This window comes from Vulpes vulpes, chromosome 15 (assembly GCF_048418805.1).
Source record: "Vulpes vulpes isolate BD-2025 chromosome 15, VulVul3, whole genome shotgun sequence".
Classification (NCBI taxonomy): Eukaryota; Metazoa; Chordata; class Mammalia; order Carnivora; family Canidae; genus Vulpes; species Vulpes vulpes.
In genome coordinates, this window is record NC_132794.1 from 90498491 (window position 1) to 90786848 (window position 288358).

General features: G+C 44.5%; 5 protein-coding genes, 1 long non-coding RNA gene and 1 pseudogene across 42 annotated transcripts; 4 read left to right on the plus strand and 3 right to left on the minus strand.

Annotated features, from left to right (window-relative positions):
- Positions 1-4288: 4288 nt before the first annotated feature.
- Positions 4289-21113, plus strand: SCD (stearoyl-CoA desaturase). The gene is made up of 6 exons (XM_025992097.2): positions 4289-4965; positions 5465-5750; positions 10047-10177; positions 12050-12255; positions 13705-13937; positions 17053-21113. The coding sequence occupies exons 1-6, from the start codon at positions 4939-4941 to the stop codon at positions 17250-17252; spliced, it is 1083 nt and encodes a 360-aa protein (XP_025847882.1). The 5' UTR covers positions 4289-4938; the 3' UTR covers positions 17253-21113.
- A 15009-nt stretch (positions 21114-36122) lies between these two features.
- LOC140595717 (uncharacterized) lies at positions 36123-37430 on the plus strand. The gene is made up of 2 exons (XR_011997536.1): positions 36123-36211; positions 36949-37430. It is a non-coding gene; the product is annotated as an uncharacterized lncRNA (long non-coding RNA).
- Positions 37431-49141: 11711 nt separating this feature from the next.
- On the minus strand, positions 49142-63240 carry LOC140595579 (uncharacterized; annotated as a pseudogene).
- Positions 63241-80355: 17115 nt separating this feature from the next.
- Positions 80356-141259, minus strand: SEC31B (SEC31 homolog B, COPII coat complex component). Of its 33 annotated transcripts, none has more exons than XR_011997537.1 (28): positions 140844-141111; positions 138439-138525; positions 137979-138102; positions 130762-130957; positions 130453-130548; positions 129367-129510; positions 128893-129035; positions 127959-128058; positions 127706-127867; positions 127039-127173; positions 122933-123163; positions 119474-119548; positions 119116-119211; positions 118659-118758; positions 117790-117968; positions 117398-117524; positions 116862-117007; positions 116008-116181; positions 115339-115500; positions 111387-111564; positions 110671-110982; positions 110344-110402; positions 109893-110039; positions 109470-109589; positions 108944-109015; positions 94504-94614; positions 82592-82702; positions 80356-80991 (listed from the first exon to the last, which is right to left on the minus strand). XR_011997537.1 is itself a non-coding variant. In XM_072739779.1 (27 exons), exons 2-26 carry the CDS (start codon positions 138515-138517, stop codon positions 82631-82633), a joined length of 3429 nt encoding a protein of 1142 aa, XP_072595880.1. In that variant the 5' UTR covers positions 138518-138525; positions 140844-141111; the 3' UTR covers positions 80901-80991; positions 82592-82630. The 33 variants fall into 33 exon arrangements, 30 of the variants coding, with proteins under 30 accessions (XP_072595880.1, XP_072595889.1, XP_072595878.1 ...); XR_011997539.1 differs by having other exon boundaries at positions 130445-130548; positions 140844-140930; XR_011997538.1 differs by lacking the exon at positions 80356-80991 and adding an exon at positions 105620-105680 and having other exon boundaries at positions 81954-82702.
- On the plus strand, positions 80988-105915 carry WNT8B (Wnt family member 8B). The gene is made up of 6 exons (XM_025992203.2): positions 80988-81282; positions 100121-100154; positions 100940-101078; positions 101943-102068; positions 102790-102932; positions 103141-105915. The coding sequence occupies exons 1-6, from the start codon at positions 81215-81217 to the stop codon at positions 103684-103686; spliced, it is 1056 nt and encodes a 351-aa protein (XP_025847988.1). The 5' UTR covers positions 80988-81214; the 3' UTR covers positions 103687-105915.
- Positions 141260-143764: 2505 nt separating the features above from the next.
- On the minus strand, positions 143765-148378 carry NDUFB8 (NADH:ubiquinone oxidoreductase subunit B8). The gene is made up of 5 exons (XM_025992216.2): positions 148220-148378; positions 147835-147961; positions 146438-146537; positions 145875-146030; positions 143765-143951 (listed from the first exon to the last, which is right to left on the minus strand). Exons 1-5 carry the CDS (start codon positions 148302-148304, stop codon positions 143859-143861), a joined length of 561 nt encoding a protein of 186 aa, XP_025848001.2. The 5' UTR covers positions 148305-148378; the 3' UTR covers positions 143765-143858.
- HIF1AN (hypoxia inducible factor 1 subunit alpha inhibitor) lies at positions 148339-231436 on the plus strand. Of its 5 annotated transcripts, XR_011997550.1 has the most exons (10): positions 152388-152601; positions 152868-153118; positions 155807-155955; positions 157826-157971; positions 158778-158884; positions 159302-159365; positions 159599-159709; positions 160541-160720; positions 229517-229603; positions 229732-231436. XR_011997550.1 is itself a non-coding variant. In XM_025992226.2 (9 exons), the coding sequence occupies exons 2-9, from the start codon at positions 152425-152427 to the stop codon at positions 160583-160585; spliced, it is 1050 nt and encodes a 349-aa protein (XP_025848011.1). In that variant the 5' UTR covers positions 148339-148460; positions 152383-152424; the 3' UTR covers positions 160586-162395. The 5 variants fall into 5 exon arrangements, 3 of the variants coding, with proteins under 3 accessions (XP_025848011.1, XP_072595918.1, XP_072595917.1); XM_025992226.2 differs by lacking the exons at positions 229517-229603; positions 229732-231436 and adding an exon at positions 148339-148460 and having other exon boundaries at positions 152383-152601; positions 160541-162395; XM_072739817.1 differs by lacking the exons at positions 229517-229603; positions 229732-231436 and adding an exon at positions 148423-148460 and having other exon boundaries at positions 152148-152601; positions 160541-162395.
- The last annotated feature ends 56922 nt before the right edge of the window (positions 231437-288358 follow it).

Genomic DNA, 288358 nt, shown 5'->3' on the forward strand with positions numbered 1-288358 from the left:
CACTCAGCAGGGAGTCTGCTTCTCCCTCTCCTTCTCCTTTATCTCACCTTCCCAGTAATGTGTGCTTTCTCTCTTCTCTCTCTCTCTGATAAATAAATAAATACATACATAAATACATAAATACATAAATAAATAAATAATAAAATCTTTAAAAATTGCTTCTTACACAATATTTTATTGAGGTTGGCTGAATAATGCTGCATCATTGACAGTTTTTTAAAATATTATTTAAGGATTTATTTATTTGAGAGATAGAGAGCACTCACGTGGGGGGGAAGGAGAGAACCTCCAGCAGGCTCCCCGTTGAGCATGGAGCCAGATGCAGGGCTTGATCTCACAACCCTGAGATCACAACCTGAGCGAAAACAAAACAGGCACAGGCCCGTCAACCAACTGAGCCCCCCCAGATGCCCCAATACTTTTTTAAATATTATGCTTTGTACCTTTTTTTCTTAAGAGTTAGAGAGAAAGAAGCTCGAGCAAGGGGCCGCAGAGGGAGAGAAACAATCTCAATCAAGCTCCAAGCCCAGTGTGGAGCCTGATTTGGGACCTGATGCAGGGCTCAATCTCACGACCTGAGATCAGGACCCAAACAGAAAACAAGAGTCAGTCACCAAACCAAATGAGCCACCTAGGAGCCCCCTCTGGTGAATATGTATAAATCAATTTATCCTCCTACCAGCAGTCTCAGAGAATGCTTATCTCATCTCATCCTTCCCAGTGACATTGAATATTCTCAAGTCTTTGGTACTGACAGATACGTATCATTATTTTGTATTGAATGATTCGTGAAGTACAAATCTCCAAGTATTTGTTTGCACGTTTTCCCTAATGAAGTGCCTATTCAGGTCCTTTGCTACTTTATCATTTTGAGTTTCAGTGAAGTTTATCAGTCTGCATGAGCCTTTTGTAAATAAAGGCTGTTAATATTTTGCTGTTATAACTGTTATAACTGTTGGGACAATTTGTTTCTTTTGCTGACTAAGGAATAAGCTTAGAATCCAAGTCAGTGTGTTGGTTTGACCATTGTTATTTGAGAGCCACAGTGTGACCAGTGCTTCAGGAGTGCATGTGATCTCTGCTCCAAGGAGAAACAAATTCCTAGTTAGGAAAACAGAATAAAAATATTCTCAGATTATTAACTTGAGGTAGCTGGGTTTTTCTCCTTTTCCAGTTTCAACACCTCTAAATCTTACGCTAGCAAAGAAGAATGGAGTGGTGATTGAAATACCATTTAATTTAGGGGCACCTGTGTGGCTCAGTCAGTTAAGTGTGTCTACCTTTGGCTCAGGTCATGATCCCAGGGTCCTGGGATCGAGCCCCATGTCAGGTTCTGTGCTCAGTGGGGAGTGTGCTTGAGGATTCTCTCATTCTCCCTCTGCCCCCTCTCCTTACTCATGCTCTCTCTTTCTGTCTCTCTCAAATCAATCAATCAACCATCAATAAATAAATCTTAAAAAAAAAAAAAAAAAACTTTTCTCGGTCCATATATTACCCAGCTGTGCTGGTTAAGAGAACCTCAGGGTTTCTAGGCTCAGAGTACCAGGATCCCCAGAGAAGTGAGAGTGAATCAAGGACTTTAGCAAGCACAGATTGCATTTCCAACTGGGTCCCTACTATGAACAATTCTGTGCCTATACGAACCAGATGCAAGAACACTTGGGAAAGGCTGAAGGAACAGGGAGACCATTCTCTGTGACTTCCTGCAATTGACATCTTACTTATCTAAATGACTACAGGGGTCTGTTTCTTCTTGTTCTCTTGAAGAATCAACATGAACTTTTAAAACTGCCCTGGTACCTTGTGCCCCTTTGCATAGAGGAAGAATTAGAACTGCGCCCTCCACCCCGCAAGTTTACTTTGTCTTACACACTAAATATCGAAGTCAGTATTTAAACTCTATTGTATCCAAAGATTGATCACAGGGGTAGCCCCGGTGGCGCAGCGGTTTAGCGCCACCTGCAGCCCAGGGCGTGATCCTGGAGACCCTGGATGGAGTCCCATGTTGGGCTCTCTGCATGGAGCCTGCTTCTTCTCCCTCTGCCTGTGCCTCTGCCTCTCTCTCTCTGTCTCTATGAGTAGATAAATAAAATCTTAAAAAAAAAAAAACAAAAACAAAGATTGATCACATACTTATGTGTAACTTCCAATTTGTTACTAATACTTCTTGATACTAAAGTTCAAGCTTTTCCCATATTACTCCTACCATGCAGCTATGTCTTGTAGGCAGTAGCAAGCTATTGAGAGCAGTTTTTTTTTTTTTTAAGATTTATTTATTTATTTGAGAGAGAGAGAGAGAGAAAATGAGCAGGAGGGGCAGAGGGAGAGAAAGAATCTCAAGCAGGCTCCAAGCTGAGCCCAGCACAGAGCTCGATCTCACAACCCTGAGATCAGGACCTGAGACAAAACCAAGAGTTGACACTTAACCAACTGAACCATGTGGGTGCCCCCTAAGCTACTAAGAGTTTTAACATCGTGGGTGACACAGTCAATTCCACATGATATGCCCTGGGTGAACTTTAGGGAGGAAGCCCAAGCTAGGAAACCAGAGGTCACCTTTCTATCATAGGTATCAACAACGACATGGGCTCTGACCTTTTCTCCCTGTAACTCTTTCCATAATCCAGACCTTCCATTCATTCCCAAAGGTTCCCCTACAGGGCTGCATCTTGTCTTTAGAGAAAAATTACAATAGTCTAGTTCTACATTTTGTCTTGGCAGCACTCCCCTTTTTTTCCATGGCAGAAAAAGAATGATCTAGCTCCTGGCCTGAGTAATAATGCCAGTAGAGGTCCAGGGTCTGGATGAAACAGGGTCACATAGACTTAGGCAGTTAAGGAGAAGGAAAGCTGGTCTCCACGGTAGAGCCACTTTCATGCACAATTAAGCGTACGGCCCTAAAGAAACTCTGGATCTTCTCCCTTGAAGAGTAACCCTGTGGTTGTAGAGGAATTAAGTAAATAGACATTGCAGACCAAGCCTGAAGAGGAGCAGCGTGTGCACAGAATGCTCTTCTACACGCCCAGCACTTCTGAGCCATGACAAGACCAGCTGTCCATCACTGAAGCATCTGGTCTCATTCAAAACTTTTGCACTGGCCAGGGAGCCAGGACTGGAATGCAGGTGCTGGGGACTGGCCAGGGAGCTGGCCTGACCCTGAGACCAGTAGCCAACAGTCTTCCTCCCAGGCAATCCCAGGTGCCTGGAATGTTCCTGAGAAGCCAATCATTGGTACAGAACTCCTTATTTTCCCCTCTTCGCAGAGGAGGGATCCTGGGAGAGTATTTGGGGAGGCCCGCGTGTGGAAGGAGGCTGGGAGAATGCATGTCCCGCCTGGTGCAGAGCTTACTCTCATTCATGGTAGGGCGCCCGCAGGCCCGGAATGGGGGGGGGGGGGGGGAGGGCGGTGTCGTCATGAGGGACACGTAGGTGAGGTCGGGGCATCTCAGGGACCCAGGATTCTGGGAAGGGACCTGGATTTGGGCTCTAGCATCACACAGGGGGCAGGGGGGGGGAGCTCAGCTCCTGGCTGCTGTGACCAGGGGCAAGTCACTTAGTGGCTCCCTCTCTCCCCTTCCTCGCCTTTAGAAGGTTGGAGCAGACAACCCACCTCACAGTAAGGGGCACGCAGTGAGGGGCACGTTAAGGGTCCCTGTGAGCTGGCTTGTGGTGAGAGTGCAGTACCTGTTGGTTATCTGCGCTGCACACAGCGGTCCTCTGGCCTGCGTCTGTGAACCCACGTGCCTGCTCTTCCTGCCTTTCTCCTCGAAGGCGATCCCCAAGGGGCAACCTGGCAACCTGAGGAGCTCCCCAGACGTGCCGCGCACGCACGTCCCAGACGCGAGGGCACAGGGACGATTCCCCCTCCCGCCGCGCGGTGCCCGGTGGGGCCTGTCCCCTGCCGGGCGCGCCCCGGGGCAGACCGCCGTGCGCGCGTGCAGGTCCACACACGCGCGCACACACGTGGACCTGCGTGCGAGTGCGGGCCGCCCGCCCTGCCGCCCGCCCCGGGACCCGCGAGCTCCGAGGGCTCGGCCGCGCGGCGGGGCGGGGGGCGGCCCGGGCCCGCGCCGCCGGGGACCCCGCCGACCCCGGCACGAAGCCCCGTCTGCCGTCCCGCGCGGCTCTGGGGGCCGGAAGGCGGCGCCCGGGCGCGCAGCCGAGGGCCCCGGGGCTGCCCCGCGTTGCCGAGGAGACTCCCCAGCCCACCCGGCGGCCGAGCGCGGCGGCCAGGCCCGCCCCCCGCCCCCCGCCTCCCGGCCCGGCCCTCGCCCGCGCGCGCAGGGACAGCTCCCGAGCGCCCCGAGGCCGCGGGATGCCGGGCACAGGCCCAGCGGCCGGTGGACGCGGAGCGGAGACGGAGAAAGAGAGGGGAGGGGGAGCGAGCAGCTCGCGGCCGAGGGAACAGCAGATTGCGCCGAGCCAATGGCAAGGGCTGGACGAGGTGGCACCAAATTCCCCTCGGCCAATGAGGCGCCAGATTCTACAGGAGCCCATTAGCATTTCCCCAGGGGCAGGGGCTGGGGCCGCGGCCGCGGAGCCGCGGGGTGTCTGCAGCATCCTGTTTTCGCGTCCGCAGCCGCCGCACGCCTCGCTGTCTCCTCCCCTCTCCCGCCCAGGCTGGTCTCCCACGGCGAGCAACTCCGCGCACTTTGCCCCTTGTTGGCAGCGAATAAAAGGGGTCTGAGGAAATAGGGGACTCGGTCACCCACTGCCAGCCCCAGCCTTTAAATCCCCAGCCTGGGCAGATCCGGGCACAGCAGAGCGGATCCCGACCCCGAGCCGGCACGCGCGGCGCGGGAAGGTTCCGAGAGCGGCGCCGCGGGTCACCGCGCGACAGCGGGCTCGGAACCGGAGTCTACTCCGCGTGCGGGCTGTCCCGGACTCCGCTGTGCAGCCTCAGCCGCGGGGACGCGATCCCAGCCTCGGAGAGCCCAGATGCCGGCCCACTTGCTGCAAGAGGAGGTGAGCTCCCAGCAGTTCCCCAGACCGCGGCTCGCGGCGCTGGCGCGGGGGGACGAGAGCGTTGCGATCTCGGACTGTTGTTAGCCATCTTTTGCGAGTTGTACCGCCTTCAGTTGGTTGGGAGTGTGCGTTGTAATTTGAGCACTTGATTCCTCAACTTTTGTTTCTTAAGCTTTAAAGAAAAACCCGGTCGTACTTTTATGTCCGTGTGCATGCGGGATTTCCTTTGTGTGTTTTTAGGAGTGTGAGTATTTTGCTCTTCCTTGCTATACTGCGCCTTCACCTTGAGGTTCCACCACCCTTCGCAACCTACCCGAATAGTTCCCGGGGACTTCCCTCCCTTCCAGCAGAGATAGACCCGGCTCTCGGTTTACGAGGGCTTGGGGGGCAGGGTCTGTGTCCACACGCCACCCTTCCCCCAGCTTGATTAGAGACTGAATTGGCAGGGACTGCTGCACGTGTCCTCCCCTTTCCTGACTCTGCTTCGTCTCCCCTCCAGATCTCTAGCTCCTACACAACCACCACCACCATCACAGCGCCTCCCTCCAGGATCCTGCAGAATGGAGGAGGCAAGTTGGAGAAGCCTTCCCTATACTTGGAAGAAGACATCCGCCCTGAAATCAAAGATGACATCTACGACCCAACCTACAAGGATCCGGAGGGCAGACCAAAGCCCAAGGTTGAGTATGTTTGGAGAAACATCATCCTTATGTCTCTGCTGCACGTGGGAGCCCTGTATGGGATCACACTGATTCCCACCTGCAAGACGTACACCTGGCTCTGGGGTAAGAGATTCCTTTGTGCTTCTTTTTTTTATTTTTATTTTTTTAAGATTTTATTTATTCATGAGAGACACAGACAGAGGCAGAGACACAGGCAGAAGGAGAAGCAGGCTCCATGCAGAGAGCCTGATGTGGGACTCAGTCCTGGGACTCCAGGATCATGCCCTGGGCCGAAGGCATCGCTAAACCACTGAGCCACCTGGCCTGCCCTCCCGTGTGCTTCTGACCCAGCCCCGGGGGTACTCCCTACTTCTTTAATAGGGTGGGATCTTACATGGAGCAGAGGCAACAGCCTGTCCTGGCCCAGGGTTTCCCAGCCATGTCTTTTGGTGACCTGACAATGCTGGGCTGGGAATGGAGCCTGAAGGGGGTGGGGGGAAGAATGGAGATGCAGGAATGACAATTCTGGGGTCCTTCAGTATGGATGTTGGGGAGGGAGCCCTGAGACCATGTGCTGCAGGCCTTGAAGTGAGTAGACCTGTGCCAGAGAGTCAGCTTTCCCTGAAAGAGCATTTCTGTTTCAAATCATTTGCTTGGCTGTCTGTCCCAGCCCTGCCAGCCACAAAAGAATCGAGGCCAGACCTGGGAGGCAAGGGAACGGGGTGGGGTGGGGGGGCTAGAGCAGCAGCCTTAGGGAGAATATACTGAGCACAGTCAGAGCATAGCGCCACAAACTGCTCAGGGAAAGAGTTAGTAGAAGAGGGAGGAACAGAGAAGGGGTTATCCACAAAATTATTTTGCCCTGGCCCTTGGCCCAGCTGGCTCCTTTGTCAAACAGACAGACGAGAAAGGCTCCTGTATAACCCAGGTTACACAGATGTGTTGCTCTGTGACTCCATTAAGTCTCCAGGGAACTAGATATGCCAACGAATGAGAATGTTCTGAGACCAAAATGAACTGGAGGAAATAGTTCATATTCTCATCTAGCCTGCTCCAGCCCCTCTCTCCTAATGTCCTGAAGTCTTCCCCTTTGCCAGGGACCACCAGGCCGGGCCAGAGGAGAGAGCCCTGAGCAGCCCTAGCCTCCAGGCTACTGCAGTAAGGGAGACAGTTCCTGGTTTGTCCCTGACCTGCCCTTAGCTCAGCTCTTTCAGGGATCCATGGGTGTGGGCTGATGGCAGAGCCCTGCCCCCTGGATACACACATGTGCTTTGCAGGCATTTTCATCTGTGCCACGAAATGCCTGACTTGGGAAGGGGGAAAAGGAGGGCATGGAGCTCCAGCATCCCGGGGGGGTGGGGTGGGGGGGCTCCACGTTGCCACTTTCTGAGGATAGTGAGCCAGAATTCCCCTTCAAAAAACAACTTTAGGGTTTCCAGAGCAGCTTTGGGTATGGGGTGCTTGCCGACAGCTGTACTCTTGGAGAATAGTTGTGTCGAAAGGCTGGTAGGCCAAGCGTTAGCTGATTCCCACACGACCTTTTGTTTTTGTTTTGTTTTTAAGATTTTATTTATTTATTCATGAGAGACATAGAGAGAGGCAGAGACATAGGCAGAGGGAGAAGCAGGCTCCATGCAAGAGCCCGATGTGGTACTCGATCCTGGAATTCCAGGATCACAACCTGAGCCAAATGCTCAGCCGCTTGAGCCACCCAGGTGACCTCTTTGACCTAAGGTGGTAGGATCTGGTCACTGGAGCCTTGTCTTGGAAAATCTCCATGCCACAGGCAGAGAAATGCAACTGGGTAGATCCTGTCTCTTTGGGATCTCAATTTTTCCAGGTACAAACTGGGACAGTGGTACCTTCTTAGGATTGGGAAAATAGTTCTCCTGAGGTTACATGTGTGTCGTTGCCAAGATTGGCCAGGCCCAGGAAGAGCTCTTATATGTGGGAGGGGAGGGGGATATGTGTTCTCCACCCCCTCTGAGAAGCCAGCAGAACTTTAGCTGTAGCAGAAGAGGTGGGAGAGGTCTCAGAGCAGGGATAAGGATCCCCCAAGGAGACTGGATTCCTCTCTCCACCCCTTTTGTCACCCACAAGCCCCTTCCAGCCTCAGGACGCCCTGTAGGCATTGTTAAGCCCAGAGTTTGGCCAGACTGCCACCCATAGTTCCTCACCCTTTGCTGCTGGTGGAGGGGTTGAACCCCAAACCCAGGCTTCGCCTACTACCTTTTTGGTGCTATGCCCATAGGTGTGTACCATGCTTTTGGACAGAGAAACATAGCACATGGGAACTGGATGGTGACTTTTTTTTCCTGGCCGTGGGCCACATGGTGGATGACTTAGTTGACCGAAGAACCTACTGGATAAAGGGAAATCAGAACTTCTCCATCTTAAGGAACAAGTGGGATGGTGGTATGGAAGGAGGGTCAGAGGTCCACCTTCAGAGTTTAGTAGTTTGGCCTCACCTCTTCTTGTTTTATCCCTAAGGAGAGTGTTACATTAGCAACTGGTTGTGATTCCAGTATTTCTCATGACCATGAGCAATTTTGAGGGCCTCTCAGAAGAGCCCTGGGGGGGGGGGGGGGGAGCTGAAGAGAGATCTCTGGCAAAACTGAGGGCCAATAGGTAAAACTTCTTAAGTCTCTTTCTTAGAGCCGAAACTATGAGACTTTATTTAGGCTGACAATATGGACATTAATAGAGATGTGGATCTCCAGCTGACTTGAGGTCTTCTGTTAGATAGGCGTTTGAGATACTGATAGAAAAAGGCACCAGAGTATATGGGCTCTTTTCCCAATGCCCCTGTTAATACGAGGATCTTATGTGCTTTCTGAGTCAACTTGCCAGGGCCCTCTGTGGCATGAAACAACCCCAGTAGCTTCCTTGGTTCTGAGCGGGGTGCTTTTGCTTCAAGCCCAAAGCTATTTTTCTTCCTCCTTGGTGACTGGTGGCCTGTGGCTCAACTGTCATTTTTCCAAGTGTGGGTACAGGTAGACACTATATCTGGAAAGAAGTCACCACATGGCTTAAGGTCAGCAAATCACCTGAGGCCCTAATCCAAGCTCAGAGGGAACATGGGTAGAACTTTCACAGGGACAAACTCTGGCTCCATGGCTCTCTTCTGGATCCTGTAGGAGGAATAGGGGAGTGTGGAGGAAATAGGGTTCAGGGGTGGGAGGAGTGGGAGGGGCGGGAGGAGGGGTTGGTTGTTTAGGAAACTAGTATCTATGGCTGGAGAAGAACACAGAACAATTTGTTACAATGTGCAGTGTCTCCAACTGCAACTAAGTTCTGTGGCCACTGAGGATCCATTGTTTCTAGCTGCTTCCCTAGGAATGAAACATTGTCAACAGTTACAGCTCCACCAAGGCCTCAGCCCCTGCCTGCTAGAGCCAGCAGAGCAAGATGGGTGTACCCAGAAACCCACTTCCCAGTTAGAGTACATGATCTAGAGATTATATCCTTCAGACTTCCAGGAAGGTGAGGCAGGACAGTGTTGGGGTGTTCTACCGAAAATGTAAGAGAATATCCCACCACTACCTAGAATTAGCCTTGCCAGAGGGAGTATAGGCTGGCCAAGGCATGTGGCAAAGGAGAGACATGGGAACCATGTGCGGATCTTGGGAAGGTGGTTGGGATAGTTAGAACACAAAGTGTTTATTGACAGAAAACTTGGTTTCAAACCATGGCTCCATTTCTTACTAGCCACGTGACCACAGATAAACACTTCAACCGCTTGGCATGTATTTCTTCAACTGCAAAGTAAAGACGCTAAACCCCATTCAAGGTATCCCGTGAATCAGAGGAGACAGAACAGAATCCTTGGCAAAGCTTAAGATACCACACAGATACAACTTATGTACAGGGCAGATTTCCCCCCCACGTGGGCCATACTGCCTGCTAAAATATTTAAATACTTTCAGACTAGTTGGTAAATAGCCATTGTTCAGAAGCCTGTGAGTGTCCCGAAGAACCCAGGGTCCCTTGAATTGGCCAGTGCTCAGACCAGACTAGCTTTCAAATCTTTTAATACTACCTGTGCTGCTGGGTACTAAGCTTTTCAAGAGTGGTCTGTGGTCCTTAAAACTTTGGAAGAGGTTCGCTGAAGGTCAGAGGAGACAGGACCTGGGATGAGGTCCCTCACGACGGAGAATGACAAGTCGCTGGGTGAAAAACGCCCTCTTCTCTGTTCGGCCTTTTTGAAGTGCCTGTTACTCAGCTAATTCCAGAGGGTGGGAGGTGATGGTATTTTTTAGGTGGTAGAAGCAAAGGGATGGAGGAGACCAAGACATCTCTGGAGTTCAGGGTGAAAGCAAGCCTCACTCAGAACCAAAAGAACACACAGACTTGGACAGGAAAGTATCATGTGAACGCCTTCCCATATGAGTAACTACCTGCACTGACTTCTCCTGGCAGTGTTCTCCTACTATCTGATCAGCGCTGTGGGCATCACAGCAGGGGCTCATCGGCTGTGGAGTCACCGCACCTACAAAGCTCGGCTGCCCCTGAGGCTTTTCCTGATCATTGCCAACACGATGGCATTCCAGGTGAGAAGCTGGCTCTGCCCAGCTCTTCTCTCTCTGCTCTTCTGATGCTCCAGGGGCGGGATGGAGAAAGAAGCTCAGCATCTGGAGGGGAGCCACAGTGGGCAGCATTTCGCTTTTCTCCCCCCTTACTGTCACGTCAAGTACAGGCCCAGGCCCTAAGTCCACTCTGGAAGGGGGCAGTAGGAGATACATAAGCAATAGTGTTGATGTCACGGGATGAGTTTTGATCCTAACATCCCTCTGTTATCTCGCAGTCTTGGCCGTTGTGGTCCTTTATCATCATGGGCCACGGTGCCTAAGCCAGGAACTGACCCTGGTTTCCTGGGCAGACACGGGACACTAAGTTCACTATTTTAGGTGAAAAGCTTAGTTAGGATTCCCCCACAGTGGGATTGAAGCTGATGTTTCATAGACTCTTGAACTCTGTGTTCTCAGATATCAGAGCAAATGATATAGCCCTACAGCACTATGTGCCTGAGTATTCTAAGCCCTTGACATAAACTACCTCATTAGATCCTCACAACAGGGACACCTGGGTGGCTCAGTGGTTGAGCATCTGCCTTTGGCCCAGGGCGTTATCCTAGAGTCCCGGGATTGAGTTCCACGTTGGGCTCCCTGCATGGAGCCTGCTTCTCCCTCTGCCTGTGTCTCTGCCTCTCTCTATCTCTGTGTCTCTCATGAATAAATAAATAAAATCTTTTAAAAAAAAAAATCCTCACAACAATCTTAGAAGGTAGGTACTATTACCCCCATTTTACAGATGAGGAAATTGTGTCACTGAGAAGTTAGGTAGACCAACATTATGGTCCTGTTTCAGGCTGCCAGGCTGGCTAAGTCAAGTATTGAGGTTTTTTTGTTTTTGTTTTTTTTGTTTTTTGGTTTTGTTGTTGTTGTTGTTGTTTAAATTACTTAATTAATTTGAGAGAGACAGATAGCAAGAGAGAGCAGGAGTGGGGGAGGGGGAGAGGGAGAAGCAGGCTTCCCGCTGACCAGGGAGCCCGATGTAGGGCTCCATCCCAGATCCCTGGAATCATGACCTGAGCCGAAGACAGACACTTAACAGACTGAGCCACCCAGGCGCCCCATGTATTGAGGTTTGTTGAGGCAGAAAGTTTATAGCGGAGAGAATGCCGAGAATTGGGAGAAGGGAACTCCTAGTTGTTAAGGGCTAGCAATGGACAAAAGATGGCCTGTGGTGTGGGGCTTAGCTGGGAGCAAGAGGAAAAAGAAACCAAGTTGATCCCTTTCTTCATGGCAGTGTCCCAGGTACTTGCCACAGTCACATAATCCTCTCTGTCACAGCACTTCATACCTTGAGGGCTCTTGATGTTGTCTTTATGTGGGGAAAAGGAAGAGATTGAGCACATTCTTTAAGGGATGAAAAGAATCCTAGAGGAGCCCAGAGGTCATTTGGAAATGTGGTCAAGATCAGGATTTCTATACCTGGCCATGATCTATATGCAAGGCATCAGAATGGAGTTCCCTGCAGCTTTACCCATCAACCAGAACCTGGGATGCAAGGCTGCCTGCCTCATGTTCTCCATGCCCAGGGTTTGGCACCCCAGCGTGTGGACCTTTTCCAATGTTTTTTCTTGAAGAATTGCAGCGTGCTTTTCTAATGAAACTCTGAGCTCTGTATGATCTGCCTCCATTCTGTCTACCATATAACCTTCAAGAAGCTAATCCTATTCGTGTGGCCCTGGGACTTTAAATTGCTTTTCCACTTAAGCTTCAGTAGCAAGTTGGGGGGATAGAGGGGGTATTTTGTGAGTTAGGCTGTGAGCCATGGGCCCTTAGAGTTGCCTGTCCATTGGAATTCCCCTAAGAGAGTACCTCTTTCCTGGCCTTCATTCATCTTCTCTGTCCCTCCAGAATGACGTGTATGAATGGGCCCGAGATCACCGTGCCCACCACAAGTTTTCAGAAACAGATGCTGATCCTCACAATTCCCGGCGTGGCTTTTTCTTCTCTCACGTGGGTTGGCTGCTTGTACGCAAACACCCAGCCGTCAAAGAGAAGGGTGGTTTGCTAGACTTGTCTGACCTAAAAGCTGAGAAGCTGGTGATGTTCCAGAGAAGGTGAGTGAAGCGATAATGGAGCTGGGCATCTGAGTGTTTGGGGAACCCCCTTTTTTCTCCTAGAGCTTATAAACCTAAGCTGAGGAATTTACTGGGTTTGTATGTTCCAAATTAAGTTTAAAACCCTAACATTTAGTAGCCAACATGCCCATGGTTATGGACTATTGTTCTTTCTTTCTCTCAGAGCTCTCTGAATTAAACCGATTTAAATCCAACAAATACTTATTGACTTAGGGACAGTTGCAGATACAAAGATGATTGTGTCACAGTCCTTACCTTCAAGGAGCCTGTAGCCTATTGGGAAGCAGAGGGAAAACTAAGGACCTGAATAACTATGACACGTGGCAACATATTTTCTATGCCAATGAGAGGCAGAAAGGAAAGAGATTATGTGGTGAGGGAACATTGGGGAAGGGTTTATGAAGAAGGTAGCTTTGGAATCCACTGATGGATAGAGATTCTCACAGGTGTGTATGGGGAGGGAACATACAAACATATCAGAATGAGCATGAAAGCATGTTCCAACAATAAAGGCCTTTTGCTTGAAGCATAGGGTGTGGTCGAAGTAAGGCCAGAAAGAGGTTGATGCTATTCCTATAGAGGCTTAAAAGCAGATTTAGGTTTTAATTCAATAGGCAACAGGAAACCATTACAAGTTTTTTGAGCAGGAAGGTGTGCTTTAGAAAGGTTACTCTCGGGATGGTTGAGAGAAATGGAACCAAAGAGGTGAGAAGCAGGGCCACAAAGTAGATAGGAGCTAACGGGGATTTGTGCTTGGGAAGCAGCAGCAGGAATGGAAAGTTTGATGCAGGGAATACTAATGATATGAGTATAAGACTTGGCTGTTGAAGAAAAGCAGGAAATCCGTTCCCTAGGAATGTCAATGGCACAGTCTACATTTGAGACAGTGAAGAATGGTGTAGGGCCTCCAGAGGGTCTGCGCGCATCAAGGACACTCTGTGCCTCTCTGAGGAAGGAGAAGAACGATTTTGGGGTGGCTGGCGGAACATGGAGGCAAGGCACAAAACCTAGACTCTGCAAAAAACATGAACGGGAAAGAGAAAGGAACCTAAAGGCAGAATGGGAAAAAACCCTGCGAAGGAGGACTTGGGTTATAAGTTGATAATTTGGACCTCACCTGTTTCTCCAAGGTGGTATTATGCTATAGTCAGAAAGAACAATGGATTCAGAGGCTGGAGACAAGCCTTCTAATCCTTGCTCCACCAGTTCCTACCTGTGTGATCCTAGAAAAATCAGTTAACCCCATGTTACCTCATTTTCTAAAGACTGGGACATTCTTCAAAGGTTCCTACCCCATTCCCTCTGGCTCTGTCTCCTGCCACACTGTACTTGAGTAGAAGGAAAGATAGCCCCACCAGTGACCGAGGAAAATCAGATGGGACTAAGAGTCCTTTGTACCCTGACACGGCATCTGGTCTCTTGATGTAGGTACTACAAACCCGGCATCCTGTTGATGTGCTTCATCCTGCCCACCTTTGTGCCCTGGTATTTCTGGGGTGAAACTTTTCTACACAGTGTGTGCGTTGCTACTCTCCTGCGTTACGCCATTGTGCTCAATGCCACATGGCTGGTGAACAGTGCTGCCCACCTCTATGGATATCGCCCTTACGACAAGAATATTAGCCCCCGAGAGAATATCCTGGTTTCCCTGGGAGCTGCAGGTAAGTCAACAGACCACAGCGAGACCCTTTCTGGTGGTCTGCTGGTGAGGGTTTTAGGCGAGGAGCCAGAAAAACCAGATTAACCTGTTTTATGACTTCTTTCTGTCTGCTTTTCCATTACAAAACTAGGGGACAATATATAAGAAAGTTGGGCAACAGGTCTTATGTAGAAAGGAAAGGGTAAAAAACAACGGGGCATTTGATTATAGATTCCAGAACCTTTGCAAATGCTATGTATAATAAACCCCTTTGGGTGTTCCTTTTTCCAGTCCTCTCTGGGCTGGACTGCAAGTCTTGCGTGGGGCAGGGAATGCATAAATGGAACAACAGGATCGTCTGGGTGGGCAGTGAGCCTAGGATCTTATATTTAAATACCCTATATAGGGGCACCTGGGTGGCACAGTCCATTAGGCATCCATCTCTTGGGTTCAGCTAACAGTCATGTTCTCAGGGTCCTGAGACCAAAGAAGTGCTTTGATGTCATTCGTATTGGCACCACCAAGCACTTGTTCGTGGCCCTTAATTGCCACGTACCAGTCTTATCTCTTGTCCTTTTTTTTTCTCTCTCCTGCTTCTATTCTGTGCTAGGAGCACCCCCTTCCCCACAACAATGGCTTAGGGAACCACCAGTAAAGCAATTACTTTGCTCACAACTACCTGCTTCGCTGATCTAATGCTGACTCTTGATGAATTTTATCTATCATTCCAGCCCCACTGGCCAGAGCTGAAGACAACAGGCTTTTGCCATCTGTCTCCATTCTTTTTCTGTCAACAGTTTTCAACTAAATATAGACCTTGACCAAGGCCTGGAATCTATTTTCCTTAAGCAGACCCCATGGCCTTTCCTCACCAGTGATCAGTGCCAGTGGTCATCCAGGATATCTAGGCAACCTAGATATGTTTATGCACACCATGGCCTCACACTCACTTTCTCTCTTTAAAATCTTCCTCTAGACTTTCAACCCCAATCATCTCTACTATCTGGACTAAGGCATTTTTTTTCTCCTTTACACCTTCATGCATCTCACCTTCCCCCATTGTGCCTGTTCTTACTTTGAACCACGTTTGAAATCAATTTCCTCAACTCTGTCAACCTGAGATTTTCAGAGACATGGAAGTTTCTGGAATGAGATTTGTCCTGTGCCACCACGGGATCTAGAGCAAGCTTCCCGGACTCCAGCCTCTTTGTGAGCATCAGCACTCAGAGGCTGCCAACACCTTCATCTCAGTTACCATTCAGCTGTGCTCCCTGTCATCTCCCTTATCACCTCCACCTTCATTCTCCGGGAGCTTGTTTCTCTGCCACTCCCATCTTTTCTTCTCAAGTTCCCTGCCCCATGGTCACATGATCATTTTCTCTCTGCCAAAGCTGACCTCCCTTGAGCCTTTATTGGGCTGTATCTTACTGCCCCAGTTGCAAAGTCTTGTCCTTCTTCCATCCGTGGACCTTCCTCTTTTTTCTCTTCTGGCTCTGTGTGTATCTGATTGTAGTTTAAATCTGATAAGTAGAGGCCTGGTTAGTGCTTCTATGGAGCCCTGGTACAAAGCCACTTATGGAAATTAGTAATCCTGTCAGTACCTTTGGCCTTGTGGTTATCCCAACCTCCTACTCAGTTCACACTGAATAATCAGGTGTCACAGAGAGAGGACATACCTTGACTTGCCCTGGATGGTGTCATTTACTCTGTAGGACATCCTTCACTTGCTTGTTATTAATATCATTACTACTCTCCTGAGGTTCTTTGATCTTCAGAGGGTTCCCTGTGCTCTTCTTTGAGCTATTCTTAATCCAGCTTTTCTCCTGGCTTTTGAAGGGTCGGTATTGTTAATTGTTGTATTGTTAATTGTTGAATATGATACAGAAAGAAGAGTCCTGCCAAGGTTGGAGAATTCACTGTCTGTGGAGTTTCTAAAGCTTTACCTATTACTGAAATTCTCCTGAGACCAGGATTTCTTTGTTTTCCCCCAGTCCAGCAAAGTGAGCTGCTCATCTTAGAACCTCAGAGGTTGGGGATCCCTGGGTGGTGCAGCGGTTTGGCGCCTGCCTTTGGCCCAGGGCGTGATCCTGGAGACCCGGGATCGAATCCCACGTCGGGCTCCCGATGCATGGAGCCTGCTTCTCCCTCTGCCTATGTCTCTGCCTCTCTCTCTCTCTCTGTGTGTGACTATCATAAATAAATAAATAAATAAAATTTAAAAAAAAAAAAAAGAACCTCAGAGGTTAGAGGGAATCGCTAAGCCTCTTCTTATTCTGTCAGAGAGATTCTGGGTTTTGTTGTTGTTGTTGTTGTTTTGTTTTTTAAGATTTCATTTATTTATTTATGAGAGAGGCAGAGACCCAAGCAGAGGGGAAAGCAGGCCCCATACAGGGAGCCCGATGTGGGACTCGATCCTGGGACTCCAGGATCATGCCCTGATCTGAAGGCAGGCGCCCAACCGCTGAGCCATCCAGGCATCCTGAGATTCAGTTTTATTAGCATTCTTGCCTCCCCCGCCCCCAATCAGAGTCAAAGTTCAAAGAATTAGAAGCTGGAACAGTCCATTCTGAACCAGTAGTAGCTTTCTGAGGAAATACGGGACCCTGCACTGGGCTTTTTTCCTTCTGACTTTGGGTTTTTACTATCCAGTTCTGTCCATATTGTTCCCCCTTAGGTGTGGTACTAGTGCAGTGGTAAAAGATGTTCTCCTTTGCTCATCATAGTAAGGAGCATGGCAAAAGTCCTCTATTCTGGACTCTCTTCTCCCTGCCCTGACCTCAGGGTTTCAGATCAATATTTAGTGAAATTTCCAATCTGAAATCCATCCCCAGCCTTGGCAATTTCTCTGTAGTTAGCTTATCCCCTGGAAGAAATTGCCAGTCCTCCTTTGACAAAGGACAAGCCTAGAAAGGCTTGGTGGCCAGGTCTACTCAGTCATTTCTTAAGATGCCTCTAGGGGACCAATCTGACTCAGAGTCATAGAGATTGAGAAAGATTCATTCATTCGTTCAACAGCAGCAAGTTTCTGCTAGGTTGGAGGTCCTCTGCTAGGTAATCAGTGTGCCAGCGTGCCGAGACTGAAAAGACTGCAACCCACTGCATAGCTCCATAACTTTTATCCTTGCTTTTTGTTCCAGGGGAGGGCTTCCACAACTACCACCACTCCTTTCCCTATGACTACTCTGCCAGTGAGTACCGCTGGCACATCAACTTCACCACCTTCTTTATCGATTGCATGGCTGCCCTCGGTCTGGCTTACGACCGGAAGAAAGTATCCAAGGCTGCCATCTTGGCCAGGATTAAAAGAACTGGAGACGGAAGCTACAAGAGTGGCTGAGTTTTGGGTCCCTTGGGTTCCTTTTCCAAAAGCCAGCCAGGCAGAAGTTTAATGTTCTGTTTATTAACTACTGAATAATGCTACCAGGATGCTAAAGATGATGATGTTAACCCATTCCAGTACAGTATTCTTTTAAAATTGAAAGCCAACAACTCTGCCTTCATGATGCTAAGCTGATACTCTTATTTCTTCTCTTATCTTCTCTCCCTCCTAGTCCATTGTCCTTTTCTTTGCTTTGTTCTTATCACCTTCCTTTCTCTCCTTGCTCATTGCCTCCCAGGCAAACAGCTGGTCATTCAGTGGTGGGTGTCCAGCTTCCAAAGCCTAGACAACCTTTTCTATAATCCAAAATTAATGGTCTTTGTCCCACATAACTCTTTCCTTGAGCTGTCCTGAGCTTTAGGGTGGGTGGCTCATGCTAGAGGTATGATAAAATCTTCTGGGAAGGCCCCTGTTAATGATCTTCAACTCAGGCTTTTGTGAGTTGGAGTGGAAAATAACTTTATTTGGCACAAAGCTTCTAAAGCAGGTAAACTGTCAGGGGAGAGAGCGTGCATGGTATGATTGAGAAGTAAAGATGGGGTGAGATGGGAAACAAGGCAGAAGTTCCTGCTGTGACTGGACACACAGTTGGTGCCTAGTGAGGACCTCAAGCCCCATCAGACAGCATGCCTCCTTTCTCTCCTGACTCTGACTAGGGAATGGCCATAGAGCCTGGCAATGCTAGATTACAAAAGCAAATCTCAATGTCCCAATGTAGTTTAGGTTGGGGATAAAGAAGAAGCATTTAGTTTGTAGTCAAAGTGGTCTTTGCTGGGGAAGGATTTTTTTTTTTTAAAATAACAGGAAGATTTCTTATTCCATATTACAAGAAATCTTGAGGTTGGTTGTTTCCAGAATTGGTGAATCTAGCAGATCATGGAATCATCAAAATTCTTTCATCTTTCTGCTCTGCCATCTTCGGGACATTGGTCAGCTCCATCATAGTAATAACGTGGCTGAAGCATTTCCAGACATCCAAAAAAGGAACGTGTTTGTGGCATAGTGGTGAGCATAGCTGTCTTCCAAAAAAGGAAGGATTTTAAGAAGTGGAGTTGGGTCCGACATAAAAATAATATACATTCACTCTGCTTGGAACATTAAAGTAATTCACTTAGGGTATTTCCCTCTGGAGAAGAGGAGAAATTAGGTGGGTTGTCTGCTTTCCTCTCACTGCTGGACAGGAGATGGAGAGTTCAGGGGCAGGGTCTGTTGGCAATTCCTAAGAGAAAACTATAAAAGAAGGGCTCTGAGAACACATTGCCAGGGGATTCAGAGGGTTACTAAGAAAGTCAATGGGTGTCCTGATTTGGAAGCTGGTTATACAAGCAAGTAAATGTTCATTTCATTCATTAATTCCATTTCTCCTTGGGATGAGTAAAAACTAGAAGGCTTCTCCCCGCAGTGCTGAACCATTTCTCCCATTCCTTCTCTGCTAACTTTTCACCTAAAGTATAGGACTGCCTGGGGCGGGGGCGAGGTAGGAATCTAACTACTGTGGTTTTTGATTCCTGGCTCTACCCTTTCCGTCCATTTTTTCCTACCAGTTCTATCTCCTTCCTCCCTGATGTGTTCTTCTCTCTCTGGACAGGAAGCCTGCTTTGTATGTGTTCTGAGGCAGTGATGATTATTGCTCACCGGGCAGCTCCCTCTCCTGCAGACAGAATGCTCAGGGTCACTGAACCACTGTTTCTCTTTATAAAGTTGAGTTAGCTGCCACTTTCACTTGGCCTCCAGAGTCTCTCCACCTACACCCCTGTGCGCCCCTGCCACACTGATGACTCAAGATGAGGCTGGCAAACGTTACTAGAAACATCCCTGGCTCAGGCACTCTCTCTCTCAGGAGGCACAGCCAGGCCACATGCTCGTGTTGTGCCAGTGAGCCAGCCACGGAGCAAAAAACGGTTTGTTTTTAACCTCCTCTGTCTGGATCACAACATGAGAGTATGCTAGATGCCCCCTGCTTGCTCAGTAAGCCTGCCCAGCCCTAGTCCGTGCTCCCAGCGGACAGTGCAATGCTTGTAGAAGTAGGAGGGAGCCTAGTCTTCACTGGGAAGCACAAGAAGCAAAGGAAAGTCCCAAAGTGCCTCATGCAAAAGGAGGCCCTGTTCCCTGGAGCCAGGGTGTATTACGAAGCCGAGACTTGGGATCTGAGATGCCATGAACTTTGCTGAACAGCATCTCTGTTTGGCAAACTAACCAGCATTCCCCACCACCCAGCCTAGGGCAAACGGTAGTGTAGAAGAGGTCTGAAAAAAAGCACCAGTGTTTTGAGAACCTTGGACTACTCATGTCCCTGTACCTCAGTCATCAATGCAAAGGCCTGGCTTTACTCTATGAAAGATTGGAAATCTACAATACCAAATGTCCTGTGCATTGTTGAGGAATAGTGGAAAGAAAGAAGGCCTTTCTTCCTGTATTAATTGAATAGACAGAGGCTACAGGGGTTCCCTGGACTAAAGGCATCCTTGTCTTTTGAGCTGTTCCTCTCAGTAGAAACAAATCTAATGGAAGATCACGGCGTAGTGTAGATCTGCTGACTTGTGTACCTATCTCTTGGAGATCCCTGTTGGGTAGTTTTAATTCCACAGGTTAGCAGATGCCTGCTTTCTAATTTTGGACCAAAAACAAGCTTATCTTTCTATTCTAATCACGTCCCAGGGATCTGACCCATACCATGACCCTTCACAAGGCTGGACAAGGGCCTCAGGCTGAGGGCTCCTATGACTATGACAATGTGGAGGTGGAGGGGTGTCTACTGAGTAAGGAACACTTTCTTCAAGATTCTAAAGCTGAGTTCAATTGACACATTAATGATCCAGAAACTGAAGTCTAAATTTCTAACAGTCCTCACTTCGTGGGTATGCTGACAACTTATTTGGGTGCCTTACATCTGTTCTAATCAGTGTTGTATATGAGCCTACTTCCGCTCCCTCCTCGCTCCCCCTGTGGAGTTCCTTTGCACCTGAGACCCTACAGAAGTGGTTGGTAGAAAAGGGGGCCTGGCTGGAGAATTATCAGTATAGCTATTCACAGGATTTCCTTCTGGGCTTTTTTTTTAGGGCTGTTTTTCTTAAGTGCCCACATTTGATGGAGGGTGGAAGTAATTTGAATGTATTTGATTTATAATTCTTTTTAGGTTAAAAGATGGTGTAGCATTTAAAATGGAAACTTTCTCTCCTTGGTTTGCTAGTATCCTGAGTGTATTCTCTGTAAGTATAGCTCAAATGGGTCAGTGTGAAAGGTTAACAAAAGCAAGATGTCAATGTTACGTGGGTGGTTAAGGCCAGGGCCTCCCCTACCACTGTGCCACTGACTTGCTGTGTGACCCTGGGCAAGTCACTTAACTATAATGTGCCTCAGTTTTCCTTCTGTTAAAATGGGATAATAATACTGACCTACCTCAAAGGGCAGTTTTGAGGCGTGACTAATGCTTTTTATAAAGCATTTTGGGATCCTTCAGCAGAGGAATTCTTTTAAGTCCTGAGTATTTTTATAGTAGCAGTATCCACCGTGAACTTATGTCCACCGTAAACCACGTGTCCCAGATGCTATCATTAATCGATATTCTCTCTGAGAGATTGGATAAGTGGTGGATAACTAGCCAGACAAAATTTGAGAATGCATAAACTCATTGCCATGGAAACAATACACAGGATACCTTTTCCTTAATTGGGTGGGATTTTTCCCCTTTTATGTGGGATAGTAGTTATTTGTGACCTAAGAATAATTTTGGAATAATTTCTATTAATATCAACTCTGAAGCTTAGTTGTACTGATCTGAAATTGTGTTTGTTCATAATAAAAGTGAAGTGAATCTGATTGCACTGTGTCTGGGTGATTTTTGGCTGCGATTCAAAATTTCCTGGAACTTATCTCTATGGTCTGCCACACTGTTGATGCCCTGTTCCTGTACCTTTAAGGATAAAAAAGAAGTAGATGCTACACTAGTTGACTCATACCCCAGTAACCCGCCCTGCCCTTCCTAAGGGTAACTTTAGGTTAAACGCAGCCTTGGCAGCAGGAAACCAGGAGTCTGCTGCCATTAAGTCCAACACATTTACACCAGTTGGCACTTTGGCCCTGGGGAAATGCCAGGTGTCTGGTGTGTCACATGGTCACATGGACCCAAGACAGAGAGGAAGAGAACAGCAGGAGAGGCACTCTCTGGGAAAGCAAATCTCTGCCTTGCAATCCAGGCTGGGCAGTCCAGGTTATTCATCCAAAGAAATGTGAAGAAATGGGGGAATTAAGTGGCTTCCTGAAAATGCTGATTAACAGCAGCAGGAAGAGAGGAAAAAACAATCCAAGGGAAGGTTTATAAATTCCCACAAAAAAGAGGGCCCCCTGATCCTAAGGTGGGAAAGACTTTAGCCTTTACCACTTACCTGAGAATCACCAGGTAGAAAAGAGAATGTGGACATTTTACAGTTTGAAGAAGCTCCATCTTCCCAGTAGGAACTACCTTGACCATACCCAGACCTCTTAAGAGTTCCAGAGAACCAGCTCCCCTTGCTTGCTAATGTAGGTTGCCCTCACCTTGGACAAGAAGCAATATTCAGAGTAGTTCTGAGCATGCAAAATCAAGTCTATGTCATTGAGGCCATTTCAGACCTTTATGTATATAACTCGAGTTATATAAGAACTTCTCTTCACCAGTATCTGGCTTTCCACCCCTCTCCCTCTATGTTGTTTAAAATGTTCAGGCAGGACTATTGTTTCAGTTGCTCTATAAATGCACTGTTCCTTCTAAGTATCCGCTTTTTTTCTGATTAACTGGCATCCAATCTAAACAATTTGTCCTTACTGAACTCTGCTGTTTTCTTTTCCTTTCTTCCTCTCTGCTACCTGGCTGTCCTAATTAAACATGCTTCTCTGCTTCCTCCAGGCTGTCTGTATTTTGTATATTTGCTATTTCACCCTGTGGCAGTCTTCTGATTCCTATCTGCAAAAGTTCTAAGAAGGGGAAAGGGGAGAGTTCTTAGAGCTTGATCAGTATGTTCAGTTGAATTCAAGATTGAGAGAAAAGGAATATATAATGAACTTACCTATAAGGGTGAGTTGTAAAATGAGAGCTCCCAGGGGCAAGGTAATGAACTCTTTCTTCTTGACATGTTTTGTGTGGGGATGTATAAGGAGGTTAAGACTCTATTTAATAACCAATAAGGTTTAACCATGGGACAGGATGAAATAATTTAAGATAATGGAGAAGAGCATAGAGATAAGATTTCTGATGCCCAGTGGCCACCAAGTTTTCTCTCTTCCCTAAAGGAAGAACCAAGATAGTCTGTCCCTAAAAGCATATGCCAGAGCAGAAAAAGAAAAGACATCCAGATTGGAAAGGAAAAAGTAAATCCATCTCTGTATGCAAATGACATGATTTGGTATATAAGAAAATCCTAAAGAATCCATACAGAAAAAACTATTAGCTAATAAATTCAGCAAGGTAGCAGAATACAAGATCATACCTAAAAATCAATTGTATTTCTATAAACTAGGAATGAATAATAAATGAAGAAAATAATTCCACTTATAATAGCATCAAAAGGAGTAAGATAAATAGATATAATTCCAACAAAAGAAGCCCACAAGAATGGTACATTGTTAACTACAAAATGTCATTGAAAGAAATTAAAGAAGGGGTGCCTGGCAGGCTCAGTAGAGCATGTGACTCTTGATCTCACGGTTGTGAGTTTGAGCCCCATGTTGAGTGTAAAAATTGCTTAAAAATATAATCTTAAAAAGAAAGGCTTAAAAAAATCTAAATAAATGGAAAGAAATTTCATGTTCATGAATTGGAAGATGGAAGTTGATAATACTCCCCAAATTTATCTACAGATTGAATGCAATTCTTACCAAAATTCCAATTGCCTTTTTTAGCAGAAATTGGCAAGCTGATCCTAAAATTCATATGGAAATTCAAGTGACCCAGAATAGTCAAAACAAACTTGAAAAAGAAGCACACGCTGGAGGACTGACTTCAAAATTACTTCAGAGGCTCAATAATCAAGACAATGTAGTACCAGCATAAGGAGAGATATATACATCAATGCAGTAGAATTGAGAATATAGAAATATACCTATATATTAATAGTCAATTGACCTTTGACAAAAATACTTAGACAATTTCAATGAAGAAATAATAGTTTTTTTTTTTCAACAAATGGTGTTGGGACACCTGAATATCCACATGCAAAAGAATGTGGTTGGCCTACTACCTCACATCATATATAAATATTAACTCAAAATGGGTGAGCCAAAACTATAAGACTCTTAAGAGAAAACAAATGTGTAAATCTCTATTACCTTGGTTTAGGCAATGGTTTCTTAGATAAAATACCAAAAGCCTAAGCAACAAAAGAAAAAAAAAATTGGACTTGATCAAAATTTAAAAATAAAAAAAAAAGGTACTATCAAGAAAGTAAAAAAGACAGTCCACAGAATTAGAAGAAATATTTGCAAATCTATATCTGATAAGAGACTAGTACCCAGAACATAAAAGGAAGTCTTACAGGAACACCTGGCTAGCTTAGTAGGTAGAACATGTGACTGGATTTCCAGGTTGTGAGTTTAAGCCCCACATTGGGTATAGAGCTTACTTTAAAACAAAACAAAAAGGAACAATTTAACAATAAAAAGACAACCCAATTTTAAAATAAGCAAAGTATTTGAACAGACATTTCTCCAAAGAAGATACACAAACGACCAATCAGCATATGAAAAGCTGCTCAGTATCAGCTCTCAAAGAAATGCCAATCATTACCACGATGGGATACCATTCACACTCACTAGGATGGCTATAATGAAAAAGACAGTTAATACCAAGTGTTGATGAGGATGTAGAGAAACTGGAACCCTCATTTACTGCTGGAAGGGAATCTAAAATTATGCAGCTGCTTCAGAAAACAGTTTGGCAGTTCCTCAGAAGGTTAAATAAAACATAGTCATCGTATGATCCAGCAATTTTATGCTTAGTTATATACCCCAAAAAATTGAAAAGATGCCCACACAAAAACTTGTACATGTAAGTTCGTGGCAACATTATATACTATACGATAGCTAAAAAGTAGAAATAATCCAAATGTCCATCAAGAGATGAATGAGCACAATGTGGCATAGCCATTTTATAGGATAGGATTCGGACACACACACACACACACACACACACACACACACACGAATTACTGATGCCTCTACAACATGAGTAAACTTTGACAACATTATTCTAAGGGAAAGAAGCCAGACACAAAGGACCATGTACTATATGGTTCCATTTATGTGAAATGCAGCACAGGCAAATCCAGAAACAGAAACAGACTGGTGGTTGCCAGGGGTTAAGGGTAGAAATGAGGCATAGGTTTTGGTGGGGGGGAATGATGAAATGATCTAAAGTTAGATTGTGATGGTGGTTGCACAACTCTATGGATATGCTAAAAACCACTGAATCATACCCTTAAAGGGCAATTTTTATGGTCTATGATTATATCTCAATAAAAAAAGTATGAGAAAAAGTTCTGTGCTAATGTTTTTACCATTAATTATAAATGGCTGAGATTCAAACTCATGTATACTCAAAAAAAAGCACTCCATATTTTATTAATTATATAGTGATGTGGTCTCTATTCTCAAACTGCAAGGAGACAGAGACACCACCAGTCACACAAGAAAAGGCATACATTATAACTAAAGAGTCTAGGATGATATTCTTGCTAAACCAAAGTACTTGGGAAAATTCATATACCATATTTAAAGGGGTTGAGGCCAGTGCATAAACACAAATCTAACAACCTTTTGATGCAGGAAATCCAAATTCTGAGTCCACCAGACTTACGCACACAACAATACAACATTTACCATATAGCTAGGCATGGTGCTGAGTGCCTGATAATGCATTACCTCCCTGTATCGAGAGTACATGCTATTTTTACCCCAATGTTACTGATGAGGTAATTGAATTTATTTGGAAAGAAGTTTAGCTGTGAGAGAGTGATTAATGGTGCTGTGATCCAGCTCCAGAACTGTGGTCATTAATTACTCTCTATTGGGTGTGGAGTAGATGACAAACCAAAGCCCAAAAGCATAAATTGCATATATTCAAGAGTACGCCCTGTAATATTCACTTATATTCAGAAGCAAATCCTGGTTGTAATGGCAGGGAGCTCAATTTAGGCAAAATCAAACTGCAGATGCATCTTTGTTCCGGAAGAACCCAACTCACTCCACTTCATGACCCGTTTCAACCACACCTGAGTTAAGCTCACCTCTCAAATCACAGAAACATATGTGACATTTCCTTTACACTTTTCCAAACCGTACTCCACCCTCCTGTCAAGGTTTGAGATCCTTAAGGGCATCTTCTTGTTTTAGAATATCTCCTGCACCTAAGCCATCAGTGGTTGATAAACTTACTGAAAGATCACATGTCTTGTTTTAAATTCTGCCTCTGCCACAAACTGTTGACATGTCCCAGGAGTAGGAGCTGTATTCTGTGACCTGTAGTTAACTTTGTGTGCCGCGGGCAGGCAGGCAAAGTGCTGATTCTTGTATACCAACTTTGAGGCAAATACCACAGCCTTAATTGCAGGCTCCAGGGAGCTGAGATTCTATACTGGGTTGCTGGAGGCAGCCCTCCCCCCTACTTTTCAGGACCAGGCCTGCTGGCCCTCCCTGGCCTGCTACACCCAGGCCACAGATAGCACACAAAGGCCAAGTGTCTGCTGTGCTGACTCATGGCTGTTCTCCGTCCAGGCTAGGACAGTCTCAGGGGGGCCAGGGGCCTTCTCCCTCCCGGCCATTTCCCACAGAAGCAGTTAGTAGCCAGGACCATATCAAGCCTTAAAAAACGGTGACCAACCAGAAGAAATGAACACCACGGAGAAGTGAAAGTGAAAGTGGGGGGGGGCAGATGCCAAGCTGCTCATTAACAGTCCCATTTCTTAGGGAATTCTGGAAAGCAGTAAGGATTCACCCTGTATTCTTTTTGTTTGTTGGTCTTATGTGTCTATATTTTTAAATTGAAGTAAAATTCACATGTCATTAAATTAACCGTTTTAAAGGAAACAATTCAGTAGCATTTAGCCCACTCACGGTATCGTGCAACCACCACCTCTAAGTAGTTCCAAAGCATTTTCATTACTGAAAAAGAAGACTTTGTACCTGTGAAACAATCACTCTCCATTGTCTCCCTTCCCCCCAGCCCCTGGCAGCCACCAGTCTGCTTTCTCTATCAATATACCTATTCAGGATATTTCATATAAAGGAAATCCTGCAATATGGGACTTTCTGGGTCTGGCTTCCTTCTCTTAGCATAATGCTTCCAGGGTTCGTGCACACTGTGGCCTATGTCAGGACCTCATCCCTCTTTATTGCCAAATAATATTCCATTGTACATGATCCCTACGACTGGTTTCTCTCTTCAGCTCTTGATGAACATTTGAGTTGTTTCCACCTTTTGGCTATTAAGTGCTGGAGTACCTGCCTTGCATTCATATGCGTATATACCTCAGAGTGGAGTTTCTGGCCATAGGGCAATTGTGTGTGTGTGTTTAAGATTTTATTTATTTATTCATGACACACAGAGAAAGGCAGAGACATAAGCAGAGGGAGAAGCAGATTCCCTGCGGGGAGCCTGCTGTGGGACCCGATCCCAAGACCCCGAGATCGCAACCTGAGCCAAAGGTAGACCCTCAACCACTGAGCCACCCAGGTGTCCCAGGGCAATGCTGTGTTCAACTTTTTGTGGAACCACCAAATTGTTTTCCATAGTGATGCAGCATTTGGCATTTCCACAAGCAAGGTGTCAGGGTCACCCTTTATTCTTAACATCTGTTCCTTTCCTCTTCCCTGCTTCCCACCAAGCCAGTGTCCACAGACTTTCCTTTCCTCTAGACTGGGGGGGGGGGGGGGGGGGGGGGGGATTGCACCTCTAATGGCAAGGCTATCATCAGGGAGCACTGCGCAACAGGGACCTCCCTTGCCTTAAGCTATGATCCTACTCTTGTCTTTTCCACAAACAGGACACTGTGACCAGGAACAGGCAAGGACAGGCTCCCATCACCCAGAGGCACACCCACGAGAGCCATTTAAGTAATCTCATAAAACCACCCTCCTGCGCCCTCCAACACCTCCCATCCCCGCACAGAACATTCCATCAAATCCTCTGCGTCGTCAAAGCTGAGCGCAGAAAGGACGCGTCCCGGTGTGGAAGCTGCCCGCCCTGCCTCCGACCTGCAGGCCGGTCTGGACCGTCGGCTCCCGCGCGCAGATCTGGGCAGACGCAGCGCCGCGGCCGCGGCCCGCCCGCCCAGCCCCCTCAGCTAACGAGCCGGCCGGGCCGGGCCCCGCGGGTGGCAGACGTGAATGGAGAGGAAGAGCCTCCCTTCCACCCCCTCCCTCCGGGGTTACTGCCGGTCACAGAGCTATTTACATTTACAACAGCCCCACAGCGCCTGATCAGGCCGCGGCCAATCGGCAGCCCCCAAGCTTGTCTGACTCGGGCTGCGCCAATCAGGGGGCGCTGTGCTTACAGCCACTCTCGCTTTGAATCGCGGGCCGGCGTCGCCGCCTTTGGGGAGGGGAACCTGACTCAGAGCTCGGCTCTCCTAGGCCTCGGTCTGCCGTTCTCAGGAATGGGGAAAGAGACCGGAAGAGCGTTCGGCTGGCAAGACGTCTTGCCCTATAGAACTCCCGGGGAGCTTGACACAGGGACGGAGAACACCAGCGCAGGCCCCGTGCCTCTCCGCTGCGAGGAGATGCGGAGAGATCTGAACCTCCCTCATTGCCAGCCCCTCCCTAATTTAGGGCTACCCTTATGGGCTCTTAAACCCACGGCTTGTTTTTGAGGTGGTGTGAGCCCTCGTTAACCGGGACCGACCGGTAGGCAGAGCTAGGTTTGATCTCGTCTGCAATAGCGCAAACACCTGCCAAGTATGAAGCGGGGCGCAAAGACTCAGCAAGTCAGGCTAAGGATTGGGTAGTCACAGGGTAAAGCGGAAGCGTGTTCGGGGTGCAGTTCCTGGCTGATGTAACCCGAGCACAAGGGAGGAGTGGGAGAGTGGGAAGGGAGGACCAGAAATCCGGCCCAGAAAGCTTAGGCTTGCTTCTGTAAGAGATTGGGAGCCATCGGGTATTTTCAAGCAGAAGAGGAAAATCCTCTCTGTTTCAGAAAGTTAACTGGTGGTAACATAAAGAGCAGATCCAAAGAGGGCCAGATTAGGGCCTGGAAGATTAGTTAGCAGGTCATGGAACCTAAAACCCAGGATAGTCCTAGCAGAAATAGGTAAGAAGGGCACAGGCTGAGAGGCATTTTGGAGTCAAGTCAGTAGCACTTAATTGATTGGAAATGTGAGATGACAGAGGACTCAAAGAGGACTTTCAGGTTCCTCTCTTCAGTGACTGCAAGAGTTAGCACCTCCAACTCACTGACATTTACAGAGGTGGGGGTGGGGAAGGGGCAGAAGGGGATCTAGGGGGAGAGAGAGAAAAGAAGCAGATTTGAAAAAGGAACAGGAATTCAACTTTTGACATGTGAAGTTTGAGTTACCAGAAGAATATCCACCTGGAAATAGTACCCAGGAGACGGTAGGGAATAACCATCTTGGTCTTCAGAAAAGAAACAGAGATGAGATCCAAAGAGTGTACAGTGAAACTAGAAAGGAAATGATCACCCAGGAAGGGATTACAGGTAAGAAGATTCAAGGACAGAATCTTGGGAAGTACCAACACTTAACAGGTAGAAAGAGTACACAGAGTTAGCAAAACAAAAAATATCAGATATGAAGAAAACTAGATTAGTATAATAGAAATTTAAAAAATAATAGTTCTAGGGTGTCTGGGTGACTCAGTTGGCAGAGTATCTGCCTTTGGCTCAGGTCATGATCCTAGGGTGCTGGGATTCTGCCCCACTTCGGGCTCCCTGCTCAGCAGAGAGCCTGCTTCTCCCTCTCCCTCTGCTGCTCCCCCTGCTTGTGTTCTCTCTGTCAAATAAATAAATAAAATCTTTTATTATTATTTTTTTAAGATTTTATTTATTTATTCATGAGAGAGGCAGAGAGATAGAAGGAGAAGCAGGCTCCTCACAGGGAGCCTGATGCGGGATCACACCCTGAGCCAAAGGCAGATGCTCAACCGCTGAGCCACCCATTCGTCCCAAATAAAATATTAAAAAAAAAATCTAGGACGAGGGAGCTTGGACGTTGTAAGAAATAGATATCTGACAAAAGGACTTTGGTTAAATAAATTATGAAACAGTAATTTAATGGACTATGATACAGACATTAAAATTATGTTGTAAAACTCTATGAATTGCTATCAAAAGATGTTTAACACATCATGTTAAGAGAAACATTCAAGTTAAGAAAATAGTATATACAAAATTATCCAATTAAAGAAATACATAGGTGACTACAAAAGGGCATAAGGACACTTAGGGTGAAGGAGCTGTTCTGGATCATGACCCTAAGGGTGAGGGTGGTTGCACAGCTGTATACAATTACCGAAATCCTCAAACCACAATGCCTTACAAAGGGTTTGGGGTGGGGACTGTTGATGGTATCACTTCATGAGTTTGTTCTGGGAATTAAATGGTACAGTGCCTGGAATACAAGAAGGACTCAATCAAGAGAAAAGGAAGGGTAACCCAGAACCACTGCATGGAGGAAGAAACACTGGACCCAAGGCCTGGAAGGATGACTACAGTGGCCCTCCAAAGCAAAACCCAGAATAAACACACACACATCTCCTGGAGTAGGTCCAGACAAAAAAGTGGAAGAAACTGAGTGCTTTTAGTAGTACTCTTAGACTGAAGAAACGGAAGAGGGACATGGTATAGATGAGAGGACTTGGTGACTTAATATATGCACAGAAGAGAGAGACCTATTGATTCTTGCTCTGGAGGGTGGGATAAAGGAGGGAAACTATGCTGCAATGAGTGTAGCCTGTGTTATTATGAAGGATACTGCTATGAATACTCATATATAAGTTTTTGTGTGTATGTATGTTTTCAATTATTTTGGATATAGATCTAGGAGAGTTGCTGGGTCATACAGTAACTCTATGTTTAACCCCGAGGAACCCGATATAGTTTTCCAAAATCACCATCTTATATTCCCACCAGCAGTGTGTGAGGGTTCCAATTTCTCTGCATCCTTGCCAACACTTACTATTATCTTCTTTTTGATTATGGCCATTCTAATGAGTACGAAGTGGTATCTCATCATGGTTTTTTTTTTTTTTTTTTTTTTTTTTTGGTGGAGCTCTTTTGATTTTTTTTTTAATTTTTATTTATTTATGATAGTCACAGAGAGAGAGAGAGAGAGAGAGGCAGAGACACAGGCAGAGGGAGAAGCAGGCTCCATGCACCGGGAGCCTGACGTGGGATTCGATCCCGGGTCTCCAGGATCGCGCCCCGGGCCAAAGGCAGGCGCCAAACCGCTGCGCCACCCAGGGATCCCTCATCATGGTTTTGATAGGCATTTTGCTAATGACTAATGATATTGAGCATCTTTTCATGTGCTTATTGGTTATTTACATATCTTCTTTGGAGAAATGTCTTCAAATCTTTTGCCCATTTTAAAATTGGATTATTGGGAAGCCTGGGTAGCTCAGCGGTTTGGCGCCTGCCTTATGCCTGGGGTTCCTGGAGTTTTGGGGTCGGGTCCCACTTCCGGCTCCCTGTGTGGAGCCTGCTTCTCCCTCTGCCTGTGTCTCTGCCCCCCCCCTCTCTCTCTCATGAATAAATAAATAAAATCTTTAAAAATAATAAAAATTAAAAAAATAAAATTGGATTATTTTTTAAAAACTGTTGCATCATGAGTTCTTTATATATTCTTGATGCTAGTCTCTTATCAGATATATATTATGCAGATCCTTCTCTCTTCTTGTGCTTTGTGTTTTTACTTTCTAGGTAGTATCTTTTGAAGCACAGCTTTTAAATTTTTGATGATGTCCAATTTACTTTTTTATTTTATTTTATTTTTTTCTTTTATTACTTATACTTTTGATGTCAAATCTATGAAATCATCACCTGATTCAAGGTCCCAAGGATTTACATTTAACTTTTAAGAGTTTTATAGTTTTAGCTCTTTCATTTAGGTCTTTGATCATTTTGATTTAATCTTTGTCCATGGTGTGAGGTATCTCCATAATTTTAAGAGTGTAAACAGGTCCTGAGAGCAAAATGTTTGAGATTCAGTGATTTACTTCTTTGAGCCTCAGTTTTGCATCTTTAAAATGGTGATTATATTTGACTTACCATCTCCTAATGCAACTATGTCAAAGGAAATGATAGAAATGATTGGACATGATAAGCACTCTTCAAATATAAGCCATCATTACTGCCAACATTTATGTTGTCTGTCAACCTGTTGAAAATCCTTGAGCCCTTCTTAATCTCTTCCTGTCACAGCACTTTGCTCATACTAGACACATAGCAGATCCTCAGTAAATATTTGTTGGTGAACAGACTGATATAGCATAAACAATCTTGCCTGTGTTCTCAGGGAGGTAGAAAGAGAAGAATTTACTTTTTTGGCAATCACTCCTCAGCCACTTCCTGCTATCAACTGGTTAAGCTTGCAGTTAACTTATAGTCGTTTTCACTTGAACTGTTATGCTAAATCTTCTATATGTTATATTTATGAAATTTAGTTTTTTGAAAAGAACTATGGGACTTTAAAATTATTTCTGGTAAGTTTCATTTATTTGCTAATCCTAAATTTGGAACCTATTGAGAGCATTTTGAATCCTAATTCTTTCTTCTGAGATATTAAATATCTGTTCTAGCTTTAATTGAAGATAGAATAAGCACTCCTCCCCTTAAATAAGAGGGATGTCTAGGTCAGAGCCAAGGACAGCATAAAATGTTTTGTCTTCTTTTCAATTAATCTAAAATGAGACCTTCTCTCTTGAGTACTGTGCAATGAATGGATGAGCCCACCTGATCTACCACATTCACTCCGTCCTCCAACCAGTTCCCTTATTTATGTCATAGACTGGCCTTAGAATCAGAGCCAATAGAATAGTCAGTGAAGGGAAAGGGAAAATAAAATATTTGAGAATTTTGTAGATTAAGGGTAATATTCTGTACAAAAATTATTGCTGATAGGACCTGTCTTTTTTTCTTTTGGATATTATTTTCTATTGGTTGAGATTATACTGTAAACTTTATTTTTTAAAATTTTATTTAAATTCAATTACTTAACATTCAATGTACTACTGATTTCAGAGGTAGAGGTCAGTGATTCATCAGTCTTATATAATAGTGCTCATAACATCACGTGCCCTCCTTAATGTCTATCACTCAATTACTCCATCCCTCCACCCACCTCCCCTCCAGGAACCCTCAGTTTGTTTCCTATGATTGAGAGTCTTTTATGGTTTGTCTCTCTTTCTGAATTTTTCCTCTCTTCCTGTCTTTTATCCATGGTGAAGTCAACACAGTGAGGTGAAAAGGTAACAAAAATAGTTACCCACGTGTTGAAGAGTTATCAGGTGTGGGTGTTTGCCAAAAGCAGACAGACCCTGAGGCCATTCTTGACTCTAAAGGAGGAGATCTTAGTGAAAGAAAGAGAAGGTACATTTAGAATCAAGGGTTTTGAAATCAAGACACTCAGTGAAATGTAAGGAATGAAATGCATGAGGAGAGACAATCTAGTTTTGATGTTTGTAACTTTAGTAGAAAACCTTTAAATTGCCTAGAGTTGTACACCAATAATAGATTAAAAATGACCCAGGGCTCCTAACAAGATCCTGAGACAACAGATCCCAGACTCAACCAGTGTCTCCCTTTCTTCTCTTCGTGCCCTGGTTTGGGTGTTGAGGTGTGGCAGTTTTGGGGAGAGGTTGGTGAGATATAAGATAAGGCAATAATCATGATTGTAGATGTGGTGGTGTAGGGGGGAATGTCCCAATGGGCTCTGTTCACTTGAAAAGTCTCTTATAGTCTCTTTACATTTTGTTTTTATTTTATATGTAAGTTACACGTATACATAGTTTAAAGGGTCAAATCATTTTATAAGGCTTATTTTGAAAATAGCAATACCCCATCCACTTCTCTTTATCATGCTTATAAGGTTACTTATGGATTTAACTTTTTTTATGCATTATTTAGTGACTCCCACCATGGAAGATGAGACTTTCATCTTCTTCACCACCACTGCTACTCCCACCACCACTGTCACTCCCACCACCACCACATACTACTCGTTCACATAGGTATGTGCATGCTTCACTTTTCCTGTCCTCCCAGTACAGTTGTGTTTTAATTTTTGATTGTATCAATATTCAGTGTTGATATTACCATGACTGTGTAAATACTGTTCACACATGAGCCACATAATACATCCATGATGATTTCTCTCCTGCACGCTTTTTTTCTCTGAACCTAATGGTTGCCTATTTTTTTTTTCTTTTAGTTTTTCTAGGCACTTATCATTAATTCAACCCAAACTGCCTACCAGTGGTCTATATCTGTTATTACATTTGGTTACATTGGGCATTCTATCAATCTCATCTTCTAAAAGAGATATCTCCTGGAACCTTCTCACCAGCTCCACCCTGGACTGGCTGCTCTCCAAGCCTGCTGCCTAGTTCTCATTTGGCCAGTTCTCTTCAGCATCTTTCTAGAGTCTCTTCTCTTCTACTTTGGATTTCCTGCTCCTGGATCCTTTGTGTTTCTCTTTCTTGGTTTCTTTTGATCTTGGAGAAGCCCCTGCTCTATTAGTCTCATAGAAAAGATTGTTCTTAAGGTATTCCCTTTGTCTTCCACTTTCCAAAATGTCCTGATAATATGCCTTTGTATGGATCCATTTTCATTCGGTATCAAGGCCTTGGAGGACTCTTTCAATCTAGAAATGCTTGTCCTTCCATTCTGAGAATTTTAAAAAATTATTTCCTCCCTCTCTTTCTGTCTCAGCTCCAGAATTGATCCTCCATTTTTAAAAAATCTTTCTCTTTTATTTTCCATGTCTTTTTCTTTTGTTTGGTTTTCTAGGAGGTTTCCTCAATTTCATCTTACAAACCTTGTATTGAGTTTTTAAGATCTGCTATCATACTTTAATTGGCAAAAGTTCTTTGGATTTTCCTTTTTATTGCATCTTATCTTGTTCCATGGATAGAATGGTTTCTTTTTTACCTTTGAGATTATTAATGATAGTTTGAGGGAATACTTTTCTTCTCACTGCATAGTCTCTTGTCCTCTGAGTTTTTTGTTCCTGTTTTCTTGTTTTGGCAAATCTGTTTCTGCAGATAACTGATGACCCTTGGCTGTCTATTCATGTATCTAGTAAGGCACCAAAAAGACAATCAGAGGCTCTGAGCATGTGATAGGGCACATTCGAAGCAAGCAGATCTTTGTGTTCCTGACTAGACTGTTTCTTTGTGTCATTCCAATACTATATCATAATTTTTTTTCTGTAGGCTGTCAGAATCTGCAAAGAAGCTTCTCTCAGTCTCCTGCTTGAATAGTTCAGCCTGGCTGCCAGCATTTTAGAAGCTGAAAGAAGAGAAGAGACTGAGGAGTGTAAGCTTCAGTGTATATTCTACTTAACCGTCACTTTTAAAATATAATACTGTGTAGTTTCTGTCTCCTAGTTAGATCTGGACTGATACAGCACTCTGCCCTTAGAAGGATCTGGTGTTCCCCAGTCAAGAGATTCTTGATTACAATCCTACCAATGAATAAAGCTCCAGTGTTTTGCCTGGAGTCTGGGGAATCTCGTCACAACAGAACAATTACCCTGACCTTAGCCATACCTTTACATCATTCCTTGCCCACCCCCCCAATTCCAAAGGTAGCTGGTACCACCAAATCTTGATTCTTTTTGGATTCTTCAGTGTAAATCACATTGCTTCTTGGGTATCCCCACTGTCTGCTTAAGCTTTAGCTTTCTGGGTTCTACTAAGGCAGTTAATCCCTCATCTGCCTGTTTTCCAGTTTCCAAAGTCTTGTCATGATCCTTTTTCCCATTTTGACCTTCTGGGATTATGCCTTAGAAAAAAAAAATCCCCTTCCTGTTGATTTACTAGGGTTTGGAAAGGGAGCAAAGGCATGTGTTCAAAACTTCTTCCTTGTCTTGAAACTCTGCTGCAGCTTCTCAGAACCTATTTATTGGGTGCCTCATATAGATTAGGTACTTTTTAAACACTTGGGATACATCAATGAACAAAACAGAATATCCCTGAACTTGTGGAATTTGCATTCTACTGTGTGTGTGGAGGGAGAGATAATAAAAATTAAACCTAAATATATATATTACATAATAGGTATTATATAGGTAAACTAAATTGTGCAGGAAGCAATGGAGAATTAAAAGTAATGGACAGGGGAACAGACTGAAGAATTTAGAGTGATCAAGGTAGGTGGCACTGAGAAAGTATAATTTGAGCAAAGACTTGAGGGAATTACAGTCATAAATATGTATATTCCTAATAGGATGTGTTTCTACATATTTTCCACAAGTTTTACCCTCTCTTTATTCTTAGGCTGAAGGTAGACCGATGTCTTCTCTTTATTTTGCACCCTCACTGCACCTGGCATATAATTTTGCAAAGGATGTAACATCACTGTCTGCCTAAGTGCCTGGAGAGACATTTGAACTTAGGGGCTGACTTGCCATATTCCTTTAGTTAAGACACTATCGAAATCTCAGTATCTTCATTGTATGTGGAATAATAATAAACTGCTGGATCTCCTTCTCTTCCTGGAAGCTAGTATCTGCAAGCTTCTAAGATTAGTAAAGGAAACATACAATGAAAATAGAGGTATTATAATAACATTTTATTTTATTTTATTATATAATAACATTTTAAGTGATGAATAAATGACAGCCCACGTTTTTTGTTTGTTTGTTTGTATTTTGGCAGGGAGAAAATATTCAACTTATCCTGGACATTAGATTAGATTTACGTCGGGGTACATTGAGGTAAGTTTGACCTTACCATTCCCATTCACCCACCCTCAAGCCTCAACCCACTTTTTTACAGGACGACTTCACAATCAAATGGCCAAGTAATGTTCTTCTGTTAAGAGTCACAATATAAGGAAATCTTAAGTGAATATTTACATGCCTGGCACTATGCTGGTGCTGTTGATACTCATATGCCTGATGAGACATGTTATTAGCCCTATTTTCTTTTCTCTTCTTTTATTTATTTATTTTTTTTAAGTAGGCTCCATACCCAGCATAGAGCCCAGCTTGGGGCTTGAACTCACAACCCTGAGATCAAGACCTGAGCTGAGATCAGGAGTCGGGCACTTAACTGACTAAGCCACCTACACACCCTCAAGTCCTATTTTCGAATAAGGACTGTGAATCTCAGGAGATAAAATAACTTGTCTAAAGTCACACTGCTAATAAGTGGCACAACCAGAAATCAACTCATGTCAGTGATTTCTGAGCACAAGCCCTTTTTGCACACGACACTGCCTTCTTAGGACAGACTCCCAGAATTGCATTTTAGAACATTTTATGATTCATCAAATGCAGATACTAAATTGAAGAATTTTTGAAATGTGAGCAAACTAAGCTTACAAAAATAAACCAAATGCTACTTTATTTAGTACGTGTTTTAATATGGGTTCTCCAGAGAAAGAACCAATGGAATATCCATCTTTCTCCTCTCTCTCTCTCTTTCTCTCTCTCTCTCTCTCTCTCAATAGATAGATTTACTATAAGGAATTGGCTCACATGATTATGGAGGCTGAATAGTCAAGATCTACAAAAGTCAAGACCTGCAGTAAAGAAACTAGAGACCCAGGAGAGCTGATGGTATACTTCCAGTCCGAGTCAGAGTCCAAAGAAGGGAAGATCCATGTCCCAGCTTGAAGACAGTCAGGAAAAAAAAAAAAAGACTTCTTTCTTACTCAGCCTTCTATTCTATTCAGGCTTTCAGCAGATTGGATGGAGGCCCACCCACACTGGAGAGAGCATTCTTTCTTACTCAGTGTACTGAGTCGAATGTTAATCTCACTCAAAAAAATCTTCACAGAGACATCCAGAATAATGTTTAACCATATATCTGGGTGCCCTGTGACCCAACCAAGTTGACACAAAATTAGCTATCACAGTAGGTAATAAATTTAGAAAATTTGTTTCTCTAAGATAAACTATGGGAAAAGAAATATACATGTTTTTTTTAATACTTGGTGTAAATACTTTATTTGTTGCATTGATGTATCTGTTGGATATTGTGTGTTCTTTACATACATTTTTAAATGGTTTGGAAAAATTAATTGGCAAAAGCATAAACATCTCTTCAGAGCATGTGGGATGAGGTTAGGGGGGCTGAGGGTAATCCTGATTTCTTCCCGTCATTTTGAGTGCTGTCAAAATAGTATTTTCAACTCCAATGATTTTCATTTTACCCTCTAATACACTAAAACAAATAATATAATTTCAACTTAGAGCCTCCAAGTCCAGGTTCCTTACATTCCTCATTTTCAAATAAATTTAATTAAATTTGTCTTTCCTATTGGTCTAACATGCAAGTGCTACATGAATTATGAATATACAAAATCTGCCCCAATAGAGTCAAGGCCCTTATAAAAACTCCCTGGATTACATCTCCTTCCCTACCTTCCTGAACTTAATATTCATTCTTCCCAAGCATTAAAAAGAATGCTGTTTTACAGTATTTTAATCTTTATATAAAAGACAACATAGCAATTCTCCTGCAGCCTTGGGTTCTTTTTCTCCATTCAATACTAAATTTATCATATTCACCCATATTGATATACCTGTAATAATTCACTATATGTAACTGATATTAATATAATACAACTAATGTTATTCATTATTGATCTATAGTTAACTATCTATAGTTATCCATTCTCCTCCTGATGGACATTGAGTTTGATTCCAACTTTTAGCAATGAACATTCTATATCTGTCTCATTGTGTAAATGAGCAAAAGTTTCTCTAGAATTAGAATTTCTGGGTCACAAAATATGAGCATCTTTCATTTTATTAGATGTTGATAAATTGGTTCCCCCAAAATGGTTGTACCAATGTATAGCCTCAGCAGCAGCACAGAAGAGTTTCCACTGCTCCACTTAACTCGCCAGCACTTGATAGTGTTGGACCCGTTTTCCAACTTAACTTTTATAGCTTTAACTCCCACTGCTCTCCTTCATGCATCTTTGATTTCAGCCAAATTGTAGCGATCACTCACTCACTCACTCACTCACTGTTCATATTCCTGAATGTATTCTGTAATTTATTTCCCTTCTCCCTCCAATAGTTACTGAGTAGGTATCCTGTGTCAGAAACCCTGCTAAATGATAGGAAAACAAACGTGAAAAGACATGGTTCCTGCCCTAAGGAACTTTACAGTTTCCTGGAGACTTGTAAACAACAATTAGAATATAATTGTCACAATGAAAGTCGGTACAAATTACAGTATGCAATAAGGCAGAATGAGCACACAAATCTACCTTTGTTTGGGGCAGGGGAGGGAAGAAGGACAGAGAGATAGAGGAGAAGGAGGAGGAGATAGTTTGGCCACGTTTTTACCAAGGCCTATGTCTTCCCAGAAGATCTCATCCAGTACCTGGCCAGCTCAAAAGTCAGCTCCCTACAAAATGTCCCAAACATTACATTGTCTTGCAGTGTAGATATTTGTATATGTATTGCTTATCTCCTCTGCTACATTATAAACTCATTAGCAGATGTTATTGACCTCTTAGGAATCTATGTATCTCCCATACAGACTAGACTATTGCTGACACACACTGTGTATTCAGTAAATGCTTGCTGAGTGAAAGACTGAAACAAAGGAGTAGAGGCTACATCATTTGGCTTCCATTTGCACAGATACTTGACCCTTCAAACATTTTAGGTAATTGCTAAATCAGACTACTTATTGCTATTGTCAAAGGAAGACTTCAAAACAACCAACCAAACAAATTCTTTTTAAGGTCATCTGCCCTATTCCATGATGCAAAAAACATGTTATGTAACATTATACAATCTGGCCAACCAAGAGGGCTTTCTCTAGTCTTCTGTTTCTTGCTTCCTTAATAAACTCTACATTCTCCTTTCAAAAGATTTTGCCAACACTAATTCATTACCACTGTACCCATCAGCAGAATGAAAAATATTTGCATATCTCTTTGGTATAGCAAGGGAAAAGAGGTCAGAAGCAATTCAGGACTTGGAAGCTATTGGCTTTTATATTCTCTGTATTAGGAGTCTCCTTCTTTCTTTTCCAAACTGTGCCCCCACTTTGAAATAGAGAATTTGACTGTGCTCCATGATTTTGTGAGAAATATATCCTGGCTATTATCCAACAGATCTGTATGGAATATTTCTCCCCAGAGCTTTTATACATGTCTTCTTAATGATACTATCTGTATAGATAAACCAGAAAGCTATGAAAACATAGGTGAAAATATTTGTGAATAGGTGTAAAATTATATAGTCCTCTATGTTAAAAACCAACCAGCAGAGCAATGTACAGAATTGTCTTATCACAGTATATTATACACCTGAAACTAACACATTGTATGTTAATTATACTGTAATGAAATTTAAAAACAACAACAAAAACTAACCTGCAACCTTCTGAGATTTTAGGTTGGCAGAGTGACCCCAAAGAGCAAACATCAAAGTTCCTTAGATTCTTTTGCCACCTGAGCCATGCTTGTCACTTGGACATATCTGTGGAAGCCAGGTTTGGAATAAAAATCTACTAACAGGTCTACCTTTATAAAGAATTGCAATGGGAAATCTTTCATTAAGGAAGATAAAAGGCAAGTGCTTGCTTATCATAGTAAGAATCTTTAGATTTCCTTCATGAGGGAAATGCCTTTTGAATCTTGTCTTAGGAGACAAGATAGGAGATTAGGGGGGAGCGGGGGGAGGATTCTTTTCATGAAGACATTTTCAATAACATTCACAATACTTTTTATTTTCTTAAAACATTTTATAGAAAAGGCTATTTTTGCAATGATTTAGTTACCACAAGAATCAGGAAGAAACATGCAGGAATCCACTGGTTTCAGTCTGGTGATGGAGGACCAGTATACACGATCTATGAAAGTTTCCAAACTTCAAGATGAGTATAATCTTTCTTTTTTTTTTTTTATGGTGAAAAAATTTATATTTTATGTAACTATTTATATTTAGATATAAATATAAATTTATATTATATATTATATTTAGATATAAATTTATATTATAGCCGGCTGGACTCAGTTTAGATGATCCCAATTTTGTTGGCAACATCCAAAGCATCATAGTCAGGAGCCAGTCGAACGTATGCTTTCTTCTCTCCATCAGGCCTGATCAAGGTGTTGACCTTGGCCACATCAATGTCATAGAGCTTCTTCACAGCCTGTTTGATCTGGTGCTTATTGGCCTTGACATCCACAATGAACACAGTGTGTTGTTGTCTTCTATTTTCTTCATGGCTGACTCAATAGTCAGGGGGAACTTGATGATGGCATAGTGATCAAGCTTGGTTCTCCTGGGGGCGCTCTTTCAAGGATATTTGGGCTGGACGCAGGGTCTTGGGTCGTCGGAATGTAGGTGACGTGCGGATCTTCTTTTTTGTGTGTGACTGTGCACACCTTTCAGCACCGCTTTCTTAGCTTTCAAAGCCTTTGCTTTGGCTTTGCTTTGGCTTTGGGAAGGGCAGGGGCTTCCTTCTTTGCCTTTGGCGCCATCTTCGTGAAAGGCGAGTATAATCTTTCTATCAGTTACTGGACTTATATGAAGAAAGTGAACCTCTTCATAGTTATCCAATAAGGACCTTATAAGGATGTAGTGTGGGATAAAGAGGATGGTGAGTCTCTTCAGCCGGGTATGGACTCTGATTCAGTGGTAATAGGCTGGTGCTGGCCAAAGGTAGATGACTGCTTGAGGCAGGAATGAATGGAAGCTGCCTCTGCTCCTTCGGTCACTACTTCTTACTTTCCATCTTTTTTTATTTTATTTTATTTATGTATTCATGAAAGAAACAGAGAGAGGCAGAGACATAGATAGAGGGAGAAGCAGGCTCCTCACAGGGAGCCCAATGTGAAACTTGATGCCAGGACCCTGGGAACACTGACCTGAGCCAAAAGCATATGCTCAACCACTGAGCCACCCAGGTGCCCCTCTTCCTTTCCATTTTGTGAGCATATGCTTCTCTGTTCGTGATCAGTATATTTATCCCACTCCACCTTTTGTCTGGAAAAAATAGACACTGGCCCCTCAGACCCCTGTTCTTTTTTTTTTTTTTTAATTTTTAATTATTTATGATAGTCACACAGAGAGAGCGAGAGAGGCAGAGACACAGGCAGAGGGAGAAACAGGCTCCATGCACCGGGAGCCCGATGTGGGATTTGATCCTGGGTCTCCAGAATCACGCCCTGGGCCAAAGGCAGGTGCTAAACCGCTGCACCACCCAGGGATCCCAAGACCCCTGTTCTTAATTTAACACTGAAGAGTTTACTTTCAATTATCTCTGGCTTTGGAAATCTATACTTCTTTATCCTCAGCCTGGTAATTAGATGAGTGACTCAATAAAAGTAAAAGGAATAGGTCAGGCTTTTTTTGATGCCAGTAAAGGGTATATTTCTTATCTTTTGTATTCACCAGGCAAAGCCAATAAATTGTTAAAAATCCTGTATTTGTAATCCTGTGAGGCTACAACTGACTTAAGCCCAGATTAAGATAAAGTGTCAAATTCAACCTCAGACAGACTAGGCTATGCCAGAATTTTGACACTAACATAGAAAAGTAGAATGCTTCTCTGGTTCAGCTAAGCACCCCTGCTCCCAAACTCTCAACAAAATTAAAATTCTAGAATCTTAGAACTGGATGGGACCTTTGTCCTTGTGATTACCCTTCAGTCTTGGTACCCATGAGTCTTGCTTCCAAAAATGTCCCTTTATGTGAAGTGGGACTCTGGTGAACCAGAGTTTTTTGTCTGTTAACCTCTTTGTAATCAGAGAAAACACAACTAACTGGCTGAGATTGTTGTCAGTACGTGGGTGTGGCTGGAAAAAAATACCCTCTGTGACCAATAGTTCTTTCTTCACTGTACTCTGCTTTCATACTGTTTCTCATGAATAAAACATATTCACATGACATTTTGTACTTTTCTTTCCTGATTCAGCCGATGCAGATAGCCACTTCCTCCTGGGCTGTACGAGAGAAGTATCAGCTCTGTGTAGCTAGAGATTAAGTAAAAGATGTATGAAAAAGCTACAGAATTTACTTAAGACCGTATGATGGGATCCACTTAGAAATGAGGTGAAAAGTCAAAAGTCCTGGACTCTGGTTGATAAGTTGGTCTACTTTCTTCCCTACAAAAAGCTCGTTCACTTTCCAGGACAAAAGAAATCCCTTCCTCTTGCTTTTATTTTATTTATTTATTTATTTTCCTCTTCCTTTTAAATTAAAAAATATCATTACTTATTGATGCCTGTTCCAATGGCAGGTACTGGGTACACAGCATATACAATACAGTTCCTGCTTTCACAGAGCTCAAGGTCTCACAGAGCTCAAGATAGGAAGCAAAGACTAACCACCTTAAATGTATCATAGTGTTAGGAGAGAAAAAAGAGCATCACGAGAGACAATAAGAGAAGAAAGGACAGAAGGAAAGAAGGAAGGAAAGGAGAGAGAGAACCAGAGCCATTTCAAACCTAAATTTTTTACAAAAATACAAACTTGTGGGTTAGTTTGAAAACAAGAGCCTTCATATTTGATCCTACTAAGGTGAACATGATAGTTTGGTTTTTGTTGAAGAAGGTCACATACAACAGGATCAGTGAAGTTCAATCTGAATAAAGTCAAGACAGAGACGTGCTCCTCCTAAAATGTCAAGAGAGAGTCGTGGCTCATCTAACCGGGTCATGCCACCTCCAGTCACTGACCTCTCTGTTCTCTAGAGTGGTTGCTTGGCACGTACTGTTTTTTCCCATAGCTGAATTATTCCTCTGCCAACTTGGCTTATGAAATGTTTACAAGCAGTTTAAAATATTGTGTTGAAAGGCACAGATAGGTTCAGAGGGCTTTTAAATCACACTTTCCTAATTTCTTTTCTTTTCTTTCTTTCTTTCTTTTTTAAATGAATAGGTAGAAACAAAGGTTACTGGGAGGATTTTTAATAGGTTCACCTCTAACATTTGCAGAGTAACCTGTGAGAGAATAAACAAAGGTCCATCTACTGTGTTTAAATATTGAAAATGTATAAATCAAGCTAGCAAACTTAAATAAAATAGGATAAAGAGATATTTTTTCCTTTTATCTTTACATGTGCCTTTATCCTCTAGAAGGCTGGATTTTGGTTTGAAGTTCCATATGAGGAAGCGATGGTATGGAAAGAGCTGCCCCCAGGCCCCAACCTCTGGCGCCTTTCTTTCCCTACCCCCAACCTGTCCCTGCCCCATTCAGGTGAACCCTGTAACTCACCTAATTCTGTTCCAGTCATACAACCTTCAAACAGCCATCTGTGAGGTCTGGCAATGTGTGCATAGGTGGTGCGGTCCACTCTGAGAGGGAAGACATGGGCAAGTGGCCCATGCAGGCTCCGGAAGTGGGTTTAGGGCTATCTGGACAAGAAATGCTAGGGTTCTAGGTCCCCAGAGCTTAGTCTAGAAGAAGGTGAACATAGATCCATAGTGGACACATCCTCTCAGTCCCATGGATGCCTCCACATGTTGATAAAAGGATCAAATGCTACTCTCCCCCCCAAATCTGGGACTCAGGATGGGGATTCCTCTTGTCTGGGTCCAAGTACACACCAACTTTCAAATATTTCATTTACTTTTATTAAAGTAATAAAGTTTATTTTCATTTAAATAATACATGTACATCAAGCAGATCAAATAATAGACTCATTTCCATTATAAACCAACTCTCTCTCCCTTCTCTGCAGCCACTCTTCAGAGGCAACTGCTTTGAACCACCAGCAATTCTAGCACTTCCCTCAAGATTGTCAGATTACATTTTCACCTCTACTTATTAAGTTATCAACTGTAGGCATTATTGTTTTTACATAAATAATCTTAAAACTCCATCATAGTACAAATGTGATGTTGCAAATACATCACAAAGAACTTTTTTTTTTCTGAACCATTTGAAAATAAGTTACCAGTATGATACCCCATTGCCCCTGGATTTTTTTTTTTTTTTTTTTGTATTTCTAACAAGCAAAGGCATTCTCCAATATAACCACATTACAATGATCAGAAATCATGCATTGCATATAGTTATCATGTCTCTATAGTTTCCTTCAATCTAGAATAGTCTTTGGATTTTCATGATCTTAACTCTTTTGAAGATTAAAGGTCACCTTTATTTTGGAATATCCTTCAGTTTGGGTTTGTCTAATATTTCCTCATGATTAGATTCAGGCTGTGTGTCTGGTTAGAGTAACACATGAATGCATATGTGCACATTCAAGTGGCACATTATTTAGATTCATCTCATTATAAAGGATATTAATTTTGTTCATGCTATTAAGGTGATGAAGGAAGGGTAATATTTAATAATTATTCTGTGGAGAAATACTTTGAGACTATTTCAATATCCCATTCCTCAGCAAATGAACACCCTCCTAACCATACTTGAGGTCCAACATCCAGTGTCATGTGGCCCTTGCATGGATACCCCCTCACCTCCTTAGACTCCAGCTCCCCACTTCAGATACCACTGACTCTCCCTTCCCCTAACCACTCCCACCATGAAGACATCTATATTGCTTTCCTAATGGCTTTTGGATTGAAATGTTCATGAAAGGAAGGAAAGGGAATACAAAGAAAGGAAAAAGGACGAGAAAAGTAGAGGAGGAAAAAGAGAAGGAGCAATTCTGATTTATTCTCATTATGGAGAATATGGGAATAATCTGAATTAATGTTAATTCAACATTAGAAAACTCTTCTTTTGCATCTGAAAATAAGTTTGCCTCTTACACTAACCTTTAATTATTCTTCTTTTGTCTCATTGGCAAGATTAACTCATACTGTGATACTCATTTAAGTGGAAAAACTGAGAAAGAGATATGTCTAGGTCATATGGCAAATGATTTGCTGAGCTAGAATAAAAAATTTGTGGGCCAAGTATATCACCATCTCACCTCCATTATTTCACCTGCCTAGCTCCTGCCTTTTGTTTAGAAAGTATAGTTAGAGTTAATGGCTATACACTGTGTCTTGAGGGCTACTTCAAGGTCCCAAATGTCTCCTGGAAAAAAGTGTTCCCCATTGATCTGTAATATCTCCATTCTCCTTTTCTATCACATTTTGTCACACATTTTGGGAAGTTAAAAAAAATTGGGATATAGCCTTCAGGTAGTTTTTATTTAAATGTACATTTATTGCTTAAAAGACAGCAAGCTTTAAAGAAAGAATCCTTTACATACTGTATTTGTGGTTTATGTAACAAGCTCAGTCAACAAATACCTATTGAATATACCTCTTGGGCCAGGTACCGAAATGGATCTGGCGATAAATGAGACAGACATGGTCCTTGTCCTCATGGAACATCATAGTACAAATATGATGAATGTCACAAAACCAGAAACCACAGGGACCTTGGAGAGGGCACAATGTGAAGAGCTAATCTGGATAAACTTTCTGGCAACCTGAAGAAAACAGGAACTATTTAAATGAAACGTTAGTGGGAGAAGGGACAGCAAATGCTCTATGCAGAGTGAAAGAAATGTGTTAATGGTCAAAAAGGTAGAGTAGAGAGCAAGGAGGAAGCTTGGCCAGAGATAAGGTAAATTTATAAGGAAGGAAGGAGTAGGCATAGAGGGCCTTGGTAAGACGTATAGACTATTCCATTGAAGGGCTTTAAACAGGGAAATGACATGAAGATTTGCATGTTCAAAAGACCACTGTGGATGTAGTGTAGTGAATAGATTCTGGGCATAAGGATATACACAAGAAACCTGTTCAGAAGCTATTTCAGTAGCCTAAGAAAGACAGTTTAGTGGTGGTGGCACAGAGAAAAGAAGACAAACTGAAGAGTTTGTCGAACTACTGTCGAACCAGTAGTTCGAACTGGTAGGATAGATAGAATTGATGGGTGATACAATGTTTAAGGAAGGAAGAGTCAAAGATGAATCTTTGTCTTTCCCATGGTAGTGTTCATAATGATTATGACTAGTTATTTGTGCAATTGTTTATTTAATATCTGCCTTCCTCACTGGATTAGAAGCAACCCAAGGACAGGGACCAATCATACTGAACGTCTATTCCCTTGTGTGCATGGTCTACATAGTATGTGGCACATAACCATATTTAAAAGCTATTTATTTGTTAAATATTATTTTTACTTATGAGCAGATGGGTTTCTGGTGGTATCATTCACTGAGTTAGGGACATGGAGGACGAAGAAGTTTAGAGAATGAGCTTTGGCTCTGCCGAGTTTCAGGCACCTGTAAAACATTCAAGGAGAAATGTCCTCTAAGCATTTGGAAATAGAAGTCTAAACCTCAGGAGAGAGAGACGGGCTGGACATATATAGGAGTCATGAGCATAGGGAAAGCAGTCAAAGCCAGAGTATAGGAGATAGCCTAGTTAGCAAGTTTGGAATAAGAAACGAGACCAGAGGAGAACACTGCGCAACAGTAATATTTAAGGGCTCTGCAGAGGAGGAGCAGCCAACAAAGGAGATTGAGGAATAGCCAGAGTGTTCTGGTGCCTGGAGGTAGGAGGGAATTCAGAAGAAAATGGAGTCTGAGGGTTAGGGGAAGAACATCTAAGAAAGAAGGAAGAGTCAAGAGTGTCTGATGCCTCTGAGAACTCAAACACGGGAGGCACTTGGTAACCAGCTTTAGTAGAGTGGTAGACAAAAGCCAGAGTGATTTAAGGGGAAATGGGGGGTGGGGGGGGAATGGATTTAGCCAACACAACCAGAGCCATAATACATTTATCTGATTAGTTGTCGTCTTTCAAAAATAATTATGCTTCAGAGAGGATAAAATGAAGAACCTGAATTTTTAAGAAAGGAGTGTGGAACATGAGTGGACTCAGGTCCCTGATGAGGCAATCACATGGAGGTTCAGGGGAACAAGGAGGTCTCCAGGGTGAGTGCCTACAAGTGGGAGGGGAATGGGATAGATAACAAATTTCATCATTTTGCCTGAGGTCAGCCCTAATCCTCACCTTCAAAGAATGTCAAGGGATTTACTGTCAGGACTTGGTTAGCCAATGGAACTCCGCCTCTCACAGAGATTTCACTAAGGCCCTCACTCAAATAGCAAGATAAAGTTCTATTGAGAAACTTTAGGACATTTCTCTAAGCTTTTCAACTTCTTTTCTGCAAAGAAGCTATCTAATGGAGAGCACGAAACATTTAAAAAACAGCAACAACAAAATCTCTTTTAGCTGAGAAACTGAGGTTAAAATTTGGCTAACTTCTGGCCCAGGGATTTGATTTGTTGTGTATCATCATTCTTGGCCTTTATCTAGTTAGAAGGATGTTAACAGGACTAATAAAACCATTTGTGTGAAATGCTTAAAACAAACTCAATGATAAAAATACAAGGTGACATTTCCTTTCCTAAGGGCTTATAAATTAAACATTAACCTAAAGTGTCATTTATTACTAGAGGGTTATACATTCATTCGGTCCAATTGCTAACTAGAAAAATGGAAAGATAAATGACATTCTGCCTCCAATTTTGAAATTTCTAGGATTATAAGGTTAGGAAAAGTTGGCATGAAAAACAGCTTTCCAATCCTTAAGTACAGAAAACCAGACCCTCGGACAGCCAGGGTGGCTCAGCAGTTTGGCACTGCCTTCGGCCCTGGGTGTGATCCTGGGGCCCCGAGATCGAGTCCCACATCGGGCTCCCTGCATGGAGCCTGCTTCTCCCTCTGCCTTGTGTCTCTGTGTCTGTCTGTCTGTCTCTCTCTCTGTGTCTCTCATGAATAAATAAATAAAATATTAAAAAGAAAAAAAAAAAAACCAGACCCTCACCACAGCCCTGATCTCGGCGGACCCCAAGTGACCTTGGATCCTCCCGCACTTTAGTTGGGAGAGTGTGCAGTCCACCGACTGCCTGAGCCAGCTCTCAGTTCTCTGCTCCCTAAAGGCCATCTCTTCCCAGCTTAAGGGGTCAGGAAGAGTCTCCTCTTCCCTGTGTTCTCCACATCCAGTTGTTTTGCCACCTTGTAATCTCTCCTACCATAGAACTTCTTGTTCGGAAGAGGTTTAAATTGATATGAATAGAATTTGAGTGCAGAGGGGCACCTGAGTGGCTCAGTTGGTTAAGCGGCCAACTCTTGATTTCAGCTCAGGTCATGATCTCAGAGTCGTGGGATCTGCTGGTGTCGGGGGGTCTGTGCTCAGTGTGGAGTCTGCTGGAGAGTCTCTCCCTCTCCCTCTGCTCCTCCCCCCACTCTCTCACATAGGTACTCACACACACACACACACACACTCAAATAAATAAATCCTAAAAAAGAAAGAAAGAAAGAAAGAAAGAAAGAAAGAAAGAAAGAAAGAGAAGGAGAAGAAGAAGAAGAAGAAGAAGAAGAAGAAGAAGAAGAAGAAGAAGAAGAAGAAGAAGAAGAAGAAGAAAAGAACTCTGAGTGCAGAAAGTTCAGGAAGTCAAATTTCTAATGAAAGCAACATCTCCATGGCATATATAAGACATTAATAGGAGTGCAAATTCAGAAATTAGGCAAAATTGGGAATAAAGAAGTTATAGGAAAGCTGTCCTTTCAATGTACTTTGGTAATTGCAAATGTGTTTTTGTGTGTATGTGTTTCTTCCCAAGCTCTGTCCCCAGGGCTCACTAGTGATAATGAGGATTAAGGGGCTTAGAAGCAAACTCCAAAATACCCAAGGTGGGAGTTTCAAAAAGACAAGTCTTCATTTCCTTTTATTTTCACCTCTCTCTTTTTTCTCCAGTTAAGTTTTCCTAGATACCATAGACTCCTATTATTGCTTCCATCTCTCATTATAATTTAGAAAAGGGCCCTTAATTAAGTCTATCCCTAATATGCATTCATTTGACAAAGACTTGAGTTTCTTTTGTTTTTCACCATTGTGCCAAGGGCTGCAGCTACAATTGTGAATTATAATTGATCCTCAACTTTAAGGAACTTATGGTATGAATGCAATCAAGTGACTTTTCGAAAAGAAATTCGAAGATTTCTGGTAACCTAAAGCATTTTCTAGAATATAAAGGTGATAATACCTGGATCTATTTTTGTAGCTATGTACCTCTTCTGATTTTGTATTAATGAAACCATAACTCCAAGTCTAAATACACCTGTGTATTCAAATAACCTTACACTGTTTACACTGTTAAATTTTAAACCGGTCCTTAAGTAGAGGGCTTTTGCAATTCGTTCATTCTTGGATTCGTTTCTGAGGTATTTCTTAATATTGACGCACTTATCAGAAGATTTAAGCATACCACCAATTTTGAGAATCAAGGGCAGATCTGTTAATAAGCACAGGATTTGGTGTCCATGAATGTTCTCTTTTCCCTAGTTCCTTTTAAAAAAAAATAAAGTTTTCTTTTTCAAAATGTGCAGTTGGTATGGGATCTGTTCATGCCTCTTCACCAGGAGCTAGGATATCTCCAGGTTTGGTGTTTCTGGCATAAATGACTGGAAGTCTGTGCTTTAAAACCAGTTTAAGAAGTCCTTTTACTAAAGAGCTTCTGAAGCGCTGCCATGGCTGGGGGACCACGAATCTCCCATCTCTGAGACAACAGCCAGGCTTATAAGCTTAGAGTTGGGAACTTCCTTGCAAAATTTGTCATATGTCGCTTTGTCAAACAAGAACTTTGCTTTTAGAGCATTTCTTTTTGGCCTTGCCCCCGGATTTGTTCACTAGGCCTTTGTCTTTCTTGGCTGACTTTCTGGCATCTCTCTTCTTCTTGGTCCGAATGGTGAAGAGAGAGCAGCTGCTACCCCCATGGCCTCACTAAGATGCTGGAGGGAAAAGGACTCTTCTCTCTAGTTGGGATGGCTTTGTTTGTCTTGAGAGATGTGTTTAATTATAATATAGAATTCCCATTTAACAAACAGCTTTGCAGAGCTGAGTTGTGATGTCTTCTACTTTGTTAACTAATTTGACTATCTGAAAAGTGTTTTTACAGTTTAACATCTGGCTACTTACATCTCCCATGCTGGCTGTTTAAAACTGAGAAACAAAGTGAGACAAAAGTTTACAATGTCATACCATGACAATTTGACAATATTTATCTTTTCTTTTCATTTTCTCATTATGAACTCAGTAATTAATCTGTAATCTTCCTACCACCAGTCTTAGTGATGCTGAGTAGATGAAGAAAGAATTTGAAATCAAGTTATCTTCTGTAGAATAAACATTGCAATTTCATTTCATTCTTTAATCCTTCAAACATTTATCGAAGGCCTTCTCAGGGACAGGTACTGTTGTTCGAGATGTTGAGAATACATAAGTGAACAAAACAGACAAAATTCTCTGCCCCTAAGGAGCTACCATGTTAGTGGAGCTTGCATTCATTTAACCAAAACTCCTAAATAACCAATTTTGAGATTGGACTCTGCACTTTTAGGAGCAAGGGAATCAAATGACAGGAATCACAAATCGTTTGAATGGTGAAGTCAAAGGGCCACTGGATTTGCAATCAAGTGACATTGATTGTAGTCTAGCTGTACTAATCCTCTTTGCTATTTTCTGGGTCTTAGCTTTCTCATTTCTTAAATAATGGCATCAAATTTCATAATCTCAAAAGTCTCCTCTGGATTGAATAGTCTATTATTTTGTAACAGGTAACATGGATTTACTTACATAAGGTGAATGGACATACAGTGATTTGCACAGCTCATAGAGATTTATTTTTTTCGAGTATAGCAATATCCGGGAGTCATCTTAAACTTTTATTCCTTCTGTAGCTACAATACAGTATAGAATTATAAATTATGTTCAGAGTAATGATCCTGAGGTATTGCAGGATGCTGAATCAGTAAGAGAAGATTTAATTATGATCATTAGACTACTTATTAAAGCAAGAAAATGCCCCGAGGCAATTTAGGGATATTTCAAACAAAAAGTGTCTTTTCATCAACCCATAGTTAATCAGAAACCCAATTACCCTGTATTCTGTATTCTAAGATTTTACTGGTTTTAGACTTATTTATTTTTCTTTACAACTGTGACCAAATCACTGATTCAGATCTCAGTCATTTCACATTTATACCACTAAAATCAATGGATCACTCTTCCCTCAAACAATATAAAAAGTACCAAAATAATCACTTTAGAGACAGAAAAAAACAATTATTTAAACAAAAAATAGATATGAATAAAGTAATCAAATTCTGAGTTTTGCTTTAGAACACTCCAGATGTATTCTATAAGGTATACATGCAATTAAAAAGCAAGGAAAAAAAAAGAAATAAACCAACAATTTTCCAAGTATGCTGATATTTTGATAAATCTTAATGCTTTCTAAATTCCAAATATCTATTAAGTATTAAAATAGAATAAGGTTCTCTGGAAAATGTAATTCACGGGTGAGAGTGTCAGCAAGACTACTTGTCATTTGAGGCTGTCTGTTTTTTTCTTTTCTTTTCTTTTCTTTTCTTTTCTTTTCTTTTCTTTCTTTTCCTTTCTTTTTTTAAGCTTTATGCCCAACATTGGGCTTGAACTCAAGACCCTAAGATCCAGAATTATTTGCTGTACTGACTGACCCAGCCAAGTGCCCCAAGGTTATTTCTCTTTCATTCGCTATATTTAAGAAGCTAAAGCAAAAGCAGAAATATTTCAAATCTTAGTGGACACTAATCTAGCTCAACTGTTTTTTGTTTTTGTTTTTAAGATTTTATTTATTTGAAAGAGAGAGAGCACTAGCAGGGAGAGGGGCAGAGGGACAAGAAGACTCCCCACTGAGTGGGGAGCCAGATGACCTGGGGCTCAATCCCAGGACCCTGAGATCATGACCTGAGCTGAAATCAAGAGTTGGCCCCTTAACCAACTGAGCCACCCAGGCACCCCAAACTGGCTCAACTTTACAAAATAATAAAGCAAGATTAAAATGATTTTGGTATTCAATATTTGATTGTAACATTCAGGAAGAATTTTAAATGTGGCCTGTTAAACCTGCAGACTCCTTCATCAATCTGAACCCATCCTGGAAATTACAACTTTCTTTTACAGGATATTCCTTGTACCGTTCCACGTGGTCTTCAACTGGTGAGGAAGTCTTACTTCTCCCTATACTGACCATGAACATCTTCTCAGCAATTACTATCATTTATAATCTCATTTCCACTTAAAAAAAAATCAACAACTAGACTCTAATTTCCTCTTTATTTCCATTTTTCTTTTCCTCAACTACTTCCTTTCACTGGCCAGTTAAGTCAGTCTTTTAGAAACATTACTTTTCTCTTTCTCTCTTTCTCCTGGTTCTCCTTTACTTCTTGCTCTGTCAACACACCTTTCCTCATCATCCAACTTAAACATTTATATTGAGCAAGTAGAGCACGTCTAATAATGTATGAAGCGAGAATTTGAGGGATATCAGAAATCTAGGCTTTGAGCCTGCAGTCAAAGGCTTACATTCTAGGTAGGAAGACAGCAAACTGTCAGAGCAAACAAAACTATGAGGAAACCATTATACTAAGCCATGCTATCCTGGCTACCAGGATAACTTTAGAAACCCTTGGTTGAGAAAACCTAGAGGCTGAAGACTCAGTCATAGAGAAACAAAGTCATGCCACCATCTACCAGGAAATCTTATGCAAATCTGCAGAGGTGTGAAGACTTCTAGAGTTACCTCTGAACTCTGTAGCCTATGTACAGCTATTAGAAAACAAGCAGGTAATGCAATCAGGTAGACTGGTGGATTTATATAAACTTTAGCACATCTTTTTCTAATGGTATTAATGTAGCTAGATGTCACTAAACATGACTAAGCCATGGAAAAACATGTCTGAGTATAAGTATCAGAAAAATGTGAGTGTATGTGTGTGAAAGAAAGAGACAGTCAGAAAGAGACTTAGCCTGGTAAGAATCAGTCAAAAGATGCATGATCCAACCTGTTCCACCAATATAAACCCATGTGTCATTGGGTGGAAATATCACCTAACAAGAGGCTTGATCTATTAATGCCTGACTTATATGTACCATTTTAAAATATAACTACGAGACATATCTTATATCAGGTACTACCCCACATATACATGTTCTTATATATTTTAAAAATATTTTATTTATTTATTTGAGAGAGAAAGAGAAAGAGCACGCGTGGGGGGAGGGGCAGAGGGAGAAGCAGGTTCTCTGAGCAGGGAGCCTGACATGGGGCTCCATCCCAGGACCCTGGGATCATGACCTGAGTGGAAGACAGATGCTCAACCGACTGAGCCGCTCAGGCACCCAGACATGTTCTTATAAAGTCACACATTAACTTGGGGATTACCATAGTCTCACCCGGACCAAGACTGTCATTGAGGTTGACTTTTAACCTCAGCAGAAGGCCTGTGCATGCCTGTGCACTGAGTCTCTCCCAAGTTTATTCTAGTTTCACAGCATGGAGGGTTTTGATTTCTGATCTGGCAAGGATGTTCCACTCCATGCCTTCTAGGGGATGTTTACTGAGATCCACCCACAGGTAAGGGAAAGAAACTTCCGCACCTAAAAACATAAGGAAGTGGTGCACTCTGCAGGACAAAGTGGCAATTGCAGCCCTAGCGATTTTTTTTTTTTTTTTTTTTTTTTTTTTTTTTTTTTTTACGACAGCGACCTGCACTTTTTGTAGCACTAGATTATTTTTCTCCACCATGTGGCGCTGCTGTTCTCAGTGTCACTTTCCAGCTAGTTTAGGGTAGAAAAATCCGGGGACAGGGAAGAGAAAGTACAGGGTGGGGGCACAAGGGATTAGGAAGTGGGAGAGGTTAAGAAAGAAAGCCAGTTCTTTCTGCCAGACAGAACTTCCCTAGCACCTCAAATAAGATTCATTGCAGTAAAGAAAGTCATTCCCTAACCCGAGTATCTCATTTTGGATCATTTAATTCAATAGTTCTCAAAGCTGGCTGCCCAACAGAATCACCAGGGGGAACACTTTAAAAGATTCCAATTCCCAGATTCAATCCTACCCCGAGAAACTCTGACTCATAAATTTGAGGAAGGGTCCGGTCATCTGTCTTTAAAAAGCTCTCCTGAAGATCAGTGATGGTTCGTCTACACAAAATTTGGAAGGGAAAAAATAGTCTAAGAGGAATCAGTTCTTGCAGGACTCTGCAAATAGCACTTCTATTTTTCAGTTCAATAACAGCAAATGGTGAGAATCTATTCCATGCCAGTGATTTCTCTAAGAAATAAGAGCACTGTTTAATGAGTAAACTCATCTGTATCTTTTAGAAGCTTACTAAGCAGACCTCTGTTTGGCATTTTCTCTTGCCCATTTTTGGCAAAAACTCTGACACCACAGATTCATAGTTCCCTAGCACCAGCGCCCCCACTGTCTTCCTTTTATGTACCAATCATCCCAGTTAGGGAATAGGGGCGATCTGGCTATTTTTGGTATCATTCAGAACTGAGTTTGAATCCTCATTTAACAAGTCATCAATGATGGGACATTTAATAAGGTAATCTAACCTTTCTGAACCTTTATTTATAATAGGAGGTGGTCATACCTGCCTCTGACATCTGTTATAAAATTCCAATGAGATTAAAGTCCTTAGCAACCTGCCTGGTACATGGTATTTAATAAATATAATTTATTAATAGTAGCAGTAACCTGCCACCTTGATCTCTAGAACTTGTCTTAAGCACCTGTGTCATCTAATGACTCTCCATGTTCATGGTTTTTCCACATCCCAAAGCGCTGTTTTAAAGAGAACTGCTGGCCTTGTCTCTAAGAACCTGTGAAGAAAGTACAGTAGGGAAAGTGTGCTTCCCACCCCAGAACTGGCACAGGTAGATACAATAACTATATTCATCTATCCTAATTCCTTTTCTTTTTCTTTCTTTCTTTCTTTCTTTCTTTCTTTCTTTCTTTCTTTCTTCTTTCTTTCTTTCTTTCCTTCTTTTTTTGATTTTACTCATTTAGGGCAGCCCCGGTGACTTAGAGGTTTAGCGCCGCCTTCAGCCCAGGGTGTGATCCTGGAGACCCGGGATCAAGTCCCACGTCAGGCTCCCAGCATGGAGCCTGCTTCTCTCTCTCTCTATCTCTATCTCTATCTCTATCTCTATCTCTATCTCTATCTATCTCTATCTCTATCTCTCTATCTCTCTCTCAAATAAATAAATAAATAAATAAATAAATAATATTTTTTTTAAAAAAAGATTTTACTCGTTTATTTGACAGAGAGAGAGCAAGCACAAGCTGAGGGAGTGGCAGAGGGAAAGGGAGAAGCAGGCTCCCTAAAGAGCAGGGAGCCCAACGTGGGGCTCAATTCCAGGACCCCAGGATCACAACCTGAGCCAAAGACAGATGCTCAACCGACTGAGCCACCCAGGCGCCCCTCTAATCCCCCCCGCCCCGCCCTTCTCTCTAGCTGTTAGAATGATATAGATGGAACTTACCTGAGCATGAGTTTTCAGACTTTGGTGAGCAATAGGATAATCAGGAGCATATATAAAAAGTGCAGTTTCCTAGGCTACTCGGCAGGATCCTGATGTGGAGCACAGGGGTCTTCACTTTAACCCCTAGTTCACATGGCGCTCTCTCTCTCTCTCTCTCTCTCTATATATATATATATATATAGAGAGAGAGAGCCCTTGGGGAGTGGGGCCTTAGTGCTTCCTCTGCACAATACGGGTCTCAGGGAGGATGCACTGTGGTGGAAACCAGTCCCAAGATGCTAACACACCTCTGAGGTGATATTGCCCCTTGGGTCCAGGTACAATCATTAGAATTGCCTGGAGCAAGTTTAAATATACACATCTTGTCACGAAAGCTGCTGGGCTACATTGCTTTGTATCTAGCAGCATCCAGGCCTGAGGCTGCGGCCACTTGACACCAGGAGCCACTTGGTGCTGGTTTGGATCTTGAGCAGAGAAGCAAGTCCTCAGGGAGGGGGGTTTGGGAACTGATACTGAGTGCCTGCAGCATCTACTCTGTCTTCACCATTTAGAACTTGTAACTAAAATATTTAAATAAACTGATTTTAAATGCAAATTGAAGGGCAAATGTTCTCAAAAGGAAAAATAATTATATATATATACATATATATATATAGCAAATCACATGGTGTGCCTTAAATGTAAACAATGTTTATATCAATTATATCTCAATAAAACAGGCAGGGGGCCTAAGAATTACTTAGTCCCACTACAAATTCAAAAGCTCTCAGAGACCATGGAGATCGCACACATGTTTGAAGAGGAAGAGTGTAAGGTAAAAAGGTATGATGCTGACCCAACAGAATTGGAAAGTATGAGTTTCTTTCTTTTTAGAAATTAAATTATAATGCACCAACTGAAATAATTTTCTAGATAGAGAAAATCTGTCTTGAAGCACAGAAAAGTGAAAGGACTTGCTCAATGATACCTGAGTGGTGGTAGTGTTAGGCCCAGAGCCTCACTCTGTGATTACTCTGGTCGCCAGGTATATTATTTCACACGTGGACTCAATAGCCTCCTTCTTCTTTGGCCCACTAAAGCTCATACCCAGTTGGAGAAAAAAAAAATAGCATTGAGGAAGTCCAGCTCAGAGGATTACTCTAGCCTAGACTATTTGACCAAACAGAATTTTCTTAGAGAAAAGCAGTAAAAGCTCATGGAGGGGGCATTCACCCTGGGGCCCTGAGCGCCCAGCTTTATCAAACTACAGACAGGTACTCTCAATTACTTTGTGATAGATCTTAGCACTCCTTAAATGTTTATTTTCAAGGCAACCAAAAGCAGTTTGTATCCTTCCTGAGAGAACTATCCACCTGGTAATGGTGATCAATAACAAAACGATCAAACTCTATTAGTTCTTAAAGATGTCTCCAACATGTCATTAAGTGGAAAAACCAAATTGCAATAAAAATGTAGACTGTAGGGGATCCCTGGGTGGCTCAGCGGTTTGGCACCTGCCTTTGGCCCAGGGCGTGATCCTGGAGACCCAGGATCGAGTCCCACATCGAGTCCCACATCAAGTCCCACATCGAGTCCCACATCGGGCTCCCTGCATGGAGCCTGCTTCTCCCTCTGCCTGTGTCTCTGCCTTTCTCTCTCTGTATCTCTCATGAATAAATAAATAAAATATTTTTAAAAATGTAGACTGTAAAGCAGTGGGGGGAAATACATATAAATATATGGTGAAGGGAGAGAAAAATGTTTGGAAGGATATATACCTCGTAACAGTAAATACCTCCAGAGAATGGGACTGGGGGAGAGCATTCCCTTTTTATTTTATATATCTCTAAATTTTTTTAAAAAATAATTGGAATGTCTCATTTTGTACATCTTCTCAAAAATCAAATATAGATAATAGATAAGTAGCAGTGATGACAACATAGTTATTTAATCTCGCTAAATCCCCACATAAAAACTGAGAACAACAGAAGGCAAAACCAAAATCCATGGACTACATTTTGCAAAGCTAGGTGACAAGGTACTCCATGAAAGCCAAGCAGGGGAGAGCAAATTAACAATAGTCACAATATTTGCATAATTTCAGCATCTGTGTGAGAAAGCACCAAGACATCTGATAGACACCCCAAAACGGAAAACCCCAAAATAGCCAAGAGGAAAGGGAGGTGAGTCAATTTGAGAACAGGAGATTAAATTGAGAATTTGGCCTAATCCTATTAGTGGATGAGTGCATGGGGCCCAAAGTAAAATCTGAAGTGGTTAGAGCAATCTAACTGACCAACCAGGTTTCCATTCCAAGACATGGCCACACACTTAGAAAAACTTCTGAGGGTAGAATAAAATTTAAGCAAGACTAGGATAACAGACGCAAGGAAGAGAAGGTCCAGACCAACTGGGGGAGGGAATGATGTCAGGAAGCTTCAGTCAGCAAGCCACCATACTTTTAAACTATACTTGTATCTCCTAAAATTTTAGGAAGTCAAACAGCACATAAAAATAAACAAGAGAGGGGATCCCTGGGTGGCGCAGCGGTTTGGCGCCTGCCTTTGGCCCAGGGCGCGATCCTGGAGACCCGGGATCGAATCCCACGTCAGGCTCCCGGTGCATGGAGCCTGCTTCTCCCTCTGCCTGTATCTCTGCCTCTCTCTCTCTCTCTGTGACTATCATAAATAAATAAAAATTAAAAAAAAATTAAAAAAAAAATAAACAAGAGAGGGGCACCTGGGTCGTTCAGTTGGTTAGGCATCTGACTCTTGATTTCAGCTCAGGTCATGGTCTCTGGTCTCATGGTTATGAGATTGAGCCCCCATCGGGCTCCTTGCTCAGCATGGAGTCTGCTTGAGATTCTCTCTTCCTCTGCCCTTCCCCCAGCTCAAATGCCCCACGCACACATTCTATTTCTAAAAATAAATAAATCAACCTTTAAAATAATTAACAACAGGAAAGTATCAAGGTTAAATCTAATAAAAGAAGGTATTCTCTTGGAAAGGAAAATAAGAAGCAGAATAACATTTCTACAGATAATGTAAGCACACCAGAAAGACTACAATTGTTAAACTCCGCTTCAAAACAAAAGAAAACCATTTAAAAATAATATAAGACATAAAAGAATAATAGAAACCAAAAACAGAAAAACTCAGAAATAAAGTGATAAAACCCGTGGAAGAATAGAAATAAAAGAAAAATTCCACAAAGATTAAACAACCAGGAACATCACAGCAAAAAATACCAGCGATGATGCCTTAAGATAAAGAAAAGTTGAAAAGGAGGGAAATTAACCCCCCCCCCCCAAAAAAAATCAGGGCATCTGATTGGGTGGTTCGGTCAGTTAAGTGCCTGACTCTTGATCTCAGCTCAGGTCTTGATCTCAGGGTCAGGAGTTCAAGCCTGCACTGGGTTTCATGCTGGGTATGGAACCTACTTTTAAAAATTAATTAATTAAAAAAAAAAGAAATAAACATAAAAGAGAAAGTGACACATACCAAAGGTAAAATAAGAACATTCAATGTAGGGATAACGAGATAACCACACTCTTATAATTGGGAGAGACTCCAACTATATTGGGAGCATAAATGTTTAGAAATTCTTAACATTTTAGCTTAAACTAAAAAAGAGTAAATGTTTGTTTAATGTTATTGAAGTTGTTTCACTAATTAGAATACAAACCCCCTTTTCTAGAGAAGGTATCCTTCAGCTAATTAGAAAAATGAACACTCAGGTCTGAAGAGTAAAATGAGTCAGGATCTCTTCCATCCAGATTTTACGGGTCCTTATGGAATGTGGGGAGCCCTCTTTTAGAAAACAAATACAAAAAAGCCTTCTCTTCTGCAAATTTTACAAAAACATGGCAGTTCAAGGGGCTCTAATTTAGCATGGGAAGTCCACCTCTGCCCATGCCTACTTCTAATACCAGAATAGGATGTCATCTAGCTTTTTTGAATGATTTTTTTTCAAAAATACTTTATTTTTCCAGAGCAGTTTTAGGTTCACAGCAAAATTACAAGCAAAATACAGAAATTTTCCATATACCCCTGTCCCCACACATGCGCAGCTCCTCCCATTATCAACATCTCCCAGCAGAGTGGTACATTTGTTACAATCAAGAACCTACACTGACACATCAAAATCACCTAAAGTCCATAGTTTACATTAGGGTTTATTCTAGGTGCTGAATAGTCTATGGATTTGCACAAACATATAATGATATGTGTTTATCATTATGGCATTGTGCAGAGTAGTTTCACCGGCCCCAAAATCTCTGTGCTCCACCTGTTCATCCCTCCCCACCAACCTCTAGCAATCACGGATAGTCGTCTCCATAGTTTTGCCTTTTACAGCATTTCCTTTATTTCCTTTTTTATTTTTTAAAGATTTATTTATTTATTTATTCATGATAGACAAGAGAGAGAAAGAGAGAGGCAGAGACACAGGCTCCATGTCGGGAGCCCGACGCGGGACTCGATCCCGGGACTCCAGGACCGTGCCCTGGGCTAAAGGCAGGCGCCAAACCGCTGAGCCACCCAGGGATCCCCCTACAGCATGTCCTTTAGCAGATTGCTGTTGCTGACACAGAATAGCTTGCCTTTATTTTAAACTTTATCCTATTTTCATTTTTTTTATTGTGGTAAAAAAATATATAACACAATATTTACTATCTTAACTTTAAAAAAAAGATATTTATTTGAGATAGAGCATGCTCACAAGAGAGCACAAGTAGAGTGGGGGCGGGGAACAAAGGGAGAGGGAGAAGCAGGCTCACTACTGAGCAGGGAGCCTGATACACAGCTCATTCCCAGGACCCTGGGATCATGACTTGAGCCAAAGGCAGACACTCAACCAACTTGAGCCACCCAGATGCCCCCATCTTAACTATTTTTAAGGATAAAGCTTAGTAGTGTTAAGTACATTCACATTTTTGTGAAATAGATCTATTCTCTTTCCTCTTGCCCCAAACTATCTCCTTTTTTGTACTCTTTCTCTTAACAGCATCCTCATCATTCAGATGCAAAAATCTCAGAACCAATGAACAATCTCTGACAACTTCTAGTCCGCTAACTCCAATCAGTTCCACCTGTAAATTCAGTTGATTGAGTCAGCCTCCAAGATGTTTCTCATCTCATCAGTCTCTTCCTTTCCAAGGTAATAATTGCAAGGGTTTTATAAGTGATTCTCCTATCTTTAGGATCTCTCCCCAGAAACATTTTTTTTACCCAAATGAACATTTTAATAAGTTTTTAGTCATGTTATTCCTCTGTTCAAAAACAAAACAAAACAAAACTTCAGTGACTCCCCCTAAAAATAAAATGTTGTCCTTAGCCTATCATACCAGGTTCTGCATAATGTATCATAACTTATCTTTTTAGCCTCATTTTAGCCTCATATCCAATAAGCATGGTGTGATTTCAGGCAACTGGCAAGAGGAAAAGAGCCATTTTAAATGTACAAAACAGACAATACATCTCCATTGAGATCATTCCATAACACTACTGTGACAACGATTTTATCAGTGCTTTCATTTCAAAGAAGGCCTTTCCTATCCCCAAACAATGTAAGAGTACATACCATTGTGAAATCACAGGCAATAAAAGTAAAATGTTCATATACATCTTGCATGTCTGCATTATTTTTCTTTTGGAAATAATAGAAATACAACTCCTTTGGAAAAATCATGGAACCAAAGTACTGAAAAAAAATCTTCTGATCTGTCCGTTTCTCTTTATGTCTGCTGGACCATCCTTGGTCAAACCCCATCATCTCTCACCTGGACTACCACAGTAGCCTCCTAAATTGTTCTCCCTGCTTCTATTCTACACCCCTTGAGTCCATTTTTCACACAACAACCAGAATACATTTTCCTTCAATATAAGCCATACATGATACTCCCCTGACTTCCCGTTGCCCTTCAAATAAAATCCAATCACTTTGAAAGCCCTTTCTGATTTAGTTTTTTCTACCTCTATGACCTTATCTCAAACTATTCTGCCCTCTTTGCTTACTTTGCTTCAACCATACAGGTCTTCCTTGTGCTCTGTACACCTGCCTAACCTGTTCCTAACTCCTTCACTGGAATGCTCTTCCCTGATTTATGCCAGATGGCTCCTTCTTATCTTTCAGATCTCATTTCATAAATCGCCTTCTCTGAAATGCCTTCTATGACCACACCATCCAAATATGCCTTTTGGGGCACCTGGGTGGCTCCGTCAGTTAAATATCCAACTCTTGATTTCGGCCAAGATTGTGATGTCAGAGTCCTGGGATGGAACTCCAAGTAGAGCTCTGTGCTCAGGAGGGAGCCTGCTTGAGATTCTCTCTCTCTCTCCCTCTCCCTCTGCCCTTTCCCCACTTGTGTGCATGAGTGTGCATATGCATTCTCTCTCTCTAAAATAAATAAATAAATAAATAAATAAATAAATAAATAAATAAATCTTAATAAATAAATAGGCTTCTGGTAATTTCCTATTAATTACCTTGTGTCATAGCATGTATCATCTGAAATTATTTTGCCATTTGTTCATTATCTATCTCCTCCTCCACCTCTGTAATAGAAGTTCCATGACATGAGTTGGTCTCTGTTTTCTTTACAACTGTATCCCTGTCTATAGACCATTTCTAGCATAACACAGGCACTCATTAAATACATGTTGAATGAATGAATGAATTACCTTCAAGCAATCTGAAAGCAGAGCAGCCTGTTCTCTCCTTAAATATCTCCAGAGAGGATTCCACCACTTTCTGAAAATTAATTCCAGGATCCAATAACTTTTAGACCTAAGTCCTTCCTAAGGCAATTGCTGTCTCTTCTCATTTGGTCCTCAATGAAATCATTAAATTGCCTTTTTATAGTCGTAGTAGATTTGTTATTGGCCCTCTTAACACTAGTGCTACTTCTCATACTTTCTAACACCATTTTCTTCTGTCCTTGTCACAATTCCCTGTCTCAAGTTTCATTTGTGAGCCCAATACTGAATATGAATATTACTGCTTGAACATGCCTATGTAAGGAAATCTCAACTTAAAAAGAGAAGTCCTTACATCACCCCACCTCTTTCTTGATCTCTTTTTCTACAGATTCTGCATATGAATTCATAAGGGTCTTTTGTGAGGATGCTTGGACCTTCTCAAGAATCTGTAGGTGCAAATGAGAAGTCGCAAAATAGCTAAAGGACATAGATCCTAGAAAAAATCTCCTCAAAATGACTGGCCCACATGTGTTTTGGCCACCTTCATAAAGCCGGTCACAGGTACAAGATCTGAAATCCCAACAATCCAGAGGATGGTTGAATGGGTAACTGTAAAAAACAAAACAAAACTGAAGATTAAAAGAGGGCTTTGGGGGTAAATCTCAAAGTTGAGATGCAGGAAAAGGAAAAGCAAGGACCTCGTCTTGGCTGAACTAAAGGGAGAACAGACTTTTTCATACTTGGGTCAAGATGACTAGGGGGACTGGAGGATATTGAGACATCAGATGTGATGATAGCATCAGCCATCATGTGATGGCTATATGATGATCATGTGATGATTGCATAGCCCTCTGGGACAGTTCAAACTCATGTATGAGGAAACAGGCAACCAAAATTACTGGTTGCACAATAGATTCCAGTAAGTCTTTGTATGAATATAGACAAATGTATATAGAAATATCAGTTACAGAATATGGCCTGAAATGAACAGAAGTCATAATGATAAAACAAAACAAAAAAATCATCACTTCTTGGAATGTGTTCACAAATTTTCTCACAGTATCCAGGTGAGTGACAATCCTACTGGGAAATGAAGAAGACAAAAAGGATAAATACCCTAACCTAGTGTATAAGACCAAGACAAAAGGTGGACATATAGTCTACTGAGAGGTAAGAGTACTTACCTAAAGATGTATCTCGAGTCTCAACTTATTCTGCAAGAAGCAAGGCTGACACTTAAAAATCTCATGAAGTGACGAGGAGTGGGGAGAGAGACTAAATCCATATCAGCATGAAGAAACAAGAAAGAACATCACTCTTCCATGAGAAATGTTAGGGTGATTTGCAAAGATAAAAAGCAGCCAAGAGGGCAGCCCGTGTGGCTTAGAGGTTTAGCGCTGCCTTCAGCCCAGGGCGCGATCCTGGAGTCCCAGGATCAAGTCCCATGTTGGGCTCCCTGCATGGAGCCTGCTTCTCCCTTTGCCTGTGTCTCTGCCTCTCTGTGTGTGTGTCTCTCTCATTGATAAATAAATAAAATATTAAGAAAAAAAGCAACCAAGATAGTCACATTGAGATGAGTGAGGTAGCAAGGGAAATAAAAACACTCTAAGGCTGTTATCTTGTTTGAGAAAAGGATACAGACACTGATAACCTGTCAGTAGAAAAATATAAATTAGGGGGCACCTAAAACCACCAAGGGATCCTTGGAAAAAGAAATGGCTGTTCTTTTTTTTTTTTTTTTCTTTTCTTTTTTTAACGGTTGTTTTAAGACTGGGACAGAAAGTACACAAGATAAGCCTGCAGCTTCTTGTAGTTATGGGAAGTAAGACAGTACTCAAAACAAACAAGCAAACAATAACAACAAATCCACAATGATGGATGTATGTCAAAGGGACACAAGAGCCAAATGAAAGAGCTCCCAGCAGCCAAATGTGAAACAACTTGAGCAGAAAAATAAATAAAGCATTAATGACTTTATAACCCAAGGTATAAAATTCATATCTAACAGTCCTTGCTGATATAAATAAAAATTGATTGAATGAATGAATAAACAAATAAATACATAAATAAATAAATCCTATCCCCCTTGTAGAAGATTTCCATATAATTTATATAACTATTCCACCTTCAAGAAGTAGATGAAAACTCCCCTTTCCTTAAATGCAGACTGCAAATAGTGATTTCTTTCCAAAGATTACAGCATGGAAAGGTGGGGCAGGTGATGAAGAACAACCTTACAATTGAACACGAATACTACTAACAGACAGTACTTCAGTCAAGAGATCAAGGTCAACATCAACAGTGATAGTCATGTTGACAGTGTATGTTTTCTTAATATGTGATGAAAATGGCACTTCATCCTCTGTGGTCTTCCTCCTTCAAACCCTTATCTCTAATATAATCATCAGACAAATTGGAACCAAGGGGCATCTTACAAAATACTTGACTGCTACTTCTCAAAACTGTCAAGGTCATCAAAAACCAGGAAAGTCTGAGAAACTATTTCAGCCAGGAAGAGCCTAAGGAGGCATGAAGACTAAATGTAATGTGGTATCCTGGATGGGATAGTGGAAAAGAAAAGGGATATTAGGTAAAAATTAAGGAAATCTGAATAAAACATGGACTTTAGCTAATAGTAAATATCAGTATTGATTGGTTAATTGTAACAAATGAACTGTACTAATGAAAAATGATATTAGGGGAACCTGAGTGTGGGGTGTATAAGAATTCTCCATATTATCTTTGGGCTTTTTCTGTAAATCTAAAACTGTTCTAAAAAATAAAATCTAGGGACACCTGGGTGGTTCAGTTGGTTAAGTGTCCACCTTGAGCCCAGGTCATGACTCCAGGGCCCTGGGATTGAGCCCCAAATCAGAATCACTCCTTGATGGGGAGTCTGCTTCTCCTTGTACCTCTGCCACTCCCCCTGCTTGTGCTCTCTTTGTCAAATAATAAGTAAAATCTTTTTTTTTCTTAAGATTTATTTATTTATTTATGACAGACATATATATATAGAGAGAGGCAGAGACAAAGAAGGAGGGAGAAGCAGGCTCCATGCTGGGAGTCCGATGTGGGACTCGATCCCGGGACTCCAGAATCGCGCCCTGGGCCAAAGGCAGGCGCTAAACCGCTGAGCCACCCGGGCTGCCCTAAGTAAAATCTTTTAAAAAATAAAAATAAAAAATAAAATCTATTCTAAAATTAAAGGAATGATAAGCAGACACAAATACAAGAATGAAAAATTTGAATAATTAAACCATTAAAAAGCTTGATCTAGAACTTCCATTTCTGTAAGGCAGACTAATACCCTGAACAACTACAGTGAAAGCCTCTAAATATGCGAGATAAAATATTTTTAAAAGGGGCACCTAGGTGGCTCAGTCAGTTAAGCATCCAACTCTTGATCTCACTTCAGGTCTTGATCTCAGGGTTGTGAGTTCAAGCCCTGAGTTGGGCTCCACTCTGAGTGTGGAGCCTACTTTAAAAAAATAAATAAATAAAATAAAATTTAAAAATACATCTTTATAATTATATACATATTTAAAATATCTTTAATAAATGAATTCTATGAGTCAGCAAGATAGTAAGGACCTCTTGAGGGCCAGCTGCTCGGACTGCTCCCACATGAGCAAGGGGCCAGACATGGATCCTAGGAAAAGGCCTAGACTGTACCAAAATTACCCAAGTACCACTTGTATCAGCAAGACCCAGTACCACCAGCTGAAAGCCTGGTATAGTTAACAGTAAGTCCTGAGAACCAGGATATGCTCCAGCCTAGGTTGCAAGGACCTGTCTTGTCTTAGCTTGGCTGTCTCAATAATCCAGCCTGCACTGAGGTGATGACTCCACAGCCCAAAGTTGGGATGCCAGCCCTTCTTTGGCCTAGGACTTGGGCCCCAGAAGGAGCAGGCAGTTGAAAGCTGGCCTCTCCCCTGTAGAACCAAGTTTCGGATATCTTCCCAATTGTATATCCCACAAAGACTTTGTCAGAAGAAAGAAGGAAAGAAAGAAAGGGAGAGAAACAGAGAGAGAGAAGGAAATGAAAGGAAAGGATAAGAAAAGAAAGAAAAGAAAAAAGAAAATGACTGTTGTTAAAGAAGTTACTGCCTGTGTTTTCTTCTAGGATTTTTATGGTTTCAGGCCTTATATTTAGGTCTTTCATCTATTTTAAATTTATTTTTGTGTATGGTGTAAGAAAGTGGTCTGGTTTCATTCTTTTGCATGTTGCTGTCCAGTTTTTCCAACACCATTTGTTAAAGAGACATTCTCTTTCCCATTGGATGTTCTTTCCTGCTTTGTCAAAGATTAATTGACCATATAGTTGCAGATTAATTTTTGGGTTTTCTATTCTGTTCCATTGATCTCTGTGTCTATTTTTGTGCCAGTATCATACTGTTTTGGTTACTACAGCTTTATAATATAACCTGAAGTCCGGAATTGTGATGCCTCCAGCTTTGTCCTTCTTTTTCAAGGTTGCTTTGGCTATTCAGGGTCCCATACAAAGTTTAGGATTGTTTGTACCAGCTCTGTGAAAAAATGTTGGTGGTATTTTGATAGGGATTGCATTAAATGTGTAGATTGCTTTGGGTAGTATACAACTTCTTTATAGCTATGTCTCCTGAGGCAAGAGAAACAAAATAAAAAACTACTGGGACTACATCAAAATGAAAAGCTTAGGTACAGCGAAGGAAACAATCCACAAAACCAAATGGTAACCTACGGAATGGGAGAAGATATTTGCAAATGACATATGTGATAAAGGGTCAGTATCCAAAATATATAAAGAACCTATAAAACTTAACACCCAAAAACCCAAATAATCCAATTAAAAATGGGCAGGAGATATGAATAGACAGTTTTCCAAAGAAGACATACAGATGTCCAACAGAGACATGAAAAGATGACTCAACATCACTCATCATCAGGAAAATGCAAATCAAAACTATAGTGAGATATCACCTCACAGCTGTCAGAATGGCTAAAATAAGAAACAACAAGTGTTGGCGAGGATATGGAAAAAGGGGAACCCCCTTGTACAGCTGATGAGAATACAAACTTGGGCAGCTACTCTGGAAAGCAGTATGAAGGTTCCTCAAAAAGTTAAAAATAGAACTACCCTAAGACCCAGCAATTCCACTACTAGGTATTTACCCAAAGGATACAACAATCCTAATTCAAAGGGATACATGCACCCTGATGTTTATAGTAGCATTATCTATAATAGCCAAATTATGGAAAAAGTCCAAGTGTCCACCAACTAATTAATGGATAAAGAAGAGGTGTTCTTGCACACTTTCTGTGGGTCAGAAATTAGAAGTAGCTTAGCCAGGTGGCTCTAGCTTAGGGTTTCATAAAAATCCTAAGAATATTGGTCAGTAAGGCAGTCATCTGAAGGCAGGATGGGGGCTGGAGAATCTTCTGAGGTGGCTTACTCACAGAGCTGGAAATGGATGCTGGCTGCTGGCAGGATGCCTCTCTGCCACATTGACTCTCCCAGAGGGCTGCATAAGTCAAACTGCCATTTACTTAGTATCCTGTGACACAGGTCCTGTTCAGGAATTGAGCTGTGAACATCCATAGACAGAGATTGTTTGGGGGCAATCTTGGGAACTGGTTATCACAACACCATGCTGAATATCTTATTTTATAGTAAAACATTCAAACTATCCCCTTTAATTTCATGAACAAGACAAAGGTTGCCACTACCATCACTTCTATTTAACATTGGACTAGAGGACTTAGCTGACATAGAAAAAAAAAACAAGAAAAAAGAAACAAAAGGAAGAAATAGTCACTATTTTCAGACTATATGGATGTATCAACATAGAAAAAGGCAAAAGATACATATACCACAAAACATGGGAATTAAAATGAATAATGTTTCTGGATACAAAGCCAATGTATTAAAAATCAGCTGAGTTTTTATATATCAGCAACAATCAGTTAGAAAATGAAATTTAGGGGATCCCTGGGTGGCTCAGCGGTTTGGCGCTTGCCTTTGGCCCAGGGCGCGGACCTGGAGCCCTGGGATCGAGTCCCACATCAGGCTCCCGGCATGGAGCCTGCCTCTCCCTCTGCCTGTGTCTCTGCCTCTCTCTCTCTCTCTCTCTATGTCTATCATAAATAATAAATAAAATCTTACAAAAAAAAGAAAATGAAATTTAAAAAATGATTTCATTTACAATGGCATAAAAAATATGACATACTTAGGAGTAAACCTAACAAAATACATCTATGACCTTGGCGGAAAATATTATAAAACTTCACTGAAAAGCATTATAGAAGACCTGACTAAATGGAGGGCTTTATCATAGTTGTGGACTAGAAGATCAGTGTTGGGAAGATGCCAGTTCTCTCCAAATTGATGTGCAGATCTGATAAATTTCAATCAAAATCCTGAAAATGTTGGGAGGAGAGAAGAATTGACAAGGTGATCTGAAGAACTAGATGGAGGGACTTGCCATACAAAATATAAGGAATTATTATAAATCCCTAGTAATTAAAAATGTATCTTACTGATTCAGAGACAGACAATGTAACTAATGAAATAAAATAGCCCATTCATAAATGGAACCTTGGCTTATGATAGAGCTGATAGTGAAGAGCCATGGGGAAAGGATGATAGCTTTTTTGATAAATGGTACTTGGTGACAGATGAAAAATAACTAAATAACTACCTTATCCCATACAAAAAAATCTAGTCTTAGTGAACCAGGAAGCAAATGTAAAGAGTAAACTATAACATTTTTAGAATACAGTATCAAAGGCTATATTTACAACTGATGGGTAGGAAAAGATTTCTTAAATAAGACACAGAAGGCACAAGTTAATAATAATAATAAATTTGTTTGACTCTCAGATGCCAACAATTCTATAATACACTTAAGAAAGGAAAAACATTGCCAATTAAATTATGGGGCAAAGTTTTCTTACTACTTAGAATTTGTAATGTTACATTATTAAAAACATTTTTAAATTTTATTTTTTTCTAGATTTTATATGCATGCACAAGAAAGAAAATTTGAGGGCAATAAACTAGTCAAAACATTCCTAAAATATTTTCATATTCAGAGCCTGAATCTTAGAAATAGTTTTTGATTCCATTCTTGATAGCTATGTTCTCCACACAGTAGCACCCTCTACCATTAGGACTCCTAGTGATGACCACCTTCTTCTTCTTCCTCTCCTCCTCCTCCTCCTCCTCCTCCTTCTTCTTTTTTTCTTCTTCTTCTTAATTGAAGAGTATTTTGCTATGATATTGGATATTTATTTAATAAGATCTGTTTTCAATGTGCACCCTTCTCTGCGATTAGCTGTGGAGAATTTGTTGTGTCAGTCTTTGGGTCGTTTTCTGCGGGTTATTGACACTGATGGGGTTGTTATCGAGTTGTGTCAGTAGGACAGGTGAGCTTTGGGTCATCCTACTCTGCCATCTTCCCTGGAAGTCTGAAGTGCTTCTTCAAGAGTGCTACATACTGTCTTCAGGATTTTCTCCCAAGCCACTGGCACCTATTTTGCAAATTTTGACATAATATTTCCTTGATTTACAAGGACTTATCAACAGAATATTTCAGACAATAATCAGGACTTGTAGTCATTTTCTGTAGTCTTTAAATAGTCTATTGTTTGATGGGGCGCCTGGATGGCTCAGTTGGTTAAGCATCCAACTCTGGATTTTGGCTCAGGTCAGGATCTCAAGTTCTTGAGATTAAGTCTCATGTCAGGTTCCCTGATGGGAGTGGAACCTGCTTAAGATTCTCTCTCTCCCTTTCCCTCTGCCCCTCCCTCCGCTCCCCCTCTGTCTCTTAAAGAAAAAAAAAGAGAGAGAAGAGAAGAGAAGAGAAGAGAAGAGAAGAGAAGAGAAGAGAAGAGAAGAGGAGGGGAGGGGAGGGGAGGGGAGGGGAGGGGAGGGGAGGAGAGGAGAAGAGAAGAGAAGAGAAGAGAAGAGAAGAGAAGAGAAGAGAAGAGAAGAGAAGAGAAGAGAAGAGAAGAGGAGAGAGAGAAGAGAAGAGAAGAGAGAGAAGAGAAGAGAAGAGAAGAGAAGAGAAGAGAAGAGAAGAAGAGAAGAGAAGAGAAGAGAAAATATCTGTTAGAAATGTCAAAGAACTGCAGTTGTCCAGTATGAGATCAGGAGTCCCACAACCAGGTCCCTGGATGGGCAGGTAAGAACAACTATATCGGGATCCCTGGGTGGCGCAGCGGTTTGGCGCCTGCCTTTGGCCCAGGGCGCGATCCTGGAGACCCAGGATCGAATCCCACATCAGGCTCCCGGTGCATGGAGCCTGCTTCTCCCTCTGCCTATGTCTCTGCCTCTCTCTCTCTCTCTGTGACTATCATAATTAAATTAAAAAAAAAAAAAAGAACAACTATATCATGACTTACTGCCTGTCTGGCAAGCATGGAAGACCCATCAATTGTAAGAGATGCTGTATTAGTTTCCTATGGCTCCTATCACAAATTGCTGCAGCTGTGGGGCCAAAACAATGCACATTTGTGGAGGCTGGAAGTCTTCAATCAGTTTCACCAGGCCAAAAGCAAGTATGGGCAGGGCCATGTTCCCTCCAGAGGCTCTAGGAGAAAACTTATTTCCTTGCATTTTCCATTTTCTAGAGCTGCATTCCTTCGCTCATAGCCTCTTCCTCCTTCTTCAAAGCCAGCTGCAAAGCATCTTCAAATTTCTCCATACTTTCATTGTCATGACAAATCTCCCTTCTGTCACTGCAATCAAACTTCCCTCTGCCTATCTCTTATAAGGACACTTGCAATTTTAGGCCCTCCCAGATAATCCAGGGTAATCTCTCCATCTCAGAATCCTTAATTTAATCACACTTGCAAGTAACATTAGCCATATAAGGCAACGGTCACAAGTTCCAGAGTTTTATTTTTTATATTTATATTTTACTTCAATTCAATTTTTCAACATATAGTAGTATAACAGCCAGTGCTCATCCCATCAAGTGCCCTCCTTAGTGCCCGTCACCCAGCTACCCTCCTTCCCTTCTGCAACCCTGTTTCTTTCCCAGAGTTAAGAGTTTCTTATGGTTTGTCTTCCTCTCTAATTTTTCCCCACTCAGTTTCCCTCCTTTCCCTGATAGTCCCTTTCACTAATTATATTCCACAAATGAGTGAAACCATATGATAATTATCTTTCTCTGATTAAGTTATTTCACTTAGCATAATTTCCTCCAGTTCCATTCATGTCAAAACAAATGGTAGATATTCATCCTTTCTGATGGCTGAGTAATATTCCATTTTATATATAAAATAAATATATATATATCACACCTTCTTTATCCATTCATCTTTCAAAGGACATCATGGCTTTTTCCACAGAAGTTCCAGGGTTTTAGACATGGATGTCTTTGTAGAACACTATTCAGCCTACCACAGATGATAAATGTGAAAAATGTGTATCTATGAATTGATGAGATATGATAATATCAATAATAGCTAATTTGCTTTTGGGGCACCTGGGTGGTGCAGTTGGTTGAACTTCTAACTCTTGGTCATAATCTCAGGGCCATGAGATCAAGCCCGAGTCAGGCTCTGTGTTCAGCATCCTGAGTCTACCTGAGATTCTCTCAGTCTCCCTCTGCCTGTTTGTGTTCTCTTTCTAAATAAGTAAGTAAGTAAGAAGGCAAGTAAATACAGAAATAAATAAATCTTTTAAAAAATAGCTAATTTGCTTCCTTTTTTTAAAAAAAGATTTTATTTATTTATTCATGAGAGACATAGAGAGAAAGAGAGGCAGAGACTCAGGCAGAGGGAGAAGCAGGCTCCATGCAGGGAGCCTGACGTGGGACTCGATCCTGGGTCTCCAGGATCCCAACCCTGGGGTGAAGGCGGCGCTAAACCTCTGAGCCACCTGGGCTGCCCCCCACGTACTGATCTATGAGTTTCACATATAATTACTTATTTGTTAAGTTCGACACGAGAGACTACCTTTACAACCTGGGGGCAAGGAAGGATTTCTTAAATAAGATACAGAGGCATGAACCAAAAGTGATAATGATAATAATAGTAATGTGTATAAATTACTGTCAGTAATAATACTAAATTATTACATTTTAATAAGACAAGACATAAAGAATATAATATACATCATTAAAAGAGGAAAGAGGGCAGCCCCAGTGGCGCAGTGGTTTAGCGCCGCCTGCAGCCCAGGGCGTGATCCTGGAGACCCTGGATCAAGTCCCACCTCAGGCTCTCTGCCTGGTGCCTGCTTCTCCCTCTGCCTGTGTCTCTGCCTCTCTCTCTCTCTGCGTCTCTATGAATAAATAAATAAAATCTTAAAAAAATAAAAATAAAAAAATAAAAGAGGAAAGACAATCTAATAAAAAAAAGTAGGTGAAAGATTTCAACATATACATCATAAAGTGCCTAAAGGGGTACAAAATGCTAGTTGGAGTGTAAGTTGCTGCAATTGCTTTGGAAAATAACATCATCTTGTAAAATAGAAGATGCACCAACCCTATGATCACAAATGCCACTTTAGGTATATACACTAAAGAAACTGTTGGAATGTGTGTACCAAAAAACATGTTTAAGAATTCTCATAGCACCACTGCTAAATACTAGCAAAAGGTCTAACACAATCCAAATACTATCAACAGTAAAATGAATAAATCTATGCAACTGAATACTCTGTATCACATGGAAAATAAATTCATTACAGCTACACATAACAGCATGGATAATCTCAGGAATGTAATGTTAAATGAAAAAAAGCAAATTGCAGAAGAATACATACAGTACACTTTCATTAGTATAAGTTCAGAAAACCAAACCAAACAATCTTGTTTAGGAATAAAACATGTGAACAGCAAAGGCATGCTAAAAAAAAAAAAAAAAGTAGTTTTCCCTATCAATTTTTCTTTCTTAGGCTTGGTATATTTCTTCCAATCTTGGCATCCAGTGGAGATGGCACAGTAGAGTAAAAAGGAATGGTTTAATCAGGATCCTGGGTTACTGATGCTTCCTGCCTAGCCTTTCCTTTTTTTTTTTTTTAAGATTTTATTTATTTATTCATGAGAGACACAGAGAGAGGGAGAGAGAGGCAGAGACACAGGCAGAGGAAGAAGCAGGCTCCATGCAGGGAGCCTGATGTGGGACTTGATCCCGGAACTCCAGGATCATGCCCTGGACTGAAGGCAGGCACTAAACCGCTGAGCCACCCAGGGATCCCCCTTGCCTAGCCTTTCCATTTAAAGACTGGGAATTCTAAGTAGAGGTCATTTACTGTGAAAGAGGATCACTTCCACAAGTTACGTTATTCAGCATTAAACTATCACAGGCAGGAATCAACTTAAGTAAGTTGCTGTCATCCTTTTTTGGTTGTACAAAAGCTTATGTTCAGTCTTGGCCCCTTCCATCCACTCTTACAGGGCTTCTAGATTCTCTAAGTCATCTATTTTAGGAAGCACCTTGCTATCCTATACTTATCTTTTCTACCATCAGCATTCTTCTTCTTTTGAAAAAAAAAATATGTGGAATATTCTCGAATACCCTGAGAAGCTCAACTTGGCTGAGATACCATTTCCTCTTTGTCATTTCGCTTCTCATCCAAATTCTCAGGTAAAGAAAACTATCTCAGCTGGGTAATATCAGCTTATAATCATTTGTGGTGGGAATGGCAGAAGGCTGCTATGTGGCACAAAATTGCTTCTGAATATCCCCCACTGGAGGTAGGATAGCCCATAAAAGCAGTCATTATAAGCTGGGTAGACACTCCAAAGTGTTCTACTAAAGCTATTATTTATAACAGTTCAGTGAATATCCTTGTATATATGTCCTGATAAACACTGTCTGATTGCTTTCTTAAGATAAAATCATAAAGTTGGAATTATTGGATCAAATGTATTAATATGATTGAAATTTTATTTATTTTTAACTTTTTTATGATTGACATTTTATTTTTTGAAGATTTTCTTTATTCATGAGAGACAGAGAGAGATACGGAGAAAGAGAGGCAGAGACACAGGCAGAGGGAGAAGCAAGCTCCACGCAGGGAGACTGACATGGGACTTGATCCCAGGTCTCCAGGATCACACCCTGGGCTGAAGCCGGCGCTAAACCACTGGGGCTGCCCTGATTGAAGTTTTATTTTTTATTTTTATTTTAAAAAAATTTTTTAATTTTTTATTTATGATAGGCACACAGTGAGAGAGAAAGGCAGAGACATAGGCAGAGGGAGAAGCAGGCTCCATGCACTGGGAGCCCGACATGGGATTCGATCCCGGGTCCCCAGGATTGCGCCCTGGCCAAAGGCAGGCGCCAAACCACTGCGCCACCCTGATTGAAGTTTTAAATTCAAATTATCAAATTGCTCTCCAGAGCATTGGATTAATTCACACTCCTACCATCAGTGTGTAAAATGACCATTTGACAAAACACAATATTCTTGTCAAAGCTGGGTCTCATTTTTAAAAAAAATATTTTATTTATTTGAGAGATAGAATGGGAGGGAGAGGGAGAGAGAATCTGAAGCAGACTCTATGATGAGAACAGAGCCCGATGTGGGGCTCAATCCCACAACTGTGAGATCATGACCTGTGCTGCAACCAAGGATCGGATGCTCAATCAGCTGAACAACCCAGGTGACTTGCATCTCATTTTAGAAAAACTTTTGCCAGATTTTTAAACATTTTATTTATTTATTAGAGAGAGAGAGCATGAGTGTGGGAGTGGTAGAGGGAGAAGCAGACTTCCCACCTAGCAAGGAGCCAGACATGGGACTCTACCCCAGGACTCCAAGATCATGACCTGAGTTGAAAGCAGACACTTATCCAACTGAGCTACCCAGGCACCCCAAATTTTTGTCAGTTTGATAAATGAAGGTGGTATCTCACTATTTTAATCTGTCTTTTCTCTTATAATCAATAAAGCTGAATTTTTTCATCTGCCTTTTGGATATTTTTATTTCTGAACTTTGAAGAGCTTACCCACATAAGTTAGCTGTTTTTAAATAGGGCTGTTTTTTTCATCCTAATAGTTTGTAAGAGCAACATAGATGTTGAAAATATTTCTATTTCTGGGCAGCCCGGGTGGCTCAGCGGTTTAGCGCTGCCTTCAGCCCAGGGCCTGATCCTGGATATCCTGGATCAAGTCCCATATTGGGCTCCCTGTGTGGAGCCTACTTCTCCCTCTGCCTGTGTCTCTATCTCTGTGTGTGTGTGTGTGTGTGTCTCATGAATAAATAAATAAAATCTTTTAAAAAAGAAAGAATATATTTCTATTTCTATTAGTCTTTTTATTTTGTTTATAGAGAGGTGTTTTTTTTTTTTTTTGATACCTGGTTCAATCTAAAAAGGATACTTTTGCCTAAATATTGATTTCCTCAGATCAGTGTGTGTGTGTGTGTGTGTGTGTGTGTGTGTGTGTTTAAAGAGGGATAGAGAGGACAGCCCGGATGGCTCAGCGGTTTAGTGCCACCTTCAACCCAGGGCGTGATCCTGGAGACCAGGGATCGAGTCCCACATCAGGCTCCATGCATGGAGCCTGCTTCTCCCTCTGCCTGTGTCTCTGCCTCTCTCTCTCTCTCTCATAAATAAATAAATAATCCTTTAAAAAATAAATAAAGAGGGAGAGAGAGAGCACCCATACACACGGATGGGTGGGGGTGTGGGTAGAAGCAGAGGGAGAGGGAGAGAGAGAATCTTAATCAGGCTCCATACTTGAGTGCGGAGCCCAACTCAGGGCTCAATCTCACAACGCTGAGATCATGACCTGAGCCAAAATCAAGAATTGGACACTTAACCAACTGAACTACCCAGGCGCCCCTGCCCTCAACCTTAAGAATAGATTTTTAAAAAATACTCTAGAGAACAACAGATTAAAATATTAACAAATAAATATTAAAACTTAATAAGCATGAAGCACTAAGCAGATATTTAATCATAGTGGCCTCTGTTATATTAAAGAGCTAATTCCATCTTCTTCTATTCACTTAACATGGTTCAGTATTTGTCTCTTCTCACTTGGTTTTCTGCAACTGGCCCTAAATTGTCTCTGCCTCTAGTCTCATCCATGCCATCTTCCATCATTGCTAAAAAATAGTCCCTTTGGTACACAAATTTTATGTCACACATCTGCTATCACCCTTTGGTGGTTTCCAGTTGCCTTCAGCATAAAATCCAAACTCCTCAGCACAAAGTCCTTCCCCACCTGCATCCTAACTAATTTTCTGGCCTTCCTTCTATTTCCATGTTACACACACTGCAGCCAGAGAGAATTACTTATAGTTCTGCGCATGTACCCTGTTGCTTCACAAATTTGTTATTCCTTCTGTGTGGGACCTCCTTTCCTCCTTGTGACTATTGATGAACTATTATTTATTTTTTGGACTCAACCAAGTCTTTACATATGCTCAGAAACCTGTCTGCCCGCCCCTGTTTCTTTAGGTACACGGCCATTATGCTTCCATAGCACCTCATGCATTTCTTTCCCTTAGCACTTCTGAGTGTTTATTGGTCTGTTTCTTCCAGACTATATATGTGGTGACAGATATTATAATTCAGGGTTTTACAGAGGGCTTGACACATCATAGACCATTAAGTTTTTGCCAATTAGACAAATGAACATTTCTATGTTTTCTCAGGAAAAAGTACAACAAAGCAAATGTGCCATTATCAAAGTTTTAAATAGGGATTTAAAGATATAGAATAGTGTTAGGACATTAATAATCATTTAAAAGAGTTTACCACTCAGGTGCCTGGGTGGCTCAGTTGGTTAAGCATCCAACTCTTGATTTTAGCTCAGGTCATGATCTCCAGGTTGTGGGATCAAGTCCTGTGTTGGGCTCTGTGCTCGCGAGGAGTCCGTTTGAGATTCTCTCTCCCTCTCCCTCTTCCTCTGCCCCTCCCCTGGCTTGCTGTCTCTTTCTCAAATATAAAAATAAATTAAAAAAATTTTTTTAAAGAGTTTACCACTTAGAGTACCTAGTATATTGTTTTCCTGCCCTGTGTTTTTATCTCCACATTTTTAGGTCTAAAAGGATATTAGCAAGCAAACATCTTATCTCTGGATAAACAAGGGTAGAAGAAGATTCAGAAATTTGATTGTAAAATGCTTCAATATACCAGTTGTTTGTATAAAATCCCAGGAAACCTAAAAAAAATCTTTTCAAATGTCTACAATGTTAAAAGTTATTAAATAATGCAATAGAGTTCATTTTTAGAGGAATTATGCAAGTGCAGTTTATTTTACATAGAACCCTCTCTTTGAGGACATCGAGAGGAAATTCCAATCATAGGATCTGTAGAGATGAAAGATTGAGAAAATTACAAACTTCAAAGTTGCTAACAGGCTAGATCTTAAATGTTTTCCCCATGAAGAAGAAATGATAATTATGTGAAATGATAGAGGTGTTAGCTAACACTACAATGGTAATCATATTGTAATGAATCAGACCAACACATTGCACACCTAAACTTACACAAGGTTATATGTCAATTATGTCTCAATTTTCAAAAAATAAGGTTATAAAAACCCATAACACACAAACCAATCAACCAGAAACAGACTCAGGAATACAGAGAACTAGCTGGTGGTTGCCAGAGGGGATAGGGAGGTGGAGGGGGGCATGGGTCAAATAGGTAAAGGGGATTAAGAGGTATGAAAATATATGCACATATATAATCCATCACACCTAAGACATTGAGATAACTCTGTTCTCCAGGAGCATGGTGAGCAAAGCACAACATTTAAAATAAAATAAAATAAGATATAACTATGTAAAAAAAAAAAAAAAGAGCAACAACACCCAAGTCCAAATTGGAATAAATTTAAAAGTTGTCAATTCTTTGGCTAAGCTGAAAACAACCCAAATGTTCTGCAAAATAAGAGCGCCAACAATTTATGTACAACAATTTATTCAGTCTTGCTCCTTAAAAAAAGAAAAGAGAGATCTTTAGGCCCTACTATAGAAAGCTGCAATAATGGGATCCCTGGGTGGTGCAGCGGTTTGGCGCCTGCCTTTGGCCCAGGGCGCGATCCTGGAGACCTGGGATTGAATCCCACGTCGGGCTTCCGGTGCATGGAACCTGCTTCTCCCTCTGCCTATGTCTCTGCCTCTCTCTCTCTCTCTCTCTCTCTCTCTCTGTGTGACTATCATAAATAAATAAAAATTAAAAAAAAAAGAAAGCTGCAATAAATATTATTAAATGAAAAATAAAATAAAAAATAAATTTAAAAAATATATAAATATTATTACATGAGAAAAGCAACTTGCAAATATAATTTATATAATCCCATTTGGGTAAACATTTTTATATACATATTTATATTCAATTATGTATATTTTAAAACCTATAAGATCATCTAAAACTTAACAGTTGTTATAATAGAGTATAGAATAGGAGGTGGATCATCAAAGAGGATTTACACTCTCTATATTTTTATCACATTTAAATTTTTACAGTGAGAATGCATTAATTTTGTACAACAGGTATGAAAAGTTCCTTTTGTGGGAAGTTTTTCACATAATTAGGAATTAGTTCCCTAATAAGATAAATGGAAAGAACCTTGTCCCTATTATCAGGGAAGAATAAAGATTGAAATTCAGGAATCATTACTCTTTACCTTCCTAGGACTTGGCTCTAGGTCTTAAATAGACTTGGCTGCTTGCTTTCTTTTTTCTTTTCCTTTTTTTTTAAAAAAAGATTGATTTTATTTATTTATTTATTTATTTATTTATTTATTTATTTGAGAGAAGGAGAGAGAGAGAGAGAGAACAAGGGGAGAAGGAGTTACCAAGGGAGAGAGGAAGCAGAATCCTTGCTAAGTCAAGGAATGCAGACTGAAATCCAAGAGCATGACCTTACCTGAGCTGAAATGGAGAGTCAGATACTTAACCAACTGAGCCACCCAGGTGCCCCTGGCTCCTCCCTTTCTGAATGACAAAGGACAGAAAGACCTACAGAGGGTACAAACTTTCAGTTGTAAGTAATAAGTTCTGGGGATCTAATGTACAGCATAATGACTATAGTTAATAATACTGTATTGTGTACTTGAAATTTGCTAAGACAGTAGATCTTATTTTTCTCACCACATAGACACACACACATGTACACTCACACATGGTAACCATGTGAAGTGATAGATGTGTGAATTAACTTGATTGTGACAATCATGTCATAATATAATATACACATATATCAGACCATCACATTGTATACCTTAAATTTATACAATTTTTATTTGTTAATCATATCTCAATATAGCTGAGGGAGAAAAGAAGAGAGAGTGAGCAACCTGAAGTTGAGTGGAAGTCAAAACTGACCAAGCTCATCTCACCCTTAGGAATCCCAAATAAAGGCCTGGTCTGGAAGATTCCAGGTGGTCAACAAAGTTACCCAGTCAAAATATCCAGCTCAAGAGTCCTTAGTCATCCAGCCTGAATAATTTGACAATAAATTAATCTGATAATTCTTTATTTTCTAGTTGAGTTTTCCAGTGTAGATCTGGCTGGGAAGGGTTCTGAAAAGGGAGCAACAAGGATAAAAAGAAGAAAACAAAGACAGACCATTGCCTCTGGGGAACACTCAGGAAAGATGATATGGATGCCAAAGCAGAAGACATGGCCGTATGGAAGTAAGTTGGGAGCCCTTCGAGGACCCCAGCACTGTGACTGGGGTGACTCTTCCTCCCTAGTGGACAGAAGGGACACCAACTCAGAGATGTGTGAGCAAGAAGCTTCAGTGCCCTACTTGCTTCACCACCGGAGTTTTAAGAGGGTAGGGTTTTGGCTGCCTATTGAAATCTCAATCCTTCTTTCTAGTTCAAATTCTCCCGTCTTTAGAAAACCTTCCCTAAATAAGCCTATATGACTTATAGTCAGTTTGTAGCAACTTAATACCTTATTAAATTACATTCTTATATTACTACCTTCCTGGGCTGTCAAGGTCTCTAAGGGCAGAAATCATGTTTTTTTTTTTTTTTTTTAAATAATGTAATTTCATGTCCATTTAATGTCCACAATGCCTAGTGTAGGGTTGAGAATGCAATAGGTGTTCAACAAGTGAGTGTTCCATGGAAAAGTTGAAAGGAAGAAACCATCAGGTTCCCTAAAGTATCCTAAGCTTCTTTCTAACTTATAGAGGTGGTTGGGTTGAATCCTCACATTCTCAAATCAGGGGGCTGAGGTTCACCCAGTACATAGTATATTTTTCTCTGAAGAAAGCTACTCTGAATGCAGATTAAGTCTCAAAGCCCTACAAAGGACATCGGGGAAAGCAAAGTCCCTTCTAAATCCCCTTGGGGACCAGGCTCTCCTCTCTGTGTCTGGGTCTGCGGGTGAGTGTGCATGGGTGGGGGAGGTTGTGGTGGGCGGGAGGGCATAGGCAAGAGGGAGGACAGAAACTCCAAGCGGTGATTATGTGGAGGGGATTTGCTATGTCTCTTTTCCTCCCCCGCTTCTTTCTTTGTCCTCTTTCTCCGTGTTCCTCTCTTTGTCCCCTTTTCCTCGGTCTCCTTCTTCTGCATTTGTCTGGGAGGATCCTGGAGTGTTCTTTTGATCGACTCAATCTTTCTCTAGCACTTGAGTTCTGATTGGCTGAAGGACTTAGAAGGGAAAAAAAAAACTTTAATTAAGTAGATAATCTCTTCTTTGGAAGTTTGGCAGCTCCATTTCACCTCCTCTTAACTCTGTTTGGGATCGCTTACACACCAGGAAAGTTGGGGCTTGAGGGGGAATTCCATCCCATTACCACGGAGGAGTATATTTCCCCATCTTGTCTGTCTCCCAAGTTTTTAGAATTTTCTATCTCTGCTACTCCAGAGGATTATGTTGCTTACGAAGCCTTCTGTGTGCATCTTCCTTTTCACCTGTATCCTCCGACTTGGCTACACCTGGTAAGTAACCTGGACTCGTACGTGGAACTGAGACTAGGTCAATGTATGTAATATATAGTAGAGAGCTCTTTTCATTTCCCTAAATGTAGAAAGATTTGGGATCTCTCCTAGGAAAAACTGTTCTATAGAGTAGAGGCTCTTCCTAAATTTATGGCTGATTTCAGCAAATCTTTAGGACACTGACCAATAAAGTAAAGATTTAAAAATAGATTAATAAATTGCTGTAACACAAATAATTCTAAGTAGTTTTGGGGAAAATGGACAGTACCCCCCCTTTCTCTATAACCAAATCCTGATATCAGCATTGTGGAGAAAAGGAAGGTGGTTCAAAGCAAGTTCTACTGTGTTTGAATCTGATGAGATGAGGTGAAGGCTGGAGACAAAATGCAATGGAATCTTATTTACTTTGCACTTTCTGACTTAACTTTACTTTTTGCAGAATATTCCAAGTAACTGCTCACATCATCATGTCTTAGAAATAAAAATTAGCTTGATCTGTTGAGTTAGTATTGGGTTAACAAACACATTTTAAGTGAAATATTTTAGGAATCTAAACTTCCTACAATTTTATTTAATGTATACAATTCACAAACATTTCTAAATTACTCAGAAAATGAGGCGATGTTGTTGAAAGTGCTTTGGAAACTATAAACCACCTCACAAATGATAAATGACATTATTGTCAGTTTTATTTAGCTCTTGGAAACCACATAAAGTATCTGTACATGGAAATGTTAACAAGTAACTACGCAATGAGATACAGAAAAAAGACCTGGGAAGTGCAGGTTACTAGGGTATGTGGAGTTTTCCCCCCAATTGAGATATATAAGCTCAGTCTCTCTCTTTATCAGTTTGCATTTTGACCGTCTGTTTAACCAAGGTATGAATCCAATTGCTACATAAACTGTTGAGGAAGCAAGGACAGGGATTTCTTTGCTGAAATCAGCTTCCTATGCCAAGAGTATATTCTTATTATAAATGAGTATAGCCGTCTTTATTACAGAGTTGGTAAGAAATACGCCAAATTTATATAATGATTGGCAAGTAAAGGCAGTAATTTGCAACACTTCTGATTACAAAATGAACCACCAAATAATTGGTCAATTTTTAATTGGCATTTTAATTAAATATTTCATGTCTTTTTCCCCCTCATGAGAACAAAAAGACAAAAGAGAGCAGAGACTATTTCAGAGCATTTCTACTGATGCTCATGGTATTCTTCAGCTGATTCAGTATCAGCAAAAGAGAAACACGAGATTCCTTTCCCCAGTCACCAGGGCAGTGTGAAGAATTGTTCTATAAAAAATACCTTTACTGTGTGTTCCTTCCCTGCTGGAGGGGGTCATGTTCATTTCATTCCGATACTGACACAGCCACAGTGAAAGGTGGCTGGGTTGCTTGTCTGTCCAAATTCAAGTGTCTGGATTCAAAAAGAAAAAAGAAAAAGAGATGTGAAAGAAAGTTCTAATTTGAAAACAGGGTTTAAGAACCCCTTCTCGTCTTGCCTGACTTAGAGGAGAAAATGTACAAATCTCCTGTATAATGCAATTAGATTTTAATTGCTTTTTCTCTATAAGCCCCAATTTGAATTAAACATTTGTACTTTGCCAAGAATCTGTTTTTGGTAGCATTTTAGGAGTGATTTTTAAATTTAACATTAAATCTTGATTATTCTTATAATGGAACTATCAGGGTTCTGCACAAGGTCATCTTCCCCTTTTGTGCCACGCAGAGAAATTTGACCAACCACAGCCTTTCACATGTTTCTCTTAATACTTCATTATCAACCTTTTATGTAAGGACCTCAAAAGCATTTAACAAATAGAGAACCACAATTTCTGCTTGGCTGTTCAATTGTAGGCTTGCCTGAAATTACTGTCAAAAAAGTCCATCAACAGAAAGTCTTGGGCTGGAAAGGAGGAAATAAAGATGTCACTCACAACATGCAGTTTTACTGGGGTTCTCAAGGCAAGATGACTGGAAAAAATTTTAAAAAGGATTCTCCACCATTTCTTCTTGTTGGAACAATTCTGCAAATTATCCTTTAGTAACTTAAGAAAAATATTTTGAGTTTGCTTTCCTTAATCCCAACGGCTCCCCCCAAAAAAAGAATGGGAACGCGTGATACAGCCAAGCAGATGGTGATGGTTATAATGGTGGCCAGAGATGAGCCAATTTGACTTTTCATCTCCAGTACACTCACTCATCTGGCATGAATGGGCCTAGAACGCATTTTTCCTTAACTTTTGCCTTCATTTTATTTCAAATGATGTCTCATAATGATCCTAGGTTTTCTCCAGTTCTGTCCATTTCTCTTCTCTTCTCTCTCTATCTCCCTCTCTCCCACCTCCACCTCACCTGCCCAATTTGATGACCAGATCAGAAGGATGCACTGGAAGACAGAGGTTAACTATGGCTCTGCTCTCATTCTTTACAAAGATCACTGCTTCTACTTATTTCCAAAGGATTAAAACAGAGTCAATTTCTTTTCTTCAGTGGTGCAAGAATTTATCTAAAATCTTTGGGTTTTAAGGCAGCCTTTGAAAAACATTATTCCTTGGTTCTGTACATTTATGTTTTTAGAGTAACCTTTCTATGAATTTCTCTGAAATTTCACCTGATAATTACTTGCAGAACCCCTGATTAGCAAGGGCTTCATGTAAGGGGGTTGTCTTGCATCCACACTCTCTCCGGGCATCTACAGTTAAAATTATTGTTCTCGACATACATGTGCTACTCTTTCTCAAATGTATACTATGAACAATAAAATGCACACTTAAAATTACTGAATTCATGATAATTTGTTGTCATGTTAAGTTTCTGTTAAGTTTTTCCCACTAACAGATACAAAAAGAATAAGTGCAATCAAGTGAGGATGCACTAACTTTTGTTACATTAAAAAAAATTCTCATCCTCAGAGAGGCTGGGAATCTCCGAATTTAGGGAAATAAAAGGTAAGTGAAAAATTGCTTTGGAATGTGGAAAATAATATGCAAATATCATAATTACATATTATTAGCTTCTCTGATCAATAAATTCATAACCCATGAAAAAACTTGGGATTCATGGGGTAACTGAAGGGGATTAGGTTAGTAGCTGCACTGTTGGAGGTCCTTATAAAGGCTTGAGACATGATCACAGAAGTTTAATTTCCAGTTTTGTCATTGATTTGTCAACAACTTAAGCCCTACATTTTTGCTTTCAGAGTCTCTATACTTCCTGCCATGAATAATAATGATTGGTTAGCTAATAATAGTCAATCGGTTAATGATATTTATTAGTATCATCATCATCATCATCATCATCATCATCATCATCATCATTTACAAAGGCTAAGAGGTCCTGAGAAGAGACAGCTTTTCTTAATGAAATCAGTTTGTATAAGCAATAAGGCAGATGCTCTGTGATACATGTTTATTTTGTGTGTGTGTGTGGATGACAATATGACACAAAGAAGGATCTCCTTTTTGTGATATTATGTAAACAGAGATATTAAAAAAGGAGTTTCACCTAACTCTGGGAAACGAACTAGGGGAGGTGGGCGGGGGGGGGGGGTGACTGGGGGATGGGCACTGAGGTAGGCACTTGACGGGATGAGCATCGGGTGTTATTCTATAAAAAGAAAAAAAGAAGGAGTTTCAATTCAAACCCTCTCTCTTCCATGGAAAGAGTTTACTTTTTTCTCTTTTTCCCGCTGGGACAATTGGTTTAATGCTATATATTGGGCAATGCTATTTTCTCTTGGGACTATAAATACAAATCCCTTTTTCCTGGGCTCCATTTACTCCTAGCTTTTTTCTTTTCCAATTGATAAGATCAAATTCTCTTTCATCTACTGGGTGTTTACTATTATTAAAATCAGGACATTTGGGAGGATCCCTGGGTGCCTCATTGGTTTAGCGCCTGCCTTCAGCCCAGGGCATGATCCTGGAGTCCTGGGATCGAGTCCCACATCAGGATCCCTGCGTGGAGCCTGCTTCTCCCTCTGTCTGTGTCTCTGCCTCTCTCTCTATCCATGTGTGTGTGTGTGTGTGTGTGTGTGTGTGTGTGTGTGTGTGTCTCATGAATAAATATATAAAATCTTAAAAAAATAAAATCAGGACATTTGGATGAAATGTTTTTCAGCTAAAAAATTCCAAAGATTCCATAAGAACCTTGCCATTTACTCATCTTTGAAGACTTACTTTAGGTATTCCCTTCTCCTGGAAGTCTTTCCAGGGTAAATTAGCTACCTCTTCTCTCTGCCCCCATGATATCCAGTGGCAGGTTAAGCCATCGTGGCACCTAATACATTTTATTAGAATTCTGCCTTTGAATCTGTCTTCTTCACTAGCCCAGAAACTCTTCTAGGATCAGACATCTTGCCTTATTTGTCATTGTGTCTTTTATGTGAAAATTAAGCAAAATTGTAATAATGGGTAACTTGCTATATAGGCAGGCACCATTCTAAGTGCTTTACAAATCCTTAAACTGATCCTCCAAAGTAGATACTATGGTCATCTCCATTTTATAGGCGAGGGAACTGACACCCAGAGATCTTAAATAACTTGGCAAGATCACCTAACAACTAGCAATGATCCAGGTGGCATTTGAACACAGAAATCATGGTTGTCAAGGCCCCATGCTGAACCACTATGCACACTGATGAATGTGTTTTGAACTGAACTTTGCATACAAAATATTTTACATAAGGGAAGAGCCATGACAGGAAATTTTAACCTTAAGTTAAGCTCAGACTTTTCTTAAGTTCAGCAACTTCTGTAGGTGGGTATCAGTTCTCAGAAGTAGAGCTTTTTCATATTTTCTAGTTTAAAAGTAGAAGTTTCCATGGTTTACTTAAGTCCTTACTTCTGTATTACTATAGTCTTCTGAAAAAGGGTAACTTAGGATTAGCTTTAGCTCTGCCCCATATCCTGGGGCAAAATCTATCTCAGGAATAATAATAAAGTGAACCAACAGTTAGTATATGTTCAGTCTGTAACTGGCCAAATACACAGAGCTTGTAGCGGTAAGACAGGAATTTGAATCTATAGTACTCACAGCTTTTACCACTAAGCCCTCCACCTTCAGACAGGACCTTGCTTTGTTTTCCCTGCCCACGTTTGTAGCTCAGGAGCCAGAACACTGGACCACTGACCTTTCTGGCATGCCCATCCCTCTTTCTCTGGCATTCAATTCTTCTGAGGATTTTAATGATGTTAACAGTAGTCTGATACACATTTAGAAGTCTGGCATTAAGAAACAAAAGCTTATGTTAAAAAATATTAGTTCTGTTAGCTTATTTAAATTACCTCTTACACTTATTTATCCAGTGAATTTATATTATTTCATTCTATTATTTCATTCATCTCACTTCAAGCTGTCTGCAGACTCTTCTATTTGGAGTACATGTGTAGAGTACTGTCTTTTGCTAAAAACCTCAAATCACCTGTTTTTGTTTTTGTTTTTTCATTGTAGTAGGTTGTGCTTGTTTGGAGATCATTCAGAAAACTATCTGTACTCTGTGCTTCTGATGTTCTGATGTTAAGATTTTATGTATAGCAGAAGAAATCTAGTTCTGATGATATTTTCCTAAGGATAAAGACCCGTTTTTATAGCACATCTTAGGATTTGCAGGAGTCCAAGAATTATTGTGGTGTCCTCCACTTCATTGTTTTTATGTAACAGCCTTTAAAGAGACACTTGGAATCTTTAGAGCTGTTTTGCCTTTTGATTCCCCTTACATTCAAAGTAAAAGTCAGTGGCAAAAACAAATTCCCCAAGAACCCTAATTCAAGCACGTGACAGGCAGATGTAGTGAATAAACATACAGTGTTGGTCTAGAGAGGAAGGAAGGAAGGAAGGAAGGAAGGAAGGAAGGAAGGAAAGAAAGAAAGAAAGAAAGAAAGAAAGAAAGAAAGAAAGAGAGAGAGGTAACTCTGTTCTGTCTCCATCAGAAAGGCAGAGAATTCATAGGCCTTGAAGAGAGAGGTCAATATAATTTTTCTTAGGATAAACCCTTGCTTTTCAGAAAGCAGATTTTTTATCCTAAGTAGAAGACTAGCCTGGGGGAGACTGAGCTCAATTCACATAAATAACATTCCCCATTGCTTGCCACTAAAATATACCTACACTCTGAGGGCCTCTCGAAAGAAACTACCATTCACTCTGGACAGACTCTCCAGTCTCATTATAAGCCAAACTTTCATGGCTTGTTTTTCTCAATCTTTATTGTAGGCCCTTGTTATTGATTGTATCATTTCTTTGTATGCTTCTAAGGTCAGAGTTATCTTTAAGCCAAGAGCAATCAGACCATAAATGAATCACTTAAATTCACCATTACCTGACCAGTCCAAATTCAGTTTTGGTTGTTTCCCCAACTTCATCATCCCCTGGAACCAGCACAGTATGAAGCTGTGTTCCAGTCATCCTCATAAGGTCCTATAAGTGGGCCAGTAGTTCAGTCTTTCTGTACCACTCCATAGAGGAAATCCTTAGGTTTTCTAGGCCACGCTTTTCTTAGGCCACGATCCTGCATTGTGAGAAATTTCCTCTTCGTTCTCTTTTGTTGCCATAAATCTCAGTCTTTTTCCTTTACTCAAGCTCCTCAGGCTCACCATATCTGACTTTAAAGATTCTATTACACACCAGTAGCCAGGATAATAAATAGTGAACCACAGTATCCTGTTTGACATTTCTTCACGTTAATCCAAGGTATCTGGTGGAGCCAACATTGCATACATGGTTGGTTCAGAAGTAGTTCATTATTTAATTTTATGTTATGGAAAATTTCATTTTTTCTTAAAGATTTTATTTATTTATTTGAGAGGGAGAGGGAGCATGAGCAGAGGGAGAAGTAGACTCCTGCTGATCAAGGAGCCTGATGTGAGGCTGGATCTTAGGCCCCTGGGATCATGACCTGAGCCAAAGGCAGATGCTTAATTGACTGAGCCACCCATGTGCCCCCAAAATTTCATTTTTTTCAACAGAGAGAACAGTTTATACAAGGGACCCCCTATAACTCTGCTTTAATAGTTATCAACTGCTAGCTCATCTTGCCTCATCTATACTTCTGTAACATTTTCAACTACATATCTTTCTCTTTGTCTAAATTTTCCAAATACTACCAGGGTTCAAAATTGGAAGAAGAGGAATAGGAAAAGAAATCTCCTATCTTGTGTCTGAGAGATCTAAAGTCAGTGATTAGAGTGACTCTTGGAGAACATCATATATATATGGCCAACTGTCCTTGGTGAGAAAAATCAAGAATAAAAATTAGTAAAAAAAGAGAAAATTCATTCAAATATATATTTGAGTTTATTTCTGTTTGAGCTGTGGTTGATTAGCAAAGGCAACAGAAGTTGATAGTTGCGTTGGACTGAGGACAGATCATTTTTACCTTCTATTTAGATTTAGTTCCATTAAATAGTAAAAATGACAAAGTGCCAAAACTTGTCAATTTCTCACCTTGAACTGTGTTCACTTGTTTTGTAGGATAATTCTTAGAGTTACCATATACACCTATCTTCTTGATCCTGAAATAAACTGGTATTGTATCCATCAATGCAAATAAGAACAGGAATATTTTCTAAAGTTCCTTTCTACAGGGACCAAAGTAACAAAATCAACAAACAAAACAAAATTCTCTGCCTCCACAAGGATCACGGAAGAGGTTCCTGTAATCCCAGGCTTTCTGGGAATAGTAGCTTGAGCTATTCCTTAGCAGCTTTCCCTTAGAGGCCACAGAACAGAGAAAGCATACAGCCTATTCCCAGTTAGAATCCTCATTTAAATGCTAAGTGTTGAAGTGCTTTTTTGTAGCTCAGCGTTTCTCAGCCATTTGTTACAATACAAAAAGAAGGAAGGAAATAAGGACAAGGAAACACAGCCTATCACTTTATAAAATATCCTGGAATACAAATGACATTTTAGCTTCAGAGGAAAAGATTGTCCTTTCAAAATTTGTGATTTGCTCAGGAAAGAATCTGCCTAGGATTGTTTTATAGAGATCTATGATACAGAGTTGTCCCATCAGCTATTACAGGGTGTTTGCCAGGAATTATTGGCATGGCCTGGATTTGAGATGTGGAATTTTATTATAAATTTTAATATGACTACTACTAAAACTGGTACATCTGCTTAATTTTTTTTTTTTTAGATAAGTGGTTTACAAGACTTTTATAGTATATTTTAGGGCACTACATTATAATATGGAAAATTCATATTTATAAAAAAGTTTGAGAATTATTTATAGGCCTGAATTACCTTGGAAGAAAGAGATATAGATATGAGAATAAGACAAAAACTACATGTTCTTTAAATTTTTTTATACTTATCTTTAGAAAAAACCACGTGGCCCCAGTCTTCACTGCAATTACATCTTTCTTTCCATTCAATGCCATCCTTCCTCAGTGAGTCTACATTGGCTGCTTTCATTTCATAACTGCTCATTTGCTGTAGTCTCATTTCTGTTCCTTTGCTCTACTGAAATAGATCTCTCCACTCATATCACCTTTGTCCCTTTGGGCAAATTTTTAAATAGAAGGCAACTTGTCTTTGAAATTCTGGATATTTCTCTTCCCTTCAAGACTTCAGATATCTGTGCCTTCTACTTTCTAATCCCTTCCCCCAGCTAAATGGGAAAGAACCTGATTTCAATTATTTAGACTTGACAATGGATAAGAATTAGTCCATGCTGTTCACTCCTTAAAAATTTTTTTGCAAAAAAAAAAAATTTTTTTTTGCATCTTAAATTTAAGTTTTTCTAATTGTACAACGAATTGCTCTTAGCTTAAATATCCTTGGGTATTATCGGAGGGGGTTAGGGAAAACTTCAGACCAATTGGATATTATTTCACAGTGATTAGTAAAGATTGCCTTCTGTGTAATTGTGTGTGTGTTGGTGTGCATGTGTTCTGTGAGTCAGATGCTGTAGAAGATGGAGAGAATCGCACGGAAACTTGCTCAGAAAGAACTTCTTTGGGCTCTCTCTGGCTCAAGACATCTTGTGAGTTCTAGGTGAAAAGCTGGCTGTCACACATTCATTCTAAGAGAAGTTGCTTCACTGAAGCACCTTCTAGTTACAGCTCCAGGCAGCTCCACCACTCTGGATTCTCCCTTTAACTTTTTTTTTTTTAACCCCTTTCCCATTCTCTCCTCATGCTAGATCATCAGCATCTGCATTCATTCACTGCAACTTCTCTTTTTCCCCAGGCTATTCCCCCCAAGTTGTAATCAGATGGTTTCCCCTGAAGTAAGCCAGCTAGAGTTTCAGGATCCAGAGACTCTCTATGGACCTCAAAAGATGAGATTAAAGGGTAGGGAGAAGCCAAACCTATTATTCAAAGACTTGTGAGGAAAGTGAAGGGAGGGTGCCAAACAAAGAAGGGGACCAGAGTGCATGGATATCAAAGTTTTGGGCCCTGAGAGGAAAACACTAAATTCTGGAGATTCACATTCAGAATTTTACTTTTTAAAATTATGGCAGTGGGGTGGGGGTGGTAGGGGCAGTGCATCTGGATGGCTCAGTGGGTTAAGCATCTGCTTTCAGCTCAGGTCATGATCTCAGTGTCCTGGAATCGAGCCCTGCATTGGGATCAAGTCCCTGCTCAGCAGGGATTCTGCTTCTCCCTCTCAGTCTGCCCCTTGGCCCTCTTGTGCTCTCTCTCCCTCTCTCTCAAATAAATAAAAACTTAAAAAAAAAACCTAGACAGGTTTAAAAAAATATATGTGTGTGGAGAAGGAAAAAAGGGAATCCTAACTTAAATCTAAGCTACTACATTAACCACTGGGATTCTAATGTATCAGGGCACACTTGGCAAACTAGAAGCTTGCAAGAAGCTTGCTGCATGGAACTGGGTTCTTCACTGGGAAAGGATCCTTATACTGAGGGGAAATAGAGTACAGCACAGGAACTTGACTTCATAACAAGGTCTAGTCATGCAAAGGAAGTAAATCTGAAGAAAATATTGTGTTTGGTACTGCTGGTCCTGTGTCCATCTCTGTCCCAGACTATACAGAATCAGGCATGTCTTCTTACCACAGCTGCTAAACTGCTAACTATACAATGTGATGTGCTATAGATGGCCTCACGGGCTATGCTGGTTTGGAAAACATCCCCAAATAGGAATAAATTGTTGAAACTAATTGGACAGCAGTTTAAACTGCTCAGCCACAATTAGACATAACTACCAGAGAGTAGGAACTTGCAATTTTCTGTGAACTTCCTAAAGTGGTAAAATAAATTCCTTCAAATGGTATCAAACAAAGAGGAGCTTTGAAAATTAGGGTGTATGGATCTATGGATCATAAATGTTAGGTAAGAAAACACAAAGAAACAAAAGAAACTTGGAGACTTTCCAAGAACGAAAAGAGAAGCTATGGTATTTGTATTTGGGTTGATCCAAAGTCCCTCCCCTCCTGTCCCAGATCCCTGGGAAAAATTTTTGCGGTGATCAGGCTGATTATGGAATAGGCAATTCAGGGGGCAATATAGCTCATGAGAGAAGCTGCATAATGCTGAAAGCTGTGGGTGTTTGAGGAGCTATAGTGCCCTAGATCAAAGAATTTTGAATTGTGGTTAGAGTGTGGCTGATTATATCCACTGAGGTGTTACATGGTTATCTATGGATAGAGCAGAGAAGCAATGCGAAAATGACACAAAAGTCCACAGGACTCTGCTTTAGCATTACCCATAGCTTCAAAACTACAACTGTATCTGAATCTGGATGGTTGTTTAACAAGAGATAAAAAAAAATTTAGTAATTAGGATAATAGCAAGGACTTAGACACACACTGAAATGAAGGGGCAAGAACTTATAAATGTTGACAGTAGAGGAGCCAGGCAGAAGGCAGTAAAAACAGAACAAGAGGATGATTTAGCTAACTAGCCTAGATGGGGGAAGTGACAGCAAGAAGGTATGCTGAAACATTATCATGAGAGCTGAAAAGGAATGATAGAGACAGATCATTTCTCTCCCAACTTCTTACTGTGGATAAATTATCTTGGGAGAAGGATGAGTGGCATTAGAAGCTTGTAGGAAAAAGTACAAACCAAAGACTGAATTACAAGCTCATCGATGACAGTGGGTTGATGACAAGAATGTGGAGATGGTCTAAGAATAAAAAATCATAGCTATGGCACTGAAGACCTCCATGAATAGGGTAGTTAGCATGTTTCCTAGAGGATAGCTGGACCCTAGACAAACACTCAGAATCCTTGTGGGCACATTCCACCCCCAAAATATTTTATTCCTGGTATGAAAAAGGTAAACATAGACAGGTCAGTTAAAATTGCTAGGGGAAAAACATAGTACCAAGAAAAACTGCAGGGAAGGAAAGAGATACCCATGATTTTAAGGCTTAGTGCAGTCAGAGACCTGGCTCGTCAAGGCAGTGACCAGAGAAAGCTGTGAGAGCTACCAAAACCAGAAGGTACTCCACCCAGAAACAAAATAAGAGAATGTCCACCAATTTGTTACTGTTAAAATTGGAGCAGCCATTTTCTAGAAGACTGAAGCAGTATTTTAAGATTTCCAAGCCCTCTGTTTATTACTTAGGTATTCAATGCCTGTTCTCCCTCTGAACCAATGTTTCTCAAAATAGACTCTGGGGGTCATCTTAGGAATGTGTATATTGAGATTCCTCCCATCCATTTCCCCCATCACCACTGCCCAACAAGAGTCTCTAGAACTGGGGCCCAAGAAACTTGATGTTTAATAAGCTCCCCAGAGGATTCTCATGGACTCTACCAACTAATCCATGTGGATTAATTTTCAAATGCCTACACTGAAGTCTATTCTCCAAGTCTCTGACATCCCAAATCATGTATCTATGTATGTATGTATGTATGTATGTAACATTTTATTTTTATATACTTTTATACTTTATATATTTAAATTATAAATATATTTCTATATAAGTAACGTTTTATAGACTTACATTAGTTTGCAAAGAACCATGGCAGGGAAGTCCTATACACCCTTTCTCCAGCCTTCCCAGTGTTAATATCTTATAACTATAGTACCTCTTCCATAAAGCTTATTTAGACTTGACAGTTTTATAAACACCAAAGAATGCACCAAATGCATACCAAAGTATGCACTCCATAGACTGATAGAACACTTAAAAAAAAAAAAAGCCAAAGCAAGTCTGACACCAAGAGACAGGAGATGGGAAAAGAATCCAGTCCTGTCTAGGCCAGGCACTATGACCACCTGAGAGTTAAAGGGAATTGGTGGAGCATGATTGTTGCTTACACCCTTGACCATTGGGACTCACAGAAAGGCCAGGAGCACATCTGGGGAGATGTTTTCACCAAAGCCACCTTCTTCAGACATCTGGAGACAGGAGCTGGGCTAGCTTCAGTCATAATCTTATTGAAGAATTGTCCTGCTTATCTGGCCAGACTGTAGCCCCATCTATTTGCTTTTGAGTCAATGGAAACTGCCAGCTCCCAAGGTAACAAAGAGTCTCTCCTCAGTCAGAAAGTGCACTGGTACTTATTTCTTTAGGGAATTGTTACAGGGATGGAAGAGGTCCAGTGTGGGTAAATCAACAATAGTCAGTGTGTGAAGGTCAAGGATATTGCTCTTGAGTGGACAAAGGCAATTTTAGCATGAGGTCACTGAAAGCTAAACCCAGAAAAGGTGTCAACAAACTGTAGTTGATACTTTTCTTAATCACCCATTTCTTCGTGAGGATGGCACCCTTTGAAAGGGGCACCCTTTGAAGGGGCTCCAGGCTGGGCCCACCACTTGGATTCTGCATATATGGGAAGGTTGAGAGAATTGGCAGGGCTGAAGGCTCCAGAAGCTTATCTAACTGAGTGGTTATGAGTCTTCCTAGGATAGCATTCATTCTAAGGGAAGGGAATCAAGAAGATCCAGAATGAAGATTGTCAAAGTGTAAGCAAGCCCCTCAATTTTAGTCCAGCAAAGGAGGTTGGAGGGTAACTAGGAGGGAGGGCATGTTACAGGCAAATCCTGAAAGAACTATTTTACTAAAACCCTATAAGACCTTGTACACAAATGGCAGTATTGACACCTAAGTGGAAAAGCAAAACTCTAAAATGGGTTAAAAAGACATTTGTCCCTGTATTTAAAAAACTTAATAGTTGTTTTAAGAGAAGTTAGGTTCACAGAGAACTTGAACAGAAAGTATACAGCTTCCACAAATCCTCCCCTTCCCCCCTACACATTTTCCCCATTATTAACATCCTAAATTAGTGTAGCACATTCCTACCTTTTATGCATTGAACCCGGCCTAAGCAGCAACAGGCCCTCTCCAAAATGTGCCCAGGGGATGTGGTGGTACCCAGATAAAGCAGAGACAAGGCCTGGTAGATACAGGTGCCTGTCAGACATACAAACAAAGGGAAGGTTGGAGCAATGGAAGAATGGAAAAGCATCAGAGACAATGTAATATTAACTGAGTTTGTTTATGAGTGTGTGCAAAACATCACTAAGACCTCTAAGAAATACTAATCAAGAACTTTTCGGGGATCAGGAGTACTGGATTAGCAGGTGGAAATAAGAACAAGAGAAATATGGGTTGTAGAAAAGCATAGCAGTGAAGGAATACATGCTCCAGAATCACACCGACTAGCTTCCAGTCCTGGCTTTACCACTTAACTAGCTGTATGATGCTGGTTAACCACTGTATATTTTAGTTTCTGTTTCTGTAAAATAGAAGACGTGATAGTTTCTACTTCTACAATTGTGACAATTACATGAGCTTAAAACATGTGAAGAACATAAAGCATTTTGTGTGAACAGGATAAGCATCTAGTAAATAGTACAGTATCTACCCCATGGGGTTGCCTTGGAAATTGAAAATGATGATACAGGTAAAGCACTCTTTCAGAAGAGACATACTCAAATGTCAGCTATTATTGTGTGACAGAAATTAAATTTTATATATCAGTATATATAGGAAGACTGTCAAAAGGAGAAGAAACAATTACACAATTTTTATTTGGCAGTATAAAAACAAAACTGCAGTTATTTATGTAAATTGCTTACCACTTAGGTCTAATTACTATGAAGCACAATAACAATTACACATAACATTAAGTGTGTGAGACTGAATTTGCTAAAACTTTTGATTATAACACCAACCCGTGTACATATGCTCAGCGTTCACTGTCGTTGCTCTTGTGGTATGATCATCTGCTAATGTAGCACGGTCATCTGCTCACAGTGTTAGAGAATTGGGAGCACTGGTGTGCCAGACGTCCTTCTCATATCCTCCCCCAGATCTTTTTCAGTCCTTATTATCCTACAATTTTCTTTTTTTTTTTTTTATTTATTTATGATAGTCACAGAGAGAGAGAGAGAGAGAGAGAGAGGCAGAGAGAGAAGCAGGCTCCATGCACTGGGAGCCCCACGTGGGATTCGATCCCAGGTCTCCAGGATCATGCCCTGGGCCAAAGGCAGGCGCCAAACCGCTGCGCCACCCAGGGATCCTATCCTACAATTTTCTGTTCTTTCTGATGATCCTTCCTTCCATCCTTTTTTCAAAACCCTATAATTCAATCTGGTTTTAAAGAGCACTTATTTTGTTCAAGGTATTATAATAGGAGCTGGGTAGGGGGGATACAAGGATAACTAACCTCTACTTACAGTCGAGTATTAGGGAATAAAGGGAAACCTTAATGTGAGGCAGAAGAAAGTTGCTGTGAGTCTTCAAGAAATGCTGGTTGTGGTTTTTGAACTAGATACTTATTTAAACATAAGTAAGATTTTATACAGAATTGACTATTCTGGACATTTTATATAAATCAGATCATACGATTTATGAAGCAGAGAAATAGGATGGGGGGAGTTGTAATTTTAAATAGGATGATCAAGGAAAGCTTTAGGGAAAAAGACACACTGGATTTAAAGGCTGAATGCAGGTTAAGAAACAAACTACTTGGACATCTGAGTAAAAAGCATTACAGGCAGAAAGAGCAGCAAGCACAATGGCTGGTGGCTGGAGAGTGCCTGGTATATTAGATGAATAAGGAGACCCATGTGGCTGGAGCGAAATAAGGGGAGAGTGGTAAGAGATTAGGTTAACAGGGGCCAGGTTGTGTAGGATTTTATAAACCATGCTAAGAGTTTGACTTCTGCTCTATGTGAATAGGAAATCATTAGCGGATTTTGAGCAAAAAGTAGCAAAATCCGATTTATATATATATTTTTAAATTTGTTTATTAGGGCACCTGGGTGGTTCAGTGGTTGAATGTCTGCCTTTGGCTCAGATAGTGATCCTGGAATTAAGTCCCACATCAGGCTCCCCATAGGGAGCCTGCTTCTCCCTCTGCCTATGTCTCTGCCCCTCTCTCTGTGTCTCTCATGAATAAATAAAATATTTTAAAAATAAATAAATAAATAATCTGTTTATTTATTTGAGAGGGGGAGGAGGGGCAGAGAGAATTTTCAAGCAGACTCCCCACTGAGCATGGAGCCCAATGTAGGGCTCCATCTCATAACCCATGAGGATCATGACCTGAACCAAAACCAAGTCAGGTGCTCAACCAACTGAGGCACCCAGGCACCCCTGATCTATATTTTAAAGGGACTGTTCTTTTTTTTTTTTTTTAAGATTTTATTTATTTATTATTTGACAGAGAGTGAGCACAACCTAGGGGAGTAGCAGGCAGAGGGAGAGGCAGAAACAGGCTCGTCACCAAGCAGGGAGCCTGGTGTGGGGCTCAATCTCATGACCCTGGCATCATGACCTGAGCTGAAGGTAGATGTTTAACAGACTGAGCCACTCAGGTGCCCAGGACTGATCCTTAAGTGGAACAATCATTTTGAGAACAAAATGTGGGAGAATAAGGGTGGAAGCAAGGAGAACAGTCAGTAGGCTTAAACAATAATCCAGGCAATGGAGTGTGTGGCTATCTCAGTCAGTAGAGCATGCAACTCTTGATCTTGGGGTTATGAGTTTGAGCCCCACATTGGGTGCAGAGATTGCTTAAAAATAAAATCTTAAAAACAAAATCCAGGCAAGAGACAGTGATAGCTTGGACCCAGTGATAGCAGTGAAGGTGTTGAAAATTGATTACAGTCTGAATATAATTTGAGCTGGAGTTGGCAGGATCTGTTGACAGAATGAATATGGCAAATGAAAGAAAGGAGCCAAAGGTGACTCCAAGGTTTTTGTCTGACAACTAGAAGGAGGAACTGTTCCTTAGTTAAGTGGGGGAAGACTACAGAAGGGGCAGGTTTGGGATGGTGGCAGCAAAGGTCAGGAGTTAAATTTGAGATGTATTATGTTTGAGATGCCCATTAAACAATGAAGTGGAGATGTCAAGAATATAGTTGGATATGCAAGTCTGGAGTTCAAAAAAAGGTCTGAGAATTGTTAGGAGGGTAAGGCACAAGCCTTGTGAATGACACTCAATCTGTGTACTATCTTCTGCAACTGTCCATATGGGGAATGGAAAGCTTGTACCCCATCTAAGAGCATGCTGACTGTACCATGTTCTATAGAGCTGCCTCCACCTGGTAAAGAAATTTTATCTTTCACTCTTTGTTACCATCTTGCCTTCGATCGTAGAACTGTCCCTAGGTAATACCCGCACAAACACTTAAATTCCTTCCTCTTTGACTCTCTTTCCACTTCTTAACATCACACACTCAACTATGCTTTCTGTAATCCATATTATGTTTTACTCCCCAATAAAAAAAATGTTGCCATTGTCTCGTTAATTAAGAACAAGATCCTGTGGTGTCTGGGTGGCTCAGCAGTTGAGTGTCTGCCCTCAGCTCAGAGCTTGATCCTGGGGTCCCAGGATTGAGTCCTGCATTGGGCTCCCTGCATGGAGCCTGCTTCTCTCTCTGCCTGTGTCTCTGCCTCTGTGTCTCTCATGAATAAATAAATAAAATCTTTAAAACAAAACAAAACAAGATCCCCCTCCTTAGGTGTTCACAAGGACATACAGTTATTTTTAAAGTGAGATATAGTCAACATATAATATCAGTTTTCAAGTATACAACAGAATGATTTTATATATGTACATACTACAAAAATGATCATTACAGTAAGTCTAGCTAACACCTATCCCAATTCTTAATACTGGATAGTCTGGATATGAGGAAACCAGTCATAATGGTTCAAATATGTCTGCAAATAACTCTGGGGTTAACAAAGGTTAATTAATGGAAATGTCCACATAAGGCCTACAGTCTTGTTCCATGACAGGTGTTCAATTAAATCCAATTGATTAATCATTTCAACTCAACCAGCAGATCATACAAATCTTGATATATAGGATCTTGAGATAAGAATCCTCTACCGTCTCCCCCCATGGCTCCCTGTGATTCCAACTTAGTATCCTCTCACAGGGTATCTCTTCCTCCAGGCTCATGGTAAAGCTTTCTCTTTTGTCTGCCACCTGATTTTTGTTTTGTTGCTATTTTCTCTCCTGACATTCTATCCTCTTGAAGGGAACTAGCCTCCATCTGGCCTGGTAAGGTTCAAAAGTCTTTGCAAATTATGCCTAACCTAAAGATTGCTTTTATGAGCCAGAGCAAGACTCTCTGGCGTTATCCCATTATAGCTACACCCATCCCCTGTCCCTAACCCCTGGCAACCACTCATCTATTCTCCAGCTCTATAATTATGTATTTCAAAATTGTTACATGAATAAAATCATGAAATATGTATCCTTTTTTTAGAGACAAAAGGGAGAGAGCATGAGTGGGGGGAGGGGAAGAGGGAGAGAGAGAACCCCAAGCAGGCTCCACACCCAGTGGGAAGCCCTACACTGGGTTTGATCTCACGACCCGGAGATCATGACCTGAACCAAAATCAAGTCGGACGCTTAACTGATCAGTCACTCCAAAGTATGTATCCTTTTTAAATTGGCTGTGATCACTCTGTATAATTTCCTTGAGGTTCATCCAAGTTATTGAATGTATCACTGAGTAATGCTCCGTGGCATGGATGTACCACAGTTATTTCATCTACCTACCCTTGGAAAGATATTTGAGGAGTTTCCAGTTTGGGGGTATATAATGAATGCACTGTTATAAGCATCCATATACAAGTTCCTGAATAAGGATAAATCTTCATTTCTTCATTTATCCTTATTCAGAAATGCTAACTTGAATGGCAAGTCCATTTCTTTCAGAACTGAAATAAACTATTTTCCAGAGTCAGATTATTTATTTTTGGAATTTAATTATCAGTTCCTAGAAAGACATTCTGTTTACCTCTTTCTGATTAGAGAACTATCCTTCTAAGAGTCCTATAGAGCCAGATGGACTTGGATTCAATCCCACTTTAATCACTTATTAGCTGGGTGGGCTGGAACAATATATTTACTTTTTTTGAGTCTCCAATTCCCTACTTAAAAAATAGGAATAATGGCCAAGACACTAAGAATTTAATAAGATCAACATGTAAAATCCTCACAGTAAAGTGTCTGGTACAAACTAGTGAGTTACTGCTCTCTTTTCCCAACCCATGGCAAAATAATGATCAAATATTACTCCTGACATTTTTGGTATTTGAAATTTTAAAAATCAAAAGAAAACATAATGTTAGCTCCTCTTTTTTTTTTAAAGTAGGCTCCATTCCCAGGTTGGAGACCGATGCAGGGCTTGAACTCACAACCCTGAGATCAAGACCTGAACTGAGATGAAGTCAGACCCACTGAGCCACCTAGGCACCCAATGTTAGCTCCTTTTGTACATATACTATTAGATAAATCATCTTTAATAGATTCTTTATGCACCATTTTTCCTTGGCAAGACCATTTTCATTTCTTCCTATCAATTATGTTTACTGAGGTAATACTTATAATGCTTGGCAACAGAAATGAGTTGGTATATCCCCATTATGATCTGTGGTTTTTGTCTTCTAGGTCAGTGAACAATTTCCTGATGACTGGTCCAAAGGTAAGAAAAAAAATCCTTTGATTTATTTGAATTTCACTAACTTTAGCTTCTTGACTGAAGACTATACATATCAATTTCTTTTCATTATATCCACATTTTTTATTAGCTGTGTATATTACAGAATAAAAAACCATGCAGAGAGAGGGTTAGAGATGCACCCAAAAGAACACAGCAAACTAGTGTCAGGGCCAAGGCAAGAACTCAGGAGTACTGATTCTGAACTTATGGACAGAATTTCCAGAGCCAGAAAAGTCAGAAGCCTTTCCCGGTGTCAGGTTGCAGCCATACATCCTTCTCAGTGCAATGGCAGGACACAGTTTTCCATCTTTAAAATGCTGGAATTGTATTCCATGATCCCGAAGGACAGTTCCAGTCTCAAAATATTCTTTTTAAAGACAGTAATGGGATGAGAACAGCTGAAAATCCATGAAGTATGGATTTGGTCTCATTTTGGAAAGGTAGAATAGTATAGTGAATAAAGGCTAGTGAGGTCTAGAGTCTGGCAACACTGAATTTCATTCCTACGGTTATCATCTGCTAGCTCTGGGACCTTGAGCAAACTGCTTTACTTCACCTCTGTAAGCTTCAGGCTCCTAATCTATAAAAATGGTACCTATCTCACGAGGTTATTTGTGATGTTAAATGGGACAGCATATTTAGAGTGCTTACTCCGTCATTATTTTAGGAGGGGAGAGTGGGCATGAAAAGAGATGCTTGGCCACTTCGGGGCAAATGCCTCCCAAGTTCAGCTGGGAGTCTGAATTTTGACCCCTGTGTTTCTGTAGGCTTACCTGATCTATTCCAGCAGTGTGGCAGCTGGTGCCCAGAGTGGTATTGAAGAATGCAAATATCAGTTTGCCTGGGACCGATGGAACTGCCCTGAGAGAGCCCTGCAGCTGTCCAGCCATGGCGGCCTTCGCAGTGGTAAGGAAAGCCTTGGCCAAAGTTCCCTGGACCCCCTGGCCACAGGTTAGAGCCCAACTCTTCAGGGATGGCCCCCTGCTGCTTCTATATCCATATTCTAGTCCTCACCTGGTCTCTACTCTCAGGTGATCTTGTCTCTGGGATCTTCTCTGTCCCTTCTCCATCACCTCCTTCCTACTTATAAAGCTTTTCTTTCTTTCTTCCCAAAACCCTCATTGCTCAATGAATGGACCTTGCCTCATCCCCAACCTTAAGCCATCCTTGGCCTCCCAGTTGGCTAAAGGCTTCCTCACAATATAAAAAGCATCAGGAGGTAGGTGGGGGTATTAATTCTTCAAGCCTCTTAGCCCTCCCTTCAGCAGCTCAGCGGAGAGGTACAGGATGAATGGGGACTGACTTGGACACCAGATTCCCAAGAAGAAGATAAAGAGTGGCCATGCCACTAAATGAAATAGCTGCCAACCAGAAGTTCTTTTCAGGACTAGCTGGCACGTGCCTCTCAGGCTTTAGTATTTTAAGAAAAAAGAAACATGGGTTCTTTACAACCTGGCCTTCAGATTCATCTCCTTCCCCATTTCTTCCTCTGGCTCTTCACCACCTAAGTCCTTTATAACCATGTATGTCAACAATAATCAAGCCACCTAGTCAATGTGTGACCTGAAAAGATGGGAGGGGAGAAGCATAGCACTGAGACCAAGGCTGGAACAGACCATGGAAGCAAGTAAGGTATATTATAAGGGTGGGGAAACAGGATGGAGCCAGAGATGGAGAACATAATGATGGCATTAAAGGCAGATAGCATGACTAGTACTTCTTTGAGTTGCAACCCCTCCCTCTAATTCACCCATCTTTGGTTCCTGCCAGCTAATCGGGAGACAGCGTTTGTACACGCCATCAGTTCTGCTGGGGTCATGTACACTCTGACTAGGAACTGCAGCCTTGGAGACTTTGACAACTGTGGCTGTGACGACTCCCGCAACGGGCAGCTGGGTGAGTAGTGGTACTGTGGGTTGCCAGGCCAGGCCAGCAAAATTCACTATGCATGAAAAGTTTGGTGAGTAGTTTGATGGGGTGAAGAAGAGTTGTATTCTTCTAAATCTGAAGAAAATCAAGGCCAACCAGTTTAAGCCAAAACCCTAGAGTGACAAACTAGGCTCAGTGTAGCTTGGGGCCCTCCTCTCCCAATTGAGTGGTTTCCTTACTTTAAACACGATAAAGGAACAACACCCTGTGGCTTCAATTCTGTTACTCTCTCAAAATAGAGTATTATTCCATATTGCCTGTCCCTGTTTCCTTCCCACTCCTTACCTCCACTGTCCTCTCGAATCCTCTCTGTCCTCCAGCTCAATTTCCAATTTGTTTGTTAATATTATTTCCATTGTGCCTCTCTCTCCTCCTCAATGCTGGCACTTTCCCTTCTGTTTTCCTGCCATTTTGTGGACATCAATCGCTGATCAGGCATATACACACTCTGCTCAAAGGCCAGCAACAGGGGCATGGCACTGGCAGCTCTGCACTACTAACCTCGTGGAGTCCTGAGCAGGGGATTGGCTGAGGCTGGAAGTGGAAGTGCAAAAGTGGCCCAAACAAATCTAAGCTGAAACTGATCTGGAGACAGGGCACTTGCCCAAGGCCAAACTCAATTAGAAACAGTAGCCCAGGAGCCCAAGCTCGCCTGTTCAAAGACCTTTCCTCCTTGCACTCATCTCAGGTGGCCAAGGCTGGCTGTGGGGAGGCTGTAGTGACAACGTGGGCTTCGGAGAAGCAATATCCAAGCAGTTCGTCGATGCCCTAGAGACAGGACAGGATGCCCGGGCAGCCATGAACCTGCACAACAATGAGGCTGGCCGCAAGGTGAGTCTTGTAGCCCTTGGGGTTAGGCAGCTGGCTCCGTCCTCTACCAGCCCTAGGTGTGGACAGCTCTTCAGTTCATTTAACAGATTGGAAAAGCGAGGGACAAAGCCCGTGAGCCATATGGACTAGCTAGACGCCTCACAACCCCCCAGAGGCCGACTCCCCACCACTTAGTCCCTGGCCAGCTCACTCCTGGCTCTCTCCCCAGGCGGTGAAGGGCACCATGAAACGCACGTGTAAGTGCCACGGTGTGTCTGGCAGCTGCACCACGCAGACCTGCTGGCTGCAGCTGCCTGAGTTCCGCGAGGTGGGCGCACACCTGAAGGAGAAGTACCACGCAGCTCTCAAGGTGGACCTGCTGCAGGGCGCTGGCAACAGTGCTGCCGGCCGGGGTGCCATCGCCGACACCTTCCGCTCCATCTCCACGCGGGAGCTGGTGCACTTGGAGGACTCCCCGGACTACTGCCTGGAGAACAAAACGCTAGGACTGCTGGGTACTGAAGGCCGAGAGTGCCTGCGGCGTGGGCGGGCCCTGGGCCGCTGGGAGCGCCGCAGCTGCCGCCGGCTCTGCGGGGACTGCGGGCTGGCGGTGGAGGAGCGCCGGGCCGAGACCGTGTCCAGCTGCAACTGCAAGTTCCACTGGTGCTGCGCCGTCCGCTGCGAGCAGTGCCGCCGGCGGGTTACCAAGTACTTCTGCAGCCGCGCTGAGCGGCCGCGGGGGGGCGCAGCGCACAAGCCCGGGAGAAAATCCTGAGGGTCTCCTTTCTCCCCACCTCTCCCTCATTTGTCCTTGGCTTCTTTTAGAGACCCCAGTAATAGAGGCACCTAGGGAATGCTCCCCACCCCCCTACCCTGCCCTGCCCAGGGATCCCAAGAAAGAGAGACGCTGCAATCTCTCCAGAGCTCTCCACTTTCCAACTCTTCCCCCCAATTCCTCTGAGATCTCCTCAAACTCCATCTGAGTCATCCTCATAGTCCACACTTAGGTCTGAGGACTCCCAGTCCTGAGATTTTGAGCTATTGATCTTCCTTGGACTAGGATGAGAACAGGCATCCCTCTTCCCCTTCCTAGCTGCCCTAATGCCTGACCTAGCCTCTGGAGCCTTAGGAAACCAGAAAAACACTTCCTGGATATGCAGGGTCAGGGTAAAGCCATGCTTTTCTCTTTTTTACAATTTCCTGCACCCCTCCCCCATTTTTCTGCTGCCATGTCTCTACCATAGCCACATCTTTTTTCTGCAGAGCTCCTCCCATGCTTCTGTTAGCTCCCTGCTAACTGTTGGCAGACACTCCAGCAATCTAATGCTTTTTCTCTTGTTCCCTTTTCCTGAAGAAAAACTGTGACAAAACTGACCCAGGAAAAAGCACGTCTTTGGGGACTATTTCCTAAAGGCAGGGCCTGAAGATGGAAGAAGTGGGAACCCTAGAGGGCCGACTTGCTCGTGATACTATGTCTTCAGTGGACTTCACCAGTCAGGCAGTGATCTTCCTAGACAATCACCCGAAGAGCTCCAGACATACCCATAATGTCTAGGAACTATGTAAGGGCAGATTACCAGTCATTTTCTATCCCTTAAAGGAAACTTCTTGCTCAAAACCTATTTCTTCCTAGCAACCAACTTTACCTCTCCTCCTGCCCCAAAGGATCCTTGTTCCTCTGAGCCAAGACTGAGCTAAATAAAGCCAATTTCCCATTCAGACCCCAGTTTGCACCTCTAAAAGCAGGTCATAAGGAAGGAGAAGCTGGGACCCTTCCTTTTCACAAAACTGGATCTCAAATAGGCAGGATTCAGAGCACTGGATACTTTTCTTCAATAGGTAAACTTCCTGCAATGAAACTTTCCAAATGGAAGCTCAGCACCTTGAACTTTAATTTATTACTGGCACTGTGGTATGTGCCTTATTTTCTAGGTATTGAACTTATTCTTGGGGACGTAAGGGAGGGTGGGTGGAAGATACGTCTAGGCCCTCTCTTCCCTCCCACCTTGCCAGAACATGCCTTACTCCCCCCAAGGCCTAAGTAGTTATGCTGGCCTGACTGAGGCTAATCTGCCAACAATTAATGAATCATCTACGTAAATCTTACACCAATACATTCACTCAGTAGCTAAGACTCACTGCTTGTGGTGCTTGAGACAGAAGCAGTATAGCAGGGACTTGCTTCTTAAAGAGGGCTCTGGAAAGGGAAGAGTCAATCCCTGACAGACTCTCTGTAGCCAAGGAGCTTCCCAGCCATTTCCCTTCTCCTAAGCTGGTCATGGCTCTGGACACAGAACTACTCTTTAGGAGAACTGCTCAGATGCCAGACCACCTCATCCTACCTTCCAGAGTAGAGAGAACACAGAGATGTGGCTCTAAGTAGGTGGGGGGAGGGGAGGCTGAGGCTTTAGGGGCTGACCCATGAGAATGGAAAGACTCCTTTTATTCCAGATTGGGACAGTGGCTGGGTCAGACCCCAAACCCCTGGCCTCATCCCTACACATCCTCTGGTCGGCTAACACTTACTGAGGAGAGAGGTTGCTTGCCCTTCCTCACAGGGGACACACTTCCCTTCAGGGTCTTTTGGTGCTTCATTTCCAATTCTATCAGCAAAAGGCCTTTTTTGCTCCATCCCTCAGCTTTGATCTGGGCCTTTTGAATCTCCCAATGTGTCCTTCTTCCCTAATCAAGCAGCAGCATATACTAACCTGGCTGTCCCACTTGGCAGAATTACTTGATAGTGTTCAGTAAGAAAATCTGGCAAGACAGCTAGAAAATATAAAAGTACAGAGTTGTAAAGGAAAACTGCATTCTCCAAGAGGTCTCTCAGCATAAAAGTAGGAATACTATTGTGCTTCATATTTGATCATTCCAGGTCAGTACTTGAAACCTGTCATGCTGCCAGAAAGTTCTTTCATAGGTTGTTGTTCTGTATTCCCAAATGGATATGATTGATACCAGATTCATCTGAGTTCTATAAAGAAAACTTTATTGAGCTGCCTTAGATCTGTATTGCTTTTTTTCCTCTCTTGTATTATCCATTCATTCATTTGGTCATTCAACAAACACTGGTGGGCAAATAGAGTGGTGAACAACACAACAACCTCCCTGCATTCATGGAGTTTAGGTTCTCTCTTATACTCAATCACCAGGGCTGTGTTCCTCTTTGCAAACATGGACAACTCCAGAACAGTTGCTTGGGAGGACACTTTGGAGGTCAGCTAGACAAACCTTTTGTTTTACAGACTAAAAGTGATGCTAAAAAAGATGTCTGTCTTTGTTCAGCCAACTAGTAAGTTACCATGGGGTACATACTGGAACCCTGGTCCCTTCCCTCCTCTTGTGTCCTCTTTAAGGCCCATCTATCTCCACCAGAGAGAAGCAGAAGGAGATCCCGAGAAGTGACAAGGACACTGGGTGGGGGAGGAGGGGCGCAAAACACTGTCCTTCCTGTCCCTGGCCTGTGAGCCTACACACAGGCAGGGCTTTCTTTCCTTGAAAAGAATCTCAGCCTCAACTGGCCTTAGCAGCAGGTTAGGGCAAAGACAGAGCCAGGGTCGCGCTCAGCCCTGGTGGTGCTGGCGGTGGTGGGAGGGGAGGGCAGGCCAGGGCACCCTCCTATTGTGGGTCTGGATTGGATGCTTCCACTCATTCATTTCCTTTTAATTAACCCGCATTCCTGGAGGAGAAATATTTATGTTGGCTCCCATAGAGGCAATCCGCAGACTGGAAAGAAGGGGGAAGAAAGCCTGCCTTAGCAAAACAATATCTCTAAAGAGCTCAAGAAGAGAAAATAAGAGAACAAAATGCCATTAAAATAGCCTTCTACCCCCACTGGAGTCAATGAAAACTTCATTTCACATGCTAATCCCCCCACTCCGCCCCTTCTCTTCTCACAACACCTTTCCCCGAAAGTGTTTGGGAAAAGTCTTCGCAGTCAGTACACAGCTCCCTGCAGCTCAGACTTCTCCTTGTGTTAGTTCAGGGCCCCAAGTGGGGCTCTCGCTCCAGCAGCGGCTTTTTTCTCCCCCCCTTTAATTTAAACAAAGACTTCGGAGTTCATCAACCTCCCACTGAAATTCACAGCTGCTGAACAAACTAATCCCCTCTCCCTGCCTTTCTTCCCTTCAATGGGCTCTTGGCTTCAAAGACACTTTGGGAAAGGACTTTGCTGGGGCTCACACTGCTTCATCAATAGAAGTTAGTGCAAGTATTATCTGAAGAGCAAGTGGCTTTACAAACAAATACTGCCTAACAATCCCTTCCTCCCAAACACACACATCTAGCCCACAGACATGATGGGATCTACAACAGGATTAGAGATAGTACCCCCGGCTTCACACCCAGCCCCTTTGTGTAGCTGAGCTCAGCCCTGAAGTGTTGTGGGGAAAACCCTAGAGCTGAACGTCAGGCACAGATGGAGACAGACACACACAGACACACACACACACACACAAACACACACAGCAGCAGAGTGGCCACAGAAGCTGCAAGGCTTTCTCCTTGCATCCTCCTTTCTTCAACTTTCTAGACTCCCCATCTGTCCTCAAGCCTCTCTCCTGCTTTATTGGGGTGCAGGGAGCACAAACAAAGAGGCTAGGAAGAAAGATAAGGGCAAAATAGGATCTAGAAGAGATAATAATTGGAAGAGGACTGAGGAAACCAAATCAAAGCAGCTTTATTGCCCATTAAGTACATCAGTGCTTCAAATACAAAGTCCAACCATGAAAAGTACAGCCAGAGAAGGCAGCCCTGAGACATGTAGGGGCTGAGGAGAAGGGCCTCCAACCCTTGAGGAGCAGTGCTAGAAAAGTCTTTTGTTAATATGGCTCCAATTCCAGAACTGGGCTTATGATCACAGAATGAATGGTTGAGGGCCTTGGGCCAGGGCCCAGACAGGTCAAGTCAGGACCATTCCCTGCAGGCAGTGGTCCCTCTGCTCCTGTTTCACAGCCTAGGACAGCTCCCAGCAAAAGGCAGTGCATCCTTTCTATATTCCACCTAACCTAGCCCACCCTTACAATACTGGTAGAAGAGAAGGTCCTTGTAAAAGGCCAAATTTCCTCCTTTTGGTTCTGCTCAGCACCAACCCCTCATAACCTTGACTTGTTCAAAAAATGAACAAGAGTTTACTCTACCCCAGCCTCTGGGGTCCAGAGTATAAAGGACCTGGAAATATGAAGTCAGAGCCAAGAAGGTAAGGTCAGGCTCATAACCCAGAGAAGGGAAAAAACAAAAGTCCCACAAGATGGGTACAGCAGAGGTAGACTTGGAGGTACTGATCCTGCTCACCTCAGAAGCCACTTAAAACAGAATATCCCTAGGAGAGAAGACGAACTGTCCTGGGTCCTATCAGAGTACAGCATCAAGGCAAGTGAAGAGCCAACTCTGTGCTCTGCCTCAGAGGCTGAGAGAGTCTTGGGCAGATTCTAGAAAGCCAGGCATAAAGGGGTGGAAAGCAGGCACTCTGCTAGTTTAGAGGCAAGCCCATAGCATCATATACCTGGCAACAAGGGAAGAGGGGTGGGGGAAACAAAAAATCTATTCCAAAATTCCCCCTTTTCTGCAGGGAGGAGTTAAGTAACAGCAGAAGTAGGCTCCTCACAAGAGAGGCTGCCTGGTTTACACGTGCAACTTATGAGCAATGCTGAGAACAGACTTCAGGACAAGCATGAAGCTGGAGACCTCGCTGAAGCTGCTGCAGCCCACCACCTGGGCATGCACCGCAAGGCCCTGCTCAAAGTTTCCTGCGTCCACACATCGGGCAACCTCATGGAGCCCAGCCAGGACATGAGGCGAGAGCTGTGGAGGGATGCACGCTTAGGTCAGGGAGCCCAACCCAGCCCCTACCCTGGGAGCATGGAAGGGTAAGAGATGATTTGAGTTCTGGAGCCCAGTCTGGGCAAAATGTGTATGTATGTATTTTGTGGGGAACCAGGTCGGTGAGACCTATGGGAGAGGACACTGGGGTCCCTTTGGCCATGGTGATAGTGGAGGGCAGGGGGCAGAGGAGTACCACTAAGTGTACTTACTGTGCCCTGGCAGAGCTTATCATATAGACATTCTAGACGTTGGGCTGCATTATCCAGCTTCCGTTTTGTTTTCTGCAGGGAGGAAAATGGATTCTGACTCCAACCCCTAAAACTAACACTACACAGGACTATAAAGAATTACAGTGTATCAGAGCTGGAACCACTTAATGCTATTGCTTTCATTTCACAGGAGAGGAAATGAAGGCCCAAAGAGGATAAGTGACTTGCTTAAGTTGACACAGCCGGTGCATGAACAGCAGGTCTCCTGACTCCTAGTTTCACCCTCCCTCCAGTGCCCCGTACTGCCTTTCTAAGAGGTAAGCCTCAATGTTGCTGGGGCCCTGATACCGGCTAGCTAGGCTCAGACCAGATAAGCCCCTCCTTGCCCTCAAATAAGTATAAGATGCAAACAGCAGGCCCAGAGACCATGAGAAAAGAGTCAAAAAAGGAATTGATCTACAGCTCAGGAGTCTGGGGAACAAGCTAATGGTGTGAGGAGGACATCATGGGGAAGGCTCAGACTTACTAAATCAGTGGCAGACAGGGAGCAGCACTGTAGAAGCTTCTCAAAGCTGGTCTTCAGGGACTGATGCTCTGGAGGCAGCTCCTTCCTTCCCACCTTCTCAGGAGGCCACTGCTGAAGTTGCTAAGGAAGGAGCAGGGAGACAGGATAGACAGGTAAGCTGACCTTCTCATAGCTGCCCTATGGACTAGTCCTCAGTGAGTCAATGTCACACTGCTCCCACTCAAGCAGAGTACAGCTGGGGAGTGGGGTATCCCCTCTTCTCTGCAGTAAGGACATTTGGCACCTGCCCACACCTGTTCCCCAGTGCAGAATCTGCCTCCCCCCCCTTGAGGAATGAGGCCCAGCCACCATGCTCCCTGTTTTTCTACACTCAAGGAAAGTTGGTGAGTTTCCAAGAGGAGGGGAACATGCTGCTCCTGTCACCTGCAGGCTGAGTTCTCCTGGTGCTCCCGGAGGAGCATGGCCCCCAACAAGGACAGAAGGCTGTGAAGAAAGGACTCCTTGTGGCTCAGGGGTGAGGCTCACAACTGGAGCAGTAATCGGTGCTGGGGGCATAAATGTCCCTGGAAACTAGAGACAAAGAAAGAAAGGCATATGAGTCTAAGTTGAGCGACTTCCTAGACCCTGCTTTGAGAGAGTAGCAGAAGATCTGAGTGAGCAAGGGAACAGAGCAGCATGTCGGGAACCAGGAGAGGGAGAGACTGATACATGTATGCAACAAGGAAAGAGGAGAGGGATGAGGGGAGAAGAATGAGTAGAGAAAGGGACAGGACTGTGTGTGTCCCTGACTAGGGGACAGGCTAAATGCTGGAAGAAACTAGAATACAGGTCATTGGTGAATGTATGAGGGGCAGGTAGCAAGAGATACACTGACCTCTTTCCTCTGGAGGTTTGCCCTGGGCATTAGGGCATTTTTCAAGGAATCTTGAAGTCCTGCATAGCACAAAGATAACATAGCACATGAGGTATATAGGGGTACAGTTAGGAGCACTTGAAATCATCAGTCTGAAGATCAGCAAGATCATTTTAGTTGGAGTTGATCACACTTCCCTCTGCAAACCAGCCATACTCTCAGTTGACATTCTCCAACCCAAAGGCCCCCAGTTCATTGGCTTAAGGAGAGACTCCTAAGGTGGTAGTGGAGAGGGAAAGAGAAGGAGGCAATGACCCAGAAGAGAGAAGCCATGGAAAGAAGACTGACCTTGTTGAGCACTCGAGGGGCCAGTGGTTGGGAGGACACTAGAGCATGTAGTACCGGGCCCTCCTGGAGGGTGTGTCATGGGGAAATTGACAGGTGGGGCTAGAGACTGGAAGCTTGTAGGGCTAACACCTGGTAGTCTCACAGGAAGCAGAGGGAATAGTCGGGTAGTCTCAGCTATAGAAGTAGAGCCAGGCTGTCTGATGTCTGGAGTTGCCATGGGTGGAGGTTGACCAGGAAGAGGCCATGTTCCAGGGAAACCCATGGGATTAGGAACTTGGGCTTTTTGCCTTAACAGAGGTGGCTCAAATAAAGCTGAAAAGGAACAGAAACAGGTCATTTGCCACCAAACTTCAACTTGGGAGAGACTCAGAGCATATCAGGTAAGAATAAGGCAGCAATAAAACAAACCTAATAATGATAATAAAAAATTAATATTTGTGTATGGAGATCTACCATACACAAAGTACTTTTAACTATTCCTCACTTGACACTAAAAGCAATCCTGTGGGATTGAAATGACCAACATAACTACTCTCACTTTTCACAAGAAACAGAGTGCCTAAGTCTATTGCCCATAGATACAAAGCCAGTAAGTGATAGTACTGGGGATTCAGAGCTCCTCTCACTACAATGTAGATGTAATGCCCCCAAATCCATTCTGGTCATGCCAACTCTTTGCCTCTGTGTTCTGCCCAAACAAATCTTCACTTACTCACCAGGTCTTACACCAGGGCACAAGGGCAAAGGCGGGGCTTCCTGGGGCCCAGGTGCCCTGTAGTCACTTCTATTCTGAGTTTGGGAGATTTGATAAGGGCTAGGATGGGAAGGAGTCAAGGGTGTCACTAGTGATGACTGAGGTGTGAAAATCCTTGGCCTTGGAGCTGAAATTGGAACCTGTGAAGAGAAAAAAGGGTCAGCACTTGGAAAGGAAAAGAAAGGTAAGTAACTGAAAATAGAAGAACAGAATATGAAACAAAAAGCTAGCTCCTAAAATAAAAATCAACAAAACTGATAACTCTATAAAAAGCGACAAAGATGAAGAGAGAAGACTCAAATCATCAAGATCAGGGATGACACAGGGAATATTACAACAGTCCCTGCAGCCATTAAGGAGATAATAGAGGAATATAAGTAATAAAGTTACAAATTATTGTTAATATGTATTATTAACAAATTATGTTAATAAATTTGACAACTTTGAAGAAATGGCCAATTCCTCAAGAACCACAGACTACCAAACCTCGTCAAAATTAAAAAGACAACTAGAATAGTTCTAAAATTATTAAAGGAAGGGACACCTGCGTGGCTCAGTGGTTGAGCATCTGCGTTTGGCTCAGGGCATGGTCCTGGGGTTCTGGGATCAAGTCCTACATCAGGCTCCCTGAAAGGAGCCTGCTTCTCCCTCTGCCCATGTCTGCCTTCTCTCTCTGTGTCTCTCATGAATAAATAAATAAAATCTGGGCAGCCTGGGTGGCTCAGCGATTTAGTGCCGCCTTTGGCTCAGGGCATGATCCTGGAGACCTGGGATCGAGTCCCATGTCAGGCTCCCTGCATGGAGCCTGCTTCTCCCTCTGCCTGTGTTCTGCCTCCCTCTCTCTCTTTGTCTCTCATGAATAAATAAATAAAATCTTTAAAAAAAATGTTTAAAGGGGATCCCTGGGTGGCTCGGCGGTTTAGCACCTGCCTTTGGCCCGGGGCACAATCCTGGAGTCCCGGGATCAAGTCCCGCGTCAGGCTCCCGGCATGGAGCCTGCTTCTCCCTCCTGTGTCTCTGCCTCTCTCTCTCTCTCTCTCTCTCTCTCTATGTCTATCATGAATGAATGAATGAATAAATAAATCTTAAAAAATGTTTAAAAACAAAACAAAATTAATAAAATGATAATAGTAAAAATATATGACAAAATTTGACAATAATTCATAATTCAGCATATCAGGAATAGAGGGAAACTTGCTCAGCCTTATAAAGAGTATCTACAAAAAACCTAGCTAACATCATAATGGTGGAGGACTGAATATTTTTCCTTTAAGATCAGAAACAAAGCAAGGATGTTCACTGTCACCTTTCTTATTTTAGTACTACAATAAGAATAAGGCAGAGAAAGAAATTAAAGGCATATAGACTGGAAGAAAAACTATATTTGCAGATAACATGACTGTCTACATAGAAAATACCAGGGATCCACAAAAAACTCCTAGAACTAATAAATGAGTTCAGGAAACTCATAACTGAGCATTGAAAAGTCACAGGATACATAACACAAAAATATCAATTATATTTTTATATACTAACAATTAACAAATGGCAACCAAAATTCAAAATGCAATTACCATTTGATTGCAAACTGCTCAAGAGAAAATTAAATACTGACGTCTGAATTGAAAAAACGTCAGGATATGTATGATGAAAATTATAAAATGCTGATGCAAACAGCATTGGAAAGACATACCAAATTCATGGATAGGAAGACTCAATATAGTAAAAATGTCAATTCTCTATAATTTGATGAAATTCTTGCCAAAATTTCAGCAAGTTTCTTTGCAGATACAGACAAAATTACTTTAAAATTTATATGGAAAATGCAAGGTCCTAAAACACCCAAAGTAATTTTGAAAAAAGAAAACCAGGGGTGCCTGGATGGCTCAGTCAGGTAAACCTCTGCCTTCAGCTTAGGTCATGATCCTAGTGTCCCAAGATCCCGGTGTCAGGCTCTCTGCTCAGTGAGAGTCGGATTCTCCTTTCTCCTCTGTCCTTCGCCCTGCTCATGCTCTCTCTTGCCCTCACTCTGTCTTTCAAATAAATAAAATCTTTTGAAAAAAAGAAAAAGTGCGAAGAATTATTCTTCCTCATTTCAAGACTTACTATATAGCGGTAGTATTGAAGTCAGAGTGGTATTATGAGGGAAGGACACACAGATCAATAGAATAGAAGAGAGATCTGAGAAATAAAGCCATACAAATATGCCCAGTTAATTTTTGACAAAGGAGCAAAATTGATTCAGTGGAGAAGAGACAGCCTTTTTATGCATATCCATTGGGGCGGGGGGGGGGGGAAGCAGCAGCTTAACCTAAACTTCCCACTATATGCAAAATTTAACTCAAAATAGAACATGGACTTAAATGTAAAACATAAAACTATAAAACTAAAAAAATAAAATAAAATAAAATAAATAAAATTATAAAACTTTTAGAAAAAGAACACAGGAAAACTTTAGGGGACAGTGGACTGACAAAGACACAAAAGGCATGATCCATAGAAGAAAAACTATAAATTGGACCTTATAAAATTAAAAATCTTTGCTTTGTGAAGGGCCCTGTTTAAAAGATGAGTAGACAAATTCTTACATAGTTACACACACACACACACACACACGCAGGTGAAATTTGAATCTATGGATTGTATTAATATCGGTTTCTTGGTGTGGACATTGCATTATGGTTGTGTGGGACACTGGCATGAGGTGGGATAAGGATGTGATGCATGAGACTTCCCACTACATTTCTTTGCAACTTCCTGTGACTCTATAATTATTTCAAAATAGAAAGGAAAGAAGGAGGGGTGGAAAGATAGAAAGAGAGAGAAGGAATTGGAGTAGAAAGATGAGGCAGGAGAAAGAAAGAAGAAAGAAAATTAGGGTGAGAATTGAAGGTGGGACAGGATGAATCATCTGATAACTCCATTTACCATCTTTCTGGATTTTGTTCCCCAGTCCCTCCAGTAGGATCCTGGTATCTTAAGTTAACAACACCCTAACCAACTGGGCACTGTGGCCAGGAACCTAGGAGTCAGTCCCACCACTTTACAGATTCCTCTGTAAGCCATCACCAATTTTTGTCAATTCTACCTATTAAATATCTTAAATGTAATCTCATTCTCCAGCTTTAGGTCATCTCATGTTCTTATCATCTCTCACCTCCTAAGTACCTCCAGCCTTGCCCTTCTCCTAAATACATAGCAAGTCATTCCCCTGAATAAGACCATTCAATAGCTCCTGACTGGTATCAATTTTAGGGTCAAGTCTAAGGTCTCTAGCACAGAATTCCAGGTCCTTCCTGATCTATCTCCTACCTGTTACTCCAGCTTCATCTGACTTTACTCCCCTACCACAAACACCTGTTTTGCAGCCCCATTAAAATATCAGTAGTTCCTCAAGTGGGCTTTGCTTACTCTCCCTTCAATGTTTACGTACATGCTGTTCCCACTCCTTGAAATAGCCTTTACCTATTCCTTCCCTCGCCTAAATATTTTTTAATCTTCAATACTCAGATCAAACACCATACTCATTCAGAAACATTCCCGAAACTTCTCCCGATCCCCCAAAGACTAAGTTGCTTTTTCCTGTGTGATCCCATAGCACCTTATCATACCCCAATCACAGAATTTATGAATTTTACTGTACTAATTTTTTATATATCTATCTTTCCACTAGACTATGAGCTAATTAAGGGCATGAATCATGGTTTGTCCCCGTTTCTGGTCTAAGAGCCTAGCAGTTGTTTGATAGCAGTTATTTGAAAAATAATCTATGCTCTACAAAGTTGGGAATTTTCATCATTTTTGCTCACTAGTATATTCCAAGAGCCTAGAATCATGCTTGGTACCTAGTAGACGTTTAATAAGTATTTTCGAATGAGTGAGCAAAGGAATGAACAAACCAAACCATGTCTTACCTGATGAGAAGGCTGGAATCCCAATCTGTAAGATGATGCTTCTTTAGAGTGGGGGGTAGCTCCCACAACCACACGAGGGAAAGGGAAAGTAGGACACTGTTGGCCCAAGACACCAGAACCCTGAGCATGAAAAAGCCGATCTCTCAGCTGCTGAACTGATGGCTACAAAAGTTATAATAATGAACTGTGTTAATTAAAATTAAAACAAGTAAACATCTTTTCTTATAAGCCTAGCCCCATATAGCATCCAAACTTCAGTTGACCCTCTGCACTTCAGCCACCTTAGATGACTCAAAGGTCCCCAATTCCTGCCAAGCCTCCCTGCCAAGCCTCCCTCTTTGCTGTTCTTTCTGCCTAGGATGCCCTACATCTGCTGGTAAGCTACTTCTCTTTGAAGGTACAGCTCAACTATTTTAACCACTGGGAAGCCTTCCTTGATTGCTCTGGGCAAAACCAGCTCCTTTCCTGGAGTCCCACAGTGTTTACTATAAGCTTCTAACACTATAAGTTATTGAGATCTGATTTCCCTAAACAGACTGTGAGCTTCCTGAAGGACTAGATCTCATTTACCCTAGAATTTCAGCATTCGCATAGTGCCTGGAATATAGACGTGCTCAGCCAGTGTTAGATGATTGAAATGGTTTGCTCTTTCTACATGGTCCCACTCACCTGAGTACAGTCACTGGGTAGATAGCTCATGGCAGTGGTCAGGTTGCCCTGGGCTGCCAGGAGATTGGCATACTGACTGACCCTATAGATTGTGGCAGGGCCTGAGATTACCCCATCAGGACCCCGCAGTAGCTCCAAGCTCCTATTAAGGACCATCACCTTCTCCATCAAATCCTATAGGAACAGGAACAAGGGCAGTCAGATCTCTTCAAAGCACATCCTGCTCTCTAAGTCCAGGCAGTTCATCTAGGGACTTGGTGACAAGTCATATCACATAAGAGATGTGACAGTTACAGAAGGGCCATTTGGCTTCACCTCCCAAGCTGTTAGCATTTGCTTCAACTGGGTTCATCTGGGTCTTAGATTCTCATACATTTCTGCCTCTTTTTTTGCTTCCTTTACCCTTTACTCTGCTAGTACATCATCAATTTCAGTCTCTGTTATGCTATTGTTTCACCTGTGACTTTGTCTTCCTATGAGTCTTCTCTGGTTACCTGCAGAGTGTCTGGTACAATTTAAATCCACAGAAGCTAATAGAAGGCCCAGGCTCACAATTACTCAAATAGAGAATAAATTTGTATAACCAAACCTAAAGTGGGGAAAAAAATTATGAAGGTTAATACCTAAACAGTTGTTGCTCAGCTTCCCCTGGCTGAGAAGGAGAGAGGGAGGTGCTAGCTCATCCATGGGAGAAGGTGCCAGATACTAAAGGCCTTTTTCTACTCCCTAATATACTGATTTCAGCCTGGGGACCTCACTGGAAGACTCATCTCTGATGTCCCTGCACATCTCTACCACTAGCTTCTCCTAACAGCCCAGTATGGAGTGACTAGTGCCCTGCAGAGAAGGTGTACCTGTAGAGCCAGGGGGGATGAAGTCTGGTGGCATTTTGCCCAACACTCCACTAGCTGCTCCACACTCCCTGAGCATACATAACAGAGTCTAGCTTCAGATGTTAGTGCTCTGCTACCCTCCTGCTCCATGCGAGTACCCAGCATGTCTGCAGAGAGATGGAAAGTTCTTTAATGGCATAGCTTTCCTGTGCTTCTTCTCATTCTCCTGTTTGAAAATAGGTGAAGGACCATGAGCTACAGTACAAGTAATCACAGTGGCTTTGGACAATACTGAGGCCAATTTTGCTCTACAAGAAAGGGCAGAGCTCTTGCATCATGATGGAATGAGAAAGAGTAAAACAGGACAAAAAATTATCCCTACTGAAAGTAGGAGCAAGCACGGTAGTCCCTTGCCTCCCAGCTGAACCAGACCTTGACCTTGACAACATGGCCTAGCCTCCCAGAGTTCAGGCTGCTCCTCTGCCCCCTCCCTCAGCGTGTCCATTAACTCCATGCTGGAGTCACACCTCTCCAACCTGAAACCCAGGGCTACTTACCACAAAGCTCAGGAAAGTTCTCTGGCCCACAGTATGTCAGTAGCAAGGCCAGTGCCTCTTTCCAGTTCTCCAGGCTACAGGCACACACCATATCCTTCCAATTCTTCTGTACAACACAGGCTAGCAGCTATAATGGGCAGAAAGGGAAGGAGGCCATCAGCCATGCATCTAGCACAGGCAACCAGAGTCACGTACAGGGGGATATGCTAAGAAAAGCTACTCGTGAGCAGGTTTCCTATTAGATCACTGACTAGGGGTGGGGGGTGAGGTAGGGATAGTTGGAGTGGGAAGAGAGAGAGCCTGGAAGATCTTCTGAACACCAAGGTATAGGCATCCACCTGACAAAGTCCAAGCAATCCCCTCCCCTCCTCTCCTACACAGTGGACAGTTACCGAAGAGATTCTGGTTTTCCTCTTGGCCCAGTAGCACTCCTGTGTTTGCTTTAGCAGATCTGCACCCCCAGCCTGGGCCAGGATGATGGCATCAGCAAAGCGCTCTTCCTTCAGACACAGCTCCACAGCAGGGCGCAGTTCTCCAAGCAGGAGAGCCTGGCTCAGGAGTCCATCAGTGTCTGCAGGCAGAGACATCCTCCATGTTTGCCGGCCCTTGGACCCTCGCTTCCTATCCCCTCCAGGGCCCACAGTACCCTTTCTATCTCTGTATCACTAAGCCTCTCTTACCCCAAACAAAACTCCCAAGTTTCATTCCTCAACAAAATGTAGTGGGGTGTCCCAGCATGCCAGCTCCAGTGGTAATTATCTAAGGACAGGGCTTAAGGAGGGCTTCATATGGCAATATCGGAGGTATAGTGTGTGTTGCTCAGCAAGAACAGGGTCATAGTCTTTTAAGTAAGAAAATAGAAGGATAGTGACACCTGGGTGGCTCAGTAGTTGAACGTCTGCCTTTGGCTCAGGGTGTGATCCCGGGTCTGGGGGGATCAAATCCCATATCGGGCTACCTATGAGGAGCCCGCTTCTCCCTCTGTCTGTGTCTCTGCCTCTTTCTCTGTGTCTCTAATGAATAAATAAATAAAATCTTAAAAAAAAAAAAAAGAAAACAGAAGGATAGAAAAAAAATATCTTGCCAGAAGGTCGTATCCATAAAAATCCAGAGAGAGCTCTAACCAGTAACAGAACCACCCAGCATCTGTGATGGTGGGAGGGAGGCAGGAGGCAGGGAACAAGAAAATGTTCTCAAGTCCAAGAACTCTGAGCCCACCTACTCCCACACAGAACATTTCTCTCACTCAGGATCAGGGTACCTTCTGTGATGGGGATCTCCCATGGAGCCATATTCTGAGGGATCAGTTCATCAAAGAAGGTTGAGGAGGCAGAGGCTTCTTCTGTGATATGTTTGGAGGTCTGTGACAAGAAAGGACAGAGGTGGCTATTTTGGAAATGAACCCAAAAACAGAGAGCTGGCTTAGTAGCTCTCTCTGGGACCTCTACTATCTGGCCCCTAATAGATAAAGTTAAAAGAATAAACCAGATAAGGTTTGGGAAGGGCTCTAGTTCCATGGTTAAAACATAGCTCCTCTCTCATCCCAAAAGCTTATGCATTCTGTGTCTCACTGTGGTTCCAAAAAGTGAGTAGTTTGAAGGCCTCTAGAGATGCTGAGCACTTTATGAGAGCAAAGCAAAGGGCCAGAAAGGGGCAGATGCCCTGAAGGCAGGTCTCCTGTGGTACCCTAGGTCCAGCTACCTGGGCTCCAACCACACCTGGCTGCAGAAGGCCTGCGGTCTGTTACTGTGGAGATCATCTCTCTTGGACTGAGGGCTCTCACCCAGCAAGTCACTCTTCAACCACACGGCCACCTGCAGGAAAAGACCTATGAGTACCCTCTCCCCAGCACATGGTCAAACACATTATTATGCTTTCTTCCCACCTCCACACCCCACTGACTGCACTCTCTGAGATCCTTGGACTATTTGCCTGAGGAAAAGCCTACCTCCAGAAAGTAAAATGTTTGTATATACATTAATGAAACCCAGAAAGAGATCATAGAGATAGTTTCCACTGACAGCATTCTCTTCTTCTCTGTCTCAAGAACATGCTTCTTATGTGAAAGCAGCTTACCTTCTTCTGAAGCTCATCTTTACTGTATCCTAATAGTTTTAGAAATTTCATTCTGGAGTCTTCCTCTAAGGTCACCTAAGGAACCACAGAACACACAAGTCTCCATTAAACCATCGTGAATGACCTTCTCCTGCATAAGCCAACACGTGCCAGTGTACCCTCTAATATAGTTCTTCATACTACCAGAAGTACCCTCCTGAGGCCAACACCATCTCTCCCCTTTTCCTCCCCAGAGTTGATCCTGCTGGGCTGGATGCATGGTGTTAACAAAACCTTCTCCCACTTCTACATGAGAATAGGGCCTTCCATTGACTTACTCGATCTATTTAGCCTGGTTACCTGGTAAGAGTAAAATGTCAGTTATGTTTCCAGGCAACATTGCTTGTAATGGATAAACTGCATCTGGTCTGGAACTATACAAACTATAAACAGCCTCTGTGAACACCATGCTCTAGGCTTCCTGATTGCAAGGACCTTGTAACTGAATAGATCTCTTGTAGGGACTCTAGAACCTACATTTTTGGAGCCAATGTCTCTTGTAGCATGAGTCTTCTAAGCCAGGGCCACTTACACACCTGCCTTGTGCATCTCATCTCTTGCACCTGAGCGGTCTTCTTCTGAAGCTCATCTTCTGGGGAGGTGGAGAGGAGAACTCTGAACCACTGCATGGCTGCTGCAAAGACGCCCCCAGAGGAGAGCGCCACCTACTGCTACGTCATGCTGCCTATAAACTGTGGTTCCTGTCCTATATCCTGAGGAGACTGATGCCAAGTGAACCTACAGAGTCATGTGAGTCTAAATACCTAGTTGAAAACAGTTCATGATTGAAGCTGCACAGATACAGTAAACAAAGTCAGCTTACCCGGATACTGGGGGACAAGCCTTCCTGAAGCCCTACCCTAATCTGGGTTAGGTGATGGGGCCCTTCATTTGCCCTACACAGACCCATGAATTCTGACTGCTATCTATCTCACAGTCTCTCAGGGTTCCTTCCTTCTCTCATATTCATCTTTTGGAAATGTTCAGCCACATTCAGCTTCAGGACCATCATGACAGGCAGCTCTTAGGTAGCTTTTCAATCAGACTCCCTTCTATCCTTAGGGACTGCTGCCTCCTTTATTCAGAAGAGTAAAGGTTCAACTCCTGATGGTACCCTCTATTCTCTTTCTCATTCTACCATTCCTGGAGCAGTTGCCTGTATCCTGCTTACAACAAAAGTATCACTTCTTATTCTCATCTTCCCACACTTTTTTTCTAGCTTCACTCTGCAGTTGAAGATCTTTCTCAAATCCTCTCTCCTTCCCAGATTCCTGGTGTCTATCATCACTAAGTTCTATTGTTTGAAGCATAGACCCCAAGCTTTTCTCAGACTCCCTGGGGCCGGTTCTGTCCTTTTTGCGTTATTTGCTACGATCTCAAAGTTTTGAATAATCCTCCCACTGCCTAATTGGTTATTTCTCTTTCTCCCTTTAGTTCTCTCCTCTCATCTACTCAATTCCTTTGACAGGTGGAGCACTCCTAATGTCATGCACAATTTGAAATTTCACTAGTGAATGAAACTAGACCACTCTCTTTCACCATACACAAAGATAAACTCAAAATGGATGAAAGATCTAAATGTGAGACAAGATTCCATCAAAATCCTAGAGGAGAACACAGGCAACACACTTTTTGAAATCAGCCACAGTAACTTCTTGCAAGATACATCCACGAAGGCAAAAGAAACAAAAGCAAAAATGAACTATTGGGACTTCATCAAGATAAGAAGCTTTTGCACAGCAAAGGATACAGTCAACAAAACTAAAAGACAACCTACAGAATGGGAGAAGATATTTGCAAATGACATATCAGATAAAGGGCTAGTTTCCAAGATCTATAAAGAACTTATTAAACTCAACACCAAAGAAACAAACAATCCAATCATGAAATGGGCAAAAGACATGAAGAGAAATCTCACAGAGGAAGACATAGACATGGCCAACATGCACATGAGAAAATGCTCTGCATCACTTGCCATCAGGGAAATACAAATCAAAACCACAATGAGATACCACCTCACACCAGTGAGAATGGGGAACATTAACAAGGCAGGAAACCACAAATGTTGGAGAGGATGCGGAGAAAAGGGAACCCTCTTGCACTGTTGTTGGGAATGTGAACTGGTGCAGCCACTCTGGAAAACTGTGTGGAGGTTCCTCAAAGAGTTAAAAATAGACCTGCCCTACAACCCAGCAATTGCACTGTTGGGGATTTACCCCAAAGATTCAGATTCAATGAAACGCCGGGACACCTGCACCCCGATGTTTATAGCAGAAATGTCCACAAGAGCCAAACTGTGGAAGGAGCCTCGGTGTCCATCGAAAGATGAATGGATAAAGAAGATGTGGTTTATGTATACAATGGAATATTACTCAGCCATTAGAAACGACAAATACCCACCATTTGCTTCAACGTGGATGGAACTGGAAGGTATTATGCTGAGTGAAGTAAGTCAATCAGAGAAGGACAAACATTGTATGTTCTCATTCATTTGGGGAATATAAATAATAGTGAAAGGGAATATAAGAGAAGGGAGAAGAAATGTGTGGGAAATATCAGAAAGGGAGACAGAACATAAAGACTCCTGGGATCCCTGGGTGGCGCAGCGGTTTGGCGCTGGCCTTTGGCCCAGGGCGCGATCCTGGAGACCCGGGATCGAATCCCACATCAGGTTCCCGGTGCATGGAGCCTGCCTTCTCCCTCTGCCTGTGTCTCTGCCTCTCTCTCTCTGTGACTATCATAAATAAATAAAAATTAAAAAAAAAAAAAAGAACATAAAGACTCCTAACTCTGGGAAATGAACTAGGGGTGATGGAAGGGGAGGAGGGTGGGGGGTAGGGGTGAATGGGTGACGGGCACTGAGGGGAACACTTGACGGGATGAGCACTGGGTGTTATTCTGTACGTTGATAAATTGAACACCAATAAAAAATAAATTTATTATTAAAAAAAAAGAAATTTCATTAGTACTGGAACTTGATCCATGCTTCAGAGTAAACTAAAGTCCCATCATAATAACTTGTCTTGGATTATCTGAAAAAAACTCAAAGCCTTCTCATGATGATGCCCCCTTCCAGCCAATCCTCTTTTCTTCTTTTTCCTTCTCCTCTCTTCCCATTACCTTATCTGCCCTTTGGAATTACATAAAGCCTTCCCCTTGTCCTTGGTAAAGTATCTAGGATGTTAGCAATAGAAGCAAAAAAATGCAAATGTCACTTGTACCCCTCAGCTTCCTTAACTGCAAAAGGTCTCTGAGCCACTGGTATAAGGTGAAGATTCTGTATCCAAAGGGTGATGTGGTATAGGAAAAAGCCTGAGAGGTCAGGGCCTCTGTAACCTAGGTCACAGTGTGGTTGTCCATCTCCTGGAGTTTCTGGCTCCGGGGAAATGCTTCAGAGTAGCCAGCCTTCAGGCTTCCTACCTTCAAGAATTGCCAGAGCATTTTTTCACTTTGCAGTGACGTTTGTTCTATCTTGTTTTGGCAATAATTCAGGAGATTTCCTGATCCCAGGGCCTCCTGCAGCTCAGCTGATCGTCTCAGGAATTCAGATTCTGTGGTAACTTGACTGATGAAGACAAGGCGGAGGCAAGGCTGTGGCACCTGATGGGCAGGGGTGTTGGGGAGGCCAAAGGTAACCAGCTTCCCCCCAAACTGTTGAAGAAAAACAAGAAAGGTAAAGGTTGTATCTTCAAGCTCAAAATTAACACCAAGTCCACATCACAGGGAAGGCTATTTATTGGTTCACCCTAGAATAGGAAATCAACAATAAGAACTCCTGGGGTGGAAGGGGATCAGGAAATGAGTAGCAAAAGTGCCTCCATACCAAAACCACTTCCACATTTTTAGCACCATCATCTTAAAACTCTAGCACACAGTACTCATCTTTTCACCTGTGCTGGTAGCACCATTCTCCCAGTCACCTTGGCTACATGCCTTGGCATTATCACGGTCTTTATACCCCCCACACCTACAAAACAGCAGTCTTACCTCTTCTTGTGCAGTGTCTCTCATGCAGGGCCCCTCTGTCCCATTCCCAGTGCTAGCACACCTAGGTTACTGGAGTAGGCTGCTAGCTTCTGGATTTTCCTCCTTCCAAACCATCCTCCAGTCCAAGCCTTAGACTACCACCCTGTACCTATTGCTGCTCAGGAGTGTGTTATGGTTTCACAAGGCCACAGAAGAGACCTTAAGCTCCTCTGCCTGTAGCATACAAAAGCCTCCAAAGTCAGGGCCAGACTCGCTAGCCTCTCTCTCCCTGCTCATTTATGTAATTGCTCCAACATCCCCAAAGTGCCTAGTTCATTCCTGCCTCTGAGCCTTCACCCATCAAGACATCCCCCACCCGAACATACTTCTTGCCAAATTAACGATCCTACATAAAGCATCTGTCACCAAGCAGAGCTCAGTAAAGTACCTTTATTCCATCAGTTCTCCACCTTGAATGCTCATTAAAACCACCTGAGGAGGGATCCCTGGGTGGCGCAGCGGTTTGGCGCCTGCCTTTGGCCCGGGGCACGATCCTGGAGACCCGGGATCGAATCCCACATCAGGCTTCCGGTGCATGGAGCCTGCTTCTCCCTCTGCCTGTGTCTCTGCCTCTCTCTCTCTCTCTCTCTCTGTGACTATTATAAATAAATTAAAAAAAAAAAATTAAAACCACCTGAGGAGCTTTCCTGCATCATCAGGCTATACTCCAGACAATAAAATCTGAATCTCTCGGAGCGGGACTGGATATCAGTATATTTTAAAGTTCTTCAGGTTGAAGCCATAGTTTACTACTACTGCTTACTCCCCCAACCCTTCACTATTTCCCTTCCTAAGACCTCTTCCTTAATGAACTTTCCCACTTGGAATTCTTCACTTGACTCCTACAGCGCAAACCTATACTACAGATTAGTGCTAAACAAAACAATCTCAACTTTTGATTTGTTAGCATTTGATAGTCTTACAAAGTGCTTATATATATTCCTATTTGATGTTCATGCCAATTCACTAACATAAGCTGAGCAGGTACTACTATCCCTGTTTTACAGATAAGAACACTGAAGTCCTGAGTTAGTAACTTGGTCAAGGCTACCCAGCTAATAAGTGACAGAGCTATGATAAGAATGCAGGTCTCGGGCACCTGGGTGGCTTAGTCAGTTAAGCTGACTCTTGATTTCAGCTCAGGTTGTGATCTCAGGGTTGTGGAACTGAGCTCCATGTTGGCTCTGCACTTGGTGGGAAGTCCACTTGAGATTCTCTCTCCCCCTCTCCCTCAGCCTCTCCCCACCCCCCAGCCTATGCATTCGCTCTCTCTCTCTCTCTCTCAAATAAGTAAATAAATCTTTTAAAAGAATGCAGGCCTCTCCAGACAGACTCATAAATATAGAGAACAAATTGGTGGTTGCCAGAGAAGGGGGTAGGAGGATGGGCAAAATGGGTGAAGAGTGGAAGGTACAGGCTTCCAGTTATGGAATGAATAAGTCATAGGGATGAGAGGCACAGCATGAGAAATATAGTCAATGGTACTGTAACAACTTTGTATGGCAACAGATGGTAGCTACCCTTGTGGTGAGCACAGCATAATGTATAGACTTGTCAAATCATTACATTGTATATATTGTACACCTGAAACTAAATGTAACATTATGTGTCAACTGTACTTCAATTTAAAAAGGCAGAAAATTAGCATTGGGGCTGATATACAGAAAATGAAACTCTTAGGCATTGCTGTTGGAAATATTGTACAGCTGCTGTGGAAAATGGTATGGTGATTTCTCAGAAAATTAAACACAGAATTGCCTCTTGAAACAAAGAACCAAAAGAATGTACCCCTTTCAACATCAGAATTCTTCACTGCACTGCCTCCTGAGAATGTTAGCCTTCCCTCCACAATAAAACTGGTGGCTCCAAACACAAGAACTACTTTTTTGATACATCTGTTTTCAATTCAAATCAGAATTTAAAGCACTGCGTTAAGTGCTTTAGGGCCCTGCCACTCCTCAGACCAGCAGCAGGGGCATCACCTGGGAACTTGTTGGAAAAGTAGAGTCTTGGGGATCCCTGGGTGGCTCAGCGGTTTGGCGCCTGCCTTTGGCCCAGGATGTAATCCTGGAGTCCCAGGATCGAGTCCCACGTCGGGCTCCTTGCATGGAGCCTGCTTTGCCCCCGGCCCGTGTCTCTGCCTCTGTGTGTGTGTGTATGTGTCTCTCATGAATAAATGAATAAAATCTTAAAAAAAAAAAAAAAAAGGAAAAGCAGAGTCTTGGGCCCTATCCTAGACTGAATGAATCAGAATTTGAATTTTAATAAGATCCTCAGGTGATCTGTATGTGCATTAAAGCTTAAGAAGCAGCTGCTTTAGAAAAGGAACAAAATGAGGTCCCTATCTTCAAGGAATCTATTACTTAGTAGGGTCTCCACACATATATATAAATAACCTTAGTACAGTTAGAATGTATCATTCTAGGACTAGAAATCTTTGAAGTGAAATTTGATTTGGGTTTAAAGACAGGCATTGTGGAGGGGTGGTATTTAAGACAGTAGAAGTCTGTAGTAGGATTCAATGGCTCAGGAGAGAGGTGAAGGGCAGGGTATGGGCTGAAGCAGCAAAGCTGAGTAGTTATTTGTAGAACAGAAAGAAGTCATATGTATCTGAAACCTAGGGAACACATAAGAATTAGGTGGGAATAAAAACTGGAAGGTGGGCAGCCCTGGTGGTGCAGCGGTTTAGTGCCACCTGCAGCCCGGGGTGTGACCCTGAAGACGTGGGATCGAGTCCCATGTCAGGCTTTCTGCATGAAGCCTGCTTCTTCCTCTGCCTGTGTCTCTGCCTATAAATAAATAAATAAATAAATAAATAAATAAATAAATAATACATAAATAAATAAATAAATAAAATCTTTAAAAAAAAAACTGGAAAGGTAAGTGAAGCCCTGTGTACATGTGGTCTGGAGTCCATAGGGGGATGGGGGCCAAAGGTTTTGAGCAAAGGAGTGACAAGATGGAACCTACATTTTTTTTTTCTTTTCTGCTTTGTATTCTAACCCTTACATGTCTGGACTCACTACCAGTCCAGACATGTAAGGGTTAGAGAAAAATTAGGCAGAATCACAGGAAGTTCTCTATAACTGAGCAGTCTAAAGCAACCAATACCTTTTATTTTTTATTTTTAAGATTTTATTTATTCATGAGAGAGGCAGAGACACAGGCAGAGGGAGAAGCAGGCTCCATGCAGGGAGCCCGATGCAGGACTCGACCCCAGGACCCCCGGATCACACCCTGAGCCAAAGGCAGATGCTCAACCCCTGAGCCATCCAGGCATCCCGCAGCCAATACCTTTCAGGCAGGCCTGGCATAGTAAGCAAGGTGAAGTGGTAGAGAGAAAAGCTATAGAAACTCTGAGCACTAAAATGGGACCTGATCTGAGACACAGACAGTAGGAATAAATCTCTTATAGAACATAGCTATACACTAGGCATATGAGAGGCTTCACAAACTTATGCATAACCACGCACACACACACCCCCACACACTACACTTACAGCAAATGAAACACCTGCTGGCCTTCTCATCCATTTGGGGGGTTTTTTTAGAGGAGGTATCAATGATGCTTGGGACACTTGCTCTGGTACCTGCAATGGTGGGAGAGGCTGGCCTTTGCTGAAGGAAGAATAGATCTGAGGGCAAAAAGACACCTGTATCACCAACTCAAAGTGGTGCTGCATCTATAAACATTTATTCTGGAAGAAATCCTTGAGATACCCAATCTAGCCTACAAAGCCTTGATTCCTGTTTTCTAGGGAACTGGTAGTGAGGGTAGGATTCCCAAGGCTCTTGGAAGGCCTACTGTATCCAAGGTCTACAGTGGAGGGTAGACACAAAATGGATCTATAGGAGAAAAGGAGATAAGACAGTTCATACTTCCAAAGTAATGGTCCCAGCATGGAGGTCCAGTATCCCCGAAATACCACAGAGAACATCCAGGAGCAAGAGTCAGTCAACATGAGGCCTCTTTTGTACTATGGCAGGAACTGACATCCTCCCAGGAAGATGGGCACTAGAGCAAAGGTTGCAGCTCTCCCAACCCAGGGCCCTGGCTTCCCAGTTTCCAAAAGTTCCCACTTCTTTCCAAGCCATCCCCAGTCTCCTCTTTCTCTACCCCCCCACCCCCCCACATAGAGATAGCATTCTCCACCAAGCCATTCAAACCTTGTCAGCATGTCTCATCTGCTGGACTTCCCAGCTCCTACCCATCACAGAGTACAAACTGATCCAGCCGTCAAAGGAGGCAGCAGAGAACACTGGAGGGTCCCGAGGGCACCACTGCACATCAAAGCACCAGCTGCTCTGTGTGGGTAGCTTATATACTACCTGTGAGGGAACCCGACCGTTAGGGAAGCCCTGACCTACATGAGGCAACCCAGAACACACAGCTTATTTCCCCACAGAGGGGTCAGCCTACCTCACTGCTCCCCACGTTCCAGCACAAGATCTGGTTGTCCTTGGCACTACTGAGCAGCAGCTCAGCATCAGCCTGGCTCCACGACACAGATAAGATCCCCCTAAAAAGGAAGGAAAAGAGGAACTAACATTTGTTGAATGCCTACTCTAAGTGGGGTACCTTAGAGATCTTGGATAAATTTCATCCCTATAAAATAGGCAGTCTGATTTCATTTTACAAACAAGGAAAATGAGACTTTGAAAAATTAAAAGCAATCATGCAGCCAGAATCCAAGTCAAATCCCAGAGCCCATGCACTACACACTGTATCACTCTGCCTCCCATAGGTCCCCTCACAATGGCCCGTTCTTTTTCCCTGACTATAGAGTAGAGGCTATGAATTAGCATGAATCAGGCAAGCATCCATCCCCATGGGTGCTTTTTAGCCCAGGAGGAAAGTGAGGACTCAACTCTTCAAAGTCCCCAAGAAGGAAGAAAGGCAATATAGCTCTTTAGTAAGAATGAACAGCATGGGGCTGCTTTCTCTGCCATGGGTCCAAGAGCTACAGCTTCAAGGGCAAGCCTGTTCAGATGGCTAGACAGGTGCCAAGGTTCTCTTATTAAGGAGAACTCCTGGAGGAAGCAATCTCACAACCTAAAGAAATGAACATTATCCTTAGATCAGAGCCTGGGGACTCAAGTATTTCTCATGCCTCTATCTACATTCCCATTTCTGGAACTTAAACGTAATCTTAGGTTCTTTTCCATAACCTTGGGATCTCAAGGAACTCCTCTTTGTTGGGGCTAGAGTTAGGACTGGGAGACTGTGTGTTCACTGGGAATGGCTCTGAAGACAGGGAGGATGTTTAGTAAGTAAAGTGAGGCATCCACTGCCTCCTACCCAGCTCAATTATGCCCCATTATCCAGCAAGGATGTAGACAGTTTGAGGTATTACCTGCTGTGGCTCTCTAGCACCTTCAGGGGCAAGGAGGCAAAGCGCAAATCCCACAGTTGAATCACTGGGAAACGATCATCTTCTGAACAGAGCACCAACTGGGTGGCTATGTCTGGGTGCCAAGCCAGCCCTGAACTGTGCATCTGTGAACAAAGCAGACCCCAATGGGTGATGTAACCCGACTCTTCTGATTATGAACCTTTTCTGCCCAGTTGGAATAGGACCTCTGAGGGCAAGTTTTGTGTCTCTTCCATGTGATAAGTGATGACCATGAGTAAATAAGGAACATTAGAAGCCTTCAGATCACCTGTTTAGCTTCCCAAAGCATTCACTCTCTATTGGAAATCTGCTAAGAGGTAGAATCTACAAGTGCAACGGCTGAAAACAGAACCTTGGCCTGGGGAAGAGCAGCTCCAAAGACTAGGCATGAGGAAGAAGCCAGAGCCCAAGCCTGTATTCTGCCCAATAACTCACCCTGTTGCTATGATCGCTGACTTTGATGATGGGTTCATTCTTCCTGAGATCCCACACAACTGCCTTGCCGCTGGGGTGAGCAGAAGACAGAATGTGTTGAACTTGTGGGTTCCAAGCGACTGCCTTGATGTCTTCTGGAGGCTGCTGAGGCAGGAATGGGGGAGGGGGTAGAGGACAACTTGTCATCCCCTGGACCAAGAGCCATTTGCTGTTCCACTGATCCCAACCACCCACAGAAAGCCCAAGAGTAGACATGGGGCTTCCCAAACCCAAACAGTGTCAGGGAGCTGGGAGTTGAATTTTCCAGAGAGGATACTTTAGGGTACTGGTGTGGAAGCTAAGAGAATGGCAGGCACCCTTGGATTTTACTCCTATCCCAACGTGCCCCAGAGAGGATGCAATTGAGACTTAAAACAGCCCTCTTATCTATGACAAAGAGAGAGATAGAGGAGGAGGAAGGGAGGAAAATACAGACACATAAGACCCCAGAGAAAATGAAGCAGAAAGAAAAGCCATTGCTATTTCTAGAGCATTAGGTGCTATCAAATTTTATATTTAACTTACCTCACGATACTGTAAGCACAAGACAAAGAACCAGGAAGCAAAAAGATGAGGCCAGTTACAGACTGACAGGTAGGTACACTCAGAGACAGACATACATAAGATCCCCAACTGCATGACAGAACCAGATGCAGAGGCAAAACTGACCCACCCCGCAAAAAGGACAAGGATGTACCTGAGTGTCCCCTCTTGGGCCCACTCCACTGAGCCCCGGGCCCTACTCTACTCTGCCTAAGCTCTACTATGATAAATAGTACTCTCACTCCTTTTCGCAATGTCTTTTACTGCCTTTCTTCATCTTCCTTCTAGAAAGCCTAGGACAGTTAATGACCACAGACCACCACATACACACCCTCCCCTCCAGCCCTCCTATTGTTTGGCTGGTAACATGTTAGTCTGTAGAGCTTTATTGCCCTCCAGTGGTAAAGTCCAAAATCTCCTGCACTCTGGCTGCCTCCAGAATTTAAGACTTTCCTGGGCAAATCAGGTGCACACGCTAATCAGCAGCCCTGGGAGCCTCCTTACCTGTAACTTGCATCCTGGGGTCATTGGCACATTTAGGTTATTCAAATCCCAGATGAAGATTTCAGAATCACTGGCCCCTGAGGCCAGGAGATTGCCCTGTATGAAGAAAAGGCCTTTGGAGATACCACCACCCCATGAAAAGGTAGGAGCAGGAAAGGGGAAATAGACCTACATCTGGGGCTTCCAAAGCCTCCCCCATAACAGCCTGGGAAGGGCTCAGAATTATAGACTGGAGGTCATGAGTGAATGCCTCCACTCAGATCTGTTGCTCCATGGCTTGGCCATGTCCAACCAACTGAAATGTAGTACCTGGAAAGGGTTAAAGTCAAGGGCTCTGACAGCCCCTGTGTGCTTCTGTCTCTGGGCAATCACAGGCTCCTTCCCGGAAGACAGGATGTGGGTCACATTGTATAGAGTAAGCATGCCATTGTCCCCGCCGCCTGCAATGACCCCGGACCCTTCCAGAAGCCCACTGCCAAAGCTCCCCCAGATCAGCTTGTAAAACCTGAGGAGGTAAAAGGTAAGGTAAAAGGTAAGAAAGGGGAGGAACTGGCATCAATACCAACTCAGAAATATGTCGGTAGGCAGAGAGGAGGCATCTCTGTCAGCCCCTGCCATTATGCAGGCATCCCCACCCTGAGATGGAGTCTGCCTGTCTCCCTCACTTACCAGACACATAACACAGGTTTCCTTGCTTAGTCCTGCCCTTTCTCTGAAAAAGATTCCATCGTTGTTACACTAGAAGTCAGGAGGCCTCTGACTCAGAGTTGTGTAGGCATACTTTTTTTTTTTTAAGTTAACACTATCAGGGCTATTTAGGCCCAAAAAACACATTTCAAATACTAATTACTTCACTTAATCCTCACAACTCAAAAAACAACTACTCACACTTAACTGAAGACTTCCCATGTGCCAGGCACTGTTTGAAGTGCATCACATATATTAGCTGATTTAATATTCAACAACCCTATGAAGTATTATTATTAACTCCATTTTCAATTGAGGAAACTGAGGCACAGAGAATTTATGAAACTTCTGAATACACATTTAGTAATTTTTATCCCTATTTGACAGCTAGGAAGTGGTAGAATAAAGGTTTAAAGTCTGGCTCATCTTCTATTATTTATTTTCTTTTTTTAGAGGTGAGGAGGGGTAGAGAGAGAGAGAGAAAGAGAATCTTAAGTAGACTTCACATTCAGCATACAGCCCGACATGGGGCTTGATCTCACAACCCCAAGATCATAACCTAAGTTGAAGTCAAGAGTCAGAAACTCAACTGACCAAGCCACCCAGGCACCCTGGCCCATCTTGTTTTTAGAACCTGAGCTCTTAACCATCATAAAATAGTGTATTCTATTTAGAGGAAGATCTAAACCCTTTTGTACCTGACTAGAAGCAGGCTTCTTACACCAACAATCACTGTCCCTTATTCCCTCTCAAGCTGTAAGTAAGAAAAGACCCAAGGATCTCTCTACCCTGTGTCTCTTCTATGTGACTAGCCTATGGATCTGCTATATGGCTGCAGTGGGCCAGCCCTAGAAACATACAGGCATAAAAAATAAACATATCTGAGAAACATTTAAGGCTTTCTGAAGATGCTTCTAACAAGACACTGTCAGTGTCTTGCACAGAAGAAAAAGATGGACACTGGGCCCCTACAGACAAAGATGGGTCTTCTGCAAAGCCCCTAGGGAAGCCATGTGAGTCCCCAAAATAGAGGACAGGTAATCTGTCCTCTATTTCACAGCTGCTAGCCAAGGGTATTTCCACAGCCCTACAGAGAAGCCAGATTTCACATCAAATGATGTCATAAGATCCCTAGCTGAAATGAAATGTTCCCACACCCTGGGAATAGTCAGCCAAGAAACGGAGTGGAGTGACTGTGCAGGAACCTGTTTGGCCAGTCATTAGCACAGCAACCACCTGTTAGAAGTGAAGAGAAGAGCACTGGTTGAGACCAGGTCAGCAACTGAGATAAAACAGCAAAGCAGATACAAACAGCAGTTCTAAAGCTACTGTCCAAAAGGCGATGTGTTCTAAGGTTGCACTGATCTTAATAGGGCAGAAGAATGTGTGCCATATTAGCTCAAGAGGCTGCCATGTTACCCTGGGGCGAGAGGTTAGTGTGGGCAGAAGGCAAGTCAACAGAGTAGCTAGAGAATCCCTGAATAGGTCTCATAGGAACCATAGGAGTATGGCCAGAGAAAAACTCACATGGGGATGGTAGAAGATGTTGTGGTAACCTCAGTATGGTCACAGTGTATGATATCTAGACCAAAGATAAAGGTACCTGAAACCTCAAGGGGAGTCACCAAAGAGCTGGAAAACAAAGCCCAGTTAGAGTGACCAAATGTAGAACACAAAGCATGACAAAATAACTTTCTTTCTCTAAGCATGTAAAAAGTATAGTCCTATGGTTAACCATTTCACTAGTGAGGGTGAAGCTGGAGAGGAAACAGGCATGATAGAGAACACCTGGGAGAACAGGACCAGCTGGGACAAGATAAGCAAGGACCTGGACATGATTATTCAATGGGTTCAAAGAGTGTCAATCATCTCTACTCTGCAAATGGACAGGGAACTGTGTGTGTGTACACGCAAGTGTTGTGCATGCAGAGAAAGAGCACAAGCATTTTGACAAACACAACAAAATATTAACAACTGATACATCTAAGTAAAGGTGTATGATTATTCATTGTACTGTTCTACTTTTCTATTTTTGAATCGTTTAAAAAAACTTAAAAACAAGATGGCCTTTGGCTTGAAAATAGGATTTTCAGAAATTAGAAGGGATTTAAGGAGAAGGTATAGGAAGAGTTTGTATAGGGGAAGCCCAGGGTGGCTCAGCGGTTTAGCACCTGCCTTTGGCCCAGGGTGTGATCCTGTAGTCCCGGGATTGAGTTCTGCATCGGGCTCCCTGCATGGAGCCTGCTTCTCCCTCTGCCTGTGTCTCTGCCTCTCTCTCTCTGTTTCTCATGAATAAATAAAATCTTAAAAAAAAAAAAAAAAAGGAAGAATTTGTACAGAATGGGAACTTTCAAAACATGAGAATACCAGGGGAATTCTCTGAAGTGGTTCCCACGGAGATGGAAACAATAGATACCACAGAGCATCAAGAATGATGGGTGGCACCTAAAGAAAATACAGATTATTTACATACCTATCTAGGCCATGCAAAGTAGAATTCCCAGAGACAGGCTCTCAGAATCCACATTTTTAATGAGCCCCCAGGTGATTCTAATAACAGGGTTGAGAACCCCTGTACCAGGTACATCAGACTGACACCAGCCTAGACCAATAAAGACACTGAAATTCGCAAAGATAGAATCAGCCCTAAGAACCACCTCATGGCTATGCTTCCAGAGGAGAGAAAAAGACAAGGTTCAAGAGAGTAAACTGAGGCCTGAGAGGTGAGAAGGTCATCCCTGCTAAGCTCAGCTGAGGCCAAGCTTTAGCTACTTTATTTTTAGGAACATGTGCTGTGTAAATTCTTGCTTCTATATGTACTTCTTTATCTGGGATTTTGCTTTTATTTGCTTAGTTAGGTTTCTTTTTAAAAATCCCAACCTCATGTTAGTGAACTCAAGTGAAAACAAGTCAAAATAGCTGAGGGAATCCAAGTTTCCTTAAAAGTCAGAGCAATGCAGGCAGTACTCCAAGCTACAGAATGAAGATAGTGAAGCATGGCTGTGAGGGAAGTTTTGTCCTGATGCTCACCTAGTATGCACCAAGAAACTAAATGCCTATGTATCCTGAAGTTACAGCAGAGAAAAACAGGGCCAGAGAAGCTAAATAATGTGCCCAAGAGGACATTAGATGGCAGTGCTGGGTTCTGAACCAAGGTCTATCCAACAACAAAGCTCATGTTTTCTCTACTCTGTGATCTTGATGTAATCTCTAAAGAAGACAAATGGGAAATGGGAAAACTAAGAGAAATACATGATCTTTTTCAGCTTGCTGTTCCATACAGAGGCAGCCAAAGAGGGGTCAGAATGCTCCCCAAGTAGCTAGAACTGCTATAAAGGTACTAGAAGATAGATCACCTACCTTCTTCATGTTATGAGAGGATGAGTCGTACAGGGGCTACAGAGACCATAAGGAGATCTAGGTCAGTGTAGACAGAGGGTGGAATATAGCACATTACACATCGGCCTCTGATCTTACTCAGCCACAGCAGCTAAGTCCTCAATTCACAAGTCAACACACAAATCATGTATTCTTCTCCCCAAAACCTCTTCTTGCATGAGATTCATCTAACAAACCAAATATTGCCAGCTTCAGTGTGCATGCTAATCTGTACTGATTCTGACGCATCCAGTGGCATTTATCCACGCATTTCCAGTCTACCTATATAGTCTGAGACAGTCTCCTATCCACATCCGTATCAGTGTTTCAGAGCAGTTCTCTTTCAGTTAAGTATTTCTAAATATATGACATTTCTCTGATGCATCATGGCTTGAGGATAAGGGGGTCTTCAGGATTAAAATGTGGTTAAGCCATGGGTCTGGTGAAAAGGGCAGGAAAAGGAAGGGGAAAGATTCTGAAAAGTATATTTTTATGTAATAACGAAGCGGGGGGCACCTGGGTGGCTCAGCTGCGTAAGCGTCCAACTCTTGATTTTGGCTCAGATCATGATCTCAGGATCCTGAGATTGAGCCCTGCTTCAGGCTCTGTGCCCAGTGAGGAGTCTGCTTTTCTTCTCTCTCCTTTCTCTCTCTCAAATAATAGATAAATCTTTGGGGGGGGGAGATTGTGGTATAAAAAAGAAAGGGAAGGAAAGACTGAACATAAGACCTAAATTTAGAGTTCAGTAGGTTCTCAGCAGGCATCTTACACAATCTCTTCTTTAAACATAAGTGAATACCATTTGCACAGTCATGTATCTTTAGTCAAGGATGCAACCCAATACAACTGTGCATTCCGCTAAACCATGCAAAAGATGACACAGAAAAGAAAGAGGGAGGCATAAAACAAAGACTGGGCAGCCCTCTACCTATTCTGATCAATAGTTTCAGATATGAATTTCTGAGTAAGTGACCGAATCCAGGCTGAGAAGAAAGTGGGTGTCTTAGACCCTGGGGTGTCCAAGATGATTTCTTCAACAAGACTCTAATGATCAAGGTCTAGGTCAAAGGTAATTCCTTAGGTCTTTGGACACAATTATAGAAGTGGAAAAGAAAGTAAAAATGAAATACTCTCAATAGTGTTAATTGTACTATTTATTTGGGTTATAGCCCCCAATCCTTGCAGGATGGAACAGGGTATGAAGTGAAGTTTATGATTCATGAATTGAGTATCAACATTTCAAAAAGGGTCCCTTCAACACAGCTGGCTGCAAAACAAACCGATCATCACACTTGAAAAGCTCTCAAGGAACTAAGGTTAACTGAAGAATAACTATAACTAACTAAATGGTGGATATGAATGCTCAGTTTGGTAATTCCCGACATTTCTAATGTCACTCATTTAACAGATATTTATTAAGCATCTAACACCAGGCACTGTTTTAGGAGCTAGAGATACAGCAGTGAACAAAACAGACAAAAATCTCTGCCCATAGGGTTCTTAGGATTCAATTTCAAGATTTCTTTTTTTTTTTTTTTGTAAAGATTTTATTTATTTACTCATGAGAGACATACAGAGAGAGGGAGGCAGAGATACAGAGGGAGAAACAGGCTCCATGCAGGAAGCCCTACGTGGGACTTGATCCCGGTCTGTGGGACTTGATCCCAGGTCTCCAGGATCATGCCCTAGACTGAAGGCAGCGCTAAACCACTGAGCCACCCAGGCTGCCCCAATTTCAAGATTTCTTAAGCAATTATATTGCCTCTTTCTTAGGAACTCTGCCCTAAGGAGCCACTACTGTGCTGAAGCTGCTAATTTGCTGGCTAAGGACAGAGTCCTTGCCCACTGGTCCTATTCTTTAACTCCAGAAGTATAAAATGTAATTGAATTAGCTCCACCCCTTTCCGGGGCCCTTTCTGAAATGCTTGCTTAGATGCTAAGAATAGCTCATCATTATTGGTAAACCCTTCAGTGGCTGCTCTTCAAAGGGAAAGGTGCTGGAAATACAGAGATGTAAAGAACTCTGAAATAAGGGATACTGTCAGAAAGTCATAAAGGGGCTTCAGAAAGGGAGGACAATAACTAGGCTAAACCATGAAAAGAAAAAAGAGGATCCTTCTGTCTAAATATCTTAATTAATCTCTCAGATGAAAAAATGCACAGGAGAATACAAAGCTGCATTTTGACCAGTAATCTCTAAAGTGGGATGGGCAAGATAATTTTCAAAGTTGTAGGGAAAAGATTTATATTTTTAATCTATAAAATTATACAAATTGCATTTTTTTTTTTTAATTTATGATAGTCACACAGAGAGAGAGAGGCAGAGACACAGGCAGAGGGAGGAGCAGGCTCCATGCAGCGGGAGCCCGATGTGGGATTCAATCCCGGGTCTCCAGGATCAGGCCCTGGGCCAAAGGCAGGCGCTAAACCGCTGCGCCACCCAGGGATCCCTGCATTTTTTAATAGTAGAGTAACACATGTATATTACTTACATTGCCTATACGACTTGAGTATAGTGAAAATTCACATTTTCTCTGGTGACATCAAAATTTGGAGGCTACTACTTCAGAATTTAAGCCACATATTTATAAAACCTATAAAAGAGGGCAGCCGGGATGGGTCAGCGGTTTAGCACCACCTTCAGCCCAGGTTGTGATCCTGGAGACCCGGGATCAAGTCCCACATCTGGCTCCCTGCATGGAGCCTGCGCTTCTCCCTCTGCCTGTGTCTCTGCCTCTCTCTCTCTCGTGCTCTGTCCTCTCTCATGAATAAATAAATAAAATCTTAAAAAAATATAAAAATAAAAAAATAAAAATAAAATTAAACCTATAAAAGAGAAGTTAAATAATAGAAATAAGGTAGATTTTGGAGTTAAGCCTAGATATAAATCCTAGCTTGCCAGGGTTTCAGTTTCCTCCTATGTAAAATGGGAATAATGGTATTTATGGCTCAGGCTCATTTTGAGGGATAAATGATATACAGAGCTCCTAGCATAGTCCCTGGACTATGCTCTGTGAATGCCAGTACTTAGCTCTATAAGCCTGAGAGAGCCATGAAATCCATGAGTACCCAATCAGTTCCTAACCACAATGAGAAGAGGCTCATTTGTTCTCCTCCCCTTGGCAGAAAAAGAGATATTGTGTAACGTTATCTTCACAAGAGCCAATGGAGGAAGGAGCCAACATCTCTAGGCTCAGAGAGAGATCAGGTACTTATGGGTCCAGGTTTGTATGAGGCATCTCTATCACATGATTCTGCTTGACACTGCTGCTGCTGCTGCTGACCAAAGAGGTGCAAGTGGTGGTTTTAAAAAATCCTTTTGCAAAATAACCCCAGGCTTAACTTGTTCCCTCATGAATCTCCTCATGAACCCCGAGAAGCACACATTACCACCAGGATTCCTCAACAGGGTCTATATCAGGATCTGCCCCACATACCCATCACCAATTCAGACATAGTACCTGCTTGAGGCAGAAAGGACTCCCTTGTGCTTCAAGTCCAAAGAAGGGTCCCTGAAATCAACCTCAAAGATTTCCAATGTGCCACTTGTGCTAAAGGAGGCATCTAGCTGCTGGGCAGATGTTCCTAGGCACAAGAAAAGTTAGGAAGAAGCAGCATATAAGCAAAAATACATGCACAGATTTGGGGTATAGATGGTTAGTGAGTAGAGAGGTAGAAGAACAGGAGAGGACTGGGTATACCCTTTTTCAAATGATAACTCCAAAGCAAGAAAACAGAGGTGTCCAGGCTTGAGCGACAGCTCAAAGCAAACACCTAATGTCCCCTTGCTTGTGCTGTGAGCAAACCCCACCTTTCCATGACTCTAAAGCTTTCTCTGAAGCTCAGTAAAGAATTCTGGATAGTAAGTCTCCCTTTGACTTGTGTACTTTCAGTAGATTGTAGTCCACAGAATCATCATACCTGTGGCCAGATACACAGGGTACTGGCTGGCTGGGCTCCACGCTTGGACAGCTGGCCGTTCTAGTTCCTTTAGCTTCATGGTCTGTCCTGTGTGTGGCAGAAAATTGACATGGCCCTTGGCCTACTGAAAATAGAAACCTCCAACCTTAAGGGCCAGGTCTAGGGCATACCTGCAGACACGAGATCTTGTTTCTCTCACCCCACCATGGAATGGGGCATTTCAGGGCAATACAGGGTGACATACACATGACCATCTGTAGATTGGCAAGGATGGTTCACTTACCCAATTACTGAAATCTAATGCTTTAACCCCAAAAAGATATTCAAACACAGTGGTTGCCAAGGCCTAATGGTGATGATAATTATCAAATCAGATAATCTCTCAGTGACCTCATCTATTCCCTTGGCTTTACGTATCATCCATATGCTGATGACCCCCAAATTCATACCACCAATACATATCTCTCCTCTGACTTCCAAATTCTTACATATAACTGCTAATCAAATATCTCCATCTTGATATAGCAAAGATACCTAAATTAGCCTCAAACAGAATTCTCTATTCCACTATGTCCTCCCTTCAAATCTGTTCTTCCTCCAGTTTTCTTCATCTCAGTAAATGGTACCACTATCCACCTAATTGCTTAACCAGGAAACCTGAAAATCACCGTTGGTTCCTCCTTTTCCTTCTAATTCATCATTAAGTCTTCCTGATTCCACGTCCAAAATTGTATCTCAATCTGTTTACTTTTCCCCATCTCCACTACCACCACCACTCTGTTTGAAAATACCATCATCTCTCACCTGGAATACTGCATTAATCTTCCAACTGGTCATCTTCACTCTACCATCACCCAATTAACTCTCTACATAGCAGCAGAAGTGAACTTTTAAAATCATAAACAGGATTTTGGCATTCCATGCTTAAAACCCTCCAATGACTTCTATTGCACTCAGAATAAAATTGCACTCAAATCTTTTATGACCCTGCTCAAAGGCTCCAGCCTACACCATCAACCTCATCTCTTGCCACATTCCCCTCTTACTATGCTGCAGCCACATTAGCCTTTTTTTTTTTCTTTTCCTGGCTTTTTACCACCACAGAGCTTTTGTAAATTCTGTTTCCTATATTTTGAATGTTCTTCCTTTCATTCTCTACGTAACTGGCCCCTTATCACATCTTTCCGGGCTCAGCTTCTCACCCCCTCAGAGAGGTGAGCCACCAAATGAAAATTAGACTCATTTTTTTTCTTCTTGGTAACTTATGTTTATTTACACTTACACTGTTGGTCTCATCCACTAATAAGTGAAGTCCAGGGGAGCCTGTACTGTGTCTGCATTGTTCATCACATTATAAATAACTAGTGCCAGAACAATGTCTGATATATAGCAAGTGCTTGATAATATTTGTTGGATAAATGTAAACATCCATTTTAATCCTGTGGTTTCCAACCCAATTCTAATGCATATTCAAGGTGCCATCCCAACAGACTAGCAAAGTGGCAGACAAGTGTTTTCTTTGTTCCTAAGGTGACACTGAACTTGAGGGAGGACACTTGGGACCTGTTGTGACCTGCTTAAAGAGGCCACCGTCAGGTTAGCCTCAACCTACAAAAATAGCAGGTAGTATTACTCAACCTCTAATGTAATCTCCAGCCTGAAGAAAGTTTAAGGCTGCCAATTCAGCCAAGATTCTCAGGGGGCCTCTAGACACTTGAGGCAACATCAATTACCTACGGACTCGCTGCATATCATATTATATAGTCACCATTGCCACCTGCTGGTCAAAGCTATTTTCACGTTTCTGGGGAAAGCCCTTAAAAAAGTAGGGCTGCGTTTTGCACTGCTCATTTAACGTGCAAATCTCATTTCTCACAATGGTTCTATGCGGCAAGTCCTATTATTATCCCCATTTTACGAGGAAGAAAACAGGCTGGGCCGAGATGTGAACCCCAATCAGCCCCCATGGCCCAGTGTGTTTAACCATTATATTAGTTCAAACCAAGTTCAAACACTTGAGGTGTTAAATCCCCGACGGTCTAGAAACCGGGAAGATGGGCTTTTAATCCACATTCAACGGAGAGCCGAACAGACTCCTGCAGTGATGGTGCCCGGCAGCGACCCTCCGGGGCCCTGGCCCTTTGCGGGGCACTGTCTGTCCTGCCCACGCTGTGCTCCAGGCCGGGGCCGGGAGCGCGAAGGCAGGCTCGAGGGCAGCGCTGAAGGGAGACGCTCGTCCGGCCGCAGCACCCCCGCGCGGCGGGGAGCGCGGAGCTGGCTGCGACCCGAGGGCGGCCGCGGTGCGGCCCCGCGCTGGCGTGTCCGCGGGGGGTGAGCTCCCCCGAGGCGCTCTACCCACGGAGGAGCCGCAGTCCCCGACTCCAGACAGGCGGGGGAAGACCCACCTGCACGGAAAGCCCAGTCAGGGTGGCGCGGCGCGGCCGGAGCCCATCTCCTTACAGGGCCTTTGGGCTCAACAGGGTGCTGCGGACGGCAGCCGCCGAGGGCCAAAAGTAGTCCTGGCAGGGCACCGCCCGCGCAAAGCGCAGGGCCGAGGAGCCGCGGACCCGCCAAGGATGTAATAGGAGTCTCGCTTTCACTTCGGGATGCGTCGCCTGTCCTGTGATCGCGCAGTTCTGCCGCAGTGGGTCGGATCCTGCGACCGCTAAGTTCTAGCCTATTCAATTTGAGCCAGGCTCCCGGACAGTCCCCAGAAAAGGGAAAATACTAATTCATTGTTTGTTAAAGTGGAGAAGACCTGGTACTAGTTCCAGAAGCTGTTATCCTAATTGACAAGGTAAATAGGAATCCCGGCCGTAAATAACGGCAACGCACTACAGCCCGGCAACAACTGGTGCCCAAAAGCTGTTGGCTGAGCTAATTAAAGGGGAAGGAAGGGCCCAACTGAATATAGGCCCCCTGGCATCTCCCGTACAACGAATCAAAGAGGTCAGGTACAGATTGGGAATACCAGTTCAACAATGCAGGTAATTGGGAGTTAGTGAGAATTATGAGTTGGGGTGCAATAAGATGAAGATTATATTCTGAGACAAATAATATGGACTCCCTTCAAGAGAAAACAGACCTGGAGGCAGGGACTCAAATTAGGAGACTAACAGAATAGTCCAGGTACCGGGTGATGAATGTCTGGATTAACATAGTGGTGATGATTGTAAAGGAAAACTGGACAGGCTCTTGTGACTGATGAGGTAAAGGGTTGAAGGAGGAAGTGAAAAAATCAGATGGATTTTTTTATGTTGACTGAGGAACATTTCCAAGCAAAAATGTCAGCACCTGAAGACCTGAGACCTGTTGATTCAAAACTTTGGTTTAATGCATAAGTTCCACTGTGTTTTTCCAGTTACGTCTCCAAAGATGGTGAACTGGTTCAGTTATTTTACAATGGAGCCCCTAATCACTGTGACACCAGTCTAAGTCCCTCTTCATGTGGACTAGAGGGTTTTGAAGTCAGGACAACACAATTTAGGGCATTGTCTGTCCTGCCCACTTTGTGTACTAATTACCTACTGAACATTTCTTGAACATCTTAGCACCACAACAGGGGATGAGACCTGACAGCAAGTAAAACAGGGCGGAAACCTGAACTTTATACCTCGAATTAGGGAATGAGGCAGAAATGTCACTGGTGGGAGTGCTCTGAAGGAAATCTGAACCAGGGGATCCCTGGGTGGCTCAGTGGTTTAGCGCCTGCCTTTGGCCCAGGGCGCGATCCTGGAGTCCCGGGATCGAGTCCCGTGTCGGGCTCCTGGCATGGAGCCTGCTTCTCCCTCCTCCTGGGTCTCTGCCTCTCTCTATCATAAATCACAAATAAATAAATATTTTTAAAAAAAGAAATCCGAACCAAATGTTTAAGGTCAGTTTCAAAAATAGAATTAAAAAAAAAAAAAAAGTACAGGGGTGGCTACATGGCTCAGTCAGTTAAGCATCCGACTCTTGATTTTAGCTCAGGTCCTGATCTCAGGGCTGTGAAATTGAGCCCCATCTCTGGCTCCACGCTGGGCATGGAACCTGCTTAAGATTCTCTCCCTTTCCCTCCCCTCCCCCTTCCAAAAAATAAATTAAAATTAAAAAAATTAGAAGTACACTCTTCTCTTTCAGCTCACACATCTCATAATTCTTTTCACTGTTTGGTAACTGCCAGTCTTACCTTCTAGGTAAATACTTGAAGGCAATTATTTTGTCTTGTCCAATATTATATCTACAGGATCTATCAGTTTCTGATACATATTATACACAGAGGTTTGTTAAATATATTATCAAATGCGACAGAGGACAGAGTGTGAAGACAGATAAAAAGCCAGTGGAGACACTGAAGTAGAGGCATTTTAGTATCAGTATTCATCCCCTGATCTCATAAAAGTCCCTTTCAGTGCCTGGACAAAAACTAACTTGGATGAATTTGCTTTCATAGGTCATGTTGAATGTGTGATTTTTTTGTGGACAGGTTTTCGGGTAGCATGACTGTTATTTTAAGAAAATGTCCCCGGGGTCCCTGGGTGGCGCAGCGGTTTGGCACCTGCCTTTGGCCCAGGGCGTGATCCTGGAGACCCGGGATCGAATCCCACGTTGGGCTCCCTGCATGGAGCCTGCTTCTCCCTCTGCCTGTGTCTCTGCCTCTCTCTCTCTCTGTGACTATCATAAAAAAAAAAAAAAAAAAAGTCCCCAAAGGGACAAAAAAAAAAAAAATGAATTGGTTCACTTAACAGATACATTGAGACAGACCCTCAAAAACAGGAGCAAAAGCCAGGCATAGGTTCAGGGTAACTCAATGAACTGTCCTCCAATTCACAAATGTAGCATTCAGAATTTGCCTTGGAACAAGGAATACACTCTTACAACAAAAATAACATTAGAGAAGTCACAGCCCCAAGTAAGTCCAAAAACACCTATTTACCCTGGATTACCCTGGAATATACTTGGAACATGTTAAAGTGCAATTTAAAAAACAAAAAACTAACCACTATAAAAAGTTTTTTTGTTTTGTTTTGTTTTGTTTTTTAATGAGAAATACATCTTGTCCCAACTTGGGAAGTCAGGAACGTATCTTCCTTCTTCAACCCTGTATATGGGAAAAGGAGCTACCCTTACCGCCTGCCACACAACTGGAACCTTCAAATACCTTCACAGTCCCAGCAAAATAAACAAATTTACTGTTTTCTTGTGCTTAACTCCTCCCACCCTCCCATCTTTCTAATCTCAGAAGGGGTAGGGGGTAAGAACAGATAGCAGACAAAAAAAAAAAAAAAAATGAAAAAAGGATGAGGTCCTCACGGCAGTGGCTATTCCTGGGGAAATGAGGCACAGATACCACAGCACTAAGTTTTATTAGGGATTTCATTAAGGTTAAATCTCTAGAAATGAAGGAGTCAGTTAAGGGGCACAAAGCTGATGAAGCCACTTCAGATCTCATAATGAACCACTGGCTCAGGCTCTTTGGTGGGATCGCCGCCTCGTTCCAGGTACAGATTATTATAAGGATACTGCTTTGGCCCCTAAGGAAAAAACACAGGTCAGCAAGACAGCATACATCCCAGCCAATACCTGGCTATACCCCACTCTGAGTTAACAATCACACATTGTAAATGGGTACAAGGTAGCCTCTGGTCAGACCCAGCTGGGCTAGAACAGCAGGAACAGCACTCCTCTTCCCTCATCAGCCCAAGGCAGAGAGAAAGCCTAGATTGTGAGAGAAGTGGTGCCTACACTTCTGTGTGTGTGAGTGAGTGAGAGAGAGAGAAGGAGGGAGGGAGTGCTTTCTAAATGAGACGATGCATCCATCCATCCCACTCTCTCCTGGGGTTGAGACAGACTCAATCTCCTTTAAGTCACTCAGCCTCTAATGGTTCCACCACTAAAGTGGCCTAGCAAATGAGGCGTGCAGGAGCAGCAGTGGGGGAAAGCACAGAGGAGACACGGCTGGGACGTGCTTTAGGGGCTGCTGGCTTTACCAACAAACAGCTGTCAGAGAACACAGCTCAAGGGGAGGAGAAAAGGGTGATGTGCTTACAGAACTGAAAAATGGAAGAGCCACACTGTGTTTCTTGCTCTCCTGAAGTGAAGTTAGTGCTCACACCAGCCCTACGTGCACTCTCCAGCCTGGAGCCCCTGGGGCTTGGTAGGAAGGCTCGTGTCAGTGCACACAGACATACCAGCTACCATCAGGACATTGATTATCTCTGCAGAGGTAGCACTGAGCAGCCAACTGCAAACATGACAGTCTGCCTGCTTTTAGTTCCTTCCCGTACAATCTACCCTGTAGATTAATCATCCTAAAATCCTAGCCTTCATTATGTCACTTGGCTGTTCAAAACCTCAACATAGCTCCCTGCTGCCTAGAGGCAGACCAAGTCATCACTGGATCCCCAACTTCTAGCACAATCTGTACTTGGTACATAGAAGAGTTTTCATAAATATTTGTTGAATTAATAGCTTACTATACCACTAAGTCCCAATCCCTAGTTACATAATCAAAGCATCCCAACCTAAATTATCAACTCACCTCACAATGTTTTTTAACAGGCAATTTCCACACCTAATTTCCCAGAACAAAAAAATTACCTGTTAAATACTGATTCTAGAACCCTACCATGGAGCTACTGAACCAGGAAATCTGAATTTTTAGCAGCTCTCTTTAGGTAACCAGTACGGCTGGTTATCTAGGAATATTTTATGTGCCTATTCCACTCCAGCTAACTTACTCTCCTTTTCCTTCCTTCTATTTTCTCTTGTCCCAAATGTTATCCCCAATTTCTCCCCACCATCAGAAGTCTATACATATTTTTAGTATCTAGCATGATCCTTCTTTTTTTAACAGCACCTCATACCCCTTAACACAAATGTTCACTACATACATATGGACATTAAAACTGCCACATTCCTACATTTCTGTTCAAATGTTGCTCATTGTGTCATTTATCTACATTTTATTCTTATCCAAATCAAATTTCCTTAAAGTCAAAGAGTATACTTTCCATGTCCTTTACACTCTCCAAAATAAAACTGTCTGTGCTTATAGTAAACAATTGCTTCTGGTACCCTATAGGAAGTGCCCTTCACATCTCCAGCAAAGAATACGGTTTGAGGTCTAGATTCCTTGACTAAACCTTGAAAGATCACTTGCTAAAATATAATTGGTAAGTGTAGTCCCCAAATGGCAACTCTAGAAGATTAGTTGACTTAACACATTCTCATTTCTTACCTAGTCCTAAATTGTTTCTTCTCACTCAGAATGACCCAAGAAATAGGCATGGAGCAGTGCTCTGATACTTGTGCCAGGTCAATGGGTAAGGCTTTCCACAGGGCTGAATAGGAAGCCAAGCCTGGCATTGGCTGGATCCCTACTGCACAGAGATTTCATTCTCTCAGGAAACAGAGCTAAGTAAATGTGCCTACTGGGGCATTTCTCAGATACTCACCACAGGCTGGTAGGTGCGGTAAGTCTCCCCAACCCAAAACATGAACAGCATGAAGGCCACGAAGCCAAAGAGGTGTTTACACATGAGATTCCAGGAAACGGGCGTGGGTGATGTGTCCACACGGTTCCTGATATACATGTCAAGGTCCCAGTGCATCTATGGCAGAAAAGCAGTTACATGTCACATACTGCTCTTCCTACAAAAGGCAGGCAGTGTGCAAAAGAGCCTAACACAAGTTTCAAGAAAGGTATTTTACTGCCCTGGGGCAATATTCTGAGAGTCAAGTGGGAGCTACTCTAGCACATAGGACTAGGTGCTAGCTTAGATCTAGGTTCTGCTGACCAAAGACAGCTCTATCAAAGTACAGAGCTCTGATTATTTCCAGAAGTCCCATCCTATGTATCATACATGGACCCTCAGATCTCAGACCACTGGATCTTGTTTCCTTGGGCAGAAAACCTTAATGTTGCTTAGGCAGCAAAGTGCCATTTAAGCTAAATAAAGAATTCTCACGGGATATTAGAGAGAGGGAAGAAAGGTCAAATGGGATATGGATCTCTCACCGGTTCACCCCAGTTCAACCTCAGGTCTGAGTGGTCCCAGTTATACCATGGATCCCTCTCCTGCTGTGAGCGGTCAGGGAGCTTCGGATAGTCGCCATACCTGAGAGACAGAAAAACTTCTGGAAGGGGCTCTGAGCAGCCTCACTCAGACAATTCAAAGTCCCCTCATGTTAGAGATGAGAAACCAAGTAATAGAGATAACTGACTCACCTAAAGTCAGAGAAACACACTTTCAAATCAATTTATAGTCACTAAGCACAGAGCTAATTACAGAAGTCCAAAGCGTAAATAAAAGACTGTGTCAAACTCTGAAGCATTATAACATACATGTTTTTCTTACCTTCTTTCAACAATAAAAAAAGTCAAAAGAAAAAAAAACAATAAAAAAAGTCACGCAATGTTATAATGTTAGAGCTGGAAGGGAATTTAGCAATCAATCACTCTGATTCCCTCATTAGATAGAAAATGAAACTGAAGTTTAGTCTGAACCCAGGGTCACCCAGCTAATCGGAATACAAACAACAAGGGTCCAGATTAGAAAAGCATTCTCTTCATAGTAACTGCTTCCCAACCACCAAGTTAGCATACATCTCCATGTCTCAGACACCTCATGGGACTTCCTGCTAAGCTGGGTCTTCCCCAACAAATCCGATTTCAACTTTTACGCACTGCTCCTAAGGTTACTCTTGTCCACAACAAAAATCAGAGACATAGAAAATGATGACAACTAGTCGTGTGTCACAGAAAATGATTGGAAAACAACAAGAATAGGAGCTGCTAAAACCACTACTGGAAGAGTGATGTATGAAAGAAAATAAACCTAACAGTAATCACTTCAGATAACTAACCAAAGGGATGTTACCTAAAGGAGGGATGGATAACATCAATTGGAATAGAGAAGTTGGCTGTTTAACCTGCTTGACAGTTACAACTTCCACAGCCATAAGAAGATTTTTTTTTTTTTTTTTAAGAAAGATATACAGACGAATATAGAGTACTACATCTACAAATAAGGCTCTCAAGACAGGAGTCCGGTTCCAGTCTGATCACGTGCCTGAATGACAGCACCTGAGCCCAGCAGATGCTCAATCTAAATGAAACCTTGCGCTCTGGCTGAAGCCAAGGAAAGTTCCTGCTATTCAGGGGTCCTCAAGGGAGCTATTAAAATCTCGGCGTCCTCATTTGAGGAAACAGCCCGAGCCAAGGAGAAAATTGGAGTCCTCTAGGCTGCAGCTGCTCACCCATCACTTCCCATCTCCCTCCCCCGAGAAAGTCACCCATACCATTGACTCTGAGGGGTCACGAGAAGGTTCAGGGAAAATGGTCTGAGTCAAGCCACCCAACCCAGCTGGCCATCTCCCATCACTACCCGGCTTCGAGCAGACTCTGCATCTCACCCCATGCCATCATCCGGGTACGGTTCGTAGTCCTCTACCCGCATATTATATTTCTTGGCGGCGGCGGCCCGTTCTTCCGGGGTCTTGGGATAGGGCCCCGGGAGCATGTCCTTGGTAATATGCGAAGCTGGAGATCAGAAGAGGGCGAGTCAGAAAAGACCCCGTCCCTCCTGCCGCCCCGAAGGCTTCAAGCTGCGGTGGCTGCGGCGACCCGGGCTTCAGGGAACCAGTGAGACTCCTGACACCTTTTTCTGGGTATACTAACTCCTCCTCCGCCCCTCGCCGGACACGGCCCCTGCGGTATCCGCGATGTCCTCCTCCCCCAACCCTCCACACACCAAACCTCAGGCATCCCCACACTCAGGCCTCGCCCGTTCTCGCGGACCTGTCCGTGCACCCAACGGCACCACGGTCCGGGTAGCCCTTTGCAGCCTTCGGACTCCCAGGACCCAAGCCCTGGCCGCCGCCATCTTCACCTTCCTCCCCGGGTCACCCTGCACATGCGCAAAGGCCTCGTCACGGCGGCCGAGCCGGGCCAAACGCGACGAGGGAAGCCAGTAGCGAAGGAAAGTCGTTAGGCTCCTACAAGGGCGGGGCTTAAGCCGTGTTGGGAAGCTGCAGGGAAGGTGAGAAAAGAAGATGGATAGAGGCGGAGAGGGAAAGCGGGAAGGACAGAAAATCAATCAGGTCACTACTTTGACATCTCATATTGTGTCCCTTTCTCCATCAGCTGACTTAGACACTTCCAGGGATAATGGGGACACCGAACCCAAGCATATCAGATGTAGTACAAGTCAACTGAGCCTGTCTTAATCCCTTCTCCTGACTGCTTGCCTTTTTCCTCTCCGTCACTGGCACTTCCTCCTTTAGTCCGCAAACGTGATCATTCTTCAAATTCAGCCCGTAGTCTTCCTTGCTCTTGTTCTGTTCTGCAAGTTGGTTGATCTCGTAGAGGAATGATGCAACACACAAATCGGCCTGGAATTCGCTCCTCAATTTTACTCCGTGTTTATATTTGAATGTCTCACTCACCTCAACCCAACAAATGTTAAACCAATCGCAGCATCTAAAGCAGCTCTTCTCAGACTAGCTAAAGCCTCAGATTGGCTAGGACTTATATTAATAGATATCAAGCCAGACCACAGTTAACAAACTAGCTTAATAGAAGAATGGGGGATATTATCGTGTTTGCATACGATTATGTTTTCACTTTTACACAAACAGGATTTGTCTAATTTACACAATGTAAATGTACATACATCTGCAACAACTTTTAGGGTGATTACTGTGTTGCTGCAGAATCCATTATTAGAGACATTCTCAAATATATATTAAAACTAACAATTATATATACCACTTGCCATATAAATTTGAGTGAGAACTACTTCACAGCAACTTGCCCTCTTGTAAATAAGCATCACTAGTTGATGTTGAAAATAATTGTACAATATCTGCATTCAATCAATAGCAAGCCCTGACGTAATTTGGGTCAAGAAACAAGAGTGGCTATAATTTATTTACTATTATCAAGATATAATTCACATACCATAAAATTCATCTCTTTAAAGTATACAATAAAATTGATTTTTAATATATTTACAAAGTTATGCAATTATCACCACTAATTCTAAACTGTTTTCATTACCACCCCCCCACCCACCCCCCACCCCCACCACCAACCCCACCCCACAAAAGAACTCCTGTCCCTGTTAGTGTATCTCCCCTACCCCTGGCCCCTGGCAACCACTAATCTACTGTCTGGATGGATTTGCCTATTCTGGACATTTCATATAAATAGAACCAGGCAACATATAACCTTTTGTGTCTGACTTACTTCACTTAGCATAGTATTTTCAAGGTTGGTCCAGGGTTGTAATATATGTCAATTCTTCATTCCTTTTTATGGCCAAATAATATTGTCATATTGATTGCAACTTTTTGTTTAAACACTCGTTGATAGATATTTGGGTTATTTCCACGTTGAGGCTATTATAAATAATGCTGCTGTGAATATTCTTGTACAGCTTTTTGTGTGGATGTATGTTTTCAATTCTCTGCAGTATGTACCTAGCAGTAGAATTGCTAAGAAAGGAAGATCATGGGGATCCCTGGGTCGCGCAGCGGTTTGGCGCCTGCCTTTGGCCCAGGGCGCGATCCTGGGTCTCCAGGATCGAGTCCCACATTGGGCTTCCAGTGCATGGAGCCTGCTTCTCCCTCTGCCTGTGTCTCTGCCTCTCTCTCTCTCTCCGTGTGACTATCATAAATAAATAAAATTTTAAAAAAAGAAAGATCATAAGATAACTCTATGTTTAACTTTCTGCAGAACTACAAAACTTTCAAAGAAACTGCACCATTTTACATTCCCACTAGCAGCATAAGAGGGTTCCAATTTTTCTACCTTCTTGCCAACACTTGCTACTGTCTTTTTTTATTATTATTATTATAGTCATCCCAATGGCTGTGAAAGGTATCTCATTGTGGTTTTGATTTGCACTACCCTGATGACTAAAGATGTTGAGCATCTTTTCATGTGCTTATTGGTTACAGTATATCTTCTTTGGAAAACTGTCTACTCAAGTCTTTCATCCATTTCTTAATTGGGTTTACTTTTTATTGCTGAGTTGTAAGAGTTATTTATGTATTCTAGATACAAGTCACTTATCAGCTATATACTTCGTAAATATTTTCTCCTGTTCTATGGATTGTCTTTTTTACTTTCTTGATGGTGTCCTTTGGGACCCCATTTTTATCCTTTCAGGTGTTGGAATTTGTCAAAAGCTTTCTGTCATCTATTGAGATGATGTGATTATTTTTTTCTTCTACTAATATGGTTAATTTTCAGATGTTGAATTAACTTTGCATTTCTGGAATAGATTCTACCTGGTCATGGTATTTAATCCTTCTTAATATGGTGCTGGATTTGGTTTCCTAGTATTTTGTTGGAGATTTTTGCAACTATATTCATAAGGGCTATTGGTCTGTAGTCCCTTTTTCGTGTGATACCTTTGTCTCATTTTGGTATCAGGATAGCTTTTCCCATAGTTGGGGAGTGTTCTCTCTTCTATTTTTTCCAAAAGTTTGTAAAGGATTGGTGTTAGTGCCTTTTAAAATGTCTGGTAATGGGGCACCTGGGTGGCTCAGTGGTGAGGCATCTGCCTTTGGCTCAGGTCGGGATCCCAGGGTCCAGGATCAAGTCTGACATCAGGCTCCCTGGAGGGAGCCTGCTTCTCCCTCTGCCTGTGTCTCTGCCTCTCTCTGTGTGTCTCTCATGAATAAATAAATAAACTCTTTTTAAAAATAAAATAAAATGTTTGGTAAGATTTATCAGTGAATACATTTGGTCCTGGGCTTTTCTTTATGGAATGTTTTTTTATTCCTAATTTAATCTCTTCACTTGTAAGTCTATTCAGATTTCCTATTTCTTCTTAAATCAGTTATGATGGTATGTGCCTTTCTAGGAATTTGCCCATTTCATCCAGGTTATCTAATTTTTTGGCATACCATTGTACATAGTATTCCCTTGTACTCCCTTTTATTTTTGTAAAGTCAGTAGTAATGACTCTTCTTTCTTTCTTGATATTAGTAATTTAAATATTCTTGCTCTAATTATTCTTAATTCCCAAGGGTATATATTAATATGCTCTTGTAAAAATCCAAACATGCAGATAAAACTGAAGCTTTGGTTGGCACCCACAACCCTAAACCCTCCACAGAAGTAATCCCATTATCAGTTTGGTGTAGCATAGTCACTGTACCATAATTATGTAGTTAAGTTAGTGTATTAGTTTTTTATTGCTGCATAACATATTACCACAAATTTAGCAGCTCCAAACAACACTAATTAATTGTCTCACATTTTCCATGAGTCAGGAGTCCAGGCAGAGTTTAGGTGGGTCTCATCTCAGGGTCTCACCAAGCTAAAAGTAAGTTATTTCTGGGGGCTGTTGTCCTCATCTGAAGCTCTGTGTCTTTTTCCAAGCTCAGTGGTTGTTGGCAAAATTCAGTTCCTGCAGTTGTAGGACTGAGGTCCCTGCTTTCTTGCTGGATGCCAACCAGGAGCCTTTTTTATCTTCTAGAGCCTACCTACCATTCTCTGCTACATAGGAGAAGCTGCTTTGCTTTTAAAAGAATTCAACTTGCCATCTATCTTTTGTCTAGGCCTTTAGAGCAACCTTTGCCCAAATCTATCAATCTGACTAATTGCTTTTTCTACTGACTTCCTTAAGTAGGTCAAGTGTTTGCTTCGCTCCCCATCCATGACTGTAAAGTTCAATGCCCCACTAAACTGGCTTTCTTCTTGTCTTCTTGTATAGGCCTGGGCACACTGACGCAGCAGTAATATTTGGGGGATTCGTTCACCAGGTGATCAGTGAGTGAGTGGGTCTAACCTCTGCGCCCCAAGTCTTCACCGGCGGAGCTTAGAGTGTAAAGCTGTCGGTCACCGCCAGGGGGAGCGCCCCCACGCCGGGTTCCGCGTTCTTTGTGTCTCTGGACTGATCTCGCGCGCAGTCTATCTCTATGGTTTCCGTTGTGTTTTACCCGGAATAGGCGGGGCTTCCGGTTCCGGTGGGGCTGTCTGTAGCGACGGATATGGCGGCGACAGCGACGGAGGCTGCGGCCTCCGGCTCTGAAGAACCCCGGGAAGAGGCTGAAGGCCCCAGCCTCGCCTGGGATGAGTCCCAACTGCGTAGTTATAGCTTCCCGACCCGGCCCATCCCGCGTCTGAGTCAGAGCGACCCCCGGGCGGAGGAGCTTATCGAGAATGAGGTAGGGGGCGGGGCCCCGTCCGAAGGGGGAGGGGGAAGGGACCTGGTTGAGAGAAGCCAAAAGCGAATGGTCACACAAGTCGGGCATTGGCCGGGCTGTGGACTACGGCTTAAGGGAAGATAGAGAAGGAGGCGAGGAGAAATGGGACTTACGGAGTTCGTGCTTTTTCACGGGAGAAAGTGTTCGGAATTGGGGAAGTTGTTGGAGTCATGGGACAAGAATCCGCCAGCTCCTTGGGATGATTTCATTTGTTTGTTTTCACTTAGGAGCCTGTGGTGCTGACAGACACAAATCTTGTGTATCCTGCTCTGAAATGGGACCTTGAATACCTGCAGGAGAACATTGGCAACGGAGACTTCTCTGTGTACAGTGCCAGTACCCACAAGTTCTTGTACTATGATGAGAAGAAGATGGCTAACTTCCAGAACTTTAAACCCAGGTCCAACAGGGAGGAAATGAAATTTCATGAGTTTGTTGAGAAACTGCAGGATATACAGCAGCAAGGAGGGGAAGAGAGGTAGGTTCCCAGATCGTGGTTTTCCATTGAATCAAGGGTATCCATTTACCTTTCTTGTAATTATTTGAGCATATGGAGGAGTTGGATGAGTTCTGTAACTTCAGAGATGAGACAATTATTAGACTTGAACTGTGACTCTGTAGTTTTTTGTCATCTTCATTAAGTGACAGTCACAGTCGCGTAGAAGGGTTAGGTAGGTGAACAAAATGAGTGAAATTGTTTCGGTGAAAACTACAATGAATCTGAAAGCATATGCCCTGTCAAAATGAGAAGTCATTACTTGACTCTTGTTTCCACTTGGGAGTGAAAGGTTGCCAGATACGCTCTTATTTTTTGAGAATCCAGGAATTAGGATTTTTACTTTAATTTTTTTTTTTTTTTACTTTTAAATGTGGGCAGCTAATTCAGATTTTTAAAAATACTGTGAGATGCCATACAAAAACGAAAAAACAACTATCCTTGGATTTAGCCTTGAGATCGTCAGTTTGCACCCTGTATCATGGGACATTCAGAACTGACTGTTCTCTGTGCTTTTATCCTTATATGTGAGGATAGCCTCTTTGATAGGTCCCAGACAGCCTTCAGTTCCACACTATAATATTGCTTCTGGGGAATTGCTTTCACTGAGCATCTCCATCTCACACGTGGTGCTCAACCCTGGGCTTGTCTTTAGTCTCCTGCCTCAGTTTTTTTCCTGACTCTCTGCAAATCCATTCGCTCAGCAGCTTGTGGCTGAGCGAATGGATTTGAAATACCGTGTGTGTGTGTATGTGTGTGTGTGTGTCTTCCTGACGTTTAGCAGCTATCATAGTGCTAGAACTTTGACCAAAAAAGAATTTCCAGGGTCTCAACTGATTGATCAATTCCTTATGTTTTAAAAATACATAAGTTTTCTGCTTAAGTTTCCTCAAATTTTACATAGCATGTACATGTGTATGTGCACACATCCGTCCCCTACCCCCCAACATTAAGAGAGACAGGTCGATTAAATGGTGCTGGTGGAATGTAACGCATTGAACGAACATTTGCAATGGAAGGAGCATGAGAAAAGACATGATTCCTCATTCCTCAGTCACTTTAAGTTTCCTACCTCCCAAAGGAAGAGTAGTTTGCCTCACTAAGTATATGCTATGAGTGTAGTCTGTACTTTATGAGTGATTCAAGGAAAATTTTTTTCTTATGCACAAGTTTTGCCCTACCAGCTGACTTTACCACCAGTCAGTTCCACTGTGGAATTGGGCAGGTTGTTATGATTCAAGGAATTCTGTGATTCCTCTTTGAGCACTTTTGACCATTTACTGTAGAGATGTAATAGGAGTAGTTTGGATTCATGTTTGGTGAGTGGTCTGCCTCTTTCAAAGTTACTTGGCAAAAGTTTTGTATGAATATTTTATTTCTGGGGAGAGTACAAAGGTTGAGTTCGAGTCTTGAGGGTTCCTTGTTTCCCAAAAGGTAGCTACTGTTTAGAACTTACCAAAATTTCTGGTAATATTGCCTTAAATATCCTGATTCTAGGCACTCAGATACCTTTGAGCCCTTTGAAGTAACATTCTCAGGACTAGAACAGGGCTCCTTACAGGGCTTCTTTTGTGTTTTGTCTTCATGTTTGCCCTTTTATTAATGTTCCTTGTGGGACTTGAGCAAATGTGTCTGGGTTTTCATATCTGTTAAGTAATTTCTGGTCTTCCTTGGTGTATTAGGAGCCCTGGGTCTGCTGAAAGCCTGATGAAGCCTTCAGCTGTAGGAGGCTGCTACAGAGAGGTGGCTGAATTAGTTAAGATAAACTAGGCTTCAAGCCAGAGGCAGTGACTTGAAACAACAAAGGTTTATTTAGGTTTATAACAACAGTTATGCTGCATGTCCATCGTAGGTCATGTATAAGCTCTGCTGTTAAGCCATCTTTTTCATTTTGGGACCCAGATTGCCCCAGCAGTTACAGTCTGAAACCTTGCAGCTGATTAGCAGAAGGAAAGAAATGTGGTGGTAGTCAAATTACAGTTTGGAAGCAACACAAATAATTTTTGTGGACGTCTCATTGGTCAAAGCGAGTTAAATAAGCAAGCGTGGCTGCAAGGGGATACACGAGAATTAACTCCACAGGGAGGGAACTAGCTCTTCGTGAACAGTAATATGATCTATCATAATAGATAGAGCTCCATTGAGGGCCAAAGAGGATGTCTGAAGCCCCGAGAGTCTCTGGAGAAAGGCTGATTGATCATTCTAGACTCTGAATAGGTGTTGAGGAATCTGTGAAATTGTATGAAAGTCTTATGTGTATGTAAACTTTTATGGAAATGTTCCTTGGATTCTTAGATTTATGCTGTGATCCAGAAAAGTTTAAGAATCATTTCTTCAGGGGTGCCTGTCTGGCTCAGTTGGTAGAGCATGCAACTCTTTATCTTGGAGTTGTGAGTTCAAACCTCACTAAGGGTGTAGAGCTTACTTAAAAAAAATAAAAGGAATCGCTTCTTTTTAAAGTAGCAAGTTAGGTGTTGAATAGAATTCAAAGAAGGATAAGCAAGGATTGACAAGGATTCAGTTCTGTGAGAATCTGTCTTGGTTAAGATTTGCATGGCTGCAGCTGTTCTCTGTAGGAGGTACTGGTGTGGATATGGATTTCCAGGTGTGTGGAGGACATGCCAAAGGACCGTATGTGCACTAATGGCATTTTATTCTCGGGGAACATAGGTTGTATCTGCAGCAAACACTCAATGACACTGTGGGCCGGAAGATTGTCATGGACTTCTTGGGTTTTAACTGGAACTGGATTAATAAGCAACAGGGAAAGCGTGGCTGGGGACAGCTGACATCCAACCTGCTGCTCATCGGCATGGAAGGTAAGAAGTCTTTCAGAAAGCAGCATAGTTTGGAGTTACACAAACCTGATTTCCGAACCTGTCTTCACCACTCATTTGCTTTATGACTTTGAACAAGTCATTTGACTTTCTTAAACCTCAGCTTCCTCATCTGTGAAAGGAATATGATAGTATCTTATAAATAGCTATGAAGGTTAAATGAGATAACACATAAAGCGATTTATGCACTCTAAAAAGGAAAATTAGTTCTCTCTTCCCTTCCTCAGTTGCTGCATGAGCATGTATACTTAGGTATTAGGAATCTTCCTGCAATATTATTCTTTATTGAGTTTTCTGTATTCAGAACATTTTTATTTCAGTAGAAGAGGAAAACTTATTTTTTCAATATAAATTGGACCTTATCTCTTGAAGGTTAACGTATTTATGGAGTTAAGTCCAAAAGGTATAAATAGGAATGTTAATGATAAATCTCTCTTCCACTCCTCTATTTTCCAGCCTTCCGATATCCCTTCTGGAGGCACCATATGTTATTAGTTGTTTGTGTATCCTGTTGGAGGATTTTATGCATACACGAGCAAATATGCGAATATATTCTTTTTTTCCCTTCCATTTGAATGAGAGGAGAAGCCTTTGAACTCCAATCATAGGAAGGAGAGCTGCTTACTAGCTCTTTTATTTCTGGTACTAGCTCAAGGCCAGACCTGTAAATGGTACTTAGTAAATGGTGAATAAATTGGATTAAACAAAGAAGCAGAGTAATTATTTGTTGTCATTCACTACTGGGTTCTGAAGCCTTGTTTCCGCCTTTATTGTCCTTTCTTCAGATTTGGATCCTTTGCTGTCAGTGTTAATAAAGATTTCTACCAATGAAGCTTATGGATTGTACCCCTAACCTGCCTCTTTGAAACCAACTCTTGATTAACCCGCCAGGAGCTAGTTTTCTGACTTACTTAGCTATGTTTTTCTGTTGCCTTCCTGCCCTTTGGTAGAGTGCACAGAAGCAGATCCCTCAGGTAGGGTTGAGAGAGCAAATCTCCTTTGAGGGTGCACTTGGACTCTCAACATTAAAGAAGGCCACGCTGTCTTGGCCTACCCAGGAAGACCTGGGGAATGTTTTTTAAACTCCATGCCCTGCAGAGGGCCCCTTGGCTCTCAGGGATTGTGCAAAGGATAGACAACAGATGAGATCCCAGTTAAAAAGAGTAGGTGGAGCATACATACACTAGGGTAGAACTAATTCAAGTTAGCACCTTAAATAATTTGCCTTATTCAAATTATAGAACACTTCAGGAATCTGATATGCTTTCCCCATGCCTCCATGAAAATTAACAGCCCTATTGTTGTTCTAAGAAGTGTTGCATTCCACAAGTGTATTAAAGTGGGAGCAAAGGTTGAGAATCTCTGAGCTCCAAAACAGCTACCCAAAGCAAGTATATATCCATACAACTTAAAATGACTGGTTAACTGTCAAAGAAGATTATGCATGTGTTGTTGATACCAGTCATTTCAGTTGTTTGTAACTTGCTTTGCTACCCTTGAATTCTTGCTGTAGTCCAGAAGAGTACAAGTATGCACAGTATATTACTTTGCCAGACTTGTGAATATCATGTTGATGTGCTGCTGCTTCCAGTAAGGACAGAAGCATCATTTATGAAAGTTTGCTTTGCTCTAATCGATGGTGAACTCTTAGCCAGCAATGGTTTCTGAACAACCTATTACTCACTGAAAGGGTAACAGCTAATTTGCTAAGAGTTGTGATTGTTATCAGATCTTCCTGATTCTGCTTGAAATTTTGATTGGGAACCCTTAGCTGAGAGGGCAGGCTGGGTTCCCCTCCAGCCTATGCAGTAGAGCCATTGCTCTGAATAAGAAAATGTCTTTCCTCCTACAGGAAATGTAACACCTGCTCATTATGATGAGCAGCAGAACTTCTTTGCTCAGATAAAAGGCCACAAGCGATGCATTTTATTCCCTCCGGATCAGTTTGAGTGCCTGTATCCATATCCTGTTCATCACCCATGTGACAGACAGAGCCAGGTGAGCTTGTGTGGTCTGAGGAGGGTATAGAACTCCTTTGGGATCTGGGGTTGGCATGTCATTCCCCTTCCTGTGTATAAACTCAGGATAATTTCACAGTGTAGCTCATATAATCCAGGGCCTTGTGGTGGTCCCTAGGTGTTTATAATGATAAACAGCCCCATTGAGCTAATTCTGGAGGGCAGACCCCATCACTGCTGCTGGTGCACTCTGGTTATCTTGTTTGAATGTGTATGTCTCCGTTGGATTTAATAATTGTTTTCTGTGTCATGGATGCTGCTGCTTTTTGATAAGGAGGACGCTAGAATTGTCATATGTTACTTACTGTCTTTCTTGGATTTGAAAGAAGTATCTGGTTGACCTTATGGCCAACCAGAGAGGTCCTCTCCTTTCTTGAGGAGAAAACTGCCTAGCCACTTCATGCAGGAGTTTTTGCTGGCAGGACTATATGTGTGAGAGAAAGTTTCAGAGGATTTGGTTGAAGGATGCATCCTCATTTCTCATATCTGCAGGCCATGAGTAGGTTTTCTAACCTGTGAGCTGTGATGATTGGCTTCTGACCTCAGGAACACTGAGGCCCAGGTTTCTTTATCACTTAATCTTCAAGCATGGCCTATCTTACACCGTTTTCTGAGAGAGAGCGTGTATGTTTAATGTGTATATGGTATCTTCTGCTGAATATAATTTCTAAACGCATCTTTTTTCTTAAAGCCATCTTTTTATTGCCACCAAACTAGCACATCACAGTTATCAATAAAGATTTGGTGATTGACTGATTTTTTTTTTCTTTCTCTTGAACCTCTCAGGTGGACTTTGACAATCCTGACTACGAGAGGTTTCCCAATTTCCAGAACGTGGTTGGTTATGAAACAGTGGTTGGCCCTGGTGATGTTCTTTACATCCCAATGTACTGGTGAGGAGGGGGTTAGGACTGGGGGCTTCTTGAGAGCTTTCTTTCCCATTCCCAGAAAAGCTGTATCTATGTCCCTTCTGAGTTGTGGCAGGATTAGTCTTCTGTGATCTACAGGAAGGTTGGCATATCCAGATGTGAGCATACTGAACATGGGGGAAATGACAACCTAATCTCTCAGACAAGATGATAGTTCCTCAGGTCCAAAGAGATCCCAGAGGCTTGAGGCTGGAGAAACTATTCTTGGCTCTTATGTATTTGGAAACTGAACACCACTGCCTCTGATTCCGGGGTCTGTTTGGCAGGATGAGTATAAAGATAATGTCCTTGTAATTTGTTTCAGCTGGACTTTTCCTAGTTTTCCATCTCTCCTTCTAAAGAATATTGGTGGCAAACAGGAGCATGTTTATTTTCTTACAGGTGGCATCACATAGAGTCATTACTAAATGGGGGGATTACCATCACTGTGAACTTCTGGTATAAGGTGAATATGGGTTTTTTCCTCTAGATGGGATTGGGGTGAGGTAGGTGTAATAAATGATTTGGGGGCAGGGTGGGGAGGTTGGCTGTCTCTAAAAGTGATTCCTAGGTCTTCGGGGAGATGAAGGAGGGTTGGGGTCAAACTGGGTTTCTTAGAAGGGGTGAAGGCACTGGAATCATGGGTTATACTGAAGCCTGCTGCTAAAGGCGTTTCCTGAGCTGCTGCTTCCTTTGCAGGGGGCCCCCACCCCTAAGAGAATTGAATATCCTCTCAAAGCCCATCAGAAAGTGGCCATAATGAGAAACATTGAGAAGATGCTTGGAGAGGCCTTGGGGAACCCACAAGAGGTATGTGGCTGCCCCAAGGTGGCACTCCTGTGGCCCAGTGGGCAAGAGTGACCAGGGAAAATCAGGATTGGTGTCACATTCTCCATAGCTCTGTTTCAGTATCTGGTGTCCTTTCTCTCCATAGAGGTTATGGGCGTGTTCAGAAAATCTTTGTTTTCTGGTGAGAGCTGGGCTTGACTGGTGGATCAATTATAATCTGTTCCATGCTAGTGGTAATGTTCCCCATGGGGCTTGTGTGCCAGCTGGGGACCCCTGAGGGGATTCTTCTGGAATGGGAAGTGAGCAGTAAAGCATCTCCTCACGCTCTCCCAGCTGTGCCAAGGCTGCTCTAGGTAATGTTGAGACCTGCTTCCCACACAGGTGTGCCAGTGGCCCATTGGGTACCCAGGGGAGGTATTTGTAATGCTCTTGCCTTCTTCCTATGGATAGCCTCAGCATCCAGAGGACCTGTGGGATTGGGAGGTGGCACCAGCCCCAGTTGCAGGTGACCGTTTCGGGATACAGACGCATTTAACCTTCTTAAAACTCATTTAAGAAGCATGCAGGCACTCTTGGGTTTTGGGGGATTATTGGCTCCTCTGACCTTCTGTCTGTCAGTTTGGTGCTGCTTACAGGGTATTGTGAGAGGGAAGGTAATACAATATGGGCCCAGAGGAGAGGGCCATGTCCTGGAATATTCTCCAGGAAGAGAGTAGGCTAGGGGGTTTACAAGATTGAATGAAAGCCTTGTCCCTCCCCTTGGCTGGACATACAGTGCTTCAAGACACACCATGTCTGGCTCCAGGGCCAAGGGACAGGCAGTTCTGACTGGCTCCTCATGTCTCTTCACAGGTGGGGCCCTTGTTGAACACAATGATCAAGGGTCGATACAACTAGCCTGCCAGGAGTCGAGGCCTCCTGCCAGGTGACTGCTAGCCCGTCCACACCGCTTCATTGATGAGGACAGGAGACTCCAAGCGCTAGTATTGCACGCTGCACTTAATGGACTGGACTCTTGCCATGGCCCTGGAGGCAGGTGTTTGGGGCAAGGCAGGGTGGTTGGCGCTCCACTCCCATTTGGAGGGACTTCTTGCCCTTGCCTCTGTGCCCCAGCATCTTCCCTCTCTGCCCCCCCTAAGGTCCTGCATTCAGTGTGTGGAGTCCCAGCTTCTGGTTGTCATCACGTCTGTGTGTGTCCATCTGTCACCCTCGGGATGTGTGTGCGTGTGTGTGCATGCACACGCGTGGATGTATCTGTTCCTTGCTTTCTCCTTCTGGGTCAGGATGCCACTGCTGGCTCTCAGTCCTGTCTCCTGCAACCTCAGTGCCTCAGCCTGAGAGTTAGATGGTCTTGGACGCCCACTATGTTTGGGCTGCAGGGCCAGTCTTCCTCCTTCCAGTTTTCACAGTCAGGCTCTAGGCTGGGTGGGAATGGTTACTGGGACTCCTAATGGGGAGAGTGAGAAGGAGGCTTGCCTCTAAGAGCCTAGATGACCTTCCTGTGAGAGAATTAGAGAGTTCCAACTTGAACCTTTAAGCTCAAGCCATACATAGAAAAGAACCTTGGAACATGAAACCCAAGGATTATGCACAAGTTCCAAACTAGAGACACATACAGCTTCTCTCTTTCGGCACCAGCTCTTGCTCTCTGTGCTGAGTACCAAGGGAGTCCTCCTAGTAGTGGCTTCTCTAGGTTCTAGGGGTATAAGCCTGTGTGTGTGTGTGTGTGTGTGTGTGTGTGTGTGTGTGTGTATGTCTGTATGTGTGTGTGTGTCGGTGTGTCCCCGTCCACACTGGCCTGCCTCTCTGCTTACCAAGTTTCTCCACTGTTTAACCTTATCCAGTGGGACATACAGTGTAAGCCCCAGGGAAGTACTGCCTGACCTAGCCTAAAGCTTTTAAACTCAGTTTTAGCCATTGGATGTTGGTCAGGTCTCACTGCAACCTGCTTGAGGCTGACTGGTTAGAGCCTCCAGGTCCTGTGACCCTCCCTGCCCAGGCCACATCCTTTCTTCCTTGGGGCTTCCTGGCTGAGTAGATGAAATGGGGTCCAGCTTAGGTAGCTAACTTACCACCTGCCATCCACTTCAGGTCAAGGACAAAAATGTAGCCTTGCCTCTTAAAGCCAGCACCTCTGCCAGACCCCACTGTAATGTTCCACAAACACCCTTGAAAGTCAGGGCAACTGACGGAGCACAGAAGTGAAATTTCCTTTTCTGTTCATTGTTACTTGTGGGAACCCCTCTCAGGGCTACAGCTTACAGCTGGGCACTGCACAATGCAAAGGGCCATCAGTCACATGATTCAGTAGAACTGGGGCCACTGGAATTGGGCAGTATGGTGGCCTTATGGCCCTTTGTCTTCTCACCTCCACTTCCATCTCTATGCCCCTTCTCTCTGTCTGGAAGGAAAGAAGAGTTGGAAAACTGGGGTTTTTCCTTTTTTTTTTTTTTTTTTTGCCAAAGGTTTACTTTCAGTGTCTGAGCTGTGGCTCTAACCCCCAAAGCTCAGTTTACAGTTACAGCGCACTGATGGACTGAGAGGGTGTGTGTGTATGCATGTGTGCACCTGTGTGTGTATTTTGGATAGGGGTGTTTATTTTTAGTGCCCCATTCTGGGGTTCTCTGATGCAGTGTGGGTGTGCAAACACGGTACCTACCTTCTCAAGTGTAGTTCTTTCAAATATAGCCAATGCTGGAAAATGTGATTGCAGTGATCTCCATCCCTCCATTTCTTGGGAAAGAGGAGCATTAGCAAAGAAAACAAGGCAGAGGATAAACATGACTACAGTCAAACTTTGAAAGATAGCAGATTGTTTTTGTTCTCCTTAGCAGGTCTGCTGTGTTCCTGGCTCAGCCCTCAAAGATGTGGGCGATGTGCAGCAGGGAGGCATGTGCCACTCAACTGATCCTTGTTGAGTGCTGTGCTGACACAGATCTGACCTAAGGCGACATAGGAGGAGGGTCCTTTACAGGATTGGTCCTGACCCTTGGGTAATATAATAGTGACCCTGATTATTAAGATACCTAATAATAGCCTAGTGTTTTTATCTTTGGTTCTCATCCTGCCAGGTAGGTATTTTCCTTTCACAGCTAAAGAAATGGACTCAGAGAGGTTTCATTGATTAGTGGCAATCAGGATTTGAACCTAATGTTAATTTGACTGCAAACCCCCTGCTACTCCCTATCCACAAAACTGTTGGTTCTCCTACCTTGCCACTTCCCTTGAACTATAGTCCGTTCTCAGATCTCATGCCACTGGGCATTGTCCATGAGGGTCCACAAGGTATAGCTTAGGGTAAAAGCTTTTTTGGACTCCAGCTAAAAGCTTTTTTGGACTGCAAGGTATAGCTTAGGATAAAAGCTTTTTTGGACTCTTGGGAGAAGTACTGGGAAGCCCTGTTCTAAGTTAAGAGTGCTGGAAGGAGTGTGGGGAAACTGGTTCTAGATCCCAGTGCATTTTTTTTCCTTGAATAGGACCCATAACTTCTCCCAGCTTGCTTCTGCACCTGTAGGATTGAAGATCCAGTTCTAGATGATAACTAGGAACATTTATTCATGTTCTGTTGCCTCCTTTTCCCCCAAGGAAAAGACCTAGTCTTTTCACTTAGGGCTAAGTTAGGGTTGTTTAGGCTCAAATTCTACTTGCAGCTGCAGAAACATATCTGCTCTGTTGCTTACTACCATGCTAGCAAGCAGAGTGGAGCCAAGGGAAGGTGGTGAGGCTTTGGACCTGAAAGGAGGTCTGCCATGTTACAGGCTCCCATTTTCACATCAGCAGGTACACAGGAAACTGCTCTTTTGTGAAGTCAAATATTTGTTGGGGGGTTGGAATTCAGGGGAGGGAGGAGGGGCTGTTCTGGGCATCAGTTGAGCAGATGCCCAGGATGCCTGGGGGAGACCAGCTTCCCCTACAAATCAGAGCTCTAAATTACAAGGTTTTTACCAACGCGAACAGTTGGGGGAAGTCGTATGCTCTCATTTGCGTAATGGTTTCTGTCACTGGTGATTAGACACAGGATGAAGGAAAAGAAATTTGACAATTAGGAATGAACGATCATTAATCTGAATCTGTTAGGAGACAGAGAGGGGAAGGATCCTTATCAATGGGCTAGCCTAGTATGGGGACACTCTCCCTCTGCCCCCACCAAAGACTCTTGGGCCACATACCCTTCCATTGTTCCCACAAGCGGGCTGGGCTGATGTTTCTTAAACCCTAGGTAGGCACACTCCTCAGTCTGAGCTGGATACAGTATATAGGCATGAGCCATCAGAGAGGTGGGTGTCAAATGCAAGTGTTAGGGCAAAGAATACTAATGGAATGGTTTTGACGTGTTTGCTGTTTGTGGAAAAAATTCTTTCAATCAATACTCCAGATAGCCCACCTGTGACAAATGTTTGTTGCATTCCAGCACTGCAGGGTGTGGAGAAAACCTGTTTTTTTATCCCCTAGAAGCTTCTACTTAGTTGGAGAGGAAACCACACAAAACAGCCAGAGGTTATGAGGCCATGAATCTTGTGAGGACAAGATGAAAGATTGTGGAAAAAGGAGGAAGATAGTAGAGAGCAAGCTCTCCCACCAGGCTCCTCCAAGGCCTGGGGCTCCTCAGTGGGGGGACTCTTTACTCCAGGCCTCCTGGCAATGTTGATTTTCCCCAGTCCATGCAGCCAGAGTAGTTGCTGAAGGGCACTGAGGCGCCCCACCCAGGAGTGTGCACAGGGGATGAGATAACCTCTAGTGGCCTGAGTCCTAAGGTGTGGAGGGTCCCAAATTGTATCTTCCCAGGTCTCCGTGGCACCTTAATATGCATTCTTTCTGTCTTCACACTTCAAGCACTATGTTAATTTGCACTAGTTGCTGTTTGTTCCTCAGTTTTGTGACTTGCATGTGGTGGGTTCCTTAGATCAGAGGTTCCCTCAGAGATTGGGGACAGGGACGGTTCTTTGTCTCCTCTTAAGAGTGTGAACTTCCCACAGACAGGACTGCATCTCTCTGAGGCTTCTACTCTTCCAGGTTGGGTATGGAGTTTTTAGTAGGGCAGTGGGGAATAGCCCTCAGTGACTAGTTTTACCCAAACAGGGTGGATGCAGGGACGCACCTGGAAGTGGCTCATGAGGTTCCAGGGGCCCTGGCTTTTCAGCCCTTTTCTTGTTCTTCTCTGGAAATTTCAGTTCTCATCCTTCAGTCCTTCTGAATGCTCTGGTGTCTTCTCAAGCTTCCTGCATGAAGAGATATTCTAGCTTCCGTATCCAGGGCTCCCTCAGTTTCTCCCACTCAGGCTCCTCCCTCTGTCCAGTCTCGCCCTCAGCCAAGGACCTTTTTCCTAAATGGCTGTTCTTTCTTCAAAAGCCCTATGGCAAAAAAAAAAAAAAAAAAAAGCCCTATGGCTGCAAGTATTTGGATAGACTTTCTCTAGGATTTCTTCCCCCTAGGCTTGACCCTGAGCATCTTTGAGTTATCTTCCTTTTTTGACCTGCTCATTTGTTCTGCATCTGCTCTGCCCTCTTAGCATCCTTTTGCTAATTCTATGCAGTCTGATTAGCTTTTCTAACTCTGGTGGCCCTTTTGCTAGTCTTCAACTATCTCTGTTTGATCATCATAGGTCTTGGGTCCTCAGTGTAGCCAAAACTGAGCACTTTCTGGTACGTTTCTAGGGGACGAGGCCTTAGACACTGGCAACATTGAGGCCCAGGGACCTGCGGTCTATGGGGCCTCCAGAGCTGGGTGAGGGGAGGGTACCTAGAGTCTTAGATAGTGGAGAGCCAGTGAGGAGGGATTGGGTAGGAGAATCCCCAGGTATGGATCCAGGCCTGGCAAGCGAGGGTGGAAAAAGCAGTTCTGTGTTCCCATCTAAATGCATCTGTGTGCCTTACAGTCGGGGATGGTGGGCATTTTGTGAATGTCTCCTAGTTTATTTCAGGTGTCTTTGGCAATGCTCTGAGTCACCAAGTTTGGCTGGACTCTGGATTTCAGCAATTGCTGGAAGAGAAACAGCATACTGAGTAGTTGATACCAGGAGCGGAGGTCTTCAATGAGAAAAGCCGTGGAAGCTGGGGTAGCAAGGCAGGGACCTGGTGATCAGCTTACCCAGGCTATCTTGATGCCTCCAAGTATTTACAAAAGCTGACTAAAGTAAAAAAGTGAGGCCTCACCTTCTTCCTTACCTGAAGTCTGGGTTTTCAGGTAGTATTTGGGGAAGGAGTATATGTCCTTTAACTTCCAGTGAGAAACAGTCTCAGATAATGTTTTAAAGCATGGATTTTAGAGCCAGGTGTCTGGTTCAGATTTCTAGCTTTACTACTTAACTAGCAGGTTTAACCTTGATAATTGACTTATCTTTTCTGAGCCTCAGTTTCCTCAACTCTAATGATATGTATTGAACTGAGGGGGGATGTTGAGAATATCTACCTCAGGGTTGTTGGATTAACTGAAACAATGTAAAGCTTTAGCACAGTACCTGGCAAGCACTTAATAAATGGCTGTGGTGGTGGTGGTGGTGGTGGTGGTTGTTAGATTTATTATGTAACTTATTCAAAAACTTGATCTTAGTGGTTTGTGAGCAGATTTCCAGTGATTTCTTTTCTCTCAAGAAAACTAGCAAAGAACAAGGAAAATGTCCTGTAGACACCGTTACTGAGTTGAAGGCACACAAAAGGGCCTTAGTACCTAAACCTTAGAGGGAGGGAAACAGGGAAGTGTCTGATGCCTTCTGCCTGGTCGACCAGAGTTTACCATTCTCCATACCCACCCAGGATCAGGGTAAGAAACCATCAGGTATGAGCTCTCCTAACACCATTTGAGGGGTGAGAGCAGCTGAATGGGTTCCCGTCACTCCTGGAGCTACGCTGACTTCACATTGTGAGATACCACAGCAGTCATGTTGGGCTCCATTGGTTCAGTTTCATCCCATTATCCTCAAAGTATTTAAATTATATGTAGGTTAAGATGGTTCTCGGGTACAGGGGTATTCAGAAGAGAATCCAGAAAAATAACAGACTGGAATGGAATCTTAATAGCTAGCATTTTCAAAGTGTCCTGGAGCATTTCTGCTTTGGACCCTGTACTAGTTTGTACCCATGTGCTCTCAGTTCAGTGGGGACACCAAGCAGGCGGTTAGCATCACAGATGTGCAGAGGAGAAATTGGGTGTTCACAGTAGGCTTCCTCCAGGAAGTAACACAGTCTAAGCTGGTATCTGGAAGAGAACCAGAGGTTGGGAAGTAATAAAGAGCATACATTTCTCCTCTGGCTGCTTTGCCAGTTCCCAAACACTGCTCCTCTGTGTTTAAGGGTTTTGTTAATAACTGCTAGGAAGGAACCAGATGATGGGCCTCAAAAGAAAACCCTTTGGTTAGTCACAGAAATCTTTGGAAATCATGTTGGTTACTGGTCTAGGTTTGCCCTGGAGTACACATGGATTGGACTTGCTCCTTTGTAGCCCTTTCACTGTCCTCTTTGTGAGAAGTCTGTCTGCATTCTGGCCTCTGGAGCCACTCTGCCACTCTACTTGGAAGAAATGCTGGTACGGTTACTCAGATGTCAGCCTGAGATACATTCTTGCTGCCTGGAATTCTCAGCCTCTTCCACACTGAGATCTCCTGATCACAAGTCTGTCCTAATGCCCAGCCACCCCACTATGAGCCAGGCTTCTCTGCAGTGCCCCTATATAGCCATGCACAACATCTTACATCTGACCATGGTCCCCAGCCTCATGGGTGGAGAAGACCTCCTCTCTAGCTTGCGCCAAGTCATTTCTGGACTGTAGACCATCCTGTAGTCACCTTGTATTCACATCTTTGCTTCTAGATTTCTTTGGCTCCAGGCCTTGGAAGCCTTTCTCCTTGGCCCCAGAAAATGTTGCTGTGCTTTATTCAGTTTGCTTAAAACCTACCTGGTCATTGAGGTCAGTCCTGCCCTTGAAGGAAGCCCTGCTCCTTAACCCAAAATCTCATCTATGTCTGGGCTAGGTTTTTATTACCTCTTCAGTATATAGTGTATAGTGCAACATAGGATAGTGGTTGAGAACGAGGGCTTTGCATATCTGGCTTTGAATCCTAGATCTGCATTCTGTATAACCTCGGGCAAATGACAAGTTGCTTGTAACTCCTTCATGTTGTCCGAGGATAACATTACCTACCTTATCAGGGCTGTGTGAAATACAGTTTGTAAAGAAAGTCTTAGCAGAGTAAATTTCATAGCAAGGCTCAGCCCTTCTGGTTCTCAAAGCCTTTATCTCTATTCCTCATCTAGCTCTCCAATTAAAGTCCTGCTTCTAGTCTCAGGGCAAGTCTAGTTGACTTGTAGGCAGAGCAGAGCAGAAGTATGAGTATAAACTTTCCTGCACATGTTAACAGTCCCTACTCCTCAGTGACCGGATTCACAAGGACCCTGTCATACCACTGTCATGGGGAATGATCTTCCAAAATCTCTTTTCTGGAATATTAAAAATATCCGAAACACAGTGTCAGTGACAATAGAAAGCATCAGAACTGCTGCCAGCAGGGGTAAGAGTCACTGAAGGTGTGTACAAGGTGGCAGCAAAGCAGACAGGGACACAGGAGACAAGAAGATTGGTGCAGAGGCCACCATACTATCTAGAGGCAGCAGAACCATGGGCTTAAGAAGGTTCCCTCTAAGTTTTCAAGTAGTGAGCTTTTGACTTATGTTATTTGAGCAAAATCGTACCCACTTTAAAAAAAAAAAAATCGTACCCACTTTACTGTCAGTGTGATCCTTGTTTTCACAAGGGTTTGTGTGATGTCCTGATAAGAATAGAGGCATTAGATGTGCTTCCTGGGTTTGAAGTCCCTATTTGCTGCTTCCTGACTCTATCCTTAGGTGAGTTTAAAGGCTCTCAGTCTTGGCCATTTCATGTCTGAGGGGTGGGAAATTGCACATGACTTGCATTGTTGTCTTAAGTATATGTGGGAATGTTTTAAAAATACTCAGTTCAGCATGAATTCTTAGGAAATGGTTTATTATTAAGACTCAGATGTCTGTGAACAGTGTTTAGTTAGTGCTTGGAGCGAAGGAAACTGCTGGCATCAGGGCTTTTGGGATCCTACTGTCTCAGGACACAGTGCTCAAAGCAGAATCTCAGAGGAGTTGGCTTGTTGGGAGAGCAAAATGGAAAAGACCATAAGTCTTTGTAAGAGCCTGAATGCCTGAAAGGCAGTGCTAGAGATAAAGATGGTTATGCCAAGATGGGGTCTTGAGGAACAGAGGCAAAGACCTAGGCACTGTTGACCACCTAATCCCCAGAAGAACAAAGGAAATTGGACTGAACAGAGTCTGTGGAGGACACTGGCTGAGTGGAAAGAACAGAAGGATCAGGGACAGTGAACTTATGTGTGAATCTTAGGTGTACTTTTCACAGGCTGGGTGACTTTGGGCATGTTTGTCTCTATGCTTCATTCTCATCTTTAAAATTGGCTAGTAACTGCTGCTACCTTGCTTACAGGATAGATGAGACAACATATGTGAAAATGCTGTCTAAACAGAGCACTCTATGTTTGTTGTTGGGGTGAGGGTTTAGGAGAGCTTTTCCAGAGTGAATGGGCTACAGAATTGCAAGTGGTCACAGAGTAGTGCCCCCCTCATTTCCAGTGGAAATGGTAAGGCAGCATTTCCCACCAGGACACTGTTCTTTCATTCTGCCACCATTTGACTAGGAAGGATTTGATTGAAGAAAAAAAAAGCAGTGTAGTGAGAAGGGCAAGTTTTGGAGTTGCATAGACTGGGTTTGAATCTTGGTTTCACCATTCCCAATATTGAGATGGTCAGATCACTTGCCATATCTGAGCTTTGGTTTCTTAACAGGCCCTTTCATGTGGTTATTGAGAATAAACGAGACACCTCAAGTGAAACAGCTCACTGCACAGTGCCTATTAAGTGCCCAGTAAATGTTTGTTTCCTTTCTTTTATTTCTTTACCCCTTAGGAAGTATCTAGTTTACCCAGCATAAAAGGGTCTTCGTTATCCATGCCTTAGTATGAACAAGTAATATCAGATTTCTCTTCCTTTCTAGAGTGAGATCTGTTGCCTTAAAGAAGTATGACTGGGGCAGAATTGAAAAGGGGGCAGAACTCCACAGTATTGGGGATGGAGTAGGGGTACTCTGGTTATCTGGTCAGCATGGGGGTGAGTAAACAAAAGGTAATGTTGAGAGGTGAAAATTTCAAGAAAAAAGTTGGGTGCTGAATGCTAGAGGGAAAGCCAGTTGTGCAGGGGCTTTGGAGTGGAGTGGAGAATGGAGTGGAGGCAAGAAGATCAGAGTTCGGGCAGCCCTGGTGGCACAGCGGGCCTGCAGCCAGGGGTGTGATCCTGGAGACCCGGGATCGAGTCCCACATCGGGCTCCCAGCATGGAGCCTGCTTCTCCCTCTGCCTGTGTCTCTGCCTCTCTGTGTGTGTGTGTGTCTCAATAAATAAATAAAAATCTTAAAAAAAAAAAAAGATCAGAGTTCAACCAGGAGAGCCTTAGGAATTGTGACTAAAAGTCAAAGTTATGAAGAAGTCTTGCACTTAACCAACTGTCATTTTAATACCTGTAGGAGTTGTGATCCTCCCAGAAAGGAAGAATATAAAAAGAAAGCAGGAATTCTCAAGATGGAAATACTTTTTATTATTGTTTTTTAAGTAATCATTTATGCCCAGTGTGGGGCTCAAACTCATGACCCTGAGATCAAGAGTGGCATGGTCTACCAACTGAGCCAGCCAGGCACCCCAAGATGGAAAGACTTTAAACTGTTTTCAAATCCAAGGATATGCATCACTCAATGAGGGTATACGGCATCCTAGTTGGGGTTCTAGACTTCCATGAGAAAATGCAGTTAGGTACTAAAGAGCATAGAGCCCAGGTATATGAACTGGGTGACCGCTTCTGTAAGTAGTGGAGGTCCTTCAGGCTTTCAGAGGATGCAAGTAGGACTTTTCTGGGTCCTTAGAATCCAGTCACTGATCCAACCAATGTTTCTGCAATGTTTCTGGTTTTATATCTTCAGCCATTTGGGAAGGCAACCTTGAAATTATCAGGGCAGCATCAATTGCTTCCTTTATAGGTCTGCATCTTAATGCTAGAGGACTTAAGATGAAGGATGGATGTGTTTAAGAACATCAGCGCCACAGCATTACTACATTTGCTTTAAGGAATCTATGCCATTTGTATTTTCAATCCTTGACATGTGGAAGAGAGTTTGCTTCTTAGTTTAATAGGTTTACCTTGTAATATCAACTAAAGAATGTTGAGTAATTGATTTAGACTTGAATTTTACATTGAAATCTTGCTAAGTGTTTTTACAGTTTTGGAACATTTTAAATGATTTAAGATTTGCTGTATTTATAAACTTAATTTATTGGATATATAATTATTTGGGAAGGTTTACCTCAGTCAGATAAATGAAGTACTTGAGGAAATCAAATACATAACCTTCCATCAAATCAAACTCTTTTGTTTTATAAGCAAAATAATAAGGTTTGTAATGTGAACTTAAACGTTTAGACAAGAATTAGGATTTTGAAAATGTAACTTTGAAAACTGAATATCACTTTTACAACTAATTTTTGGTTAATTATTTCTGTACACAAAAGTCACCCTTGTGGATATCAAAAAACTCAGGGAATGTAGTATTACCACAAAGCCAAGTCTTTAGTCTCTCCAGATACCAGGCAACTGGCAGCAGTTAAGATGACCAGCATGGGTCAAACCAGAGCTACAGACACGTTCTTTGAAAGCTTTTTAAATTCTTTGGCAGCATTTAAGATAAACTTTCACCTAAAAAGCCAGATTTTGGCTTCTCTGGAAATTGGAAGATCTGACAATAAAATTACATTTTCTGTCTGATGACAATTGGCTGGAGCTGAGTAGCTACCACCCATGGGGGAGGGGGGGGCTGTTCCTTCCAGTGTGCTATAGTCAACTCTTCTCATTTTGGTACCTTATTCCTGGTTTGTCTCATTTCTGTGATCTCACTGGCCGATATGAATTTTTGAGTGCAAGACCTCTGAACTAGAGGTTCTGAAGTTCCTAACAGCTGGTGTATAGCCTGGGTAAGGGCTCAGGAAAAATGTAGGCCCCACCCTTCTCTGTCTCAGTGTCTGCACGCCAGCTAGGCTGTCTTCCCATCTGACTTGGCTCCAGGACTGGGTTGAACCCCTATACAAAATATGCAGGGACTTCCCTGTGTTTGCTGCTCTTTTCTGTGACCAGACCAGTTCTAGATCTTTTCTTGCCCAATTTGCCTAGGCTCTTACCTCATGTCTCAGTTCCTGTGAACTTTCTGATTACCTTTACAATTTGACCACAGTCTCACTTTGTTATGTGAGGACCACCCGGCTCTCTGCTTTAGGTTATAACCAATATTTTAGGCCTGGTTGTGAATCTTCTGACTTAGACTCCCAAACCCTAATCCATCTCCACCATCACTGCTCACTGTCTGGGCAGTGTGGTTACACAACTGAGGGGTGGAAGATTGCTGAAAGTTCAGGGAATGGAGGTAATGTTGGAAGTGTTTGGATTTTCCAGAGAAAGAGGCAGCTAATAGAAGGCTTTTTAGGGGAGGAAGATCACTACACATACTTGAAGGTAGAGGAGAAGACAGTAGGAGAGAATTTAAGTGTGAGAATAAGGTCTCAGAGAAGACACGGGGTAGTAGGATAGGAAATGGCAGTAGTTGCTTCTTGGAGATCCTGAAGCTCAGAAATACTTGCAGAGGCAAAAGATGCAGGAGGGGGTACTGTTGGGAGTCTGTAATCCCCTAATGTTCTGGTTATATAAATAATACTATATACTTTGGAAAGAGGGCATGGTTATGTTGGGGTCACAGCCTGGAGCAAGAGAAATCTCCAGCAATGCAGCCGATAGCCTTTCACAATATCTGTAGACATAGCAGAAACATCTAAACCAAATGGTCGTGTAGCTTGGTGAAAAGCCAGATCCAGTGAGGGTTGATTAATGGATCCATGTCATCTTAGACCAGAGGGAAGTCTCCAGCAGTATACTGTAGGGCTCATTCTGGGCCTGTGTCCTGTCTGACATTTTTATTGACAACTGACCAAAGCAGCAGGCTCATCAAGTTTGCAGGTGATAGAGCTAGGAGGGGCAGCTAATACTTTGCATGAAAGAGTCAGGATTCAAAATGATTTCAACAGGCTGGAACACTGGGCTGGAACCAACAAGATTAAATTTAACAGGGATAAATGTAGAGTCCTGCACTTAGGTTAAAACAAAATCAATGACATAAGTACCGGGTGGGGGGCGGGCCCAGCTTGACAGCAGTTCGTGAAGAAAAGACCTGGGGGGTTTAGTTGACTGCAAGCTCAATATGAGTCAACCATGTGATGTGACTGCTAAAACCTCTAATACAATCATGAATTGCATTAACCAAAAAGGAGCAGCCAGATCAAGGGAGACCATTACCCTGTTGCTTTGTCAGATTGTCAGGCCACCTCTGGAATACTGGGTCCAACTCTGAGGTCCTTTTTAAAAGGAGGTCAGTGACAAATGGGAATATTTTGACAAGCAGCCAGTGTGGCAGTGGGCCTGAGTACTGCCAGAAACTTGGCTAGAAATTATGGTGCCAAAGTTCTGGGATGAGGGCAGGGATGGATAATCTGACTGCAACAAGCACGGTTGAATCTGGTGTACTTTGAGAGGTTGGGAGAAATGTGGGGGCTGCATTTTTCCATTTCCTAGGAGTACCCAGAAACATTGTCCCAGGCCTTTCTGAAGTTGGAGAACTAAGGGTTACTTAGAATGGGTCTAAAATGGGGATCAGCATGGGAGTAAGTAGAGAATGGGTTAGTGAAATAGGAAGGAACCTGTGCCTTTTACCTAAAACACCCACCTTTCCATCGTTTCCCCTCCCTCACCTGGGATGTGCAGTCCCCACTTTGGTCACAACGTGGCGCCCTCACTCCACACGGATCCTGAGCCAATGGTGGGCACGGAGTGGGCGGCCTAGCGGCACCAACACTTCCCACACTCGCCACTACGGGGAGCCCGCGGGGCCGCTCCAGTTAGTCGCAGTTGGCCAGAGGCTTCTGTGTGGCAAGAAGACAACTGAAGTGTGGAAAAGCTTGCCCACGAGCTTTTTGCCCACGGCACAAACACATGGGATCCAGATGTGTCTCCCGTTAGGAGCATGTATTCCGACCTGAGCTACTCTGCACATGCCTCTTGTCTGCTAACATGGAGCCCACGGTGCAGGAGGGTTTCTAGGGCACCCTGTGGGGTCAGGGGTGGGCCTGAATTCCCTTACAGTGACTGCTAGTACTACTGTTGGTAGTATTGCTGCTACCAACTTACCTAAGCTGTGTATGTCTTGGGTTCCTTAGCTGAAGTAGAATAACACTGCCAAGTTCATGGAGTTGTTAGGATTGAAAGAGGCACCTAGGGCAGTGATTCTGAACTGGTGTAAGAATCACCAGAGAAGGTTGTTGAAAATAGGATTCTGGCCCCACCATCAGTCATTTAGTAGTTCTGAATGGAGCCCAGGAACCCAACTTTATAACCAACTTCCCAGGTGATTCTGATATACATGGTTCTCTGTTTGAGAAACTGACCTAGGACCTGCAAGGTGACCTAGTTTAGTATGAAACTCGGAGCCTATGAGAGGGACTGGGGATCTTGGGGCTGGGATGACAACAGTACATAGGCTTGGTCTCCAGATGACTATAGCCTTGATGGAGAAGGAAGAGGTCTGGAGGTAAAGACATATATTAAAGCTCAGAATGGATGTTTGAGACCTGACAACCTTGGATATACTAAGGGCCATTGATACTTGGAGTGCTGGCACCAGGGCTGAGGGACACTTGATGGGGTGTGGGGGTGTGTTGGGTGTAATGTGTTGTTGCAGGGAATGGGGTCAAAGTGTACCTGGAGGGGAAGGAGCTGAGAGGATGAGGTGGAGTACGTTTGCATTTTCTTAGGGGACCGGAGATGGAGATTTGTTATATCATCATGGGGCCAAGAAGACATACCAATGGAGACTGCGATGCTCAGTGAAGCCCCGTGGGGGCAGCCGTGATTTGTGATTTGTGATGCAATATTGAACCTATTCCTCTGACTATTCCTTTTTTTTTTTTTTTTTTTTTAAAGTAGGAGGGGAGGAGGATGCTCCTTAAGAGCTTCTAGGGGGACTTTCCTGCCCCCAGGGGCATAGGGTGTGTGTGTGTGTGTGTGTGTGTGTGTGTGTGTAGGAGAAGATTAGCTTATGCAATGAAATTCTGTCAAAAATTCCTTTCTGGATTGCATGACTGATTTTTGAGAAGAGTCACACACTTCTCAGAACACACTTGTCTCTATCTCCCCACACACTGACCTGCCTAATTTCTCTTGGGGCTCATTTCCCCAAAAAAGGGGTACTTTTGTCAGCAGCTCATGAGCATGTGGATGTCTGCCAACTGAAAACACCTTAGGAACTCCGAAGACCTTCCCGGAGGAACATTCTAGAAAGAATCCTCAAATTTCAAATCCTTGAACACTGGAGCTGGAACTTAGATACTATCTGATGCAGTCTCCCTCAGCTTGGTCCTGGGGGATAGACACCTTGTGTGGACACTGTGCTTTCCAAGCTTCTGGGGACCCCAGAGTTGGTATGGAAGACAAGACTCACTCATTACCTAGCAAAAAGGGAGACTTAGTAGAGTAGGGTTGTGGGTTCTGCTGGTAAACACTTAGGTCAGAGGTGGGTGAATACCTACGAAAGAAGCCTTAGAACAGGAAAGCTAGAGCTGCACCTTAAAATGGATGATTTATTTTTAGTTATTTTTCTTCCGTGACTTTATGAAAAATAAAAAATATTGGATGAGAGGGTGGGGCATGGTGGTCTGCTACAGGGGCACAAAGTCACAGAGGCCTGGATCCATCTGAGGTCTGGAGGATAGTAAAGAGACCACTTTGATAAGAGGATAGGTAGTGACCACTGCTGGGAGAGAGAGGGGCAAAAAGGTATGGCTGTAGCTGGAGGATTGAGGCTAGAGGAGCAAATGAGAGCACCCAAGGAGACAGAAAAGAAAACCCTGTACAGTGGCAGGCATGAACATGCCAAAGAAGGGCTTGCCAGGGAAATGGAACCAAGGGAGTGGAGGTCACACAGGAGGAGTGGTCAGAGGCTTGAACTCTGAATCAGAGTTTGATATTGGAGTTGGGGATGAGTAAGGTCATTAGAATCCGTGATTAAGAAGTCAGCAGGATGGTAGGGGTTACAGAGTGAGTTGGGGAAGAGATCGGGGTAGCAAGTGTAGACAATTACAGGTTATTTCTTAAGAAATACATGGAGAACTGGAGACAGGCCTGTATTTTGAAAAGCTACAGCATAGCTTTGTTAGAGAAGCAAATTTGTGGACAGAAGACAGAAGTCCTCACTGGAGGGGAAGAGATTGAGGTCACTAGAAAGACTAGACACTGGGAAGAAACAAGTTCTAGAAGAGAAAAGGACAATGAAAGCCTCAGGAAGAAAGGGGTGAAGTGAGGGACTCCAGTTAGACCCAAGCTTTGATTTCCTAAAAGCAGGAATCCTGATGGAGGTCAGCTTCTTCAAGTAAAGGTGGCTGGGATGGGGCTGGTCTGGAGTTACATAGAGGAAGGCCATGGTGGAATCAAAGGAGCAGTCTAATGTTTGACATGTTGCCTGAGGGGGCTGGGTCGAACTGGAGCTGGGCTGGAGTTTGTCTTGGGCCAGGTCTGATGCTCTGCCTCTGGGAGCAGGGTGGAGCAAACAAGCTACAGTATAACCTTCAGATTACAACAGTGTCAGAAGCCTGGAGGCTAGGACACCATGAGGGCAGTAAGGAGCCTTCCTGGGGGAAGGGAGGCCAGCTGTCCGGTCGTGACCTGAGGGCTTAATGCAAGTTTTGACAGCCATGCAGTGTGGGGGTCAAGAGCCTGGATTCAAATGTGAGGAATTACCATTAGTATTTTTAAGTTTTCTGAGGTGGGCTTTGAGTGGAGAGAACATTAGGAGATGCATAAAGGGAGCATTGCTTTGTGCCAGATACTGTTTTATATTAAACTTAATCCTCACAAGACCCCCCCCACACACACACACACACACATACCCCGCCATGAATTAGGTGCTATTATTGTTTCACAAATGAGGAAATTGAAGTTCAGAGAGGGAAAGTAACTTGGCTGAAGTCACATAGCTAGTTGGTGGCTTTTGAATTTGTATTTGAAAGTTTTTTCTGGAAAAAAAAAAAAGTTTTTTCTGACCCCAAAGCCTATGTTTTCTACTGTGCCTTTTTATTAGCTAAATGGGTAGGTGACCTTAAGTAAGTTACTTAATCTCTCCCTCATTTTCCTCATCTGAAAAGTGGGGGATAGTAATACTATCTTATAGGTGTTTGTGAGGTTTAAACGAATATATGTAAAACATTTAAAACAGTGTCTAGCACATAGAATGTGCTACTGAAGAAGGTGTCATTTATTGCCATTATTATTGTTTTTTATTTCTTACAGCCTCTTAACAAGAAGCTGAGGACTTTGAGGAAAGTGAAAGAAGGTCCTGGGGCATATTGGTCATTTAGAGAGCGTCAAGTAGTGGGGGGGAAAGGTGAGAGAACAGGATCCAGCCAGTGGTTCTCAGCTGGGGACATGTTTATCACAGTGGCCTGGGTTTTGGTAGGCAGGAGCCAGGAGTGTTAACAGTAGGCAGTCACATCCCAGTTGAGAATGTGCAGGGGAAGTGCTGGAAAGGGTGCTTGAGATTTAACTCCTCAGAAGAGTAGCAGTTCCAGAGACTGGAGCAGGTTGAGCAAGTGCTGAGTGTTTGGAATGAGCACATCTGTAGGGGACCTGGGAAGAATCAGATCCTGATGGAGGCAAGGTTCCCTGGAGAGAAGGGTGACCACAAAGGTAGGCTGGGACCAAACCCCAGAAGGCCAAGCTGAGGGGTGTGGACACTGAGCAGCAGAGCTGGAGAGCTGTGGGGCTCTGGATGAGGGGCATGTTCTATTTAGGAAGATACTTGTACAGCCAGGGAAGAGGTTGGATGAGAGGGGGAGAATCTGAGGACTCCTTAGAGGAGTGGGGCCAAAGCATGGCAGGAAGGGCACATAAGCTGGACTGAGTTTGGGGTTGGAGTGAGCAGATAAATGGAAACAATACGGAAATTCCCAGTGGGAAGAGGCATGAATGAGAGTGGGCTGGAAAAAAGAGAGAGAGTGGGCTGGGTTGGATCTGGCAGGCACTGACCTGAGAGGGAATTCTGAAAGAGGTGGCCTGGTTTGGGCCCCACGTCTGGTGTTTGGGACACAGTAATCATGGTGAATTTAAGGTGATGATAGGGAGTCAGGAAAGGTCTGGTGAGGAGCTGCTAGTCGAAGTCAGATCTGAAGTACAGGTTTGGGAGTTAGTAATCCACATCTATTGAGTGCCCATACACATGTGAAATAGGGTTCCTTTGAGGGTCATTCCTGTGGGGTTGCTGGTTTAATTTCAAGACCCACTTGCGGATACATTGGTCATGAGAGAGTGTGGAGGGGAAGCACTGAAACCTTCAGATAGCCTGGGCCTCTGCCCATAAGAGAGAGTCAGGCCAGGGTACCAGGCCAAGAGCTTGTAGGAGGGCCTCACCAATGTCAGACATGATGGAAAGTGACTTTAGGACAGCAGCAGAATGGAGGGCAGAGACAAGCAGTGGGGCCGTTGAAGGAAGGAGGCAGTGGGTGAGGGTGGCTGGAGGTTTTGGAGTTCAAGGAGAAAGGGACAGAGGGTTCTGAGACCAGTTGAAGAGGGTGTATTTGTGAGAGAGGAAGCAGTGAGGCTGATGGATGGGAAGAAGTAAGATGAGGTTCTCTGACCTAAGAGTTCCCAAGGAGCTATCTTCGTCTTGGGTACAAAGCAACAGATTTCTCCAGGCTCAATTCTGTAGCCTGCCTTTGCACCCCCATTCCCTCTTAACCCCCAGTTTAGGCTATTTCCTCTGCCCTTCCTCAAGGAACACAGAACAGATAGCCCATGTCCTATACTTATTCTAATTTATCTGGCTTTTTTATGCTGCCCTCCAGACTCAGTGATTCCTGTGCCTTCATCCTTCCCTTCCCAAGGATAAAGTTCACTCCCATGAGGTGATCTGACCATCTAGTTTTTTTCCTGTTTGCCATCCTCAGTGCATTTGGGCTTTTTCAGGAAGCTTGTGGACCACCCTGTGCCCCTCTCTCCCTCCCCCCATAGCCTTTTGCTACTCCAGTTCAGGCCAGACTTACCTTTTTATGGCCATTGCTTTGATCACCGTTCCTTCTGGGATATGATGCCCTGATCCCTCCCTCATCAGCTCCTTGGTCTCTTTGAGTCTGTCACCAGAGTTAGGAATCAGCACAAGATGTTGAAAACTCTCCTCTTGGATTTCTCCAGTTAGGCACATTCACTTCTTATTGCTTCTTTCTTCTGTTGATTCTGCAGATGGGTGGTCCACTTAGATAACTTTGCAGATAAAAAGCACATGCTCTAGTATCTTACTGTTAGGGAACCATTTTGCTTTTGTTGCATTGTAATATTCTGGAAGGGAACCAGAAATCACCTCGTCCAGAGATTTCAAGGAGTATTTTTTTTTAAGGAGTATTTTAAACTTTAGAATCATCTACTCAATTCTGAAAACACAGAGCTAAAAGTAGAAGTGGCTTTTATCAGCAAGCTTCCGCACCTTCCCCATAGAAGCCTTGGATGTTCCTGAGAACCTAGCCCCACAGGCCACATATTGAAAGTTTGATGCCTTCATTTCTTTTTTAAAAGATTTTATTTCTGAGACAGGCAGAGACATAGGCAGAAGGAGCAGGCCCCCCATGGGGAGCCTAATGCGGGACTTTATTCCAGGACCCCTAGGATTACACCCTGAGCCTAATGCGGGACTTTATTCCAGGACCCCTAGGATTACACCCTGAGCCAAAGGCAGACATTCAGCCACTGGGCCACCCAGGTGTACCTGCTTTCATTTTTTAAAAAGATTTTATTTGGCAGAGCACAAGCAGGGGGAATGGCAGGGAGAGGGAGAAGCAGGCTTCCCGTAGAGCAGGGAGCCCAATGTGGGGCTCCATCCCAGGACCCTGGGACCTTGATCTGTGTTGAAGGCAGACGCATAACCGACTAAGCCACCCAGGTGCCCCTGACGCCTTCATTTATAGGTGAAAATACTGAGACCCAGAGATATGAAGGGACTTGCCCAGGGTCACACAGCAAGAGCAAAAACTCAGAATTTCCTCAGATCACTCTCAGTCCTATTACTCTAGGAATTAACTTCTAGCTGAGCTATTCCTCTAGTGTTCTTTTGTATGCTTTGTATTTGTCATTCATTTGCTTAGCAGATGTTTATTGAGCACCTACTATGCATTGAGTACATAGTAGGCCCTCAGGACTATTAGGTACCAGTCCTGGGAGTTAATGGAAGCAAAAGCAGTCATTGCCTCATGGGGCTTTCAGTCTAGTGGTGAGGACAGGAAAACTATGTCTGTGGGAAGTACCATGAAGGAGATCAATGGTGTGGTAAGAAGGACTTGTAAGTGAATATTAGTCTATTTGGGCTGCTAGAACAAAAATACCATGGACTGGGTGACTTATAAACAGAACTTTATGTCTCAGAGTTGTAGAAGCTGGGAAATCTTAAGATCAAGGCACAGACAGACTTGATTTATAATGAGGATGCACTTGGGTCACAGATGACTATTCTCTCACTGTGGCTTCACAGAGTGGAAGGAGTGAAGGAACTCTCTGAAGTCCCTTTTATAAGGGCACTAATCCCATTCATGAGGGCTCTACTGTCATGACCTATCACTTCCAAAGGCCCTGCCCCCAAATACTATCACATTGGGAATTAGGTTTCAACATAGGAATTTGAGGAGATGCAAACATTTAGTCTGTAACATGAGGGATGTAACCTAGGTAGGAAGTGCCCTGGAGCCCAGAGCTAAAGGTGAACTAGGAGAATAGAGGACAGAAGTGTTGGAGGTAGAAGGAGCAGCATACACAAAGCCCCATGGCAGGAGCGAGTGAGCAAGCAAGGTACCTGGAGCATAGGAAGTGGGGAACACAGCCAGGCAGGAGCTGGGGCCATATACCTGGCAGGACTGCACAGGCTGTTAAAGAGTGCTGGGGCTTCTTCACTCAAGGATTAGATTTGTGTTTTGAAAAGATATCTCCAGTTGTCAAAGGTAACTGAATGCCCTGTCCCCAACCCTGTCTCAGCTGAGTTCCTTTCATTCCATCTCCTTCTGTCTGCTTTTCTGACTTCAGTCACATGCTGCTTGGGGTGCTCTCAATGGGTCTGGTTTCTACTTTTTGTGGCTCTGAGGTGTATGTGTGCATTTGGTGTGTGAGTGTGTTGCTATCGTATCACTTATTGATTCAATAAATACTAAGTTATTAAGTGCTACTGTGAGCCAGGTACTGTTCAGTCATCACTATGGGCAACCAACATGATGGGTGATAGTGTGCCCTTGTGTGTGATGTTGATACATTGTATCATTATATGTGAGTGCTTGTATGTAAATGTGTTGACCATGTGCTCTAAATGATGGCCACTGTGGATAATTGTAAGGCTCCTCTCGGTGTTATTATGTGTGCCTGCATTGTGGGTGTTGTGTCTAACTCGATGTGACAACAACAGCGGGTGTGGCCAGCATTATGGGTGGTTGTGTGTGTTGCCATGCAATGTTAATGTAGGACTGTGATGTGTCTGTGTGTCTGGGGGGCCCCTTGGGAGACCTTATCTCTTGCAGTAAATCTAGCAGAGAACGAGCTTCCTGGGACTGTAGGAGGCACTCTCCACGCCACCTGGGATGATTGGTGCAGGGAGTGGAGCCTCCCCTGCTGGTGCTGGAGCAGAGGGGAGGTGAGGGCGCCTGGGCAGGCCTGGCTGGCCAGACGGGGCCAGATTAATAAAGCAGGACCTGGGAGAGGGCAGGCCAGGGCGGGTGGCTTTGGCAGGAGGCGGCTGAGATGAAAGTGGCCTGACTGGCAGGCAGGCAGGTGGCCTCTCCCCTGCCCTGTCAGCACTTTTTAATGTCCCCTCGGTTAGAATGTGTGGGAGGAGTGGGGTGAGGGAGGCTGGAGCTCACCTTTCCCAGGCCCTAGAGGAGGGGCTGGGGCAGCCAGGAGGTAGGGTGGGAGGAATGCAGTTCTAGGTGTAATGGAGAGCAGGAGTCCCAGCCTCTGTCCTGTCAGCACCCCTTAACTCCAGCTCTTCAGAGAGGCAGGACAAGGAAGCAGCTGGAGAAATAGAAACCAGGAAGTGGAAGGGGTGACTGAGCCTGTGCCGCCTGTACACAGGTGACAGGATATGACTGGGAACCTGTGTCAGCAGATGAGCATGAAGCTGAGATCATAAGAGTGTGAGCAGGACTCTGTGTGTGTGTGTGTCTGGGTGTGGGAATTTAAATTTTAAAATAGGAGGCTTGCCTCCTGGCCTTGGCCTGCTGCTAGTGTGTGGCTTTAGATGGTTCATTCATCTGCCCTTAGCTTTGTTGCTTCATCTCTGAAGTAAGGATGAGGCTACCTGTTCCACAGAAATGATCGTGGGGCTTAAATAGACTGAAATAAATGGTCAACTGTAAATCTCTTTATAAACATGTGGTATCATTGTTAATAATGGCACATGGGGCGTGTTGGGTGACTGTGTGTGATGGTGTGGGTGTGTCTAGGGCCTGGATGTCTGTGTATATCAGTCATGGTGTCTGTGTGAGAGAACAGGATGTTGGTAAGTGTGAACTCTATTTGTGATGAGTTTGTTGCGGGAGTGAGTATACAGGTGTTAGATATGTATTTAGTCGTTGCATATGAAAACGTTTGTGTGGATCCAAGAGCAGTGTGGGTGGGTGCCTTTGTATGACTATAGAATGTGTATGTGGGTATCTGTATCTTTGTGTGTATCTGTTTGCAATAGATTATTTTGTGTCTTGGGGTATCTGTTGTTGCTTGGCACCTTAGACGTGTGCATCTTGGAGAGTGTACTGGCTATGGGAAGATGTGTGGAGTGGGTTTAGTGTGTCCATGTGCCCTGTGTGTGTCTCTGGGTGTGTGTCCCAATGCAAATGTGGTTGAATGTGCCTTTGTCTTGGTCGTGTGAGTGTGATGGCGGTATGTGGTGCCTTGGTGTGTGTGTGTGTGTGTATGTGTGTGTGTGTGTGTATGCATGCAAGTGTGTTTGGTGAGCGGCTCTGCTGCCTTAAGCACCTTTCGAATACATTGGCCACAGCTCATTGAATCCTTTAACAATCTGACTCTGCTCTTCCTTCCCCGTTTTTTCTAATTCAGTTCCTCTTATTACAAAAATAAAAAATAAAGCGCTGCCCCTTTCCAGTGGCTGGCCCCGCGGAGCCCCCGCCTCGGGACCAGCCTCGTTTCACTCCATTTCGGAGAAAACGGGAAGTCGGTAATTTTAAAAAATATTTTCTACTTTATTTGGGATTTAATGTTCTTACAGAATCCTGCTGCCTTCCTCTGTCCCCCCTCCCCATCCACCCCCAGCCCCACATGCAAGAGGCGTAATGGCCCATTCAGCATATTAGGGGAGCCAAGTGCCAAGTGTGTTTGTGTGTGTGTGTGTGTGTGTATGTGTGTGTGTGTGTGAGTGAATGTGTATACACAGACATACTTTGATAAAAACACACAGAGACCTACAGCAGACACACATAGGAACACACAACAGCTCAAATGTATACTCAGATAGGAACTCAAACACTCTAATATGCAAACATTACACAAAGACAGAGACCCAGCTCCAGACAGTGTCACATTCTAAAAGGAAACACAAAGGCAGGAGCACTGTCAGGGGGACCCTCTGGAGACCGGGAACCAGAGAGGCTGAGAGGGGAAGAAGGACAGAGACATGTTTCCAGTGAAAGATTGATACCACAGAGGAGTGTGAGTAGACTAGTTAAGAGAATGAGATTTGAACATCCCTGGGCCAGACATTGCCCCTTTTGTACAAGAGGACACCGTATGGTCAAGAAGTGATGAGTCAAGTTCATGCAGGGAGTCCAGACTGGATGTGGGATCAGAAATAAGAACCCTCTGCCACTTTGCTGTGCCCTGCTGTTGGAGTCCCAGGGCAATAAACTGGACATGTGTGCCATACATGTATTAGGCTCAAAAAATATTTGCAGAGGTCGGCAGAACCTGAGTGTGGCTGTGTATGTCTGTATATAAATATATATTTGAGAACCTGTGTGTGCACACACATGGGAGCATCTATCATGATGTATATAAGCCTGTGTAAGTGTGGCTGTGTGGATATGTCAACGCATAAGACCATAAGCCCCATAGGGGCAGGAACTATGTATCCCCCTTGTATCCCATCACCTAAGAGAGGGCTCAGCACATAGTAAGTACTCAGTATATTCATTCAAGAATGATGAATGAACAAAATCAGTCTGGGAGCTCAGGTAGCTTAGGGAGGGCCTGACTACCACTGGTCGAGATCATGAATAGTCCAGCCTCTGGGAAGGACCTGGGAAGAGGGGAAATGGTACACCATGGGGTGGTAGAGTGAGGACTCTGGCGACCTTTCCCTGCTGCCATCTCTACTGCTAGGAGATATGGGCCCTGAGGTCTTGATGTTTGTCCAGAGTGATGAGTTTCAAGAGTTTTAGACTATTATGTGATGAAAAAGGAAACGAGCTATCAATTTGTTAAATATGAGACAGGTGAGGGATACCAGGGCAGTAGTGGGCAGAAACTCAAGATGGATGGATGGACAGAGATAGATAGACATACTGACTAAACACACAAACTGATTAATAGATTTATTTATAGACAGACCGAAAGACAAATGGAGACGCAGATAAATAGATGTACAGCTAGGCACACAGACTGACATGAATAGTCAGGTAGGCAGACAATCTCTAGGAGTGACTGACAGACCAACAGACAGGCAGGCCAATCGATACACAGATAGATGGACAGCTGATTGCACAGAAAAGATGGATGTATAGCTCAAAGTACAAAATGGGCTTATAGCCATGCCCTGTATTCTATCTTCCCACCTTGCTAATAGAACCCATTCTTTTGTTTGGTGTTTAGAGACCAAGTGCTTTGTGGGGGAGGGGTTGAATCCCTCCCTTGTCCCAGAGGTGAATCCTGATTGGTCCAGGAAAATAATGGTAATTCCATTCGACTTCCTACAGATTGATTTAAGAATGACATGTTATAATTCTGAACACTGAAATGTGGGAAGAAGTCTGTTAAGGAGATTTTGGAGAAATTTTATCTCATACTCATAAAAGGACCTAGGGAAGAGATATACCCCTTTTCTCTTTCTGGATTTTGGACTTCACTATATAAAAATGTAATGTGCTGAGCTGCTACAGCCTTTTATAAAACCTTGAGTTTCCTTCAGTCAAAAGCTGACATGACAAAGATGGCAGAGGAGGGACAGGAAAAGAATCTGGGTATTGAATGATGCCACTGGGCTACAGTAATCAATTTTGGAATCTCCCTACCCCCAAACTTTTTGTTATGTAAGATAATATTTTTCTTATCATCTAAGCCACTTAAGCCCAAAGATGGTAGGGCCATCTGTTACTTGCAGCCAAATGCATCCTAATTGCTACACAAATCAACTGACAAATCAGCAGACAAATAATGGAGAATTGAAGAGATTACATGAGTGGAGAGACCAACCAATAGACAGAAAGACACAGATAGATGAACAATAGGTCAACAGAAAATAAACGGATTCTTCAAACTGACAAAAAGGCAGATGGTTTGTAGATGAATATGAACTAAGCAGACAAATGAACAGAGGTGAATTAGACATGGAAATATGGACTGGGACATGGGATAAATGGGAGGACTGGCAGATGGAGACATGTATAGACAGATCAGAAAAACCACTGCCAGAAAAACCTTCCCTGACCCCCGTCCGACTTGGATTCTCCTTCTCAGTGTTCCCATGGCCATTGTATAGAACACCCTATCAGTCCTACCCATTGTGTGGTGAAATTGGTTTCCTCATCACTCTTCATGGTGAGTTCCAGGTCACAAGTTCCTTGAGGACAGCAATCACATCTTACCTGCCTTCAGTATCTCCAGACTAGCAGAGAGCTAAGCACACAGCAAGCACTCAAGAAATATTTATCAAATGAATGACTGAATGAACAGCTATAGATGGGGGATGGATGGATGGAAGGGAAGGAGGGAGAATAAAAAGATGGACAAGAAGTTGTACAGATAGATAAATGGAAATGAATAGATAATTTGGCAAACAGGTTGGACAGACCATCAGAGAGGCAGATAGTATGTTCATGTAAGAACCAATAGATGAACAGAGAAACATAATAATCAGGTAAATACAAACAGATGTGTGTGTGAGAGAGAGAGAGGGAGGGAGGGGAAAAGAGAATTAGAATATGGATGAATAGATCACTAATAGGCAGGTATATGATGCATCCATCATACCAATGGTCATGACCATCATACCAATGGTCAATCTGATGGTTAGATTAAAAACAGATAGAAAAACAAATGAGCAGGTGAACAAAGACAGGTCGTCAAGCCTGGGACATATAGATATCTGGCTAGTTAGGCAAATTAAAAAGCAAAAAGAAATGTATACATGGATGGATAGATGGATGAATGGCTAGAGAGATGGGCAGAGAGATAACCAAATAAACTAGAGGGCAGGCAGCTCAAAAGACAAACTCCGTGACTCTGATGTTTATGTTTGTTACTTGTTAGATAATTATGTCTACTTATGTAATTAAATTACTTGGTTAAAACTCTCTCTGTCCCTATCTCCACTCCCTCCCTCCCTCTCTTCCTCTCTTTTCCCTCACACCTATCTTACCTCCTTTCTCTTCATTTTCTCTCCCTCTCCTCTTCTTTTCCTCTTCTTATCCTTTTCCTTCTGCCATGTCCTCCCCCTCTGCCTTCTTCCCCACTCATTACCGGTTTTTGTCTTTAAGAGTCCCCATACCCACAGATGACCTTCTGCTTTCCAAAATAAGGCATGTATTTGTGTGACAGAGGCTGCCTCTGAGCAAGGCCTGGATTTAGGATGATGAAGGAACATGAGAACCATGGGAAGGTAGAAAACATCCTCTCACCCCCATTCCTACTCTCTGCAAACCCCCGGGGCAGTCTTTCCCCCAAATCTAGCAACTAAGTCTTGGCCTAGGATTCTTCATGACCATCCCTCCCCTTTATCCTCCCTGCCAGAGATTCCAAGAAGCTGAGGTTAGGCCTTTGTTTCTCTGAGATCTGATTGCTTTCCAGTCTTGAAGGAAGGGAGCAGACTCGACTTGCTTTTTTGTTAAGGGGCATGGAAATGGTAGCAAATACAGAGGGCACCAAGGAAAGAAAGGTCTACCAAGCTCAACCCAAAACCTTTGTTCTCTCCGTCTTTTATGTCCATCTCTGTTATTGGTGACTTTCTGAATCTCCTCTGAGTCTCCCAATTCAACAAGTGATTCCTGGGGTCCCATGGGGTACCAGGTACTTCCTGGTGCTATGGGGACTAACGGGAAGAAAGACAAGTCCCTTTCCTGGAGGCCTCTTCTCATTTGCTTCTTCCCCTTATGTGCATCTGTCTTTTGGTATCTCTGTCTTTCTCTTAGTCAGTGGATCAAAAACTAATCATGAAGTAGCCACTATCTGCCATGCATCTACACTCTCTTCTGTAGCTCTGCTCTCTTCCCACACCATTCCCACCTTCCCACAATCTCCAGTTCCCACTTAGGCTGCAGCAGGAACTTTCCAAGAACAGAAGACCCAGGAGATTGATGACTCTGTTGGTGTCCCCTCCTCTTTCCTCGGGGATATCCAGTATATTAGGGAACCAGGGGAGTGGTAGAGGTGACTTCACACAGATACAGGCAGTGGGTGGCCCCTGGGATATTCCTCCTGGCTGTTGGAGCTCCTTTCCCATTTTTGCCCTTCATCTCTTGCTGGCTAGTTTTTCTTTCTGAAGCATTACTCTGAGCAAGTGCTATGTTGAAGAGGATTCAGGATGGCATTCCAAGCTCTCCACTATAGACCCCAACTTATCTCTTCCAATCCACTCCTCCTCCCACAAGCCCTTCAGGACTGGTCACCTTCCTTGACAGGCCTGTGGTTTCCAGCTTTTCCATCAACCACATTCTACATCTTTAAAGCCATACTCAGATGCCATCTGTTCCAGGAAACCTTCCCTGATTGCCCCTACAAGAGGCTCCAACTCAGACCTACATGCACCAAATACACCCTTATGTATGTACACACTGACCTCCAACTACAGATGTTGACACCAACACCAAGAAATTCCACTGCCACGTCTTGTGCTTTCTACCTGGCTGTGGTCAGGGTCCAGGCTCTTCCAGGCTTATGGACAGTTCATCCCCAAGAGCTTTCACATTCTTGGTTCTACTATCTCCCAGCAGGCTTTGTATGTCCTTTGGGTTACCTGCTCCCTCACCCTTCCTCATTACTTGCCCAGACATTGATTCTTTTTCTTCTCCTTCACTGTCTTCCCTTCCTCCTTCCTCCTGAACATCAATAAGCTTCCTTGAGAGCCTACTGTGTGCTGAGTATGCTCTTCCCACTCCCCCAGGGAACAGATCTGGAGCCAGACTACCTGTGTTCTAATTCTGCCTGCACCTTTTTCTAGCTGTGTGATCTTTTTTTTTTAATATATTTTTTTAAATTTATGATAGTCACAGAGAGAGAGAGAGAGAGAGGCAGAGACATAGGCAGAGGGAGAAGCAGGCTCCATGCACTGGGAGCCCAATGTGGGACTCGATCCCGGGTCTCCAGGATCGCGCCCTGGGCCAAAGGCAGGCGCCAAACCACTGCGCCACCCAGGGATCCCTAGCTGTGTGATCTTAGGCAAATTACTTCTCTGTTCCATTTCCTCATCTGAAAAATGAGGCTAATAATGGTATCTACCTCACAGAATTGTTGAAAGAATTAAGTTGGTATAAGCAGGGTGTTTAGAACATTCCCTGGCACATAATCAGTACTATAGACATGAGAGTTATTATTCTATTATGCTTTGGCTCTGAGAATTCAGATCAAGTTTAGAGGAAGAGAACTGTCAGGTACCAAGTGACTTCTGTGTGTCAAGGGTCTTAATGTGGTGTCTCAATTTTTAAAAAGGCAAAATCCTTGTTAGAAAGGATTATTATCACATCTGTTCCACAGACAGGGAAATGAAGCTTTAGGTAGTTGAAGTGACTTGCCCAAGGTCTCACAGCCAACATAGAAGATTCAGGAGTTGAATTCAGATTTACTTGACTGCAAAGCTGTGCCTTAAAACACCATGCTGTTTCTTTGCAGCAGATTAGGACCAGCAGATTAGGAATCGGGGGTTTGTAATCAAGAATATGAGGTCTGAGAGTGCTGGTGCTTTGGGGAGAGGTGTCCACATTATGTTGGCCAGGAGTAGTTTAAGTACAAGTACCACTTTCAGAATGGTCACAGTATGTGACAGAGGACTGGAACCTCATTGCCCTACATCCCCATTTTCTGCCTTCTGAAATCAATGCTCTGGCTTCAGAGTATGACTTGGGGGCTTCTAAGGGGTGGTGGTCAAGTGTGTCCTGGAGAACAGCATGAGTCACCAAATTAATGAGCCACCTGGGGTCAGGAAGTCCAGGGCTACCTAGAAATGAATTATCTAGTTAAGAAGCCATGACCAGGGGATCAATGGAGACAGAGGGTTTATCGCTTACTGCCCCACATTTAAAGAGCTACACCACTGGGGCTGAGGTTTGTGGGGATCACTGTCTTTCTCCTGTACTGCCCCAGCCCAGTGTGACTGAATCCTCAGGGAGCTTGGAGTCTAGTTGAGGAGTCCAAAACACTGAGGGCTTCCCCAGAAAGCAGATTCTGAGATGGAGATTAATTTGTGAGGTGCTATCCAGAAGCTTTTTGGGATCAAAACCTGTGGGAGGAGAGGAAGGAATCAGGATTGGGCAGGGCCAGCCTTTTGGGCACCCTGGAGATAGAATGGCCCTTCAATTTTTTCCCAAAAAATACAAAACCTCATTTTGTATTTTTGAGGTTTATAGCCAGAGGGCTCAGCATATATGCCCCCCACCCCATTGATGAGTCATAGGGTGTGGGTAGCTCCAGGAAGCAGGTGTGACCTTGGGCTAGGCAGCTGTCTTCAGCTGAGGCCACTCTCCAGCAGGAACTAATGGGACTGTCTGGTAGCACTCCCAGCAACTGGGGTAAGTCATTGAAGGGGATCTGGGTGGTACATGACAGTATCCATCACAAGTGCCTACCCAACTGGGGAGGGTGGGGCATTCAAGGAAGGCTTCCTGTATGGGACAATGCATGTGCTTTTTAGAATAGGTAGGGGTTATGAGGGGGGAAAAAAGCAGCAGCTAGAAGGGGGATGTGTAGAGAAAAGAGGAGTTTCTGGTAGAAAGAACAGCATTACTAAAACCCAGAGGCAAAACTGATGCAGAAGTAGGTAGAACTCAGATCTGAAGGTCTGCATTGCTATGATAAAGAATTTGAGGGATCCCTGGGTGGCGCAGCGGCTTGGCGCCTGCCTTTGGCCCAGGGCGCGATCCTGGAGACCCGGGATCGAGTCCCACATCGGGTTCCCAGTGCATGGAGCCTGCTTCTCCCTCTGCCTGTGTCTCTCTGCCTCTCTCTCTCTCTCTCTGTGACTATCATAAATAAATAAAAATTAAAAAAAAATGTTTAAAAAAAAAAAAGAATTTGAGGTTTTGTATTAAGGGGCTGGGGAGCCCTTAAAGATTTTAGGGCAAAATGTGATAAAATTAAGATCTGTTTGCATTTTATTTTATTTTTTGAAGGTTTTATTTATTTATTCATGAGAAACACAGAGAGAGAGAGAGAGAGAGAGAGAGGGGCAGAGACACAGGCAGAGGGAGAAGCAGGCTCCATGCAGGGAGCCCAATGCGGGACTCGATCCTCGGATTCCGGGATCACGCCCTGAGCCAAAGGTAGATGCTCAACTGCTGAGCCACCCAGGTGTCCCTGTTGCATTTTAGAATAATCTTGGCACCTCCATTTACTAGCTGTGTTACTAACAAGTGACTTAACCTCTTTGTGTCTCAATTCCCTAGTCTGTAAGATGGGGATAATAATAGTGCCTGCCTGTTAGGGTTGTTGTAGGAGTGAAGCGAGATAGTATGGGTAAAACTGGTGTGTGTCATGCCTCGGTAAAGATGGGCTGTTGTTATTAGCTATTACGGGCTGGCCTGGGCTGGGGAGGAGAGCATGGAAGGTGTAGCACAACAGCATCAGCAAGTAGTCAAGAAACCTATGATGAGGGTATAACTAAGACAGAGGCAGCAGAGGTGGGAAAGAGCCTAGTTTAAAAGCTTTTAAGAGGTCAAACTCATAGGGCTTAGTGATGGCTTGGATGACAGAGGTGAAGAAAAAGATGGCATTTACAGTAACTTTCAGATTTCTGGTTTGAGTGACTCCTGGGAACACATAAATGGATTTGGGTCAGGGGAGGTGATAGATTCATTACGGATGTGGATGCGTTGCAATGGAGATTCTTGAGGAATCCAGCTGGAGGTGCTAGTCAATTGTTCAGAGTTGAGCTCTGAGAAAGGGTGGGTAGGAAAACATGTGTAGGGACCATTTGTATAAAGGTCAATGGAGCCGTAGGCCTGGGGGAGGCCATGGAGTGAGTGCTAAAGGGAAGAGCTGTGGGCTGAGGTGCAACTGCGATGGACACTACCCACAAAGAGAATGTGAGAGACGGAAGAGATCCCAGAGAAACAGGGTGTGTGTGTGAGGGGGAGAGGGGATGAGGAGATGCTGCTGTCACAAAGGCCAGGGAGGAAAGGAGACCCAAAAGGGCCCAGCCAACACAGTTCAGTGTCACAGAGACAGCAGAATCTGTTAAAGAGGGCAGGGGGTTCCTGGTGGTTGAACTTGAGGAGAGCATTTCCTCAAACTGGTAGGTGGAAGACAAATTGTGATGGCCTGAAGAATAAAGATGAAGCTGAGGGTTGTACATCTCTGAATAGACAAACATGGGGAGAAAGAAATAGAAACATTGCTGAGGATCAGTGCTGGGCCAGGACAAACACAATCTTTCCAGACCTTTGCTTGTGCCCCTTCTCTCATGTTTCCCATCACAGACTGTCTATGTGGATCGTAGTTTATCACTGTCCCTGCCTGCCTCTCCTACCAGACTATAAGCTCCTTTGTGATGGGATCCTCATCCATGTTTGGGTCCTTTCTGGAACGAGAGATGGTGCCGATTAGACCTATAGGTAATTGGCAGCTGCTTGTGAAGTGAATAAATGGTCTGAGATGAGACCATGAAGCAAGTTTCCTGGTTTGCAGACTAGTCAGTCAGCAAGGAAGTAGTGAAACTATGTTCTGGAAGAAGATATGTGATGGGAAGAGGGAGGGCTGAGGATTATGGAGTGTAAATCAAGGCACTTAGGGAAGAATGAATACAACTCACTTTTTTTTTTTGACTTAAGTAAACTCTACCCCTAACATGGGGCTTTGAACTCACAACCCCAAGATCAAGAGTCACATGCTCTACTGACTGAGCCAGCCATGCACTCCTAAATAAAACTAAATAAACCTTTGAGCAGAAGTATTTAACCATTTCAATTCTGGGCTCTATGAAGAAATGCCAATGTAAATAATAAATACTTGCTCCAGGAAAAACACATATCACACACTCATATCTAGTCTGCATATGATTTCAGCAGTTTCACAGACTCCTGAGGCCCACCATCTATGGACTTGACTAGTGGTCCATGAATTCCAAGTCAAGAATGTACTTCCAGAGTGGAGTATTTACCAGTCCTATGACCTATGGTGTATCATGTACCCACTCTGGACCTCAATTTATCTGTAAGATGAAGAATCATGGGATAAAGGTGGAAAGTGTAAAGAAACACAACTTTGTTAGTCATCTGGTCAGGCATTTTACATAACACAAATATTCTACCTTCTTAGTGGGTAGAATTATCCTCATTGGGGAAATAGGAAAACAGTTCAAGATTTGGCCAGATGTACACATGAGTAGGTGAAGGAGCTAGATTCCACCCAGGTCTGTCCAGATTCAAATCCTGGCTCTGCTGTAGATAGTGCTGCCCAGCAGGTATAACATCATCAACATCTGTCTGCCCTCCCCTGGTACAGTTAATGTACCAACATGCATGAAAAGGATTTGAAAACTGGACAGCACTTGGGCAAATACCACATTGGTATCAGCATTGTGGATCACCTCATATCTTAAAAATCTCTTCCTGTGGCATTTTCTTCCCAAAACCTCAGACCCCTTCTTCCTTGCTTCTGTCACCTGCTCCTCTTTTTCTTCTGTCTCCTGAGTGTAGGTTTTCTCTGGTCCTACCTCTTGCTTTTTATTCTTTCCTCTCTAAATCCCCTCATGCTGTCATTTCAGCTATGACCTCTAAGCAGGTGACTCTCAAATCTGTACTCCAGTCTAGAGCTTTATTTCAACCATCTGCTAGGAATTTGTCACCTTAATCAGTGGTCTCATACTTTATTGTGCATCAGAATCACCTGGAGTGTTTGTTTAAAAATGGGTTGCTGGGCCCCATTCCCATAGTTTAAGATTCAGTAGGCCTGGAGTGGAGCCAAAGAATATTTTTTACAGCAGTATACGGGCATAATTGACATATAATAAACTGCACGTACTTAAGGTGAATAATTTGATAAGTTTTGACATGAATAGATTCATGAAACCAGCACCACAATCAAGATCATGAACATATCCTACCCCAAGTCTCCTTGTTTCTTTTATAATCCTTTTTTTCCTTCTTCCTTGAATGTCCTCTCCTATCTCCAGTTAAACTTTGACTTGTCTGTGTCACTATAGATTAGTTTGTGTTTCCTGGAATTTTATGTAAATGGAATAAAAAATGTACTTTTTATTGTTTCTGGCTTGTTTCACTTACATAATTACTTTGAGATTCATCCATGTCATTGCATGTATCAATAGTTCATTCCTTTTTATTACTGAGTTGTAGTCCATCATATGAATATACAATAGTTTGTTTTTCCATTTACTAGTTGATTGACATTTGAGTTTCCAGTTCAGGGCTATTACAAATAAAGGTACCAAGAACATTTGTGTAAAAATCTTTGTGCTCCTATTTCTCTTGGAAGTAGAATGGCTAGGTCATACGGCAAATGCATGTTTAACTTCTTAAGGAATTGCCAGATTGTTTTTCAGATTGGTTGTACTATTTTACACAGCCATCAACAGTGTATGAATACTCCCAACTGCTCCATATCTTTGCCAATATCTGGTATGATCAGATTTTTTAATCTTAGACATTCCAGTGAGTATGTGGGGTGTATGTAATATAGTGGCAGTGGTATGTAGTGGCTTTAATTTGTATTTCCTTAATAATTAATGATCTTGAGCCAGGTGTTTATCTGCTAACCATATATCTTCTTGAGTTTAGTGTCAAGTTACTCAAGTTACACTTGAGTTTAGTGTAATTTAGTATTAAATTTAGTTTAATACTTAATTAAATAAGTATTTTGCTTATTTTAAAATTTGGATTGTCTTTTTACTATTGAGCTGTGTTTTTTATGTATTCTAGGACAGATGTACTTTGTTCGGTATTTCCTTTGCAAATAATCTCTCCTAGTATATGGCTCACTTTTTCATTTTTTAATAATAAATTTATTTTTATTGGTGTTCAATTTGCCTACTTTTTCATTTTTTAAACAATATCTTTTGAAGAGCAAACATTTTAACTTGATGAAGTCAAATATTTTATTATTCATTTATTTATTTATTTAAAGTAATCTCTACACCCATTGTGGGGCTTGAACTCTCAACCCCAAGATCCAAGAGTTGCATGCTCTTCCAACTGAGCCAGCTAGGCTTGATTTTCTTTAATAGTTTGTACTTGGGGGTCATATTTAAGAAATCTTTGCCAAACCAAGGTCACCAAGATTTCTCCTATGTTTTCTTATAAAAATTTTATGGTTTTAGCTTTCATAGGAGGTCTATGATCCTTTTCAATTCAATTTTTGTATATGGTGTGAGGTAAGGATTGAGGTTCTTTCTTTTTTTTTCTCATATGGCTATTCGATTATTCCAGTATCATTTATTTGAAAGATTCTCCTTTCCCCGTTTAATTGCTGTGATACTTTTGTCAAAAATCAAGTGATCATTTATGCATAGGTTTATTTCTGGACTCTGTATTCTGCTCTACTGATTTGTCTATATTTATGCCCATACCACACTGTGTTGGTGTACCTTTATAAGTCTTAAAGTCAGACAGTATAAACCTTCTAACTTCGTTCTTTTTCAAAATTGTTTTGACTATTCTATTGTATTTCCATATGCATTTTATTTATATTTTTTAAGATTTTATTTATTTATTCATGAGAGACACAGAGAGAGGCAGAGACACAGGCAGAGGTAGAAGCAGGCTCCATGCAGGGAGCCCGACGCGGGACTTGATCCCGGGTCTCCAGGATCAGGCCCTGGGCTGAAGGTACCTGAAACCGCTGAGCCACCCAGGCTGCCCTCCATATGCATTTTAGAATCCATTTGTCAGTGTCTAAAAATAAACAGCCTGCTGGAATTTTGAGATTGCATTTAATCTAGAGATCAATTTGGGGAGTATTGACATCTTAACAATATTGAATCTTCCAATGCATAAGCATAATATTTCTTCATTTATTTGGGTTTTTTCTAATTTCTCTCAGCAATAATGTTTAGTTTTCAGAGAAGTCTTAAATATCTTTGGTCAAACTAATCCCAAAACGTTTAATATATTTTGATGCTTATTGTAAATTGTATGGTTTTTAAATTTATATTTCCTTTTGTTTATTGCTAGTATATGAAAATACAGTATATGTTTGTTAAAACAGATAGTTAGGCCTCCTCAACCCTACAGTTTTGGATTCAGTAGATATAGCATGTGATCTCAGAATTTACATTTCAAAATCAGGTTATGCTGATGATGTTTGGGGCACACACTTTGCGAACCATCAGCATAAATGTTCTGCCTAAATCTCTTGTTTCAAACCAAACTCATCACTTGAAGCTTTTCTTCAGATTTCTCTTTTAAGAAATGGTCCCTTCATCCAGTTGGGACCATTGACATGTTCATTGGTCAACTGTTTGAGTTTCCCATTGCAAAATCAATCTGTGGTTTATTTTAACACCCTCACATCCAGCCAGCTGCCACCCTAATAATATACTCCTGAAATGTCTCCCTTTTTTCCCCTTCACTTTCCATCTCATATCTTCATCACTTTCCTTCTTGACCAGTGAAATCACCTACTAACCAATCTCTCTGCCTCTAGTTTCTTTCTACTACAACCTGTTCATCACAGTCCCTGACTAATCCTTCTAGTCGGCAACTTGGATTGTGCTGGTCTCTTCCTAAACAATCCCCAACAGGGCTCTTACTGCCGGATTAATTAAGTCTAAACCCCTTACTCTGATGATGCAGACTTCTAGTTGCCTATTTAGTATCCTTTCATCTTTAGTAATAGGACTTGTATCTTATCTGGGACAGAATATGCCCAGATTTTTTAAAGTTTATTTTTCTCAGCAAATAAATGGTATATTATCTTCTTGCCAATAAATAGCCATTTGACTAAGTTTGGACCAATAAGGGTTTTGTTTCTGTTTTTGCCGATAAGATGTTAATACAAGTTGTTGTGTGCCACTTCCTAAAGGTTCCATAAAGAGAGAAGATAGCTAGATAGATTACCTGTCTTCCTTTTCTTTCTCTCCATGTTTGGAATGCTGGAGCTCCAGCAGCTATCTTGGACTATAATGCAACTTTAAAGATGGAAGCACTTGCTAAGGTTATAAGGAGCCTGGGTCTCTGGTAAGGTAGAGCTGCCATACCAACCTGAGGTCACCAAACTCTGAAGTTATTTTACTTAGAGGAAAAATAAGCCCTTGTCTTTAATCTCCTGTAACCTGGGTGCTTACAGTCAACCCTAACCCTAACTGACATGACACCTGATTCAAAGCTCTCCAAATATCAGCCCCAATATACTGTCGAGTCACCATCTCACTCTGTCTCCCACCACACATGTTATAGCCATATCATACTATTTTCTGCTTTCCAAGGATAGTTTGTACCTTCTTTTCTCTTTTTCTTTGCTCATCTCTTGCACTACCCCCATGTTTATCTATTGAAGTCAAATTCAGTTGTGCCCTTCTTATTAGTTCCTCCCTAATTCTTCTATCCAGATGTGATTTTTCTCTTTTCTGAGCTCTCAGAGTATTCTGATCATATCCTTCTTGGCACATAAGAGTCTGCCTCAAACTACCATTACTTAGATGTCTATCCTGCTAGATTGTAAGCCCCCTTCATGTTGCCAAGCACGGGGCCATTGTTCAACGAAGATTTGCTGAAGGATTTATGAATAAATAAGGGAATAAATGAATGAAAACAAATAGGAAACATTGTTCCCACCCATCCTGTGCAACATCCATCTCAACACCTTCAAAGAGACTGCATGAAGCTAAAAAGGTTCCCATAATTGATAAGAGACAGTAGGCACAGAGTAAGCCAAAAGATCTGCTCTGTCTGGAGAGAATGAGGCTAAGGGAGAATTATTATACCTGGCCCAGCCTGCCTTGTAACAGCAGCAGCATTGACAGCAATGACTAATATTTAGTAAGCACTTGCTATGTGATGACATCATGCAGAGTGATTTACACACACTATTTTGTTTAATCCATCAACAGCCTATGATATTGGTACTAATCTTTCCCCTGTTTTACAAGTGAAAAGACTGGAAATCAGAGAGGTTAACTCACTTATCCAGGGTCATAAAGCTTGGAAGTGGCAGAGTTGGAATTGAGACTCAGTCCTGATTCCAAGCCATGCTCTTAACAGTGAGTCAGACCATAGGAGACTGGCTGTCTGTCCCACCTAACAGTGACGTTCTGGCATACAGAAGCTATAATCTATAGATTATGCTCACCCTGAAGTGCCTACACAATGCCTGCTATGTCCTAAAGGCCCAGCAAGTGGGTGTATCAAAATCATCAAAAAAGTTTCTAGGCTAGAAATATAGTACAGAATAGGTAGAACAGATATACTTTCCGCTATTCCTTCCATTAAGTACTACTAAAATTCCTGGGCATTATACATAAAGCAAGCATAAGAAGACACTGAAAGGTAGAAAGAAGACAGCAGATTGGTTAGGGACCTTGGAATCCAAGGAATGACATATTGAGTTCCCTGAGTTTTCTTTCTTCTCACCTTATTTTTCTCATACCTGAAGCTGAGGAAGCTGGCAACTCAGAAACACCAATAAGTGCAAACAAACAAACAAACAAACAATGAAAGGTGCACTCTCTAGTAAAATGAACCAAAAAAGGGGCAACCTAGTAAGACAGCTTTTAGACAATAACTGATCTACTTAAGCCAAATTCCACGGAGAAACCTGTGGCCCCAGTCCCACCCATGCCAGCAAGGATGAGGGCTAAGCCTAAACTCCTATTCTCAGTAGGTTGTAATGAAGCATCCCAACCACTTGCAGGATGGTGTCACAAGCCCAAGTAGGGAGTCTGGACACTTGTGCTTGCCAGAGGTAACAAGCTCCCCATACCACCCACAGTGTCAGTGGAGACCAAATGGGGTCCTGGACTTACACGCCCACCCAGCAGTTATGAGATGACCCTTCTCCTCCACATTGGGGTGGTGTTGGAGGAGGCCTAGTACAGTTTAAGGACTTTCATTACTTCTGTAATATCAATGAAACTTATGTGGGTAGCAGGAGCAAAGCTCTCCTAACCCGTCTCAGCCAGGGAAGTTTCAGAGAAGGCCTAGTGGAGAGCTGGAACTTTCACCTCCACCCAGCAGTAATAAGGAGAGAGGCCAAGTGGGGAACCTGGACTTCTATCCCACCTTGCAGTAACAAGGAAATGCTCTTCTCATTCCTCTACTAGAGGGGCATCAGGGGAACCAGCTAAAACAAAAGGTTGAAATAAAATCAAGAGTCTTATAATACCCCAAATTCCTAGTTTCAGTAAAAAACCACTTATTCCAAGAACCAGAAAGATATCAAACTGAATGGGAAAAAAAGAAGTAAATAGATGCCAACACTGAGTTGTCAAAAATGTTAGAATAATCTAACAAAGATTTTAAAGCAGCCATTACTAAAAAGTGTTTTAATAAACAATTGTGAACACTTGAAACAAATGAAAAATACAAGAAGTCTCAGCAAAGATATAGAAAGTCTTAGCAAAGAAATAGAAATAGAAAAAAACAAACGGAAATTTAAGAATTCAAAAATACCAGGACACCTGGGTGGCTCAGCGGTTGAGTGCCTGCCTTCGGCCCAGGGTGTGATCCTGGAGTCCTGGGATCAAGTCTCACATTGGGCTCCCTGTATGGAGACTGCTTCTCTCTCTCTGCCTGTGTCTCTGCCTGTGCGTGTGTGTGTGTGTGTGTGTGTGTGTGTGTGTGTGTGTGTGTATCTCATGAATAAATAAATAAAATCTTTTAAAATTTTTTTCAAAAATACCATAACAGAACTAAAGACTTCAGTGGATGGGCTTGAAAGCAGAATGGAGAGAAAAGAGGAAAGAATCAGTAAACTGGAAGATAAAACAGTAGAAATTATCCAATCTGAACAACAAAGAGGAAAAAAATACTAAAAATAGACTACAGGACTATTACAAAAGATCTAATATTTTTATCATGGGAGCCTCAGAAGAAAAATAGAGGCTAGGGCTGAACAAATATTCAGAAATGGCAGAAACTCCCCCAAATTTGGCAAAAGATGTAAACCTACAGATGCAAGCAGTTGAGTAAATTCCAAACAAGATAAACCTAAAGAAGTCCACACCAAGACACATCATCAAAATACTAAACACTGAAGACAAAGAAAACTCTTGAAAATAATAAGAAATGACACCTTACCTAGAGGGAACTCAATTCAAATGGAGTGGAGTTTCATCAAAAAATTATGAAGACAAGAAAGAAGTGACACAACTTTGAGTCCTAAAAGAAAAGAAGTGTCAACCAGAATACCCAATGAAAATATCCTTCAGAAATGAGGGGAAAATCAAGACATTGTCATATAAAGGAAAACTAAGAGAATGTGTCACTAGCAGGTCTACCCTAAAAGAATGGCTAAAGAAAATTCTCCAAACACAAAGGAATTGATAAAAGATGAAACCTTGAAACACCAAAGAAGGAAGAAAAAACATGATAAGCAAAAATATGAGTAACTATAGTAGATTTTCCTTCTGTTCTTGAGTTTTCTAAATTTTGACTATTGAAACAAAAATTACAACAGTGATGCATATAAAGGAAATATTTTTTTAAGATTTTATTTATTCATGAGAGACAGATAAGAGAGAGAGGCAGAGACATAGGCAGAGGGAGAAGCTCCCCTCAGGGAACCCCATATAGGACTAGATTCCTGAACTCAAGGATTAAGCCCTGAGCCAAAAGCAGAGCTTAACCACTGAGCCATCCAGGCATCCCTAAAGGAAATATTTTAGATGATATTAGAAATGTGGAAAAGTAAAGGGATAAAATGAGATATAATATCTACACTTTGCCCAAACGAGTAAAATGACAATAATAGTAAACCATGGTAAGTTTTGCATATATAATATAGTACCTAAAGAAACCATTTAAAAAAAGAGATACACTCAAAAAACACTAAGGAGAAAAGCAGAATTCTAAAAAATATTTCAGTAATCCACAAAAAGAGAAAAGAAAGGAAATGAAATAGAGAACAAAGAGAAAACAAAAAGTAAAAGGTCAAACTTAGACTCTAATAGATCAATAGTTACATTAAATGCAAATGGCATAAATATGCAAATTAAAAGAGATTGGCAGAATGCTTAAAAATCATGACCTAACCGTATTTATATATGGAGAGAGAGATGGGGAGAGAGAGGAAAAACAAAAGGATGAGAAAATATATATTATGAAAACATTATCAAAATAAAACAAATCCATATGTATATCAGTTCATATACTATTTTAGTATACAGATAAAGTAGACTTCAAAGCAAATTAAATTACCAGGGACAGAGAGGGATAATGATTAAAAGGTCAACTTATCAAGAATATACACAATTTGGAGATGCCTGGGTGGCTCATTGGTTGAGCATCTGCCTTCAGCTCAGGGTGTGATCCCAGAGTCCAGGGATGGAGTCCCACATCAGGCTTCTTGAATGGAGCCTGCTTCCTTTCGCTCTGCCTATGTCTCTGCCTCTCTCTGTCTGTGTCTCTCATGAATAAACAAATAAAATCTTTTAAAAAAGAATATATACAATTCTAATTGTGTAGCATCAAGCAACAGAACTGCAAAATACATGAAACAAAGACAGAAATGAAAGGAGAAATAGACAAATACACAATTATAATTAAAAACTTCAACACCCCCTCTCAATAGTTGATAGGACAACTAGATAGAACTCAACACCACCATCAACCAACAGGATCTGATTGATATTTACAGAACACTCCAACAACAGTAGAATGCATATTATTTTTAAGTGTACATGGGACATACACCAACATAGACCATATCCTGGGCCATAAAACAAACCAACAAAATTAGAAGAATTAAAATCATACATGGTATATTCATTGACTACAATTTTTAAAAAGAATTTATAACAAAGATGACAAGAAACTCTTTAGACACTTGGAAACAAAACAACACATTTGTAAATAATCCATGAGTCAAAGAGGAAGTCTCAAGGGAAATTTTTAAAAATTCATTGAACAACAACAAAAAATTCATTGAACTCAATGAAAATGAAAATACAACATATCAAAATTTGTGGGCCCACAGTTAAGGCAGTGCTGACAGGAAATATATATATTAAAGTTAGGCATTGGAAAAGTCAACTGGGTGACTCAGTTGATTGCTTGACTCTTGATTTTGGCTCAGGTCATGATCTCAGGGTCATGAGATTGAGCTCCATGTTAGGCTCCATTGTCAGGGGCAGGGAGTCTGCTTGAGATTCTCTCCCTTTCCCTCTGTCTATCCCCACCGTGCTCACTCTCTCACACAAGTAAATAAACAGATCTAAAAAGAAGAAAAAAGAGGGGCACCTGGGTGGCTTAGTGGTTGTCTGTCTTTGGCTCAGGTCATGCTCCTGGGGTCCTGGGATGGAGTCCCGCATCAGGCTTCCTGCAGGGAGCCTGCTTCTCCCTCTGCATATGTCTCTGCCTCTCTCTGTCTGTGTCTGTCATGAATAAATAAATAAAATCTTTAGAAAAAAAAATAAAGAAAAGAGGACTGGCTGGCTCAGTTGGTAGAGCATGCAACTCTTGATCTCAGTGTTGTGAGCTCAAGTGCCACATTGGGTGTAGAGCATACATAATAAAAATATTTTTTTAAAATACAATTGATAAGGCTTTAGCAAGACTGATTTAAAAAAAAGAAGATATAAATGACCAGTTTCAGGAGTGAAACAGGAAATATTACTATAGACCTGCAAACATCAACTGGATAAGGAAATAGTATGAACAACTATATGCACAATGAAAAAAACAAACTACCACAACCCACCCAATGTGAAATAGAACATTTTACATTTATTTTCTAACTGCTAAGAAAGTTGAATTAATCATTTTTTAATTCTTATAAAGGAAATATCCAGGCTCAGACAGTTTTAGTGGAGAATTCTACCAAATGTTTAAAGAAAAAAGAACAGCAGAGCTACACAATCTCGTTCAGAAAATAGAAGAGGAGGTAACACTTCCAACTAGTTTTATGAAGTTAATATTAGCTGGATATGGGGATCCCTGGGTGGCTCAGCGGTTTGGCGCCTGCCTTTGGCCCAGGGCGCGATCCTGGAGCCCTGGGGTCGAGTCCCGCATCGGGCTCCTGCGTGGAGCCTGCTTCTCCCTCTGCCTGTGTCTCTGCCTCTCTCTCTGTGTGTGTCTCTCATGAATAAATAAATAAAATCTTTAGGGCGGCCCTGGTGGTGCAGCGGCTTAGCGCCGCCTGCAGCCTGAGGTGTGATCCAGGAGACCTGGGATGGAGTCCCATATTGGGCTCCCTGCATAGAGCCTGCTTCTTCCTCTGCCTGTGTCTCTGCCTCTCTCTCTCTGTATCTCTCATGAATAAATAAATAAAATCTAAAAAAATAAAATAAAATCTTAAAAAATTTTTTTAAATGGTAATACCAAGTTCTGGCAATATTAAGAGAAATGATATAATGCTGGTAAGAATGTAAAATGGTATAGTCACTCTAGAAAATAGTCTAACAGTTACTTTAAAAAATTAAGTAGACATTTATCAGTTGACCCAGCAATGGTATATGTAGGCATATTGTAGCAGAGAAATGGTATCTTACGTCCACACAAAACAAAACCTGTGCACAATTGTTCATAGCAGCTCCCAAACTGGAAACAACCCAAATATCCTTCAGTGGGAGAACATTCTTCAATAAGAAAATAAATTGTGGTACATTTACACTATAGAATACTACTCAGCAATAAAAAGGAATGAGCTACTAGTATATACCACAAGCTGGATGACTCTCCAGAGAATTATGTTGAGTTTTAGAAAAACCAATCCCCAAAGGTTATATACTATGTGATTCCATTTGTATAATATCCTTGAAATGATGAAATCATTTAATTGGAGAAAAGATTAGTGGTTGCCAGGGGTTAGAGAAGGAGTAAAGGCTGGAAGGAAGCGGATGTGGCTGTGAAAGGGCTGAGATCCTTGTGTTAATAGAAATGTCCTGTACCTTCCCTGTATCAATGTCAATATCCTAGTTGTGTTATTGTGCTATAATTTTGTCAGATATTATCATTGGCCAAAACTGGGTAAAGAGTATTTTGTTATTTCTTACAACTGCACATGAATTATCTAAAAAAACGTTAATATTTTTCTGTCTCCCTCTCTAAACCATACATTTCTTGAGGTCTGGGATCATCTCTCAGCTTGCCTCTCCATACCTTAAATGTTTTATGTTTAGGTTAAAACAAATAAAAGACTATATACTCTCATTTTTAGATGTAGGGCCAACACATTTCTTTATGTATGGGTGTACTGATTGTGATTTTACCAATATCTTTCTTGCATGAGCTACACCTAGAATGCATTGATTGCCATTTTCTGTTTTGATTTCTTTAACATGGATTGGAAACTGAAAAGCATTTGAGAAAAAACTATCTGGATGCAGAATCCTAGACTTTTTTTTATGATTTTTTTCTGCTTTTTCAGTTGTCTCATTAATACATAATTTGGTAAAATTAAGCAACTTGCTGTTACAGAGTCTTTCCAAACAGAAACGTGAGTTTAGTACTTATATTTTATTGGTTTATGTAACATTTAGTTAAATTATATAATAATAATATGCACAGCTGGCATAAACAGGCTGAGTTAAAAACAAATGACTCTTGGTAAGCATGCAATTCAACCAAATGGGGGAGCACAAGTGCACAGCATCCTAGCCATGAAGGCTTGATGAGCCATGAGTGTAAGTCAGTATGTTTTACAAAAGAATTGATGGTGTCACTTAAGCCAGTGAGCCAGGTAAGTATAGGTTGTTTAAAATTTTATTTTAATAGTATGTAATAATAACTAACACTTTCTGAGTCCTTGATAAGTACCAAGCATCATGCTAAGTGCTTCTATACATATCTCAATTAATCATTCCCTGAAGAAAGTGTTATCATCCCCATTTTACAGATAAGGAAATTGAAGCTCAACAAAGTTCAGTAACTCTCCCAAGTTCTCCTAGTTGTTAGGTGGTAGAGCTGAGTTTCTGTTCAATTCCAAAATCTGTGATTTTATGCATTACAATATGCTATTTCTATTATTTGTCTTGTGGATGAATGAAGGACTTCAGACAAGTATCCAGAGCTCAGGGAGAAGCTGGAGTTAGGAGACATGTTCCTACAGTTGGGAAAGTGTCCCTTGGAGAGCAACTGGCCCTTCTTGACAGTTTCCTGAGGTGAGAAGAGTTCCTAAGAAAAGGGTTGAATGTCCTTAGAGAGTTTGGAAGTGGGGAGGAGGCCCACAGAGAATGATGGAGGAAGCCTAGACCTGTTGCCGGGTTGGTTTAGTCCCATCTCCTGTATCTACTCCAGACTTCTGACCACCATCAACATTGGCCCCCCCTTTAGTTTAATCCTGCCTTCTTTTCTTTCAGTTGAATCTGGCTGGAATCTTTAAACTTTTTAAAAAATATTTTATTTATTTATTAATGAGAGACAGAGAGAGAGGCAGAGACACAGGCAGAGGGAGAAGCAGGCTCCATGCAGGGAGCCTGATGAGGGACTCGATCCCAGGATCCTGGGATCACTCCCTGAGCCAAAGGCGAATGCTCAACCGCTGAGCCACCTAGGTGTCCCTGGATGTTTTAAACTCAATTACAAAATGAAAAGAATACAACAAAGCTACACTCTCAATGCCTGGACTCATGATCCCAAACAATAGCAACTGAAACCGACCAGTTTGGCTGCCAAAGCTCATGGGCCAAACCATGGGATTGGCTCCCCATTTCAGTTTCTCACCTCAGCTCTGAGTAAATCAAACATGATGGATTCAGGCTGGCACAATGGCCTCAGTTCTTCCCCAGACCTCCTTCTTAGCTGCCTTCTCTGAGCATCTGTCCTCTAACCAGTTGCACACCTCTGTATCTCAGAGCTGCCTAACTCCAGAGGTCCTGGTCTCTAGCTCAGGAAGAACAGTCAAGGTCTAACTCCTCCTATGTTGGATTTCAATCCCTCCTCCCTCTCACCCCTCTCCATCCCAACATCTGCTTTCCTAGGTGGCTTTTACCCTTATAAGAAGAAGCCCTGCTCCCAATCTCAGGCTCATTTTTCCATACCATGTTAAATCCTGTTATCTGAAGCATATCTACTGGCTGAGATTTAGGCTACTTCTTCACTCAGGTACCCAGCTGATATTTGGGTCTTGTTTCTCCTCTACTTTGTGCCTTGGAGAAGGCATTATACTTCCTGGCACTTCACTGTCTCCTCCTGGATCCCTCCCATGGCCTGGAGCAGATTTCTCACCTCCTGCAAATTTTTCTTTCTGCTTGGAATGACCTTCTCTCCTTTCTTACTTGGCTACTTTTTAATTATCCTCTGGATCACAGCTTAGATGTCACCTCCTCTAAGAAGCTCTTCCAATCCTACATATGATCTGTGTTAGGTGCCTTTTCTCTGTGTTGGGTGCCTTTTAGTTTTTAGGACACTATACTGAGGGGCGCCTGGGTGGCTCAGTGGTTGAGCATCTGCCTTTGGCTCAGGTCGTAATCCCAGGGTCCTGGGATCGAGTCCTGCATTGGGCTCCCCACAAGGAGCCTGCTTCTCCCTCTGCTTCTGTCTCTGTGTCTCTCATGAATAAATAAATAAAATCTTTAAACACACACACACACACACACACACACACTATACTGAAATTGACTCATTACTTGTATGTTTCCTCCTCTGGGCTCTGAGCCCTGAGAACTTGCATCTTGTTCACCAATGTGTCCCAGCACCTAACAGTGTTTGTCATGTGGTAGGTGCTCAACGAATGTTGTTTATTTAGCTTTTTAATCAATCGATGATTAAACCCCTTCTGGTTTGAAAGCCTGATCTACTACCCATCAACTTTCATCTGCTGTATAAGGATAATTTTGTCTCCCTGGTCATGTGTGGGGCAGAATGACTCTAGTGAATGAGGTCACCTAGTCACCCACCTCCTTGATGGACCCATCCAGGTTCCCAGAAACCTCTAACCTCCTATCTATAGATTTTCCAGTATCAAAAATACTGTATATGGACAACCCCCTGTCAGTGATTTAAGCAAGGAAGGTTTATTCCTCCTTCACACCATGTGTGCATCATGGTTGGGCTGGGGACTCTGCTTTGCACTGTCATCATTCAAGGAACCAAGCATGGTTCTAAGAAGTCTTGTGGTTAGGGGTGCCTGGGTAGCTCAGTTGGTTAAGCGTCTGACTCTCAATCTCAGCTCAAGGTCCATATCATGCAGCCCAGCATGGAGAGCCTAACAACAACAACAAAAAAAAGTCTTGAGGTTTAAAAAAAAGTTAAAATCCTGTTTACATGTGTTTAACCTTCTGTTTCTCAACTTATTTGACCTTAAAACCCTTTCTCTTGCATAACAACTATTTCTATTCTTTTTTTTAACTATTTCTATTCTATGCGCCTCAAGCTCAGAAATATTGGTCTACAGAGGTTGAAAGCATAATAGATTTCTTTTTCTTTTTTTTTTTTTTTTGCATAACAGATTTCTGTGGCACTTCTAATAGGTGATAAAGTATGAGTAAAGCAGTCTCTACTCAGATTTATTGATGTTTAAAATGTGTTCAAATGTCTGTGGAGTCCTTACTTTGTGCCAAGTGAAGTACTCTGCCAGGTGCTGAGGATACAGGACTTGCAAAATGTATATGGTCCTTGCTCTCATCGAGCTTCCCTTCCAATGGGGAAGACACATATTAAACCACTAACAGCCACCCTCGCTATGCACACAAAGTAAATATGCTCCAAAGTGCTATGGAAGAAAGGCACGGGGTATTCTAGGAGAGTGTGTAATTGAGTGACCTTACATAGTCATATAAAGCTGCCCCAAAGAAATTAATCTGCTATTTACAGGATGAGTAGCTAGGCAAAGTGAGGGTAGAGAGTAGAGGTTGTGAGTAGAGGTAGGAAATGTATCATGCAGAGAAAACAGCATGTTCAAAGTCCCTGAGATAGGAACAGAAAGGTCAGTAAATTTGGAATGCTTTGAGAAAGGGGCAATGAACAAAGGGCCATCTTCATGCAGGCCTTGCTGGTAAAGTAGACATTTTGAGTTTTATTCCAAGAGCAATGGGAGCCAATGAAAGGGCTCCTAATCCAACAAAGAAAATGCAGATATGTTCAGCTAATTAATTGTATGGCTTTTTAGAATATTTCATTGGCATAGAACATTATGCTTTCCAAAATATTTTCATGTCATTATCTTATGTCTTCCTTGCAGCAGCCTTCTCAGGGAAATAGTCCAAGTATTAGTGTGGATGGGAATGTGAGGCTTAGAGAGATAAGCAATGTGTTCAATGACCTAGCCAGGGAAAAGACATCCACATCCTGGTCATTCTACTTCTTAGGCCAGACATACAGAGAAAGCACTGGTTCTGCAGGAGTTGGTCTTGCAATCTATATTCTTATTGGCAGGGAGGCCTTTTACTGAGGGCTATATGGTGGGAGTAGTAGTTAAGTGCTCAGACCAAGTATCTGCCAAACTGAAGTTCAAATTCCAGCTCAGCAACCACTTACTAGCAAGTTCATTAACCTCTCTGACCCTCACACTCCTTATTTGTAAATTGGGGGTAATCATACTGACCTCATAGGGTTGCTATAAAGATTAAATGAGATAATGCAAAAGATGAGAATGTTTGACAGTAGGAGCTCAACAGTTATCAGTTTGATTTTTTTAGAGAACTAACTTTTATTTTGGAACCTTGGGATATACTGAATGTGAAACTTAAATGAGGCTAAAATCCTTCATACCAGGGTTCATTGTATATGAAATGGGTTGAATCCTTGTGTGATTTGTAGACATTCAAGATGGTACAGAGGAGGAAGAAGTTCTGGGGTTCTTCTCAATAACAATGCTGATGCTCAAAATGAAGTCTTTATAGCTGGCGCGTCTACCTTCTATACTGTGTAGGGGAGTTCTGCACATAATAATTTCCCTGGGAGCTAAGTGCAGGGGAGTAATTGCCCAGGTGTTCTCCCAGGTGGATATTTAATGATAGCTTTGAGAGCCACATTCAAAGAGCTGTCTAGGAGTCAAGACCTGGAGAAAAAACACTTACGGGTCTCAAAGTCCTGCTAAACATCAGCTGATAGGCCTTCCCAAAGAGTTGATAGAGGTATTGAGGTGAAGTACAGAAGCCTAGAGCCAAGGAATATCTGTGATTCACTGGGTAACCTTGACCATTTGTGGGGCTTCTAATTCAGGGCAGCATAAACCTTTGTGGGACCTTTCCTCCTCCCTGAAATATGATACTGTATTCTAAGAACTTCATATGGAGAAGATAGGCCTTGAGTTTTCTTAGCTTTGCAATTAATCTTTGCTCTTGAAGATGGGCCACCAGAAATGCATGGTAGGTTGAGTAGGGTCTCAGAGAAAAGTCTAATCAGTGACTCTCAAACATTTGTACCCTGACTCACAGCCTGAAATGTATTTTGTGTGGTGGCCCAGCATGCTTGCTCTCATTCTCTCTCTCTCTCTCTCTCTCTCTCTCTCTCTCTCTCACACACACACACACAAACACACACACACACATACCTCTGAAACAAAATTTCAGTAAGCAATACCTATACTTACATATGTGATTCACCTTGGTATTTATTTTCTCTTTTATTCTATTTCATTAAATTGATTTCATGACCCCACTAATAGATTGCAACCTGCGCTTTGAGAAACATTGGTCTTATAGATGATGACTTGTCCTTGAAGGTGATTGAGGAAGACGTTATCCATGAATAATGAAATTTAGATGAGCAGGGCCAAAGGCTGAACAGACTAACTATATACTTTAAATGCTCATAGCAGATCCAGAATCTGGCTTTCTGTCACTTCTGAACATTGAGATTAGAGACAGTAAAAGTAATAACGATAAGAAAAATAACAAAAGCACCTAGTAAGGACCTTAGTGCAGAGAACTGGGCTAGGTACTTGAGCAGGATAAAAATATAAATAGTAAATACTCTCTCTGCTTAAAAGTGTTCATAACCTAGTGGAAAAGATGGACTGGATCATAAACACAAGAATATGAAGAGACTTCAGGCCAACATATCCAACTGAGCTGATGTAGAAAGATGTTTCTCACTAGAAATGTAAACTTCATAATTGTTTAGGATAAATTTAAAAACATATAAAATATAACAATTTAAAAGTATATAACTAAATTTTAAAGCAGTAAATGGAAGTCTCTAAGTGCCAGGAATGAAAAGAAAACTCACAGAGGCCTTGGATCCAGTACTATGTGATAAGAACTAGAGTTTTTTTTTGTTTTTTAAAGATTTTATTTATTTATTCATGAGAGACACACAGAAAGAGAGAGAGAGAGGCAGAGACACAGGCAGAAGGAGAAGCAGGCTCCATGCAGGGAGCCTGACATGGGACTCAATCCCAGGTCTCCAGGATCATGCCCTGGGCTGAACGCAGCAACGCTAAACTGCTGGGCCACCCGGGCTGCCCAGAGCTAGAGTTCAACAGTGATGAGGATAGAAGAGTTAGCCTCAGTCTGCTGCATTCTGGGAAGCTGAAACTGAGCTCCCTTCATAGAATTAGGAGCCATAAAGTATTACTTATCCATGAAATGGGAACCAGAAAACTCCACTCAGGATGAGGACTCAGTAGAGAAGCTTGGCATTTTTCTGTGGCTGAGGGTAGAATGAAAGTTATTTTATGAGAAATTAGAAACCCAAGCCTGTGCCAAACATGGATGTGCAATGTAAATGCACTATACCAAGGTGTAGAAAATTCAATTCAAGAAAATAATAAATAAAATAGTCCACAAATAGTAAGACCCATAGAGTTCCAGCAGAGGCAAAGCTGATTGACGTGGTGCCTCCTCCATGGCCAAGGCATGTAAGTCTCTCACAGAAACCAAGTTCTGCTAGAGATGAGTCCACAATAGAGAACTTCAAACCACAAGAAGAAATGAACAACTACAAAAAAAAAAAAAGAATCCCCAAAGGCAATACATTGGAAAATTCAAATAACTGTATAGGTAACAAAACAATATGGAAAATACTCTTAAATAAATATGTTTTAAATATCCCCCCTAAAAAGTAAAAAACAAAATCTAAAAGGCAAGAATAGGGCACAATAGAAAAAATTAGAATTTAAAAAGAACTAAATAAAATTTCTAGAAATAAAATATTGAAATAAAAACAACTCAATGGAGTGAGCAGTTGATAACACTGCTAAAGAGAGAATTAATGAATTAGAAGGCAAATTGGAAAGTACCCAAAATCCCCCTCACAGAGTTGAAAGTCATAGAAATATGAAGGAGAAGTTAAGAGACATGAGAAATAAAATGAGAAGGTCCAAATAGAGATAGTAGAAATTCCAGGGGAAGAGAAAAGAGAGAGTAGCAATTTTTAAAGATTTGATGGTGGCAAGTTGACCAAATTGAATGAAAATAAAAAAGTGTTCTCAGTAAGAAGAAACAAAACTGGTTTTCCAAGCAGAATAAATAAAAATATATTTACACCTAAACACGTTAGTGATTCTGCAGAACATTAAAGACAAAAAATCTTTTTTTTTTTAAGACAAAAATCTTAAAAGCTACCAGCAGAATGACAGACAGACAGCAGGCTTCTCATAGGAGCAATAAAAACCAGAAGACAAATACTCACACCCTCAAAATGCTGAAAGAAAATAACTGTCAACTTAGAAAACTATAGCCCCAGATAATTATCATTAAACACAGAAAGAGTGAAATAAAAATAATTTCAGATACAAATGAAAGAGTTACGTATTCACAGATCCTTGCTGAAAGAATTTCTAAAAGTTTTCAGTAAGAAGGAAACTGAACCCAAAGGGGTTCAAAGAATTGGGCTAATAGAAGCTATAGTGAGCAATGAAACTGATAAATATGTAGGCAAATCTAAACAATAATTAATAATGATAATTTTTTGAAAGAGTATAAAGATATGATAGAACTAAAATACCAATCAGTAAATTATATGAAAAATGGAAGAAGTTAGTTTACATTACATTCTAAGATCCATCTATTTAACAGAACAGAAATACACATTCACATTAATCTTTAAGTAACATATGCATGCTTAAAAAATTAAGAGTAACTCTAATTGTCTAGAAATAGAGTGTTGACTTCCAAACTAGTAAAAAAGAAAATAAAAAAATAGAATAAAGAAACCTTAGCAATGTTGTAGCAGGCATGGAAGAGGGAAAAGAGGGAAAGCAAAGAAAAAGCATCAAAATAGAAAACACAGGGATGCCTGAGTGGCTCAGTGGTTAAGCTTCTGCCTTCAGCTCAGGGCGTGATCCTGGAGTCCCGGGATCGAATCCCACATCGGGCTCCCTGCATGGAGCTTGCTTCTCCCTCTGCCTATGTCTCTGTCTCTCTCTCTCTCTCTCTCTCTCTCATGAATAAATAAATAAAATCTTAAAAAAAAAACCTTTAAAAAAAAACAGAAAACACAGAGATGATAGAAGTTAAGTCCAAATGCATTAATCACAACAAAGGTAGACATATCAAATTTTCTGATTAAAAGAGACTTTCAATTTAGATTTTTATTTTTCATTTATTTATATTTTTTTAAAGATTTTTAAAATTTATTTATTTGAGAGAGCAAGCACAGAGGGAGAGGAAGAAGCAGACTCCCTGCTGAGTAGAGAGCCCAACAAAGAGCCCAATACCAGGACCTTGAGATCATAAGCTAAAGGCAAACACTTAATGGACTGGGCCACTCAGGAACCCCAATTTAGATTTTTTAAAAATCCAGGCATAGGCTGTTCACAAAAGACTTGCCTAAAATATAAAATCATGGAAAGATTAAAAAGGAAGATATAAAACAAGATATGCTAGGCAAATATTAACCAGAAGGAAGGTAGGCTAGCAATATTAATATCCAACAAGAATTTAAAAGCAAAAGCACTAATAAGGATAAAATGGGATGTTACTTATTGATAAAAGGAACAATCCAACAAAGAGATTTGCCATATCAGCTGGCTGGGGCGGTCCTGCCTAAGCAGCTTGAGTCCAGCCTAGAGAGACTCCTCTGTCTTGAAAAGCCAAGGGACAGCTCCCTGCTCTGACTGCATTTGGTTTGGCTTGCACCTGCCTGGGCTGGGTAAGGTATACCAACACAGTGCACTGCTAGGAAAAAACATGCTGCTTTTCTCAGGTACAGCTTGTAATTGACTTAGGTACTTGTTTATTGTAAATTTTTAGTATTTGGATTTTGCAAATTTCAGGGGCGAGAAGAAACTGTTAACCAGGATTCCCCAAAACTGGGCTGGGGTAACAACACTAGACTGAAATAACTAAATCCTCCATGGGACTCAAAAATACCAAATACCACTGGTATGCCTTTGGGATTTCTCTCAAACTCATTCTGTGAGTGGGAGGGACCCAAGGGCCTCTAGGATTTGAGACCAAAGCAGAGGGTTTGGTATATGTCCTTTAGTGGATCAGATGACAGGAAGCTGAATGAAACTTACAATTTGGAGACCTGGTGTCATGTCCCTGTTTGTGAAGCCAGATCAGCATTTGGTGTTCCAGCTTCAAGGTGACCAGACATCTACAGATACTCAGAACTGCACCTTCTGGATATACTTCCCCTTGTATACTGTGTCCCTCCAGACCTTTTACAGTGTGGTTGGTCCATGGGACTTGGTTCCATCTTTCAACTCTTGCCAGCACAGCCTAAAGCCAAGGCCTTCCCCTTTATGATGGAGTTGTTCTCAAGAGTTTTTATTTGCCTGTCCTTTGGAGAGTTTGTGAGTTTATTTCTGTGACATGTACCTCTTGAATGTCTGCCCAGCATCTTTGGGAAGGATTCTCTCCAACCAAAGGGGTGTATTCCTAGAAAGGATTTTTGGCCACAGTTGACTGAGGTAAGGTCAGATACCTTGTACAAAAGCCGATCAGATTCCCACTCTTGGGAGTTGGAAATTTGAACTGATGGGGCCAGGGGCTGGGATGCTTACAAGCAGGGTCACATTGACAGCACGATGAAGGAGTAGGCCAATGGGCTTCAGTTCTAGGGACATAGACCTGCTTTGGTTTCTGCCTTTCCCAAGCCTAAACATCCCTTTGTGCTTAACCTAGCTTGGACTTCTTTCTGCCATTTTTAGCTTTTTTTTTTTTTTTTTTTTTTGTAGCCTTATAAACATGGGTTAAAGAAGGGATCTCCTCTTCAGTAGGAAGGGTCTTCTCAGCAATTCATTTAACTGCCAATTCAGAAGCTTTGAATTGAAAGACTAAAGGCTCGAAGATGTAGCTTAGGGGCTCCAAGGTGGCAGCAGGTCAACCCACTCCAGAACTGAGTCTGCCTGTCCAAATCATGTCCCTGCCCCCATCATAATGTTGTATTCAGAGAGGGCAAAGGGCACCCTTACAATGGAGAAACTTGGGATGACACCTTAAAAATGATCAAACTTATCACCACCAATAATGAGAGAAACCTTATGCCTACCTGATAAGATGCACTGAGAAAGAAACATCACCTATGTGGTATTCCTGTCCAAAATATTTAGCCTGAATTTAATCATGAGGAAACAATCAGACAAATCCAAACTGGGGACATTTTGTTGCCTGGGTTTTCCAAAACTCATGAAAAAAAAGAAAGAAAAAAAAAAGCTTGAGAACTATTCCAAAATAAAGGAGATTAAAAATACAAAATAAATACAAAGAAAGATCTTGGATTTGGGGTGAGAGAGGGCAGTTATAAAGAACATTATTGGGACAATTGAAGGGTTTTGAATATGAACTCATACATCAGGCAAATGTTAAAGTTCCTGAAAGTGATCATCACACAGTGCAGTACAGACATGTCCTTGTTCTTAAAAGATAACTGCGGAAGTATTTCGGGATGAAGTGTCATTTATGTCAGCAATTAACACACAAGTGTTTCAAAAAGATAAAGGGAGAGATCAACCAGTGTGGAAATAGTTACAAATTGTTCATCTGTGTCAGAGTACACAGCATTCATTGCAACAGTGAAATTTGCTGGACAGTTTTAAATTCTTCAAAATAAAAAGCTGGAAGAAAAGAAACAGTTTCAAAACAAATACAGAAACACCTAATGAAGTAATGGATCTAGTCAATGATAGTAAATGGCTGTTAAAACCATTAAGTGAAAAGCTGAGAAGGAAAAAAGCTGAAGGGGAACTTTGTAATGGATAGATCCAGCTGACAGCAAATGAACCCGCTGATTAATCTTAATATTCTTTTAAAAATTTATTTATTAAAAAAAATAAAAATTTATTTATTTATTTATTTATTTATTTATTTATTTATTTATGATAGACATAGAGAGAGAGAGGCAGAGACACAGCAGGAGGGAGAAGCAGGCTCCATGCCAGGAGCCTGAGGTAGGACTCGATCCTGGAGTCCCAGGATCACGCCCTGGGCCAAAGGCAGGCGCTAAACCTCTGAGCCACCCAGGGATCCCGATTAATCTTAATATTATAAAAAGAAAAGCGACAAGAAATTATGTATTCCTGATGTGATGCAATAGGAAGTTCATGCCACCTATAAAATATTCTTGCCAAAAATTAAATCTGTAGCCAAGGGACTCTGGAATCTACCAATTTAAAAGGACAGAGAAACATGTTAAATGATACCACAGAGGTGCTATCAACAAAATCCTCAATGAAGGAAATTCCATAGGACAAATGGCCCATAGCTTCTTCAATAAATAAATTGCAAGAAGAAGAGGGAAGAAAGTGTAGCTTATGGAATAAAAGAAACTTTAGAGCCACATTGACCATGTACAGTGTGTGGACCTGGATTAGAAACTGATTCAGGGAAATTTGAATACCGAATAGATATCTGATGAGAGTAAGAAATTAGAGTTAATTTTTATTTAAGTGAGATGATGCTATTGGGGTAATGTTAAAAGAGTCAGCTTTTAGAAATGCATGTTAAAATATTTATAGGTGAACTGATTTTATGTCTGTATCCAAATAGTCCTCATGAATTGAAGATATAAGATTGGCTATATGTTGATAGTTGTTGAAACCAGTTGATAGGTATATGGATTTTTTAAAAATATATTTGAAACCCTTCAGAATAAACCTTTAACAAATAACTAAACCCAAGCCACTCTGATATTTCCCCAGTATATTCTCCCAAAGAAGGCTCTTCAGTGTTAGAAAGAATGGCTGCTCCCTCACAAGTAGAACACAGGTCAAGTCAGAGAGAGAATTCCAAGTGGAGGGTAAAGTCAAGGGCCATTGTGGGAGTCCTCATCCTCTTTCAAGTGGAGCACCGCTTACTTGGGGGTGGGGGTTCTGTCTTGTGTGTTTTAAACCAGACCGTTCCTTGTTGGGTGGAAGCAAGTTATTACATCTTGGTAGCTCCCTGCCCTAACCTAGGTTTTAGGGAATGGGGTTTACAAAGGCTAGTAGGTTGGATCCAGGGTAGAGGGAGGAGGCGAAATTAGATGTTTCTTTTTGTGAGGCTTAGATGAGGTTGAGGTGTGAGATCAGAGGTCAGGATGGAGCTGGAGGGATGGATATGTCACTAAGTTGTGTATGCCCTGCTGAGACCTAAGAGGCTTCAAGAGTAGACCTTTCTGGCCTTCATGCCTTTATCTTTGGTGCCAGTTCTCTGGGATGGAGACAGAGGTCCCGCCCATCTCTCCCTACTGGCCCTCACACAGCCCCATCCAGGGACCCATCTCCTTCCCACACCATTCTCCTCCTTTCTCTCTCCAGTTCTCTGACCCGTTTACATTCTCTCCCTCCTTGTCTCTTTTCGCCATTCCCTGTCCTCCGCCCTACTAGACACCCCAGTTCAGGGTCCAAGAGAAGGACAGCTTTTATGTGGCTTGTAAAATTCTATTATATCTGTATTCAAAACCTAGCAGCTGAGAAACACTGGTAATAAGCGTGTTATTAAGCGTGTAAATACACTTCCACTCCAAGGCCTCCAAGGGGCAGGGGCCGGATTCTCAGCCTGGGCATCTCCCCTGCTTGTAAGTCCCTCCCCACCTGGCCTCCACCCCAGACTCAGACCTTGTGCTGAGGCCCAGGCCTCCTCCAGTCTCCAACTACCACCGTCCTGTAAAACCCAGACTCTTGGAGAAAGGGGGCGGGGGAGAGGGCCGAAGAAAAAAAACATTAGGAAAAAAACTCCCACCCAGAGAGCATTCTTTCTGCAGCACTCAGGAAAAAGGATGTCTCACAGGGGACGGGAAGGCGAAATTTTTTCACATCCAAATGGATTGCAATTTCCCTCCATTTAGCACCTGAAGGTAATTAGCTCGAAGAGACTGCCGAGTGCGAAACACGTTCACGGAACATTAACTCTCACACATTCTCCAGTTGCAGGGAATTAATAGGAAAGATTAAAGTTTAAAGAGAGCAAAATGCCATTACCTCGCCAGCCACCTCTCTCCGCGGCAGTATCCAGCCCCCGAAAACCTTCGGCCAGTGCCTGGGCTGGGGCTCGGGTCTCAGCCTCCAGCCTGGTTGGCTGGGGCATCTGGGTGCACCCCATGAATAGGGTTAGCATGTGCTGATATGCACACGTGTGCCAAAAAGGGCAGCTCTGACCCTTCACAAGGCCAGTGCCACCCCCTTCCCATCACCAAGAAGTTTGGGGTGGACGGGGCAGGTGGGTTCCTCTAGGCTGACCCCTGGCATTGGTGTGTATCGTGGCCCTAGGTAGGGGATGCTAGAAGGGTTAGTAGCGTGGGTGTGCCTGTGATTTTGGTGCAGAGGGTGAGATCCGGTGGCTTGGCTGGCAAGAGAGAAATGGAGGGTGTCAGTCCCACCTTGGGTGTGTATAGAGGCACTGAGTGAGGGGAAGGAGGAAGTCACTACCACTCTTGTGAAGCAGGCAGGAGCCACAAGCATACATGTACACACATATGCAAGCTCCCACTGCCGCATACGTATGGCCTTTGTCACTCTGCTTTTTTCAAAGTTTATGTAGGTTTCCAAATTTGTAACGTTTCTATGTTGTTTCAGTATTTTAGGAAAAGATGAAAGACAGAGAGAGGGAGACACAGAGAGAGAGAGAGAGAAAGAGAGAGAGTGGGGGAGAGAGAGAGTGAGGGAGAGAGAGAGGGGCAGAGGCAGGCAGGAGAGAGAGAGCGCGAGATGAAATTGAGACATGGAAGAATTTATTGCCCAGAAAATTCCATTCTGCTATCTGATTCAAAAAGTCCAGTCCCCCCAGCTTCGGAAAATCTATTTTCCACATTTTAATACCCTGCAGAACAGTCCTCATAACTCATCCGAGTGTGTTAAGCACAGTTTTATTAGATCTGAAACAAATTTTGGTGGGGAGATACTATAGGTCATTAACCATGGAGTAATTTTATCCTTGTTTCCCTAATGATGCCATAATGGCGAGCGAATTTCTTAACTAAAGACCAAAGAACATTTTGAAGGTCAGTTTCATCTGTGAGCTCCTTCAAGCGCTTCTCAGAGAAGATTGGAAAACTCGCCGATTTTTTGAAGAGTCATTAATAATGTGAAAGCTGAAAGCACCCTCCATTTGCGTTCCTGCTTTTTACCTTTTAATTTTATATCGTCCCCGCTCAGAGCCCCGCTCCCACTCCCTCACCCTCCTCTGGACCTCCCGCCTGCCTACCCGCCCCACGCAGGGAACAAGGCTGCCCCATACCAGGTACCAGGCTAGCTGTGAGGCGCAGATGGGGGCAGCAGTAGGGGAGGCAGAAGAGTTAGAGGCCAGGGCCCCACTGAGATGGGGGGCCTTTGCTATATTCCCAGAATGTGGGGCACCATGTGAGGAGATTGTTATAGGCATGGTACACACGTGTGTGTGTGCATGTGTGCAAATGTGCGGCGCAGGGGACTGGGGTCTCTGGATTATGTGCTGGCTGTGCACACATTTGCTGGGGACCAATGGGGACTTAGTAGTCTCTATAGGTGTATGCCCTGTTGGAAGCAGGAAGGGAGAGGGAACTGAAAACTAGCACTGGGTCCAGTGGCTGGGTAGTGGGTGGGTGGGGGGGGCTTGTGTCTCCTAACGGAGATGAATACCACGTAGAGTGCATGAAACAATTTATAGCATGTTGTAAGCTCTGCTTACATGTGTGTGCAAACGACTGTGTATGTCCTGGGGCAGTGAGGTCATCAAAACAAGAACCCCAAGGACCCACCCCACTGGTAAATATTTAGACACTAGAGACAGTGACCATTGGCTGCCCATCCCTCACTCCTTAGACCACTCACCCCTTGCTCCTCAGGCCTGGAGCCCCTATTTGCCCACTTAACTTGCCTCCTGGTCTCCAATCCCTGGCTCCTTGGACCTCCCACCCTTGCCTAGTTCCATCCCTCCCCCTGAACCCTTATCCCCCTACATCTTCACCCATCTGATAGCTGTCATTGCAGGGTGCCCAGCCAGGAGCTGGGGTGGGACAGCATTTCTCTGTGTGTGCAGGTTTGGGGAGGAGGGGGCGGTGTGGTGACACTCCATGCTCCCAGATGTGGTGGCAGCGATAATTCCAATTTTATGCCTTTGTTATGGCTTTAATCACTTTCTTTATGCGTTTTGTTCCAGCGATCAGGGAGAGACACCTGATAGGCAAAGAGGATACCAGGGGAACCATTTTTATTTGGAATGTGGTGAGAAGTCTAATTAGAATCTGAATTCTGCTGAGCCTTGAAATGGCCAGCACTTTATCCTGATCGCCTTAGATATTGTTTCGAGTCAATCATCTGTCATGGTGCAGCAGGAGAGCCTCTCCCTTCACACCGCACCCCTCCCACCACAGGGCCAGCCAGGGGTACACTGGGGGAGGGGCGAGGAGGGGAGGCTTCTGCCCTAGTAGGGGTATGTGCCTCCTTCTGGGGGGGGGGGTGCTGTATGGCTAACCCTCCCCTGCTGAGGGCTGTCTTTGCTGGGTGCTGAGTTTGAACTCATGGAGGGTGGAAGGGGGAGAGGGGCTGCAGGAAGAGGGTGCTGAGGAGTCTGTATTCGAATTAGGGAATATTGAGGGGAAGCCAAGCTAGTCTGGGGCACCCCCTAAGTGTTCCCAGCACACTGACCACCCCATCTCCTCTCTATTAATGGCCCACAGGAGCTCTCATCTCTTTACTGTTCCCTGGACATATTGTATCTCTGCCACCTGCTCACTGTTCCTCAAACCCACCACTCCCATTGCCAACTCCTCCCTGACCCAACATTTGCCACATGTTCAGCTCCTTTTCTCTGACTTTCCTTACTCCAGTCCTGCCACTGGAATGCCACTCTGGTTTGTTGTGCTATCTATCAAGCCCCAGGACTGGTTCTGCTTCCTCCAGAAAGCCTTCCTTGACTACTTGAACCCACCCAGGTGAGCTCCTTGAGAGGTGGGCAATTATAGTATCCTGCGATGGCCATGCTAACAGCAGACACTCTTCTGACCAGAACCCCCATCCATTTATCTTTCTCCTGCCTTTAAGTGATTTCCAATTGTCCTTTCTCTCTCTTTGCAAACTGTTCTGATCCTTGCATGTGTATATGTGTGTGTGTCCTAAATCTGCATAAGCCCCTTTGACCATAGCAGTGTAAGTAGAAATAAATATTACTCTTAATAACAATTTCACCTCCCTAACCACATCTTGAGCTCCCCAAATCCAACCATTTCTTCCTTATCGCCTGCCTTTTCCACTATGAGCATGTAAGATCAGGCACCGAATGGGGAGCTGCAGCATCACCTCCAAAAGTCACAGATTCATGAAGCTTTTTGCGTCCTGTTTCCCCTCACACACTCTCCCCAATACATACCTACTGTGTGGCAGATGTGGGCATTGTTGGGGAATGATTAGTAACCAAAAGAAGTGCCATTTCTGGCAGGGAAGAGGAACATGTGCTCTATGAATAATGTCTCCTTGGGAGATGGCCTGGATGACTCCTTGGAGGTGCAGGGATCCACATATGGTCAATGTGGGTCTTTTTAGATGGTTAGGGCACTCAGTGGCCCTCTAGCCAATTAGTGTGCCCCATAAAGCAGAATGTCCTCATCGATGTCAGTATCACTAAGCCTCCTGAATGGTCACTACCCTCTCACGACTGTCTATGTAGCAGCAGTACCTTATGTATGGTCCAAGGGGCAGTGTGACCAGATGCCACTATAGAAAAATACAGACTAAGAGTCCCCAGAACCCTTCTCAACCTGCTCACTTCCCCATCTTTATCTAGATCCATTCTTGAATTCAATCCTGAGTCGTTTTATTCCAGGATGATTTCTTTTCTTGTATGCACCTCAGTTGTCCCTGGTCCCTGAGCTCTGGGCAAGGAGGGCGATGATGATGATGATGATTATGGCATTAACCATAATCTAGCGAATCATGGGGCTTGTGGTATTAACCATAATCTAGCGAATCATGGGGCTTGTGGCCAGGAACCACCAGTGGTTGCCTGGAGTGGAGTCCATTGCCAGGACTCTAGTACTTTTTCCCTCCCAATAGCCCCTGTCCAGAAGGCATGGCTGTATTGATACCACATGGATAGATGGAGAATAAAGAGATACAGGGAGATGAGAGGGAATCTATAACTGGGGTCCTCATTTATAGGGGAAGGCAAGACAGTGGTTGGAGGGACTTAAGAGTTAACTTCCTAGTGGGAAACTGCAATCTGATATTAACATTTAGGTACAAGTTAATATATCAGAAGGTGTGTGTGTGTGCACATGTGCACACAAGTATATGCTGGAGGGTCTGTGGGTGAGGGGCTCAGGCCCCCGTAGGGAAGAAGCAGAACCCTGGCACACTTGGTCTGCCCATACAGAAAGGTGGGAGTTTGAGGGTGGCTCATTCTCCAACTGCTGCTTCCCCATCTACACATGGGAAGATGGAGCTCCCAGGCCAGGGAGCACATGTGCTGGGTGGGGGTGGCGGTGGGAGAACAGAGATGCCAAAGCTGCCAAAGGCCTGGTCTCTTCCCATCTCAGACACCCTCAAGGCACTGTCCTCTCTCTACATCCAGAGCTTGGCTGCAGCGGGGGTAGATGAAAAGGAGGAGAAACTGTTGGATAAAAAGAAATTCAAAAAAAAAAAGTAAGTGAAATATTCAAACTGGAAAGTGATATTATAGAAACTGCAGCCCACGGCTCAGTGCATTCAAATTTATTCAAACTCGGCGCCTGACAGTGATGGATGCAGCAGCTTTTCCCACAATATGGAGAAGGCGCGGGGGCATTTAGGACTGCGGGTCCCCTCCGGGAGGGTGGGGGCCCGTACCACCTCCCATGCCTTGCTCCTCCTAAAAGGGAAATGAGGTTCTGGGTCCTGTCCCCTCTACCTCCTAAACCCCACAGTTCTGGGGATGCTGGGGGACCTAGGTGTTAGCAGCCCCAGTGCTGGAGTATGGCCCAAGATAGAGGTAGGCAGCTACAGAACAGGGTGATTCCCAGCGCCCAGAAAGAGGATGGTCAAACCTGTCCAGGGGATGACCAGACAAGGGTGCCACCAGCATCAAAAAGAAGAGGACAGCTGTGTGGTTTTTATCCAAATAAACAGCATGAACCTAGTAAGTCCCTGAGTATGCTGAGATCTGAGGGTTTCAGGAATCCCAAGTTAGGGAGCGGCTGGTCTCACTGGTTCCCATTTGCCTCCCCATTGACTCCCACTGTTGTTTGCTCCATCCAGAAGAGGGACAAGAGGGCCTCTGGGGAAACCTCAAGTCTGGGGGCTTGGTCTGAGCAGTGGGCAGGTGGTGGAGTATCCCTGCATGCTATGCCCTGGAGTAGCTCCTGCTCCCAGGAGCACCTTCTAGCCTCACTTCTCCGCACAAGGTTATTCATGGCCTCTCATTCAACCTCCTGACCACCAGACCCCACTTAAGATTCTCAGGCCCCATCCCATGGAAACCTAGGAATGCCAGTCACTCAGGGAAAACTCACACATCTCTCGGCTGCCTTGCCCACTGCACTCTGCCCCCGACCCCCACAGCATCTCTAACCCTCCCTGTCTCATTTGTCCCCTACACTCTCCCCTAAATGTAGCCACAGCACAAAGCTCAAATTCCAGCTCTCCGCTATTCTCTCCAGTCTCTCAGGAAGTCTCAGCCGCTCAGGAACTTTCCTCTCTCAGTGCAGGTAATAGAAGCATTGATCTCTAATTCCAAGCTTCTCTTGAGATCCAAGCCCACAACTCAGGCAGCACAAGCCATTTAATACTTGACAAGCAGACTCATGTGTCCCTCCTGAAGTTAGCAACAATATGTGAGTCCCTACTTTGTTGGTAGCCCTGCCATTCACCCATTCACCCTCAAAGAAACCTTGATGCCTCTGGCTCTTCCCCTGTCCTCATTTCTACCTTCAGTTAGCATACCAATTCAGAGAAGCTTCCTGATTTCTTTGGCACCCATCTTTGCCTTACCATCACCACTGTCCCCAGGAAGGCCCTTATCACAGCCTTCCCAGGCCTCTTCAATTCAACTGACAAACCCTATGGAACACCAACCATGCACCAGTCACCAGGTGTGGCATCTTCCTCCCAGCAGGGCTCTCTGTCTCTAAGTTCCATGTCTCCAGTTCTATACACTGCTGCCAGATTCATTTTCCTCAAGCGCAGCTCTGATCCCATCATCCCCTACTCAAAACCCTTCAATGGTTCCCCATTGCCTACTAAATAAAGTACAAACTCCTGACTCTGATATTCATGGCCCTTTGTGATCTGGCCCCTTCCTACCCCTCTCTCCAAGAGTTCCCATTACTCTCCTTCATGCCCATACTTACCAGCCAAATTGGACTCTGGGTGGTTCCCCTGCACACTTCCCATCTAGCAACTTCCCACCTCCATGCACTGGTTCATACTCTTCTTCTGCCTGTGACTCTGTCCTTGTGCGATGGCATTACTGCCCAACACCCAGCTCATCTCTGGCTGTCAGTATCTTAATCTGCAAGACCTGATTCAAGTAAAACCATCTTCTGAATACTCCCTGTAAAATGCTCAGGAAGGTGCCTGCTCGATTTTGTTGTTGTTATTATCATCATCATCATCATCCTTATTATTATTCACCGGCAGCAGCAGTGGTTTCTCTTCCCTGGGAACCTTCTAGTCCTCTTTATAGCTTTCCTAATTCTTGCATAATTTTCTTAATACTGTCATTATTAGTATGTTTGCCCTACAGTTGTCCTGTCCTATAAACCTCTTGGGAGCCAGTACTCAGTAATGTTCATTTGAGTTATCCTTAGCCCTGGACCCAGGAGACTCTGTAAACACCTGTTGAATACGTGAATGAACAAGTGAATGAATGAACCAATGCAGAAAAACCGGCTTGGACATGGCTATGTGACACAGAACTGGCTCCTCTGAGCCTCCAGTTCTGGGCAGTGACCACCTAAGAATTCCCTGTCATTACTCTCGGCCCTCCTGACATGTATCTAGGTGAGCTGGGACATGGGTGTGCAGGCGGTATGACAAGTGTGTCCTCCCTCCAGAGTGAGAGGGGAGTGTGGCAGAGTTCAGCCTTCCTGACTCATCAATCAAAGGGCACTTACTGACAGGCAGTTCCTTAGAGCTGGCTCCAGGTTCTGCTGGGGTTGGGGGCCTGAGTGAGGGATGAGGTCTGCCCTCTGGGGGTTCACAATCTAGTTGCTCCTTCACTCCTCCTGTGACCTTCAGACCACAGGAAGTCAAAGGTCTCCCCAGTGACTGTGGACAGGGATGTCATGCTGATGGGTTGGGTAACCCCTTCCCTCCAAGCTGAGCTGAAATGTTTCTTACTCCAGAAGTGGCTCTTTTACCCTCTTGGTTGAGCTCTTAGTGCCCCATCCGGACTGGAGCTCCCCTGGGAGGTCTGTTGCCTTCTGCAGGATTCTCCACTACAGAGCCGGGAACCACACAGCCTAAAGCTGCTGGAGGGACCGATGGGTGTACGAATGCTGGGAATAGCTGACAAACTAAACGACTAAATGAACAACTAACTAAACACATGGACGAACAAAGTGCTGGGCAGATTGGCACAAATCACAGAGTCAGCACGTATTGAGCATCTACTATGTATCAGGCACTGTGCTAAATCCTTACCTGCACGACTCATTTAACCTTCCCTTCAGCTCTGGGAGCAGGAACTCTTACGATCCCACTAGGGAGAGGCACCTGCTACTCAAGGGAGTGAAAGAACTGTGTGAGAGCCCCCAGCCCCGCTGGGGGGAACCTTGGCTCCCGGCCCTAAACTCTTCCCGGTGGGGGGCTGTGGCCTGCTCCCTCCTCAGCCCACCAGCCCTTGGCTGCTGGGGGGTGGGGGGAGGTGGGGGGGTGGTTCACACGTAGGGGAGGGCGGATTGTAAGGTCTCTGTCCCGAGCACCGCTTGGGGGGCCTCTGGGCTCTAGGTTTTCACTCCTTCTCTGCCGGTCCCCCTCGGGGATTAGGCGAAGTTCAGAAGAGGCGCAGCCGGGGAGCCTCTTTCCCAAAAGGCGTCTTCGCGGGGCCCTTCGCTGCCCCTGTTGTCAGGAGGGGGTGCCGGCGCGTCCTGGGGGCTTCCCGGCGGCGGTCCCTCCCCTGGCGGCCGGCTGCAAACAAGCGCGCTAAACTCCGGGAGATTTACAGCGGGCGGCTGGGCGGCGCGGGCCCGGCCGCCGGTGAGATATCTCCAAACAGCGCACTAACCACTTTCCATTTTATACCTCACCAGCTTTATAGCATCTTAAGGATTTCTGTGCACGGCTGGCTTCCCGCCCAGGGAAAAAACCCAGCCTTGTAAATAAATACTAAATATATATGAACAGAGACGACAGCGAGAGCCGCGGAGGAGGGGGAGGGGCGGGGTGCCGCGGGGGGGCGGCCCAGGGCCCCGCGACCGGCGGGGAGGAGGGGGCAGGGATACATTGGGGTGTCCGAGACAAAGGCGACAGGGAAGAGGACGGGCAAAATGAGGGAAACTGAGACAGCGCCAGAGAGGGGCAGAGAGAAAACGGAAGATGAAGGCTGGCTGGAAGTGTGTGTGTGTGTGTGTGTGTGTGTGTGTGTGTGTGTGTGTGTGTGTAGGGAGGGCTCCTTGAAAGCCTAGAGAGAAAGAGAAGGCTCCTCCAAACCTCTGCCTCCCTTCCTTCTTTCCTTCTCACAATTTCAACCGGGCATGGGACTACCATCCGTGTGTGTGAGAGATGTGTGATGTGTGTGACAGATGTGTCGTGATGTGCTCCAAGGAAAGAGGCTGTGTTTCTCTTTGTGAACCCCTGTGTGTACAGGTGTGTTTGGGGTGTTTGGCATGGGTAGGGCTGTGCGCCATGCGTACTGGGGTGTTGCCAGGAAGAATGTCTGTGGTGTGGGGTCAGGGCACCAGCAGGGTTAAGGACTGGGGTAGGTGAGCAGGCAGGTGAGTTCTGAGAATGTGTGCAGCTTTGGGGTTGAGTTGAGGGCTGAGCAAGGCAAATGTGATCAAATATATGTGGGTGTTTGGGGGAGTGGAGGTCTCAGGGGAGATGAGTAGTGAGGTGAGGTATACTCTAATACCAGGACAAGCCTTCAGAGGAGTATGTGTTGGATCTGGAAGCAAGTATCCACTTGTGTGTTGGGGCCTGTCAGGGGTGAGTTTTGACAGGCTACCAGGTGGTTACACCACCTCTTCCTTATCCTCCCTCTCTGAGTCTTTCCAGAGGCTCTGGGACCTTCTCTGCCATGGCCACTACAGAGAGGGTCTCCTGTGCTGATTAAAACCCCCAATCTACCATAGCCCCCAACTCTGAGGTCCCTGGACAGGAGCCAGAGTTGAATTGGCGGGCAGGAGGGAACATCTTCTCCCCTCTCAGGGGACCCAGCTATCCCTTTTTGTCCCCCCCCTTGTCTCCGATATTAAGTATTCAAACCTCATTTACATCCTTATTTTTCAATTTGCTGCCACAGTAGTTTAATTTATTCGATATAATTTCTTTTTCTGAGGGGACATTAATCATTGCCCTGTGCTTTTGGGCGCCTGTGGGATCTCTGCGTGTGTGTGTGTGCGCACGCGCGCACGCGCATATATGCATCTGTGTGTGAGTGTGCGTCTGCACCCATGTGTGTCTGTGCCTATGCACACTTGTGTCTGTGTGTGAGGTGCAAATCTGTCTGTCATGTGGGGTGTGTGTATATATGTAAGAGAGTGTGGGTCTTTGTGAGAGGGTTTTGAGTGTGAGAGAGTCGGAGTAGGGGAGGAGGTGTGGAAGGGTGGTGCAAGTGTGCTAAATTGACGAGGTCTTCTTTCTCCTGGCCCTTCCTTAGGATGTCAATAAGAAGGGGAAGTGGGAGGGCAACCCGGGTGGCTCAGCGGTTTAGCGCCACCTTCGGCCCAGGACATGATCCTGGAGACCTGGGATTGATCCCACATTGGGCTCCCTGCATGGAGCCTGCTTCTCCCTCTGCCTGTGTCTCTGCCTCTCTCTGTGTGTGTCTCTCATGAATGAATAAAATCTTTAAAAAAAAAAAAAAAAGAAGGGGAAGTGGGGCACCCTCCAGGTGGGCTCCTTCCACTCCACCCTGCCAGTTTTCCTTTCTTGAGAGTGTGCCCTGGACAGTTAGAGCTGGAAATGTTCTAGAATCCCTGATTTCCCAGGAAAGAGAGCTGAGAGAGGCAGAGATACACACAGGGAGAGACAGACAGATGAGAGCAAGGCAGGCTATGGCAGGGAAGAAAAGAAAGAGGGGGGAAGAAACATGGAGAATGATGGAGAGAGGCAAGGGAGAGAGGGAGAAGTGAGCAAGCCGACAGCGTCTCAGCCCATAAAGTCCCTGGAATGGGAGGAAGGGGCGCGAGACTCTCGCATCAGCTCAGGCCCAGTCATGGCTCAGTGCAGAGGGATGGGGGGCAAGGGGGGGCTGGTTGCTCCCAGGAGCTGAGATGAGTGAAGTGGGTTGGGGGAGGCTTGTTTGGAGACAAGAGGCAAGAGGAAAGGGTAAGGGAGTGGGAGGAAGAGAGAAAACCCCTCTTGGCAATACAACTCAGGGGAATGAGGCCAAGGAAAATACCCAGGGATGTTCAAGGGGCAAGAGGGACGAAGCTCTCTGACAACCAGCTCCTCTCTCCACCTTCAGTGCATCTGGGCAAAGCCATTGCTTTCTGAATCCTCTATTGGTCCTGAACCCTAGAACCCCTCACTTTTCTTTCTCTGGCACACTTTTGGAACTGCCAGGAACTGATGGGAAGGCCATTGTGACATCCCATTTAATCTTAACAACTCGAGGTAAGAGTCATTCTCCCCACTTCGGAGAGGTGAAAGAAGAGGTCAGAGTTTGCCCAAAGTCATGTGGAGGTCCAGAGCCAGGACTGAAGTCACATCTGCCTGAGGCCACGTGCTGAGATCCCTCACTTGCCTTGGCTGCCTCCTAGAGTCATGGCCACCCCAACCCTCCTGTCATCACCACTGCACAGGTACAACACACACACACACACACACAAAATAGGATCTGGGGTCCAAGGGTAAAGGCCTTTGGAAGGCAGGAGTCAATAGACTGGGGGTGATCTACTGTAGCCTTCTCCCGGCTACCCCCAGCTGTGAGGACTTTGAGGCCCAGAGCCTGAGTGCTCCCAGGGCTCCTATAGACCCTGTCTTCCCTCTCATCCAGGGATCAGAGGCCCCTAAGCACCTCTTCTGGAAGACGGAGGCCAAAACCCACTCGGATTCAGACCGGCTGACTGCTTGGGGCCAGTTTCTGTGCCCAGGACCAGTTTCAAACAACTATGACCTGCTCATTTTAACCTTACCGAGGTAGTTGTCCAGAGCTCAGGGTTTAGGGAGGAGAAGCTTCTTTCTCTGAAATTCTGAAAATGGAATTTTGAAACACGGTCTGAAACTGCGCTTCATGGGACCTCAACATGTGAGCCTCCATATACCTCCAGAGATCTTGAGGTCTACAGATTTAAATATTCTAATACCACGCACCTGTGATCTGAATGTCCGAAACAACAACAACAACAACAACAACAACCAAAAGAAAAAAAAAAAAAAGGATGCCGGCAACATCCAAGCATTTGAGTACATAGGTGGAACACCTAGGGCTGATGATTGAATGTCTAGTTTGGAAACCTGAGATGGAAAGGAGTCAGCCCCACCCCCATATTCCTTCCTCACTCCCAACTGAGAGAGGCCGTTCTTCCCTCTTTCCTTATCCTCCAGGAGACTGGCTGGGGCAGCACACCCAGGCCCCCAGCACAGACATGTCACACAAAAACCATCACCCACTCAGGTCAGTGATAACTGGGTGACGAGACAGGGGGTCCCTGGGCATGTGGGGAGGGGGCAAAGGGACAGGCCTGGGGCCGAGAAGAAGGTAGCGCGTTCATTTGAATAATGGGCAAAATCAAATTAATTCTACATTAAATAGTTGTGAATAAAGGGTTGAAGTCAGCAGTTTCAAACTTGTTTTCCTTAATTACTTTCCGTGTTTAATGTCATTAAGAAGATTAAAAATTCATTAACAAGAGTACTAAAGTGGCAAATCAGGAAAGCGATCACTCCAGGTTAGAAACTCCGCTGAGGCCGCACAGCGAGCCTTCTGCAGGGGGCATGGGTGGGGGTGCGGGCCGAGAGGGTTGGGGACAGACATGCAACTCACACACTCACACACTGATACACAACAGCACCACAGCACACGTCCACATCGATGGGCATCACACATCCACAGTCACACTCAGTCATTTCCTGCTCTTCCGCACCCAGGACTTCAGTGATAGTGGGAGACAGTGTATGGCATCTGTAGCTTATCAGGCCCTACCTTCAAAGGCCCTCTTCTAAAAACGAGGATTCAAGATGGATCCTGACAGGCAATACACGGTCATAAACCTCAGTGTCAGCTCGGTGGTGTCTGAGTTCACTCTCTTGTCTCTTGGTCATGTCTGTCCCTGTCTCCCCTCCCTTCACCATCCCTCCCGCTCTAAAGGGCTCTCTCAGGGCAAACCCGATCAGTTTCCTGGGAGGAGCTGCTGACTTTGAACCTTAATTATCCTGCAAAAGGATTCCTTTTTTCTCCTGAGCTCCTAGGGGAAGGCGAGGAGGAGTCGTGTTTCCTCTAGGGAGAAGGAGCCAGGAGACAAAGGGTAGGCTGGGTGGGGGAGGAAAAGGCAGGAACAGCGGCGTGAGTGGGACCCAGATGTCCTGGTGTTCAGACCAGACCAGACCAAGACTCCACCACCCATCGCTAATCTCACCTTCTCACCCTGCCTCTTCACCGTCTTGTTGATGGACCCCCTTCCTCCCCAATGCCAGACTTTACCTTCTTTGTGAAAGGACCCTCCCTGAGTCAGGACGATCTTCCCTGTAGCTATCACTGTCTCTGACTGCATTTCTATTTTGTTTTTCTCTAGGCCCCAAACTCAGGACCAGGTCCCTGACCAGATTGAGGCTGCCTTGGGTGCACCTGTGGCTATGTCACATGTCTGGTGGCTGTGTTGGTAATTGTGTGTGTGAGCATGTGTGAGTCTGGTCACATGAGGAGAACACCATGTTCATTCATCATAAATGAATGCAACTGGACAAGTCTGTGAGATTCTGATGGAATGAGCTCCCTCTCATTTCACAGGTGAGAGACCCAAATTCTGGCAAGATCAACTTCTACTCAAGAGAAATGAAGACATGGGCCCACATAAAAACTTATACAACAATGATCACAGCGGTATTTTTCATAATGGCCAAAAAGTGGAAATAATCCAAATGTCCATCCACTGGTGAATACATAAATAAAATGTAGTCTATCCATACAATGGGATATTATTTGGTCATGAAAAGTGATGAAGTACTGATTCATGTTATAACATGGATGGATATTGAAGACTCTATGTTAAGTGAAAGAAGCCAGTCACAAAAAACCATGCATTCTTTTAGTCCCTTTATATGAAAATAAAGAATCGGCGAATATATAGAAAAATATATTAAGAGTTGTTTAGGACTGGGGGTGGGAGGTATTTTGGGGAAAAAAGAGACTGCTAATGAGAATGGGGCTAGTGGTGGGGAGATGGCTCAAATGTTCTAAAATGTCTGACAGCGATGGTTGCACAACCCTGTAGATCTACTAAAAACCATTGACTTGTGAGGTGCCTGGGTAGCTCAGTCCAACAAGCGTTCAACTCTTGATTTTGGCTCAGGTCATGATTTCAGGGTTGTGGGATTGAGCCCCATGTAGGAACTAGTGTGGAGCCTGCTTAAGATTCTCTCTCTCCCTCTCCCTCTACCTCTCCACACTTTCTCCCACACTGGCTCAGACTCTTTCTCTCTAGAGACAAAACAAAACCCAATTGACTTGTACACTTTAAATAGATGAATTGCACTGTATGTGAATTATATCTTAATAAAGCTGTTATTTTAAAAAAGTGATGTGACTTACTTAGGGTCTCTCAGCAAGTGGGAGGTGTCACTGGTACTAGAATGTGGTCTTTTGACTCTACGCTCAGTGCTCTTTCCAGAAGCCCTACAATGCCTCAAAAATCTTGCTGTGGAGATTTGAAGGCCAAATCCTTCATGTATGGGGGTACCCACATAACATTTTGGCTTTTCTGTAGGGTTGTCACATTTCAGTGTGTAATAGTATCTCTTATTATATGTGTGCACGTAAGGATTTGTGGTCTCACAGCTCTGTGTGTCTCTGCAAGTGTGACTGCACATCTGTATCTAGGCCTACGGATCTCTCAATTGTGAGTGTTGAGTGTGCCTGTGAACTTCTGCTCACTGGCTGGGTCTCTGTGTGTTTGCATTCATAGGTATATTTGGTTGGGCCCAGGTCTCTGAATGTCAGTGCTAGGTCTGGATCTGTGAGGTCATGAGACTTCAGGGGAGTCTGTGTGCATGTGTTCTATGTATGACTGTGTGTCTACCATCATAATGTGTCTCAGTGGGTACCCATGGATTTCCTATTGCATCAGCTTATGGGTTTGGGTTCATGTGCCCTCACCTCAGAGTCTCTGCCTGTGATACATGTTGGCACCTCTCTCCATGTGTCCGTCTATATGTTGGCATTCTGGTGTCCACACAGGTTCATCTCTGGGACCTTGCATCTATGTGGCGGGGCCGCTGTCCATCTGAGTCTGCGAGTCTGAACCCCTCCTGCAGGCACCAGCCCCAGAAGGCGCCTGCCTCCCCACCCCCGCCCCTGACAGCCGTGGAGAGAGCTACACAGTAAATTCATGGCCGCCTGGCTGGGAAACAGGCGGCTGCAATGGAAAGGAAGCATGGATTTGCATATTGAATTAAAATTAAGAGCTAATTATGCAAATAAATTATGACATTTGGCAGGAGAATTTGCTTCAAGATCATTTATTACGTTCTTTTTATAACAGTGTGAGCATTTAACGGTCAAAGACAATATTTTAAGGGAAAATTAACGCAAGATTATTAACCTAAAAACAATTCCACATTAATGAGATGGTGAGCTGGTCCCCCCCACACACCTGGGTAGGTCTATGCCTAGACGGGAAGGCCTTTCTCTCCTCCTCTCCTTCCCTCTCCCAGTCTGCAGGGGTGCAGGTTTAGAGGGGGCCAGGAAGAGGCGAGGGGACCTAGGTGCATGTCTTCTCCATGGGGAGGACCTACTGAACCAAAGCGCCCACCTGAGAGTGGAGCATGGGGTGAGTTTAGGAGGCCACACAGAGGGTGAATGAACCCCCACTCACAAACACGCCTAGGCCAATGAAAACCATGATGCTGGCCTCGGGAAGCCCCATTTTAAGGAGGAAAGACAGAAGCGGCTCTGGAAGTGGCTGGAAGTGGCTCTGCAAATACCAGTTGGGATGGGACCCAAACGAACGAATGTAGAGTTTCAACAGTGTGGATGTGCCCCACTGCCCCCAGCTGCTGTTCCCTCCCTCTCAGGTTGCAGAGCGCCGCATTCCCTGGCATCCTCCAAGATCTCAGTGCTGCAGAGCTCCCAGCTCTACACCCCTGGGTCCCGTCGCCTCGATTTTCCCTACAGCCTTCATCTGTCAGCCTAGCTCTCCTTTTTTTTTTGGAAGTGGTAAGGGAAGGTGGGGCTCCCATCTGAGTTTCCCTGGGATCCCTTAACACACTTTGTATCACATGGGGAGTCAGCCCCAAAAGAGGTGGTGGGTGATGTCCTATTTGGGCCCCAATTCTCTCCTTCCCTGGGTGCGTGTGATATCTATTCTGATGCCTGCTAGCTTGCCTTGTGCAGACTCTTAGGACAGATCTTTGTCTGTAGTGGGCCCATGGAAGGGAGCCCAAGGTCTCCCCATGGGCTAGTCTGCTGGGTGAATGCCTTGGGTTTCCAGAAGGCCCCTGCTCTAATGCAAACATGCTCGTTGGGAGGCCAGATACTGTTGCCTGTCATCACTTGATGTCAGTATTTGGTTCTTGCTAGAGTGGCCATAGGGAGGGACAGCCATTCCTCTTGCCAGGTTATACCTCCAGGTCCAGCATTTCATTTGGGTTATGCGAAACTCCTGTGACACAGGGACCTGGGACCGCTGGGGCAGAGCAGGGTGGCAGGAAATTCTGTGGCTTTGGACTTAGGAGGCCCGAGATCATCTCCTCTGCCATGTACTGCCATGTACTGCCATGTACTGGCAAGTCCCTTCCCCTGGCTGCGTGCCCACCTATCCCCACACTATTGTGTGCTTCGGAGGCTGGCCTGCAGTCGGCATCCGCTGGTCCCTTGGGTTTGACCAAAAGGGGTTGCCATTGAGAGATGGGAGGGAGGGGAATCAGGGTGCTTACTGCTTGGTTCCCTTCTGGCTGTTACTGGCCCAGGATACTCCACCATTACCTGTACTTTTTCTAATCCCTGTCCACATCTTTGTAAATATTTGTCTTATTAAACTCTCTTCAGATGACTCAACAGAGGATGTCTCATGTTTCCTGTTGAAACTGCCTGGGACATTCCCAGAGCCCCTCAATCGCCTCATCTGGAAAGCAAGGTGGTAATATACAGCTGACAAATTACCAAGACCCAGCTAGTGAGATCATGTGTATCAAGGGACTTTGAAATTTATAGATCCCAAATCCCAATGCTTATTTCCAGGGAGGAACTAGACCACAAGTTATGCTGACATCAATACCATCTCTGCTATGAAGATTTTGTGCGGCCTTAGATATCTCACTTCACCTCTCCTGGTCCCGCGGATAATGGGCAAGCGCTGAACTCCTAACTTTGAGGTTCGGTTGCAGAAAGTAGTGATTTATGTTCATCTTGCTGTTGAGAAAGGAGAGGTCAGGTGATGTGCCCAAGGTCACACAGCAGGTTCATGGCCCCCTGCCTGAGAATCTGTCTGGGGCACAGGAGCCTGGGTGGGGCCCCCTGCTGGAGCTTGGAGACCTGGTGGAGCCCAGGGTTGGGGTCTGTCCCCTCCCCGGGCAGAGTGGACCATCCCCTGGAGAGAGAGAGTGGGATTATTAATAACAATGCTAATAAGAGAGAGAAAACAAAGCCAGCAGGGCCTGAGCATTTTTTAAATAAAGAAATTTCCCTCATCTCGTGGTTAATTTAAAAGGTTTATTTCTTGAAATGAATCCTCTTCATCAAACCCCCGATCCTTGAAGATCGGAGGCGACTGCGAGTGCCGGTAATGAATTGATTTGTAACGTGAGCGACACGGCGCCCTCCCGCCCGTGCCCACTGCGGGCCCTTAATCTGCTGTGTTTAAGAGGAAATGAGCTTCTCCATCTTTCGGCCTAAAACCCTGCACCGGGCACTGGAGCCAGCAGGCAAGGCCCAGGGACAGTAGATGCCCCCTGCCCACTGCGGGCCACGGGCTCCCGGCTCCCAGCACCTCTCCCTTTTGGGGAGGAGTCAGAAGAACCTCTGAACCAATATAATCCAAGCCACACAGACCCACAGACATCTGAGCAGATGGACCGCCGTGCGCACATGCATAGTTGCACTGACCCATCATCAGACTACGGCTGCACTTAGCTGCACAATCCTCAACTTCATAGAAATGGTCTTGCAGAAATAGCATTACACAAATCGCTCTACTGGGGCACCTGGGTGGCTCAGTCAGTTAAGCGGCTGCCTTTGGCTCAGGTCATGATCTCAGGATCCTGGGATCAAGCCCCACGTGGAGGGTGTCCCTTCTCAGTGGGGATTCTGCTTCTCTCTCTCCCTCTGTGCTCATCCTCTCTTTCTCTTGCTCTCTCTCAAATAAATAAGATCTTTTTAAAAATTCCCCATACTTAAGGCATCCATAGAACTGCAGCTAGGCTTGGACATCCAGTCACACAGGAGCATACACCCTGGACGTGAAACCCAGATATCTATAGGCATGACAATTAATTTGGGGATACTTAGCAATGTGGGGGTAGTGGCATGTTGTGGTAGAAATTGAAAGAAATGGACTTGAATCTAAGTCTCATTATTTCCAATCTGCTAGACCTTTCTCAGTCTCGATTTCCTCATCCGTGGAACCAGTGAAACATCTCCCTCATGAGATTCTTATGAGGACTACATTAGGTAATACACATTAAGTCCCTTTTTTTTTTTTTAAGATTTATTTGTTTATTTGTGAGAGAAAAAGAAAGAGTGGGGGAGGGGCAGAGAGACAATCTCAAGCAGACTCCATGCTAGGCATGCTAGATCACTTCATGATCTGAGCCAAAATCAGGAGTCAGACTCTTAACTGACTACACCACGCAAGCCCCCTAAAAGTTCATTTTATTTTTATTTTTTAAAGATTTTATTTATTTATTCATTCATAGAGATGCAGAGAGAGAGAGAGTAGCAGAGACACAGGCAGAAGGAGAAGCAGGCTCCATGCAGAGAGCCCGACGTGGGACTCGATCCAGGGTCTCCAGGATCACGCCCTGGGCTGCAGGCTAAACCGCTGCGCCACCGGGGCTGCTCTATTTTTATTTTTTTAAAGATTCTATTTATTTGTTTGAAACAGAAAGAGAGAGAGAGCGCGAGAGAGCTTAAAGCACAAGTGGGAGAGAAGGGCAGAAGGAGAGGGAGAAGCAGACTCCCCACTGAGTAGAGAGCCTGATGTGGGTCTTGACCCTAGGACTCTGAGATCATGACCTGAGCCAAAGGCAGACGCTTAACTGACTGAGCCACCTCAGTGCCCCTAAAGTTCATTTTAAATTATTAGCTTCAAGGGAGTGCCTGGTTGACTCAGCTGGAAGAGCATACGACTCTTGATTTCAGGGTCATGGATTCAATCCCTGTGTTGTGTGCAGAGATTACTTAGGTAGAAGGTAGAAGGTAGTATTTGGAGAAGTTAAAATTTTTAGCTTCACGAAGGCAAAAACATGTGAGTGAAGTAATGTATGTTGAGCATTTAGTAGAACTTTGGTATAGAGTAGGTGCTTAATAAATGCTGGCTAGTAGCATCCTCATCATCCACTACCATATCCTCAACACTTACTATAGTGTTTGATATACATTTTTTTTAAGATTGTATTTATTTATTCATGAGAGACATAAAGAGAGAGGCAGAGACATGGGCAGAGGGAGAAGCAGGCTCCCTGTGGGGAACCGGATGCGGGACTCAATCCCAGGATCCTGGGATCACGACCTGAGCCAAAGGCAGATGCTCAACTACTGAGCCACCCAGGCGTCCCTTAATATACATTTTATAAATCTATATAAATATAAATTATATTAAATAAATATAAATTTATAAGTTCATAAATCTTTAAAGATTTTAATATACATTTTAAAGTGAACTTGTGCTAAGTGATGCCTAGCACATTGTTGATATGAATGGAATGGTAATTATGAGAAGGAGAGAGGTAAAGAAACAAGGGTCCCTTAGTGGGTGTTTGCAGTGTGGCAAGCTCTCTGCTAAAGAGAAACAATAGGTTATTTCACTGAATCCTCTCAACAACCCTCTGAGATTGTTCCAACATATGCCCATTCACAAATGAGAGGTTAAGGGGCGCCTGGGTGGCTCAGTGGTTGAGCGTCTGCCTTCAGCCCAGGATGTGATCCTGGGGTCCTGGGATCGAGTCCCACATCGGGCTCCATGCATGGAGCCTGCTTCTCCCTCTGCCCGTGTCTCTGCCTCTCTGTGTGTCTCACATGAATAAATAAATAAAATCTTAAAACAAGCAAACAAATGAGAGGTTAAGCGGCTTGCCCAAGGTCACATAGCTGATAAGCGGAGGGGAAGGGATTTGAACCCAGGGAGACTCCAAAGCCTGCTTGCGTTGTGGGTAATATTGAAAAAAAAAAAAGTGAGAACAGCCTTGCTCTTCAAGGGGACCCATGTGTCCACGAGGCAGAGCCAGTTACACCTTGAGACTGCCTCCTTGAAAGTCACCTTTGAAGTCACACTAATCCCCCTCCGAGTCATAGGGGACAGAGGTATGGTGACATCTTCCCTGCCCAGGTGTTGACAAAGCCTCCAAACCTGGCTGAAGCTTTTCTGTGCTTCCAGCTTCACCACCTCCGCCGCCTCTGATCTTCAATGCCAATCTGGACTGCTCTATTTTGAAATATCTTTAAGTTGGGTGAACCCAAACTCAAAATGCTCCTGGGCATGTGCACATGGCCAAATACTGCCTCCTACCTTCCACCTTCCTGCTTTGGCCACTGCCATTTTTGTCATCCCCACTCGAGGGCCAGGAGAACCACAGAGCTTCTCCTTATGGCCCTCTTTTTGCCCAGGGAATGAGACAGCTAAGACAGTGGCTTGGTCACTGGATTCAGAATGAAGGAGCCACATATCTTCCACATTCTTTTTTATTTTTATTTTATTATTTATTTATTTTTAAAAATTTTATTTATTTATCCATGAGAGACATTGAGACACAGGCAGAGGGAGAAGCAGGCTCCGTGCAGGGAGCCCAATGTGGGACTCGATCCTGAAACCCCAGGATCACACCCGGAGCCAAAGGCAGATGCTTAACTGCTGAGCCACCCAGGCTTCCCACATTCTTTTTTTTTTTTTTTTTTTTTAATCAGAGTCTGACTCTCCTGGGCTTCTGAAGGGCTTCTGTCCTCCTCCTCAATCCCTGATCCCCTCCCAACCTCAGCCCTGAGGACAGCAAGGGCTTCCAGACCTTCCTGAATGGCCCTCCAGGAATCCGTTCAACCAGACTCCCCAGGCAGCCCCAAGAAGCAAGACACCTCCTGCCCACCCCAGGCAGCGTCTGGGGGCCCCCAGGGCCTCTGCCCACGCGTGCAGCACAACCACATCTCTTCTCACTCAGATCCATGATGCCGACCGGGCACGGGGTGGGGGCAAGGGGTACATGCTTCCCTCCTGCGACTTCCTAGAAGAAAATCATTTTTTGTAACTGTTGGAATCCTGATTGAGCTGTCAAAAGTACATGAAACCAGCCACATGAATGGTAAACTATCCATCAGTCACGGGCCTATTTGTTCTGAGACAGTATAAACATCACACATTTTTCTTCAAAATAGAAAATAATATTTTACCCCATCACATCCAGGTAATTTGGCCCCCACCCCCCAAAAAAACTTATTAGTCCCACTGGTCTCTTCCCTTCTTGTCTCCCAAATCTTTTTATTCTTTTGTCCACCAATCCCACTTCCCTTCGAAGCATTAATTCAGTTCTGCCTTTCAGCTTTCTCTCTATGTGTTTAAAACCAGATTTAGCAGCACCCGCCAACTTCCACCCCCCATGAGTTAATAAGTATTAAGGAAAAACATAAAGAAAATTACTCTGGAAGTGGCACCCTAGTTCAGATCCCTTTGTACAGATTTTGGTCTCCTGGATGAGTGCTGAACAGATAGATGTATAATCAGTCCCGATTTGCCTTTGGAGAGTGTGATGAGGCCCCCCTGCCCTCTGTGCCTGTCTAATACCTGCCCACTGGCCTGGGGTGATGGGAATGAGGAAGAGGGTACATCCACTCTTTTAGGTGGATGTCCCCTGCATACCGTGGCAGGCTTTGTCCCTTACAGGCACTCTAGACTCAAGGGAACACATGACAGGAACTCAGGTATTTTTTGAGCCAACTGAAAGAGACCACAGTTCCCTCTCTTATCTCTCCTCCAAGCCCCCACAGCTTGGTTTCCAGAAAACTCAACCCAGGATAATGACCCCAGGTGCCAATAATAGATACTTAGGGATGGATAGGTGGATGGACAGTAAAGGAGGGAGACAAATGATAGCTAAATAAAAAGGCAGATACTTACGTGCAAACACACCGTGACTTGCATATCCCCACACTGATCATAGAGACACACTCAGTACAGCATAGAAGGTAAGAGCAAGGCTCTGAAGGTATCCATTTAAACCCACCTGCTCCTCTCATCTGTGGATGTGAGACCTTGGGTAAGTTAGTTGGCCTCACTCAGCATTCCTCTGCAGAAAATGAGAGTAATAATAGGATCTATCATGTGGGGTACCGAGAACTCAATGATAGTGTTGCTCATCATCATGCCTGGCATAGAGTAAATGTGCAATAGCTGAGTACCATTACTCTTATCATTACATTGTATATGCTTTGCACACACTTGGAACCACTTCCAGTCTCTTCTAGACTCAGATAACACATACGTATGCAGAACATGCACATACTGGCAAAGCATAGGCCACCACGCAGAGGGGGCACAGAGTGGTGGTGAACACTGCAAATCTGCGCTCTGCCCTTTGCTAGTTGAGTGATCTGGAGCCAGTCACTTAATCTCGGTTTCCCCACCTGTAAGAGGAGAATCCTCCTCCTCATCATCAATTCCTCCTCTATAGGATTATTGTGAAGGTTAAATGAGTTAATATTTATAAAACACGTAAAACACTGTGTGACACATAATAAACATGGTGTGATAAACACAATAGATCTCACAACATTGTAAACTAATAGCTGTCCCGTTCCTAGCGTTTACAAAGTGCTTTCACATGCATAGTCTTATTAGATTCCCCCAATGAACTTGCAGTCAGGATCTTACCATCCTTTTTTACAGAGGAGGAAGCTGAGGCTAAGACAGATCATGGTTTGTCTAAAGCCTGGTAGCCAGTGAGCAGGTGGGTGATGGGTAATCTAAGTCTCTTGGCTTTAAGTTCCATGTTTTTTTGTACTAACCAACACACAGCGTGAGTATGTTTGTAAGTCTGTTTACCAGGAAGGACTTTGCCTTTGAATGGGCCTTCTCAACCCTCTTCACATCTATCCTCTCCCCCTTAAGGGTCCCAGCCCTAGGGAATGATCCAAATCAGCTGTTCTCCAAGTGTGATCCGGGACCTACAGCATCACCATCTTCTGGGAACTTGTTGAAATGCAAATTCTTAGGCCCTCTTCAACAACTGAGTCAGATACCAGGGGTGGGGGGAGGGGAACCTGGAGGGAAGCTTCTGGAAGAAAAGAGGCTCAACCTGGACCTTAAATGATGGATGGATAGAGGAGACAACTCTATAGATGTCTGGATGAACACTTTGGTGAGAGAAGGGGTGGACTGGGACTTGTTGGAGTGAGGGTTTCAGGTTGAGGGTGTGTTGGGGGATGAGGGTGAAGCCTCTGGGTGTGTATCTTCTGGTCTTTCCTGGACACTGTATCCAGCTATGGGATCTGTCCTTGAAGACCTGGAAAGAGGCTTTGTGGGAATTTATCTTCTACAGACAAACCCCAGTGACCCTGTTCCTGCAGTATCAGAGCATTGCTAGTGTGGAGGATTCAATTCCTCCTCTCACCCCACTCCCTAGATCCCCGCCCAGTGTGGCAGCCCCAGACCAGAATGACTGCAGGGGCTCCAAGCCTCATTCCCATCAGACTAGAAATCATAAAGTGAGGGGGTGTTTTGCCAAGGAGATGGGGGGCAGCTGTGGCCTTCTCCTCCCCACTTCTCCTCTGGGGCCTGAGACAGGGCCAGCAGAGTCACCAGTGCAGCGGGAGGCCTGGCAGCGGGCACTCCCTCCGCTACCCCCGTGTGAGCACTCAAGGCAGAGTATCTGGGCTGGGAGGAGTCCAGGGTGAGCTGGCCAGGGGCTCCAGGCTGGAGTAGAGCAAGCCAATCCCAGCCCCTCCCCCGGCCCCCCGTGTCCTGCCCCGGGCTGCCACTAGGAGGCTAATGAAAAGGGAAGAGGCAGGCCGGGGCTTGGGCCAGCAGGCGACAGCAAGGGGACAATGTGAGGCAGGAGGGGGGCGGCCCTCAGGCAGGGACAGACAAAGTCCCCATATGGGAAGCAGACGGAGCCGCCCCGCCCCGCCTGGTCCTGGGGCCTCGGCGGCGGCAGGCCGCCTCTCCGCTAAATGTCGGAGCCGGGGTGGTGAGGGCCCGGGAAGCCGAGCCCACGGGGCTGCAGCAGGACGAGGAGCAGAAGGAGGGGAATTGTCCGCGGGAGGGCCGGAGCCGGGCGCACGCAGCGCTCCCGAGTGCACACGCACGGGAGCCGCCTGCGGGCTTTCCTAAACACTTGTAAAGTAAACCAGCAGACGCGCCCAAAGTAGAAGAGTAAACAGCACAGAAGTGTGCAGAGTAAAAGGTGACACTCCCCAGAGCCTGCAGCGCCACCGACTTCCTTTTTCAGAAGCAATTACTTGGAATACTTGCCTTCAAGCAAAGGCCACTTTCTAGCGAAAATCCGGGTGAGTCTGTTGCCAGTCACGTTCTCATCAAGCCAGGCCTCCTCGGAGCAGAGCCCCGCGCAGGGCAGGGCGGCTGGGACAAGATGCGCACACAGCCCTGCCTGCCCCTGACCCGAGGTTGTAAATCATCTGGAATGGTTCCGTTTCTACTCAACTTTACCATCTCTCGAGAATTTAAAAAAAATCTTGTCTTTATCTATTAACACCAAGCTCCCTTTTTTTGTTTTATGTTTCTCCCTGTCTTTAAAATTGAGTTCACCTTTTGGGGTTTTGCTCATTAATTATTTTTGCTAGTAATCAAAAGGTATGAATGAAATGTTTAGAATTTCACAGTCGGTTGAGGGCTGAAGCCTTTTGAGCATCAGGCCCCAGCCAGGCTATCCCTTCATCTTCCAGATGTGAAAATCTGAAAATTGAACAGAGGTTCTGCTCCTCTCCCGGAGAGCACTAGGGGCACCCTCTCTGGTGGGATTACTTTAGTCTCTTCCCTGGAGGAGGGATCTAGCAATTACTGTGTCCTTACTGTGTGTCAGACCTTTTATGTGTTATGCCAATCAGGACTCACTGGGTTGCAAGTGATAGGAACCCAATTTGAACCAATTTAGGCAGGAGAATCTACTAGAAGTGATGCGAACACCTCAGGTAACAAAAGCAAGGTTCGGGGCACCCGGGTGGTTCAGTTGGTTAAGGATCTGCCTTCAGCTCAGGTAGTGATCCCAAGGTCCTGGGATCAAGTCTTGGGATCAAGTCTTGGATTGGGCTCCCTACTCAACAGGGAGTCTGCTTCTCCCTCTGCTCCTCTCTCTTGCTCATTTTCTCTCTCTCTCTCTCAAGTAAATAAATAAAATCTTAAAAAAAAAAAAAAAAAGCAAGTTTCAAGTAATCAAAGAGCAGGAAGGTGAGAGTTGGTACAGAGCTTCAGGAACATACAGAGCAGGACCTGGATGGACACACGGATGCTCTATATTTGGGCTTTTACCTGAAGCTCTCCCCAGGGAAGGATCAACTCTCAGTCCCAGTGTGAAGGATCCCAGAGAACGACCTGATTGAGTCCCCACAGGTCAAGTGTATAGTCTAGGACCAGGTGACTCTGGCCAGGGATATGATAGGGTCAGGATAGGATAGGGTCAGGAGACTCTCCCTGAGACTACAAGGTGGTTTCCAGAAGAAGAGACCACCAGTGGGGCTCCTGGATGGCTGAGTCAGTTAAGCATCTAACTCTTGATTTCAGTGCAGGTCATTATCTCAGGGCTTTGAGATTGAGCTCCGTGTTGGACTCTGAGCTGGGTGTGGAGCCTGCTTAAGAGCCCCTCTCTGGGGGTGGTGGGGTAGGGGGGGTGGGGGCAGCCCAGGTGGTTGAGTGGTTTAGCACTGCCCTCAGCCTAGGGTGTGATCCTGGAGACCTGGGATCCAGTCCCATTCGGGCTCCCTGTAAGGAGTCTAGTTCTCCCTCTGCCTGTGTCTCTGCCTTTCTCTGTGTGTGTCTCTCATGAATCAATAAATAAAATCTTAAAAAAAAAAAAAAAAAAAAAGAGTCTCTCCCTAGGGGCGCCTGGGTGGCTCAGTGGTTGAGGGTATATCTTTTGGCTCAGGGCGTGATCCCAGTCCTGGCATCGAGTCCCACATCAGGCTCCCTGGATGGAGCCTGCTTCCCCCTCTGCCTGTGTCTCTGCCTCTCTCTGTGTGTCTCATGAATTAAAAAAAAAAAAAAAAGTCTCTCTCTCTCCCTTTCTCTAAAAGAAAAGGATAGAGAGAGAGAAAGAACGATGCCCAGTGGAGCTTGGCCAACAGTACCAGGTATCTGCTACAATAGGTCAGTTCTTCTAATTTTCACAAGTCTGTGAGGTAAGAATTGTTATCATCCCATTTTACAGGTGAGTCCATTGACACTCAGGACATAGACTAGTTAGCCTAGAATCCAGATAGAAAGCCAGGTCTGTATGACTCCAAAACCCATGCCTTTGTCGGGTATAATACTGAGTTTCTTGAGGAAAGGAACAGCACGCCAATGTGAAACATATTTCTAGTTCGCCAGCTGCATGCCAGGCACTATGCTAAGCTGTGTGGGGTGCGCAGAGATGGGCCAGACAGGGTTGCATCCAAATAAGGTCACATTCACAGGGAGCGGGGGTTAGTACTTACTTGGACATATTTTTTCTTGAGGAGAGAGAGGGACACGATTCAACACATAACAGACATGGTCAGAGCTGTGCTTTAGATGGACTGCTGAGGGGTGAATGGGACAAACTATATCCTAGACAGGGGACAAGAAGGCTGCATGGGAAGCAGGAAATAAGGGAGTCTGACTTAGGCCGGTGGCAATGGGGATGAAGATTGTTTTGGACCTGACAGTACTAGGATGAGGAGGGATGAGGAAGTGGGGAGAAGGGGCTTTACCAGTAGAAGGATGAAGGCATAAGGAGGGGGGTCCAGTAGACTCTAATCTCATGGAGAGCAGGGACTGTGTCCCCCACTTGGTATCCTTGATGCCTGGCACAGTGTCTGGACATCCTAAGTGCTTGAGGAATGTTTGCGAAAGAAATGAATGTGTTCGGTTTTGTGCGTGGTTAGTTTGACATACCAGTTGAAACAGGCAGGGGAAAATTCAAGCTTGTCATTTGGTAGATCAGATTTGGGGTTAGAAATCTCAATTGGGTGTTCATTTCCAGAGTGATTACAGGTCAAGTTGGAATCAATAGAGCCTAGGAAATGCAGAGAGGAGAGACAAGAGGTTTGGGGGTTGAATCATGGGGGCACGGTTACATTTAGGGGATGAGAGAAGGCAGAGGAGCTGGTGGGAGGCCAGCAAAGGGACTTGGGAGGTGGAGGAGGGGCAGTAGGGAGGTGCAATGTCATGGAAATCAAGAAAGGAGACCGTTTCAAGGAGGAGGGGTGGAACTGCTGCCAAATGCGCAGAGGTCGAAGAGAAGAAACACTGAGAGGAGCCTGTGGATTTGCTAATTAGGAGACTAGCAGCAGTGTCCCCACCTGGTTAGGGCAGGAGGGGGTGAGGGGAACCTATTGGGCCAAAGAACCTAAGGAGGGAAGGAGTCCCTGTACTTGCACCTGCGCGCATCTGGGCCTCTTGCACTCTAAACAGCTGTATGCACCTGGCGGGCTCCGAGAGACAGAATAAAAACAAACAACAACAAAACCCTGGGCATCAGGCTGGCTTAGTTGGAGAGCCTAGGACTCTTGATCTCAGGGGATTACTTAAAATCTTTAAACAAACAGAACAAAAACAAAAAGCTGGGGGAGAGGTTTGCACATTAGGGTGTACAAGGGGAGAGATGATTAAACGTGGGGTAGAAGAGAGATGGCCCAGGAAAGGGGAGAATAGTCCTTGCCAGATTGATCTTCTTTGAGGGTGGAAGGCAATGCTGGCCCAGGCAGATGAGAAAGCGATACCCAGCCCAGCCTTCAGATCCCAGAGGTGGCTCCTAGGCTGAGGTCCCTGTTGCATCTACTCCTGGGGGCGGGGATTGGGGTGGGGATGGGGCTTTTTCCTCAGTCCTTCAGTCCACACAGTCCCACCACTGTCAGTCTCCTTTATCACTGTATCGCCAAGGCCTGAATTTGTGTCTGGCACATAGATGGCACGCAGTAAAACTTGTTATTGGAAATAACAATGACAACACCACCACGTACAAAGATCAGTCAAGCACCTACTATGTGCCAGGCACTCTATGTTTACTATCTCATTTGATACTCACAACAGCTCGTGGATAGGTAGATATATTATTCTCCCCACTTAACAGTTGGAAAAATAGGAATTCTGAGTGATTTGGTTAGTTTCCCAACCACCCAGCTAGGAAATGGTAGAAGCAGGATTCGAACCCGGAACTGTGTGACCCTGGAACTCTCACTCTTGACCAATGATGATTATTACACTGGAGAAATGTATGAGTCTGGGGTAGAGCTAACAGATGTATGTGTTCTGTGCTCTTCTGCATGTATTTGTGGGTGTCCACAGGTGCATGCATTTGTAGGTCCTTGTGTGTGTGTGTTCTTGTGTGAAGGGTGTGTCTGTATTCAATTGTGTTCTTGTGGTTTTGTGAATACAGATGCTGTTCCACATCCCACCCCCTGGTTTAAGCTTCCAGTTCATTTCTGCTTGAGGCGGTGATGGTTGAATGTAGCTCTCTGGTGTGTTCAGAGCTCAGTCCTGGGCCCACCTGCCCCTTCAGAGAGCCCATGGGGGTTCTCTGCCCCCCACGGTTCTGCCCATAATTCTCCTTCCTTGTTTAAAGGGGCCAGTGGGTTTAATGATTAGTTACCGCCTTGTCGATATTCTCACTCGGGGAGAGGATGAATGTCTAGGCGCTGCCCCAGCCATACACACACACACACACACACACACACACACACACACATCCTGTGGCAGATTAAGGATGAAGAAAGAGACCCGTTGGCAAGGAGATTTGGGGGAAGAGATCTTGGAAGGACCTTTCCTTGTGATTCTCCAGTTGTTTCCACAAAGGCAGTGGCTTGCAGGCAGAGTGATTCCCCTCCAACCACTCCTGCCCCAGTCCTCTTCTCTCCAACTCCTCCAAATTCTGAGAAGCAGTGGGAAGAGCACCTCTGGTGAGGGGAGGCCCTTCTTAAGGAGGGAAAGCATGCCTGTCCAAGTTCTCATGGTCACTCCTGGAAGGTAGGTGTGGCATAAATATGTTCCTGTGTCTTTGTCAGTTTCCATTTTCATGTGCTTTGGTGACTGGCCATCCATGTAGTCAAACGTGTAACAGCGCATAAACATATCTGGATCCTTATGTCCCTCCATGTTTCTAAGAGGCTGCATATGCCCATGACTATGTGTGTGCCCACACATGTGTCCATGGGCAGTACATCTGTGTGATGTGTGTATGGGTGTGCACATACAGATGTCTGTATGTGGATGGGGGTGTCTGAGTCATGCTATGTGTACTTCTGTGTCTCCAGTTGTCAAGGGAGGGCTTCTTCCCATCCTGTGTGGGTCCTGAACCCCAGTTCCACTTAGATCTGAAGCTACCCCATATCCATTTAGTGACTGGCCCTATGACATAAATGTCTCTGGGGGCAAATTCCAAAGCACCCCTTCATAGCTTCTGATCCCTAACCACCCTAACCATTAACCATTAACCCCACAACTTTGACTTTAGCTTCTGGTCCTCAACCTAACTTCACTGGATCTAGCCCTGGATGAAGGGGAAGGGAAGGGGGAATCTGAGGCCAGTTCCCTTGTCAGTATTCAGAACCTGGGGAGGGGACCCTGGGGGCCTGGGGCAGCTGAGGGGAGGAGCAGGAGGGGCTGAGCCTGGTGAAAAAGAAGTGCTGGGATTCATGTCCATCCTCTTGCAATCCCCCTGCCCCACCACACACACACACTCACACACACACTCACACACACTCACCCTGTTGGAAGGTGACATTTGCTATTAACCTTATATTGGGCCATTTTGTAAATCAATGTCACTTACATTTAATAACAAGTGTAATCAAAGGAATTATGCAAATTTAATTTGATGCTTCTTGAATTATGCAAATCCTCGGTGCACATAATGTTCTCTGACATGTGCCCGTTGGAGAGGGAGAGAGAGAGAGCAAGGGGGAAAGTGGGGAGGGGCTAGAGAAGGGAGGAGGATGGGGGTGGGCTGAGACTTGGGAGTGGGGGAGAGGAAGGCAGGGTGGCAGAAGGTAGCAGAGCAGCTGTGGCCCAGGTGCCTGCCATCATGGATGGAAAGGGGTGGACAGGTCTAGAAGCTCCACCCTCTCCCTGATTCCCCCTTCTGCCCTAGTATTCCCTCTCCCCTGCCCACTCTCAGCACAACCTGGCTGACCATTTGTCCTCAGTGTCTCCTTCTGTGAAATGGGAGTGGCTCAGAAGTGCTGGCCATTCATGGGACCAAGGCTCCTGATATAGCTTGATCTTCTCAGAGGTCATTTTCTCAGCTCCCCTGGCAAGGTGACCTGTTGTGGCACCAGGCAATATAATTGTCTTTTTTGTTCTTAATGGTCTTGAGATCCCAGCAGAAGGAATTGCACCATCTACCATGTGACAATAAAAAACTGCTGACCCACCCACTCCCAGGCATGCACCATGACAAGCTTAACATGGTGACGATACACTTGCACTTATATCCAAGATAACACAACCACACACATACTATCAAAACAGTATGTATAAACATACAGGACAATCAACCTTGGACCCAGTTACTCCCAGAGACCCACATAACGATAAGGGTGTGGTGGTAGCAGTACACTTGTGCTTAAGTGTTCCTATGTATCCATTATGTGTCATTATGTCTTAGAGTGTTTTTCCTTGTCATTCATGGGTCATTGGGTTATTTGCATGTCCGTGAGTTAGAGTATGTTTGTGTTTACTATTTCAGTTGATCATTTTCTGTATCAATGTACCAGAGTATTTTGTTTCAACATTGTCTTCATTTGTGTCATATTCCATGAATGTGTCTCACTCTCTCCAGTGAGTCAGTATGTTAGAGTTGTCACAGAATGTGTGTCCCTATGTTTTATTCCATACAACATGTGAATGAGTGGACATTTGATATGTTGAAGTTGTACAATGTTGAGTTGCCAAAATATGGATGTCATCACTTGGTATCAGGATGGTATCAGGGTGTCTGAGTTGATTTAATGTGTGCCTAAATCTATCTCACTATGTTTGAATAGCCCCAGTGTGTGTTTCTATGCTTGAGTTGTCATCGTGTGTTCTTGTGAGCAAGCATGTTTCAGCGGGCAGAGTATGAGTCATTATGTTTAAATTGTCACCATGAGTATATCATTGTATTTGCATTGTTGCAATGTAAAGCTATATGTGTTGCCAGCCTTGAGTTATCGGGGAGTATCACTGTATCCCCTGCATCATTGTACATAATTGGTTTTGAGTTGATACAATATGTATAATTGTGTCACCTTTCTTTTAATTGTCCCCAAATTGTGAGGACATCACCGGGTTTGAATGCTCCCAATGTGTCTCTGTATGATTCAAAGTTTGAATTGTCACGGATTATCTTTGGGTGGCAATGTATTTGCATTTTAACAACATGGTGTGTATCTCTCTGTTTGAGTTGGTACAATGTACATGCCGTGATGTTTGAGCATCGTGTTATCAAGTGTTGACATTGTTACAATGTGTGTCTGTGTGAATCATTGTGTTTCAATTGTCACAATGTATGATTATGTATCACCATATATGTGTTATGCATCTGTATTTATGTTACAATGCTATAATATGTGTCCATGACCATCATGATTAAGTTGTCACAATGTGTATTACCATGTAGGAGGTGTTACAAAGCCTGTTTGTCACAATTGTTGAGTGCATTAACATGTTTGGGTTGTCAAAACGTATCTATGTATTGCTGTGTTGAAGCATCACAGTGTTTTATCCTGTGGGTTTGCATACTTGTGTCTTTGTGTGTATCTGAACACATTTGAAGCATTACAATACCTGTGTGCTACCATGTTTGAGGTGTCCCTTAAAATGTGTCTAACAACCTGGTTCACAGCATGGGTTCAAAAGTGAGAGACTGAAAATGAGTGGGAAAGAGGGAGAGTTGGAGAAGGAGGCTGGGCCATAATCTAGACAGGGTGTGATGGGGGCTGTTGGGGGTTAGGGACAGAGTGAGCTCTAATTGGCCCGCGGTGAATTATTCACATGTATAATCCTCACAGAATTTCAGCGCGGGCAGTGCCAGTAAATGCTGTGCATGTTTAAAAGTCATTTCCATAAGTAAGTGCAATTTCTCTACTGTTTGCCCCTGTTTAATGAAGTGAAATCTTGTTTGCATTCCTCCCAATTTCCCAACGAAAGGCGCCCAACCGTTCGCACCAAAATTACACCGCCCAAATTAAAACTCGGGCTCCAAGGGAGGTGAGGGGACGGCAGCACTGGGCCCTTCTGGGAGGCCCACAGAGGGCGGGGGGGTGGGGGGTGCAGGCAGGAGCTGGGCCTGGGTGTTTCAGCTCATTGCTTCCCTGTAGTTCTTGCAATTTCAAGTGCTCCCCCCGCCATGTTCCCCACCCCTACTTACCCCCATCGTGTTCTTGCTCTCCTTTGCTTTCCCCTTCTTTAAATGAATCCCTGGGGTACAGGGACTGGGCATGATGTTTGTTCATGTATATGTAAATGCACTCCTAAATACATTTATACACATGGTCATCCATGTACTTGTAAAATTGTGATATACAATATATACCGTGACCATCAAAACAATGATTCACACAAACACATGATGTAACAACAAAACACAAACGAGTACATGTGTTTAAGTATACATCCCTGCCTGTGTATGTTTGTGGATTTGTGTACATATCTAGCTTCTTATGTTTGGTGTATTGTGAGTATCTAAGATGGATGGTTACATGGATAATACAGATAAAGAGAGAGAGGAGAGGAGATGGTGGGTATTTGTGTAATTTCTCTGGTTGCCCAGTGTGGAATGCTCGGCTCTGTTGCCTAGGATCCACCGCTTTCTGAGAGGTGCCTGGTCAACCCCTCACCTACCCAACAGCTGGCAGCATTGGGGCCCTCCTGCAGGACCAGAGGAATTGCTCCTTCTACTCCATACATGACAGCACCCTCTGGCCCTGTGGGGAAGAGTGAGATGACTGAGGTTCCAGTTCATGCTCCAGCTCCTGTATGCTCCTGTATGGCACCTAAACAAAGGTGCTCCTGAATGGGCTGGTAGTGGACCCCTCAAGGCTCCACTTCCTCAAAGCTCCCCCCCTTCCTAGTGCCAAATGGTCCCTGCATGAGGGTCACTTTAGAGTGGAGCCTAAGACAGGTTTGTGGATTGCCTTTGTTTGGATCAGCTCAAAGAGTACTGGGGATGGAGTGAGGTGGTATTGAGGAGAGGAGAGGAGAGGAGAGGAGAGGAGAGGAGAGGAGAGGAGAGGAGAGGAGAGGAGAGGAGAGGAGAGGGTGGTCCCACCCACTGAGGTCTTCCAGTGGCCCCTGGAATCCCAAGGGCTCCTGAGGTTTTAGAATTCTGAGAGCCCAGGCTCCAGAGGCAAAAGAGTGGTATTGTGTTCCTGTGTGAGGTTGTGTGTCTTTGGTCTCTGTGGATATAATCACCCTCGCCAGTTCAATCATCTGCTGCCACCTTCTTCCAGTTACCAGTCAGCCTGAATAGGACAGATAAATAAGTTGACATGATTACAATGATACTGTCACCCACATATCCATAGACATTAAGACCACTCCCTTCTCCTCAACACATCTCTGCAGGATATTGATGGAATGCTTGGAAGAGGTTCAGTTGTCTGCTGAAGGTCTGGTGGAGAGAGTCGTTCAGAGGTGAAATCCTAAGGGAAAGGAATTCAGGATGGGTAAGAAAGGAATCAGTTGATTAAAGAGTCAAGGGGCACCCCTGGAGAGGTCTTCTTCTCTCACACTTCTCTGATGTCCTTGGGAGTGGACATCCAGGCACAGGGGCAAAGTGTCATCCTGGTCACAACCTCCCCACCTTCTCTTTTTCCCTTATGTATTCTGCTATTGATGTAATCAGCCCCAAGCACAGTTCTGACTTCTGCTTCCACAGTTTAGAAACCATTTGTGGCTCCCCACTGCCCAATGAGTAAAGTCCACAATCCTTCTGCTGTCAGGCAAAACAAGCCTTCTCAAGAGGACATTCTCCTCCCCTTCGACTTGCTTTTCTAGCCTTGGCTCCCAGTGATGCTCTCCCACTCCCTCCATATACCTCCTAAGCCCCATCCCAGCAAGTAGGGAAACTAAATATTTTCCCAACTTCCTCCATGTTTCCCCTCTGCCTCACTTTTGTCCATGCTCTTCCTTCTGATTCACATGCCTCCCTTAGCCTCACCTCCATCCCAATTTCTGTTGCGTAGAGTCCAACGGATCATCAAAGCCAGGTTTGATGCAACTTTCTCCAAGACTTTCATGCTGGTCCCCACCATGACTACTACCAATAGCACCCTGGATTCCTGGAGCATGGTTTCTCTGCCTCTGTGATACAAAATTCTTTGTCCCTCTCTTTGCTTGCTAAGGATCAGTCTTTTTGAGTACCAGGCTTTGAACATTCCTGAGTGAGGGTAGGGAGCCACTCATAAAGGCTTTGTGGATGAGCTGATGGTTGACTGTAGACCAAGTGTGGAGAGTTAGGATGGGTTTGAGTGCACATGTCAAGGAGTAGAGCTCATGTTCGCTCCACTCCCTATCCAAACCCAGAACAATAAAACCCCAGCCCCCGTTCTCCATGGCCCCCATCTTTATCTTGTTTTTCTCTCTGTAGCAGCATGAGCTGTCCACTCCATGCCCTTTGCAGGAGAGGTTAGGGACTTTTTGCTAGCTGAGAGGTCACCATGCTGGTGAGGGAGACTCTGGATGGAACTGACCCCATCCTTCCCCCCAAGAGACCCTGCCAGTATTATCCAGGCTGCTATTTTCATTAGTAAGGTCCTTCCCTCTTAATAGGGGAAGACTGCAGTGAATGTGATGACAGCCCTGCTTCTTCTCTTCTGGGCCTGCCTTCCATATTAGCTACACCATTCCTCCCACCAGGGATTCCCCCAGGCCGATCAGGAGGCCCTCCACTATATCCCCTTGGCCTCCAAGCCCCTCTCACTGATTTCCTCCATCAGCCACCCCTGATCCTTCTGATACCCACCCCCACCCTTCACCATTTAACCCACTCTCCTAGAAGAGCCATCACCAATTTCCATTAGCCCTTCTTGCCTCCTCTCTTCTTTCTTTCTAATTATCTCACAGAACTCCCTTCCCTCTGACCTCTTCCCCCAACCCCACAGACATCCCTTGGCCAGTCCGGAGGACCCTGCAGTCAAATTCCACGGGAAGAGGGCTCCAGCTCCATTTCTGGATACGCCCTCGGGCCCCACCACTCTTCCGGGCAGGGCTGGACATCCTCCGCTAGGTGCCTGGGGCAGGGGCTGGGGGGTCGGGATGGGTTCCAGACAGGAAGGAGGCGTGGACTTCAATCTGGAAGGTCTCTGTGGGCCTTTCCCCCTCCCCTTAGCAAGTCTGGGAACTCGGCCCGAGCCCGGTCCTCGCTCCCCCGCCCTCGCCTCTCCGCGCTTTCATCAGAATTCAATTTCCGCCGGTAAGTGACTCCGCGGGCCCCTGATCCTTCCCTTGACGAATGAGCCGCCCGTCCCGGCCCCGTCCGTCACCGTCACCCTCGCCTCGGCCCCTCCACCGAAGCGGGCCCTACCCCCTGCAGCTCCCACCCGGAGCCCCGCGGCCCGAGTCCCTTCGGGTTCCTCCCCCACTTCCAGCAGCCCGCCCCACCCCCCATATCCGGTGGCTTTCTCGGGCCAGGTCTCTGCCTCTCTCTGTGTGACTCTATCTCTCCCCGTCTCTGTTCTCTCTCTCTCTCTTCCCCTCCCTCCCTCCTTCCTCCTTCTCTCCCTCTCTCTCTCTCTAACACCTCTATTCATCTCTGGGAGCAACATCATTTATTTTGCACTTCCCAGATAATTTACTTTTTTTCCCTTCTACAGGAATTCTCCATTTCCCTATAAAATGAAAATTCATCTAGAATTACATCTTATGTCATCATTATGTTTATTAAGCGTGGATGATGTATATGAACAGGACGGGCTTGCTGCTGAGTGCTTAATGGTGCATAAGATTAAGCCGAGGCTCTCAGCTGCGCAGCGACTCCCCTCCGGTTCCCATGTTGTCGAGGCATGCTGGGAGTACAAGTTCCGAGCGCACGGCCAGGTGAACGCGCCGCCGCCGCCGCCGCCGCCGCCGCCGCGCGCCCCCTCCCCCTCCCGCTCCCCCCTCCCCGGGCCGCCGGGCCCACCCCGCCCGCCTGGGGGCGCCAGCGCGGCCCGCGCCTCCCGGATCACCCCGCGCGCACCCGGGCGGAGGGCCCCCCCGGCCCCCCCCAGCTCCGCGCCTGGATCGCGCGCCCCCCGGGACCCAGTGCCCCTCCCGCCCCCGTGCTGCCCGCCTCGCTGGGTGTCTGCCCCTGGTTTTCGCTCTCCGGCCCGCCTCCCTTTCCCTCGGTCATATTTCTTGGGGCTCTTGTCTTTCTGTCTGCCACTCTGCGTCTCGGTCTCCCTCGAGTCCTCCCCTGTCTCTCCCGCTCTCCCCCTGCTTCGCCGTGTCTCTGCGTGCGCCCCCCTCTAACTCTGGCTCTCCCCGGCTGCGGCCGTCTGCGTGTCCGTCGGTCCGTCCGCCTCGCGCGGTCTCCCCGGCTCCCCGCCCCCCCTCCCCTCCCCGTCCCCTCCCCCCTCTCCCGGCGCTGGCGGCCACCGCACTGCAGCGCGGCACCAGCAGTCTATGACAAAAACATTATCCTTCTGCTGCTAAACAATCCAATAAACCTCTCCACAGGGAGAAAGTTAACCTCTTGTCTCTTCGGCTGATGCCTTCCCGCCCACGTGACTGCTGCCACAGTAAATTCAAATCATTAGTCTCCTCACCCCATCAAAAAACTTCTATTAGTAATGGAGACCTCGCCGGAGACCTTCCGCGGAGAGCGCTGCCTTCCCAATTCCCAGTGGAAAAATTCTGCGCGAAAAACTAATTCTACTTTTAATAATCTGTCATCAGGACCAGAGGCAGTCATAAATTATATGGGAGCGCGTGCGAGAGCGCGCCACAAGAGGGAAATCAGGGCGAAAAATCAAAGCCCAAGTTTGACAAACTTTCCTGAAGATAAATAATAACTTACAAACAGGATTAGTTGTAAAGTCACGCTCCGGCGCGCAGCCACGGCGGCAATCACGTCTGCCGAGGGCCGCCACCGCGAGGCACCTGTCACCGGCCGCCACCGCCTCCGAGCCTTCCTCCCCGCCGTCCTCCTCGCCTTCCTCCCTGCGCCCTCCTCCCTTCTCCCCTTCCTCCCCCTCCAGCCTTCCTCTTCCCTCCCCTCCTCTCCGTCCCGCTCTTCTTCCCCCTCCACATCCTTGTTTTCCTCCTCCCCCCTCTTTCCTTCTCGTCTTCCTCCTCCTCCTCCTCCTCCCCTCTTTCCTCCTCGTCTTCCTCCTTCTCCTCCTCCTCCCCCCCCCCCCCTTCGAGCCTCCTCTCCGCTCATCCCATCCCCGGGCCTGCCGTGGGGCCGTCGATCCCGACTCCCACCCTCCCCCATCCCACCACCGAGGGGCCCCAGCTGCCAGGACCAAGGTCAGAGGAGGGGGAGAGGCTTCAGGGGAGAACCACCCGTCGGGGCTCCGACCTCGAGGAGGGGCTCGGTGTGTAAAGGGGAGCGTGGGTGCGACCCCGGGGCCCTGTTTCGGCGGCCTCCCCTACCCGGTGGCCCTCTCCCAAATCTCCCTGTTCCCCGCCCCCACCAGCCCCAGCGTAGGGAGACGGGCGCGGGCCGCGGGTGGGTGGGGGCATGGTCCAACCGCTAAGTTTATTTGTCTGTGTTAGCGTAGGGCGGCGGCGGGTCGCGGCGGAGGCCGCCCCCCACCGGCCAGCGCGACCCTCCCCCACCCCACCCCGCCCTCGCCCCGCACAATCTCGGCGCTGACAGCCGAGCGGGTGATAAATGCCGGCGACGCGGGGAAGGAATTGCGCAAAATAAAGAAGCATGTTCCAACAAGTCCTGTCAGGATTGTATTGATTTAATCATCTGCAGAAATACACATTCTGGATTACTGTAGCGTGCCGGGGCCGGGGGAAGGGGCGGGCCGGCCGGTGAGGGCCGTGAAGGGAGGGGCGGAGCCGTGGAGGCAGGGCCGGGCGGGGCCGGGGGTGGCTCCGCCCCTCGCCCCTCGCCCCGCCCCCTCGGCCTAGAAGGCTGGGCCGGAAACTTCCGGGGGCTGGCGGGGGAGGTGGTGCTTGCCAAAGAGGCTCTGCGGCCGGGCCGGGTCGGGCCGGGTCGTTCTGTACCGCTGGGCTCCTACTCCTGCACCGGCCCAGCAAGGTGGGCCCGCCGCCCTTCGACCCTCGGAAGGGCTGCATCGGGCGGTCAAGGAGTCTCCAAAACCGGACGCGCCTCAAAACGGAGGGTGGGGGTTGGGGTAGGAGGGTGCGGAGAGGAAATGAAGAGGGGAAAGAAGAGTAAAGGCCCAGGATGGGGCCTCTCCAGCCATGCGAGGGTTTTAGGGTGGTTCCATTCCCCATCATCTCTTATCCAGGCAAGACTTCGTTTTGGGGGTACGTGGCAGGACGCAGGGCACTCCAGTACCACCTCCTCACAGGACGAATCTGTAACCCGCAGCTACTTGGGAGGCAGGGGTAAATGTGAGCCCCTTCAGGCAGCCCTCAGGGATCTGAACTGTGCCTGGACTACTTAGGTGCTCAGTAAAGATTAAACCAACGTTTTAAAACCAAGCTTCTGACTTCTGCCCCACAATCCAGACTCAGAGCCCCAGATGAGGATTTAGGGCAGCATTGGATTTTCTTTTATTTGAAAACTTGGCCCTTTAAAAGAAATATACCCCAAAAGGAGAAGTGGGGAAGGGTGGCAAAGAAATGGAGATAGTGAGCAACAGCCTGAGCATGGGGGAACCCAAATGGAAATGGGGGAATAAAAGGGAGAAAAAGAAAGTTATGTATTTATTTAATGATTGATTTGACAGGTTTCAGGGGCACCTGGCTGGCTCAGTGGGTAAGAGCTTAAGACTCTTGATCGCAGGGTCCTGCATTCAAGCCCCACCTTGAGAGTAGAGCTTGCATGAAAAGTAAAGAAAAAAGAAAGAAATGTGTTTTATCTTCCAGGATCCAGCAGGCTAAAGAGGTTATTACTATTAATATATCCCATTTTAGGAACGAGAAAATAGAAGTTTCCGAGGTTGAGCGATTAACTCAAGGTCACAGTGTGGGTAGGTTGGGAAGCCTAGTATGCAGGCCAGATCTCTCCAACCTCTCCCATGAGCTGTTTGGGGAGACACCACTGTGGGGTTTTTTTAAAGATTTTATTTGTTTATTCATGAGACACACACACACACACACACACACACACACACACACAGAGGTGGAGACACAGGCAGAGAGAGCAGCAGGCTCCACGCAGGGAGCCTGACATGGGACTTGATCCTGGGTCTCCAGGATCACACCCTGGGCTGAAAGCGGCGCTAAACCACTGAGCCACCGGCTGCCCCACTGTGGGTTTAAAAACTGGATAGTGGTGGTGGTGAGACAGTGTGAGAAGCCTAGGGATAGGATGCCTGGCTGCCTCAGTTGGTAGAGCATGCAACTCTTGATCTCAGGGTTGTAAATTCCATCCCCACACTTTGGATGTAAAGATTACTTTAAAAAAAATTTTTTTTTAATCTTTAAAAAAGGAAGCAGCAGCACAAGGTCACCTGGTGAGCAATGAACCTGTCCATCCCAAAGAGAGTTTGAGGGAGGGGTTCAGAAAACAGAGAAGGGCTTTGTCCAGTGTATGTGTGGTGGGGGTTGGGGGGGGGTATTGCCAGGAAATAACATTAGGCAATAATTTCTATAGGTGCTTATCGGTGCATTAATGCTGGCTTGGGGGAAGGAGACATGGGTTGGGGGGAATAAGGGTGACAAATGTAGACCAGTGAAGGGAATGGAGCTTTATTATCTCAAATTAGAGACTATGAAGTTACCAAGGGTGTGGAAATGAGGCCACTGAGGGTGGGAGACAGACTTCATTAGAGCACCTTCATAGTGAGAGGCACAGCTCCTCCCCATGTGACCCTTCAGCCAGTAGAAAGCCAAAAAGAATCACCTAACTTGAAACACAAGTATGACAGGAGATCCTGCAAGACAGACAGACCCTAGGGTCCCAATGGACCACAAGCAGAGTTGGATAACTGAACAGGACTGAGAGTGGGAAATGAAAATGCACTTTATTTCTTTGTATGGTGGGAGGAAGGATGTAAGGAAAATGGGCTGATAGAGGGGATAGAGGAAAGAAGGGAGCAGAGGCCTTCTTTCTGAGAGGGCTGAGGCATCTGCCCCAATCCAGTTGTTAAGGATGGTAGCTCACCCATTTCTCCCCATCTGCACCCATTCTGCCTCCACTGGAGCTTTCCCTTTTGTGCCTGTCCCCCACCACCACCCCCATCAGCCCAGGAGGGATAAAAACACAAATTTACTTAATCAACAAACACTTTTGCAGAACTTACTTTGTGCAAGGCACTGTTCCAAGCACTTTATGCATGCTAATTCACTCCTCTGGAACCAGGCTGTGAGATGGATAATAGCATATCTTTATTTTACAGAAAAGGACGCTAAAGGCACAGAGAGCTTTATTAATTTGCTGGAGGTCATGCAGTTAGCAGTGTCAACACAGATTGAAACCAAGCATACTCCCAGTCTCTACCCTCATCCTCAGAGCCAACACTGACTGGGAGTCAAGGCATGGGGACCTAGCTCTGGTCCTGCCAGCATCATGTTGTAGGATTTTGGTCAAGACCCTTACCGTTCTGAGCCTCAGTTTCCACATCTGTGAAAAACGAGAGGATGTGGCCAATGCTCTCCTAAATCCCTTCCAGACCCAAAGCTACAATATGTGATTCCTGCCTCCCGTGGACCCCTACCTCCTGCCCCCTCCCACACCCCATCCTCTTCCAACCCTCAGCCCCAGTCCCACGAGGAGCCCCGCACTCGCCTGCCCCGCCCGCTCCCCGCGGGCCCGCGCGTGACTTTAGCGCGCGCGGCTCGGCCCAGAAGGTCACCTCCTTCATCACGGATTCTATTTGCATCCGGAATCGCATGTACATGAAAAATGTGTCCGCGTGCGGCCCCGACTGCAGACGCAGATGAAATTCTGTGCCGAGCCTGATGCGCGGTAACCTTTGCAGATGGCGCCGCTATTGCTGAGAAATGGATTGCTTAATAAAGCGTATCATCCGGCATATTTGCTGCTTGGCTAGCCAAATAGAAGTTGTTTTTTGCACAAATTTCCTTGTCAAATTTGTCAATGTTCATGTCATTTTTGCTTTAGGTCACAGAGCAAGGTGCAAATTCCTGGCATCTTTACTAGTTGCAGCCAATTTCGGCGATTTCGGCGGTGACGGGGATTCTCGGAGGAGTCGCGTGCTCGCGCGCGCCCGCCTGTCGGCCCCAGCAAAGCGCGGCCCCGACGCCTCCTCCGGGAAGCCCGCGATTTGGGAGGAGAGGCTCCAGGCCGGGGGCGGAGGGTATCTTCCTTTCAGAGCATCCGAGACAGCCCGCCCCTCCAACAACCAAGCGAGTTGGAGGGCAGGGGTGGGAATAAGGGGCTCCAGATCTAGCTCTCCCCGTACCACCTCCTCTCCCAAGCAGTGGCTCTTTTCCCTTCTTTTGCCTCCTTGACATTACGGTGGAAACTGAGGAATAAAGTGGGAAGGAAAGGGAGTCCTGTTCTCCTTTCATAAGAAATTCAGCTTCCCAGGGACCCAAGACTCCACCCACACCCATTCCAAAGTTAGACTTACCTCTTCCTACCCTACCAGGGATTTCCTGAAAGTGGGAGAGTGAGTGGAGAATAGTGCTCCATTCCCTCTTTCCACGGGCTCCAGACCCACTCTGAGAGATGCCAGGGCGCTGCACTTCCCCCAGGGGAATAGTGGGTAAACAGGTGTATGTGGAACAGGTGAGGCTGCAAATGAGCAGACCTTCCTGAGGGGCTATGAAAAGCTGGTCACACTACCTAGATTTCTACCATCTGAGCTTCAATCACTAGGGTTAGACCAGGCCTTCTGCAGGCTAATTTTATTTAAAAATAGATTATCCTAAGGTATGTGTGTGTGTGGGGGGGATCCCTCAGGACCTTGGTCAGTCCAGAGCTCAGTGTGGGGGAGTTTATCAGATTATTTCTACCCAGCAAGTCAACCACCAGCACTGGGAAGTGCTTCCAGGTGCCCTTTGCCTGGATTATCTCACGAAATCACCATTTCAACAACCCCATGAGGCATTTACCAATATTATTCCCATTTTACAGATGCAAGAACAGCTCTAGGATATGCAACCATTTGGAAAGTTTGGGTAAGGCTTGTGGGACTGTGAGGGTAGATAGGTGGCCTGATGAATGGAGGGACAAGCAGGAAGGAGGAGGAGGGAGGAGAGGCAGGGAGAGGGTATTGGTGAGGTCGTTCTGACAGTGTTACTGAAAGCCTGTAGGTGGTGTGAGAGGAGAGGAGCAACTGTGGGGGGAGGGGCCTGTGAACAAGGTTCTTTCTGGGTATTGCGTAGAGACAGGCAGGAGATTGGGGACATGTATGGGCAAATGGGTGCTGGGGACAGGACTATAGGAAAGGGCATTTTGTGGATAGAAGTGTGAGTAAGACATAAAAGGGACAGGTATGGGGAAAGGGCATGAGGACAGGTGTAGAGGGCAGGCAACTGGGGAAGGTGTAGGTATGTGGGGACAGCTACGAGACATGAAAAGGGTGTGAGGGGCCAGTTGAATGGTGACACTAAGCTCCAAGACGCTGGCTGTGTCTTTGTTGGCTGCTGTATTCCCAGGTCAAAGCCCAGTGCCCTGCACACGGTAGGAGCTCAGGATATATTTGCATAATGACTCGATGGGAAGAGAGGTTGGTGGGGGACAGGTTCTGTCCAAGGTATGTTGTTGTCGGGCTTGGGGGGGGGGGGTTGATTTATCATGAGATATTCTAGGGGAGTTTGGATTCTCCCTTCAGCCTCTGTGGCGCTGGGGCAGGCTAGGGAATGGTCAGGGCCTGCTCCCCCCAGCAGGAGACCAGCCTGGGATGGGAGCCCAGTGAGCCCAATGGGGGCTGCAGAGCGCTGGATGATAGCGGGTGGGGGTGGGGTGGGGGTGGGGGAGGACTGCCGTCAGATTATTAATGGCCATGCGTTGACTCAATTAAATCCAGCCTGCTTTTGTTGGCAGGCCTCCGCAATTATGCATCTCATTACGGGCGGCCGCCCAAATGCATCCTGGGAGGAGACCAGAACTCCAAATTAACTTTTCTTGGCGCTGCGGGGGCTGGTTGGCCGGCACAGCCTGCATGGCAGCCAATCAGTGTTGGCTCCAAGGGGGGCGGGGTCAAAGGAAGGGCGAAGGTGGGGGAGGGTAGGCTGTCTGGTCTGAGGAGGGTCTAAGCAAGATAGGCTGAGGACCTGCAAGTCCATCCAGAAGTTAAGCCCCAAACTCCACCCTCACCGAGCAGCCTGCCTGGGTGTTTGGGCTGTCTTGGGAGGAGTCTTAGTCCTGGTCTTATTTTCCCTGTAGGCAAGGTCACCTCAGCGTTGAGCAGAGAACCAGGGGCTCCAGGTCCCATTGGTTCTCCCCACCTCTTCATCCATGCATGACCTGCAGAACTGCACCAACCCTACAAGAGCCCTGGAAAGTGAAGAGCAGAGGTGCAGGGAGAGCATCCTTGTGGATGCGGGGAGCCTGGGGGTTGGCCAGCCCAGGTCCTGCCTTGCTGAGTGTGTGTGTGTGTGCCTGCCTGCTCGAAGCCTGCCTCAGCAGTTACACTGCCGGCATAAAGCGCTTCATTAACCTGTCAATCAAAGCCCGCTTCTCTCCAGCTCTCTTCTCTGCCCTCCAACAGCCCATATGTATGCGTGTTCCTGCACGCGATGCCATCCTGGGGCCACTTGGCATGGCCCAGCCCCTTCCTACACCACGTGGCTCCCGTTGCCTCCATTGGAAACTAAACATTCAGGTCTTACCCAGAAGGATCTGGGACCCAGTACTCCCTGTATGTGTGATATGGAGATGTATTGAACTTAATCTTACGGTGTGAATGGCCTTGCTCCAAGCCATGAATTCATGAGATGGCTGTTCTGAAAACTAGAGCACCGAGGACTAGTAATGAGGAGATCTAAGTCTGAGCTGTGGGACATGGGACTTGTCACTCTCCCTCTGTGTTAGGTAATCTGGTTTGGACTAGATGATCTCTGACATCTTTCTTCCTTTTGGCCTTCTGAGTTCAGGTGAGTGTGGCTGATTCCCGAACTTCAAAACTGGACATATGTGTGCATGGGTGCATGTGTCCTTTCTCAGCTGTTTTCCCTCCCTAGGAGGCAAGAAGTGCAGGGGGCCAGAGGCTGGTGCAGCAGACCACCAAAGCTTAGATGCTGCACCCAACCTGGAAGGGTGTGCCTTTCTGAGATTCCATATGCAGCCATCAACCAGCGTCCACTCAGGGAAACAGACACCCTCGTTTACTTTGACCAGACTCCTACAGGGCTGCAGATGTGCATGTCTAAGGTGGGCACCCATGTCTACCCAGGCAGGCATGGGCCCAGGCAATGCCCACTTTGGCAGACACATGGCCTCTATATTCAGGGTCATGTGAAGATTCCAAAAGTCTCAGCCGAGGGGTCTCGGCCTTATTCCCTCCTGCCAGCCCCATCAGTAGGAGAAAGAAGGGATGTTTCTCACAACAGGGGAGGGCTCTGTTCACCCCACTTGTGGTTTTCTTTATTGTGTGTTAATGAAGCCCTGTTTCTTCTTGGGCGTTTAATTCTTTCCATCTATTATGTTTAGACAACTCATTAACAATCATTCGTTATAATTAGACTTCAATTTTAGGCTCCTTTCTCCAGGGAGGCAATGCAGAGCTTTTATACATATTTGCATCATAAACTGCTTCCAAATCTCTGGGTGCCACCCTTGCCCTGTCCCACTCCAGCTCTTGTTCCTCCTTTTCTCTCTGCCTTCCCTCCCCTCTGCCCACCCTCTGTTCTAGTGTAGGAGTGAAGTGGAGAAAGGGGAGCTGAAGTGGGCATAAAGGGCACTCAGATCCTGCTGCTCCCTAAGTGCCTCTGGCTTGGGCTTGGCCCTCGCTGAAGGACACTGAGGTGGCAGCAGGGAAGGTGGGCTTCCCTGGAACAGACGCTTCTCCATGATCATGAAAGAGTGGCACTAGGCTATGTCGCCCTCCAATTATCCCTGCTCCCCGGCTGCTGCATGTTTGGGTGTTCCCAGGCGGATTCACACACTCACAGAGTTGCTCGCATGGACACACTTACACAAGTGTATACACCAGACACAACCTCTGAGGGGATGGTGGAAGGAGGTTCCTGTGAGGATTTTTTTGTTTCTGTTTCTAAACAGAGACACTGGTTCCCACTACCACACTCCTTCCAAATTCCTTTGAGGATTACTGTCACTGGACGCCTGGGTGGCTCAGCGGTTGAGCTTCTGCCTTTGGCTCAGGGTGTGGGAGTCCCCGGATCAAGTCCCACATCATCGGGCTCCCTGCCTCCCTGCATGGAGGCTCCTTTTCCCCCCTCTCCCTGTGTCTCTGCCTCTCTCTTTGTGTCTCTCATGAATAAATAAATAGAATCTTAAAAAAAAAAAAAAAGGACTACTATCACTTTCAGTCTTTACTTGCAAAATCATAGATCTCTGTACGATGAATGAACATCTATTGAGAGAATGAATGGATGGGTTTTAGTGGAAATTGCATAGGTGTTAAAGTCAGACAGAATTGATTCAAATCCCAACTCTGTAACTGACTAGCCATGTGACCTTGGCACCTGGTTTAACCTCTTTGAGCCTCAGTTTACTCATCTGTAAAATTAGGATATCTCCCCCTTCTAGGAGTTTTGTGAGGAAATAGCTAAAAATGTAAAGTACTTGGCATTTAATAGACACTAAACCTATGGTAGCTATAATAATTAATACGAGTGAATAATTGTATTAATAATTCATGAGTAACTATGATAATCATCCCAGGAAGAGCCTCATGGGTCATTCTATGCAACCTCTCTTCCAGTGGGGCAACCTTTTCTACAGAATCTTCAGTGGGTGCTGTTGAATATGCTAGTGGTGGGCAGCACAGCATTGGCCCTTCCATTATTGGGCAGATCTCATTATGAGAAAGGTTTTGCTTAGATCCAGATTCAATCAGCCACCTTGCTGCCCTGGATCTGGCCTCCTCTGCCTCTGGGAATCGGAATCTGCCTCTGCTCATCAGTGGATACTCTGGGAAGTGCCCCCCCACCCCCCCACCCCATCGGGGAAGTAGAGGGCAGGACAGAGGGCAAATGCCATGATGGGATATGACCTTTGGGAGGAGGCAGAGAGGCTGGTGGGAGAGCCAGGAGATGGGTATGGCTGGGCCCCTCAGAGGCTGTGGGAACCAGAGGGAGCCACAGGAGGGGAGACAGAGACAGAGAGGGGACACCGGAGGAGAAGGATTTTCTATCAACAAAACAGCAGGACAAATTCTGGCTGGTCTCTGGAAACATCTTCATCCGGTGCCTGAGGCCAGCTCTGAGCTCCTTTTAGCTCATTACTAGCAATTAGTCCTCTGGGCCCAGCCTGGGGGAGGGGGGCACTATTAGCTTTCACTCCCCTGGACACACACACACACATACACACACACACCATGAATCAAGTTGACAACTTTGCCGAGGCCTGCCCTCCTTGCCCTGCTCCATGTGTGAGTGGGATGCACATGTCTACATGGATGAGATTGTGAGTGCACGTGCATCCACATGAAGATGTCATAGGGCAGAATCCGAATGCATGTGCACATCCCCGTGTAAATGTGAGATCGTACGAATGAGCAGGAAGCATGTATGCACTTGAAGGGGTATGTATATCTGCATGCCGTGTGGGAGAATGTGTGAATAAATGAGCCTACAAGGATAGACAGAATATGTGTACGCATGTTGGGGACGGGCACTAAGAGAGGATAGACTGGATGTGAGGACCCATGACCTCTCATGCACCTTCCTTTCCTTAAGTATCCTGGCCCAGATGGCTGATCTAGGGGACTGGGTTTCAGGAAATGGAAAGGAAAAGGCAGATCCTGGAGTTTCTGATCACTTGCATCTCAGAAGGGCTACTGTTTCTGAGGGTTCCCTGCCTCTGAGAAAAATAGGGAACTTATTGAGGTTGAGGTGATTCTGGGAAGGGACACCCAGAATTTTCTCCCAGCCAAACCCTGTCTTTCCCAGGTGCTTTAGCCTAGCACTGTCTGAAAGAAATATAATATGAGCCATAAATGCAATTTAAATGTTCTAGTTGGCTATGTTTTAAAACATAAAAAGAGGGGACACCTGGGTGGCATCTGACTCTTGATTTCAGCTTAAGATATGATGCAGAGTCATGAGATCGAGTCCCATATTGGGCTCTGCACTGGGCATGGTGCCTGCTTAAGATTCTCTCTGCCCCCTCTCCCTACCTCTAACAAAAAACAAAAGCAAAAACAAAACAAAAAAACCCACGAAAAACCACAAACCTTTAGGGACACCCTGGATGGCTCAGTTAGATAAGCTACTGACTCTTGATTTTGGTTCCAGTCATGAGGTCATGATCTCAAGGTCATGAGATAGAGCCCTCAACCCCCTCCTTGGGCTCCATACTCAGCATGGAGTCAGCTTGAGGTTCTTTCTCTTCCCCCCTCTTCCTCCCCCTTTACTCCTCCCTCCCCCTTCCATGTGCTTCCTCATGGATGCACTGCACTCTCTCTAATAAATAAATCAAATCTTTTTTTAAAAAGTAAAGCAAAACAGGGGAAATCAATTGATTTGGTTTTATTTTATTTTATTAAGGATTTTATTTATTTATTTGAGAGAGAAAGCAAGAGAGCACAAGTAAGGGGAGTGGCAGAGGGAGAGGGAGAAGCAGGTTCCCCGCTGAGCAGGGAGCCCAATGTGGGGCTTGATCCCAAGACCCTGGAATCATGACCTGAGCCGAAGGCACACACTTAACCACTTAACCAACTGAGACACCGAAGTGCCCCTAGTTCCCTAGTTTTTATTTTAATGTCATTAACATTTAAATTAATATTTAAACATTTAATTTTAAATAAGCACTTTAAATACAACCAAAATATCATCTTAACATGGAGCCAGTATTTTTAGAGTATTAATGAGACATTATACGTTCTTTTTCAATACTAAATCTTCAAAAATCAGTGTGCATTGTTCATTTGCGGTGCATCTCCATTGGGATTGACCACATCTGAAGTGCCCAATGGCCATATGTGGCTAGTGGCTACCATTCTGGGCAGGATAGACCTAGAGTTTGGCTTAGCTGGCTCCCCACCAAGCCAGTGAAGCATCCTGTGCTAGTGGGAGGACCAGGGAGAAGTCAGGATTGGAATCAGTGGTGCTCTTCATTCTTACACTGTCTCAGAGCCTGCCCTTGCAGCATCTTCAGGCTCCTCTCCACTCACTGAACCCAACCCATGGTCCCAACAGCCACAGTGGAGACCCCTGGATTCAGTCTGAGTATTACTCTAGAAAGTTCTTCCCTTTGTCTCAATTCTGTGCTTCCTACTGCAGGGGACAATGGCTCATTCCCCTCAGTTTTGCTTTTTTTTTTTAAGGTAAGCTCTTCTCGCAATGCGGGGCTTGAACTCACCACCCTGAGATCAAGAGTCGCATGCTCTACAGACGGAGTCAGCCTTTCCCTTCAGTTTTGAATCCCTTATGCAACCCACTCTCATGAGCACCCCCAGCCCCAGGGCCCATCCCATTTCATCTAAGAGGTTTTGGGATGAGGAGAGAAGCTTGCAGGAACTGAAGTGGGAGGAGAGATGAGAGAAGGGGAAAGCCTAGAAAAGCCCTAAATCCGTCGGTGGAGTGGGCAGGGGAGTGGCAGGGGTGGATAGAAGGGGAAGTGATCACAGAATAAAAGCAGAATTTCTAGGTGACTTTCCAGCACCTTTTCCCCTCAGATTTTCAATCCCCTGAGCGTCTTATATTTCTTGGGCCCATATCAACCACCCACTATTTTCACCCCATCCCTTTATTTCCTTCACCCCTCAGCATCTTATCGCCTCCCCTCTGGGAGTCTCTGTCTCTCTCCCTGCAGCTTCTCAGCCCTTTACCGCCTCAGTTCACTTCCTGTGCCCACTCGTCACCTGCCATCAACCCCTGGCCCGGTGTGTGGGCACCGGAAGAAATTTGGGGAGTGGAGACCTGGAATGGGGTGTGAGGGCCTGAGCCGGCAGCACCTCCCGGAGAGAAGGCAGCAGGACCCTCCCAGTCCCCTCCCATCCTCTTACCCCCCCTCCCTCCCCCACCCCCACGGGGCTGCAGTGATTCCACAGTCTCAGGGCTTGAGGGTCTCGGGGCCCCTCGCTAATGTAAGGTTATTGTAATTGATATGAAGGTAATTGATAATGTGTTACGGTGAATAATGTCTTCAATTTTCTGCTAAATCCCATTTTTGTAGCCATCTGGGCTCCTCCAACTGCCCCCCTGGGACGCTGGGTAATAGAGAGTAATTATTCTCAAGTCATTTACTTTTTCAAAGTGTTTAGTGCTTATCTGTTTTACAATTAAAATGGAAACGACCCTGATTCACTTCCTTTCTTTTTTATTTAAATAGCACTCACCCCCCCACACCCCCCACCACACACTTTCAGTCACACACAACTACACGGGCACACAACCCTCCAACACACACGCACACGCAGAGAGTCTCCTTGGAGGCGGCAACACGTCCACAGTCAAAGACACAAAAATGCACGCACAATTTCTTTGTCACTGACACACACAAGAGCACATACACAACTTTACATTTGGACAAGGGACATAGCCTCAGTGACCTAGACAGGCATACCCTTTTGCCTGTAACCTTCGTAGCAAGAAGATTGGAGGTGGACTTTGTCAAGGTGGAGGACAGGGGGAAGGAGTCACCTTGGATGTGTGTCTGAGTGTGCGAGGTTCCATTTGAATAAGGAAGGTGAGCATCCATGTGTCCACATGAGTGTGCTCTGAATGTATATTTCAGAGTGTGGGTTCATGTGAGGCTGACAGGGTGCAAATTAAAGCGGTAGTGTGAGAGCAAATTCATAGCCTTGTTTCTGTGCTTGCATGAGTTATTGGTCCAGACAGGTGTATATAGAGCTAGTGTTCACACCCAGTTACACACTAACGAAGTGTCCTGGTGTGTAGCCCCAGGTCCTGCACGTGTCCTCAGGCGAGTGGTGAAACCAGAACTCAGAGGCACCTGGCCATGCAGAGTTGGCCCAGGACCTAGAGCCTTCACCTCACACTATAAAATCTAACCCATTTATTTTCACTGAAAATGTCACAGGAACATGTTCTATGGTAGACCAGGAGATGCAAGGGTGGGGGGAATCAAGCGAAAAAGGCTCCCACTAACTCCTCACTTGCTCCACCTCTCCCACCTCCCAATCCCACTGACTCCTCCAACTGTCCTCCTCCCTATCCAAGGACCCCTTAACTGGCCTCCCTATTGCTTGACCCCTAACTGTCTCACCAGCCCCTCACCCAGCCCTGGTTCTGGTTGGAGGCATGGAGGTAAAAGTGGGTTACCAGAGACCTTCCTACTACCCCTCCCTTAGACTGTTCCCCACTGGAGGTGCTCTGTGGACACAGAAATCACTGACAGTGAGGCACTGACCTACAGGGAGCCAAAGGACAAGATCATACACACCCCAAATCCTTCTGCATGACCAGGCAAGACATCTTTCAAATGTCACACTGGCCCATGGGAGACAACTGAGCCATTGCACTCATTAGGACATTTCAGTCTGACCTATGGATTGGAGGTCCAGAAATCTGCTTCCCATTGTACAGATGAGGAAACTGAGTCACCGCATGGGCCTGGAAGGCTCTAGGGCTCCACAGGGAGTCACACCTACAGCAGGCCCTGAGACCTGTCTGCTTTGCTCATGCCTGTTCACTCCAGGGTCCCGGGTCTGTAGCGGGGAGGCGGTGAAGGGCTCTCCGAGCCTCCCAGTCACTCTGCTGCTGCTGCACAAGGGTGGGTGGGGGCGGGGGTCCGCCGGCAGAGCCCTGCTTCTGGAGGCCCAGCCCAGGCAAGCTGCCTCAAATCCAAAGGAAACCAGGCTGTAGGGCAGGCCGCGGACAGGGAGCGCTGTTTGCAGAACACACGCAGCTCACCCCAGCACATCTCTAGGAAAGGCCCAGGGGTTGTGCTTTCAATTTTACTTTAAAAACTGGAGGATGGAGGCCCTGGGGGGTTGGGTGGGGGAAGGAATGCTTCTTTCTGCTTTTTCTCATTTCTTATTTTATGGGCATCGGCGGTGGCTCTCCTTCCTCGTCTCTTGGAGTCTGTTTTCTGGTGTCCACGGCTCTGTGTGTCAGTGGCCCTTGGCCCCCCTGGCCGCAGCCTCCCTCCTGCCCCTCCCCCCCTCCCCCCCGTGCCGCTCCCGCGTTCCTCGGTCCGGTCGCCCGCTTCTGCCCCTGCCTGCCCCTGCCCCTGCCCCTGCCCCTGCCTGCCCCTGCCCCTGCCCCTGCCTCTCCCGCGGCCGCTCCCGACTCCGGCCCCTCTCACCTTCGCAGAAAAGTAAACATTTAATTTTTTTTGCTGTTAATAGATTTAATGTTCATTTGTTGGTAGCCCAGGGGCAGAAACGCGTGACATTTCAAATAATTGTTGTTTCAGGGGTATCCTCTGGAGGGAAATGCGGCAAAAGTGTGGAGAAGATTTAAGCAAATGACTGTGTCAGCTTCTATTTACTCCTGACAGGATCGCCGGGGGCGCGGCTGCGAGATAACCATTAGCGCGGCCGCCGTTAAGGCGGGGAGGCTGCCTTTCTAAAGGCTCCGCGGCCATTACGGAAAGTTAGTGTGAAACATGTTAAATTATCCCCAAAGTGGAGGGAGCGGGGGAGGCGGCGGGGGAGCCGGCGCCCGGGAGAGCCGCCGCGCCTCCGCGGGGCCTGGGAGCGAGGATGCGCCGCGGCCCGGCCCGGCCCGGGGACCTCGCCGCGCTCCACCCAGCAGGGGGCGCCCGCCCGCCGCCCGCGCCTCAGTCTTGCTGGCGGGAGGGTGGGTGCAGGGCCCCGCCCCAGACCGCCGGGATCGGAAAGAGACGACTTGCGCGGCCTCAGACGGTTGGGTGTCCCCACCCTGAGTGCCTTGGGGCGTCCCTGGACAGCTCCCCCAGGGGTGCGCACGCAGCACGCCGGCGGGTGTCCATGCGCCCCATGCGCCGCTGAGGCTGGGCTGGGGGCTGCCCCAGCTCACCTCTCAGACCTGCGCCCCCCAATCATCGGGCGAATCATCTTGGCCTCAGTTTCCCCATTTGTAAAATGGGAATAATACCTGTCTCCTTCATTCCCTGAATATTAGTTGAAGCAATGAGGCCATGTGAATGCAGTACATTTACCATTCAATGCAGTACAAGTGAGAAGTACTGCCACTCTTGAGCATTGGGTTATTATTAACATCCTGCTGTGTGCAAGGAAATACCTGTGCACAAGGCCACAAGCGGAGGCCTCAATGCACTGGCAATGAGCTGAGGCATCTCTTCCCCTACACTCCTGATTTCCCTGCTGTTAAACCACACTTGGGCAGAAAACAACATCTCCGGGCTAGTCTGGAAGTGGAAGCGATGCTTCAGGCTAGCCCGTGCAAAAGCGACTTTTCTAGCCTGCCTAGGCCAGAGCCCTTGGCAGTGCTGACTGAAAGCCCTGTCCTGTGGAGCAGGACGGAGGAGAGAGGGACCTCCCTTCCTTTTTGTGATCATGGTATGTCCAAGCAGAGTTTCTTTCTTCTTTTTTTTTTTTTTTTAAGACTTTGTTTGTTTATTCATGAGAAACACAGAGAGAAAGTCAGAGACACACAGGCAGAGGGAGAAGCAGACTCCATGGAGGGAGCCAGATGTCTGACTCAATCCCAGGACCCCGGGACCACAACCTGAGCCAAAGGCAGATGCTCACTGAGCCACCCAGGTGTCATCGTCGTCACCATCATCGTCATTGTCCTCCTCCTCCTTCTTTTTCTTCTTCTTCTTCTTCTTCTTCTTCTTCTTCTTCTTCTTCTTCTTCTTCTTCTTCTTTCTCTTCTTCTTCAGTAAGCTTTATGCTCAACTCAGGACTTGAACTCACAACCCCGAGACCAAGAGTTGCATGCTCCACTGACTGAGCCAGCCAGGTGCTGCGAGAAAGGTTTCTTAAAGGAAGTGGCATTTGATCTAGGGCCTTTCAGGGTGGGCAGAATTTTCCAGGTGGGAGAAATGAGCCACTACATAATAATGACAATAATCCCTGTGACCACTCCAGACAGAGAAACAATGATAATTATAGCAATTAATCTGTGGCAGGCACTGTATCAGGCACTTCACACTCACTGCTACCTTTGATTTATCACAACAACTCTGGGAGGCAAATACTATTATGTACCCCCACTTCACAAATAAGGAAAATAAAGCTCAAAGCAATCCCATAACTTGCCCAAGGCCACACAATCATCTTAGCATTGAGATGAGATAAAGTAGAAAGCTTCCCCCCTCAACCCCATCATTCCAAGACCAGCTTTGAAAAAAAGCTGAATTTGCCTTTGGCGAAGGCTATGTACTCCCCTTTAAGCATTTCTTCAATCACTCAACTGTTTCTGCATCTCTACCAGGTGTCAGGCATTGGGTTGGCACTCAGGGTACAAAAAATAAGGAACAGACTCTACCTTCAGGTAACACATAGTTCTAATGAGGGAGGAAGTCCTATGACTTAATCAACCACAAAGCATGCAGCATGCAAGTCTGAAAAGCCCAAGATGCTCTGGGCCAACAGGAAAGGGTCAAACTTGGATGTAGGCTTGGTTTGGAAAGAGTTTTGAGTTTGGGCAAAAAGGAGGAGTTTAAGGAGGTGGGACATGGATTTCCAAGCAGAGGAGGCAGCAAGTGCAGAAGAGTAGAGATAAGGGAAAATGGGAACTTCTGGTGTGTAGCATCTGAGGAAGGTGGGGGAGGTGGAGAAGGGGAGACCCAAGAGATTTGCCAGGACCCAGGTTATATCATGTCCACCGGACAGGACATGCTGAGGAAAGGGGTTGAACTCTATAGACAGCTGTATTATATTTGTGCAGTAAAATCAGGTCACATAAGGAATTCCTTCTTTTATACAGGATCTCAAATCTAAAGGAATCTTTTAATATCTTATAAAAATTAGGAAGTTTTGTTTTTAGTATGGGCCACCAGCCCAATGGATGACCAATCCAATGTCACCTTAATTCATAAGTAATTTCACTGGGATTTGACGTCATTCACTTCTGCTGTTACACTGTTTCCCAAGTATTCCTGGGATTTGCTTAGCCTTTTTCCCACAATGGGATTATCTGAGCCCACATATTGGCCTACATGTTGGCAAGATGACAGCTGGGGGGCACAATCCTAGTGACTAGGTTGGTTTCAAATTGTTTCCTTCCACGGTCCCAGCTCACACCTCACTTTGACCCCATGGTTCTCAGTGGACATTACTTCATCTTCTATCACCATCCATGAAGAACATTTCCTTTGTAGGGGCAGATGACAGATACCTTACAGGGGTGTGGGTGGGGTGCAGATTTGAGCTCTTTCCTTAAGAAGGAAATTTCTAATCATTAAAGCTGCAGGAAATAGAAGAACCTGCCTCAGGAGGGAGAGAATCTCCTGCTCTGGAGGTGTTTGAGCAAAAGTTCCCTGAAATGGGACCATTGTGGGGGGTGGTGAAACCCTTGGCCTCTAGATTATTTGCAGCCTCAAGGCTCAAAGAAGTTCATCCCCAGAGGGTAATGATTTCAGAAGACACTTTCAGAAGGATTATTTTGACCAAGAAAGTTAAAAAAAAAATCCAGTGTGGACATAGGGGTCCCTTATTATGGGAAGGGACATTGAGGACAGAGGCTGCCCTGGGTTTCCCTCCCCAAAGGGTATCTCCACAGTTATTCAAGCCTTGTCCAGTGATCTGCCTTTTTCTACTGCCAATCCCATAGGCTCTCAAGGGGAATTCACATCTTTTCACCATGCTTCCAAAAAATGAGCACAGATCCAACAAGGAGCAGGCAGAGGGAGGAAGATGACACAGTTCATAGATGTAGGATATTTGGGATGTAACCATCAAATGCACTGCTATCCCCAACACTTTTGAGGCATAAACCTGGACAGTCCCTAAAGGGATCAGTGCCTCATTCATTGCTGTGTCCTCTGTGCTAAGTACAAGAGAAGGCATACAGAAGCATCCTTTCCTTTCCTTTCCTTTCCTTTCCTTTCCTTTCCTTTCCTTTCCTTTCCTTTCCTCTTTCCTTTCCTTTCCTTTCCTTTCCTTCCCTTCCCTTCCCTTCCCTTCCCTTCCCTTTCCTTCCTTCCTTCCTTCCGTCCATCTTAAAGAAAGAAACATATTCACTGTGAAAATTGTAAACTGTACAGAAAATACAAAGCAAGCTAAAAATAAAGCCCCCATATAGGGAAGATAACCACTGATGCTATTTTGTTTATTTATTTTTAAAGATTTTATCTGTTCATTTGAGAGAGAGAGAGAGAGAGAAGAGGAGGGATGGTGGCAGGGGGAGAGGGAGAAGCAGACTCCATATTGAGCAGGGAGCCCCATGCAGGGCTCCATCCTAGGATCCTGGGATCATGACCTGAGCCAAAGGCAGACTATTAACTGACTGAGCCACCCAGATGCCCTCCGCTAATGCTATTTTAGTGACCATCCTACTAGGCAATTCTTTCTGCCTCTAAATATACATAGACACAGTGTGTAATTTGATATAAACAGGATCAAACACTATGTTCTGTTCTGTAATCTGCCATTTTCATTTTTAAAAATGTCATAGATGTCATTCTATTTCAATGAATGTAGAGCTATCGTTGTCATAGTTGCATTATATTCCACAGTATTGTGTACTAACAGTCTTCTGTTGATAGACATTAAGTTGTCTCCAGTTTTGCACTATTTTAGACACCCTGAGATGAACATATTTGTGAACCTACCTTTTCACACTTATACAATTATTTCCTTTTTAAAAAGATTTTATTTATTTATTCATGAGAGACAGACAGAGAGAGAGAGAGAGAGAGAGAGGCAGACACCTAGGCAAAGGAAGAAGCAGGCTCCCTGCAGGGAGCCCAATTCGGGACATAATCCCAGGACCTGGATCACAGCCTGGGCTGAAGGCAGATGCTCAACCACTGAGCCACCCAGGCATCCCTATACAATTATCTCCATAAGGTAAATTCTTAGAAATAGAAGTATTGGATTTAAAAAATACATATTTTATATTTGAGCACACATTGTCAAACTGCCTTCTCAAAAGGTTGCACCATTCTATATGTCACACTGGCATCTGAAAAGGGTATTGTCAGTCCTTTACCCTTTGCTTAAATAAATGAGCCCTTTTTTCAAAGACAAAAAAAAAAAAACAAACCCTGATTCTTCAGAACAGTTTCTGAATGTGTGTGTGTGTATGGCAGTGAGTGTGGGATTATGAAGGTCTAGGTAAGCCTTATATACAAGTATGACTGTATGTCTGTGTGTTCTCTATATGATTTCTACTTCTTAAGCCGAAGCATAAAAATTCTCAATAAGGGATTATCCTTCCACCAAATCCTCTCCTGCCACCTCAGTGCAGGGATGAAATCTGTTTCAACCTCCCTGACATCAAGGATATTCACCCATTGTCAGGCTGGTCACTATCTCTAAAGTCTCCTGGCCAAGATTGTTAGGCATAGGATAGGAGGGAGGCCAGACTGAGTTTGCCCATAGTGGGACTTCAAGTGTTAATCCAGACTCTCCTCAGAAGGTGCCCCTGACGCCACAGCTGACGAGCATAAGACTATGTGTCTGCATCTCTGTGTGGTAGAAATAGTGAACAGGTCATCCCAAATCAATAAGTCTGAGTTGGCCATAGATCACCCCAGAGGGCCCCAGAAGGGTAAGAGAGTGGGGAGGGTGATGAGGCTCAGCCTCTTCCTGCATGTGGTGCCTATTTTACAGAGCTCTCTGACACTCCTCCCTGCTTATCAGCCCACGGTCAGCCTTTCACATATATCACCTCTGCATTCACATATTCACATATAATCCACAACCCATATAATTCCCTTACAACCACACTTACATTCTCACATAATTTGACTATAATAATTTTCATACCATTACACCCACATCCTTGCATACAATACATTCATAGAATCTGATGCTTGCATGCACCCACTTACATAAACACACCCAGTCACCCAATATTCACTCCTACACAGTCTCACACTGTCATACATTGTCTCAAGGAAGTATCATCACAAGGTCCTCCCAGCCATTGTCATTTATGTTGTTGCAGCCAGAACTCCATACCCTACACCCTCACCAACACCTTCCTTTCATACACTCTTAAAGTCCCACAGAATTCAGTTATACTTTCACATATTATTCAAATCTCTTGAACACATAAAGTTACCCAGAGAATCTTATAATGTCATAGCTCATCCAGTCTACTTTCCTTACTTTACAAGTCGGATAACTGAGACTCTGAGAAGAAAAATGTGACTTGACCAAGTTCACACAATTAGTTAATGGCAAATCTAAGACGTCAACTCCAATCTCATGACTCCCACACTTTTCTCCTATGCCAAGGTCCTTCCCCCTCTTAGTCTCCCTTCAGGTCTTCTATGCCAATCCCCTTACTGACTCTCAGAAACCTTCAGATAATACAGACAGCTCTTTTTCTTTTTCTTTTTTTTTTTTTAAAGGACTTTTATTTTTTTTATTTTTATTTTTTTTTTAATTTTTATTTATTTATGATAGTCACAGAGAGAGAGAGAGAGAGGGGGCAGAGACATAGAGGGAGAAGCAGGCTCCATGCACCGGGAGCCCGACGTGGGATTCAATCCCGGGTCTCCAGGATCATGCCCTGGGCCAAAGGCAGGCGCCAAACCGCTGCGCCACCCAGGGATCCCTAATACAGACAGCTCTTAAAGAGGAAGGCAGCCAGAAGAACAGAACAAGTATGAATTTGGAATATAAAATAGTCTGAGTTGGAAAGTCGAGTACTTTATACTTTGTAGGGAGTAACAATCTTCAGAGAGAATGTACGTAAAGCACTTGGCACAAACTGAGTGTTTACTATGTCAAGAACTTTATACATCATCTCATTTAATTTTTACAGTATCTTTAAGTATGATTATTTCCCTATCACAGAAAAGGGGAGTGAGGCTCAGAGAGGTTAAATTGTTTGCCCAAGATCACTTAGCTAGTGGATTTTGAAACCAAGATTATACCCTGGTCTGATTCCAAGTCTGGTTTTCATGCACTATATTATATGGTGCTTCTCCTCTTGATAACAAAGGTTATTCTTTATTGAATCCTTATTCTGTCCCAGATACTGTGTATATATTCATAGTTTTGAGGTTCACCATCTTTATAGACAAGGAGATTACGGATGCTCAAAGGGTGGTTTTATCAGTATGAAGAGGAAGATTCTGACTCCAAAATAAAATTGAGATCCATTTTGTCACCAGGTAAATTCTTCATATCATGTAAATCTTTAGTGGACTTGATCATACCCATTAGTTAATTCATTTCAAGTTGACCTTCTATCCTTGCTGACTTGTAATTCCCTGCATCTCGTACCCCAGGGCATTACTAGGAGAGGAGCCCTGCTGTGACTATACATAGCTCACTTCCACTCACCAGATGAAGTCACCCTCAGGCACAAGTCTTACACACACTAATAAGGCCACTCTAGTTTAAGCAATTGCCAAGAACATTGGGAGGAGATTCAGAATAGTTAGATTCTAGTTCTATCTCTTACTAACTGTAAGACCACAGGAAAATTATTTTCTCTGCCTCAGTTCCTGCATCTGCAATACTGGAATAGCAATTACTTCCTCCTAGGATATTGTGAGTTTAAAATGCTGCAAGATATCATTATAGAAAATCTGGCATACAGTGGGCACTCAAAATTTGCCATTCACAATCTCACCCATAGAGCTACAATACCATCATCACTCATATCAACCCAAGCAGAGACAGACACATGAACTTGCCATATCAATACACCAAGCTGTTGACATGCTCAGATCTGCTGGTGATGAGCTGTCAGAATGCTTGAGAGAAGGGGCTCTTAAGTAACTTTGGACAAGTCACTTAACAGCTCTTTTTAAGAAAAAAAAGTTAAAGACTTAAAAAAAAATAGAACCACAACGTTATTATCACACCTAATAAAACTGGCAATAACTCACTCATATCATCAAATATCTAGTCCATATTAAAATTTTCTTTCATTCAGGGACAGCCTGGGTGGCTCAGTGGTTTGGTGCCGGCCTTGGGCCCAGGGCGTGATCCGGAGTCCCAGGATCGAGTCCCACATCAGACTCCCTGCATGGAGCCTGCTTCTCCCTCTGCCTGTGTCTCTGCCTCTCTCTGTGTCTCTCATGAATAAATAATTAAAAAAATTTTTTTCTTTCATTCTTTTTTTTTTTTTTACATTTGGCTAGTTCAAATAAGGAAAAAACAAGGTCCACCCAACAATTAATTTGATTGTTATCTCTATTTTTCTTTTTAAAATATATTAATCTCTCTCCCCTTTGAACAACTTTGGTCATTTGTCCAGAAGAACATCTCACATCAAGGGGGAAAAAAATCACATTAAGGAATTACTTTTATTTATTTTTTAAAAAGATTTTATTTATTTATTCATGGGAGACAGAGAGAGAGAGAGAGAGGCAGAGACACAGGCAGAGGGAGAAGCAGGCTCCATGCAGGGAGCCCGATGTGGGACTCGATCCCGGGACTCCAGGATCACTCCCTGGGCCAAAGGCAGGTGCCACACCGCTGAGCACCCAGGGATCCCCAAGGACTTACTTTTAATTCTCTAGTAATACACAAGTGTATTCTTGGTTGTGAAAAAAAAAGAAAAGAAAAAAAAAACAGATAAAGCAGATGATGGATAAAGCGAAAGACTCTTGACCTTAGAAGTCTCCTGGTAATGATGTTTAGTTACGGCAGTCACTGTTACCATCCCAGCAAACGCAGAAGAGCCGCCCAGCCCGGTGCGCCTTCAGCACCTCGGACAGAGGTAGCGGCCGGGCGGCCTCCCCGCCCAGCCTCGGCCCGCGCTCGCGGGAGGATCAGTAAATAAAGCCGCCCGGCTTCCGGCGGGCCCAGCGCAGCCGGTGAAGGGGAAAGAAAGCTGGGATTTTCCGAGCCGCCTGCTTCGGCAGCGCGTCTGGCGGAGACAATTACCCGGATACGCTCGGGCTGGCCTCCCCCAGGCCCTGGGTCATTTCAGACCTGGGCCCCCGTCCTTGAGCAGGAAGCCGATGGGGGCCGGGTGGGGGCTAGGGCGGGTGCCTAGATCTCCTGGGTTGGGGAATAACCAGTGGGGAGCACTACCGAGATGGCCACGGGAGAAGCCTCTAGGGAGCCTCCGCCCCTCACACAGCCCCCAGCAGCACCTACCCCAGCCCCTGCCGTCCTCGGCAGTGGGGTGGGGGGCTGTGCGGGGTGTGTGGAGCGCGGCCTCCGGAAGAGGGCCCAGGGCACAATTAGCAGGGAGCGGAGACGCCCGCGAAGGCTGATTTAATTAGGTGACACGGTGCCAGGCAGGGATGCGGGGGGAGGGGAGAGCAGGGTCAAAACATTTTGTAAAAATCTGTTTCACAAACGCTGCCGCTCCCCTCGGGGCAGAGAGAGATTACGGAATCTTCGGTGTCGATCATGGCTGGCAAGAGGCGCCAGGATCGTGGGGTATTTCCTCCTCCTCAGCCTCTCTCTTTGTCAAGTCCCCCCAAACAGTCCCAGGAGCCATCAGCTCTGCTGGGTTGCAGGGCTATGGGAACAGGGGAGTAGGGAAGAAAGCGGAGGATGACTTGAGAAGGGGACTCCTATAAGGGGAAACAAAGTGGTCTTGATCTGCTGCACCTCCATATTCACAAGGACAATATTAGCAGTAGTCACAGGAAGCACCTGCTTTGCATATAAAGCTATGGTTTGGGAGCAGGAACCACACCTTTACTAGCTGTCTGATCTTGGTTATTTATACTCTGCCTCAGTTTACTCATCTTTAAGACAGTAAAGACCCTTACAGAGTTAATGTGAAGAGTAAAAAGGAAAAACACAATAGTAAGCACCTAATGATTTATTATTATTACTATTACTTCTATTATTTTATTGCTATCAGGTGCCAAGCTAGTTGCTTATCTTTTGTCCCTACTCCTTAAAACAACTGTGTGCTGGGCAGCCCCGGTGGCTCAGTGGTTTAGCGTCACTTTCCACCCAGGGCCTGATCCTGGACACCCGGGATCAAGACCCACGTCAGGCTCCCTGCATGGAGCCTGCTTCTCCCTCTGCCTGTTTCTCTCTGTGTGTCTCTAATAAATAAATAAAAAATTTTAAAAACCTGTGTGCCATAGATACAATTATCCCTATTTTACAGATGTGGAAACCGAGACTCAGAGTTTGAGCAGCTTGCCGTGTCACTGATCTGATCAGGGGCAGATCTAGGAATTGAACTGAAGACTGTTTGGTAGTAAAGCCTGTGTCTTTTCACCATCTTGCTGCTAAGTTGCTTTAGATCTCCATCTGTGATCTCATCTCAGTTAACCTCACTGGACTCACCAACACAACTGTGCATACCTTGCCCCACCCTGTCTGGCACAACCAAGCCTACCTCAGGCATCCGCATGTTTGTGTAGCACTAAGAAAAAGGAAGCATGGAGCATGCACATGCATGCATGTGCATACGTCACCAGAGACAGTCATACATGGTCACCCTCCCAAAAAAAGAGGCTCCCACACTCACCACATCACTCAGAGCTGAAGCAACCCGCACACAGGTACGTACCAGCCATTGGTCATATTCAGAGCACCTCATCACAAGGGAAAGGGGATAAGCACATACATAATCAGAAACAGTTACACCCAAATTCACAGGAGAGATATATTGATGTACAAATACACAAAATATGTAACACTTTCACATGCAAATAAACCAACATAGCATGACACGAATAATTACACCATTGTCATAGAGGCAGGAAGATAGTTTTTTTTTTTTTTGCAAGACCCAATTTATACAAATATACACAGAGACACATAGTTACAACATACCCCACTACAACACACTATCACACACCATCTCATAGAGAAGTATAGAAGTATAGCTACAGGCTCACTGTAACATACATACTACGCCCACACTTGAGAGATGTAGCCAGGTATAGTATGGTACAGAAAAAAAAAAAATCAGTCAAAACCCAGTGCATATTCTCAAACCCCCTCGACACACATAGATCAATAGAGACAGGGAATCATAATCTCACAGGCATACACAAACACACATGCTCACAAACATACACACTGAATCTCTCCCTAAACCAATTGGGAAGCTGGCTCCAACCCAAGAGTTTTCTGCCTCCTAAAGTCTTCAGGGCATGGGGTCAATTGACTCCCTTCCGCCCTCTTCTCCCAGCTGAGCCCGGAGCAGTAGGGACACAGTCCTCCAGCAGACATGGGGAGGGGACCCTTGATGGCCAGTCTTGAGGACACCTTATGTAGCACCATATCCAGCCCAAGCTGGGGCCAGCCACTGGGACTTGAGGGCTGTTCTCCCATCTCCCAAATTTATTCCCAGTGCCATCCCAGCCTCGTGTCCCAGCATTAGCTTTGGGGAAAGGGCAAATGGATTCATTAGCTACCTTCTTTCCAGAGGGGCAAAGGCTCTCTCCTCAAACCTCTCCCCCACCTGTTGTCACCTACCTGTGCAGGTGCTCTGTCTCAGCAGCTCAGAGCTCCAGCCTGGGCAAAGTCCCGAAGGCAAGTGGGTGGAGCCTAATTCCATCCTCTATACACCTCCCCCCTCCCCAGTCCTAGCTCCCTCGGCAGCTGCCCCCTCCAGCCCCAGGCCCCTTGGGCAGCCCCCTCCCTCCCTGCCGCCTGCTCACCCAGTGCTGTGTCTCTTCTCTGAACACCAGACTAGGGACTGGGGGGAGGGGGGAAGATCCCAGGAGAGGAAGTGGCATCTGACGGCCCCAGCACCAAACCTGGGGGGTTGCAAGGGGGAGGGAGGAGCAGGGAAGCTTCTCATTGTGTGAGGGAAATTTTATTTTTAACAGATGCTAAGGCAGATGGCGCAGAATTAACAGAAAATGGGAGAGGAAAGAGAGGAAGAACATTACTGACTCCGGAGAGAGTGGACATTAAAAAAATAAAGAATAAGGGAATGAAAACAAGTTTAAGTGCTCTCTCCGGGGGGGTGGGGGGAGGGGAGGGGAGCTGAGAGGCAGAGAGGGACGGAGCAGCGTGGTGATAACCAGAGGCGTGAAATTACAAAAGTAAAATTTGTGGGACTCGGGAGGGGCTGAGAAGGCCCCAGTTTCACTGCAAAACTCACTCAGAAATTACTGATGTGATGTTTGAGCTTTTATCATTAATAATCATCGAGAGAGGAGGGGAAGACAAAAGGACTCTCGGGCTTGGGGGGTTTGAGGCACCAGGAGAAAAGGTGCTGGAGCCGTGGGGGGTAGGGAGGGGAGAGTCCTCTCTGACAGAAGAAGGAAGGGAGGAAAGAAAAACTCAGGGAGATAGCTCAGAAATGGACAAATGGAGAGACCGAGGCAGAATAAAAGAAAAGGCAGGAGAGGAAGCGGGGGAGGGAGAAAGAAGAAAAGCTGCGGGAGGAACAAAACAGGAGGGGCGGGGAGGGGAGGGCGGGAATGAAAGAAAACCAAAGACGGGGGGGGGGGGGAGGGATTGGGAGACGGAGCGGTTGAGACAAAGAGACAGCAGAGAACAGAGACAGAGCTGGGGAGAGAGATCAAGCCAGAGAAGCAGCACCAGAAACACGTACACCCTAGTGGGCCAGAAAAGTAGCTCCAGAGAGGAGTGAGTCACGGTCACAGTGACCAAAAGCAGGGGCCCGGTCCAAAGAAATAGGAGGGAGGGACAGAGACAAAGAACAGAGGCCCAGACAGATAAACGCCTGAAGGAAAAGAAAGAGACTCGAAGAGAGAAAGGCAGACCGAGCGAGGGAGGGTAAGAGACAGAGGAAGTAGAGGGAGAACAAAAACTAAGGGCGACTTTGAAAGAGACACAAAAAGAGTTGGGGAGGCAGATGTTTGGAAAGACAGAAACCGACCCACAGCATCCGGGTGAGACGGAGAGGTGAGGTGGAGAGAGGGAGACGGAGAAACAGCCTGAGGCCGAGAGACGGAGAGGCTGTGGGGGAGCCAGGCGAGAGGGCAGGAAGGGAGGAAGGGATGGGAGACAAAGAGGAATGGCCGTTTATCTCTCCTCCCAAATTAATTGAGGCTACATCAGCCTGAGCCACTAAAACGGAGCGATTATGAATGGGTTAGTCACAGGTGGAGTTAAAGGCCTTCAGAGGGATATTAGCCAAAATTGAGTGGCTTTTAATTTCTTTCTAACGAGAGACTGTGGCTGGGGAACCAGGCACCGCCTCCGCTCAGCTCCACTGCTAAACACGGCGTGGGGGCGGCCCGGGCCACTCGCCACCTGACCTGTGTGGCACAGGCAGCCGAGTGGAAATGGCCATGCCCAAAACATGCCTGAACATGCTTGCAACACGCCTGCTACACGCCTGTGACATGGGACACAATGGTGGGTAGCCCAACGGAGAGCCAAGAGCTGGGGGGAGATAGGAGGGAGGAAGGGTCATAGTCCGCAAAGTGGTCAGGCCGGGGAGCCTGGGGCAGGCTCTGAGCGGTGTGGGATGTGCTGGAGGGCCAGAGGGGCAAGGAGACACTGCCAAGCGCCACAGGGTTCTCAAGTCATCTCGGACCCCACTTTGAGGAAGCACCATGGACCAGGACGGCTTTTCCCCACTCTAGAGAAACCTAGGCTCCAAGATCAAAGAGCTGTTGCCAATTTACATATGAGTAACAGTGCCATCCTAAACACTGGAAGCAGCTTGGTGAGGTAGAAAGAGGGCTGACAAGTGAGCCCAGAGACCTGGAGCGAGTCAGAATTGAGTGGAGAACCTATGGCAGAACCTTGGACATCACCTCTCTGGCCTCAGTTTGTCCATCAATAAAATGGGAGAGTTGAAGTCTCAGGTCCCTTCCAGCTCCAAAATGCCGTGATCTATGCAGGTGGACTTCCTGTCTGAGGTCTCATCTAGGGGGCTTGGCTGCTATGCTCAGGACATATAGGATTGGGCGTGTGACCCAGGTGAGCACTTGTGACCACCAGAAAAAGGTATGCGAACTGATTTTTCTTTTTTTGAACTAAATTTTGGGCCTCTGGCATGTACATGTCAAAATAAGTGCAAGGAGTTTCAAGCAGTGGGCGAGCAGGTGGTAAACATCAAATGGGCCAGCCTGGATGGTGAGGCTAAAGGAGGCCAGAAAAGAGGGAAGATCAGTGTGGCCTGGGGGGTGGGGGCAGCAAGGGTGTGGCTTGGGGTGGGTCACAAATAGTGGGTAGAGCTAGGAGAGTAGAGGATTTTCCTGGAGGGGGACAGAAAATACCAAGGTGCAGAGGGGCCACCCTGCCTGGAGCAGACCCTACATGGGTATATGGTGGGCAAGGGGGAGGGAGGACAGAGGGGAAATGGCAGCCCCTGGTCTTGCAGGGGTATGAGGGTTTTGGGATTTGGGGTACCAGGGAAAGGTCACTACTGAGCATGAGAACAAATAGACCAGGTGAATCCCAGTGAGAGGAGGGAGGGGACAGGTACAAGGAAAGGTACAAGAAATGGCAGACGTGGTAACCGACTGGGTGTGAGTCTGAGGATAGGATGGTGCTTTGGAGCACCTGGTGCCGATGACATAGTGGATGCCGCTGGGTGGGAGCTAAGGGAGACACAAAGATGTCAGCTTCCATCCCACAGAGCAGAAAGAGGCTGACGTGAGGCACCGCGGTTCACTGAAAAGTGCATTCATCAACCATCTATGATCTCCAATGTTTTGTTCTGTCTCAGCCGCTAATTAGCCATGAGACGTTGGACCAGACTGTCCCCATGTCTGGGCCTCAGTTTGTCCATCTCTAAAATGTGTGAGCTGGTCTGAGTCCTTTTTCAGTTTCCCTCTAGGTGGATGGTTCTGAGACTCAAAGTCAGGACAGAGACCTGCATGGGAACAGAGTCAGGGACTGGCCGGATTTCTCTTTGCCCTCTGGTCCCCAGAGTCAACAGCTGTGCCCCCTCCCCTTCGCAACTCCATTAACACTCAATTAGAAGGTCAGCTGGGCGCCAGCAGAGCCACCCCCCACTCCCCCCTCCCTGCCCGGTGCACAGGCTATGCCCATTTGAGGCCTCCTCTGATGGGCCCACGGGGAGAGGGCTTCACTCAGATTTACAACTGCCCCTCTGGCCTCCAGGCCTCCTCTCTCCTCTTCCTCCCAGGGTGGAGCCCACTGGGTGGGGTGAGGATGGGTGGGGGTCTCGGAGCCCTCCTAGGAGCCTAAGATGAAAGGGAGCAGGCCCCGGGGCAGAGGAAGTGGGAGGGAGAGGAGAGGAAGAGCGCGTGAGAGTGTGTGAGAGAGAAAAATGACAGGCCCTGAATATTGGGCGCCCTCACTTTAAATCAAGATAAAAGACTGAAGTGGAAAATGAGAGTCCAGAGAAACCCCGGACGGCTCGGGGCGCTAATGGAAACACATGGCTGCCGGCTGCGGGCTTGTCAGCTTCCCCCGGCGCTGCCATTCCCGTCTGATAATCCGGCCTGCCATAAAATTAGACTAGCAAATACCTCCTGACAAAGATGCATGTTTCTCTCTATTGTGCCATCATAAAAAAAACTCCGCTGGTGACTCGGGGAGCCGCAAACTTCAATTTAAATTTACAGTGCTGCGGAAGGAAAGTGATATGCACTCAAAAATTTTAATAACCTATTAAGTTACGACTTCAATTTCATTTTATGAATATTTTCCTTGGGGAGCACGGCTATCACAGAGAAAGATAGAAATTTAAAAAAGATAAATAGTGCCATTAATCTCCAACATTTCTCTTCCATTATCCTTGAAAATTAGGAGTTATTTTTGTTCAGATCTTCATGTAATTAGCTCCCTCCACTTGATTCACTAGCCAGAAAATGACCATGTTCAGAAAATTAAAAATTTGTCATTAAGTGGAATTTAACATAATATCATTTATCTTTATCTATTCCCCAGCTGACAGCAGGAAGCCTTGGCTGCCGTACCGGCTGGTGTGTCAGAGTGGGGAGGGACTGCTCAGGGAGAGACACTGGGAGAGACAGAGACAGAGACTGAGGGAGGGAGAGGAGACCAGCGGGGAGGTGGCCAGAGCGACAGTGAGGAGGGAAGGGGAGGCCTGGGAGCGAGGTGTCAGCCATCGTGGGGAGGCGGAGGAGGCGGAGGCCGGATGGCCAGGAGATGGAGGCTGCTGGGGTCAGCAGGGCCCTGGGCGCGGCCCTGGGAGCAGGGCTGAAGGAGGAGTCGGGATCCTAGAGGAAAAGCCAGAGAGGGGTATCAGTAGCGGAGGCCCAAAGGAGACTGGAAAGCGGCTGGAGAGTGGGGCTGGGGCGAAGAAGTGACTCGAGAGAACAGAAACCCAGTGGATTTAAAGGATTTTCCAGAAGGGGGGGGTTGGTGGTGGGATGGAGAAGTTGGGGGATCCTTGCCCTCCTCACCCAGAGGGAATGAGATGCCATCACCCTGACCACAGTGTGGCTTCCAGGGAAGACCCAGAGACAACAGGAGACAGTCAGGGAGCCTGAGAGTGGGGAGGCAGAGGTAGAGTGAGGCAGCCTGCCATGGAGAGCCAGAGGCAGACAGAGATGGCAAAGGAGGGAAGTGGACTCATGGCAGGGGTTCCTTAGTGAACTCAGCCCAGGGAGGCTCCGCATTGGAAGCCCCCAGACAAGCCTCTAGACTTCTCTCAAGGGCTGCATGGCTCCCTTTCCTCCCCCCTCCTTTAAACAGCCCCCACTCTAGTCCCCCCAAGTCAGAAATCATCCAATAAGCCACTCAGACCTAGTCCTGGGTGGAGAGAGCGGTGGCCGAGCCTGGGAGACTGAGAGTGGATAAAGGGATTAAAGAGCGGCACATTAGTGAGAGATTTAGAGTGTAATAAACCCATTTCATAATAATATGTGCGTTGGGGCCAGCGATCCATCATCGCAGGAGCCTGTCCACGGCGGGGGGAGCACTGACCTACAGGGAGGGGACCCGGACAGATGGCTGAGGTTTTTTTCTCAGGGCCTTAGGATCTGGACAAGGGGTGCAGACTAGCCTCTGGCGCCTGGAGGGAGGCACCAGGATTCTGAGGGCACCTTTGGCTCAAATAGCTACCAGGGGCAGCGTGTCTAGTAAGGGAGTCTGGGAAGAGGCCTGGGAGCCAGAGAGTCTCCTCTGTCCTCCCAACCTAGGACCTTGGCAGTAAGGGTAGAAGGGTTCTCCAGGGGGATATCTCCAAGCTTCAGGGCTCACAGCTCACAGACCTCACAGACCTGTAGTCAGCCAGCTGAAGACCCCCAAGTAAGCCCTCTGTTCCCCCTATCCTGGTGTTGGAAAAGGAAAGTCCTGGTGTTGTCACTTACTAGCAATCTGATCTTGGCCAGCAACTCTACCTCTCTGAGCCTGTTTCCCAAATGTCAAATGTAGATCATTAGGCCTACATCATAGGATTGTCATGAGGGTCACCTGAGGTAATGAGTTTGTTCCATAAAGCAGAAAATCCTGGGAAAATGTAATTATTGCTGTGATTTCTGCCCCCACATTTGGCCCCCCACCCACAGGCCACCTTGTGATGTCTTTCAGCTTGCTTGTTGTCAAGGAGAGTTTCATCTCCCAGATGAGACTCTGGGCTTGTTCTAGGGCCAGTAGAGAAATGACCTGTTGGTTATATGATTGACTATTTAATCTGACCTGTGAATAGGGCAAAGGAAAACGTTCTCCTGCTGTTTATCCCGAGGAAACCAGCCTCAGGAATGAAAAAACAAACTATTCCCTGGCAAAGGGATTGAGATATAGGAATAGACCACTTAGGTCTCAGTTGAAGACCTGGAGATGCTGAGAGCAAATGAGTGCCTTCCTAGTAGGAGAGAGACCTGGGGGGTTTGGGCTATAGCAGGCGATGGTCTGGGTGGCCTGGGACAGTGTGGCAGGAGATAGGAGTGGGGAAATTAGATGCTGCTTCTCCAAGATCCAGCCACACTGGCCATCTTCCTTCTTCTCCATTGTCCCCAGGTACATCACCTCTACCCCTATCCCAGAGAGGACAAGTGGGCACAGCCTTTAGCTCTAGTTAAGAAGCAAAAGGTACTCCCTATAGGAGGGTAAGTGGTGTCATCTCCAGCCCCAGTACCAACCAGTCTCCAATCTTGTGACACTGTGATTTATAAGAAATATATATTTGGCTATCTGAATGACCAAATATGTATTTCCAAAAACCTGGTCTTCGTCCAAGGTTCCTGGCTCACAGCTCCCCAAACCCTTTGAGTTTCCCATAAGTGTTAAGAGAGATAAAGGTGTCTTTTTTTAGGTTAATGAAGGTAAATTTTGGGTCCTACCCAAGAACTAGGGTGAGGGGTGTTTGGGGCTGGTTGCCAGGAGAGTACCATATGATCAGAGGTTGGAACTTTCCATACCACACTACCCAGCCTCCAGGGGGGGAAATGGGGCTGGAGGTTGAATCAGCCAATGGCCAATGATTTGATCAATCATGGCTATGTAAAGAAGCCTCCATAAAACCCCAAAAAGGCCAGGGTTCAGAGATCTTCCAGGTTGGTGAACACATCTGGGGTTGAGTGGATTTCCTGAACAGGCATGGAAGGCCTGAGCCCTTTCCCATATCTTGTCTTGTGTGTCTCTTCATCTGGCTGTTGATTTGTATCCTTTATCATATTCTTTAATAAACTGGTAAATGTAAGTAAGTGCTTTCCTGAGTTCTGTAGCAAATCAAAACTTGAGGAGGTCATTGGAGCCTCTGGTCTGTTGTCAGTGGGTCAGAAGCACAGGTAACTAACTACCTGGGGCTTGGGACTGGTATCTGAATTAGGATCTGGAGTGCAGTCTTGTAGGACTGAATACTTACCTGTGGGCTTTGATGCTCTCCCCCAACAGATAGTGTCAGAATGGAGTTGATTTCTCAGGATATCTTGCTGGCATCTGAGAATTACTTGGTCTTATGGGGGTGGGGGTGGGGGTGGGGGAGTGGAACACAAAGAATTGGATCCAGGAACCCTAATAGAGTTGGTGTCTGTGAAAATCTGCTCTCAACTTTGATCCAATTCATACATAGACTCCTCAATGGCATCCTATCCAAATTAATCAAATCTCCCTGAACCCTCAATCCAACGAAAGTCATTATTGATCCCTCCTGACTAAAGTCTCCCTGATACCAATCCCCCCTCCCCCAAAGAAGTGATCAAGGTCACTTCTTTTGGTAGGTTTGACCCCATCAAAAGTCAACTAAATGTCATTGCTAATTCCCCCAACTTGTGCAATTCTAGATGCTACAAAAGAACAAGGGACATAACACTGGTTCTAACATTTTCTCCCAAAGCTCAAGCTCATATGTCCTTTGGTTCTTTCTGTAAATATTTATTACATGCCTACTAAAGCCAAACATGAGTATCTGTACTACAAAGCAGTAAGTGAACTTAGTACTTCCCTGTGAGTCATACAGATACCCTGGTGTACCAGCAAGGGACAGAGCTCCACACACTGGTAGGGTCAGGGACAGAACTGATGGGACAAGTGCCACTGGATCTAGTCAGGTGCTGGGCAGAGCTCCAGTAGGCAAAGCCTGGGGCAACAGCTTGGCCAGGGGAGAGAGGTGTACAAACAGAGATTCAGAGAAGGAGGAAACCAGTATTTAAGGAGCACCTAGTCTGTGCCAAGCATATGCTGGAAGCTTTCATCCACAGTATCTCATTAACTCTTCCCATTATTTTTAGAGAGAGGTGTTATTATCTCCATGTTTATAGATGAGAAACCAAAGTTCAGAGAGGTTAAATAACTTCCTCAAGATCAAACAGCTGGTAAACAGCACATCCAGAACCAGATGTCTCTGAAATCCATGCTTTTTTACGCTTTGGTGCTAGGTGTGTTTGGGAAAAAGGGAGCAGCTTAGTTTGTCTGGAGCATAGAATATGTGAAGAGGAAGTAGAAACTGCCCCACATTGCTCACTGCCTGCAAGAGGACTACACCATCTCTGGGACTGCCAAGGCCATTCCTTTTTTTTTTTTTTCTTTTAAAATTTTATTTATTTATTCATGAGAGACACAGAGAGAGAGAGAGAGAGAGAGAGGCAGAGATACAGGCAGAGGGAGAAGTAGGCTCCCTGAGGGGAGCTCCAGGTGGGACTGGATCCGGGGACCCTGGAATCATGCCAAGGCCATTCCTACAGGAGGCCTGGTAGAAGAAGAATCTCAGTCTTCAGCTTCCTTGTTACCAACGCCCTTGGAAAGTCAGGAGAAGCAGGGACAGAGGGAGAAGCAGTCCTCTGAGCACATGATCCTTCAATGATCCTCTTCTGCCCGGCATTCCCAATTTTGCCCTTTCCTCTAGCATCTTAGCCAGTTCCTTGAGCCCTCCCTCTCACTTCACAGAACCTGGATTCCATCCACTTTTCCCCATGGGGAAGGATGTGGTCTGATGGTGGTATCCATGGGGTCCTAAAATTCCTTCAATGTATTGGAGCATTCACAGAGTTTTTTTTTTTTTTTAAGATTTTATTTATTTATTCATGAGAGACACACAGAGAAAGAGGCAGAGACATAGGCAGAGGGAGAAGAAGCAGGCTCCCTGCAGGAAGTCCAACGTGGGACTCAATCCTGGGATTCCAGGATCCCATCCCAAGCCAAAGGCAGACACTCAACCGCTAAGCCACCCAGGTGTCCCTCATTCACAGAGTTTTGATTTGAGTTTTTGTATAAAGATATACTCTTCAAAATTTTAATGAAAGATCACATGTTCACAGGACCCTGAGACTTGGAGTGGTTATTTGCCAAAGGTCATAGACCACAAACTATGGAGTTGGTTTTGAAACTAGGCAGGTGAACACTAGATCCTGCACTTTTTTGAACACACTGAGCACTTCCTATATACTAGGCACTGTCCTAAGTCCTTCTGCATGTTTTAATTCATGGAATCCTCACAACTAACAGAGGCAAATTGTGCATCCCTCAAGACCTATATAATGTGGTTTTGCAAAAGAGGTGGAACCTATTTCTCTTCTCTTTGAATCTGGGCTGGCCATGTGATGGTTTGACC

Excerpts from the sequence above, each read along its gene's own strand:
- SEC31B (XM_025992127.2), bottom strand. The coding sequence starts at position 138,517 with ATGAAGCTAAAGGAACTAGAACGGCCAGCTGTCCAAGCGTGGAGCCCA. Across the intron at positions 128,059-128,892 it reads GTGCTAGAGAGCCACAGCAG|GGGGATCTTATCTGTGTCGT; the intron begins GTAATACCTCAA and ends CTTCCTTTTTAG. Across the intron at positions 111,565-115,338 it reads GATTCCAGCCTTCTCATCAG|GTTCCAATTTCAGCTCCAAG; the intron begins GTAAGACATGGT and ends TTCTCTTCACAG.
- SCD (XM_025992097.2), top strand. The coding sequence starts at position 4,939 with ATGCCGGCCCACTTGCTGCAAGAGGAG. Across the intron at positions 12,256-13,704 it reads CTGGTGATGTTCCAGAGAAG|GTACTACAAACCCGGCATCC; the intron begins GTGAGTGAAGCG and ends CTCTTGATGTAG. Across the intron at positions 13,938-17,052 it reads GGTTTCCCTGGGAGCTGCAG|GGGAGGGCTTCCACAACTAC; the intron begins GTAAGTCAACAG and ends TTTTTGTTCCAG.
- WNT8B (XM_025992203.2), top strand. The coding sequence starts at position 81,215 with ATGTTGCTTACGAAGCCTTCTGTGTGCATCTTCCTTTTCACCTGTATC. Across the intron at positions 102,069-102,789 it reads CTCCCGCAACGGGCAGCTGG|GTGGCCAAGGCTGGCTGTGG; the intron begins GTGAGTAGTGGT and ends CACTCATCTCAG. Across the intron at positions 102,933-103,140 it reads ACAATGAGGCTGGCCGCAAG|GCGGTGAAGGGCACCATGAA; the intron begins GTGAGTCTTGTA and ends CTCTCTCCCCAG.
- NDUFB8 (XM_025992216.2), bottom strand. The coding sequence starts at position 148,304 with ATGGCGGCGGCCAGGGCTTGGGTCCTGGGAGTCCGAAGGCTGCAAAGG. Across the intron at positions 147,962-148,219 it reads GCCGTTGGGTGCACGGACAG|CTTCGCATATTACCAAGGAC; the intron begins GTCCGCGAGAAC and ends TCTGATCTCCAG. Across the intron at positions 143,952-145,874 it reads ACCGCACCTACCAGCCTGTG|GGGCCAAAGCAGTATCCTTA; the intron begins GTGAGTATCTGA and ends TTTTTTCCTTAG.
- HIF1AN (XM_072739816.1), top strand. The coding sequence starts at position 148,474 with ATGGATAGAGGCGGAGAGGGAAAGCGGGAAGGACAGAAAATCAATCAG. Across the intron at positions 155,956-157,825 it reads GCTGCTCATCGGCATGGAAG|GAAATGTAACACCTGCTCAT; the intron begins GTAAGAAGTCTT and ends TTCCTCCTACAG. Across the intron at positions 159,366-159,598 it reads CTGTGAACTTCTGGTATAAG|GGGGCCCCCACCCCTAAGAG; the intron begins GTGAATATGGGT and ends CTTCCTTTGCAG.